The sequence below is a fragment of the Diceros bicornis genome, chromosome 20, assembly GCF_020826845.1.
Source record: "Diceros bicornis minor isolate mBicDic1 chromosome 20, mDicBic1.mat.cur, whole genome shotgun sequence".
In the NCBI taxonomy this organism is placed as follows: domain Eukaryota; kingdom Metazoa; phylum Chordata; class Mammalia; order Perissodactyla; family Rhinocerotidae; genus Diceros; species Diceros bicornis.
The window spans coordinates 56611991-56863361 of NC_080759.1; the positions used below are offsets into that span (position 1 = coordinate 56611991).

Consider the following 251371-nt stretch of genomic DNA (forward strand, 5'->3'; position numbering starts at 1 on the left):
TCACTTACCTGTATTGCAGAGTTATTATGAAGATCAAATGACATCATCTATGGGAGGTTTCTCTTTAAAACAAGAAGCACAGTACTCTTAGCATTGGGATTTTATCAATCAAATCAGAGACTTGGCATTCCTCCCATTGTATAGTGTTAGGGTTAAACCTAAGCATGGCAATAAGAATTGAGTTGATCATATGCCCTGATCCATGAACATTAGCATCAATGGGGAGAAAATTGGCTTACTTTTAGCCTTGTTTTTCACCTTTTTGACCTAATCCCTGATCCTATTCCTAATCTCCCCACCATGGGGACCACTGCCATTTGCCAAATATCTTTCCAAACTACCTCCCATAAATGTATCTCCATGTGTTCATCTATATGTAGTATTGTTGTTGGTCGTGTGTGTTTTAATTTATTTACATGGTTGTTATACAATAAATCTCATCTATGCGTTGTTATTTCATGGCAACATTTGTTCCTGCTGTCATGCAAGGATATACCTCCTCCTTCCGTCTCTGCATTGCATTCCATCCTAAACACACACCACACCGTATTTATCCATTCCCCTCCTGTTGAGCACCTAGGCTTCCTCCAATTTTTGTGCTACAGTGCCCCTGTCTCCTTTAACATTTCGACAGATTTCCAGGAGAATATAAAAGGAGGACTGAAATTGCTGAGTTGTATGATATCTGTATACTCAGTTTCACTAAGCACTGCCAGATTGCTTTTCAAAGTGGCTGTGTCAATGTCTACTTCTAGCAGATGAGCAGGAGACCTCCCACTTCTGCCACAGCCCACTAGCACGTCATGGGGAATTCATTCACCTTAGTCATGCAGCACATTTTTATTTGTACCTTCTTTTTTATTACTTGAGCAGTTTTGCTTTGTCTGTGCTAAATTTTTTCAAAGAACCAGTTTTTGATTTTTGTTGTTCAGCTCAACTGTTGTTTGTTTGTTTTTATCGCTGTTTGTTTTGTTTTTTAATTTATTTAGTGATGAGGAATTTCTTGGTAGAATTGATCTACCAAGTCAAAATAAGGGCTGTTAACTCTAACTACCATCGTATAGTTATCTATTTCACCATACAACTCCACCAGTTATTAGATATTCTGAATCCGTATTGTTAGGTTTTAGTAGGTTCATGACTTTTATCTTCTTGATTCTTTACATCAATGAGAAACAAATGTCAGTTTTGAATAGTTCCTTAACTCTGTGTGCAAAAATCCCTATCTTTCCTTCATGATATATTTCACTTAAAAATTTTACTGTTGTCTGATAATTACAATTGCTACACTGGCTTTCTTTTAGTTCAAATGTATATTCTTTGCCTTCCTTTACTTTCAATCTTTGTATATTCTTTTGTTGAGTCTCTTGTGTCTCTATGTAAAAATAAACTGAGATTGCTTGTAAATATAAACTGAAATCTTTTTCAAAATTCAATCTATACACCTTTAGAGTATTTAATCCATCTACATTTATTATAATTATGGCTATAGCAGGATTTATTTTGGCCATTTTATTTTATGCTTTCCAATTACCATGCTTAATTATTTTGTTTCTTATATTCTCTTTTCTTACCTTTCTCTTGATATATAAACTTATCTTCTGCTATTTAAAACATATATGTCCTATTTTTATTGTTCTTGTGGTTACCCTTAAACAATTGAAACCATACTTTTAGTTATTCTCCATAAAAATGTCTAAAGGTCATCAAAGTGTATGCCTTCTCTCCTAAAGAAAAGAACCCTAAAATGCACTCCTCTCCCTCCAGATGTCTTATCCTCCCTACCCCTGACTAATATATTGGTATTATCTAAAGTCTAGCTGCAGATCATTGAGGGTGGCCAATATTCTCCCTTATCTCTCTAAGCATAGTTATTATGCTTATTTTAAATTTATGTTCTTAGTGTTGAATTTGTTTTGCTTTACCTTCTAGCAGTTGTTCTATTGGTTGCTTGTTTGACATTTTGTCTCATAATTTTTCCCTGTGAGCTTGTCTTTATTCTTTGCTATGGTCCACTGCCTCAGCCAGTGTTATTACTTGGGAGAAGGGTCAAGCACTTTGACCCTTTTGGTGAAACACCCCTCAGGGCAGAGACCCACTCATACTTCTGACCCCACCAAGGCATGCCTGCCCCACAATACACCTCCCAGTCCCACTGTCCTCCACTCATTTTTTTGTCCAAGAGCAGCCACTCTCCCTTGTCATTTCTCAGGATGTCTTGTGGGACAAAGTTGGAATGCAGGACACACATAAAGGCAGCCCACCTGCCACCTCCACTCATTGCTTTTAGCTCCCCACCCCTCCCAGATCACCACCTGAATATTACTCTCTTCCTTTAGCTGGCCTTATTGTTTTCCAACCTCACCACCACCATAGTAGGCAATCTGTCTTCTGGAAAGTGGATGGAAATTCTTGGGTGAGTAGATGAGGGCCTGTTTGGCAGAGTTTTGCCCACCTAGTCATGGAACGCCTGCTAAATTTGCAAGTTAAAATTGGGGGCATCTCCCAGGCTTAGGCTGCCTGAATCACAACTCCAACCTCACACTCACACAGAGTCATGTGGGGAAGAGAGAAAGGGGCTCATCTCCCATGCGTGAGTTCCCTGGCAGTCTCCTGTTCCCCACAACTATTTCTTGCTTGTACAGGAACACAAATACCTTCTGCCTTCCGAGATTTCTCATAGTTTATTATTATTATTATTGTTATTATTATCATTATTGTGGTAAGACAACTTAACATGAGATCTACCCTCTTAACAAAATTTTAAGTACACAGTATAGTATTGTTAACTGTAGGCAAAACGTTGTACACCAGATTTCTAGAACTTACTTATCTTGCAAAGCAGAAGTTTTTTACTCATTGAGAGCAATTCCCTTTTCCCCCTTCTCCCAGCCCCTGGCAACCACCATTCTACTCTCTGTTTCTACGAGACTGACTGTTTTAGATACTTCATTTAAGCAGAATAATGCAGTATTTGTCCTGTGATTGGCTTATTTCACTTAACACAATGTCCTCAAGGTTCATCCGTGTTGTCACATATGGAAGAATTTCTTTCTTATAATATTTCATTGTATGTGTATATCACATTTTCTTTATCCATTCTTCCATTGATGGACATTTAGATTGCTTCCATATCTTGGCTATTTTGAATATTGCTGCAAAGGATATTAGAGTGCAAATAGCTTTTAAAGATTCTGATTTTAATTCTTTGAGGTATATACCCAGAAGTGGGATTGCTGGATCATATGGTAATTCTATTTTTAAATTTTTGAGGAACTGCCATATCATTTTTCATACTATCTTATAGTTCCACCAGCAGTGTATAAGGGTTCAAATTTCTCCACATACTAGTCAACACTTATCTTTTGGGGATGTTTTGTTTGTTTGTTTTATAATAGCCATCCTACCAGGTGTGAGGTGATATCTGGTTGTGATCTGGATTAGCATTTCCCTGATAATTAGTTACATTGACCCTCTTTGCGTATACCTGTTGGCCATTTATATGCATTCTTTGGAGAAATATCTACTCAAGTCCTTTTTTTTTTTTTTGCTGATGAAGATTGGCCCTGGGCTAACATCTGTTGCCAATCTTCCTCTTTTTGCTGAGGAAGATTAGCCCTGAGCTAACATCTGTGCCCATCTTCCTCCATTTTGTATATGAGACGCCATGACAGCATAGCTTGATGTGCAGTGTGTAGGTCCGCACCCAGGATCCAAACCTGTGAACTCCGGGCCACCGAAGCAGGCTGTGAGAACTTAACCACTACACCATCAGGCTGGCTCCCTTTGCCCATTTTTTAATTGGGTTTTTTTTTTTGCTGTTGAGTTGTAGTAGTGCCTTGCATATTTTGGATGTTAATCCCTTGTCATATATATGGTTTGCAAATATTTTCTCCCATTCAATAGGTTGCCTTTTCACCTTTTTGATGGATTTCTTTGCTGTGCAGAAGCTTTTTAGTTTGACATGGTGCCACCTGTCTGTCTCTGTTTTTGTTTCCTGTGCTTTTGGTGTCATATCCATAAAATCATTGCCAAGACCAATGTCATAAAGATTTTCCCCTATGTGTTTTTCTAGGAGTTTCACAGTTCCAGGTCTTACATTTAAATCTGTAAGCTATTTTGAGTTAGTGTTTGTGTCTGGTGTAAGATAAGGGTCCATTGTCATTCTTTGCAATTGGATATCCAGTTTTCCCAGCACCATTTGTTGAAAAGATTGTGTTTCATTTTCTCAACTGGGATTTCTGTTCTTGCAATCTCTTTCTCTTCTTGTGGCTCCTAAGATGGGTGTCAGAGAGGAAGCTCACAACCCATGTTTAGTTCACAGTCTTTTTCCATAATTAATATAAATAAAGACTCTTCAGGAAAATTAGGCAAATAATGATTTTTCACTACCAAAAATATAGTGCTGGTGATTTAATAACCACAGATTTAAGCTGTAGAACTACTAAGTTGATTTGTTTAAGCAAAAATACACTCACCTACTAAATTTCCAATAATCTACATTTGAGCACCAAGTGCCACGGGCACCCCATGATGATATCTCTGTGGATGGCTGCCTCTGTGTTTGCTCCCAGGGCATGTGTATGTGTGGAGTTTTGTCACTCAGAGTGAGAATATAAATATTACAGTCAGCTAGGTTTGAGAAAATGTGCTTCATCCCATCAAGTTTCTAAATATGTAATTGTCGTATTTCTATCAACAACAGTTTTATTTCTTTCTTCAAATCTTCTTTTAAGATCAAAGGGAAAAAATATAAGGGATCAAAGTACTGAAACATCAAAACCTTGCCTAGGGGCATGCCACGCCTAGAGGTTTTCTGTTCTGTGTGCTCTGTGGGAATCGTTTCTGATTCCTGGGTGGGCTCATGGGCTTTCCTTAATCTTGGGCAAGCATTAATCACCTCTTACTCCACTGTTGTTATAATTATTCATGGCATAAACATTATAGTAGTGACATTAACGAAGTACTTGCTTTGCAATTCTCTATGGCTATGAATAGAGCGGGAAGTAAAATTTTGTTATCTTTTTTCACTTACTATTATATCATAAAATCTTTTCCCATATGTTACTACTTATTCATAAATATCTTTTTCATACTTTCATATTCTATCAAATTAATGTACTATATTTCATTTTCCACTTCCCCATTTTTGCTTATATTTCGTTTGTACAATTTTAATAGCATTTCAAAGATCATTTTTTACTATTATTTTCCTCTCTTTTCTTGGATTAGTCCCTAAGGATCTACAGGCTACTTTTGGCTAAAACCACCCAGTCTCCTTCCATAAAGACTTTACCAATTTACTGCCAGTGGCAATGTATGGGGAATAGGTTCTCTAGCATTTCATCAGAATTAGTCATTACTCATTTATAATTTTTGACAAATTAAGAGGGGCAGAATGGTCCAGTAACCACCTCTCAGATCTAGAAATAATGACTCCAGTCTGAGTCAGAAACAGAGATGTTGCCATAGAATTTTCTCTACTTGAGCCTCTATAGCTGCTTCTGTACCTTGTTCCAAAAATATGGATTCCAATCAGATATCTGATTGCCTTCTTGACCTAAGTTAGAATTTGAAGCAAAGACATTTCCAAAAACAGTTTTAAAATCCTCTGTAACCTAGCCTTCATAAATGCCAACACTGAATGAATTTCCAGTCTCCTTTCCCCAGCTCTTTACCTTCCAGGAACTCATTTCTCTTGTCATGTTAAAATCGAACTCCTTTAAAAAATTAGTTTGCATGCTGGGGCTGCGTCCCACATACAGCAGCTAGAAGGATGTGCAGCTATGGCATACAACTATCTACTGGGGCTTTGGGGGAAAATAAATAAATAAATAAATAAATAAATAAAATTATAAAAAATCAGTTTGAACTCTCTTGAGTATTGTGTCCTTTACAATTCCAGAAGAGGAGATAATTTAAAACCAGAATGAATTCAGTTGGGAGATGATCACGAAGCTGCCACCTAGAAAGAAAAAGTGACCTACCTGAGCCCGGAGATGCATCCAACAGCCACAAAGCAGATGAGTTGCAGAGAGGGTGATGGTGCTCATTGTAACGATGATGATGACTTGACTGTTATTATTTTAATATTGTGTAACTTTAAAATAGAAAACACAATAGGGCATATGAATTTCTCCAAAACTCAACTATCCCCTAAACTTTAGGAATACATGGATGTAAAATGTAGCACAGTTACGCTTTGCTTTAGTGCATTTTTAAAACCATAGAACTCTAGACATGAGAACCAATTGGCTTTCCTCCCTCATAGTGAGATCTTAGCGTTTGTCATCGGTCATCAGTTTACAGAGATTAAAAGCCTCCTACTGAATTGACTTCCACATCATCAATCTTGGCCAGCCTTGGGAAAACGTGTTAAGTGGGATGAAGATCTCCAACCATCCCCATTTGCCCTTTCTTTGGTTCCTTCTCTCTCCCTTCCACTCCTTTTTGTTTGTTTGTTTATGAATATTCATAGCAACGTTGGTTTTTTTAGCTTTATTGAAGTTTAACCGATATACAAAAAAATTGCACACATTTAATGTGTACATCTTGATGAGTTTGGAAATATGCATTCACCCATGATACCATCGTCTCAACCAAGGTATTAAACATTATTCATCACCTCCAAAAATTTCATCGTGTTCTTTTGTGTCTTTTTGTTGTTGTTGTTAAGAACACTTAACATGAGACCTATCCTCTTAACGTATTTTAAAGTTTACAAATACCGTTAATTATAGGTGCTATGTGTTATAGCAGATTTCCGGATCTTACTCATCTTGCATAACAGAAACTTTATACCCATTAAAAATACCTCCTACTTTTGACCTTGTTTCATAGCTGCCAGTGGTCATCTCTCCTTTAAGTACCCATTAAACTCGGTCACTCAATGAATGCAAGGACTGAGGCATGACTGTGTGTGAAAAGAAGAGAAATGCGAACCCTGGTTATCTGAATGTGGAACCCAGTTCAACATCTGCTTAGCAGTAAGAAGCTTTGAAAGGCATTTAACTCCTCTGTGTATCTGTAGGGAAAAATATTATCCACCTATAGCACGGGGCAGCTGTGTGAGCAAAGGAGAAAATGTATATAAGTACTTTGTAAATTGAAAAGCTCTATCATTTTCATAATAATCCTGGTCAAGGCACCCTAAGAATCACATTCCGAGGAATAGGGTGATTTTTCTAGCCGTGCTAAAAGCATGGCTCCAGAGTTTGCCTGGACTCAAATCCTGTCTCCATTACTCATTAACTCCATCACTTTGGGAAATGAGTTAACCCCTGTGAGCCTCAGTTTCCCCATCTGTAAGATGGAGGTAATAACAATGCCTACTATTTGGGTTGTTGCCAAGGTTAAATAATTTAAATAAAGTGGTAAAACAGTATACTGCCTAATATATTTCTAATTATCTGTATATGTTGGCTGCCATTCTTCTTATTATTATTATTATTATTACTACTATTGCATTTCAGGCATCTCTGCAGGAGAGATTTTTGGGTCTTGAGTCATCTTTAGAAATTTCAAGTCATATCACATAAGATTTCCTATTCTGCCCCATTAACATGAAATGGCAAGAAAAATGCACGTCACAGTTAATCAGGAGTTGTTAAGAAAATAGTTCTTTTCAGATGGAAGGAAATTGCCACATTAACAATAGTAGCCAAGAAATGCCAGCCCATTCATATAATTCGTTGTCTCTCTGAACCAGGATATTTCTGAAGGAAGGGAAGCATTAGTCATGGTAATTAATAAATGTGTTGGGACAACAGGTACAATTGAGGGCTGTCTGGGGCAAAGCAGATGTAGTCACCTGAGCTGTCAGCTTATCCTTCCACGTTCTCTCCCAGGATCTCCCAGGACAGACCTTCACCTGAAACAAAACCAGACCGCTCACCAACTCCTGGACATTCCCCACTGCCTTTACTCGGAGGCTGCCTTAGAACTTTCTCTCTGGCTATAAAGTCTGCCTATCAAAATTCTACCCAGTGCCCACTGTCCGTCTCTGAATGTCCCTTCATGAAGAGACTGCCTCATATCATCATTCAGATGAGTTCCTGCTGTGAATGTCCCTAGCATTCCTTTCCTCTCTCACAGCATTTCTATGTTTTTCCTTGTCTTATGATTATCTCTGAACCTGTCAACCCCTTCACATCTGTGTAAGTTTTTCAAAAGCGTAGTCTGTGTCTTATTTAACTCTAGAGCTTAGCATTACATGTGACAGGTAGCAGATCCTTGATAACTATTTGACAAATGAATTAAACCAAATGTCTCTTGCTTGAATCAATGGCAAACACGGATTTGGCTTTTTCCTGATGCTCTACCCCCAAACTTTAGAATTCTATCTTAGTCATGCCGCAAAATTTACCACATATTTGATCACACGCATATTCTTCACTTTCAACATAAAATCTCTAAAAGCAAACAACCTTTCTGAGCTCAGGGAAGGGTCTGTTGTTCTGAGAGTAACAGATATTTGGAAGGAGGAAAGTGTTTTCTGGAAGAGAGATGATCCAGTACAATTCGTTCCATTTGAATCAGGAATTCTACACAATTAACAAGCTGTTCAATTTAAAAACAGTTCTGAGAAGAATCAGGGTACTGGAGGGACCATAGCAAAGGTGTTTATGCAAAGATTTTATAGATAACATGTCCTTGCTACTGAGAGGGAAAGGAATAATTATGACCATTGTAACTTTGCAGGCAAAATCCGAGTATTCAAGACGCTGCTCATCCAACGTGCTCCAATTTATTAGAGATTGCTTAGAACGACTGATGGAGCTAAGATGAGCAAATGTGGAAAATTTACTTTGATTTTATGAAGTTGATCCACCAGAGAGCACCTGTCCCATCTCTCATCTCAAACACCACATCATTCCCAACATCCATCAAGTTAATAATCTAGCTCTCCGGAGAGAAGACGATTCTGGGTTCACACATCACTTTATAGTGTAAAGACTCTAGAAGTTCAGTGAGATATTTTCTAATCTGAGTCACAAAGTCCCTGGGTCAAAAGAGCTGCAAAAGTCAAACGTGGAAAAATGATTGCATCAAAACAACAACTCAAAATGTCACATGCCAGGCTCAAATAGGCTGACCTTCCCCAAGACCGCACTCATCTTCCTTTTACCGTCATCCAAAAGGAATGTGAATGCAATACAGAGTTGAGGCAGTGTGAGAGACACAGCATGATGCAGTCCTACCAGAGTCCACTAAATCGTGCTACAGAGATGCGTCTGCTGCAGGATCTTAATAATTCTCAAGCAAGCCCATCATGCCTAATGGTGGTGACTTGACAATACAAATGCCCGCCCATCCATCACTCCTGGGGAAGCAAGGACATTTTTGTTGTTGTTGAAGAGAAGTAGACCTTTGCCATGTTGCCTCTTACATGGCTTTAAGTAGCCTCAATTATACAAATATCTGGAGAGGAAGAATTCATCTCACTAGGGAAAGACTATGGATGATCCAACTCTTTTTATTAGTGATTTAGCATAAATTACCTGATTCTGTTGTAGGCAGAGCTATTCATCCAGGAATCGGTGAATTACTTTGCATAAAAAATTCTAGGGCTTGTTGGTAAGGAGGAGACTGGAACTCAAGTTCTGCTTCCCCAAACTGGACATTAATAAGCAGAGTTAACCAGACAGGTTCCAAACAAGGGCCAGTAGGAGGAAAAACAGCATGCCCCCAGGGTGGAACTGCCCTGAGAAGAGCGAGTGTAGCCTGGGGCCCAGACCCAAGACCCAGGGCTACCTGTTCCTGGTGGGCTGATCCTGAATTCAGTCTCAAGGTGACTCTCGGCAGCATCCTGACATCGCTGTGGTATCTCAGAGTGGCAACCATAGGAAACAAGGGCTCTCCATCTCCAGCAAGGTTTGTGACAGCAGTTCCGTGTGAACCTGTGCGTTTCTCCTGGGCAGAGGTGCCTAGGTTTCACGAAATTTTCAGATGCCTCATGCTTCAAAAACAATTTAAGAATTGCTGCTCTAAAGGCAATGCAATGAAGACAAATGTTTAAAATAGCAAACTGATGAGACACACTAACGGAAGGCAGCGAGCAGGATCCTTCTCAGAGGAAGAGGCCACGTGAGAAATAAGCGTGAGACAGCCTGCAGGTGAGGGAGGCCCAGAGCGACGAGCGGGCCCTTCCATCTGGCACCATGGAACCCAGAGGCCGCTAATCCAGATCTCCTGATCCAACCACAGTAGGGCATGGTGCTTCTCTGCATTTTAATCGTTCAGAAAAAATACTGTAGGTCAATTAGCACAACTAGGGAGCACGGCTGTGTATTTGCCACATGTCTCTCCTCTCCCTAAATTCTCAGTTTACAGCCAAGTTTTAATCAATGCCAGTGCCTGGTTCCATGAATGGGGGATTTTCTTCCTTTTTATATAAACCTTTCCATAAAACCAAGTATTTCAGACATGTTTCTGTTTTGGGACAACTTCGATTGAAAAACATTTTTCATGAGCCTCTTAAATTGCTCTCTCCTTCTTGTTATTTAAAGAAGAGATAAAAATAAAAGAAAGAAAAGAAAAGGAATGTGTAACCAAACTCAAAATTCATTGGAAAAGATGGTGAAAGATAGCATGTGGTAAGTTTCTCCCAGAGACCAAGGCAGACATGCTGAGACACACTATTGTGTGACATGGACTGGGCTCCCAGGCCCCCAGGAGATCTCCTAGCGGCAGGTTTCTCTACAGCCTGTAGGATAGAGCAGAGACTGATTCCCAACACGAGAGGTGCCCACAGGGGTCCCCACTGCTGGTGCCTTCTCATGTTTTGTTTGGGGCTTGGAGGGTGGAGGAGAAAGAAGTACTAAAGAAGTCTCCCTGGGCCTAATGGAATCAGGAACTTGAAACCCAGAGTCTCAAAAACTCGAAATTGCTTGTCCAGGGAAATGGTCCAGATGAACCTAGTAGAAAATTTGCAAGGTGTCACCTCCTACCCTCTGTGGCCCGAGGGCCCTGTGACGAGGAGAGAACAGGTGGGAGGCATTTGTATCAGATGCGGCATTACTTTGCTCTTGGGGAGAATCAGACAAGTGCAGCCCGAGCCCCTCAGCAGGCAGACCCTGGACACAGCACCTCTGATGCGGCCGTGTGGACACACAGCTCTGCAAGTCTGCCCCCCTTCCATGACGTGATCCTGTGGGGAAAGCCAGCTGCCTTCATGTGGCTTTCACTGTCTTTGCAGCCTTTGCCAGGCCCTACCAGGTAACCTGCTCTGAACTAATGGTTTTGAGGTCCTCTCAAGAGCCATCACTTGAAATCAGAGTTTAACTTCCCATTACACTGTTAAACACACATTCTCCTACCTGGCCTAACAAGTGGACTGATGGCATCTTCCAAAAATGCACGAGAGTGACATTGCTCCTTGGATATCCATAATGCCAGAACCGGGAGAATAGCCACAGATTTTTGATTCACAGATACTCAACTTGATTCACAGGTATTCAAATTGCCTAGGTTTTCAGAGCCAAAGAGGTACAGATATAATAAAACCTCAACTATATGAAATTCTGGATCACAAGCAGAGATAGTCCAGGACTTCTCCTTCACACGGTAAAATTCGTGCTTCAGACCCAGTGGGGAGACGTTCTGATGTGCAAGCCGACGATTCAGTTCAATTCAGCACTTATTTAAGGACACACAGCCTGTATCAGGCCCTGTGTCACCCACCGGAGATACATCCACAAATAATATGGCCCTCTCCATGTAGGCAGAGACCGGCACTGAAATGAATATTTGTAATACAGTGTGAAATCATGCCAATTCCTTCAAGAAAGAAACCAGCTTGGAAGCAGAAATGATACTTGGGGCCGAGGGAACATTTTTGTTTCTGAGGAGGAGATACCTGGTTTTGAAGGAACATCTCCTTTGCAGACAGGGAAGGAACTTTTAGAAGTGAGGAGATTTGGACAATTTGGAAATGGTCTGGAAGAAATAAAGATTCCCCAAATGAGCAAGAGTGTGACAAAAATCTGAAATGAAAGTCCCTTCGCGTATCTCCTGTCTGCTTTCCCTCTCATTCAATGTGCTTCCATCAAAGATAGAAAAATGGTGAACAGCTTGAGATACAGAGGACTGACTTCAGATTGATCCCTTGCCCTGCTGTTTGCTGGCTGTGGATTCAGAGAAGTGGTCACCTCCCTAGCCTCCACTTTCCTCATCTCAAAACAAGGACACTAACAGGCCCCTCTCGGGGTTGCTGTGAGGATGTACTGAGATCGTCCTCGTGAAGTGCTCAGCACACGGCAATCTTCAACAGAGGTTTACTATTATTACTATGGTGAATGTTGTTGTTGTAACAAAGTAGAGGATAATATATGATTTCCTTACGTTCCTCTTACCCTTGTAGGTCAGTTTAGAGTACTCATGGAGCTCTGAGAATGCGTCCCCTAAATAATTGCCAAGCTACAGACAGTGGGAGATTCTAAAACAACCCGGGGAACATGTTATGATGCAAAAACCTGAGGTTCAGGAGGAGACTGGTCCCACTGAGTCATGGCTTATTCAACCCAACCGCTCCGAATGTGGAGTTGCCTGTCACCCAGAGAGAGAAGCAAGAACGTGGAGGGGCTGTGGTCCCAGACCGCAAGCGTGAGATTTCCTTGAACAATAGGACCCTCTGTTACTGCTGCTGCTGAACTTTCTGTTTTGGTTCGTCTTATGAAATGCAGCAGCAGGAAGCATCCTCTGGGGCAGGCTTTGATGGAATTGCTGGCAGCACGTTGCTGTGGTTTCTCCCCCAAGCCCATCCTATGCGGCTGTCTGGCAACGTTCCAGAAGCACCGCAGTAGCCTCGTCTTGCTTGGCAGGATGGCGCTCTCTACATCACACAGAGAAGGATGGTTCTCGTGGAGATGGAGGGTAACCTCTATGCAGAATCCAGAGCAGACAAAAAAAATGTGTCACAGTGTGTTGTGGTCTCTCTGGGCATCTATGACTTGTCTCCTCGCTTGTTCCCGAAAGAAGCTAATGTGGTCTACGAGTTCTGAAGGCCAGGACACGTGGCCTGCCTGGGGAGTCAGTGCTGGGTCACCTTAGAGTCAGGCAATGAGACAGAGCCACCCCCTTTCCCTCAGTGGGCCACTCAGGGTGTTACCACATCACCCATCAGGCTATCTAAGAAGCCGACTGTGACACCCTCCTGGTCAGAAGACAAGGCCCAGGCACAGAAATTAAGCCAAGAAAGCCAAGACAATTGGCCAGTGAAAGCCAAGACAACACAGCTTAGCATCTGGCAGAAATGAATCTCCCAGCACTCTGGTGACTGGTTCCCACAGGCCTGCGACCCCATGTTGGCCATACCCAACTGAAAACAGAGGTATAGGATCGGGGTAACAGGGGACGTTCTTCTGTTGTACTTGGGAACCATCTCATGGTTTTAAATCCAAAAACTATTAAATGCCCATTGAATTCAAGCATCTGTGTTGGAGGAAACAAAACCAATTAAATCTGTCACTTTTGGTTATGAAATGTTAGCTTTATATTTCTTTTTTTTTTTTTTGCTGGGAAAGATTCACCCTGAGCTAACATCTGTTGCCAATCTTCCTTTCTTTCTTTTTTTCCTCCCCAAAGCTACAGTAAACAATTGTATATTCTAGTTGTAAGCCTTTCTAGTTCTTCTATGTCAGCTGCTGCCACAGCATGGCTACTGACAGACAAGTGGTGCGGTTTCATGCCCAGAACCGAACCCGGGCCACTGATGCAAAGCGTGCCAAACTTTAACCACTAGGACATCAGGGCTGGCCCAGCTTTATATTTCCATAATGGCTTTTTGTTGGACTATTTTCTTTGACAGCTGGGAAGCCTCTGGAGAAAGCTAACTATTATTCGTGCCTGTTCATTTTTATCCCACCTTCTCCCATAAAGGCTTTGGGCAGGAGTTGGCTTACTAGCTCTATCCAAAAATATTAAGTGTTCAGGTTTGTGTGAATAATTTACTGTCAACTATTAAATTCTCTACACCCTTACCCCCAGAACTATTCACTCCCCCAACACACACATACACACACACACACACACACACGCACACACGCACCACACAACAAAAGTATGCTCAAATGCTCCGAGCCATCAAGCCAACTCACTGCAACATGACTTCTGTAGTAAAATATTTTTGTTCTCCTGTAGCAACCGAAGGAGGGTCTCTTGCCAATTCTGGAAGTCTTTGTTAACAAAGACATTTGTTATGACTGCCTGACTAAAAAATTCCATTTCAGGTACAATGTGTGCACTAGCTAAGCAAATCTGAGAATTCTAATGGGATCAATAAAGACATTCGAGTTTCTTATTTTGCTGTTTTGGAAGATTAAGTGCATACGTCTAAATGACTTCATGTGAAAAAACATGCAATATTGTAAAACATGATGAGATCTAGAGGGCCTGGGCCTATACACTACTGAGGTGCCCAAGCTGTGCCAGCCAGATGTGATAAAGACAATCACAAAAAGACCACCCCCTAGTGGAACTTTTGTAACTCAGTTTCCCATCCCTCCTGTCCTCTAGGGAAGCCTGGGAGGTTCTTTGTCTCTCGTTGACAGCCTTTCCAGTCTCACCAATGCTGTGCAACCTCTGTTCTCCTGTATCTCCAGCTTCAAGTATTGGCATAAGCTTGACTTCCAAAGTCTCCAAGCAATAGTATCCATCCAGAACTCTGCCCTCAGCCATCTCCCCTGCACTGGTCCCGATGCTGTGTTTGTTTTCACACCATCAATATGTGTGGAGTGACAGCACAGACAAGCCCCTTCCACCAGGCTCCCACAGCCCCCGACATAGAGCACCATGGCACTCTCAGGATGCCATCACTGGTGTTACCAGCCATATAACAGAGTGGTGCTACCAACATCCTCCATCACTGCTGAAGACAGACAGGCAAACAGAATCCTTTAGTGCCAGCCGACCAGCCGCATTGGCAGCCAGAGCCATTGTAACATTGCATCCAACATGGTGCACTTTACAAAGCATGACGATCAGCCTGGCAGAGGCTGTTCCTTCAAGCTGACCTGCAGAGCCCTGAAGCACCGATGTCATGATGGTGATCATGACACCATCTAGTTGGTTTTCTTTAACTCATCTAGTACTCTTTTTATTTTTACTAATACATGTGGTGATAAAAATATAACTAAACCATGAGCTAAAGAAAACCAACACTGATTGATTCCTTCTATGATAAAAATCTCATTGATTTTTCTTTAATTCCAAGTATTGTATTCTTGGAAGAAGATTTCTGTTTCAGATTTTGGTGTCTGCTCTACTGTTGCCCTAGGTGCATGCTCACATGAGTCCTTCTTTCCTTGTCACTTGAGCCAGGTGATGGATAGGACAGCTCAAGACCAAGAATCAGCCAGAGAAGGAGCTGGAAGGGCCCCAAAAGGTGCTCTTTGTTCACAAGGGGTAGTGTGGTTGTGTCCAGGGATTATTATGAGAACTGACAGCACCCAGGGGACCATCCATGGATGACGCGTGCACCTGTACCCCATCTTTTCCCTTCTACCCCCAGGTCTACCTGGTCCCCACATCCTTTGTCCTTCTTTGCTCATCTTCTTTCTCTTGATGTTGTCAGTATCTTCTCTAAATCCTTGAGCCCAAAATGCACTTACCTATACTCCCATCCACTTCAGCACCTCCTAGTGATGCGGGAAAGAAGACACAAAAATACAACAGAAGCCAAAACAATACAGCATAATAATTTCACATGTATCTTCTTCTCTTTAAAGTTTATAAATCTAAGTTTATCTAAAGTTTCACAGGTTATTTCAAATTTAGTGATACAGTAATAACAGCTCGTGAATATCACCTCTGCAGCCACGTGAACACACTTGATCAATTTCTTCCTGGAGTGATGCTGCACATATTCCCCCATGTTGACGGATGGAGCCCAGAAAACCAGTTCTCTGGGAGCAGAAAATGTCTTATTTTTACAAAATTTCTTTTAATAAGATTTCTAAGATTGAATTAAACAAATAACACTGAATTAATATTAATAAAATTTCTAAATGGTTGATGATTTCTGGGAAGAAAAGACTCCTAGCAAGAGATAACAGAGGCTCTGTTATTAGCATCAAATGAACTTATCCAAGTTGAACATTAGTTATGTCCAAATAGTCACTGAGGCCTTGTTTTTAATTTTAAATGAATTTAAATAGGCCAAATAAGGTTCAATTATTTTTAAAATAGTTTAGATTTTAACTTATTCAGTGTTCATTTCAAAATCTGTAGGCCCGAGGGTGGAAATGCATTTGTAATAGGTTTGTTTACTGAAGAAAGAAAAGGCAGATGGTCTCTCCTGCAAGTTCTGTTAGGAACCTCATAGAGCTCCCCGGAGAAGGGGTAGGTTATAATTTAACCACGTTTGGATGGAAAGCAAACAATCGGCCTTAAAGAGCAAGGTGTCTCCTTTTAGCCTCCCTCTGTTAATGTGAAACGCACGTGATGCTGAGGCAGGAATTTCCTCCATGGTCCTTGGAAAGGACTGTGGAGTTTGTAAAGGGCACCACCGGGGGAAGGAAGCTCACAGCGCTACTCACCGCCTCGAGCCCATCTGCCAAACCAATAAGGAAAAGTGGGGTTTTGTTTTATTTATTTGATTGTGGGGGAGAGAGAGTACACGAGATGGAAAAAGAGTTATTGTACATTAGAAAACTGACTGGATTTTTTGAAAAGTTAACAGAGGGAAATCACTGTTTTCCACGAGGTCTTGCATTGCAGACAAGTGAGTACTTCTCTGGTGCTCAGAGTCCTGCAGAAAGGGCTGATCTGAGGGACCCTCTGCCCCCCGGCCTTGCTGAGGCTCACTCCGTCGCCCGCCCACCTCTGTCGCTCCCTCTCCTTGTCTCAGGACAAGGACCTCCTCCTCTGCTTTTTGGGTGGTTACTGAAAATGCTCAGAGGAGGAAGGTGCACCGAATCATGGTGACTTGATCCTAGTACAAAAACAGGCCACAGCCGAGGTGATAAAAAGTTCAGAAATAGATGGCGGCGATGGTTGCACAACATTGTGAATGGAATTTATGTCGCTGAAATGTATGCTTAAAATGTGTACATTTACCTTTTACATTACATAATGGCAAATCGTATATATACAAAACCACAATAAAATGAAATTTTTAGGTGTTTAAATTTTTTTTTAATTTTTAAATTTATTTAGAAGGGCATTTCTTCCTAAACGTGCGTATATACTAATTCTCCACAATTTGTTATCCAGTATACCCAGTTCAGTTATAAGTCAGACAATGCCATATTATATATAATAATATAATATATATTGCACATACTATATAAATTATATTTGCATATAATATAAAATTATATACACAATAAAATTATATATAGTATATATTATATTATTGTGTATAATATATAAATTACATATACATATATAGTATAAATTTTATATGATATATATAATTATAATTATTACATATACAATTATATATATATAAAGACAACCACAATAAAAAAGTTTTTAAAAAAAATAGGCCATAGTAATAGAATGGTCTATTGAGCAAAATGAGAAAGCTTACCAGAATTGAAAAATAAACTCTTAGAAATCGGTTACTCCCTTCTGAGAACGGTGTGTACCCTTTTTGAGAATAAGCAAATATCCTGCTTTCGCATCAAAAAGAGAATAAGTTAGACATCAAATAAACAGCAATAAAGAAAAGACAGAGTTTTCTAACAAGATTTTGTTCCCCTGAGAATGGTAAGAGTTGTCAGCATTCCTTAAGATGACAAATCTGTTTTCCCTTAATTAGCATCTCTGTAGACAAACTGCCCCAAACAGATGGCCATAAAGCCAGCTGTGTATAGTATTTTCTTTTTGGAGAAATAAATAAAAGAAGGAAAATCAACAACAGCAGACTTGACCCTATTAAATTGCACTGAATTTTATTTCCAGTTCAATTGATAGTTTATTCTCTAACCTCAAAGTAGTCAAATAACCCAGCGTCGGAAAGAACCGTCATCTGTAAACGGGCTTGCTTGCGTCTAAGGCTGACTGCATTCAATGATGAGTCTTCGATTCCAAAAGCAGTCGTGTCGATACTCAACATTTTATTTCCTGACATATTTTTCACCTGATTCTACTAACACGGAGCCAGGACATTTCTTCCTAAATGTGCGTGTATACTAATTCTCCACAATTTGTTATCCGGTAGTATATGCAGTTCAGTTATAAGAAGTCAGACAATGCCTATTTCAAGGTTTATCTCAAAATCCAAATGCAATAATGTATTTCCAGCCAGAAGATTATAAAGCAGAGACACCTTTTAAGTAAGTGGATTCCTCACACAGCCTTGTCTCTGAGCATGTAGACAGGTTCCCAGAACTGGTTTAAATACAGCTTCCGCATAACCTTCAGGAGAGCTGACTATGCACCAGGCATGGTTCTGTGGGCCTCCCGTGAGTAACTCCCTGAATCTTCACACCTGTCCAGTTAGGCAGGCAACATTGTAATCCTCACTCCACCCAAGACTATAACGGGGCACAGTTACGTCTTTGCTCAAGGTCACGAGGCTAGTACGTGGGGGAAGTGAGACCGGAAGGGAGGAATGCAAACCTTGAAGTGCTTTCCATCACATCTGTGCTGCCTGGCTGCACCGACTGTTACCTCGGCGTACCTGCCTGCCTGCACCTTCTTGAACTTTCTGTGATTTGCTTTGGGTCTTTCAAGTCCACTAAGGCTTTACCTCCTAAAAGTGTTTATTTTTTTAATATTGCATTATATATTATATGTATGATATACTATATATAATATAGTATAATATATTACATATTATATATTATATTATATTGCTATTTATTTTATTATATTATATATAAATACATTTATTTTCAGTTGTATTGCAACACAAAGTTCTCATATACTTACTATTTCAAAAGTGCTTGCTGAAATGTTTTCAATCTGTTTTGCTTCAATCATAAATGATTGGATTATTAATTTCATACCTCTTTCAAAGTGTGAATGTACCACTTTGCTTAGCTTTATTCTAGATCACTCTCTGCATTTGAGGGGAAAGCACTTAACTGTCCTTGGTGTACAGAACATAATAGTTTCATCTTCAGGTGCCTTACCTGAAGGTACCACTTCTGCCTGTGGGCACCCTATGAAGCCACCCACCCCTTTCCTCACACTATCAAGAGGATCTAATGAGTTGACCCTCCATGGGTTGGGGGGATGTATCCATATAATTTACATAACACTAAAACACCATTGCTTCCACTCTGAAATCCTAGCCCTTGGACGCCATATAATTAACAATTCAGAACATCTCCACTCTGAGCTAGTAAATTAGCCGCTGTCCAGCTCCTGAAAAAGTTCCGCCATGTCTGTCAATGGGTCGTGCCTCCCGCTCATGCGATGAGGTTTTTGAAGCTCTGGCTTCGCACTGAGCTAGAAAGTCGGTGAAGCAGTATAGCCAGACGGATGATGTTAGCTCATCTCCCCAGAGATAAGCCTCACAGATTACAATTTAGTAACATATTCGCAGCTTTTATTAATTAAAAAACAAACAGAGCCTGCCCTGTGCCAGACTCCTTCTCCATCTCTCCCTACAGCTGCTTCCCTGAAATTAGTGAAAGAAGGTTGGCCAATGTGAGCTTCCAGGGCATCTGCCAGGAAAGCCCCCATGGGTGATACAGACCTGCCCAACTCAAAGGATCAGGCAAATTCTCCCTTGCTCTGACTGTCCCCCAGGCTGGTCTTGCTTTCCCAACTGGAAGCCAGGATCCTGAGGTTCAGGATACACTCCACTGTGCCAGACCTGCTCTCAGGAATTGCCAAGCCCTGTGCTGATGGTCACAGTCCTCTTGGGATCCTCGTGGAGAGGATGGATTGTCTAAACAAGATTTGGGACCCTGTGTCCATCCATGGCATCTCTACGGGACACCTGTCTGCACCAATCTGAACATGATCTGACAATTAGAAATCTATAAAACAGTATCTCCCCCATCTTTGCCTTTGCTAGCAAGAAATTCTGAGTCAAATCTTATGTTCAATGTAGAAGCTCTATGATCTTGTATTCGTAATATCCTTACCTTCCCCTCCTGCCATATGATCTTGAACTTCTGTGTTCACCTGAATGACTCAGCTTCATTTATCATTTCTTACAAATCAGCCTCAAACTGTTTGGAAAGAAAACAAAAGGAAAACATTTTAAGTAAATATCAAGTTGCTTTTTCAAGGTTTAGAAGTAAATTATAATTTTTGTACCACGTGTCCTCAGGTCATTTTTGTCATGGGGCAGGGCACGAATAAGTTAATTAATTAAATGCTGGCAGCATATCAGAGCCGTAATACTTCTTTCAACGTGAGAGGAATGTGGAAGCCTCTTTTGATTCTGGAAGAGGACTGCACCTCGTGCAGTTGTACTGTGAGCAGGGTGTCTTGTGATTTCTTTCATTGGATTTGACACTTCAAAGCTCATTATTTATTTATTTGTTCATTCATTCACTTAACAACCTTCTCTAAAGTACAGTCTAAATTTGAAGATAATTGCACTACTAGAAACTGGAACAGAATCCTGGGGAAGCAAAAAGAATTGGCTTAGAAATAAATTTTGATTCTAAAATAGAAGTTGGCTAGGAGCAACTCAGGAGGCAGGAGGTGGTATATGCAAGAGGCGGAGGGGACGAGCAAGCATGGGGAGTTTGTGGCTGAGGTCACAGTGCTAGGAACAGGGAGAGGGACCAGGGCTGGCTTCTGGCCACATGACCTGTGCAGTCACACAGGGCCTGGTGCTTAGAAGGCTGCATACTTGGTTTGATGCTCTGCTGTCAACATCTTGAAATTCTTCATTTTTGAACAAGCGGTCCTGCATCTTAATTTTGCAATGAGCCCTGAAAATTATGTAGCTGGTCCTGAAGAGGGATGAGTCAGGAGAAGCCAAAAGAAAAAGATGGTGAGAGATGGATCATGGATGGTCTCCACACTGAGGGTTACGGTAACAGTGTGAGTACGAGCTTTTAAAAGCCTCCCTTCCACAGCCGCTCCTGCCAGCCTCCTGATCACTGGGATGAATAGCATCTGGGCTCCATTCCTTCCCCCTCAGCCTGGGTCAGAGGCTTAATTGCCAGGATGGCTCTAAATCAGCACATTAACCCTCTGCTCATAGACCCTGCGGGGCCTCCCATCCATCCTCTCAGCTTCTAGACCAGAGCAGGTCAGCACTGATGGAAAATGCACCGATATGGAAATTGCGGTCACAGTAAAGTCAGGCTTTCTCATCTCAGACAGCACCACTCCTTTTACTTGTCCTAAATTGCTCCCTGTCTGTAACCTGCCATGACCCATCGACCCTTCACTCGTCAGATTCCACATGCAGCTCCCACAGCCCCACCCTTGGGCCACTTTCCTCGCTACTCCATTCAGAAAGGTCCTCCCATTTCTTCTTCCCACCCAACATCTTCCTTCCCAGTCACCTTCTCCTCTTTGGGGGAGCCCAAAAGGGTGGAGGGACAACCCATCTGCACTCATGTTGACGTCATCCTGTGACCTCAGACTTGTTTGCAGTCTTTCTCTCTTCTGCACTTCAGCTTCTCCCTCTCTTCTGGAATCTTCTGCATAAGCCAATAAACAAGTTCAGTTTCCCTTAATCTGGATAAATAAATGCACACATAAATACACAGCCCTCTTGTCTGCCAACTTCTTCAGGCTTCTCTCCTTCCTTGAGCTGTTGGACCTTCACTGTCCCAGATACACAGCTGCAATCGACGCTTGCTGCTCCTTTCATGTGGCATTCTCTTCCCCCGTCACTTTACTTGGCTTTTTGTCCTGATTCTCTCAGTCACAGCTCAAGAATCACCTTGTCCAATGCATAGGTCTGCAGCCAGGATTCACATACAGTTCTATCTCATTCCAGGGCAAGAGAGGAGACACCAAACCAAGGAAGCAGGTCTCTAAACACGATGCCTGCCCACTTCCTTTTTCACCTGCTGCAGCTTAAGCTTGGGTCTGGCAGACTGTACTGTTGTTCAGCAACTATTCCTCCTCCCCTCCCCTCTCCATGACTTTGGGCCTGGACATGTGAGTTGTTTTGGCTGAGGAAGTGAGAAGAGGCGTGATGCAAGTGGAAGCTTCAGATGCTACCACAGGACTCGGCTCATCTCCTGTGATCCTGTCTTCCATCACGAGAAAAACACATCCCGGGTGGTCACAGGTCCAGAACGAGAAAACACAGGGAGGAGACCTGAACCCCACACAATCTGGACCCCGACGCAGGCAAGCCCTGGAAATGCTAGTCGACCCACAGATCCTTAAGCAAGAAAAAGTGTTCGCTCTTGGAAGCCACTGATATTTGGGTTTGTTTGATACACAACATTATCACGGCAGAACCTGGCTAATACACTCTCCCATGTGTTGGTGTTACCAGTAAGGAAGAAAATATATCCACAGGGCCTATAGGGAAAAGAGAAAGAGAAAATGCTGAGATCTTAGAAGATCCACAGACTAGATCCATGGACTAGCTTTTAGTGAAAGCTGTGTTTATAGACAGAAGCTTCCAAACCTACTTTCTGAAAAATATACCCATACCTGGCTGGTCCATAAATCCCCTCCCAAAGACAGTCAGAAACACCTTTTTTTCCCTTGCCCTTGTGTTTGTATGAACTTGTGTACAATCTTTGCATGATCTTTTTTCCCCTTGACCTTGTGTTCCCCTTGACCTTGGATATAGGGAGCTTCATGGTCCCCACTCCCACCTCTTACTCATTCCACCCCAGAGGAGAAGAAATGGCTTCTCTCATTGGTGAATCAGAGAAAAGGAACTGGGCATACCTGAGAAGTCTCTTTTCTCTCCTTTATTGACACAGAGCGTGCAATGTGGTCTGCTGTCTACCATGCTGTGAGGGGCTCTCCCCTAGGACTTACTCAGTGACTGGGTGAGTGGATAAGTAGAATTGAGCGGTGTGGGAGAAAGTCTGCTTGCTCACAGACCTAATTACATTTTTGTCAAATAAATAAATAAATAAAGTTTGTCCCCCAGGGCTTGACACCTATTTTATTTCTTAAGTGTTTCTAATTCAGGCGGGAAACAAAGGGACATTAATGACTAAAATATCGGACTAAAATAATTTACTGTGACATAATTTAGAATAGTCTAAAACTTATGTATGGCAGGGAGAAAATTACTGGGCTTAAATTTGAGATCCGTGAAGGGGTAAGCAAGAGATGTCCTTCTGTACTTATGCACCACCTGCCTACCTCGGACTAGAATGGATCATCTGTCTCAAAGACTCTTTGGTAAAGGAGGCTTCCATGTTAGGATGTGAAACAGGCTAAGCTATAGGAAACTACCATAAATCAATTAAATTTGTGGAAAATTTTAGCACAAATAACAGTTTGGACATAGAAGAGACCTGTCGATGATTCTCAAATATTAATAAGACAGAACTCCTGCTAGAGATTAAAAAAAAAAATGTCTGCCATTCAGACATAGTTGGTACATTTAAAATACTGCCTCTTGCCGAGAGGACTAATAACAGTAACGAACCATGGAAGCTTCTGGAAAAGGCATGTAAAAGCAGTTGATAATTGAAGTGGGAACGACCTTAATTAATGAACGGCTAGCTGTTACTACCAATTTTCTGGGACCAATTTTCTAGGCTTTCGCCAAGGTTTCCATCTCTAGCTATACACTGGAGCTTCAACACAATGAAGTCTCTGGAAGCATGAGAGTCCACAGAGTGAGAATGTTTTTGAAGAAGGTTTTTCTTGGAAACATCTCAGGCTGGTTCTGTGCAGAGGGAATTTCCTCATCAGGATCTCAACCTTCTCACGATCTGGGAAACCACACATCCTACAATTTATAAAAAGACTTTTAACAAAACTTAAGTAAGTAATGAAAAATTGTTTTCTCACTTGTATTTATCATCAATAGATATCAAGTCCCCAATCTACTTAGAAAAAAACCAGTTTAAGCACATCAAACTCTTACAATTCTAGTTCACGTTTTAGTGATTTCCATGTTCCTATCCAAGCAAATGTGTTTTAGTTACTGGAAATATCGGTTAAACAGTTCAGAGACCCCCTTTACTACCTTCTCCAATCCTAGGAGTCTGTGTATCACTGATTTAAAGGGGCTGCCTACCAAAATCCTCTCTACAATAGAGCTGAAATGGCAAATATTAAAATCTTTTGTGTGGAGTAAACCTCTCCCTTCATGGCAAGACTCCTACCACAGTTAAATGCTGCCAGAATAGGGAAACAAACAACCCTTATCCACTCATCTATTTGGATAAGGATTTCTTAATTCACCCAATGGCCACTTTGGAAAAATACAAGCTGATTGCTGAAGTAATGGACAATAGAGAGATCAGGTTAAACAAGAGTAGAGAAATTGGTCACAGAGGTGACTTGTGTGAGATTCCACAGTGAACCTTCCTGGATGCACATGGATGCAGAAGGATGCTGGGGTCCAGAGAAAATGACATTAGAAGCAAAAGCAGTGCCCCAATCACTCCTTAGATGCTAGTGGGGATTTCAGAAATCCAGTTGTTTAAAGGGGCTCCAGCTCTGATGATTCCATACTAAAAGTCAATTGATGAGAAGTCATCCACCATGTTTCCAGTGAGTTTCATAATCAAGTGGCCTTGCGTATATATTGAAGAAGATGATGAAGAATGAACTTTTATCTATTCATAGAAAAATAAAGTGAGGATATTTTTTCTATTTTCATATTATACCATTGAAACCTTAAATCCTGAAAGAGACAGAGAGAAGAGAGGGAGACAGGGAGGAAGCAAAAAGAGAGAGAGAACTAAAGAGAGAGAAAGAAATCAGATTCTGCTGTTGGGAATGTAAATCAAGAGACTTGAAATGTTTGTAGTTTCTGATCAGTAATCTCATTTCTAGGAATTCTTTCCCAAAGAAATAATCATAAATATTAATGAAGTTTTGAAATTACCCAGATATCCAATATTAAGGAAATAGTAAATATTTACTGTGCAGTTGCTGACAATTATGTTGTAAAGAGTTAATAATGACATGGAGAAATTTTTATAAAATTCAAAAGAACACACAACTGTGAGCATATTGTATTTTTGGGTGTGAAAATAATATGGACAATAAAAATCTCAAAGAAAATATAGTAACAGTGCTAAAATCATGCTGATTTTTATTTTTTTCTGTACTTTTCCACATTTTCTTTAATGAACAAATACTACTTTCATAATTTATATATATGGGAGAATTCTAAGATGTTCCCCGCACCCCCCACAAGATTTCCCACCCTAATCCCCAGGACTGTGAAAGCAATGAGATATCATATCCACGATTATGGTCTGTTACACGGCAAAAGGGATTTTACAGATGTAATTAAGGTTCTTAATCAGTTGACTTTGCGTTAATCAGAAGGGAGGTGATCCAGGCAGATCTAATCTAACATTTGAGCCCTAACAGGTTTCTCTGGCTAGTGGCAGAAGGGCAAGTTGGAGAGAACCAAAGCATGAGAAGGATTCCATACATGGTGGCTGGCTTTGAACATGGAGGGGATGTATTGACTATGCTTTTTGTCTTCTGCATGTTGATGCCTTGAAATCTGGGGCCTTGCTGACCCTGGAGGGTCTGCCCCTTCCAGAGTTAGATAATTCCTCAAGCTCGTAAACAACTCACCTGAAGAGCACCTAGTAAATTCAAACAACCCAATCCAGAGCCCACACCTCAACCACCTTTTCTGTCAGCTTCTCACCCTCCAGGCCACTCTCCACCTGCCCTAAATGCCCCAGAGCCGGGCACCAGACAACCAGGGACCACCCCTCTGCCCCAGAGTCCTGAAATTATTCAAACTAGCCCATCCTAAGCCTGCTCACCCTGCCTCCTCCATTCCTTTCTATAGAAACCACAACAAAGGCTCCTGCCCACATTTGCTCTCTCTCCCTCTGCCCTCTGGTCCACCCTGGTGCCTCTCCCCATGGCCCCCAGTGGAGTGACGTACCCCCTCCTCTACAGAAATGTGAGTAACAAACTGTCTTTTCAATAGCAATTATCTCCTGATCCATTGGCCTTATTGAACCTCAAATTTCATATTAATACACTATATTTTAAAACAGGGGCCGTGTGCAAGGGCCAGAGAGCAGCTGAGGGGGATTCCAGGCGCCAACAACAACCCCTGGCTGACACCCAGCAAGGAAACTGGGACTTTAGTCCTACAGCCATGAGGAACTGAATTTGTGACACCCGAAGGAGCCGGGAAAGGCCTTCTTCCCTCAAGCCCCCAGATAAGAGTCTCATTGGGCCAACTCCTTGATTTCAGTCTGTGAGACACTGAGCAGAGAACTCAGCCGAGCCTGCTCAGACTTCCTAGGGAACTGTGAGATAATAATGGGGTGCTGTTTTATGCCCCTAAGTTTGTGGTAGTTTATGACACAGCATAGAAAGTTAATACGCCATATATAAACATAAAGCTTCTATATGTGCTTATTCATATATTGTGAAATTCAAGTTATATGCAAGCTCTGAGCAGAGGTCAGCCTCCCTTATGGTTTGTGCGTCTCCGTGTGGCCTGCTAAAGCTGGAGAGAAGTCAACCCAGGATGCGTTTGTCTGGGATTCTTTGATTAGGTGTGAATCGCTCACCTTCTCAATACTAAGATTCCTGTGCCAGCTGGAAATGTGCCGACAGCACCCTTCTCCTCTCTGGCCCCCGCGAGCACGTCTCACCGTGGAGGCCCCAACAGAAAGAACCACAACAATCCTCCCCATCGTCATTTGTTAGCACCCATCAAGGAAGACACCTTTGGAGACATTTAGAACATGGTGTCCTTCCTACTTACAGATTCCTTCAGTGTAACAATCCCGTCTTTGATAGCCTCAAGAATAACACTTGCCTGAAAATATAGTCCAATTTGACAAATAGTTGTTTCCAGTCTTAATCAGAAGGTTATGACATGGTATACATTTTTACCAGGAATTCTAAAATGTAATACATGTCTATCACATGCCTGCCATATCCGTGGTCCTGAGCCAGGAGCTGGGGTGGGGGTGGAGTAAGTAAGATGGACACGGCCCCCATGTCCTCCTTCAAACTAGCTACATCCTCAAACCTTTTCCTTCTCTGTAGATGTTCTCTTCAGAAAGGTCTGAGGGTACAACCCCCCCAGGATCAGGCAACGTCCAAGCACCTGACTCCAGATGTCAGGTCTGAGCCGCTGTGGCAGCCCTCCATCAGAAGGCACATCCCAGGTCTTTCATTGCTGCCTGTCATACTGGAGACTTCCATTCCACTACACATGGCCCTCAGGTGTTTGCCAGTGAAATCTCACTCTCCCTGGCACTGGAGGGCAGACAATTAAAGGGTGGAAATCTTGGAGACGCTCAGAGAAAATACTTTCCTGTGAGCTTTTTCCTTTGCTTCATAATCAAAGCCGAAGCTGTTGTTCTAATTTGCCTCCACATAACTGCCATTACTCAACCTTAGTGGACCCAAGACTGTATTGAGTGACTGCTAAATGGCTCTCTGCATGACTCCTCTGCTGCCAGAGACCCCAGTTCTGCTTCTGTGTGCAAACTCGGCCCCCCCTCCCTGCAGGGGCTGCCATCATGGCCCAGGTCAACCAGGCAGCCAGGCCAGAAGCATTTCACTCTGCCGTCAGGCCCCTCGGTCCAGAAGGATTAGAGCCCTCCCATGTCCACCCTTCAAATTAATGGAGACAATTAGAACATGGTGCCCTTCCTACTTACAGATTCCTTACAAAAGCCTGCGAGGGCTGGCTGTGCCTAGGAACTGATGCTAAATTGGTCTCAGATCTGCTGGAGCAAAGCCAACATGGGATCTGACCATCTCAGGAAGAAATGCGATCAGATATTCTCTACTCCACATTATTAGTCTCACTTTCTTCTCAATCTTTAATTTTTGAGGGGAAGTGGGGCGATCTGAATAGAGGAGAAAACCCAAAAGCAAAGAGCAGATACTAGGAAAAGCCTGATTCCATAACGGGTCACTGACCTCTGAAAACCACACTGAGGTCCCACAGTGTCCTCCATGTGAACACGCGGTGGCCTGTGATCTCTCCCTGTGGCTTGTTGCTTAGGGCCAGCCTTCCAGGCAACACACTCACAAAGTCTGAGTAAAGAAAAAGAAAATGTTTTTACCAAACAATGTGTTCCATTTTGGAATAACTACATCAATTCTTCACCAGTAATTGAGAATACGTAAATCCATCTCAAAATTTCATACAGGCTTTACCAAATACTTTTGTCTGGCAGGGACTCTGCTAAACAATGACACAACAAGAGATATAATTAGATCATGCCACACACACACACACCCAAAGTCTCCCATCTCGCCTGAAGTCCTTTTACCAGCCTCCAAGGCCCGATGTGATATGACCATAACACCTCCAGACCTAATTTCCTACCACCTACCCTCTTGAACTCTCTGTTCCAGCCACACTGGCCTTCTACCTGTTCCCTGGATATGTCAATCAAGTGCAGACCTCGAGGCCTTTGCACAGCTGTTCACTCAGTCTGGAATACTCTCCCTAAGCACCCACAAGCATTATTCCCTCCCTTTCTTCAGGTCCCCACTCAAATGTCACTTTCTCCATAGGCTTACCATGGACACATTATCTAAAATTGCACCCCCGTCTCATTGCCCTCTATTCCTCTTCCCTTGTTCAGAAAGAAAAAAAAGATGGGAAGTGAAGAGATGGGAGTCCAGAGCTCCAGAGGGGCCTGGATCTGACTATATTGCAATTCAATACCAATCACAAGGCTGGTCTGCCCTTGCTGAAGGTCCATCCCTGCCCTGTAGGTTCTTGGTGGCTCCAACATCACTTTTCCTATGGACTCATCCCCCCAGCACATGAAACAGTGACTTCTTCATGTGTTTACAGAATAGATGTGCCATGGCAGCAAAGACCGTTTCCCTCCCGCTGTATCCCCGGTGCTCAGAACAGTCCCTGCCCCACAGGAGCTTTGTTTGCTCCTGTACAGATGGACGGCGTGGCCCAAGGATTCCACGGGGCCCTGGACAATGAGTGGGACATGTGGGGATGAAGAATTTGCTCCACGACAGGTAGTAGATATCCAAGTCCTGAGGCAAGAAAGACCAGCCTGGCAGGAGCAATCTGACCCAAGGCTAGCGATACAGGATGGGGTCAAATCACACAGCTCCTTGAAGAGCCATTACTAATTGTGGACATTTAATCTATAGGAGCAATTAGAAGCCACTTACAGTTTTAATCAAAGGTGATTTGACCATAAAGAAGTAGAAACACTTTGTAGTTGAGATGGCTATTATCCACCTACTGTCTCTTTCTTCCTTGTCTTTTGGTAACAGAATCCTGGCTTTATTTGGGGTAGCAATGTGCCCAGCTAAAAGACTACATTTCCCATCTGCCCTTGCAATAAGGTGTGGCCATGTAACTATGTTGTGGTCATTGAAATATAAGTGAAATTGTGTGGAAGGTTTCTGGAATTCTTAAAAGGAGTTGAAGCAAGTAGAAAGGGCACCCTTCACCCTTTTTTCCCTTCTCCCTATGCCTGTTCCTGCTGCATAGGATGCATAGAATGCAGACATGATGGCTGGATCTCCAGCAGCCTCTTGGACCATGAGTTGCACGTGGGGTAGGAGCCATGTGCTGAGAGTGGCCAAGTAGGAGGAGTGTGGTCCCTGATGACATGCAGGCATGGTCACACCAGCTTGGACTGCCCCACACCCAACTTCTCCTAAGTGAGAAAATAAGCCCTTATGTTTTAAGTCACTATTATTTGGAGTTTTCTGTTAAGTGCTGTCAATCCTCCAGCCCGTGGTCTCCAGGAACACACCAATAGCTGAACACGTTGTGTTTATTACTCATTGCAGCAAGAGAGACAGCACAGTATGGGGCCCCACGGGGCATCTCAGCAAGAGCATAAGAGAAAGGACTTATCACAGATTTGGTCTTGGTGCCTAATAGAAAGTTGATACTACAAAAAAGTGTGTTGAATGAATAAAACGTAAAAGAAAAACACAAAACCTAGAATGTAATGTAGTTTTTTTTATATTTGACAAATTTAAATTTTTAGATTGACATGAATTAATAAATTGCTAATGTTGCTCACATTTCTCGTCAAATTCAAAGTCCATGTATTCGTTCTACCATATTTGTTCCTAATTCTACGTTGCTAAAGTCCTTCACTTGGACCTAAACAAATTTCACAGTTTGACAGATCATAGTTTATATGACTCAGCACTAGCTAGAATTAGATGAAGGCACAGTTTACCCACTTCATTTTTCAGAATAATAAAATAATCCACACACATGCTGAAATACACTGAGTCAAAATGGGGTGATATTTGAATTAACTTGGGGATGGCAATAAAGAATCTATTTTGAGCTCATCTTTCATAGGTGAAATATAGTTGCTCTGTGCCTGAGGCAAAACCCAAGAAAAAACAAGGCTACTGTGTAACTGCCACCATTATAGATGTTGTTGAAAGAAAATAAATCAAATTGATCCAAAATCTAAGGGAAAAAATACTATATTCAACTCTACATTAGCTTAGCTATTAAAGGAAGCACAAATGATCACAAAAGTTGGATAGAGAAAAATCATTGTTTTGTAAATGCCTTTGAATGTGTGTGTGATTTTTTTAATCTGTTTTAAAATATGATTATGTAATGTTTTAGGATTTCATAACATGAACTAGATAATTAAATGACTGCACCGAAGCAGACATCCATACACACATCCATTCATTTATTCAACAAATGTTTATTGAGGATAGAGGATGGACTTCGTTCTATTCAAGGGGCAGAGAATAAACATCCTGAATTTAAGGAGCTTGCAACCTGCTGGAAGAAACAGAATAAGAATAACAAATAAAATATTCCCCCAAAAGTGTAGTGAAACTGGTATGATGGGAACACAGGTTATGAGCTCCTAATCCAGCCTGGAGAAAGGATGCTTCAGGAGGCAGAGATGTCAGTGCTGCATCTAGGGAACCAAATGGAGCTCTCTGGATGGAGTGCAGGGGGTATTTCCATGCAGAGGAGAGGGCATGTGTAAAGCACTGAGGGAAGAGAGCAGGTGGCTTATCCAGGATGCAGACGGTAGTTTGGTGAAGCCGTACCTAGAGTGGGGAAAGAAGCTTGAGAACAGAGATAGACGGATCTGGACGAGTAGACAGAGGCCAGACAGAGATTTCTCCCCGTCACATGTGCCATCACTGTTTGCAGTTCTTCACTGTGGCTGCCTGTGGGATCATTGTCTGCAGCTCTTCATGTCCTCTCTGTACTGGAGTTCTACCTCCCTGCCGGGTCCCTGGGACTCTGCATACTCCCACTAGAGCGGGCAGAGTACATGCTCCTGCCCCACTGATGTTGGACTTCACAGTGCGACTTTCTTTAGCCAAGAGCAGGTGAACAGAAGTGACAGTGTGCCAGTTCTAGACCATAGCCTCAAGAGGCATCTCACGTCCCCACTCTCTCTCTTTTTTCTGGTTATCTTCCACATGAAGGACATTCCTCAAGTGACCATATCTCCTTCACTCATGTGTAGTAGATCTGAACCCCAACCACAGCGTAGAACCAAGCCCAGCTGACCTGCAGCCTGAAGCGAGTGCCTAGTCAAGCCAGACTGGACCAGCTAAACCACAGCTGACCTGCAGACAAATGAACATTGAAACAAATGGTTGTCCTTGAAAGTCACTAGGTTTTACAACATTTTGTCATGAAGCATTATTGTGGCAATAGCTAGCCAATACACATCAAGCTAAGAAATTTAGATTTCACCCTGAAGGAGATGGAAAGTCCCACTGAAAGATTTTAGTCAGAGGAGAGACCTCTGACAGGATTCACATTTTAGAAATACCTCTTCTAGCATTTGAAGAATGGTTGGGCTGGAAAAGAACTGTATTCAGTAGAACAGTTAGGAGGATACTGGGATGAGAATGTGAACTGAGGCAGTGATACCAGAGGTGACAGGAGAGGACAAACACAAGAGCTACTGAGAAGGTGATATCTTGTCCTTTGTTGGAGATGAGTGAGAGGGAGGAGTTTGGGATAACGCCTGTTTTCTGGCTCCATGGCATTCCACGACCCGAGGAATCTGGAGGAGAAGAGTTTTAAAGGGGAACAAAATGAATTCCATTTGGATGTCTTGAGTCTGGACGCTTGTGGTCCGTCCAGATGGAATAACCCTACTCTGGTCTGGAACACAGAGGAGAGTTTTGCAACAGAGCTAAAGTTTGGGGAGCTTTACTGGCACTTGGGTAGTATTGACATCAGGCAAAGGAACCAGGATGACACGCAGGGTGAGAAAGGAGGGACTGAGAACGGAAACCAGGGCGCTCCCACACGAAAAATGGAAACAAGAAGACAAGGGAGGAAAGGGTTACAAAGGAGATAAGTAGAGCCACACACTGCAGTGATTTTGGAAATGACGAGAACTTCAAGGCACCCAGTGACCATTGGATCGGTGGTAGAAAGAATGCCTGGTAAAAAGCCTGAAGCACTGTCTTGTGCTCAGCTCCCTCCTGCAGGAGGAACAGGAGGTGAGAACAGGAAGGAGAACTGGAAGGTGATGAACATGCTTCTGGGGTATAGGAATTTGGGGTTGAGAGTTGGGGATCTCAGGACTGAGCGAGGACTAGAAATACATGTTCTGAGTCCTTTGAATCAAAGCAATGGTCAAAGCCATAAAAAGCAAGGAGGAGACACAGGAAGACGGAGGGAGAAGAGAAGAGAACCATAGACACCATTCAAATGGAAGACATGAAATCTGAGCTTCCAACGGAAACAGAGGATCAACAGTAAGAGATGAGAAATTTCCTGAAGCTGTGTGCTGCCGTGGGAGCCAGGGGAGGAGCGAGCCTTGGGAAGGAAGGTCTGGTGAGTTGTGAAAGATGCCACGGTCATCCTGAGCAGAATTTAAAAGATGCAGTGCATGCAGCCATTGAGTTGAAGAGGTCTGGTGGCATGGAGGGAATCAAGTCAGACTTTAATATAAAGAATGAGGAGAAATGGGGACCTGGAGACAGAGCACGATTCCATTCTTTTGAGAACATCTCCGAGAAGGGAGGTAGGTAGAAAAGGCTAGAGACTTTCTTTGTAATAGAGGAAACATTTGTTGATAGAAAGTCTGTAGGGAAGGGTAGAGAAAGGACTTGCAAGGGACAGAGGAAGAGTAACCACTGATGCAGGGAGGGCCCAGAGAAAGGTGACAGAGTGGGACAGCGCACCTGCATAGAGGTGAAAGCCTCAGAGCAAAAACAGACCTTCTCTTCAAGACAGTGAGGAGGAAAGAAGAAGGTGTAAGGACCCAGGTAAACTGTGAGCAGAGAGGAAGGACTTTGCGAGCAAGCTTGAAGATGCTATTTGACCTTTTGGTGGGATGTGCAGCAAAGATAAAAGAGTCATATTGGATCTCAGCTGAGGTAAGAGAGTTTGTTTCTGATTTCAGAATGGCCAATTAGCAAGATTACCTTTTTTCTTTTTTTTGCATAGTATCCACAGAAAACAAAATGATGGCTGAATTCACCCAGGGAAAATGAGAATGGCAGGAAAAAGATCAATTCTTTGCCAATGACAGCATGGATGATAGATGATTTAGGGATCAACTGAAAAGGAGATAAGCAAAGCCAGAAACAGGTTGGTATTACCAGTGATAACTCACTTCTAGGGACCACTTTTTAACCTCAGAAAATGGAAAAGCGTGAGACCAGAGGTCAGAATGAGGAAAAAATATCCAGTTTAGAATGAGTCAAAGCATAGAAGTATCCATGTAAGAGGTTTCATTGGGGAATGGCAGCTCCAGGGGCTGTGGTCTTAGATGTGAAGAAGTTTTGTGTGGCAGCAAAGCCATGTGTATGTGTCAATGAATTGCATTGGAGGAAAGGGTCATCTGAGTTGGGAAGATTGTCAACAGTTAGGTCCTACTAGAGCCAAAAGGTGGGGACATAATCCAAAAGCCTATGTAACTTGTGGGAGGTCATGATAAAGGTCAAGTAAACATCTAAATATGCAGATATGCAGATTCTAAGACTAGTGTGGTATTCTTCTTCAAAATGTATAACTTCAATCTAATCGCAAGAAAATATCAGAAACCCCATACTGGAGGACATTCTACAAAATACTGACCAGTATTCTTCAAACGTGTCAACAGCATAAAGACAAGGAAAGACTGAGGCTCTGTCACAGATTGAATAGACTCAGGAGATCTAACAACTACATGCAAAGTGGATCCTGGGTTCAATCCTGGAACAGAATAGGGCATCAGTACAAAAACTGGAGAAATCTGATTAGAATCTATAACTTACCTAACAGTATTGTGTCAATGTTGGTTTCTTACTTTTGATATTGTACTACAGTTATAAAAGAGAGGATGCTGGGTGAAAGGCATTCAGGAACTCTTTGTACTATTTTTGCAACGTTTCTGTAAGTTTAAAAATTTAAAGTTTTTTTAAATGATGGGTGTAAAATGAGCCGGCCTGCAGAAGTGCAGACACTTCTGGCCCTTCCATACCTAAACCATCTCGTTTGGGTTCATGATGAAGCCTCCTACAAATTCCACTCTCAAGCAAATAACACTGCAGCTAGGAGCCTCTGTGTGGCTGCTTCAAGCACTGTAGCTACTCTGTGGCACTCTATAGTACCAAATAATTGTTCCATTTCAAAAACAAATTAGGAAATTCCACATTTATATAATAACATGCTAGCCGTGACCAAGACACCTTCTCCCAACTTCAGCAGGGCCACCATGTTTCACAACCTCATGAAGCAATAAGTATGTGGTAGGGAGAGTAATGGTGCCCCAAAGATGTCCACATGGTAATCCCAGAACCTGTGAATGTGTTAGGTTACATGGCAAAGGGAAATTAAGGTTGTAGATGGAATTAAGGTTGCTAATCAGTTGACTTTGAGATGAGGGGATTATCTGCATTCTCCAAGTGGGCCCAATGTAATCACAAGGGTCAAAAGTGGAAGAGGAAATCAGAAGAGAGAACGATGGTGAGAAAGACTCAGTCTAAAGTTGGTGGATTTGAAGATGAAGGAAGGGGTCATGACCCAACGAATGTGGGCAGCTTCTAGAAGCTGGAAAAGGCAAGGGTTTTCCAGGAAGGAATGCAGTCTTGCCAACACGTGGATCTTAGCCCAGTGAGACCCACACCAGACTTCTGAGCTCTGGAACTGTAAGACAAAAAATGTGTGTTGTTTTAAGACACTATGTTTGTGGTCATTTGTTAGAGCAGCCACAGGAAACGAATACAAAGGGCAATGGTGCCCCCGGAATTGTGTGATGTGGTGGACCCGAGAAAAACAAAGACACCTGCACTGGCAACAGAACCACCAACCATACATCGACGTCTGGGGAAATTTCCTCTACCTACAGCAAATATGGGAATGGATTGTAAAGCAGATTCTCAGGGAACACACCACATGTTCCACACTCTGTACCAAAACAAGATAGATAGTTCCAAAGAAAGTACCGACTGCCTTGTTCAGGAACGTAGGCATTTGCACCAACCAGCAATAGACGGCCACCTCCCAACTCTAGTGCACCTGGGTGACTGTCCCCAGAAAAACATTCTCATGCTTCTGCCAATCCTAACACTTTGTAGGGACACCCTGACTCTTCACACACCAGGCTGTACCACAAGTTGACTGAAGCCTGAAGGCCTTACATGAAAAACTGGTTGAGCAACTCAATTTGAATGCTGTATTTGAAATGTAAATGCATCATTGGCTTTTTATATTATATTTTTAAGGGACCAGTGAATGGCCAGTGAACAGCCTCTGTACTCAGCCTCACCAGAGACTCATGGATACACCCAGGTAACCCAGGAAGAAAGGCCCCAAGACTCTATTTCCAGGACTCCCAAAGCTGACGCACACCCTGCCCCCTACCTGTCACATGCTGCTTCCGTTTTACCTCTGAGATGCCAGGCACTGAGAGCCACCAGCAGGAAGACTCGCTTCCTTCCCTGCTCAGTCTACGTGCCATGTGTTACAAGCTCTAACTCTTTGCTCCTGCTAGCATCCGGGTTCTTAATTGTACAAAGAGACCCCCACTAGCCAGTTTAAGTTGGAAAGGAATTTGTTAAAGGACATCAGGGGTCCAGCTAGAGAGTCAGCGCTGGGGCTTGGCAGCCAGGAGCAATACCTGAGGCCACACTGAGGGTCAGACCTATGAAGATCTCAGTGCTCTCCACTGGGCATAGACCCCACCACGGTGACCACCGGTGCCTCACACCCTCCACTACTGTTGCTGCCCAAACAAGAGAGCTCAGCTGCTCCCCTCACCAAAGTGGACTTCACAGCTCCCCCTTCCTCAGAGTCAAAGTCATATAGGCACCTCTGATTGGCAGAGCCAGGTCACGTGCCTGCATCCTGACCCGAGGACACCTGGGAATATAATTCTTTGGCTTCTACCTTGGGGAGTTGGGACCAAAAATATGGCAAATATTTATCACATTTCTTTTAGGGGAGGATCTCCTCCTTAAAAAAAGAAGAAGAAGGAGGAGGAGGAGGAGGAGAAGCAGAAGGCTGAAGATAATTTACACATATTCTTAACAACAATGTATTTAATCAGGCAAAGCCCCCTACCTATTAAACGACACAAACTCTCGAATTGGGCTATAAAACAATATCTATGTGCTGCTTACAAATGACAGACAAAAAATAATACACTGCAGACAAGTTAAAAATAAAAAGATGAATGAAGATCAGCCAGGAAAACACATGTGAAAAGGAAATCAGAGCACAGTTGACACAAGACCAAGTAAAATTCAAGACAAAAGTGAATTAAATGTGACAATGGGGAGCATTTATATCAATTTAAGGGATAATCCATAATAAAAGGAAAAAAGTCATGAAATCCTCAAGAGACAAGTAGCCTATCCTCAAATTTGTACAGAAAAGGAGACTGAAATAAAAAGAAAATGGAGAAGGACACAGGATTCAGCATAAAACAGATCAGGTTTGCCAAAACCAAGGATGCAGGAAATGTAAATAATGTAATTGTGAATTCATTGATACACTCAATTCTGTGGACTGTACAAAGAGAAGATAACCTGCTTACACATGTCCACAGAATCGTTATCAAAAAATGACCATAACTTAAGGTAGGAAAAAAATTAGACATTAACAACAGCTTAAATAAAACACTTCCTTCTAGAGATTTTAAAACATCCTCAAAAATACCTCTTGGTTAAAGAATAAACAAAATTAAGTTTTCTAAAATGTCTGTCATTTTAATTAGGGCTGTAGCATCTCAAACCTCAGAGTATGTAGTCAAAGCTGTATTTAAAAGCAAATTTCATTTCTTTAAATGTTTTCACTATTAAATGAGGAAGAATAAAATCTATGTGAACTAAGCATTTACTCAAAAAAAGTTATAAACTTAAAAAGTTGGAGAAGTGCAGCCCCAAGGAAGCTTGAGGAAGGAAATAACAAAGATCTAATCAGAAGCCAGTCAGTTGAAAAGAAGAAATCAGTAGAATTGCTAAACTAATCCAAAAGCTGATTTTTAAAACAGCTACAAATAATATAAAAATAACATTTTTAAATAATTTTAAAATACTTTATACAAGTGTATGCTGCTTAAATTTAAAATGTCAGAAAAAAAATGATGGTTCTCCAGAAAAAGATAAATCATCAAAATCAACTTGAGAAAAGATATAAAATAGTTGTCATCAAAAATTACCTCCCCAAAAAGCCACAAACCTGAAACCCAGAACTTGGTTTCTAATATCATTCTCCAATAAAAGGAATCAGGGCTTCTTAGAGAAATGGCTAATTCTAGGACAAGATGAGCCTGGAACATCTTATAATGTCAGAAAGCAAGGAAATACTCAGGGAAAAAAAAATACAACCTACAATGTAAGGGACACAGGAGCCAACTGAAATCACTCTCTATGGCCCCAAACCAGAACAATTTGAGCAACAAAATAAATAAAGTGGTATTGGATCATAACCCAAAGTATAAGATCAACATCCATGAGTCCACACTGACATGAATAAATAATCGAATAAATAAATGAATGGGGGAGAAGAGACAAATCTCCCATGCAGAAGAATTCTAAATAAATTATGTAGATCCTCTGCCCTCAAGGAGATGAACTATAACTCCTCACCCCTTCAGTGTGGGCTGCACAGAGCGACTTCCTTCCAAAGACTAAAGAACGGAAGACAAGGGGTAAACTTATAGTGGAGAAACCTGACTAACTCGACCTTAGCTGGGTGACCAAGGTCAACATCAACAGTGATAAGTCAGGTTGATAGTACATACCCTTGATATGAGGCGATGAGAAAGACATTCTACCTCTGTGGTCCTCCTCCCCAAAAAAATAACCCTGGTCTAACAATGAGAAAAACTTTAGAAAAATTCCAATACAGGGACATTCAACAAAATATGTGACCAGTCCTCCTCAAAACTGTCAAGGTCATCAAAAATAAGGAAACTCTGAATAACTGCCACATGACTAAATATAACATGGTACCCAGGATGGGGTCCTGGGACACAAAAAGGACACTAGGTAAAAACTGAAGAAATCAGAATCAAGAATGGAGTTTAGTTAATAGTAATGTGTCAGTATTGCTTGGTTTATTGTGGCAAATGTACCATTCCAATGTAAGATGTTAACAATATATTGGAACACTCTATGTTGTCTTTGATGTTTTTCTGTAAATCTAAAACTAATCTAAAATAAAAAGTTGTTTTTTAAAAAGGCCACAAATATATGTCAATAAATCTTCAGGTAATTTTTTATAGTTTCAAAGATGTGATCATTGATGACAATGCTATAGAGCACAGGAAAATATAAAAAGATTTTTATTCATTTTAAGTGGCTAGAATAATCTGATATCAAACTGACAGAGGTTGCATACACACAGATATAAAATCCTAAAACACTGGCAAATTGTATTAAACAATGTATCAAAAGAACATTCCTATGAAATATGGAGTTTAATATTGATACCTATTACTACAGTATTAATCTATCACTTCAAAGGATCAAATAAGAAAACAAATATTTAATAGATGCTTTAAAAGGTTTTTGATATAATTCAATATTATTAGAGACTAAAATTCTTAACAAAAAAAATAAAAATAAATAGTTGGTTAACATGATATAGAATGGCTATTTTAAATCAACAGGCAAAATCTTATCTAAAATCAAGCAGCACCCGCACTGAAATCAGAAATAAGGCCACTATGCCTGATAAATTCACTAGTGTGTATCGCGTTTCTGGAAGTTGAACATAAGATATTATAAGGCAAGAATTAGAAAGAAGAGGAAAACCCATTGGAAAAGAGGCAAAGTACCATATTTTTAAAAGACATCATTGTACTACTAGGAAAAAAACAAAAGAACCAATGTATTTTTTTTTATTTTTTATTTTTTGTTTATTGCAGTAACATTGGTTTATAACATTGTATAAATTTCAGGTGTACATCATTATACTTCTGTGTATTTTAAAAAGCCATCAGAATTAATCAGGGAGTGCAGTAAGTTTGTCAAGCTCAATATAAATATATAATGCTATAACTTTACTCTATATTACCAATAACCTCTTAGAAAATATACTTGGAAAAAGTCCCTTTTCCAACATCAAAGGAAAATGCAAAATACTCGTCGAAGAAGAAATGAGTGAGACAAGACACTGAAGATGGCCAAGGGCAAAGAGAGACAGGAATGGAGTCTACAGGGGGAGTGAGAAATAGAACAAAGGAGAGTCTTACGGAAGAAGCCACGGCAAGAGGGAGTCATGAAACACAGTACCTTGCAGAAATATCATAAAGGGTGGTAAGCAAGGAGCCTGTTAACCCTCTACAACTATCCAGCACTTACTGGAACCTCTGCGAGTGTGTGCGTGCACGTGTACTTGAGTTGTTAAAAAAAAAAAGAAGAAATACAAAACTTTTGAAGGTTTCTTCCATCAAAAGCTAGATTTAAGTCTAGGACATTCCAACAGGTTCAACCACTTTGACTTGACCATTCAACTCTTCCAAAAAGTGTGACATCAATAGCCCAGGAAAACACAGACTGTATGTCTGATGAGTTATTCAAGACCAGGAAAGAGCAGTCAGTCTGGAAAGGTTGCTGCATGAAAACAACTTTTTCACCCTTTTCCTGACATGCTCAATATTCCATTAGCAGCAGTCCCCGTGCTGACGTGCACCACAGCCAATGATTTTAAGAAATCAATTTTAAGAAATTATTTTTCTGAAATCTGACTTGCACCAAAAACCACCAGTCAACATCTTACCAAAATAAAGTAATAAAAGGTGATGTACTTCAGTATGAGTAGTAGGTGTTCAATTCCAAATTCAAAGAACTGAGAAATAGTTACTGAATCATCAATACACTTATAAAAAGGAAAAGGAGTCTAGAAGACACACATGATTTAAAGTCTAAGGATAGTCTTTGCAATCACTAATGCTGGGAACTATTTCCTGTACTTATAGCAGCTTTGAGGTATAATTGGTATAAAAGGAATTGCACGTATTGAATGTGTACAAATTGGTGAGTTTGGACATATGCACATGTCCAGGATACCATCACCACAATCAGAGAAATAGATTTGTCCACCACCTCCCAGAATTTCCTTGTGTCCCTTTGTTGTTGGCTTTTTTATGCAATCACTAACTTTGAACTACTTTTCTAAAATGCAGCAGAAAAGAATACTAATAATACATATATACACAAATGCAAACATAACATAAAATCTACTGCCTAGAAATCTTAACACTCAGACTTTGGGTCCAGAAGACTAGTACTAAATTACCTCTTTGTGTTTCAGGTTTCAGTCATTTACGTGGTAAAAATGTAACTGATAAAAAACATAATAAATGAATAATGTCTTGAAGAACATGAGACTTGACTCAAAGTTAAGACACCTGGATTCAAATTCCTTGAATGAGTTACTTAACCATCTTATCCCCCCTTTTGCACATTATCCACAAGAGACTGTGTGGGAACATCATTCATAATGATAAATGACTACATAATTGGGAAATGTAATTATCACCAACCTACCTTCCATTTCACAGCAAAATAGTAAAGATATGAACCTCTAGAAGAAGAGTATTTTGAACCTTTTTTTGTGTGTGTGTGAGGAAGATCAGCCCTGAGCTAACATCTGCCAATCCTCCTCTTTTTGCTGAGGAAGACTGGCCCTGGGCTAACATCCGTGCCCATCTTCCTCTACTTTATATGGGATGCCGCCACAGCATGGCTTGACAAGCGGTGTGTCAGTGCGCACCCGGAATCAGAACCGGTGAACCCTGGGCCGCCACAGTGGAGCGCGTGCACTTAACCGCTTGTGCCACCAGGCAGGCCCCTTGAACCATTTTTAAAAGCAAAAGAAAGCCATATATATAAAATAGTTTAAATATATATGATTCAATATCCATATGGGTAGCCAGATTTTCTGCGAAGAAATTGAATTCCTTTCCTAACTCACATCTGTAGCATTTTATGACATAAATCCATAATCAAAATTTGACTCTACTGGGGCTGGCCCGGTGGCGAAGCTATTAAGTTCGCACACTCCACTTCGGTGCCCCAGGGTTTGCCAGTTTGGATCCTGGGCATGGACCTACTCACTGCTCATCAAGCCACGCTGAGGCGGCATCCCACGTAGAAGAGCTACAACTCTACAACTATGACACACAACTAGGTACTGGGGCTTTGGGGAGAAAAAAGAGAAAGAGGAAGATTGGCAACAGATGTTAGCACAGGGCCAATCTTCCTCAAAAAAAAAAATTGACTTTATTGCAAAACAGACCAACTTCTTCCAGACGAAGGTTTAAAATGCAGTTATTTTTTTTCCAAAGATGGGAATCAAGACATAATGAGGACAAATTAAAGCAGATGAAAGTTGCGTCACGTGCGTTGGACATATGAGGCATCGAAGCCCCAACAAAAGGAGCCGAGAGGTCACTGAGTCACTGACGGGAAGGGTCAGCCCAGAGGACAGAGTGCGCCGGGACGCGGCCCCCGTCTGTCGGGTCACTCCGCTCCACATCCCCCCTGCCTCCCACCAACCGGCCTCAGCCTCTCACTTACCTTCAATAAAATTACCTGCTGGGGACACACGGGGGTTCTGAGGATTAAAAAAATGATGTGGAAAGTTCTAGCATCACACTGAGAACTTAATAGGTTCCAACAAAAGTGAGGCAGCTGCTTGACAGGGAAGTTGAAGGTGACAGGAGAATGTAGCAGAATCCAGCTAAGGAGACTGCCAAGCAGAAGGGAAGTCTTTGGAGCTGGAGAACAGGGTGGAGGCAGCTACGAGCAAGGAGCTGCACCACTGTGGGCAGAGTTCACGATGCAAATGGTGCGGACTGGGCTTCAGGAGAAAAGGCACGCCCGCCACCCCACACTCACCGTTTGGGAAAGGCGGGACAGAGGAAAGCTCAGGAGTGCCTTTGTAGGCATCTTTTTCTCCTTGTTCTGGAAACTTGTGCGATTTATATATTTAAAAAGTAAATTTTATTTCTGCCTTGTTAGTAAGCATACCACAATAACCTGTGTCTCTCAGAGGCTCTGAGGTTTCTCCATATCAACAGAAAGTCTGACCCCTTCTGCCCCTAACCACCTGACGGCCGTCTGCAGTGATAGAGGTAAGCAGTCTGGGAGACAAATGTCTCTGGCAGGCACCTCCCCTGTGATGGAAACCCCACAGCGCCATGGGACCTCCTCCAGAGGAGTGGCTGTCACTAGGCCCATGGACTTGTGGTCCAACTCACGTGCGCTGAAGGCTCAAGTATCAAATGCTTCCTAACAACAACCTTTCAGCCCTCCATGAGCACAAGAGTCAGAATCATCCATTTTAAGTTATTTTCTTTTCATCTGCACAATTGAACTCGGGTCACCAGAAATAAAACAGCCGCTGGGTCAACAGAGAGGGTGAGTCCCTAAGAGATGGTGGGGGTGTCTCGTGTGTCCCTGCTCTGGGGGAAGGACAGGGGACCTGCAGAGAGACGGTGGAAGGAAACGCAGCATTCTACAAAAAAACGTATAAAGACAGAAAACCCACCGGGTTTACATGTTTCCAAGAGAAGGAAGCGGTCAAAACACGTGGGAGAACTGTGGAAGAAGGAGTGTGATTAGCAGAAGGCCTAAAAGACCGGGGTTAGAAAGTTTAATCACAGAGGAGGCCAGGAAGAGTGCGGATTTCTGGAAAGAGGAGTAAGGTGATCCCAAAAATAGAGACAAGAGAGAGGGGAGGCAGAGAGGGGAGGACAAGCCCTTTTGCACAAAGATCACTCTGGGAACCTGCAAAGAGAAAACCTTTATGGCAATCTGGAGGTGGGACAAGGAGAGGTAGGACCCCACTATGACTCCGACTCAGAAACTTCCTTAGAGCAAAGTAAGGGGTGCCATACGCTCCAGTTGTCTGAACAGGTGATGTCCCCACGAGTCAATTCTGACACGTGCTACAGTCTCTCGTGTGCAGCACTTTCTGCGTAAAAACCCAGACTCGGTTATCGAAGGTCCTGTGCCTAGGTCCTGCGGCCAGGCTCTCTCACATCTCGTCAAAGGCTCACCTGTGGCCGGGCTTTCTCACCTCTTATCAAAGGCTCTGCCCAGACACGTCTCCTAATGCCTCGCCAACGCACCAAAAGGGACATTTGAGGGGTTAGAGCCACTTCCTAAGGTTTCATTTGAGGCCCAGCAATTTCAGTTCCTACCACTTCCAGCAACTCTGGTCATGCAAGCCAAGGCCACGGGGTGGGTCTGTCTGCTCTAACCCGGTACTTTACACATGGATCAGACTGTTCAGACAATCCTGCTAAAGCTCCCAGTTGAGGTATACGTGCTATTTTTAAGTGGTTTTGTTTTTAAATTATTTTATCGAGATCATAATTGTTTATAACATTGTGTAACTTCAGGTGTACATTATTATTCATCAATTTCTGAATAGACTTCATTGTGCTCACCACCAGTAGTCTAATTTTTATCTGTCACCACACATATGTGCCCCTTTACCCCTTTCACCCACCCTCAGCCCCCTTCCCCTCTGATAAGCACTAATCCATCTCTTTATCCATGTATTTGTTTATCTTCCATCTATGAGTGAAATCATACAGTGTTTGTCTTTCTCTGTCTGGCTTATTTCACTTAACATCATACCCTCACAGACCATCCACGTTGTTGCAAATGGAACAATGTTGTCTTTTTTATGACTGAGCAGTATTCCATTGTATATATACACACCACATCTTCTTTATCCATTCATTTTAGGTGTTTTTGAAAATGATATTTTGTGGCCTGATCTGAGGAAAATACTGCAAATAATCTACATTAGGCATAAAATTAATAGAGGAAAGAAGCAAGGGCACTCTCCACTTTAGTCCACGTCGACCACACATGTCCAACACTGTGACCAACGGGCGACTTGGGAAGGCACAAATGGGGTCTTCTGACTTCCTTCACTTTTTCCTCAAAACTAGTAACCAAAAAATTTTTTTCAAAATATGATGTAAATTAGACACAAAATACACTCGTAGGCAGGAGGTAAGACACTGGTAGGCTATGGTTCATCCCTTCTTGTTCCTGAGTAGGATGCCGTGGCACACAGGCTGTTGAACCTTTTACCTGTTGAAAGACACCTCGGCTGTTGTCTGGGTTTGGGCCATCACCAGTGAAGCTGCCATAACATTCATCAATCGCTCACTCACTGACAGGCCAAATGTCTCACCCAGCCCTGGATAAAATGAGCGACTCTTCATCTGGATCTGACTCATCAGCCATAGAGACATTGGTGACCTTCTGCAAAGCCACCCACTGCACATCTGCCATCACAGACGAGAGCACAGGGCTCCCCCTCCGGGCCTGGCCAGCTCCCCTGGCAGCCTTCCCAGACCATGATAGGGCACTGTCCTGGTCAATTCCAGGGGCAGGGGCCTCTTCTCAGCCAGCCCAACGGCCGAGTCCACTACCCGCTGCCTGAGGGGCTGTGGTACCACCACCAGGGTTAGGCAGGTGGGTGGTCATGACCCGGTGGAAGGAAAGACAGCCACTCTCCACCCTGCACCCAGAGGCTACTAGTGGGTACCTGGCAAGGCTCCAAAATTAAATAAAAAATAAACAACAATCATGCATGTGTGCACCCCTGGAGTCTGATTTAGGACAGTCTTGCTATGATCATATCAGAAACAGAAACTTAGCACACCCATGGCAGCTGCCCCTGTGCCAGACAAGAATACAAGGCGAGTGCGCTGCCTGGGTGCAGCAGGGGAGGAAATAAACAGCCCAGGCCTGCCGGCGATCCCTCATCACAAGTGGGTCAGCTCAGCTCAGGCGAAAGTGCTGTGCCAGCCTCACAGCCAGGCAAAGAGCAGGCCTCCAAGTGGGGCAGGACCCCAGCGGCCTCAGCCTTGAAGCCAAGGTCAGCAGGGCTGGGCAAAGGGGCTGTGGTGGTCGGGCAGATTCTCTGCTGCTGGGACCCCAGCAGAGCACACGGACACAGAGAGATGTTTCCAGCATGCAGCCCCCAGGGCCAGGATGCTCTGCCCACACCACCAATGCAGGCAGTGCATCTGCAGTTTGGTTCTAATTTTCCCTTTTTGGGCACAACAAAATAAAGTTTTAGAAAAACAAGCCCCCTGTGCTAGATCCTAAACAAGCAGCTTGAGAGTGGAAAGGGTGATTAACTTATCAGCACTGCACAATCCAAGCAGAGCCAGAGAGCAGACCCGCACAGTCACATACACACTTGTACACGTGCGCACACACAGATCACATACACACATGCCCAGACACACGCATGCACACACACTCACACTCACACATGTGCAACATATACCACCCTTACACACATACATGCTCACACATCACACACATACACACTCACACAAATTTACACACTATGCTCACGTGTATACACTCATGTACACACATACACACACACACACTCCAATGCTTCTCAATTGCCAGGCCCTGGGCCAGCCCACTCCAGACCACACATCAGAATCTCCAGGTAAGCAGCTCAGAAATCTAGCTTCTCACCAACTCCCCCGTGTCCTGAGGATTACACGTTTGGGGGAATAACTGATCCAGATTCCAAAAGATAGCTTTCCGTAGTCAACACACACACACACACACACACACACACACACACATACACTCGCACTCACACAAGAGGAGACTGAGGCCAGGAAGGTTTCAGCTATTGGCAGTGGAATCATCAAGATCAGAGCTCATGTTTCCAGACTTCCAGTCCAGGGCTCTCCCACCAGACCGCAGGAGCAACATGGATAAGGAACCCCCTGCCCTCTTATCCACGTAATGCAAGTATTGAGCGCCTTCTGGGTGCCGGTCCCTGTGACAGGCGCTGAACACGCAAAGTGACAACAGCAGCATAGTCCCTACTCTCACATCCTTACCTTCCAGAGGAGACAGACATCACCAAACAATCATGTAAAGACATGACAGCCAGGAAACCAATTGTTTTCCTAACAAAAGGGACACACTCAGCCGGCAAGCGCCTTTTGTCTTTTGACTTTCCCCCTCTGCCTGCCTGGCACATGGCTGTAATGTCATCTGAGACCAGAAAGAAGAAAGCCACATCCTAAGGAAGGAGGAGCAGAAAGACAGAGGAGGTGGAGACGTTGATACCATGGCGTCTGGCAGCAGCCCTGGATGCCTCCCTCCAGGCTTCCTGTTACATGAAGAAAAATAAATTTCCATGTCATTAAGCTGCTGTATTCAGCTATCTGCAGCCAAGCCAACTCCCAATAGATACATTGTAGGCTAACAGGATTACATAGAAGGCATTCAAAGATTCCACCAGCGGCCATGTTAACAGAGCCAGACTGGGCAGAGAACAAAATTCCAAATCCAGAATAAGTGTCCTTTCCTTCAGGAGAGAGAATTACCCCCATCAACATGGAAAGAGTCCAGTGAAATCCACCTGCTACCAAATAAATAATGGCCTGCTGGAGATATGGTACCAGCTTAGCGGGGAGAATGTGGAGGAGCTACAATATCAAAGAAAATCTAGAGAAATAGGCTGGGAACAAACAAGATCCAAGGGGATCAGAGGATCTCCAGTAGCAGGAACCACACCAATAGGCTTATCAAGGTGTTAACACTGCAAGTAGATTAATTCCACTGTGGCATCTCTGTGCTCAAGAGCTGAGTTCAACACAAAGCTTAGATCCTGTGCATACTTCTTGGATGCACTTGTCCATTACAAATGTCTCCAGCATAGTCTCATACCCAAATCTCAAGAAACTGCTTTTTGTGGAAGAACTTATTAGAATCACCCTATTTTCCAGCTAGAAGAGGGGGCAGCGCCCTGCCTCAACATCATGACTGACTCAGCCCAGGGCCTCCAATTCCCTGAGCCTCTACATCCAAAATTGCAAATTCCCTCTTGAGAGAATCTCATTAGCACTCTTGTCTGGCTCTAATAAATCAGCGGTGGCTGCAGGCCAGGATCATATATCACAGACCGAGGGAGGACACTGGGGCCGGCAGGTAGGATGTGAGAGCAACGAACACAGAGCCTGCACCGTTGGGGGTTGGAGAACGAACACATAGAATGTTAGAAAGGGCCGCCCTTTGACGCCTCTTTACAACTGACCACTGGTATTTCTGCAGGGTATTTCCCATTACTTCCCTAAGGTCTTTGAATCAGTCTTAACAACTTTTCCACATTCCCGTGTTTCCTAAAAACCCCAGGGAGAAGTCTCAGGTTTGGAGAAGGTGTGCCGAGGAGCTTCGCTCCTCAAGCTCCTCGTTCCCGCCCCAACTACACTTCAGGGAAGCTCTGCTGTAATAGTTACGTCTTAAAATGCAACTATAAACCCCAGAACGTAGTGGCAGTGTTTTCTTAATTAAGCAGACATCTGTTTTTTACTATTTGGATCCATGGAGGAAAGGGGGAAGAACAAGCAACAGTAGGGAAAAAACTCCATTCATGAAGCCCTTGGCTCTGGGGACAGACAAGCAAATAGGTGACTTCCCTGTGATGAGCATGCTGAAGCCCCAGCCAGGGTGCCAAGTGTGCATGGAGACACACCTAACCAAGTCTTGGCCGTGAGGCTCCCCAGAGGAGGTAAGGGCTAGCCTGTGCTTCAGGGAGCACAAGTCATCCAATGGAAGGATGCAGGAGTTGCATACTTGGTGGTACAGGTGTATTAGTTATCTACTGCTGCATGACAAAATACCCCAAACTTAGCAACTTAAAGCCACAAACGTTTATTATCACCCAGTTTTTACGGGTCAGGGATCCAGGTGCAGCTTAGCTGAGTCCTCTGGGTCAGGGTCTCACAGGCTGCAGTCAAGATGTCAGCCAGAGCAGCAGTCAGCCTAAGACTCCACTGGGGAAGGACTTCTGCACGCACGTGGTTGGTAGAAGGATTCATTTCCTGTGGGCTGTTGGTCAGAAGCTGTCCTCAGGTCCTTGCCACCTGGGCCCCTCAAGATGGCAGCTGGCTTCATCAAAGCAAGCAGGAAGGGCCAGAGAAAGCAAGATGGAAGTCATGGTCTCTTGGGAATGCAGTCTTCCCGCAAGAGGTCAGTCCAGGAGGAAATACGAATGGATTGGGAGCAGCTACCCTGCCAACCCTAATGTTGAAGAAGCAGAAAGAGTCCACTCATCCCAGAGAATGACCAAGATAGAGTGTGAATCTAGTGTTAGGACCTGTGAATAGGAAGAATGTGGTACAGATAAGCATTTATTTTTTATTCATCAAACTCTATACGAATTAGAACACTCTTAATAAGATGTAAGAGGCATTTCCCAATTTCCAAGATAGATTATCATGTGTCTTAAATGTTGTTAATGGAAATCCTAAATTTAACATATTGAGAATAAAAGTTGAGCTTAATTCTTAGCAAACTAATAGAAAAAATGCAAATCTCTTTTTATGCAGTTCAGAACCAGAGAGAGATCAGCAATTAATATGTAAATAATGTTTGGTTCTGCAAAGGTAAAAGACTGTATTCTTTAAAAGTGTATATTCCCAAATGAACAATATATTTGTCTTATAAAACTGAATTCATAAATACTTAGCAATGGGTGGTTTATGTCAAGTATAATTGACTATAGTTCAATCAAATTATTATGGAAATAAAAGGTTAGAATATTAAGAATCATAATATGAAGAGAAAAAAACTATTTCAACCTAATTATTCAAGAACTAACCAAACATTTCTGGGTTATCTTCTCTGTCATTCAGCCTTTCTATAGCCTACTTCATTTATTTGCCAAAATCAGTATCAGAAGTGGTAATAAACAGTAAAGTTAGGAATCAAAATTTAATTAAGACCACTTAGAGTTGTTCTGTTTATGGAACTTCAGAAGACACAGTGAAGACAGTGGTTTAAATTGTGTTTATAAACCTGTGAATTACAAATCTTTATTACTCCTAAATCCTGGCTTACACAAATTTTGTTTTCCAAGCCTGCTGGAAAAAGAAAATGTATTTATACAAAGAAACTGGCCTTATGTCTTATTCTTTCCCAACAAAAAATAAGAGAACATTAACCCAGAAGACACAAAAGACAAATAAATTAGACTACAGAAAGCAAAAAAATTAATTTTAAGCAGAGTTAAAAATATCCAAAGTTATAAAACCAACGGAGAACTAGAAAAAATATTTGCAACTTGTTTCACACACAAGAGTTTATCTTCTTAACACATAATGAGCTCTGATAAATCTTGAAGAAAAAGGAAAACAATGCAATAGGAAAAAATGGGCATAGTATACAATAAGAGAGTTTACAGAATAAGAAATGTAAATGGCTCTGAAACATATGAAAAGATTCTTGAACTTGTCCTTCTCAAAACCTGGAATCATCCTGATTCATCTCGTTCTTTCTTCCCTCCGTATCTAATACATCAACACATCTTGTTGGCTCTTGCTTCTGGAAAGAGGCTTTTTCACCACCACATTTTCACCACTTGTCACCGCCATCACCTCTTGCTTGGATTACTGCAACTTGTAACTGAACTCCCTGTTTCCATAGTTGTTCCTCTCTGCTCTTCTCCACGGGGCTTCCAGACTAACCCTTTAATCTGTAACCCCACATTGGCTTCCCATCACAGAGTCGAAGCCAAAGTCCAGAGGCTCCAAGGCCCCCACATCTGGTGCCCATGACCTCTCTAATCTCCTTTCTTACCACACTCCTCCCCACTCCCCCCACTCCAACAATCCTGGGCTCCTTGTTCTCCCTCAAGTGTGACATGGAAGATTGCATTTCCCAAAGATGACAGCAACAATATTGCCTGTGGTGGTTCATTTTATGTATCAACTTAACTAGGCCACCATACCCAGATATTTGGTCAAATGTCTATCTAGATGTTGCTGTTAACATATTTTTTAGATAAGATTAACATTAACATCAGTGGACTTTGAGTAAAGCAGATTATCCTCCATAATGTGGGTGGGCCTTGTCCAATCAATTGAAGACCTTAAGAGAAGAAAGACTGAGATCCCCAGAGGAAGAGGGAATTCAGCCTCCAGACTGCCTTTAGACTTGAGCTAGAATATCAGCTCTTTCCTGGGTCTCCAGCCTGCTAGCCTGCCCTGCAGTTCTGGACTTGTTAGCCCTCACAGTTGCATGAGCCAATTCCTCAAAAACAAATCTCTCTCTCCTCCTCCCTCTGTCTTATTATATATATCTATAGAGACAGCTATAGAGATTTAGATAGTTAGGTAAGTAGATACATGATAGATAGATAGATAGATAGATAGATAGATAGATAGATAGATAGATAGATATGAAGACTATCTATTGGTTCTGTTTCTCTGGAGAACCCTGCCTAATGCATTGCCCAATCATGTGACTTCTCATTCCTCCCATGAAGAGGTGGCGTCCATGCCCCTCCCCCAGGAGTGTATCCACTTTAATCAACAGAGTATGATTTCTGAGATTAGGTTATAAAAAGGCCTGCAGCTTCCACTTGGTGCTCTTGAAGCATTTGCTCTTGGAATGCTCTCCCCTAGAAGCTTCCAACTAAGCTGGAAGAAGCCCAAGTCTCACAGAAGGGCCGCATGTAGGTACTCTGCTCGACTGTCCCAGCTGAGCCCAGCTGTCAAGTCTTCCCAGCCCAGGTGCCAACACTGAGCAAGGAAGCCTCTGGATGATCACAGCACCTGACTTCCAGTTAGTCCCAGCTACTCACATCTTCCCAGCTGAGCCCCCAAACACCTAGGAGCAAGGAGAGCATCCCCACTGTGCCTGTCTGAATTCCTGACTCACAGAATCCAGCATAACAAAGGGATTGTTGTTTACACCACTCGGTTTAGGGATGGTTACACAGTGACTGATAAGCAGCACAAATGCTAGGCACGTCCCCAAGACTGTATGCCTGCTGCACCTCTTCCTGGAAGTCCTCCCTGGATACCTGCAGGGCTCTCTCCCTCGCCTCCATCAGGTCTTTGCATGAATGTCAACTACTCAGGGGGCCTCCCCTCACTCCCATTTAAAACTGCAACCCTCTACCTGCACTCTTTAGCTCCCTTCCCTTCTTTCTTTGTCTTCATAGAACTTATTGCCTCTTAGAGCCTTGTATTTTACTTGTTCCCTTTTCCTTTGCCTAATTCCTCTGACTAAAACGTCCACCTCATGAGAACAGAGGATTTGGGGTTCACTCTGTTCAATGCTGCATCACTGGCACCTAGAATGGTGCCTGCGCACAGTAGGTGCTCAACTAATATTAGCAGGATGGATAAACAAATGAGTGAGTAAGCAAATCTCACTCAGAGCTGCAAATTCAAACTTCAGTGACGTTCGATTTTTTCTCTATCAGATTGACAAAAATCGAACCGTTTCGTAAGACACTGTGCTGGTGAGCATGTGGGGACACAGGCACTGTCCTACTTTGCTGGTGAGAATATAAACTGGTATAAATTCTTCGGAGAATAATATGGCAAAATGACCCAAAATTTGAGGTGCACATCAATTTTGACCTAGAAAATCCATTTCTTAGAATATATTCTACAGAAATGCTCATACATATGTGAGATGGTCTATCTACAAAGACATTCATGGCAGCACTCATTTGTATGAACCAAAGATTCAAAAACCAAAACATTCTTCAGTATGTAACTGTTAAATAAATGTTGGTATATTCCTGCTAAGAGACTTAGGCAGGTGTAAAAGAGAATGTGGCAGATCTATACTTAAATAGAACCTAGAAAAAGCTCCAAGATATATTGTTAGAAAGCAGAGCAAAGTTCAAAATAGTATGTGTGCTATGTCACTAGCTCAGTTGCAAGGGGTAGCATTATCTCCAGAGGGATATAAGAGAATCCAATAACAGGTGAGGTCTGCTATGTGAATTTAGTAACCATTGAAAGAAAATATGCATCTATTTTTTAAAACAAAGAGAATAAGCTTGAGATATTTACTCTTCAATCTCTTCTGCAAAGAGCAATCACAGAGCTTTTGTTTCCGTTCTGCTTGTCTCAGGAACAGAGAGGTAACACATACTGAGCACAGCACCAATATCTTGTGGACAAATGGGAGAGAGAAAGAGACCTTTGGCACAGGAGGAACTATTTATAAACGCTCACAGCCATCCTAACCAGTGCCGAGGATTTAGTAACCCATGAAATAAGCAATAAACGCTTCAGTAAAATTTGTAGAGACAGGTGTAGCTTACAAGACTACAGGAAACTTTCTCAATATAAGAAATTATGGGATAAATTGCTGTTGATGTTTGCACATCATGATAATCTGTAGGTCATTACACCTACAGATGGTTACTTTAAGTAAATAGAAACAGGGCAGGGACAAGCATGAACCAGAATATACTTTCGTTTATATTCCCTTTGGGCATTTTCCTCATCAACCTTGTTAAACCGAATAAAGAAGAAACATTTAAAATGTATTACATTCAAGATTTTTTTAATGGATGAGGCTAAATAACTATTTAACAGCAAGAAATATATTAGCTTTAACAAAAAAACATGATATGTTACTTAGTAACAAACTATTATACATCTTTATCTTTCTCAGAAAACTTCAGGGTTAAGACAGTTAATGAGTATCACTCATGAAAAATTGTTTTTAATCAACATCTAAACTACATTTTTAGGCAAAAATAATTTACACCAAAGCACTCCAAAAAGAGTCATCTTCAAGCACAGAGTCCCTGCTCCACTCAGCACTTACTGAGCACATGCTAACTAAGAGAGGCCACAGCACAGACACCTTCAAGCTGTGAAGACACAGACAGTCTTCAAGCTGGTCATAGGAGTGAAATCCCAGATAGGTAATCTAGACCACTCTCAACGTACCCAAGGCCAAGAAGGAAATGACACGGGAAGCAAGCCTTCCTGGAGGTGGCAGTATTTGACTCCTGCCTTGAGTGATGGGTGATGAGAGAAGGAAATATTCTCCCAGTGTGGGGAGCAAGTCTGACTAGGGCAGCACGGCTGACACTCCTAACTTCTAACTGCCAGGAACCTGCATGAGAATATAAAATAGTATTCTGCCTGTAGAGGGTTGAATTGTGCCCCTCAAAAAGATATGTCCAGGTCCTGAACCCTGGTATCTGTGAAGGCACCCTTATTTGGAAATAGAGTCTTTGCATAGGTAATTAAATTAAGGATAATCTCAAAATGAGATCAACCTGGATTTGCGGGGGTGGGACCAAAATCCAATGACCTGTGTCCTTTTAAGAGGAAGGAGAGGGAGAATCAACACACAGAGTCGCAGGGAGAAGGCCATGTGAAGACAGAGACAGAGATGAGAGTAATGCAGCCACAAGCCAAGTAATGCCAAAGATTGCCAGCAGACGGCCGAAGCTGGGAGAAAGGCCTGGAACAGACACTACCTCAGAGCTCCTAGAAGGAACTAACCCTGCCCACACCTTGATTTTGAGCTTCCGGCCTCCAGAATTGAGAGAGAATAAATTTATGTAGATTTAAGCCGCAAGTTCACGGTAATTTCTTACGGCAGCCACACAAATCCGATACACTGCCCTTTTTTGCAGACTTTACAATTCTTGGTGTCACCCAAGGGCCTGCACTTCAAAGGTGCTCAGGAAATGTTGGCTGAATAAATGAGTGATGTGTTGAGGTAGATGTGGGACAGCTCTGAAGAGGTAGGTCAAGGCAGAGTGGGACGGATCTTGGCGACATTATTTGAGTTTGTTCTGACAGTCTTGGAGAGGAACTAAGAAATTTTTGAGGAATAGGATGACATCTGACAGGTGGAAGATATTACGGCAGCCGTGAATGAGCTAGAAAGGCAGGCTGTCAGGGCAAGTGCCCGGGATGGTGATGAGGAGGCTTGAACTAGGGCAATGGCAGCCAGCATGGACACCAGAGCCCCTAAAACTAAAACTGACACTAGGGACCAGGCTAGATTGTAATGGGGAGAGGGAGGACGTGTCCACAGGGTGTTGCAGGGTTTGGAAGCATAAACCGAATCTGGCAAAACAAGGAAAGGAGAATGTTGCAGTGAGAGAGGAATCTTAGACCAGGTTTCCTGGAAAACAGAACCAAGGTCAGGCTGAAATGCTAATGGATTTGGAGAGTTGTAATCCCAGGGTGGTGAGAGTGAAGAAAAGGGAAGAGAGGCCAGGACAGAGGGGAAGGTCATCCAAGATGGTGCAGGACTGTGTGGCCTGACTGCTTCGCAGAGGGACAGCCACCCAGAAGCTCACTGAACAAGCTGGACAGAGCAGCGGGCCTCAGGGCGGTCCCCTGGAGCCAGAGGCAGAGGAGGTTCTCTATCTTATTCCTCACTGGTCAGGTGTGCCCCATGGCACATTGGTGCCCCATGGACGGCTGTGCCACTGGTCCTCTTGGGACAGCTATACAGGTACCAGATCCCTCATCCAGGGTGCGGGGCCTCCTCAGAGTCAGGAAGTGATGAAGGGAGCCATGCTCACCCCAGGAGGCCGAGGAAGGGCAGGGCTGGCGGAAGGGCCACAGTCTTTGGTGGGAGCTGTGGGGGTGACCACAGCCAGGGTGCTCCATGAGGAAAGATCTGGGCCCAGGACACAGGGAGGACAAACAGATCTAGGGTGGTGCAAAGTAGGGACTGACACACGAGAGTATGATGCTGGCCGGTCTCACTCACCTGTGCATTTTAAATCTTTCTGGCTCCATGGGTAACTTTATTATTAATTTGCTTAACTGATAGATTTCTAACAAAAAGTTAATATGGGAAAGGAAAGTCAAAACTGTCTCAAGGGCACTGATAGGACTGTGCAGTGATTTTTATTTATTTAGCAAATACTGTGTAGCACTAACTCTGGGCCTGACCCTCTCCTATGGGTGTTACAAATATTAACTCAGTTAACAACCCTCATAACCTCATGGGATAGAAGCCATTGTTATTCCAATTTCACTTAAGAGCAAGATGAGGCACACCGGGCTTGAATGGCATGACTGTGGGGGGGGGCATGACTGCAAAGCCCATCGCCTCCCTCGCATAGCCTGGCACCCTCTCATAGCCTGGCACCCTCTCATAGCCTGGCACCCTCCACAGCCTGGTACCCTCTCGCTACTGCTGCCGTCCTACTAACAATTGCTGCTCGCCTGGGGACGTCTTATGCTATCGTCAGCAGCAATTTCTACCAGATGGCATGTTGACAAACTAATAAAAGAGATCACATAAGTGGAAAGAGCTGGCACTCCCTTCAGTGTATTTAGGCTGACGTAGTGTGATCAGGCTGTGCACAGACTCCACTCAGAAAAGAGAGAATCCACACAAAATTAAATAACTATTGTTAGAGATGGAATTTGTGAGAAAAGATGAAGGGCTTAATGGCCTAAACTCCCACAGGTCTAAGCAAAACCTTTCAGTCCTTTGAGGATCTTCTGGAAATTTCTTTTTTAAAACATTAGCAAGACTAAGGGCATTCATTTGCTTGCTGTACAAAAGAAGTTCAGGTGACTTTGAGAACAGGGACAAAGAAAGGGGAAGAGGGAGAAGTGAGGGTCTGTGGGCCTGTGGGTTGGGGTGGGGAGCAGAGAACAAGCATCACTGGAGTCTTATCCCTTTGAATCCTTAAAGAACGATAATGCACGTGACGTGGGGAAAGTGCTATTTTTTTAAAGTTGCCTGAATCTTTGCCTACTGTTTTAAGGAAGCTACGAAATTTATCTTTGGGAGAAATACACATTACCACAAACTAAGTGGCTTAAAACAACAAATATTTATTCTCTCCCAGTTCTGGAGGCTGGAAGTCCAAAATCAAGGTGTCCACAGGGCCACACACCCTCCAAAATCTCTAGAGAAAGATCCTTCCTTGCCTCTTCCAGCTTCTGGGGGCTCCTTGTGTTCTTTGGCTTGTGGCTGCATCACTCCATCTCTGCTTTTGCCTTCACATGGCTTTCTCCTCTGTGTCTGTCTCTCCTCTTCTTATAACAACACTCTCATTGGCTCTAGGGGCCCCCAGATATCCCAAGATGATCTCCTCATCTCCAAATCCTGAACTCAATTACATCTGCAAAGACCTCTTTTCCAAATAGTCATATTCACAGGTTCTACATGGACACCACTTTTTGGAGGGGGGGAAGAGGTACCATTGAACCCACTATACTTGTGTAGCAAAAAGAGAATTTTTGTAAATTTTTAAATACTCACAGAATCACTGGAAAGAGTAAAGAATTAGATTCCAGGATGAACTTCCAGGAACAACTCCCAAAACCACAGGGAACCGGGTCACCAGGAGAGCTCTGCCCTGTGATGATGAGGAAGCTGCAGGGTGGAGAAGCCATTATTGACTCTGGAATCTTCCATGTCGGCTGCTAGCTCCACACCACCTCTGCCATGGGCCACAGCAGCAAAATGGAGGCCCTATCCCACCTCTCCTCAACATAACAGAGTCTAAGCTCAAAGGGTGACGAGGCAGAATCTAAGTTTCATGTGGACCCTAGACAAGAGGGGTCGAGGAAAACACTGTTAGCTCTCGAGCCTCAGCACCCTAGAAAGGGTTGCAGAGCAGGGGATAGACACCCCAGGACCCTCCCGCATCTGTGTTCACAGCTGACTCAAAGTGGCCAGCAGAAGCTTGGCAGAGCATGGGGTGACAGTAAGATCGTGACAAGCAGCAACCAGGGAGGGTTTCATAAGCCAACCATTCTCAAACTTTGGTGTGCGGAAGATTTGCCCAGAGAGCTGGCTAAAGTCACAGGACCTTGGCTTATGGGAATAACGATCTGCTGAATGGATGAATGAATGAGTCCATGGGAGTCTGTTGTGGACGAGGAAGGTTGGCAAAGAAGCAAAGCCACTGGAGCTCCCATCTATAATCTCCCTGTGCCTGACTCTGCTCCCATGTCCACCTTTGTGCCTCCATGCCTTGAATGTACACCCTGGGCAACCAGGGACAGGGACACTTAGGGAGGTCTGCCCAAGGGGATAGGGGGATGGGGGGATGGATGCAAGGCCTTCAGCAGCTCTGCAGAAGGAGGTGATCTGCTCATTTGGGGCTGGCTCTTAATTCAAGGCAAACCAACAACAGGAAAAGTGCATCACTGGTCCTGCTGTCTGGTTTCAGCATTTGAGGTAGGATGGAGATCAACAAGAAGTAGCCCTCTCTGTTACTCACTGTCTTGACATTAAAATATACTTTATTTCCAAGCCAGGCCCCAGCTGCTAAGAAAGAACAAGTAGGGATAAAACAAATTCTGCTCCTAATATTCTAAATGCACCATGGAAGTCCCTTAGCATAAAACAGAGAGCCCCTTCTTGATGGTTCTGCTGTTCCCACTGAAACCTGGGGAGCACAGACTCAAGTAGAGCTTCTAAATGGACCTCTGGCCTTCTTCTCAACTTGTCTTCACCAGAGGCAAGGAGAAAGAATAAGCAGAAGAGAAGGAAAGCATGAGTGTCTTACGGAAACGACTAGTTGAAACTTTGCAGGGTTCCCTGAAGGCTGGAACATCAAGGATGATACAAAAAGAATTCATATAAGAATGACATAGCCCAGAGAAAGAATGATTTTTAGACCCAGAATAGACATTATGACACTAGATTGAAACTAAGAATATTCCCTTTCTTAAGTGAACTAGTTTATTCAAAGACGTGTAAATATAGGTCTCACGCGCTATTTTAAACGAGCTATGAAATGTTTTAAAAAATATTTAGAGATCTGTTTCCTAGCTTTTGGATTTTAATTTCTAAAGTATGTGCAATTGTAAAAACTAAAATATCCTTGTATTTGTGCTCTTCACCAGGAAATCTCAAATAAGCGGGGTTATTATTAAAAGATAATCTTGCTGTGCATTTTCATGATCAGTAAAAATTCAAATCTTCTTTATTCGTCACTTAAGTTTCCTAAAACTGGCGTTTCCATTAAAGCACTGAGGAAAAAAGACTAAGCATTCACTATGTTACTCCTTAAAGTGTTTGCCATTTTCCCACCAAGAATGAATCTTCTTTCCTGGCCTTTCTATTCCCATTTGTATTAGTTCACGAGGACTGCTGGGGAAAAGCACCATAGATGGAGTGGCTTAAACAACAGACATTTATTTTCTTACAGTGCTGGAGGCTGGAAGCCCACCATCGAGGTGCCAGTAAATTCGGTTTCTGGTGAGGGTTCTCTTCCTGGCTTGAGGACGGCCACCTTCTTCTGTATCTTCACATGGCAGAGAGAGAGAGAGAGAGAGAGAGAGAGATCTGGTGTCTCTTCCTCTTCTTACCAGGATGCCAGTCCTATCAGATTAATGCCCCACCTTTATGACCTCATTTAACCTTAATTACCTACTTATGGGCCCCATCTCCAAATACTGTCATATTAACGGTTAGGGCTTCACCTCATGAATCTGGGGGAGACACAATTCAATCTATAACGTTGGCAATCTTTGGCTTCCTTGCCTTGTATAAGCACACCCTGACCTCTGTCTTCATGTTCACATGACGTGCTCCCTCTGTGTCTGTGTTTGTGTCTTCTTTTCCCTCTTCTTGTAAGGACACCAGCCATATAGGATTAGGGCCCACCCTACTGATCTCATTGTAACGTGATCATCTGAAAAGACCCTATTTCCAAATAAGATCACATTTTGTGGTATTGAGGATTAGGACTTCAACATTTGAATTTGGGAGGGAAAACAATTCCACCTCTAACACCATGACCTTGTGGCTGGCCTGCCCTGTGTAATCATCTCCCGTCCTCATGCCCTTGGCCTGATCAAGCTGCCTCATTAACCGCCTAAAATTCCAGTTTGCCCATGTGATTCCCCATCAGAGACCTTGGGTAGTTGTTAGGACATTGAGAATAAGCCAACCCCTCAGCCCTAACGTGTGAAGTTCTCTCTAGTGACCCCAGCCTGCTTCTCCAGGAGGACGGGATAACGTGGGAAGACCACAGGCTTAGCTCTCCTGTCATCCTGGCTTTCTTTCTCGGCTCTCCTGTTTGACATCTGCGTGTGGAGCTCAGCTTGAATGTGGAGTTCACTTCCCCAGCTCCAGTTGGCTCATTGATGAGGTTTCGTCAAGGATCACACTGAGAAAGCAGATAGCAAATGGACCGTGGAGTCAGGGGGCTGATGCTCACACTCCAGCCCCGTGACCTCTGAGTTGTGGTGGCATCTCTCTAAGCCTCAATTTCCTTATCTGTAATATATCCCTGCTCCCACCATGGGTGGTTGTGTATTAATGCACGTGGAACTCTTAGAACAGTGCTAGGTGCACAGCAAATGGCCCTGGTCTCTTAAGTATGCCGGATGCATTCCTACTCCTGTACCCATCACCTCTGGAGGACTCTCCTCACTTCCTGACCCCTTCTTGCCATCTGGGTCTCCTCTCAAAGGCTACTCCTCAGAGAGAGCTTCTTGGACAACCCAGTCTGACCTTACCCACAGCCCATCCCAGCTCTACCTGCCACCCCCTGGTGCCCACTGCTTCCCTACAAAACTCACTCTACCCCCAAACACTGTTCGCTCCATAACCCTTGGCTTCTGATGTTCCCTCATCCAGACTTCCCCCATTCTTCCAACCACCCTCATGGGCTTCCTCCCTCAAGGTCACAGGAGGATTTCAAACCTTGGAGATCTGTGCACATCTCACCAGGCTACGCAAAACACTCCAAGGAATGCCAGACACGGAGCCAAGGGGGCCTCATGCCCTGTGCATGGGTTTCCTTGATAATTGCATCCACTCACCTGAGAGGTAAAGATCACTCACGTCCTCCCAACCATTTCTGTCTGCTGAATAATTCTCACCAGCAGTGAGTCACTTCTCACCGAGGCGCAGTGTCCCGCAGCCTGAGCCACTGCGGCGGCCCGTGATGAATATGGAAAAGGCTCAGCCTTGGGCCTAATGAGCAGTGCGAGAGAGAGACTTCAAGCTGCACATTTGAGAAATAAATTAGCACTTAAAGGTATATTAATCTAGCCCTTCAATAACGTACTCCACGTTACTTTTCTGACCCCACAATTACGTCAGGGGTTCTGTAATTTATGTTCTGCGGCAGCTTGCAAACCTTCCCCTGACCTTAGCGTAAATCAGACAACTAGAAAACTCCCTTTGGAGACCGGAGGGAAATGCAATTGAGACTCTTTGGCAAGAAGCCTTGAAAAATGGAAAGCCCCTGAATTAAACATAATGGAGAAATGATTGGCCCTTCCCCTCCTTTCCAGTTAGGAACCAAAGAAGCGAGATGCCAGTATGGCTGGAAGAAAATCATTTCTTAATTGGTTTTTACTGAAAATAAAGAGAGACAGCCATGCAAACACACTCGTGTTTATTTTACTTCAAGACCATATTAACACGGAAGCCACCCATGCAACACCTGGATCAAGGATTTACCTGGATCCACCCCATTTTCTTACTGTGAGTACATTGGAGGCTGCGTAACACGAGGTCTTTTATTTCTCTTTATGATTTGAAAACATGTAGTCAAGTTCCCTCTCTCTCTCTCTCTCTGTCTGTCTGTCTCTTTCTCCCAGGTACTGTAAAATATATTATCTTCTGTCCTAAATATTCAGTTTCTCTCGACTCCACTTCTATCTGCCTCTGTTTCCTCTTCCTCTCTGCCTTCTTTCTTACTATTCTTGAAGCCAAAACCTGCCACAAAATTTTGGGGTCCCAGTGCAAAATGAAAATGTGGCGCTCCTTACCCAAAATTTATTAAGAGTTTCAAGACAGCAACAGCAGAGAGAGAAGTGAGCGTGGGTCCCTCTGAGCACGGAGCTCTGTGTGACTACCCAGGTCTCATGCCCAGGAATCCAGCGCTGCTTATGGCTTCTTCTGCCTGCGTCCATGGTCTCCACTGGCTGCGTCCCGCTTCACCAGAGTTCTGCTCCTTCCCACAAGCCACCTGCTGTGGATCAAGTCGTGGCAAGATAAGAAAACAGAAATGTCATTTATCAGCAGGGCATGATTCTCTTCTCTACCCTTCCGACCAGGCACTTGAGGGCCCAGAATCAGCATAACCACTCCTCAGAGGAGAACACATATTTTTCCCCATGACATCTTAAGGATGAAAAAGTGTTCATGTCTATATCACTGTGTCTATGGTTCCTCATGCTTTTAAACAAACTTTAGCTTTTCAATATTCAACTCTATCATATCTCAGTAAAACAAAACGATTTGCTGAATGGAGACTGAGAAGTAGGCCTACAGTGAATCTTCAGTGATTCGAGGTATTTTGCCAAAACCTATGCTTGGAGTTGTGTCTACTCCTCTATTTTTCATACCCTGTCTTAGGACAGGTTGAATCTTGGTCCCTGGCTAGCTCGCTGCCCAGCCCACCCTGAGATCCAAAAAGCCATGTTTTATAGTGGCTTTTCTCTGTGCAGGGCCTTTTAAAGTTCAGTGTTAATGCTGCTTTGAAGATAAATGTCTTCAGATTCTCTGTTCCTAGCAAATTGAACTTTAAAATTCCTGAGACTGGTACTTCTCCTAAAATAGTTTCACTCCACAAAGCCAGAGAGAGAAAGAACCCAAACCCCCAGGTAAGTCTGGTTCCCAGCACCCTCCCCAAACTTGACATGGAGGTCTCTGGCCTCTTCCTGTCAATCAGGCTTGTAGGGAGCAGGAAGTAACAAAGGGCAATACAAGGGAGGGGACAGCACAAGGAAAGGGACAGAACAAGAGCATTCAAAGAGAGAGGGTGGCTCCCAGTGTTCACACTGGAATATGCAGGCAGTGCTGACTCAGGACAAGAATAAAGGGAAGCCCTGAATCTGAAAGGCGGAAGCTCCCTCCTCTGCTCCTGCATCAGAGGCCAGGGCACACACTGAGGCGGGGACTGCAAATCTTCAAGGTGTCCAGCTCCTTTGAGCCTACCCTCACCTAAACGAAAGGTTTGGTCCTTTCCTTTGTCAAAACTACCCACTACCATGTACCATCTCCCCTGTTAAGTCCAGTTTAATTGCCTCCTTTGTAGAATCATGTTAAATGTATGCCCTTCTTTCCCTCTCTCCTCACTGCCATTCTCCTATAATACAACGACCCTGCAAATCCGAAGAAAATGTGAGTGAATTTCTCCTAGCATCCAGGTTGGCTATTTGCAGGAGAACAACAAAGAAGTGCTATTCTCCTTGAATAAGCAGTGAATTAGCAAATGTCTTTCTCTATCATAAACATTTGCTGAAAACAGCCCCTGGGTGATTGCACAAAGGATGCAGAACAGCTATTTTTAACTAACAAATGAGATCAGCAGCATCTAATTTTGGACACTGCTCAGTCTTGGTGCTGGGAACTGACTCTGTGAATGGAAGGAAAATGCAAAGGGAAATTTCTTTCCAGCTCGGCACCCACCAGCAACTGTAACATGTACTCAGAAACAGCCAGTTTTGAGGCATGGGGCCATGATCCCTCGCCTCCTTATTCCATGAGGTCACCAGTCCACATGGCAGTGCTATTGAAAGATCCCCCTATCTACCTTTGTCCCCAGAGGATACGGAAAAGGAAATGTGTATGTTGGAGGGACACTGTGTGGAGACACCCAGGGCACCAGAGAAGGGACCGTATGGCAAGGACAAAGGGAAGGGCTGGGAGACAAAACTTCCTGGAGTGAAACTGACAACAAGCCCAACATGATGAGAAACTAGGCCTTCAAAACGCTTTAAAAGAATGACCTGACATTACTTTAAAAATATAAATAGCTGGCATTGCTAGTGCTGAAAATAATGGAAACTGTGATCCCCCAGAGGCAAACCCTCACATTAGCAGTTGTCCAAAAAGCAACATTAATATGCACTTTATAGCACCAGACAAATGTCTGGCTTCCTCCTTCTGGCTGAGTGAAGCCTCTGTCCTGTGGGGAGGAAGCTTCGAGTCCTGGCCTCTTAGCATCTTCACCATAGCAAGAGGGACAAGAGCAGAAGGAACTGAGATCTAGGGGGAAAGGAAACATTTTCCAGCCTGACTCTTTCGCTAAGTCTGTCTCTTAAAATATTTTAGACACTTGAATGGCATATGCTATACGATCTGCTAACAGATCTGTAAGGGACAATGTTACCTGAGCAATATACTTCTGGAACGTGGCAGGACAACTCTCCACGGGCCTCTGGCATTTCTCCAAGAACTGCCTTTGTTCTGAGCCGTCTGTTCAAGGAGAGTGAACAGCCTTGGAGGATGGAGGCAGGCCTCCTCCAGAGCTAAGGACAGGCATGCTTACTGCCCAATGTCAAAAGATTCGGGTCCCCTAAGCTCAGAGCTGCTCCCCTGTAACACAACCCACTGGGTGTGCGGTGTCACCTAGCACTCTTTGCATCGCCTCATAGGAATTGGGAATTCAGCAGGTGCAAAAATGCTGATACTCTGGCAATTGCTATCACCGTGGGAAATAAACCATCCTTTTTTCTGATCCAGGAGTTTCACGTCTTCTGCCAGCATCCATGATGTTGCGATGGGCTAACATCTTAGCAGCAAGTCAGACAAAATCTGAGACCAAGCATAGTTCTTGCCACTGAATTTAGGTAACTGAGGCTGACAGTTTTGGAGAATATGCTCTCAGTTGTGTAAATGATACTGTGAGGTAAATGATATTTCAGGCAGAGGCTACCAGTGGTCCTCCTTAAAATCTTTCTCCTTTTTTCTATAGAAATAGAACCAGGCATGTGGCTATCCAGAATAAAACTACATTTTTCCAGCTACGCTTGTAGGTAGGTGTGCTCATGTGACTATGTGCTGGCCAGTGGGATATAAGTGACGTATTGAGAGACAGCTTCTGGTAACATTCATTAGGCATGTTCATTGTGCGGCTTCTTCAACCTCTTTCTCCATCCTTCTGCTTGGAATATGGATATGATAGCTGATCCTACATCCTGGTCCATGAGGATAGGAGCCATGCTTGGCAGCACAAAAAGATAGAGGGAGTCCAGGTCCCTGATATGATGAAGAATCATACTCAGTCTGGACTTACCTATGAAATGGAAAGAAATCTTGTTCAGACTGCTGTCATTTTGAGTTTTTTGTTATTAACAGCTGAATCATCCCTAACTGGTGCAGCATTTGGTGCCAAAAGTGGAGTGGTACAAGGAAAAGACCCAAAACATGGAGAGAATCACAGGGGTCACTCAGGCTGGCCCTGGCCAAACTGAGAGAGAGATGACATCTTCAGGAGCCACCTGTACCTGCACCATCTTCCTCCCTGTCCTCTTCTGCCTTCACCTCCTTCCACACCAACTGCCCCCCTTACCTCCCACACTGTCCACTACAGGGTTCACCCCCACCAGCCCTGCTCCAGGCTCACCACAGAGACAGCCACATCTCCACAAGATTTATTTCAGTGTCAATTTTGAGAAGAGCAGCTCCCAATCTCCTATTGCTGCTTTGAAAGGACTTGAAAATAAACCAATCTAGAAACACACTTCCATAGGTGTTTGGTTTATGGCATGACCCTGAATGATGGGATGTGAGGTATCAGTCATACCCGGGTAGGAGAGATGGGTCAGGGTCTCAGAACCACCCCAGGGGCAACTGAATAGGTGGACCATTTCCAACACCAGCTGTGTACACAAAGGCATGATTGGTCAGCTCTGCCCAGCACAGCAATCTTCTCCATTGGAAGCAAAACAGTAGATTCATCACCTAAAGGGAAACTCTGGAATCTAAGAGTGGGTTCTATTCAGGCTATGTCATAGCAATGACCTCATAGGGGTGCCCCCCCACCATCCACATCACACACTGAAAACAATGCCACATTCCACCTAAATCCAGCTGTTTATTCACCTGTTCACTTAACACACTCTTGTTGAGCACCTACAGTATGCCAGACCCTGCTACACGCAAGGAATGGAAAGACGAGTTTGGCAGAATCCACACCCTGCGTGGGTGCAGGATCTGGTGAGGCTCCCCCAAGGCAGAAACTCAAACATGAGGCTTTGGAGACAATCACTTATACTGGACAAGAGGAGATAGGAGTGAGGGTGAACCCTAATTAAATTCCTGAGAGAGATTTCTAAAAGTTACAGTTCAGAATAAGTTCTGTTCTATGACAACCATCATAACATACAGTATTTCAAAACAAATCCATTTCTGTACTCTGCTGGTCAGACAGAAACTCCTATTATCTACCTTAAAAAGTAAACATTCCCAAGTGTCTGTCTACTTACAATCCAATTAGAAAATCAAAAATAGCGTGTCTGCATTTATATATCTACAGTTTCATGATGCTTCAGCTGCGAATGCTTTAGGCTGCAAGTAAGAGACAAATGCAATTAACTGTGATGTTTAAAAGTAGATTTATGGTGAAATCTGAATTAGGCTATAGTTGAGCTAACACTATTGTGCCAATGTGAGTTTCCTGGTTTTGACAACATACTATGGTTATGTAAGATCATATAAATGATACTTCCTGCAGTGTCTTTGCAACTTCTTGCAAGTCTTAAACTATTTCAAAATAAAAATAAAATTAAAAAAATTAAAACCAGAGGTTCATTTGTACTCACAATTAGAAGTTCAGAAGTTGCCAGTTGCTGACTTGGGTTTAGATGTTCCACAATGCCGTCGATGACCCAAGCCCTTTCTACCTTTTTCTTTCTCCATCCTTTGCTTATTGGCCCTTTATCCTCCTCCCCGAGGTCTTGTGGATGCTGCGTAGTGGCTGCAGCTCCAGCTTCATGTGAGCACTACAGCCAAGGAGAAGTGTGGAGGAGAAGGACCAAGCACATAGGCTGCCTCTATCAGGAAGGCAAAGTTTTGAAAATATGCCCCTGAATTATTTGACACTTTTCCCTTCAAAACGTGAAGCCTCATTCCCCTCCCCTTGAATGTGGGCCAAACCATGTGGTCCACTTTATAGGAATAGAGTATGGTGTGGCAGAAGTGACTGTGGAAGACAGACTCCAATGCCCGCAACGATGCCACTTCCTGATATGCATGCCTGTGTGTTGAGTGTGAACAGGACCTTTGACTTGCTTCTAACCAACAAAATATGACAAAGGTGATGGGATGTCACTTCTGTGGTTGCATTACATAGATTTAACTTCTTTCTTGCTAGAAGACTCTCTTATTGACTCTATCTCTGGCTGGCTTTGATAAAGTGGCCATGTTGAAGAGGCCTATGTGGCAAGGAACAGAGGGTAGCCTCTAGCCAATGGCCAGCAAGGACCTAAATCTTGTTGACAACCATGTGAACTTGGAAGAAGATCCTTTCCCATTGAGCCTCAGATGAAATTTCAGCCCTGGCCAACACCTTGATTGCAGCCTCATGAGAGATGCTGAAGCAGAGGAACCAGCTATGACTCCTGACCCAAAGATCTATAAGATAATAAATGTGTTGTCTTAAGCTGCTAAGCTAGTGGTAATTTGTTACAAAGCAATAGATAATTAATACAGTGATGCTATGTGACTCCAAAGTAAGGTCATATAATATATAGCTTTGCTCTCTCTCTCTCTCTCTCTCTCTCCTTCTCTCAGTCTGCTTGCTTTGGGGAAAGCCAGCTGCAGTGTCTTAAAGACACTGTAGAGAGGCCTATAAGACAATGAACTGAAGCCTCCAGTCAAGAACCATCACCAACACGCCAGGCATGAGAATGCGCCGCCTGGGAAGTAAATCATCCAGCCCCAGGCAAGTCTTCAGATGACCACAGCCCTGCCAGAATGTTGATTGAAACCTCACAAGAGATCCCAAGCCAGAACCACACAACTAACCCACTCTCAAATTTCTTACCCACAGAAACTGTAAGAATAATAAACATTCATCATCATTTCAGCCACCATGGTTTAGGGTGATTTGTTACACAATGATAGATAACTAATACAAGTCTCATGGGCTAGAATTACATCACATGCCCACAGCCACTGCTAAAGAGGAATGGGGTCACCTGGCTGGCTTAGGCCAATCATGACCCTTCTCCTGGGACCAGCATTTCCTGAGATCAAGGATCTTCACAACTTACAGATTGGAGTTTTGTTACCAGAGAAGAAGTGCTGTCGGGGAGGAAGGAATGGATCTTGATAGGCAGAAAACTTTGCAACCCAGTACAAATGCTTACTTGAGGGTTAAAGACACAGGCTTAGCTATAAATTCACCCAATACACATTAAAAAAGTAAATAAATTCAAGAGAAAGATAAACTTAAAAAAAATCTGAACCTGTAAGCTTCTGAATTAAGGTTATAAGTAGAACCATACTCTCTTCCCTAGCTATCACTCCATGCAATGCACCATGGAAATATATTCCCTGAAATAAAGTTAATGACATAATGTCGGTATCTGGTCCCGCTTAATAAAACTTGATCCCACCCTAACAGGATGTCTTGGTTGTTAGACATAAATATTCCTGTGTTTTACTATGACTGATTAAGGAACCCCAAAAAACCAGAGTTAAAGGAAAGTCAGTATCTGCAGAGAGACATGCGAGGCACTGGGCGTGGTGGTCCCTCCCACTCTGTTCAAGCCATTTGGTGAAGAGCATAAGATAAAATGTAAGAACCATCATTTACAATAATTCCATGAGAAATTATAACACTTGGATTTCAATGAAAAAACACCAAGGACTGGCAAAAGAGATTTTATAGGACAATCTTGGTTACCAAGGCTATAAATAGTGAGGAAAGAGAGTGGGGAAGAATTTCTCTTTCTGAAGCCCTGGGTGTTGGCGGCACTAGAGCCGTGGAAAGGCAGCGAGGGTGAGGGAGAGACCCAAATTCTTAGTCTGATCATGTCTGAAGGATGCATCCATGGGAGCTGTTCAGTCAAAAGTGTCGCTGCGTCAGTGATCAAGAGCCCAAAGTCACAGCCAATGTCACAGCCAAGGTACTTCCAGGCACATTGATTAAAATGCATCCCCACCTCCACTCACCGCCTTCACCCAAGTCCCTGTGTGTACGACATGCTCTGAATTTCTCTGCCAGCCACCAGCTCCATTGATCTTTCCTGGCTTTAAGAATACACACTAAATGCAAGCCATGCAAATGCTTCCTGGAGGGTTACAAATACAGGTTTAGCTACTAATTCACCCAATACACATAGCCTGGATTTATGAATATGTTTATCAAACTTTCTTTATGAAAAAAATCTGACTTCAAAAACCACATCAGACAAATTATATTAATTATAAAATGATAATGAAAATTATTTTTCAAAAGCTGTTAGTATGGTGTAATATAACAAAGGCAATTATTTTAAAAGGTGGAAAATAAAAATCAACCAATAGAGAAGAGATTTAATGGTGAAAGTATCTAAGAATTGTGTTCCTGTGTTTACGGCAGATTCTGACTCCTTATTCCTAAGAGAAATGAAAACTTGGGGGCAAAAAGAAAGACTTTTCTGAACAGTAATTTTGAAAGAGTGTTTGTGTTCATTTTAAGCCAGTGAAAAGCAGCCAGAGACGATTATAAAACAATACCCCAGAAGACCTTTCACAGTGGAGGCATGGCTCACTGGGGGGCCAGCGAGCAGGGCCTTGAATAATTACCAATGGCAGCCATGCTACACTTACTAAGACTAGTAGTTTCAGGGCACAAATGTCAGGCTGTGAAAACCTCCAGCTCCCAGAAAAAGGGATTAAACATTTCTTTAATGCTTTTATCAGCTCTAATTAACAGTAGCTCTTGGCTTCAGTGATTGAGAGTCTTAACACATGATGAACCTTCAATAGGCAGGAGACTCGAAATGCTCCTCTCTCAACCTTCCCTCAAAGCCGGTCTGACTCTACTGAGCTGAGCTGAGCTGAAATCAGAGAGAGACGCCATATGAGTAGGAGAGGTCCCTGCCATGCAGGAGCACACATCATCCTCCCGGCATGGGCACTTTGGCCGCCAGATCTTCTGGGGCTGAGCTAATGCTGTTACTCATCCAAATGAGTCCCAGAGGCCCTCACGCAAAGAAAACCTCAGGGACCCGAGTCAGCACCAGACACATCCAAAACAACATGAGTAAAGTCACTTGGGTCTTCTGGGAGGTGGGAGGAGGCAGGTATTTTGAGATCCTACATTTGAGTCAAAAGAGCTTAGAAGACTCCTCTGGGTGGAAACAAAGGGCACTCGAGTAGTCTTAAGACGTTAGCAAGACTTCTGAGCCGTTTTTAAAAACATGAATTTAAGTGCTGCCAATTTTCAATTATCTCTGCTAATGCTGGTGAAGAGGGGCACAGATAACTCAAAATAGTAGCTGCTAAAAGGTTGTTTGCATTGGGCCTGGAAAAGCAATTTGTATTTACATTTGAATGAAAGCGGGCACTACGTTCTGAGAATGTGCAACAGTTCTGATAAAACGGTAAAGGCCTTATTTGAGGAGGACAGCCTGTATTTGCCTCCCGCCTTCACACGATACTGAAGATGAATTGTGTTTCCTCTTAAGCTGGACAGCATCTGACAACCTGCCCTGGAGTGACTTTATGGTCCTGAACAGCCATGTATTGACTCAGAGGGCTGAGCCAGGAGGAGATGAGGAGACAGTGGAAGAGTGGAGAAGATGGTGTTCACATAGAACAAGAGGGACAGGGCTAATACACACGCATTTGAGTGGGCCCTTGCAGCTCCCACCCCCCAGAAAATGCTTGTTTTTCTCTCCTTGATTTTTTCCAAAAAGCTTGCTCAGAGTATTCGCTCCCATCAAAATGCACCACACAGAGAGCCTGCCTCCGCTCCTCGACCCCAGGCAGGACCTTGTATCTGAGGAGCAAGGACACATCTCTAGCCCAATGATTTACAGGAGTCAGCAAGAGGATAAACACCTCCTTACATCATTCCTTTGGCCTTCGGCACATTCCTAGTGGGTTTGGTGGAAGGACGGGAACTATTTTCCGAGAGTACAGAGATCTTGGTTTCCCCGAGTTTATTCTTCAAGTTCATAGGGAGAGACCTCTCTTGTCCAGGGAACAGCTCAGCCCACTAGTGAGAAGGTTTGCTTTGAGATGGTGGGCACCACAATCGGATGTCAATGTCCAGCTGGAGCCTTCCAGGTCACCCGGCCAAGTTCAAGAGAGAGCCACCGGGATGAGCAGAACGTCATGGGAAAGCCTCCCTCATCCCTCAGCTCCCTGATACTGCTCTGCCTTCTTCCAGAGGATGAGGTGCACCCCAAGCAGATAACAGAGGAGTTGTGTGATTCTGGAAAGTGATTCATTGACACTCTCTTATCTTAACCTGCAGAGTCGCTGGTAGCGCCGTTTCCTGCCCCCTTAGAAAATAGCCAACTCAAATAATCCCTCAGTTAGAAACTCTCACACCAGTCATCACCCCCTTCCTTACCCTCAGCAAATCCAGGAGGCTCTACAGTCGTCCAGAGTCTGCCCACCTCGCAGCGTCTGCACTGCCTCCACCCGGGTCCGCATCACCATTGCCCCCTAGATTCCTCCTTCCTTGTGCACTGCTCCCACCCTGTCCCTCACAGCCAGTTCCCCCCACAGCACCTGGAGGACCCTGTTAAAACGTCAGGAAATTCTGTCGCTCCTCCACTCAAGACCTCTCCTCTCCTCTTCCACAGCGGCTCCCTGTCTTCCATGGAGGAAAAGCTAGTGCTCCCCTAATGCTCCCCAAGGCCCTTAAATCCTGTCCACAACACAGGCACACACACACACACATACTCACATGCACACACGTACACAGTACATACACACACCGCATGAGCATGCGCACATACACATGCAGGCACACATAGACATGGGCACATACCACACACACGTGTCACATGTGTGCATTCACATGCATGCTCAGTCACATGTGCACATACATGCACACACTTGTGCACCTGCATAATCGCATGCACACACGACACATACAGACCACATCGCATGTGTGCATGCACACACATATACATGCATGTGCACATACCACACACCATACATGCACACATTCACAAATGGCATTTGTCTTTTTGCGACTGGCTTATTTCACTGAGCACAATGTCCTTAAGGTTCCTCCAGGTTGTAGCATGTGTCAGAATTTCCTTCTTTTTTTTTTTGTGAGGAAGATTAGCCCTGAGCTAACATCTGTTGCTAATCCTCCTCTTTTTTGCTGAGGAAGATTGGCCCTGGGCTAACATCCATGCCCGTCTTCCTCTACTTTATATTGGATGCCACCACAGCATGGCTTGACAAGCCGTGCGTAGGTCCACTCTGGGATCCGAACCTGCAAACCCCGGGCCACAGAAGCAGAGCGCTTGAACTTAACCACTACACCACCGGGCCAGCCTGAGAATTGCCTTTTTTTTTAAGGTGGAATAATATTCCATTGTTTGGATAGACTACATTTTTTGTGTGTATGTGAGGAAGATCGGCCCTGAGCTAACATCTGCCAATCCTCCTCTTTTTGCTGAAGAAGACTGGCCGTGGGCTAACATCCATGCTCATCTTCCTCCACTTTATATGGGATGCCGCCACAGGATGGCTTGCCAAGCAGTGCATTGGTACACGCCCGGGATCCAAACCGGTGAACCCCGGGCCACCGCAGCAGAGCGCGTGCACTTAACTGTTTGCACCACCGGGCTGGCCCCTAGACTACATTTTTTAATCCATTCATCTTTTAATGGACACTTGGGTTGCTTCTACCTTTTGGCCGTTGCGAATAATGCTGCTAAGAACGTGGGAGTACAGAGGTGGGGCTGATGTTTTTGTCTCTGTTTCATATTGAGGAAATTAGGGTTCAGAAAGGTCAAACAAGGTCTCCAAGGTGAGGTACCTCTAGGTGGCTGAGCTGATCTCCAGAGCATTTCAATATCCCACACCATTTTCACACTCTGTGACCCGGCCAAGGGATAAGGACCTAGAGCAAACCAAACAAGGCCAATGGTTCCCAGACGTGCAGAAACATAGCACACACTTACTGTCCACGGTTACTGTGAGGAAAGATAACCCCAAGGAAAATAACCGCTATACAAATATAGGTACAACCACTAATGTTGGTTAATCCTGGGGAGTAGAACTGACGGTGGGGAGGAGACATCTTTATCTTTAATGGAATACATCTGTATGTCTTTGACGGTCTGACACGAGCAGCTGCCATCTCTGCCCACCGCCACGAAACTGGACAGTTTCCTTTTACACTCAGACCTCAGGGTCCAGCTTGTGTTGTGCAGCATTCCCTCTGTAAGCAGCTGCAGAGCCGGGGGAGGAGGGGTATGTGAGCATCACTGTTTTGGGGTCCGAGGCCCCTTGGACTCAGACAAGCGGTCCCCAGCCCAGCCTGACTTCAGCCAGCTCAGAAGCCTACTCTTCAAGGCACACTGACGAGATGGTGAGAAGGTCACCCGTGCTGCCATCTCACAGGACCACTCAGCCATGCCCCAGCACAGACAGAGACAACCAACACCCGCTGCTGCGGGCCACCTTGTCCCTGACTTGAGGCACACGCCTGCCCTCTTCTCCCCTGTGTCATGCTCCTTTCTCTGTGCGTCCTCTGCTCCCTGTGTCTCTGCCCCTGGGAAACACCGAGACCTTCATCAAGTGCCTTCCCTTCTCCGGGTGTCCGTTTTCTCATCTGTGAATGAGGGAGCAGCTCTGAAATTATTCCCTAAAGCCCTTTCCAACTGTAAGGATGCTATGTTTTCACATAGAGCTTAGGAGTTAATGTTTCACATATCTAGAAGCTTCTGTTTGTAAGCAGCTGGAGCAAAGAGCCACCCAGTGAACAGTGAAAACTGTCAGTGACTTCAAGAAAGTTTTTAGTGATTTAAACACAAGACATAGGATCCAGTCAAGACAGATGGGGGGTATCACGGGCATGGCCAAGTGGTCATGACCAAATCTCTCTTCAAATTACAAACAAATGTGAGGATACAATGCATATAGAAATCTAAGGAACACCTGCCTAACCGTGGTGTTCTAAAATTCTTCCATAAAAGTGTATTCAACAGTATCACCTTTTAGAAGGGAGAACTCAATAGCTCTATGCACTTGAGCTTTCTCTGTGTGACATCTTGTTCAGGCCATGCTTTTCAACCCATCATACAAGGGGTTGCTTGTGGGCAAAAGCTTAGGTCTCACCTAATGGTACCTGCGTCATCATGCTCTTACGTCTGAGTACCAGGAAATAGAATTTTAGACCTAGTGTACCATCACAAGTAAGATGTTAGCTACAGATGCGAGAGCTTGGGGAAAGCAGTGCCTCTGGGGCTTTGGCAATTTGTAAACATCTTTGGCAATTTGCAACATCTCTTTGAAGAAAATTTTCCAGCATTGGAACAGCCTGGGGCCCAGTTATCGGGAAAGCGCCAGGTGAAAAGTTCAGAGAGCTCATCAAACATGCACAAGACCACATCCTATAGCATCCTCATCACCTGATGATGTGGAAACACCTCCATCTATCTCGAGGGATACTGAAATAGTCTGGACAGAAGAAAGATGGCCTCAGGAGGCTATTTTTTTGTACAAATTTGGGAAATCAGATGCAAGTAGAAATAGAATGTTTTAAGTGACTTACGCCAGGTCTTCGCTTATGAGGACTCAAAGGCAAGAAAATTCAGCTGCACTCTGTACCTGAGAGGTGCTATCAGCGCAAAAGCCAAGATGTGCTGCTCAAACACCTCCCCCCCAAATATAATAAAAGCAATTAAGTGACATAGACAAGCAAACTTGATTCATTGAAGTGGAAGAACAGCCAATCAGGAAAAAGTGAAAGGTCAATTTTTCTCTCTCAATGATTGAAGCTACTTTTGTTTAGAATTGGCTTCGTCTTTTCCTGACTCTTGACACCCCACCTCGTCAGCAGCTGATGGTAGGAAGAGCTGTGCGTGGACTTCCCTTGAATACTGCCCAAAACATCAGACCTCCTGGCAAGTGACAGAAACCCAACATCAATGAGCGAAAGCCACAGGAGGAACCTATCAGCTCCCCTGAGTGGGAAGTCCCTGGTGAATTTCCAACGGGGCTGAATCTAGAGGATAAGACAGTGTTGTCAGGACACCGTCTCCATCTGTTCCTGCCTCCGGCTCTGCTATCTCTGTGCCACTCTGTGTGTTGGTCTCATTGACTCTCACGACAGTGAAACAGTGTCTGTGTGGTTGGGAAGATTGCTTCTGACAGCCCAGCCTACATGCTTGTGAGTCACATTAGGAGACTAAGAGCTACCCCTTCCCATCCAGGCCCAGGAAAAGGCCGGGGGGTGCTCCAAATAGCCAGAGCGAATGCTGCAGATGCTGTAATTTTATTTTCCCAGCCTGTCATGTACTCAACACAACACCTGGGGGCAGGGGGTGTGACTGCCAGTCCCACAGGACACATGGTTCAGGACGAGACTTCTCCAAAGAAGAGATTCCAGGCAGGCTACAGCAAGAGAGTGCTCCGCAGCTGGTGTGCCTGACCTCCAGAGAGCCAGGGTGAGGAAGGATTTAGGGCATCCTCCAAGACACCCGGGATGAGCCTGTGACAATACTCATTCTATTCAGGCCATAAAAACTGACCCAAAGAGAACACCTCTAGAAACCCGTCAGAATCAGCTAGCCAAGATACGGCAAGTGGGTTTTTACCAGCAGTAGAATCATTTCATGAGGGGGTTCTGGCTGAGCTATAGCATGCAGGGCTTCAGGTTGATTTCCCACAGTCACACACACACACTCACCACACACGCACACCACACACACACTACACATCTGCACACATACCACACACACACCACACACACATCACACACATGCACATGACACACGCACACACCACACACGTGCACACCACACACACCGCACAGATGGATACGACACACATGCACACCACACATGCATACCACACACACACACCACACACATGCACATTACACACACACAGCACATACATGCACACCACACACACACAAATACATGCAGCTTGGACAGTGTCTGGGTCAGAATAGGACAGGCTGTGCCCTGAAACCCCAGTGGCTTAGTACCACAACAATTTCTCTCTCACTCACATGAGCAGAAGACTCCAGGAACTTCAATCTTGTAACTCCGCTCTCTCAACACATAACTCCCTGATCTCTAAAGGCAAGGAAGTAACAAACTGAGAAAGGGTACTGATGATGCTGAAATGCTTCACACGGAGGAAAAGCTTGCTGAACTGCAGGGGGCTGGGAAATGTGGGGGAGCTTGTAGATATCGAGTGAGCCGTGTCTCTGCTCCAGTGTCCGTGAACTTGATCTGTGCTTCCAAGTAAGGACATGATGATTAATTTTATGTGTTAACTTGGCTGGGCCAAGGTTCCCAGGTATTTGGCCAAACATTATTCTGGATGTTTCTGTGAGGGTGTTTTTTGGATGAGAGTAACATTTAAGTCAGTGGACTTTGAGTAAAGCAGATTGCCTTCCACAATGTGGGTGGGCCTCATCCAATCAGTTGAAGGCATGAATAGAGCAAAGGCCGACAAGTCCTCAGCAAGAAGGAAATTCTGCCAGCAGACAGCCTGTGGACTTGAACTGTAACTCTTCCCTGAGTCTCCAGGGAATCCACAGTCATGTGACCCAATTCCTTTAAATGAATAAGTAAATATATAACTCACACACACACCCGTTGGTTCTGTTTCTCTGGAGGACCCCGACTGATACAAAGGCGAAACTGAGAAGAGGGACAAAAAGGCAAGTTTGAGAAGCACATGTGCTAGAAGCCTTTCCCATAAGAGGAGAGGAAGTGAGAGCATGTTTTGCCAAAGCTCTCGCTTGCGCTGTGGTTAGCCTCTTTCCAGGAGGCAAGACCCTGACAATGAGCAGCCTTTCTTTCCCCCTCTTGCAGCCACCTCACCTTCACAGGTTGGATGAGCCCGTGGATCATCGGAGTGAACCCAGCACAGCACCCCAGTCTATACTTTGGGCACCATTTTTATGTTTGGGTCATTTTTTAATGTCCACACTAAACAACACTGACCATTGGCTTAGCTTGCGTTTTTCCAGAAAGAAAAAAAAATTGACACAAAAGGCCTCTCCTTTCAGCCCTCTCCCCAACCCCCATTTCTCTATTTGCGTTGCCATGAAAATGAGTTAACCCCCAGTGAGTTCCCCAAAATGTTCATTTATTTAACGTATGTGCCAACAAGCAGCAAGAAAGGAAAGGTTCCTGCTCTGCTCTGCTGCAGGGTTCACCACCAAAAACCAAACCAAGACTAACCTTGGTCTTCTCTGGTAAATGAAATAACCAAGAATCCTCTAAAATCTATGAGATTCTAGACTCTAGGGAGAACACTGAAGCAAATTCTGCCAAGACCCAGCATTTCTTACCTCGAATCAGTTACGAATGACCCTGAAGCATCCTGTGGTGGATAAATATTGATACCAACCCTCAACACAGCTCTGATTCCTGTCCTGGCCTGTCGTGACTCAGTTTCCCCATCTGTGACATAAAAATAAGAAGACAAGAAATGGGAGGAATTTCTTGTGAGGATTAGCGTAAGCAGTGACAAAGCTCTCGATACGTGGAAAGGGTCTTAAATCACGTAACAAAATTGGTGAACAAAAGTTACCTCCGAGAGGATTAGCACCGTGACGAAACTGGTGCCCTCCCTGCTTGAGGCCACTCCTCAACACAAGGCGCCTGGTGTTTCACAAAGGCTGCCTGTTGCCCTCTTCTGTTCTTACAGCCTTCTGCACCACTGAAAGCAAAGCCCACGCAGGACCTAGAAGAACCACTGCCAAGTCGTTGGAGCCAAATTCAGGGTTTTTTAAAAGAGTGCCTATAAAACTATCTATATATAGAAAGGCTTTCCTGTTATTTTTAATCACTGCATTTTAATGAAAACACACTCTGCTGGGTAAGGCTGAGGAGACTGCCCTCCACAGGGCTTGCAGCCCCGATGCCACAGATTAGCACAGGGCCCACCCTCCAGAAGGGAAGGCTGGCTCCAGCCACAGGAATCCCAGGGTGGGGGTGTCACTGCGCCCAAAGTATCTTTGGTGGTTTCTCATTCCAGGGCAGGGATTCCCAACCCGCCTTTGGAGACTCCCCGGGGTGTTTCAAATCCTTTAAAGCATGTGTGTATTTCTAGAAATCAAACGAGGACTTCATTTACTCATGTTTAAGGTGAATGTGAACCACAGCGCTTCTCCGTGAGCTGGAGGAGGGAACATTCCTGGCGGCCACTAGACAGATGCCACAGCCCGAGTCTGCAGGCAGATGGGTCTGAGAGTAGCTGAGCTGGTCCAGCCCCTGACAGCCGGGGGCCTCCTGCTCTATGCCACCTCCCGGGAAAAGGGCTCACTCTTGCCTTGTGCTGGCCCAGGGAAGACAGTACCCCTACCTCCACGGGACCTGCTGGCCCCGCTCTGCCTATGTGACGCCGTGTGCCGAGGGAAACAAGCACCACGTCAGACGGGTGGAGGAGTCAGGCCTGAAGAAATCCATTCTGCTCCTTGTTGTGAAAGCTTAGCCTCCACGTCCCCAGACAGCTCCATCTCCTGATGAGACGGTGTGCTCTGAGCTACGCCAGCCAAATTGACTGAGCAGCAGGTGTGCAGAGCTCCCTGTCTCCCATTTCCTGTCTGCGTTCAACAGCATGATACCTTGAGAGATCAGGTTATACTCATCCAGCAGCAGGGGGACGTTGCTCTGTCAGTTACCAGCTGCATGAGCCTGGGCGTGTTCGTCAACCTCTCTGTGCCTCAGTTTCCTCATCTATAAAATGGGGATGAAAATTACACCTGCTCAAAGGGTTTTTGTGAGGACCATGTTAACTCACGTAAGGAGCCTAGAATAGTTCCTGTGTAAGTATTTAGCTGATATGGTCATAAAGTATACAAATTAAAATAATTGTGAATATCATGGATCTATAGGATTGCTTGATCGTATATAAACATTATGAATCTGTTCTAATCAATTATGTCCTGTCTAATGCACTCTCATGTTCATAGCAGCATTATTTACAATAGCTAAGATACGGAAGCAACCTAAGTGTCCATCGACGGATGAATAGATAAAGAAAATGTGGTATACATATACAATGGAACATTATTCAGCCGTAAAAAAGAATATCTTGCCATTTGCAACATGAGTGGACCTCGAGGGAGTTATGCTAAGTGAAATAAGCCAAACAGAGAAAGACAAGTACCATGTGATCTCATTTATGTGGGGACTTAAAAAAAAAAAACCCAACCTCATAGATACAGAGATCAGATTGGTGGTTACCAGAGGCGGGGATGAAGGGGGTCAAAAGGTACAAAATTCCAGTTATAAAATAAATAAGTTATGGGGATGTAAAGTACAGCATGGTGACTATACTTGATAATACTATATTGCATACTTAAAAGTTGCTAAGAGAGTAGACCTTAAAAGTTCTCATCACAAGAAAAAAAAATGTGTAACTGTGTGTGGTAATGGATGTTAACTAGACTTAATGTGGTGATCATTTTGCAATGTTGTACACTTGAAACTAATAAGGTTAAATGTCAATTACACCTCAAAAGTAAATAAATAAAGTCCTGTCCAAGAAGAGAGGAGAGAACAGAGCCTCTATAAAATGTAAAAGTGTAGACCTGCATATTCCTGTTTATGCAATATAAGTGAAATAAGTTCCAAGTATTATGAGTCACTTTATTTGTTCCCAGGAAGGTGATTTTATCATTTCCTGTCTGTATCTCAAAGAAGCGGGTAGCAGAGGGATTCATTGGTACCTGTAATAAAACAAATCTGTCAAAATAAGAAGTAGTGACAAGCATTTCTACTTTCCTCATGCATCGGGCCATGCCACTGGGTGATGAGGACTCGCCATGGTTCTCTCCCGGGTGGGGCTACCCGGTGTCACCTTGGGAGGGCTCTCGGCCACCAGCACCCCAGCTCAAAGTGAGGACTTGGACTAAATTAACTCTAAAGCCCCACCTTGACTTCTAAATTTTATGCTGCAGAGCGAATGCTGGCTAAAATGTAAAAGAAACAACAGTCACTAACCCATGATATTTAAGTCCAGGGGACACGTAAATGGAATTCTGAGGAAAAAGACCTTGTTATTTACCAGTGAGCAGAATTTCTTAAACGCCATGCTTCGCGCTTTGTTTGTTGTCTGCTTAGATGAGAAGCAAAACACTGCACAGTCCTATTTGGAGTGTTGACCAATAATTTTATAAAATATAAAATTCTACTCAAAATTAATCATGGGCTACTCTTTGATGAAACAGCTACATTTGGGTGCCCTCCTCAGATTTCCATTTCATTGCTCTCCTTTCCTGGGATGAACTGTTGCAGGTGTGTGTCCTCCTCTCTGTAAAGCAGTGAGTCAGTATGTCACCTGGATCCAGCCCGCCTGAACAGGGAGCAGGTGCCACCACTTGGACTGTGTGGCCTTGAGCAGGTCAGTGAGTCTCCTCATCTCCACAGTGACAATGTCAGGGCCTGTCCCATGGGTTCATTGTGATGGCTCACCGGACTGATGTTGGAAAGTACCCCAAGTAGTCCCAGAAACACAGTGAGTTCTACTCCATTATTAGCTGTTCTTATCATGGTTACCACCAGAACATGCCATCTGACCCTCTGGTACGTGGTCCTTGCTTGCCTGGGACGCACGGCCACAGTCAGGAGCCCAGGGGGTTATGCTTGAGTTCTTGGCAACTTTAGAGACAGAGGTCAGTAATCAAAAGTAAAAGTATTCAATAAAACAGATGGATTTACTTCCCATTCTTGAGTATTTAAATGCGTTTGTTAGAATTTTAAAGGTAAACTAGGTCAAGAGTATGATTTCGTACCAGTTCTGTGATTAGGTTGTAAAAGGCTATGACTCTCTTCTTAATAGACTCCTCTATTGCCTTCTTGGCCTGCACACTTTAACAAAGCAAGCTGCTGTACAAAAGAGGCCCACAGAGCAAGGAACTGAGAACAGACTCCAGCCAATACCCAGCAAGGAGGAGAAGTTCTCAGTCCAACAACGCACAGGACCTGAATGCCGCCATGAATGAGCTCATGCCCCTGAGTGAGCTCAGAAGCGGATCCCTCCCCTGTCGAGCCTTCAGATGAACCCACAGCCCCTGGGCCAGTGCCTGATTGCAGCCTGTGAGAGACCATGAAACAGAGCACCCAACTAAGCTACACCTGGATTCCTGACCCAGAGACTGTGAGATAATGAAGGTATGTTGTCTTAAACTCTCATTTGCGGGTGATTTGTTACACAGCAAGAGATAACTAATCCTCTAGCTAAGCCATTGAGTTTCAAGAATAAACAATAAAACCTTCAGGTATCCAGATGGAAAAAGTGAATCAACGTTAAGGATTTTTTTAAAGTCAGGCTAACTTTATTCTCCATAGCAATATTTGATACCCAAAGACAATGGAGCAAATGTTTGCAAAGTAATGAGGAAAGAAAACATGAGCCAAGAATATTATACCCAGTTAGAAGTTGTTCAAGTAAAGAGTAAAAATAAATAAATAACTGTGTTTGTTAGGACTTTAAATGTAAACTAGGTCATGGGTGTGATTTCATACAGAAGTCAGCAAACAATGACCCGCAGGCCCAATCCGTCGCATCGCCTGTCTTAATATGACCTGTAAGCTGAGACTAGTTCTTACATTTTAAAATGGTTTTAAAAAGTCAAATGTTGATTAATACTTTGTGACATGTGAAAATTACACGAAACTGAAATTTCAGTACCCATAAATAAAGTTTTATTGGAACACAGCCATAGCCATTTATTTACATCGTGCCTATGCTGCTTTAAAAACAAAAAAAAATTTCCAGCTTTCTTGAGGCACAATTGACAAAACTGTAAGATACTTCAAGTACACAATATGATGATTTGATATACGTATACATTGTGAAAAGATCGCCTGTCAGGCTAATTTACACACTGTCTACAGCTATTTTGTGTGAGAACAGCAAAGTTGAGTAGCAACAAAGACGTCTGGCTCACAAAACAGAAAATATTTACTTTCTGGCCCCTCTATAAGGAGTTTGATGACCCTGATTTAGTTCCTTCTTAATTTGATTTTTAATTTTCCTTTATCTTTGCCAACTGATAAAATTTCACAGACTGAAGAATTGAAGGGTAAACCCAAGAGACAGGTTTGAAAGTGTGAACACTACAAAGTACTGGTTTCAAGAAAAGACATTCAGGCAAACTCATGCTCTTCACCTATTTAATTTCTAAGGAAAATCGATTACCAGTGGAAACCAGAAGGGGAGATATTAAACTATGAATTTTTCTGAGAAATAAAAAAACATAAAATAAAAGGGCCTTCTTTCCTACATCCTCATCCATTCTACAAGTATTTCACATTTTTAATCTCTCCCATCTGAGGTATATATTCATGAAAGTCCAGGAAGACATATGATCAAATGTAAAATAAAAAAAAAAAATGTTCCTTGGATTTGTTACATTTTTTTCAAGCCTAGGGTTTAGCAGGTCAGTTTTATTTTTCTTTTCAATTTTATTTCTAGACAGCACTCGTCTAAAAAGAACTGATCTTTTGCTTTTCTTTTTTCAAAACATCCTCTGGAGGAACCACATATAATCAAGACAAACTCTTTATCTTCTGCTGATTTATATAAAAATATACAACGTGCATGTGTTTGTACCCAGTTTTCCATGGAGTGTTGTTGTTTGTATCATTGTGAACTTCTAGAGCTCTGAAAACAAGAGAAGGGAGCAATTCCTACCACAATCTTCCAGGAGTCAGCATCCATTTCAGTTTATTCTGTGCCTGAGGATGCAGAGCCTCGTTGCCCTCGTGGTGACGCATAGACAAGAACTTCTACAGTCTACGGAAGTGAAAGATGACTAAGCAGAGGCAGCCTCACGTTTTCAGCTAACACCAGGAAAGTCAAATGGAGTCACAATTCCAGTGTGATAACGTTGTGATATTTCCTCTTGTGGAGAAGAATCTTATGTAGCCCCATAAGAGACACAGAGATTAGACTGGTGGTTACCAGAGGGGAAGAGGGGAGGGAGAAAGGAGTGACAGGGCACATGTGTACGGTGATGGATGGTAATTAGTCTTTGGGTGGTGAGCATGACGTATTCTAGACAGAAATCGAAATATAATGACATACACCTGAAATTTATGTAATGTTGTAAATCAATGTTACCTCAATAAAAAAAAAGACTCTATTAAATGTGATTGTATTTGATTATGTTTTAAGACTTTGACATCAGCCGGAGCCAACTGTGGACAATTCTTTCACTAAAAGTACCTACAAGAGGGACGTGTCATCTGCAAGCAATTCGTCATCCTCCTAGTGATACTTGGAAATGAAACTCAGAAGCAACCAAGACTCCCCTTTGGTGGGCTCTGGAGCCCCTCCCTCCCTTCCCTGGGCCGCCTGTTCTCTTCGGGCACCTTGGGCACCTCACACTGAAATCCCTCACAACTTTGTCACCGGAAGAAGTAACCTTCAGTTATATGCAAAATTCAATTAAGTGAACCCTCTCGCCGCATAAAGGAGGCTTTGCTGTGTGCCCAGATTTGATTAGCACCAATTTATGACTTTGTGTCATTCGTACGAGAAAACTAATTTGAGCCGAAGCATTAATGGAAAGGAATGACTTCACCTGTCTCCCTCCTTCTCCAGGAATATTTCCTCTCTAACAAGAACTTCAGCTTCCTGGACGATTGTCAGCCCATAGGGGACGGGGGGACAGAGCCCCACACCTCAGTTTCGAGGCCCACCAAGGAGCGAGCTAAAGGAGGAAGAGCAGGAGCAGCAGCTGAGCCCAGGGGGCAGCCAGCACCTCTCAGAGGCACCTTCTTGTGAGGAAGAGAAAGAACTATAACCAAGATGCTGAACCCCGTTTCCAGGGCACAGGAGCAGCTGGGGCACGAGTCAGCATCTTGGAGTGCAGGGGCCACGAGGGTGGGAGAGGCTGTGGGTGAGAGGCTACAGGACCTTGGGGTACCCCGGGGGGCTGGAGGTGCCCAGTCCCAGGAACTGCCTCCCTCTAGGAGACAAGGCCATGGCCACGCCCCCAGAGGGAGGAGCTGGCAAAAGCTAAGAGGGCTGGGGTCAGTCCCGGGCTCTTCGCACACCACGGAACTGGATCAGGAAGCAAGGAAAAGAAGAATCTAGTTGTTCCAACTGGAGCAATGTTGTTTGTGAGGAACAAGATTAGGAACAGGAGCAGGAACAGGAAGAGGAAGAGGAACAGGAAGAGGAAGAGGAGCAGGAACCAGAACAGGAACAGGAGCAGGAACAGGAAGAGGAAGAGGAGCAGGAACAGGAAGAGGAGCAGGAACAGGAATAGGAGCAGGAAAAGGAACAGGAGCAGGAACAGGAACAGGAAGAGGAGCAGAAACAGGAATAGGAGCAGGAAAAGGAACAGGAGCAGGAACAGGAACAGGAAGAGGAACAGGAACAGGAATAGGAGCAAGAACAGGAACAGGAGCAGGAACAGGAGCAAGAAAAGGAACAGGAGCCGGAACAGGAACAGGAGCAGGAAGAGGAGCAGGAACAGGAACGGGAGCAGGAAAAGGAACAGGAGCAGGAACAGGAGCAGGAAGAGGAACAGGAGCAGGAACAGGAATGGGAGCAGGAAGAGGAACAGGAACAGGAATAGAAGCAAGAACAGGAGCAGAAGCAGGAACAGGAGCAGGAACAGGAACAGGAACAGGAACAGGAACAGGAATAGGAGCAAGAACAGGAATAGAAGTAGGAACAGGAACAAGAACAGGAGCAAGAACAGGAACAGGAGCAGGAAAAGGAGCAGGAAGAGGAACAGGAGCAGGAACAGGAACGGGAGCAGGAAAAGGAACAGGAGCAGGAACAGGAACAGGAGCAGGAAGAGGAACAGGAATAGGAGCAAGAACAGGAACAGGAGCAGGAACAGGAGCAGGAACAGGAAGAGGAACAGGAGCAGGAACAGGAACAGGAGTAGGAACAGGAACAGGAACAGGAGGAGGAACAGGAACAGGAGCAGGAACAGGAGCAGGAATAGAAGTAGGAACGGGAGCAGGAAGAGGAACAGGAGCAGGAGCAAGAACAGGAACAGGAGCAGGAACAGGAATAGGAATAGGAACAAGAACAGGAACAGGAATAGAAACAGAAATAGAAACAGGAACAGGAATAGGAATAGGAACAGGAAGAGGAACAGGAATAGGAAGAGGAACAGGAACAGGAATAGGAACAGGAAGAGGAACAGGAATAGGAAGAGGAACAGGAAGAGAAACAGAAAGAGGAACAAGAATAGGAATAGGAATAAAAACAGGAAACATAATGTCAAGTATTCCTGGGCTTCCCATTCAAGCTGGGAACACCAATCACCAAGGGTACAGGCATCCAGGTATAGTTACTCCAGGCTCTCAGGTGGTATGTAAGGTTGGAGCTGCTGATATACTTCCTTCCTGATAAATTATGTCCAGCTCTCAAAAGCCAGTGGGGCCAGGAGCACAGAGTTCCGTTCTGGGGATCACACTTTAAACGTGACAAAAACCAATTCACAGGAGAGTATTGGATCAAGGTGCCAGATGGAACAAGATACAACACTCTCCCCTCGCCCTTGCCCCAAATTACTAGAAATGACAAAGGAAAAACATGTTTAAAAACAGAAGAAATCTATTGGGCTTATGAGATGAGAAAAAAATACAGCTTCAATGATGAGGCCACTGAGATTTTTAGATCGTTTGTTACATCAGCTCACTTTATCCTAACTAATACGAAACGTAGTAACTGGAGATAGGGTCCTTGATACTTTAGAAAATAATTAAATATATGCCTAAAATATATGGCATTATTTTAGCAGTTGGGTGGCAAGAGGTAAGAAAACTGATATTTAAGACTGAAAAAGTGGATCAGTGTTGTCTCGTGGCCAGATATTTGGTAAAACTCTTGCCTTTTACTTCTTTGAAGGCAGGCCACGTGCCAGGGGATCTTGTCATTCTGGAGAAGAAGGTGAACAAGAATGTTAGTGGAGTGTACCGGCTATAGCTTTTCTTTGAAAGCAGTTAAGAGAAAGAGATGAACTCTCAGAGAAGGAGGGGCTAGTGTGCAAGCAGTAATCGTAGGGAATAGGTCCAGAAATTCTCAGTCTCGCATGGTTGGAATGGAAAGAATTTGATGTGCTAAATCACCACTTAGAGGAAGGTGACCCAACTTGACCAAATTGTTCATCAGCAAGAAATAAAACTTCCTGGTGTGAAATCGCTCAAGTGTTGGGGCTGTTTGTTACAGCAGCTAGCATGAACTACCCTAAGACAATTTTCTAAGTACTAGTCACAAGCTATTAGAAAGTACAATAGGGAAAAAGGATCCTAGTCACAATAACAAGAGAAAAAAAAACTAAATATACATCTAACAAGACATGCACAAGAACTATATGAATATCTTTTAAAAGTTACAGAGTATCTAAAGAAACTACCTGTAAAACATTTTTTGCAGGATATTTTTAAACTGAATAAATAGATATAACACTTACCTGAATGGATACTGAAATAATGTCAGTTCTCCCAAAACCGGTTTACAAATTCAATGCAATCCTGATCAAAATTGCAACAGCATGTTTTTTTAGAACATGACCTGCTGATTCTCACATTCATTTGGCAAAGTAAATGAATATACCAGAACAAGTAATAAAATTCTAATTTAAAATATACAATTAAGGGAAATAGTCAGGCCAGATACCAAAACATTCTGTCCTGTTGTTGAAGTTAAAATAATGTATTTGTGGAGGAATGGAAAATACGTCAATGGGACTGAACTGAAAATCGAGAAATATCACTAATGTGGCATTTCATATCAGTGTAGAAAGAATGCTGTCTCCAATGTGTGGTATTAAAGTAATTGGTCACCCATTTAGGAGAAAAATAAAATTAGAGACTTATATCATGACCAGAAAATAAATTCTAAATGATTTTGAAAAAATAAAAAGAAACTGTCAGAATAATTGTATCACCTTAGGATGGGGAAGGATTTGCTGAGCAGCCACAAAACTCAGAAACACTGACAGATTGACTACATGAAACTTTAAAACATACATGTGACCCAAAAAATAAAATACCATAATCAAAGGAAATATTGAAAAAAATGAAATAAAATATTTGCAGCATGTACAGCAGGCTAGAGATTAGTACCCAGAATATATGTTGAAAATCATCCACCACTCAAGAAAATGAAAAACTACTCCAGAAGAAAATGAGCAAGATCATGAACCAGTGAAAAAGAACTAATTCTAGCAGTGTGTTCTGATGTGGAAAGGCCTGGAAGATATATTGTTATCAGAAAAAATAACCAAGGGCTTCAGAATAATAGGTAGAGTATAGTCATAAATGTGCATTATAATTATATGTGTGTATATGTCTGTGAAGGTATAGAAAGGATCTAGAAGGATACAGATAGGATTTCTAACAGATGTTCCTTTCAGGGAGAAAACTCTTGTGTCATTTAAAGGAGAAAATGGCAATGTCTATGCTTTATTCTAAAGCCTCTATATTGTTTTTCTAATTAGATGAAGAATTGTGACATGTGTACGTATGTATCTATATATATAGGTATATGTATTAACAGACTTTATTTTTTAGAACCATTTTAGGTTCATAGCAAAATTGAGTAGAAGGTACCGAGATTTCCCATATACCTCCTGCCCCCAGACATGCACAGCCTCCCCAATTATCAACATCCCGCACGAGGACGGGACATTTGTTACACACTATGAACTTACACTGACACATCATAGTCACCCAAAGTGTATAGTTTACACTAGGGTTCACTCTTGGTGTTGTACATTCTGTGGGTTTGGACAGAGGTATAACGACATGTAGCCCCATTATGGTATCATACGGAACAGTTCACTGCCTAAACATCCTCTGCGCTCTGCCTATTCAACCCTCCCCTCCCCCAACCCCTGGCAACCACTAATCTTTCTACTGTCTCCATAGTTTTGCCTTTTCCAGAGTGTCATATAGTTGGAATCACAGAGTATGTATCATATATGTATATTTTAGTCTTCAAAACCACGGCAATATAACTGGAATTGTGTCTAAATTCAGAAGCATGTGGTTTGAAGGACAGTTGAAAGCTGTCGGGGCTGGAGAGGTTCAGGTAAACTCCAGGAAACAGAAGATGAAAAAGGAGCTGATGAGACCACAGAGCAAGAAGAGAAGAACGTATCCATGCTGGGAAGAAGTTACAGTGTGAAATAAGACCACACAGAAAGCAAACCCGTGTGACACATATAAAACAAAAAATATACAAAAAAAAATGTGAAGTGTAGAATTAACACTGGAGAGGAAACAGAATCAGTACCATCTAAGACAAGCTTCATAAAATCAACAGAATGTAGGAAAAATGTCCTACAAGATGCAGAAGATAGATACAGAAAATAAAGGATGACCAATAAATGGAAACTGACATGCCTGCAAAAAGAAGCCAGAATAAATGTAGACCAAATGTGCTTGACCAACACCAAGGTGTATCCAAGTTAATTTCTTAAACCTTAATGATAAAATTTATTGTTTTTCATGTCCTGAAAAGGGAGAATTCTAAAGTAACCATATATTGCCCCTGGGGTTAACTTCCAGATTATAAACCCAAGTGTAAAAATGCATTCATTTTTAAGAGAACGTAAATAACCACTAAGGACTATTAGGCATACATTTCTATTATGTGAAACAAAATGCTGTCAAATCAATTATAACAAGATAGAGAAAGTGTATTCTCTAAAATTCAAGCTCCACTGTTCGCCCACAGGGACACGGATGCTGTCAGGACCAGATTCCTCAGAGGGATGAAAGCGACAGGGAGGTTATATGTCAGGATCGTGTACTTCCGTAAGACAGAGGAATACTAGTGGGACACAATGGGGGAGAAAATGAAAGAGTCGATGGGGGTGCAACTGTACGTGTGAAAATCTAGCCAGAGAAACAGTTGACCCACTTGAGAATAACAACAGAGGGAATTTAACACTGGGCATTGGCTACACGTAATGGAGGAGCTGAGAAGCCAAACATGGATGTGATACACCCAGAGATAAGCGACAACAGACAATGACAACCATCCTGTGCTGAGAGACAGATGGAAGATGTCCAAGGGTTGGTCCCATGGGATGGAAAACTGGAACTGGAGCAGGTCTGCCTGATGGACGCGAGAGTCACAGAAGTGATGCAGCTCCTGCTGGAGACAACGCCTGAGCAGAGGCAGGGTAGAGACGTTGGGCTATCCTTCCAGTCTCCTGTCTGTGCCCCGCACTGGTCTAGCCCAACCAGAATCCAGCTGACCGGGAACTCCAGACTATACAGCAGAGAGCAGGGCGGGAGGAAAGAGTCTGCCCAGGAGAGGCAGCAGAGCAGTGGGAGGTTGCTCTCCTTGAGAGAGTCCTTCACCAGGGCCTCTTGGACCTTTGAGAAACCCCACAAAGATCCAGATAGGTTTGGTTTGACTGGATTTCCTGGGAAGGCAGCCATGGTTTCATGCCAGTCTCCTTGGGGGTGGAGGCAGGGGGAGGGAAGAAGAAACCAATTTGCAGGCACATCTTCAGTAGTGACGGAGAAAGCAGAGAGAGAGAGACGATCCACCCAGGGAGTAAACTTGGTGAGTAAGCCATATTGACCTAGAACCCCAGGGACAGTGATTCCCCAAGCCAAGGACATGTGTGTTATACACGGGAGCCCCAAAACTGTGGTCTGTAAAGGGACCCCCCAAGAACTTGGATTAACGCTATTATCGCTCAATTACAAATGAAAAAGTGGCTGAATTTCCTTAATTTTGTTTTCATCTTACTTGGTAAACACTAACAACTTATTATTTCCTGGATGCCAAACTAGGGTAATGAGTCCTGTGATCAGGGTGGATTGTCCAACCTCAATTACTTTCAAACTTTTTCTACTCACAAGAGCTTTGAAATACTAGCATCTTTTCGGTGCCACACTTGATAACGTTAAGGTGAGCTTCTCATCACCACACTGCTTCCTTGGTCCTCTTTTGTTCTGTGCTGCTAGTTGAGGCAACTGTTCCGAGTCTGGACCACAAGCTTTCACACTGCCAAGAGGCCAAGCTCTCACACATTTCAGTAAGCACGGGCTCTTCTTGTATGCCGAGCAGGCACTTCTCCAGACTCTCACCTCTTAACATGCCACAGCTGACCCATCACCCAGCCCCTTAGCTCAGACCCCACCTAACAGACGTGGTCGTAGCAATTCACATCCAGCTGTGTCGCCTAGTCTGTGGAGCATGAGAGCAGACCCCAAGGCTTCTCTCTGGAGAGCCTCAGACAGCTTGCCTCATGGCACCTTCACACCAAGCAGGGCTTGGTGTCCAGATTTTACATATTGAAACAAGCACAGCCGTGCTTCAAGTGATCAGTTTCCGCATGCTGACCACAGGGTTGAGATGGGGGCAAAGGGGAAAGTCCCAACCCCTGTTTCATCTCCAAACCTCTTTATGCTTAATACTATTTGAATCTTTCCAACACACTCTGCTTCATGTTTTCCTCAGGTTGAGTTCTTTCCTGTGCATGAAACAGTCTGAATCCTAACGAGGTGTCCTACGAAGATGAAAACAAGAAGCTCTAAGTTATAATCCTGTGCCTCAGGATACCAGGTGAATAAATGTGAACACTTCATTTCTTTAGTTCTCAGCTTCTTAAAAACCTTCTAAGGGACTGCTATTATCCTAGAAACACATTTTTAATGTTTCCCACTGTTTGGAAGAAGCAAACTCATTTTGGAATACACCCACATGCGCGCACACACACATTCATATATGCATCATACACATGTGTGCGTATTCTATGTAACCTCAACCTATGTAACCTCCTTTTTTGAAGGAAATTTTGAAAAACAAAATATTTTACAGTGCATGACTGTTCAGCAATCATTAACCAGAAAGTATTTAGCACCTACTATGGTTTCATGATGAGCAAGAGAATTTTCCAAAGTTGTGTTAACAAAATGTGCCTCTGGGAAGTCACCCAAGGAATAGCTCCTATTATGTTATAACTATGGATAGTCTAGAGGGTTCAGGAAACTTAATATCAAGTTAATCAGATTTGTGCTATGCTCATACACTTTGCTTTATTAAATAAATCTACTAAAATGTTGGCATCAAGAAATTATTATAAATTCATTAAATAAAGTAGAAAGGTTACCATTTAAAGAAATTCTGATGTGAATTATTTTATAAATCTAATAGTCACTCTCTGATTTGTGTTTTGTTTAATATGTACTTTTGCAAACACTTTGGGGGTTTTTATTGAAGTATAATTGACATACCATATTATATTAGTTTCAGGTGTACAACATAGTGACTCAACATTTATATACATTATGAAATGATCATCACAATAAGTCTAGTTACCATCTGTCACTTTGGGTTTTGTTAGGTGTTATGGGTGGTTCGGGGATTCGGTTGGAGATGTAAAAGAAACTTTCCACTCCAAACAAATGGACTGAAGGTATATTTTATTATATAGAGGATAGTAAAGGCGATAGTCCGCAAACAGATCCGAATAGGTCAAATAATAAGAGGGAAAAACACCAGCTCAACTGGAAAGGGAAAACATCCACATCGGCTGAGATAGCAGCAGATTCGAATAGGTCATATAATAAGAGGGAAAAACATCAGCTCGATGGGAAAGGGAAACACCAGATCGACTGAAGGGAAATGACACAAATCAACCGGAAAGAGAAACACCAGGTTGACCGAAAAGAGAATACATCAGATCAATTACTTCACAATAAATCCCTTACTCACAACATCCACGCCCCCCTGCCGGGAGAGTCCCGTCAATCAACACGGCTGGACAGGAATCACACGTCCTGGGCAAGGCGTCCCCTCCACAGGTGGAACTCTCACCAGGCCTCGGTTTTCAGCAGTTTATATAAGCAGTTACAGAGTTTACAGAGCAAGCATTCAGTGTTCCCATGCACAAATGGTTATCAGTGGCATATGTGCACTGAGCTCTCTGGTTATTGTCCCAGCCCAGTGGTTGTGTACGTGCATTGTTTACCCTGCTTATCTTCCCAGCCCGGCACAGATGGCCAGTCTGCCCCAGGCTGCGGCGCCCAAAGGGCATTGAAATTTTTACACATTGCAACTATCTCCATGGGAGAAGGGCCAGTTCCCACCTCGCAGAAAGCAGCTTTTATATATTTTTTTTTGTGCTGGTGGCTGTAGGTCAATGGAGCAGCCAAACATGGCTATACTCATGTCAAGACATTAGGAAAGGAAATATCTAAATTTAGGGGAGAATTTAAACTTCATTCTCTAACTTTAATTTTTTAAATTGCTATATAGAAGAAATATTTCCAGAATGTAAAAACAACAACCTAAGTTTCCTATATTCTTTCTACTCAAACAGCCAGTCTTTGCAGCCTGCCTCACCTGTCAGCAGATGCTCAACAACCAAGCTGTACTGGGATGGTGGCGACCTCTAGAGAGTATAAAGGGAATTGTCTAATTTAAAGTCCCTTCAACATCTCAGGCTCTTAGAAGAATCATGAATCATAGTCAGAATCATGAATAGTCAGAGGTTTTCCTTTCTCTTCTGTTACTGCTCACACCCAAGGTATTTCCACCTACGACAATCATTTTCTCATACTTCCGTGGGAAATGCCTCCTTTTTCCTGTTTTACTATTCTTTTCTAAGGAGAATAATTTTTCCTTTCTACTTATGAGTGAAAACATAAAAATGACTCTATGCTTGGAACAATACCAAAGTCACAAAAATGAAGACATTTGAAATGAAATAAAACATCACTAACTGCTAGCCCTTGATTCTCCCTAAAAGGCCCCTTCCAGAATCTTCACAAATTCCATTTCCTAAGCACAGGATTCCAACTCTTTTTAAAAGACTGTTAAATTGTTGATAACCTCTTTTGTTTATGTATTAGTTCACTTGTTAGCTGTTGCAGGTGTAGTATTCTTTAGCATTTGAATGCTTCGTATATTAGTCAGAATAGTGTAGGTTATGATGCAGTAACACACTAACCTAGAAATCTCAGTAGTGTTGTATATAAAGGTTCAGTTGTCTCCCTCACAAAATCTTCTGTGATTTCAGCCACTTTCTAGGGACTCTTACTTCAAAACAATGGCTCAAAGATCCAGGTGAATTGCTTCTTACAGCCACACTACCTGGGTCCCTTGGTCTCCAGCTCACTGCCTCAGTGGAAGAGAGAACTGTGGGGTCATGCACCATCTCTTAAGTGCTTTAAAAGTCCAGAAGTGATGCTTATGATCTTGGCCCACGTGCCACATGTCCCTACCTGACCCCAGGGGGCTGGGAAATGTGGGTAGCATATGGATATTCACTGAGCAGTAAATGTCTCTGCCACACACTATATTTTTAAAATATTTAAAGTGTGATGTTTCTGAGGGAAGAGTGGGTGTAACCGAGAATGTCAACCCCACTTATACCACTATTCATGAGAAAATGCAATCTTAATCAATTGTAAACTGCTGTATTATTTTAATAAATACAAAAGGGAAGAAAGAAGCAGCTTCCTTCAAAATAAATTCCTGGAGGAATCATGTTAGCTAGGTACCACTTTAGAGATAAAGAGATCAGCTTGAACATCTGGAGCAAGGTGTGACTAAGAAGAAAAGTGACAGACAGTAACGAGCCACTAGGCAAGAGTTGCAGCAATCTTTCATGGACTACAAACAATGTAACACAGTTATGAACAGAGAGGAGAAAAATTAAACAAAGCCAAGAGTATGATTGCTCAGGCACTTGGAGCCTCCGTGGAGGAAAAGCGCCTCCCAGTGTTGCTTCCTCACATCTTGCAGTTCCCTTGTGGGCACAGGAGGTCCATTCTTGGCTTTATTGCAATGGTGGAACTCTAATACATTCCTGGGCATTTTAAATTGCTTCCAGAAGAACTGTTGAACCACGATCTTATATAACTGTCTATCACAGATGATGTTTCAAGTAACTTTTGGAGATAATCAGTGCTGCTAAAAAAAGATGCAGTGAAACCACATAATAATCCACACTATCGAGATATTCCACAAGGGAGCCAGCAAAATAGGGCAGAAGAAGGAAGGTGGGTGATGAGCAAATAAAGAAAGCAAGGTTTATGAGGATGGGTCAGAAGAAAATTGCTCGTGCCCAGAGCTGACTGGCATAAAACAGGGATCAAAGGTAAGTGCAATGGGGTGAGGTGTGAAGTTTTATCTTCTGGGAGTTGACATGAGACATGAGACAAGTTCTACTTTCCTTCCCTCTTATAGCCCCTGCAGACATGCATGTACACACACATACACACACACAGAGTCAAGGACAAACAGCTGATATAACTAACCATGGGGTTCCGTGAGGAGGTAACCAGGGGAGAAAGGAAAAAATGAAAGCATCCCCTAGCATCTGGAAGCCAGCCTGGCCTTCACAGCCAGGCATGATGTTCTCCTGCTGGACATAATCTCAGAGAACACCAGTCTCAGACAAGGTTACTCTGAGACCACAATAAAGTGAGGCCAATAAGGCCCCCCTCAAAATTTTGCTAAGCACAGACAAAAACAAGGTCCCTGTGCACCCACAGCATGCCCAACACCCCCTCTCTCAGCCACAGTGAGTGATCGCTACTTCTTCACCAATTACAGCTTTACCTCCCCTCTAGTCTGCCCTCCCTATACATAAGATGCATTGAGACACTCACAGAACTTTCTCTGTTTTCTGACAGCATCCAATTTAGAGCAAACAACTGCTTCCTTAGATCCTCTCCCAAATCACCCAACAAAAGTCCAAATCCCACACCAAATTCTTTCTAACACCCTGTTCCTTAGATGCCCATTGTTCCTCGTGGCGTGTGTTCTCCTTCACTGTCATGATAATAAACCCAACTTGTTAACCTATGGGTGCACATCTGGTGGATTGTGGCTGGAGAACTGACACAGGAATGAAAACGTCCTAAGTGGAGAGAATTATATAAACCAGATAAGGTAGTTCAGTCTCCACACCTCCTATCCCGCTGGAAGATGACACACAGAAACAGGCAGGAAGAGAGGAAGAGGAGGGGCAGAGGGAAGAAAATGAGAGGAAGAGAGTTTGTTCTTTTTCACTCCTGCGTCTATGTATCTCTCCATTACTCTGCAAGCACACGCACAGACACACACACAGAGATAAATAACTCAGGACGATGGGTGTGTGTTTGGAAATAAAGAACTGATTCCCACTTCTTGTTGGGCGGTTCCTGAATGCAGGACCTACAAACGTATCCAGCCATCCCAGGGCAGGGAAGGGCAGCAAGGAGGTGAGAAGAGGCAGAAGCAGGTGGCGGACAGCAAACACCAACAGGCTCAAATGTGACACAGCAAGAAACTTGTTTCCAACATGTCATAGTAGAGAGCTGGAAAAATGAGCCAGGTTCCCAACCCCAAGAGGCAGCAAAATGCAATGAGCGTCCTATCAACAGAGGCTGCTTTCTGCTGGAGAAGTGGCTACATCCGCATAGGCTCATCTGTGCCAGGGAGCTGTGAGGAACCACCCAGGTTCCTAACAAACAGGACTGGGCCCTGGTGCCACTGGAGCCAAGAAAGCAGCAAGGGCAAAGCCCGTGCCAGTACAATGTGAGGTCAGAATGAGCAGGATCCAGCCTGGAGCCCCATAGTGGCCACACGTGCTCTCTGTCCACTCCTGAGGCTCAGGCCATCCCTTGAGAGGACTCCCTCCCTCGCCTGGGCCCTGTGGCAACAGACACATTCAAGCTTTGTGAACGTAAAAGAGGGAGAGGGGAGAGGAAACCATTTGAGGAGGGGATGACACTGGAGAGGGAACTTTGAGGATCAACTGTATTTAACCTGAAGGTTGCCCAGAAAAGGCTCATCAATACACTAGAAATGACTAGACTACCTGGAACTCAACAATTAAAAAAACACCTAAAAATTCAACAGAGAAATGAAAATGGCACACTAAACATGTTTGCTTAATATAAAGGAAGGCAGTAAAGAAACCTCAGAGGAGCAAAAACAACACGAGACATACAGAAAAAAAATGTTGGACATAATTGCAACCACATCAATGGATTAAACTCTCCAACCAAAATGCAGATGTCAGAATGACAAGCTGGATCTAACTCTATACTGTCTACAAAAGATGCAAGTTAGATTTAAAGATGTAAATTGAAAATAAAAAGATGAAAAAATATATACCATGAAAACAGTAACCATAAGAGAGCTGGAGAGGCTGTAGGAATATCAGACAAAATAGACTTTAAGACAAGACATATAATCTGTAGATTCAATGCAATCCCTATCAAAGTTCCAACAACATTTTTCACAGAAATAGAACAAAGAATCCTAAAATTTCTATGGAACAACAAAAGACCCCAAATAGCTAAAGGAATCCTGAGAAAAAAGAACAAAGCTGGAGGTATCACACTCCCTGATTTCACAGTATACTGCAAAGCTATAGTAAGCAAAACAGCATGGTACTGGCACAAAAACAGACACACAGATCAATGGAATAGAATCGAAAGCCCAGAAATAAACCCACACATCTATGGACAGCTAATCTTTGACAAAGGAGCCAAGAACATACAATGGGGAAAAGAAAGTCTCTTCAACAAATGGTGTTGGGAAAACTGTATAGCCACATGCAAAAAAATGAAAGTAGACCCTTACCTTACACCATACACAAAAATTAACTGCAAATGGGTTAAAGACTTGAATGTAAGACCTGAAACTGTGAAACTTCTAGAAGAAAACATAGGCAGTATGCTCTTCGACATTGGTCTTAGCAACATCTTTTCAAACACCATGTCTGACTGGGCAAGAGAAACAATAGAAAAAATAAACAAATGGGACTACATCAAACTAAAAACTTCTGCACAGCAAAGGAAACCATCAACAAAACGAAAAGACAACCTAACAATTGGGAGAAGATATTTGCAAACCATACATCTGATAAGGGGTTAATCTCCAAAATATATAAAGAACACATGCATCTCAACAACAAAAAAACTAACAACCCAATTAAAAAATGGGCAAAAGACCTGAACAGACATTTCTCCAAAGAAGATATACAGATGGCCAACAGACACATGAAAAGATGCTCAAAATCACTAACTATCAGGGAAATGCAAATCAAAACTACAATGAGATATCACCTCACGCCCGTCAGAATGGCTATAATTAACAAGACAGGAAACAACATGTGTTGGAGAGGATGTGGAGAGAAGGGAACTCTCATACACTGCTGTTTGGAGTGCAAACTGGTGCAGCCACTATGGAAAACAGTATGGAAATTCCTCAAAAAATTAAGGATAGAACTACCATATGATCCGGCTATTCCACTGTTGGGTATTTATCCAAAGAACTTGAAAACACCAATTTGTAAAGGTACATGCACCCCTGTGTTCATTGCAGCATTATTCACAATAGCCAAGACTTGGAAGCAATCTAAGTGCCCATCAAGGGATGAATGGATAAAGAAGATGTGGTATATATACACAATGGAATACTACTCAGCCATAAGAAACGATGAAATCCAGCCATTTGTGACAACGTAGATGGACATTGAGGGTATTATGCAAAGTGAAATAAGTCAGAGGGAGAAGGTCAAATACCGTACGATTTCCTTCATTAAGTAGTAGATAATAACAACAATAAACAAACACATAGAGACAGAGATTGGATTGTTGGTTACCAGAGGGGAAGGGGGGAGGGAGGAGGGTGAAAGGGGTAATTCGGTACATGTGTGTGGTGATGGGTTGTAATTAGTATTTGGGTCGTGAACATGATGTAATCTATGCAGAAATAGAAGTATAATGTTGTACACCTGAAATTTTTACAATGTTATAAACCAATGTTACTGCAATAAACAAAAAATTAAAAAATCTAGAAATAAATATTTTACAAGTTTAAAAAAAAAATACAAGACATATTAACAGAACCAAGACATATTTAATAAGGATAAAAAGGTCAATCCATCAGGAAGATATAACAATTATAAATGTATTTACACTTAACAACAAAGCCTCAAAATATATGAAGCAACAACTGTCAGAATTGAAAGGAGAAATAGGCAATTCAACAATTATAATCACAGACTTCAATACTTCTCTTAGTAATTGATTAAACATCTAAACAAAAATTTAACAAAACATAGAATTGAACAGCATTATCAACCAACTTGACCTAACCAGCATTTATAGACTACTCCATTCAACAATAGCAGACTACACATCCTTTTGAAGCACACATGAATTAATTTCCAAGACAGACCATATTCTAGGTCTTGAACAAGTTTCAGTAATTTAAAAAGATTAGATAATAACAACAATAAACAAACACATAGGGACAGAGATTGGATTGGTGGTTACCAGAGGGGAAGTGGGGAGGGAGGAGGGTGAAAGGGATAATTCGGTACATGTGTGTGGTGATGGGTTGTAATTAGTATTTTGGTGGTGAACACGATGTAATCTATGCAGAAATAGAAGTACAATGATGTACACCTGAAATTTTTACAATGTTATAAACCAATGTTACTGCAATAAATATCTTCTTGAAATGCTCAGCAAGAGAAAAAAACAAAAAAAGATTGAAACTATACAAAGCATTTTCTCTGACCACAATGGAATTAGAAATTAGAAACCACATGGAAAAAAAATGTGGGAAGTTCCCAAATTTTTGGAAATTAAACCACACACTCTAAGTCTCCAATAGGCCAAAGAAGAAACAGGGGAAAATGAAAATATCTTGCACTGAATGAAAATGAACATGGATGCAAAACTGCTTAACAAAATAGTAACAAACCAAATCCAGCAATATATAAAAAGGACTATACACTATGACCAAGTGCAGTTTATTCCAGGAATGCAAGAATAGTCTAGCTTCTGAAAATCAGTTAACATAACAAACCGTATTAAGAGAATAAAGAACAAAAACCACATGATCATCTCAATAGAGGCTGAAAAATCATTTGACAAAATCCAACACCATCCATGATACAAACTCTCAAAAAACTAGGAATATTAGGAAGCTTTCACAACCTGATAAGGCGTATCTATACAAGCCTGCAGCTAACATGATATCTAATGATAAAAGACTGAATGCTAAGATCAAGAACAAGGCAAGGATGTCCGCGATCACTTGTCTTCAACATCGTACTGGAGATAAGAAAAGAAAAATAAATTAAATGCAGCTATATTGTAAAGGAAGAAGTAAAATTGTCTTTATTTTCAGACAAGTTGATCTTTTATGTAGGCAATTCCAAGGAATCTACAACAACAAAAAAAAAAAGACTAGAACTAAAGAAGTAAGTTTAACAGCCACAGGACTTAAAATCAATATATAAAAATCAATTATATTTCTATATACTAGTCACAAACAATCCAAAATGAAATTAAGAAAGCAATTCTAGTCACACTAGCATCACAAAGAGTAAAATACTTAGGAATAGATTTTAAAAAGGAGTAGAAGAGCTGTACATTGAGAACTACAAACTGCAGGGGGAAACTAAAGATATAAGTAAATGTAAAAATATATCATGTTCTTGGATTGAAAGGCTTACTAATGTTAATATAGTGATATTTCCCAAAATAATTAATAAGTGCAAAACAATCCCCATCAAAATCCCACCGGGATTTTTTTTAGAACCAGAAGAAAACATAAGAGAAAATCTTGGTGACCTTAAGTTTGACAAAGTTTTCTTAGATATGACACCAAGGCATGATCTATGAAAGAAAAAAATGATAATTTGGATTTTATCAAAACTTAAAATGTTTGCTCTTCAAAACATACCAATAAGAAAATGAAAAACAACCACAAACTGGGAGAAAACATTTGCAAATCACATATCTGATAAAAGACTTTTATCCAGAATATATAAAGAACTATTACAACTCAATAATAAGACAAGCAGTCCAACAACACCAAAAAAAAATGGGCAAAAGATTTGAATAGACATTTCACCAAAGATAATGTACACCATTAGTCACTAGGGAAATCAAAAGCACAATGAGACGCTACTATGTAGCCACCAGAATGACTATAATCAAAAAGACTGAAAATACCAAGCATAGGCACAGATGTGGAGAACTTAGAACCCTCATCCCTTGCCAGGGGAATGTAAAATGGTACAGCCATTTTGGAAAGTAGCTTGGCAGTTTCTTCAAAATTTAAACCTACACCTACTACACCCCTCAGCCATTCTTCTCCTAGGTGTCTATCCAAGAGAAATGAAATCGTATGTCCACATGGAGACTTTTACACAAAAGTTCACAGCAGCAGCTTTGGTCTTAGCTCAAAACTGGAAACCATCTAAATGCTCTTCAATTAGTAGGTGAGCAAAACATGGTACATCCATGCAATGGAATTCTACTCAGCAGCTAAGAGAAACAAACTACCGATACACGCAACAACGCGAATGAACCTCAAGGCATTATGCTGAGTGAAAGAAGACAGACACAGAAGAGGACATATTGTATGATTCCATTTATGTGAAAACTTCTAAAAAAGGCAAAAAAAACATAGAAACAGAAAAATCAGTAGTTGCCTGTGCCTGGGAGTGGGAGCAGGATTCCCTGCAAAGAGGCAGGAGGAAACTTTCAGGGGTGATGGAAATGTTCTGAACCTGGATTGTGGTGATGGTTGTACAACTGAATATTATTAAAGAATTATTGAATTGTACACATATGGTGGATGAATTCTATGTTATGTAAATTATAATTCAATAAAATCATTTTTAAAACCTGCAAACAATATTTATGCAGTGAAGGGTGCATCCTAAAAAACTCTTAAGACTCATTAGAGGGTTCTTTCTTAAACAAATTAACTCTTATTTGTATTACTAAATTCTGGTGTCACAGAAAAGTAGATGTGTCTATATACCTGTAGGTAAATTCATTCCCAAGATGTCCCTGCATCCTCGATGTGTGCCTCTAGAGGAGTCATCCATTCCATTTCATTTATCAGACGGCTTGTGCCTACACCAGCAGCTCAACCACAGAATGAGATAAGAAGGTCACGTTTCACAGCTCCTGCGATGTTCAAAGGAGCATCTAGGGTTATCAGGGAGTCTTATTCGCAAAACTCTCTTCTCATCAGGTACTAAAACACGTTTATTTTGACATTGTCATTCGGGCACTGAAAAGGAGCTGTGAAACACAGAATAAAGTGTATTTATGTGTTCCAAATGTCTCAGGATTGCCATGATGGTGCTGGAGCTTCAAAGAGCAGCCTGTGACAGCAGCCTCCTCTGGCTCTCGATGGAGGCGGCCCACGTGTTAGAATGGCACCTTCCACTGCAAGTGCTCCTAATAACACTTAATGATCACCACCACTTTCCTCGAAGAGATTTCAAGGTTTTACATATATGTGTTATAGCCACTACACTGAAATTGGGCTCTTCCAAATCCTGGAAGTTAGAAGTGGTGACGTGCAGGAAAGTGTTTAACAACAGGCTCTCCTAGAGATAAAAAGAACCAAATATGTAGCATTTGCTGATTGCCAGGTGTGAATACCGCCACCACGGAGAATTTCAAGCTATGGACTTGATGTTACTGAGTTGGAAAGAGATGTTCACAGTGGCTCCGTTGGGAGCCAGCTCCCATACTCCTGTGCTTGGGGGCAGAGGCACACACATTACAATTTTTGATCAAGACTTTAATCAAGACCGAGAATGTCAGAATAAAACTATCTAACTGTTCTACTTGAACAGTTTAAATAAGTTCAAAAGCATTTCAATTCAATTTTGACAAATTGCTAATTAGTATTCATATTCTTTCTCCGTATTTGGCTGTTACATATGCAAATTTTCAAGACGGTCGTTTACATAGATGTATATTATATGTATACACACACACATCACATACATACACGTACCTGTGTGTACATATATATACATGTTAGAGTCTACAATCTTCTAGTGAGTAAAAGAAAATAGTTCATCATGGATCTTAAATAATAGAGAATATACCCCCTTTTAATAAAATTAATCCCCCTATGGTTTGCCTAAATGATTGGAAGATGCTGGCATTCGTGTGTGCTAATTAGTTATATCCTGATCTCACAGATCCCGACCTAGTTGAGAAACCAGGCGAGAGTCAGTAAAGGGTGAAATAGCAGCGTTGTCAGCAGCAAAGCTGAGCAAGACACTGAGGTTCAGCACTGAGGCCACAGTGGGCCGTTGAGCCCTGCTCCCCAACACTGCGGCGCTCCCCGCAGAGCAGCTGGATGATCACCAGACAACCCTTGCTTAGACAAACACAGAGATCTGACTCCACGCCAGGCCCTAAATTCTGGAGGAAGGTGAAAACCCGCTGATATTGGGCTGCTAGCCTGAAGACCAGCTCGGGGCCCATCCCACTATGGATTATGTCAGACCAGGCCCGAGCATGGATTCGGAGTGATTGAAGCCAATTCTTACTCAAAGTGTGTTCAGGGTAGTAACAATAGCTCCCATTTATTAGGCGTCTACCATGTCAGGCTTTCCCCAGGCATTATTGTCAACCCTGACAACAACCTGTTGGGCGTGTTTGTCTTCATTGACAGATGTGGGTCTCAGGGAGGTTGGTAGCGTGCCCAGGGCCACCCAGCTGCTAACCGGGGAAACCAGGATTCCAGTGCATGACTACCTCCCTCCATAGATCTTTTGTGCAGTAAGATTCTTCATGCTTGGCCAGGATCCAGGTAGGTAGCCGGCAAGATTCTAGGTATGTAGTCATCAGGCACAAAACCTGGTCAAAAGAGGTCAAAGAGATGTCGCCTGGAAGTCACAATAATCCATTGAGCATTTATGCTGTGTGAGGAGCATTCAAACACTGATGGGTCAGAAAAGGCATTCCAAGGAAGCGGCATTGAACTGAAATCTAAAGGGTGAGTAGGTGTTAATCAAGAACAAAAGGAAGAGAGAACAACATGTTCAAAGGCCCTGAGGTGGAAGCTGCATGATTCACTGGAGGAATTAAAATGAGGCCAAAAGTCCAGAGCACAGAGAGTGAAGGTGGGGAGAAGGGAGGTGAGGAAAGCTCTGACTTCCAGAAACAGAGAGGCAGGCCTGGGAGCCAATGGCCCACAGATGCCAGGGCTTAGTAGCCTGGGCTCTGGAGCTGAGTCTGACTGCCACTTAGTAGAGCCACCATTGATGAGTCCCTAAGGGACCTCTGTGCCTCAGTTTCCTCACCCGTAATTTGGTATCTTCCTTATAAAAATGTTGCCAAGATTCAGTGTTCTGATGCATATAAAGCACTTCATATGCAACTTGATGATTTTTATTCGAAGTCTGTACTGTCCCGCTCCTGACATCTTCTTACATTTAGGTCACTGTTCCCTAACCTATATTCTTGGGTCACTGCCCTGTAACATACTCCAAGAAAGGGTACCCTGATTAAATGAGTTTGCGAAACACTGTACACCAGCATACTAAAGAATCTGAAAGTCCCACAGTTTAAAAAAACATTAACTTTCTCAACCAAGTGTGCACAAAAATTGACTACCGCATCAATTCTTGCATCTATGGAGGCAATGCTATCACCTGTTAATCATCTATGTCCCTAGGTCCACAAAAGTTCCGTGGAGAGAGCTGCAAGGCACCAGCCCAGACTGATTTGGGACTCTGGCTTGTGCATTTGTGAGGCTGCAGCAGAGCAATTTCCATGTTGCTATCTAGAAAATAAATTATTTCAAAGCTCCCATTTATAACAAATTCTCAACCAGTTCTTATTTCTCAGAACTTTCTCTTGACCCACGGCTATGATTTTCAGTTTATTCAGTGGGTGACTTTCAGGGAACGAGTTTGTGTTACTAGAACCATGCGACCTCGTTAACATCATCTCATCTCCGAGCCTCAGTTTCCTCTTCTGTAAACCATGGTGTGAGACCGGGAGATCAAAAAACCCTTCAAACACTAGGACTCTATGCTTCTCTGTTAAAATATTTCCAGGTTACGTGTTCTATGTTCTTAGGGGATTCCTGGGACAAATTCCACCTCAATCTGAGTGGATGGACACACGTCCACCCACAAGTGGACAGACCCCAGTTCCCTTTGCCTCATGGCCTTTCCATTGTTGTGTCTATCTTAGCTGTGCTGAAGAATATTCACCAGATGCATGAGGACTTTTGTAATTTTCCATGTGTCCATTTTTTTAAAGTGCATTAAATACAGAAAAGTGCAAAACATAATATAAAAATAATGACGTGAAAGGAAAGTACCTAAGTGTTCACATTTGTTAAATCATGAATGTCCTTGCCTCCAGACTTTTCTCTGTGTTTGTAAATCCTTCACAATGTAAAAACTATGATCTTCAGTAAGTGATAAATTTCTTTTAATGGTGATATCACAGAAACCTCTGAAGCTGTCTTGTGTATGCTCTTCGTCATTTCCTTGAGTTAACTGTCTTGAGGCTGAAATGTAGAAATAGAAATATGATCTTGCTTCTTGCCTTGCAAAGTTCACGTTTGGGTCATTATCTCATAGATGCAAGAATTATTTGCTTGAGATCAAAATTAACCTCATTAACTAATGGCAACCAGGAGCTAAACCACAGCCAAGCTATCTAATTGCATTTCAAAGTCACTTCCATAAGCTTAACTGTCAGAGTCCCAGAGAGAGACATTTTCCCACTAATTTTGTCTGAAAGGAAGACCCAGTTCACACTGTTCCACATAAATCCCCTTGAGAACGACCACAGCCAATATGTCGTTTTGTTTTTATCGAAAATAAACATTCAAAGATATAACATATTGTAAAACATCTCAAACCCTGCCCAAATTCTTACAAATTTTGAATTAGGCCTGAGTCTGGGTTGATGCCAGCTATGTTCATCTGTTTGGGAACAAAGTCTTTATAGCACTTAATTATATACAAACAAGTGAGTCTCTAATTAAAGAATTTTTAAAATCTTTTCTGTATAGAAGAAAATTTGGAAATTTCCTAGCACATGCTGAACTAGCATGACCCTAGTCTCCTTTGGCCAAGATTAAGCTGGAGAACTCTGAAGACAAAACACCAAGAAATGGAGGTGAGGACAGTGCTATAAATTCATGGGGTAGTGGGTTTGGCCTGGCTCAGGGGCAGCCTGGAGCACTGTGGGAGGATAAAAATAGAGGAGGAAATGTGAGGGTGCAGCTTGCATCTCCCAGTCATTGTCTTGAGATAGCATCTGCCCCCAAAACTGGGGCAACTCTGATCCCTGGTCCAGATGGCCACAGGAGGAACTTTGGGGAAGTCCAGATGCTCTGTGTTTATGAGGAGCTGAGAAAATAAGTAGAGACTGACAAACCTCAGGCAGTAGCTCGCCCATCTCCCTCCCTGGGCTGGTGAATTCCAGTCTAAGAATGTCTCCCCCGACACTGCTTCTCCCAGTAGAGTAGTGGGTAAAGCCCCGAGCTGAGGATTGGTCTTGTTTGTGTGGGGGGGGGGGCAGGGGGGCAGGTGTGACTGTGTTTTCTGGTGCCAAGTTCTCCTCCACAGGTTCACCCACCTGATGCCTGCAGCTCACTGGGCTGAGGCAATGGATTTGGGCCTTCCTCCATACGCTTGGCCCTGACTAGCCAATACCTCAGAGGAAAAGGAACTTTCAGGACAAAAAAGAAACAAGCAAGACTGCTGATGGGCATACCATTTTCAAAAGAAAAACTTACTGGATTATAGACTCCATCAGAAACAGAAATATTACACCAAGGATTTACAACTGGACTAATAAACATTTAAAAAGAAATAAGGGAATATATTAGCAATATAAAACAAAAAAAATTATAGAAAACAGTCAAAGAAATATTTGGTATGAAAAATATAATAATTGGAAAAGAGAATAGCATGACTAGGATAAATAACAGAATGGATGCAGTTGAGGAATAAAATAGCAAACTGAATATCCATCCCAGAGAGAAGACAGGAAGGACAAAGAATCAGAAAATGCAGGAAAAAAATGAAACCGATGTGGAGAAAAGAAAGAGATGCACTAAATCCAAATAAAAGGAGCCCCAGAGGGGGAAAAAGAGGAAAACTAAAATAAGACTAGTAAATATTTAAAGAAATAAAATACAAATTCTCTAGAGCTAAAGAAAATTGCAAGAGTTCATATTGAAAGGTCCCATAGAGGGCCAAAGAAGAGAATAAATTAAATACATTTAATGAAATTTCAAAATATCAGACAAAAAGAAAAATTTTAAAGCTTCCTGAGATAAGGAACATATCGTACACAAAGGATCAAGAACTGGGTAGACATCAGATTTTTCAATAGCAACAGTGGATGCAAGAAAAAAAATGGATCAGTGTTGTCAAAATGTTGAGTAGCCTAGATTGTCACATCTAATCACACCATCATTCAAATAAGAATATCACTGGGTTTACAGGGTCTTAAAGATGTTGCCACCCAGAGGCCTACACTGACAAGAGTTTTAGATGAAGCACTTAAATAAGAGACAAAGCCAAATGATGTTGCAAGTGATATATGGTGACACATGAAATAAATGTAATCAAATATCTTGGTAAAGTTTGTTGTTATCTTTATGAAGTCAGTGGGAACAAAGAAAAAGGTAAAATATGCTCAAAACAAATAAAATAATACAAAATAATACAAAAACGATAATATAGATCCTCAGTGTTCAATATGGAAGCCATTAGCCACACGTGGCTACTTAAAATTGAGTTAATTACAATTCAATGAAATTTTACAATCTGTTACTCCATCACGCTAGGCACATTTCGAGTGGTTAATAGTCCTATGTGGCTGCCGGCTACTCTAATGGACAGCATAGACATAGAACATTCCCACTATCCCAGAAAGTTCCGGTAGCCAGCACTGAAATAAAGAATATAACATGATGGCAGGGTGTGTAGGCAGGATGAGACCAGCGAATAGGAGAGAATACAAAAGTTCTAGTCTCATTATTGAAGAAATAAAAATATCAATTAAAAAGAAATGTACTTTGGGGGCCGGCCCGGTGGCGCAAGCAGTTAAGTGCGCGCGCTCCGCTGCGGCGGCCCGGGGTTCGCTGGTTCGGATCCCGGGCGCGCACCGAAGTACTGCTTGGTAAGCCATGCTGTGGCGGCGTCCCATATAAAGTGGAGGAAGATGGGCACCGATGTTAGCCCAGGGCCGTCTTCCTCAGCAAAAAAAGAGGAGGATTGGCTGATGTTAGCTCAGGGCTGACCTCCTCACAAAAAAAAAAAAAAAAAAAAAAAAAAAAAAAAAAAAAAGAAATGTACTTTGGTTGTAAGGATGAATATAGCCAATTTTATATGGCTCAATGGAAAAGAAAAGGGGGCATGAAAAAAGACATAGAAGCCTACCAACGAAAACAAAAGGCAAAAGTCGCTGTATTAACGCTAGATAAAGTAGACATTAAGACAAAATGGAGTATTAGGGATAGAGAGAGGATCACTACATTCATAAAACAGATTCAATTTATTGAAATAATATAACAATTTTTTTAAATGTACGTACCTAAGAAAACACCCACAAAATGTAGCAAAATGTGTTAAAGCTACAGAAAGAAGTTGATAAACTCACCATCATAGATTGATATGATAATTACTGGTACATCAATCAGACAAAAAAAATCAGTAAGAATAGCTGAACAATACAATTAACAGGCTTTTCCTAATGGACAGATACACGGTTCTATATCCCAAAGTTTTTAAAGACACATTTTTCTCAAATACATATTTATGATAACTAGTAGTAGATAATAACAGATCAAGAAAACCTCAACGTGCATCAAAGAACAAGTATCCCCACTGAGGACAGACAGCTCTTTGTGTGCTTAGTCAAGGTCCCAGAAGCAAAACAAAATGCTCTTGAGATCGTCAAACCGAGTTCCACCCATTATGTGACTCCCACAAAAACTTCTTTTTAAAAGCCCTAAGAAAGAAGCAACATCCCACCAAGGGACCACCTGTTAGGCCTCAAGATCCAGTAAAGGTCAAGTCATAGCCAAGTGAAGTCGATGATTCTCATTTCCGTGAAGTGACACAAATAAACGGATTGCCATATCAACCAGGGCATCGGCCAGTTAAAGCCTAACATAACAGAGTGTTAAATGGGGCTTTTTCTATTCTCTAAGAGTTTTGGCTAAAGCCACAGAGCTTAGAACAGGGGGTGATGAGTACACTTACATGCTAAAGAGAGGCAGGAACACATCCGTGCCCAACTTGCTGGAAAATAACAGAACTACCCCAGCTGGTTAGGATCACATCCCACACTCATCTCCAGCCTGAGTAAGAGAAGACTAGACATGCACAGAAGATTCAAGAGAGCCAGTGGTGGCCCACTGCATAGGGATGTGTCTTTCTCCTCCACATCCCCTTCTAAGGAAAGTAAGGGAGACTCAGAAGAAATCACTCCTAGAGGCTGGGGATGCCTGCAGGAAGGCACAAGGTACTTCTCCTCATGACTAGAGGCTGGATGAGTTACAAAAACATCTAAATCCATCTTGGTGTGACCCCCTTTGTAGACCACTGTGAGAGAGCTCTAAGGGGACCTTGATGTCCATACCAAGGACAGACATTTCAGGTTCTATGAAAAATCGAGGCTTTAGGATGTTCAGATTCTTCAGAATAAAACACTCACATGGCACATGATCCTGTTTTTGGTAGTTTTGACCACATCCCATAGCATGATTTGAATGCGTAATCTCTCATTCATTTGGCCAAGAACCACCCCCACCCTGGGAAGAGCACAGAGAGAGAGGGAGACATTGAAACCTCACACACTGGAAGACTGGTGCATGATTCCCCATCCAGGGTTCTGTTCTTGATGTAAAGAACCCCATTTCTTCAACTGCTCCTACTGCAAAGTGGTTTATAGTCACCCACTATCCTTGGCCTCTCTACTCTGTCCTGCCCCCTTTTGCCAATGTCTCTGATCAAATACATTGCTCAGAAATTGCAATAATTCCACATAAAGTAGGACAAAAGGAAATAAACACCATTCATTTTTTTTAATTTTTTGTTTATTGCAGTAAATTTGGTTTATAACACTGTATAAATTTCAGGTGTACATCATTATATTTCTATTTCTGCATAGATTACATCATGTTCACCACCCAAATACTAATTACAACCCATCACCACACACTTGTACCGAATTATCCCTTTCGCCCTCCTCCCTCCCCTCTTCCTCTCTGGTAACCACCAATCCAATCTCTGTCTCTATGTGTTTGTTTGTTGTTATTATCTACTACTTAATGAGGGAAAGCAAATCAAAACTACAATGAGATATCACCTCACGCCCGTCAGAATGGCTATAATTAATAAGACAGGAAACAACATGTGTTGGAGAGGATGTGGAGAGAAGGGAACTCTCATACACTGCTGGTGGGAGTGCAAACTGGTGCAGCCACTATGGAAAACAGTATGGAGATTCCTCAAAAAATTAAGGATAGAACTACCATATGATCCAGTTATTCCACTGCTGGGTATTTATCCAAAGAACTTGAAAACACCAATGCATAAACACCATTCATTTTTAAATGCTCTACAAACCAGGATTTTTACTCATTCACTAATACAAGTCTGATTTACTGAGATTTCCCATCTTAAAAGAATCAGAGACCAAGGGATTTTAGCTTAGCCAGATTTCTTCCCATATTTTTTTATTTAAATTGGATAAGTTCACCCTAGTTGTGAATGTGAAAAAAAAAATGCTGGAAAAAGATTAAAAGCAGAAACAGCTTTGTGTAAGTTTTTCTACCCCCAAAAATATAATTAAGTCACAATAATTAAGGTCTTGGCTTTCTTGTGTTTTTTAATCCTCACTAATTTAGGTATTTCTCCAGAACAATTTCCTTGGTTCCCAAAATAGCCCTTCATGGGATAAAAAATTAGCTAATAAACTCTGGCATATAAAAAGGCCCTGCATCTTATAAATATTTTACAAACATTTGCTAGTTTATTTGTTTTTCTAAAGGATTTTTTTATTGCTATTCTTTGTTTAAAAACTCCTGAACCATGAATATATCATATCCTAGGACTGCAAGATAAATGATTTCTTTTCTCTAATCACATTGTTCCCTACAACTTGATTTACCTCACTGTGTAAATTCAATTCGTTGGTGTGAGGACAGCTGTCCTGCGGCGGATGCTGCATCGGGCAGAGCTGTGTTGTGCAAACATCCAGGTTCTCCCACCTGGCCTGGCGCTGCCTCCACCTCGGGCTTCTGCCTGAGACAACCCTCAGGAGAGGGCAAGCAACACGCATGCGAGCCTTGTTTGTATCCACAGGAGGAGTCAGAGAAAGACCAACTCCTAAGAGCCTGAGATGACAATTCATCCTCAGGTCATTGAATTCATTTATTCAACAAATATGTTTTGAGCATCAAGGATGGGTCCTATGGAAGGTGAAACAGCAAGTTGTGTTTCCTCCACTTACCAGCCTCAGAGGCCAGTTTGAACCCGGGGAATTATCGTGGCTGTTGCACTGAATTTCCAATTCCCCCATTTCTTCTGTGACTGCAAGCTCCCCACCCTCCCTTCCTTCCTCTGGATACCCCTCCATGGGCACCCTAGTTCCTGCAGTTCTCTCAGGAAATCTAAATACGGGAGCCTGCAAGTGAGCACACACACCCTTTTAGACCCGCAGACCTTGGGTTGTCACAGTCCATGATTGAGATCCACGTGGATCTGGAAGCCTGACCAGCACTTACAAAGTCCCCTTGGATATTTTCCCTGAGGACCTGGAGGCCCTTCCACTGAAAATGCTCTTAGTGGCCTTCCTAACACCCCAGTGGAAGAGTGGCCCCTCTGGTGCCTGTCACTGCTAGTAAGACACAGTCTCTACCACCAAAGGGCTGACAATCAAGTAAGAAAATACCATTTACTTAAAGGTTAATGTATTCTAGATTCTTTGTGTGCATTAATTCAGTTGAACTAGGAAGAAAAGCAGCAGCCACATTATTGAGTCCTCAGTGTATTCTGAGTGCTTTGTACATATTAATTTAATTACATGTAATGACTTACTTAATCCTCACAAAACTCACTGAAGTTGTTACCAAGTTCTGCTCCTCTGTACAGATGGGAAAAGTTAACCTGCTCTAGACACGGCTAGTGAGAGCAGATGCAGGGCAAATGCAGATTTGTACCCAGGAAATCTGAATCCAAGGCCCATTCTCATAACAGCTAGAGTATATTGTCCTCCTGAAGCTATACCACCAGGTTGATAGATAAGATTTTGACCCATGAGTATAGTAACAACTAGTATGATACATGAGTATTGCCATATGCTTTAGGAGTGAAGAAGTGGGAGAAATCACTTCCAACTGAGAGAATCAAGAGATTTTACGATAAATGGTCAGTTGCATCAAGCCAAATATGAAAGATAGAAACAGAGAAATAATTTCCGTCTAGTTGGATGGCATGTGCAAAGGAACAGAGATGGCAATCTCAGCACATGGGGATTCCCTCAGCTTCCCACTCCTGCCTTCCAGTGCACGGAGCATAGCATTCCGCTAGCATCCATCCTTGTCTCTTTCCCTTCTATCTCAGAGGAACTGGTGAACTCCTCATTTCCTGAACTGAAGCCACTTCCCTATAGCTTGCTGTAGCCACCACACACCATCAAATATAATTGGTCCCCCTCCAGCTGGCTCTTTCTCTTTTACCCTAAAAGACTCTTCCTGGAAGTTTCTACCCTCTTCACTGACAACTTCACTGGAAAAAAATGAGTCTACACGCTCTCCTCGATTACAAAAATAATCAAATAAGGCTTTCAGTTGCTTAAGGTTGTAACCCAGGTGGTGAAAGCTGTTCTTTTTGAAGTAAATTGAAAAAAATATCCAATTGATCCCAAACTCAAGAACAGCATATGCTGCTGGCTCAATGACCACCCAGCCTGAAGGGGGAAAAATGAAAAGGGAAAAGAAAATTCTGATTGAATCAATGTAAAAAATTGGTGCAGAGGCCGACCCAATGGCGTAGCAGTTAAGTGCCCACACTTCGCTTCAGTGGCCTGGGGTTCACAGGTTCGGATCCCGGGCATGCACCAATGCACTGCTTGTCAAGCCATGCTGTGGCGGCATCCCGTATAAAAAAAAAATAGAGGAAGATGGTCATGGATGTTAGCCCCGGGCCAATCTTCCTCAGCAAAAAGAGGAAGATTGGCATTGGATGTTAGCTCAGGGCTAATCTTCCTCACAAAAACAAAACAAAACAAAACAAAAAATTGGTGCAGACTTGGATATAACTCCATCTCTACAGTCCCTAGGCTGACACTTACTCCCTCTCCAATCTCAATAAATTACACATACCAAGAGCCCAGAACCCCAATCAAAGCACTCCTCCACCCTCATGCCTTAAAAGGGAAAACCCTAAAATTCCAGGATTACAGTAATCAAAGGGCACTGCCCTGACAGGATACTTTAGCCATGCCATAACTTTACAATGAAGTGGAGAATCTTTAAGAAATTGGGCCCCAAATTTGAGCTAAATTCTCCAACCAAAAGTTCAAGAATTATGTCATAATTCTAATGAAGTTGTTTCACAAGCTCCACTCTTTTAAGGACTACTCAGCTTCACAAAGAAAAATCCCAACCTGTGACCACTGAAAAGCCTCTAATGCAAGAGTTTTACAAGTGAAAGTATTGAGTCCCGATGGATTACACAGACTATAGAGTTTACTGGTGCTGAATCAAGTCATCAAACTATGAAAAAGAAAGTCAAAACTTGTACCCCAAACTTCTGCTTCTAATTAGGATATTATAGGTCACAGCCAATGTTCCTGTTCTCAAAAAAAAAAAAGGATAAATTACAAAAATCGTCTTTAAAGCATTGGAGAGCTGTGGGAGAGAGAAAAACCATTAGGAGAGGAAATGATATTTGACACCCACTTTTCCCTGGAAACATCTTCCAGTTCTAGATATAAGCCTGATGATCAGACTTGGGCCAGGTAGTGGGTGTTGCTGGGGAGGAGAAAACGGAGGAGCAGATAGTGGTGGTGTGGGACTATGGTGATAATCATACTTCAGGTGAGGCATCTGAAATGCATAGCTGACTTTATCCACAAGACATTTGCTGACTTTTCTGGCTGAGTGGTCAGGGGAATGGTGACTCTAAAAAGGGAGGCTAAAAGTTTCTGAAAGGGAGAGCAAAATTTCCATGAATGTTGAGTAACTAAGAAACAAAGACCTTCTGAGGGAAGGAGCTTGAAAAGATAACAGGAACAAAATGGAAGCCTGTAGTGAATTGACATCAGGACCTACAGCTACTCTTTGGGGGGAGAGACCAATCTGGAAAGCTAGACGCTGAGATCAAGGCTTGGCTGTTGGCAAGAGCTGCTGCCGGGAAACAGAAAAATCAGCAAAGATTTTAGTGCTCAAGAGGCACAAAATTAGAGACTGAAGAGCATCAAACACACAGACTTTTGCCAAATTCTGACTGGTCAGACTTAATCTACTTCTGTTCCCAGAGCTTCAATTGAGAGCTTGGAAAGTATTTGCTTCCTCAGTTCTGAAAGACTGTGGGTGATTCAGCTTTGCCCTTGATAGGTTGAGGTTCAGCTTTCCATACTCCTGATTCCCTCACCTTCAGCCTTGACATAGCTCAATTCCTGATTGGATTTTTCTAATCAACCTCCTCTCTCAATCTACCTTAGAAAGGAGATAGGGAACTCTCTTTATTGAAAGAGAATATCATGGGAATTTCTACAGTCTTTTATGTACAATATTCAGCTTATAAAAAATTACTAGGTATGTGAAAAGATAAGACCAAATGCTGAATAATAAAAAATCAACAGAATTAGATTGACAGATGACCCAGATATTAGAGGTAGCAAACAATTACTTAAAAATAACTATGATTAATATGCACAAGAAAATAGAGAAAATGGGAGAAAATATAAACGAAATGATGGAAATTTACAATTGAGAATTGAAATTTATTTTTTAAAATAATGGATATTGCAGAACTAAAAAATACAAAATTAGGAATTCAATGAATGGTTTTGAACAGCAGACTGGACACAGAAAATACACAGAATTAGCAAACTGGAAGTCAGCACAATAGAAAAATAACCAAACTGAAATATAGAAAATAAAAAGTAAGAAAAAATACTTTAAAAATTAGGAGACATGTGGGACATAATCAAAAGATCTAAATTAATATAATTGTATTACCAGAAAGAGAGGAGAATGAGGCAGAAGCAATATTCAAAGAGATCATGAGTGAAAACAGTCCAAACTGATGAAAGACATCAACCCACACATTCAAGAAGTTCAAGCTAAACAAAAATAAACAAAATCACATGTAGGCACATCATCAATGTCAGTCTGCTGAAAATCGAAGTCAAAAGAAAATCTTAAAAGTGGCCAAAGAAGTAACACATTACCTTCAAATAAGCAAAAATAAGACTAACAGCTGACTTCTCAAAAGAAATGATAGAAGCAGAAAACAATGAGAAATTTATAATCCTGAATGCATGCATTAAAAGAAGAAAGGCTGAAAAATAAATGATTTGTTTCCATCACAAGAAGCTAGGGGAAAAAAAGATCAAATAATACTTAAGAAGGAAGAAAATAATAAACATAAGAGCAGAATTTTAGTGAAATTTTAAAAACTCAATAAAAAAATCAACAAAGCCAAAAGTTAGTTCTTTGAAATAATAAGTCTCAGCAAACTAGAACAAGAATAAAACACAAATTGCCAAATGAGAAAAAATGAGCTATAACTATAGACCCTACAGACATTAAGATAAAAGGATATTATGAACAAATTTACTCCAAAAATTTTGACAATCTGGATGACATCAACAAATTTCTCAAAAAATATAACTTATGCATTCTAACAGAAGAATAAGTAGAAAGTATGAATAGTATGGTGTACATTAAAGAAATTGAATTTATTATTAATAACATTCCCACAAAGAAAACCTCAGACCCAGGTAGATTTGTCAGTAAATTTTTTCATTTCTTAAGAAAGTCTTACATTAAGTCATTGAAAGAATATAAGGAGAGGGAATACTTTCCAACTTTTATGGGCAAATCTTTCTAATGAACATATATTCAAAAGTCCTAAACAACATTAGCAAATTAAATTCAGTGATATATACAAAGGATACTATATCATGAAAAGTGGGCTTTACTCCAAGAATGAAAGGGCAGTTTTGCATTTAAAAAGCCATAAATCTAGCTCACAAGATTATCATTTAAAAAAACTAGGGGAGGAAAAATATCATATTTTTATTTCAGTGGATGCAAAAAAAAAAAACCCCAACATTTGACACAATTCAACACATTCATGATGTTTAAAAGCTCAAACCAGCAATAGGGACAAGACATATGGAGATTCTTTTGAGGGACTGACAAAATTATTTCTTAACATAGGTGATTGTTGCAAGAATTTTCATCTTGAAATAATTCACTAATCTGAAAATCTAAAATAAAAAAAAGGAAGAATTTAGCAAAATAACCTGAATATCATCTTATTTATACATATGTCCTGCATTATCTTTAAATTTAAGTAATTAGATTTAAATTATTCAATCTGACTTTGTAAAAAATGGCTATCTTTAAATGATTCATTGATTTAGTAGGCAAAAAAAAAAACGTGTCACATCTTCCAGTTGAGTGGCTGGGATGCATAACAAATAAGAGTCTAACATAAATTTGTCTGGTATTTTCCAAATGAGATAGAAAATCTCTTAAACTCCTTTAAGATGATGGAATATAATATTCATTTTAAATCTAGGCAAAACTGCCTGTTTTAAACTTTTATTTATCTAAGTGTTTCCCAAATTTATTCCTCTCTATCATGAAAGTAGGACACTGGTGGCAACACTCTCGCCATCTGAAAAATATTATTTCCAATATGCCAGGATATTATAGTAACCAAGAGAAAACTATCTATAATAATATAATCAATGAAGAAGAAGAATACTTTTCAAAACACTTTAATGTAACAAGAATCTGAAAAGTGAATACAAATCAAACTATGTCAAGGCTACACTGGTTTACAGGTAAAGAAATGTGCTTCTTATGTAGAGAACAGTTTTTTAAACTTCAGCTCCTATTCATATGAACTAAATTTTAACATCATAAATTTATTTGACCAATCACAATGCAGTCTTATGTTATTTTTGATGTTCTCACTTGGCCCTACAATTTTTTGGTAGAAGAGTTTGCAGTTATTCAAAGAGATGGAAGGAGAGAAGGAGGAAGGAGTATGGAGTGTATTTGGGATGAATGTCTACCGTGATTGTGTTTATGTGTAGGTGATCTTTGTTACTGTGTGTGACTGTGCATGTGATATGTATTTGGTGTGTGTGTATCTGTGTGTTGGTGTGTACTGTGCAGTGTGTCTGTATGGTATGTGTGTACTATGTATGTTTGATGTGTGTATATTTTGTGGTGTGCGTGGTATCTGTGTTGGATTGTATATGTGGAGTGTGTGTATTGTGTGGTGTGTACATTTTGTGGTGTATGTGGTTGTGTGTCCATGTTGCGTTTTATGTGTGCTTTGTATGTATTGTACAGTGTGTGGAGTGTTGGTGTGGTGCATGTCTGTGTGGTATATTGTGAGGTGTGTGTGGTGTCTGTGTTGGACTGCCTGTGTGGAGTGTGTGCATAGTGTGGTGTGTGCGATGTGTGTATGTTACCTCTGTGTGGGTGTAGGTATATGGTGTGAGGATTTGAATAGCACCAGCATTGTACTATTACAGTGGTAGGTCCATTTCAACAACAGTATCTTCTGCAAGTCACCATACAAATTTAGAGATCTCACAACTAAAAGTGCATATGCTCATAAAGTAGCCAGTCCAAAGGTGAGGATACTTGATCATTTGGAGCAACAAATAAACAATCACCATGTGTCTATATAGATGTAGAATTTACAAGAGATTGGCTATCATAGAAAAACTAGTCATTCCACAGTCTTGGTGCACCACGTGAATTTTCTTATGAATCAATAAATAAAGAACTCAGACCACTTGATACGTAGTATTTCTGTCTAGCAAATAGCATCTGAGCGCAGCCCTTCTTTTACACAGGGAAGCACAGTGCATGGACAAAACACCAGGTTGCCAAACCGAGGGCTGGAAGCGAAACACTCAGGTCCCTCTACACGGGTTCTGATTTCATTTGTTGATGAAGTTCATCCTTTTCCAGTGATAAATGTATTGATATGCACAAGGAAAATATGGAAAAGTAAAAAGAAGAAAAATATTAATTTTTTGGTTTAATTGGGGGGGTGTGTGTATGTTTTAACATATTTGTCATTGTACTTTATATAACATTTTTATCCTGATTTTTTCATATACCTTTTGAAAGCAAGAATTTTCGAGATGTGTAAAACTCAAGTGAAAGTGATTATGAAGGTTTAATGTTATATCCTGAAGATAGTTTAGTAGGTTTATTCTTTTTTCAGGATAGCATTTGGATTTTTTCTCATTTTCATTATTAAAAATAATACTAGTGAACTGCTTAGTGAATATGATTTTTTCCATATTCAATTTATCCTCTTAAGTTAGATTCTTAAAAATGGACTTAATAAATAGGTCAGAGGGCATGAGCATTTTAAAGACTCTTCATCACATTGCCAGATTCTTTTCTGAGAGAACAACACTGAACTATACTCCTACGAAGAGATGGGAGAGTGCCCAGGGCAAGACTGATCAATGGATGGATTGGTTGATTTCTTACTTAAATAATAATAATGTGCATTTGTAGAGCCCTTCACACTTTAAAAATCACATCCACAATCTCATTTTCAAGAGAGTTATTACTAACTCTACCTGATGAATAAGAACATCAAGACTGAAAGAGCTGTGATGAGCTAAAGGCACTAACGTGGGTCAGCACAGTCAGTGGTAGCCGCTAAAAAAACTTACTCAATTCCAGGAGCAGAACAAGGGTCGTGTGCACAAGAATGGGGCATTAGTAGTTCCACCACACTGTGGGCTGCAAGGTCCTGCTCAGAGTTATGAGCTCGGGCTCTAGAACTGGAGAGACATCTCGGGGCCTCGAGCTTTGTCCAGTTGGAGCAGGGTCACAAGCCACAGACATGTTTCTTTTGTTCTCCCAGAGCCTCTTCCATTACGTGAAGCCTACTTCTCTTCTAAGTTCCTGGTGTCCCACCAGCATTTGAGACCACTCCAGCGGATTGATGATTTCTGTGCACCTTAGGTCAAATCCTTGACAGAAAGAATCTAATTTGAAACAAGGTTTGTGCCTCTTGGGTTGGATTTCCTCTGTTGTTCTGTGTGGTAGGAAGAGTGGGGTCATAAGGTACAGGAGCAAATTCATTGACATGCCCACCCAGGGGTTGCCTGGGAGATTCAGGACAGGAGGGTGAACAAAAATTTGTCTCTCCTGGTGGAGTCAGGAAAGCTTACTAAAGAAGTTAGTCTTGACTTTCATAGATGGCTTTGGGTCCTGGGATGTAGGGCGTGGAAGTGCAGGCATCAGGAGATCCAACCAGGAGCCAAAATTGAGGAGGGTTTTGTATCTTATGCATAAAAAGAAAACACAGATGAAATCACTTCAAAGAGAAAAGTAGTCCACGTGTAAAGAAGACTTGCAAAGGATCTTGGGTTTACAAAAACAAAAAGAACCTTATAAGAAGTTTACTTATAAAGAGTACTTAATGAAGATCTGCAAAGGATCCCAGATGTACAAGGACTGGCTCATTAAATAAAAAATACATGATTACATAGAAGAAAGAAGTCATCCCCACAGAAAAAGAAGAGATTCAAAGAAATGTAAAAGAATGATTGACACAACTTTCTGTCAACAGATTTGACTACCAGAGGAAACTGATGCTTTTTTGGTCAAATGTAAAAATTAGCATTTGCCCAGGAAGAATTAGAATAGTTAAATAGTCCATAAAAGTTCTATAACTAAAAAACTGAGTAGAGCTTGAGGGTTTTACAGCTGGATTCATTCACTCAAACAAATATTTATTAAACTCGTGCCATATGCCACTTCTATTCTAGACACTAGAGATACAGTGGTAAACAAAACACATAAAATTCCTACTCTTGTATCATTTATAATCTACTTGGGGGGATAGGTCATAGACAAATGAACACACACTATGACAGTGGTCATAAGGGCTAGAAGGAAGGCAGACATCATGGAGGTCAGGGTGCTGGAGGAAGTGCTGCTCACATCATCTTTTCTGGGACCATTTGCACATTGACTCCCATCCACTCACTAGATGAAGTGAGTGAGCCACGTGGGCATCCGAGGGAAAGGATTTCCAGGTCACCTAAAAACAATGGAGAACTCCAATGTTACTTAACTATTCCAGACCACAGAAAAAAGTGGAAATCTCCTCAATTCATTTTATGAGACCAACATGACACAAAACCTGATAAAGAGGATTCCAAAAGACAAAACATACACAGAAATCTTATTATGAATATGGCTGCTCAGGTGACAGCAGAACCAAGCCCCACGGGAGGCCAATGGGACTGCTGGTGGCTGCTCGCTGGATGGTCCTCAACACTGAGGGAATCCAATCTAATACTCTCTGGACTGGAAAAGCCATCACTCAGATCAACACACAGGCAACCCATTGATTAAAATTTAAATGAAAGGGAAGAATCATTGATTATTGAAATCCTTACTGAAGTATTATTGAGACCATCAGAAGCAAAGAACACCGCAGGCAGCCGTGCACCCAGTGGTTGGTGATGGAGGCAGTGAGAGGTTTGAGGAGTGTAATAAAATTTAGCTCCTCTCATCTGTCTAACAAGATTTCCACATATTCCTGTGTGAAAAAGTTAACTGAGGCTTATAGAGTCAAAGCCTCTCCACGGTTCCAAATGCAGCCATAAGCCTTGAGAAATTTTAGAAAACATAGTCATTAGCTTTAACTATGTGGTTTTCAAAAATCATCTGTGAACACTCGTGTTATTTTTTCAAAAGGCAAGATTTGGCTTGAGCAAGAAACACATTTCAGGGTTTGTGGGGTTGCCCTTGTGAACTGCAGGACACAGATCAACAATCCACACGAGTTCCAGCCGTGTAATTTACTTTCCGCTTCCACCTCATCTTACATGTCGCTTCTGGCTCTGGCCCATTCATCTCCCAGGACAGGAGGAGTGGCAATGCCACAGTTACTGCCACCCAGTACAAAATCCACCCGTCCATTTTTCAGGTAATTCAACAGTGGCCAAGCATATCTTTAAAACCAAACAGCTCAATTAAATCTGAATGCAATGATCATGTTTCATTCTGCACATTGCATCAAAACCAAACAGATTTCTTGTGGGCCCGTTTCCTATACAATTTTCCTCCTACATGTCCAGACCAGCATTTCAAAGGTCTGATGAAACAAAGCCAAGTTAATACTATTCACTGAAAATTAGAGACAAATATAAGAATGTTCCTAGCAGCATTAAAATAGCCCCAGACTGGAAACAACCCAAATGTGCATCAAGAGAAAGGATAAACCTATTCTGGTACATTCAGACAATGGAATATGACACAGTGTCGTAGTCAGCTGGGCTGCCACAACAGAATACCACAGACAGGGTGGCTTAAACACAAGACATTTAATTCTTACATTTCTGGAGGCTGGAAGTCCAAGATCAAGGCTCTGGCAGAGCCGGTGTCTAGTGAGGACCCACTTCCTGGTTTGCAGGTGGCCAACTTTTCATTGTATCCTCACATGGCGGAGAGCAGAGACAGAGCGCTCTGGTCTCTTCAGCCCCTATTAAGGGCACTAATCCCATTCATGGGGGCTCCACTGTCATGACCTAATCACCTCCCAAAGGCCCACTTCCTCACACCATCACATTGGGGATTTAGGCTTCAACATATGAACTTGGGCGGGACGTGAGCATTCGGTCCATAGCACACAGTGATGAAAAAGAAGGAGCTACTGAAAACCACAACAACGTGGATGAATCCCAAAGACACGGTTAAGTGAAGGAAGCCATATAGAAAAAAGAAGATACCGTGTAATGTCATCTATGCCGTGTTCAAGACCAGGCTAAGCCAACGTCTGGTGATAGAGGTCAAGATAGACGTTACTCTTGGGGAACAGGGGTAGTGACTGAAAAGAAATACGAGGAGGTATTCCAGGGGCAGCAAACTCTGTGTCTTGCTCTGGCTAGTGGTGAGTTACATGGGTGTGTTCAGTATGTGAAAATCCACGGGGCTGCACCCTCGATGACTGGGGAATAAGAAACGGTGAATACGTGAACTCATCAGGAACCGAGAAATTCCCCTGGAGGCATCATGGTTGGATGCAAGTATAACACAGCCAAAACTATAATGCCATCTGGGGCAGCTGTTGTGGCCTCGAGCACTGTTAGGAATCTCACAGCCTATGTCCCACAGGAGGACATTTGGCTCAAGGCATTGGACACGAGGATCATAAAACATTGGGACCAGCAGATCCGAGAGATCACGTAAGCCAAACTCCTCAGTTCATGATTCGTATTTACGGATCAACAAATGTTACCTGGGAAAGCAAGGCCGTCAATCAGTGGAGCTCAGCCCTGGCTGCACATCAAAAATGCCAAAAGAGCTTTCAGAGTGACATCCAGGTTCGACCCCAACCCAATTAAATCCTAATCTCTGAGAATGGAGCCCCAGCAGCGATTGTTTTGCAAGCTCCCCGGCAGAGTGTAAGGAGCAGCCAGGATTGAAAACTGCCCTCTTTGCTTTCTTATGGCACTCACATCTTAACTCAGATTCCTTTCGGACCCATCTGCCAGGCCCCTTGTGGAGCCCTGAAGCAATGCGCCAGGCAGGCGTAAGTTTTGTTGGATGTGGAGGGGATGTGGGAAGAGGAAGAGGCTCCAGGAGGGAGAAGGGCACCCCCACCTTGTCTGAAGCCCACTGACACCAGCTTCCCTGGAGCAGGAAAAACACTCTTCTGTGCACAAGATTTCCTGTCACTTCCTTCCAACTCCATCCAGCCTGTGCCAGTTACATAACGCAAGGAGCTGTTTTCTTAAAGTTCAACGTTGAAATGGATCTGGTGCAGCAGGAAATTCAGGATAAATTTAGTTGAGATCGCAGCTCTCTCAGCAGAGCACGGGCTCCAACTCGATTATGCTGTGCATCCAGACACAAAATTCCCAGGCTGGAGATTCACACCCAAACATCCAACTTCAGCCAAAAACAAGTTAGGCAGCATCTGGGCCATTTCCACCACTCCCGGGAAGGGAAAGGCTGGCTTTGGCAATCCACACCATCTTTGGGTTTTCTCTACCTGTAGAAAGAGCTTGCTGACAATGCATTTGCCACTCGCACAGGGCGTGGGCTCCCCCAGAAGGGACTTGCTCAAGCAGAATCACGGAGGCAGGTTTGTAACAGAGATTCTCTCTTGAGGTGTGCAGGCAAACACACAGTAAATCCCCCCAGTTACCAGGCACTCAGCATTATATGCATGCTTTGTTTATCCTCACACAGCAAACTCACAAGCCATTTGCTAATATTTTACCATCTAGAGATCAAATTGTCAACCCCACTAAGAAATTACTCAGAAGGTTAGTGATGGCATTTGGGTTTGGACTCAGATCTTTTGGGTTACAAAGACTGCGTTTCCTTGAATGCTCTGCTGCTTTCTATACAGTCTTTCATTAGAACCTTAAGAGATTTAAGACTAAATATTGTTTTATTTAACTCATTCACTCCTTCCCTTTTTCAACCAGCTTTCAATGCCCATTATGTATGAAACACTAAACGGCTGGGGTTTATTAAAGATAATAACACCCACTTTTACCCACTTGATTTGGAAAGAGATTACTCAGTTGAGAAAGAGGTCCAGGAGTCAGGCTGATGAAGACGAAAAACACCACCTGCAGCGCTGAGGAAATCTACAGCGAGCAGATGGCCCAGGAGAGAGAGCCAGAGGAGCTTGCTGAGCCTCCTCTTATATTAACTTACTCCAGATCCGCAAGCCCAGCCTTTGGGGATGCACCCACCCTTACCTCGTGGAGGAGTGAGCAGGTAAGCACACACCTTCTCTGCAGAGCCCAGCAAGAGAGAAAGCTAAGGGCAGGGCTTGAGGCTGAAGGCATTCCCAAGGTCAACAAAGCCCTCTTCTTCCCTGGGGAGGAGTGAGAGCAAGAAATGGCCAAAGACACCAGGGACACTTGCTAATAGAGGTCCCTCCAGAAAGAATCAGAAGGAGGGGCCAGGCACTCCCAACATGTACCATGTGGTAAGTGCTAAAGAAAGGCTTTTCCCCCTGCCCCGCCTAAGCCCCCTACTCCCAGGGCCTCGCCATGAGCAATGACGATAGCCCCCTCAAAATCTCATTTGCAAGCATCCTTCTGTCTGAGTGCCAGCTCCTAACTTCAGCCTACTCTCCATGTTCCGCACTCTGTCCCTCGCCCCCTCCAGTCCTCACTTCCTCCTTATCTAGTTTAAATGACATAGTCCATTATTGCTACTCCATGCAGGCTCTTTCACTTAGCAAAGTAACAAAGCCCCTACAGGGTGAAACACACCTCATTCTATTCTGTACCTCCCTCACAGAGCTGAATGTGGGGAAACGCACAACCTGTCAGGTAGTCTCACTTTAACTCAAGGTCACTGCCCTCCTATTGTGTGGGGGCAGCTGGGCAATCCCACCCATCCTCCCAGGCTGCAGACTGAGACAGCCAGCACTCTCTCCTGGGATGCCTTCCCCTCCGACACTATTTTTGTCCAAAGCTTTTACTTGCTTGCTTACTGTTGTTCTGTGTCTCTCACACTAGAACTCATCTCCCAGAGGGCTGTGTGTGTGCGTGTGTGTGTGTGTGTGTGTTATCCACGTCGCAGCCCCAGCTCCTAAACACTGCTCGGTGCACAGTGAGCCTGTGATAGATAAACAGTCCTCCTTTTCTGTCCTCAGAGCTAGGATATTTCCCCCTGATCTTCACTCTTACCTAGGGATCATGATTTCTATTTCCATCAGCAATAAAAGGAAAACTCTAAGAAGCTCCCAAGACCATATGGACTAACGTCCTGTATTGGGGGCCATTATGCTCTACACCCTCATCACTATGAACAAGTTCTCCATGCCCACAGCCAAGACTGATCTCCCCCTCAGGCACGGGGACCCTATCCCTGTGCAGGGACAGTGCTCTGGCAACTCTGTTCAGCTTTCTCTGGCATCATAATTTTCCCTCTCTACAAAACCATTACCATTAGCATGCAAATATATTAACTCTCTTTTAAAAATATCCTCAGTTGGAAGAGGGGAAGTCAAGATGGCGGCGTAGGCAGACTCTGAACTCACCTCCTCCGTGGACACAACCAATTTACAACTACTCGTGGAACAATTACCCCTGAGACAGAACTGAAAACTGGATAAGAGGAACTCCTGCAACAACGGACAATCCTAACTGAGGTGGAAGAGGCAGAAACTCCCTTCTGGAGAGAAAAACGCCGCCTTCACAAGCCACCAGCATCACGGCCGCCGGGAGCAGCTCACAGGTACACAGCCCTCCCTGGAGGCGCGGAGCCCTGAGCAGGGGAGCGCCCTCGCTGTGGGCATTTTGTGCACCCAGCACAATTGAGACGAGTGGCATAATATCTGACTTTGCCTGCTACTAAAACATTGGGGAGTACCCCCAGAAAAGCTGGCTCACAAAGACCTTAAAACCAGCTCTTAAAGGGCCCATGCGCAAACTCACCCGTTTCAGAAAGCAACCTAAAATCACCAGAAAGAAAGGTGCACAGTGCTTTGGTGAAAAGAGACTCACCTAATAGGCCCTGAGTGCATCTCGGTGAGAGGTGAGACCTCTCCAGGGACTGGGACAGTGTCGGCGGCCATTGTTGTGGACTGGTGTGGGCGTGCTGACACAGACGCCATTGGAGTTCTCCCTGAGGCCTGCTAGCCCAGGTCTGCCCCACCTGCTAGAGCACCGATTTAATCCAGCTCAGCCAGGGCAGGCAGCCCACCCTAGAGACTGGCCCCACCCAACAACAAGCCCTCAGGCAACTTGTGGGCCTGCATAGATTGGTGACTAGATTCTCTGCAGCCTGGCAACTGAGCCGACTTCAGTGGGGCAGGGCGGGCACAAGGAGCACGTAGAGAGTGTGGGGCGGTGGTGGAGTGTGTGGGGCTTCCACCATGGAGAGACCGGGTCCACTTTGGGAGGTCGGGGCGTGCACACGGGGCAGGACTATGTTGACTGTGTGTGGACCTGTGGGTGGTGGGGCTTGTCAGCTGCAGAAGACTTGTGCTTCTCAAATACCCACATGGGGGTTTGCCCCACCCTCCAAAGCCTGAAACAGTTGGGTTCCCCCGTGTCTGAGGCCAGCCCCACCCAGCTGCAATGCTCAGAGAGCTGACAAGAGACCTAAAGGCTGGAGGCTTATAGCAATTGTAAGGCCCTGAGCCTAACAACCTGCCACGCGGGGGGCCTACTCACTTAAAAGAAATACTGCAAGACAAACGTGCTATTAGAACTTGCAGCCAACTGTGCTGGGGCTCCCCACACCTGATAAAGAGACTGAAGGGCCCACAACAACTACAAGCAGCTGAGCATTACAACAGTTGGCCAGGAGCATAACTCGGCCTCCCTGGGCCCCTACAGGGAGAGCAAACAGGCCACAACAGAAGGACACACGTAGCCCACATAGGGGTCACCCCTGGAACATTGAGAACTGAGGGAAGCACACTGCAGGCCTCCTAAGCCATCACTTACATAAGGTCACCTATCCAAGAGCAGGAGACACAGCTGACCTACTTAATACGTAGTCACAAGCACAGGGAAAGAGGCAAAATGAGGAGGCAAAGGAATACATTCCAAGTAAGGGAACAGGACAAAACCCCAGAAAAGGAACTAAATGAAACAGAAATGAGCAACCTACCCAACAGAGAGTTCAAACTAAGAGTGTTAAGGATGCTCACTGATCTGGGGAGAAGAATAGATGAACTCAGTGAGAATGTCAACAAAGAAATGGAAGATATAAAAAAGAACCAATCAGAAATGAAGAATACAATACTGGAAATGAAAAATTCACTAGAGGGACTCAAAAGCAGAGTAGAGGATACAGAAGAACAGATCTGTGAGCTGGACGAAAGACTAGAAGACATTACCCAAACTGAACAGATAAAAGAGAAAAGAATTAAAAAGAGTGAGGACAGTCTAAGGGACATCTGGGACAACATCAAGCGCACTAACATCCGTGTTATAGGTGCCCCGGAAGGAGAAGAGCGAGACAAAGGGGCAGAGAATCTATTTCAAGAAATAATAGATGGAAACTTCCCTAACCTAAGGAAGGAAACAGACATCCAGGTACAGGAATCACAGAGAGCCCCAAACAAGATAAACCCAAAGAGGCCCACACCAAGACACATCATAATCAAAATGTCCAGAATTAAAGATAAAGAGAGAATCCTAAAAGCCGCAAGAGAAAGTCAAGTTACATACAAAGGAAACCCCATAAGGCTATCAGCTGACTTCTCAGCAGAAACCCTACAGGCTAGAAGAGAATGGCATGATATATTTAAAGTGCTAAAAATATCCTCAGTTGATAAACAACACAAGTATCCATCAACAGATGAATGGATAAACAAAATGTGCTAGATCCATCCAATGGAATATTTTTCAGCCCTAAAAAGGAATGAAGTTCTGATATAGAATATAATATGAATCTTGAAGATATTATACTAAGTGAAATATGCCAGACGCAAAAGGACAAATATTTTATGATTTCATTTATATGAAATATCTCAAATAGGTAAATTTGTAGAGACCAAAAGTAGATTAGAGCTTACCAGGTGCTGGGGTGGGGAGTTATGGTTCAGTTTCTATTTGGGATGAGGAAAAGTTTTGGAAGTAGATAGTGGTGATGGTTACTCAACACTGTGGATGTACTTAATGCCACTGGATTGTATACTTAAAAGTAGTTAAAATGGCAAATTTTGTGTTATATGTTTTTTACCACAATAAAAATTTCAAAAAAAAAATCGTCTATTGACACCCTCTCCTCTCTAGCAAGCTTACTTCCTTTTAGAAGTGTTTCAACTCTTGCTGTCTGAAATTTTCTCTTGCCCCAGCACCCAGCAGGCTTTCATCCCCACCTGTGCACCCAGCCTGGACAACAGGGTGGTGAAAGCGTGACTGGGGGGCTCCAGAGAGAGTGAGAGGAGGAGACGGCGAGACAGTGAGCATGAAATCTCCCAGCTGCACAGTGGCCGGAAAAATGGAGCAGGACCCAGAGAGGAATGTGGGGTCAAAGGGGGTGATTAGCTTTATGACAAAAGATATTATAGCAAGTTTGTATGCTCCTGGGAAAGATCTAGAAGAGAAGTGAGAAATGATGATCCAGATGGGAGTGTGGGAACAGTTGCAGGGTCGGGGGCAGGGACTTCCTTGCTGAGCGAGAGAAGGGATGAGGCAGCCTTAGAGGGATCCTAGGAGAGACCCCATGAGAATTCTCTTCTGATTGCTCCTTGTCTCTTCATAACAAAGTGATCACAGAGTGAGGAGACCGAGTTGGGGTCATGGAGGTCTAAGGAACAAGTGTGAAATAGTCTCTCCTGAGCATGAAGGACAGGTGGACTGGTCATGCAGTAGATCAGGCAGCACTGAAGGTCCACCAAAATGGTGCTCATGGCCAAGAATGCCAGTGTTGATATGGAATCAGAGAAACACACAAATAACTAACACAAAGTATAAAATAAGTGCCCGTTTTAGGGATTGTATTAGTTTCCTGGTGCTGCAGTAACAAATGACCACAAACTAGGTGGATTAGAACAACAGAAATTTATTCTCTCACGGTTCTGGAGGCCAGAAGTCTGATACCAAGGTGTGGCCAGGGTTGCTTCCTTCTAGAGGCTCTGAGGGAGAATCTGTTCCAGGCTCCTGGTGGCTGCTGGCGATCCTTAGCTTCCAGACACATCCCTCCAACCTTTGCCTCCATCTTCACGTGGAGTCCTCCTCTCTGTGTCTCTGAGTCCCTGTACCTTCACACGACCTTCTTACAAGGACACCCATCATTGGATTAGGGCCCGCCCCAATCCAGTATGACCTCGTCTTAACTTGATTACCTCTGCAAAAACTGTATTTCCAAATAAGGCCATAGCCACAGAGACAGGAAGTTAGGACCTCAACATATCTTTTTGGAGGACACAATTCAACACACAGCAGGGATAAAGATGACATGTCATGAGAGTTCAGAGAAGAAAAACATAATTATCTCTAGCCATGGCATCAAAGAAATCTCAGAAGAGCTCTGAAGGTCAGATTTTAACATCCAGTGCCGTCTTCAATGCTTAGCACGTTTTCTGACACACAGGTGGCTCTCATAATATTAGTTAAATGGACATATAAATAAGTAGGGCTTGGGATAAAACGACCCTGCTTCAAATCCAAATACCATCTATGTGACTTTGGCAAGTTACTTAGGTTCTCGATACCCGTGTTCTCGTTCTTAAAAAAGGTATAAGGCACTGAAGGGGAAATGTCTCTCAGTAGGGAATCCCACAATGAATCTGCCATTAAGGGGTAAATTGTACGTATATCACAGCACTTTGCTTTGACTGACGGGCAGCTTGGCACCTGGTTTCTTACCAACACACTGTCCTGATAGGGAATGTTGTGTGTCAAGTGAGAACTGCGGGCATCTTCGTGGTGAGGGCTGCACCGCGACCTGGAAAGCCAAGGTCCCTTCTCACTGTCATGGACCCAGCTATCTCACTGTGACAGTGTTTGGTTGGTAGCTTTAAAAATACAGAGAAATGGGGCCGGCCCCGTGGCTTGGTGGTTAAGTGAGCGCGCTCCGATGCTGGCGGCCCGGGTTCGGATCCTGGGCGCGCACCAAGGCACCACTTCTTTGTCCATCCTGAGGCCGAGTCCCACATACAGCAACTAGAAGGATGTGCAGCTATGGCATACAACTATCTACTGGGGCTTTGGGGGGAAAAAAATAAATAAAATCTTAAAAAAAAATTAAAAAAAAAATACAGAGAAATGGAATCATGCACTCAATTAAGGAGTTTGACATGCTCCCTTCCATTTGTCTCTCCACTGACAGCCGGGGAGCCTTGAAAAGTGAGGTTTGAAGCACACCCCATGTGAGAACAACCCCTAAAGGAAGAGGCATTGGCTAAATGGGGAATCCTGTTCCACACTTGTCAGTGGAACGCCTTGTTGCAGAAGACGAGACCCATGCATCAGACACGGTGTCGGATTAAATTTCTGAGGCACGGACTCTTCCTTCCCTGCCTTCACACCCTTCCCACCCTCCTCTTTGGCGACTGACCCACAGTTTGATTCAGTCATCAGGCAGAGACCCCTTAATGGCAGAGAAGGTGGGATCATCCCTGGACAAGCCAGAAACAGGTGACCAGTCCTGGGCAAGGGGACATAAGGGAAGTCTGCTGAGGGGGAAGCCTCTGAAATTGTCTTTTCCTCCCCAATAACAGAGCCTGCCAGGAGAAACCCTTCCAGTCCAGCTGAGTATCCTCACTCCTCTTTCTGTGATCCGATTTCAGGGATGTCATTGGCTTGTCAGGTAGCCTCAAAGATGGCAATTTCAACCTGAAACAAAGGAGTGTGTGAGGCACAGCAGAAAGGCACCTGATCATTCAAGAATGCAGGAATCCAGAGAGAAACAGGTGGTCCTGAGCTGGATCAGGGGTGAAATCAGGAGGGATGATGCAGGAGGTGAGGGAGGCTCCAGGCCATATCAGTCCTCCCAGCCTCTGCCTGCCTGGGTCTCCTCCCAGTGCCACCTCCACACCCACCCAGCCCTAAGCCCACAGTGTCACTCTCTCCTGTCCTCACCTCAGCCTCCCTCTCAGCATCCCGCAGCCACACACGGTCCTCCCACTTCCATCACCACGTCTCCCTCTGGGAACCACTTCCGAGGACGTCCCTGACATTCAGTGTCTCTAGAACCACCACAGCCCTGATCAATCTGATTAGAAGGATGTGGTCTCTATCCCAGCCAGGCAGGCACTGCTGCCTCATCCAGGCTGGATTCCTGGGACGGTCTTCTCCATGATACCAACGTGGTCCAGGGCATCAAAATCTATTCACCCAGGCTGGAGAAGCTGAGGCTAGACCAGCACAGCCCGAGGGCACCCAGTCAGTGCTACACACAGTCCACCACCCCGCGCTCCTCGCCGCCCCTGCAGCAGCCTGTGCTGTCCTGAGTGTGCGTGGTTTTTTAAACTGGAATTATCAACAGGGGCTTGACCAGTTTGCAGAGCCTCATCTGGCTCATCTTTTTTAGTGCCGGCTTCCAGTGACTTTTTGAGTCCACTCGACCAGACACCCTGGTCCTGACACAGCTCTCAGGACATGCCTTCTCGGCTCTTCAGGGACCAGGAGAGGGGAGGGATGGGAGAGTCCCTGCAGGTTCCGGGAAAGCTGGTCTGCCACTAACGCAGAGGCCAGGGTGGAAGGAGCACGAGGGGTTTCTGGGCAAATGGAAACACCCTTTATTTCCCGTGGCTGAACTTGTTTCTCTTTGAAAGATTCTTAGTCCATCCAAGATACCATAGACCGAGGAACCATGAACAACACACATTTATCTCACAGCTCTGGAGGCTACAAGTCAGACCAGTGTACGAGCATGGTCAGGTCAGGTGAAGGCCCTCTTCTGGGTTGCAGACGGCTGACTTCTCCTTGTATCCTCACGTGGCAGAAAGATGGCCAGCTAGCTCTCTGACCCCTTCTTATTAGGGCACTAATGCCATTCACCTGGGCTCCACCCTCATGACCTGATCACCTCCCAAAGGCCCACCTCCTAATCCCATCACACAGAGCAACAGGACTTCAACATAGGGATTTGAACATATTTTTGAACATAAGTTTGAACAAACATTCAGTCCATAATAAACCCCATTATTCTCACTTACGTGAATTTAGCCTAAACTGATAAACTCAGTTTGATCTCAAAATTTTTCAGTCACGTACAGTTTTAAACAGCTTCATTGGAGATCAATATCCAGTCAAACCCAAAAAGTGTCTCTATCTGGCCACAACTCACAGTTCTTGGCTCTCTCGTGCACTTTCCTCCCCTCTGGGCTAGGGCAGCTTCCCTGGGAGGGGCCAGCAGGCTAAACCCAGGTCATCTCTTGGTGGGCTCAAGGTCCTCCCAGATAGTGCTGGGGACTCTGCTGTGAGACCCCGTTGGAGTCTTGTCTCTGGGCTCAGCTGGAGACTCTTCCCGCATCTACCACAGAGTGTCCCTGCACCTGGGGTCCTGAGAGCATCCCCACTCCTCCAAGGACACCATGCCTGGCAGATAGCCCAGCATCTCCACCAGGCTCTTCTGTGGACCCAGGAAGGAGCAGGGACATGGAGAAACTGCCCAGCACCTTCCCGGCTCATCCTGGCTCCCTGGGAAACACAGGCTGGATGGTGCGACGTGTCTTTACCGCCCTGCCATCTCTCTGCAGTACTCTCCCTCAAAAGACCTCAGGGAAGGAGGCTCAGATGGTTCTCCCAGTCCTGCTTCAGCAACCCCATCCACCGTGTGAGTCCATTAGAAAAATCAAGGCCTTTGACTGCATGATGAATGGAAAACCCAGCTCTTGTTGGTGAAATTAAAGGTATTTACCTCCTTAAGGATCTTCTTCAAAACATCCCCCACCTCCCACCCCCTCACGCCTTTATCTCCCATCCCCGTCACACCGCCATCTCCCACCCCCCACTATTCCCCCATCTCCCACCCCCCACTCCCCCATCTCCAGTCCCCACCTTTCCCTGTCTGCTATCCCTCCCAAGGCTCTTTCCATGCATAGAGACATTTGACCCCTCACACACATCCTCCTCTCTCAGAGTCACCCCTAAAACTACTGTCCTTGGCCAGTGTAGGGTAGGTGTGATAAATAAAAAACTACTATTCCTGTAACACTTAACCTAAGAAAAATGCTGGAACAGTTAAATATTACACAACTACCTGATTAAGTGGCACTAAATTACAAGACATCCAAAATATTGGCATCCAGTTCTAGTTTATTGAAAATGGAGGGAAATTTTCTTATTAAATTCTAAACTAAGTTATCTTCTATGTCTTTTTAAAAGTAAGCATTTACTACCTAAACTTTAAGATGTTTAATATACTCACGCATTGCTTAACAACTGGGATGTGTGCTGAGAAACACGTTCTCTGAGAATAAGAATTGACGTTAGGGCCAGCCCCGGTGGACTAGTGGTTAAGTTCAGTGCACTCTGCTTTAGCGGCCCAGGTTCAGTTCCCAGGTGTGAATCTACACCACTTGTCTGTCAGTGGCCATGCTGGGGTGGCAGCTCACATACAAAAAGAGGAAGATTGGCAACAGACGTTAGCTCAGGGCAAATCTTACCCAGGAAAAAAAAAAAAAAAAAAAGAACTGACATTAGGTGGTTTCATCATTGTGCAATCATAGAGTATATTTGCACAAACCTAGATGGTATAGCTTACTACACACCTAAACTATATGGTAGTAATCTTATGGGACCACCATGGTACATGCAGTCCGTCATTGACTGAAATTTCGTTGTGTGGTGCATAACTGTATATGCATCTCTTTAAGCCAACCTATGTGAGAAAGTACAGAATCACACAAAATTGGGTTGCAATTATTGACTTTGTAAAATGATTCATATTATAATTTCTCTCCCTAGGGGTTGTGAGTCCTTATGGCAATTAAAAATACAGATTTTATTTACATGCACATTGAGGCAACATAACCTATACATAAATTGATGAATAATACCATATTAAAATTTCTGCTGTAGGAAGCAGCTTCTAAATCAAAAAAAGACCTATAAATAACCGATAAGATTATACTCAGAACTGTATTAAAATAATAGAAAAACAGAACTTTCCAGTAACTAACGCCACCAAATCAGGGACTTTTATAATTACAGAAGTGATTTAGCACAATGGAAGAACTCTTTTAGATGTGGGTTTTTATGCATATATGTACAAAATTTGGGGCACATTTCTTTATTCCATGAAACACCTCTTATTTTTCAAAACACATTAATTTTTCCTTATCATCTCCCCATCTGTGCCCCTCCCCCAATCCCATCTGGGAAGTGTTTCTGTGTAGGATGCATGAACACAGGACTCACTAACCTCACTAATTTTCCAATCCGGTGGCCCCTTCCCACTCCTCAGCTCTTGCCTTCTCTGCAGCATTTGTCACTGCTGGTGACACTCTCCTAGTGGGGCTGGGGGCACTTGTTTTCTTCCTCTCTAATCCCCTGCTCCTGTACAAGAACAGCTCACCACATCAGATTTCCCACAGCCCATCACTGGTCTTTTTCTTTCACTGTGAACATTGTCTTCATTCATGCTCACAGCTTCCACCATTGCCAAGACCCCCATCCCATCCAGACCACTCTCCTCACTTACCCCTGGGAAATATCCCCAGGCTTTCTCCCAGGCTCCTACCTTGCACTCAGCATGGCCAAATCTAAGCTCATTATGTCCCCAGAAATCTTGAAACTAGTTCTTCTTAGCGTCCCCTCACTAAGACCCACTGAGTCAACTTAAAGGGTCTGCCATATGTGCACCCAACACACACAAACAGGATTAAGATTGCCCTGAGCAGAGGTTGCTGAACTTTTTTCTATAAAGGGCAGATAGTAAATATCTAAAGCTTTGCAGGCCACATGGTATCTGTCCCAACTACTCAACTCTGCCATTGTAGTGTGAAAACAGCCCAAAACAAGACGTAAACAAATGAGTGTGGCTGCTTTCCAATAAAACTTTATTTACATAAACAGGCAGCAGAATGGACTTAACCAATACCCCATAGTTTACTGAGCCATGCCCTAAAATACACCAACAGTTAACAGTGGTTATCTATGAATGTTGGAATTCTGGTGGTATGATGCTCTTTATATTGTTCTATATTTTCCCAGTGTGCTATTATGAACATGCATATCATATTTATAACCAGAAAAGGGATTGAAGCTAACGTCAGTAATTAATGGCTGATACTCTGATCAGCCGTATTGATGGAGGTTCCCTCCCCAGCGCAGGAACCATCCTTGATGAACCCAAACACTGTTCACAAGTAGCCTGGAATGAAACAGTTAATACTTGGCTTGTTTGAAGCTCCAACAGAAAGAGTTTATTTATTTCACTTCTTGTCCTTAATCTGTGTAGGCACTTGCGTGCACGCAAGCGAGCATGCACACACACACACACACACACACACACACACACACACACACAGTGATTTTCTTGGGGAAGTGTTTGAAATTGTCTTTTCCAAAACATTTTCCTCAAATGAGTTCCTTGTCTTGTTGACAGTGTATAAGTCAAAGAAAAAAATATTTTTATTTCTTACACTACAAACTCAGTAGGAATGGAAAAGTGGGACAAACTGAAATGTTTTTTCTCCTCTCCCCAGTTTGTTCTATTTCACACAGCACTGATATAAGTCCTACCAACAGGACTCGGTGGTCACAACGTCTCCAATGACATATGAGGCGAGAGAAAGTGAATCCTCTCTTCCAAGGTTCTGCTGACACATAGGAAAGGCATTAATCGTGTCATTTGTTGCTTGCACTTCAACCAACTGGTCCCTCCAACGTAATTGTTTTCACATATAAAGTTGAAGCAAATCCTTTGAAATAATGTACGTTTCATTCAGAGAATTAAAATTTCAAAACTGCTTAAGAGGCCAATTCCCGAGCACTCATCAGCGCGGGGCTCCCTCCTTGATGTCACCAGCAACCATGCATGTGTGCGTGTCACTCGGCATCAGGATCTATCAGCTATCTGGACCTCTCCTGATAGGCTGTGACCCCTCAAGAGCCAACACTGTCCTCAAAGGAGGTTAAGAATCAGTGTGTTAAATGGACTATCTACGTGCAACTCATTGTACTTTCCAAATTGAATGCTGACTGATGTATCACTTTGGCATCTGGCCTTATAGCTATGGATGTCTAGGTCATTGCTCTAGATCAGGGCTTCTCAGCCGGAGCACTGCTGAAATTTGGGGGCCAGATCATTCTTTGTAGTAGATGTCTGTCCTGTACATTGTAGGCTTTTAGCAGCATCCCTGGCCTCCACCTACGAGATGCCAGTAGCTGCCCCCCAATTGTGACCAACAAAAATTTCTCCAGACATTGCCAAATGTCCCTGGGGAAAACAATCATCTCATTGAGAACGACTGATGTATGCTGATCAAACCCACTCTGAGGGCATGAAAGCTCTTGTATTTAGTGAGAAGTGTCTTGCATTTAGGGAATCATCTATCTTTACACAATACCACTGAAACCTGGTCCACCACCAGCAGGGAGCCTCCCTGGGAGAGGCCAGGAGAGCCTGACTCAAGGGCTTCCTTGGGAGATCTTCCGAAGGTAAATGATCGCATGTCATATTGTGATGATAGATCATCATCCACCTACGAAGACGATGCACAGCCCCACCATTAGTCCACCATGGACTGAACTCACTTGGCCAGGGATGGGGACAGCTTAACTTAACCAGCCCATTCTCTCACCTGTAACCTGCTGAGTATGATGGCTCAAATTGATAAGATTACTCATGATAACCTAAGAACAAACCATGGTAAATTATAAACCTGGGGCCAACTCTGGGCAGCTCTCCTGCTTTGTTTGGCTTGCCAAGGGTCTACAAATATTTTAATTAGTTGCTAACGTGCAAAAATTAGGAACTGTCACATAAAATTCCAGATTTCTGGCTGTCCTTAAAAACTGGAAACTCTGGTCACTCTTGCCAGCCTGAGGGCATTGAGTTTGCACCTCTGGTCTAGGGATTCCTTTCATGATTTTTAATGCTGTGACACACAGTTTCTTTCACTAAAACAAGGAACTAAACAAACACAGATTGTCCAATGCAATTCAAGCAGCAAAAGAAATTTAGAAGAAAAACTTGTACTGAGGATATAAAACTACCTTACCCAACTGCCTTCGTCTCAAATACGTTCAAAAAGTAAAATCCAGGGGCCGGCCCAGTAGTGTAGTCGTTAAGCGCGGCATGCTCTGCTTCGGTGGCCTGGGTTTGTGGGTTTGGATCCCCGGCGTGGACCCACACCACTCCTCAGCCATGCCGTGGCAGTGTCCCACATACAAAGTAGAAGAAGATTGGCACAGATGTTAGCTCAGGGATAATCTTCCTCAAGTAAAAAAAGAGGAAGATTGGCATCAGATGTTAGCTCAGGACAAATCTTCTTCAACAACAACAACAAAAAAAAAAGTAAAATCCAGTCTAATCGTCTAGTGCCAGCTGAGCGGCCTGCTGAAGGCAGGAAGGCCAAGTGTGTGACCCTGGGTTGGTCTTTCATCTGAGACTCGGTTTCCTCCCCTATAAAATGAAAGGGCTAGAATATAGAAGCTCCAAGTTTTGTTCTAGATTAAAAAAGAAAAATTCAATGATTCTCTAAATCAGGGGTCAGCAAACTTTTTCTATAAAGGGCCAGATAGTAAACATTTGAGGCTTTGCAAGCCATGCACCCTCTGTCACACCATTCAATTCTGCCACCTTGGCGAAAAGCAGCCATAGACAATACACAAATGAACACAGGTAGCTTGTTCGAATAAAACTTTATTTATAAAAACTGGAGGCCACCTGGATTTGACCCTCAGGCCAGACTTTGAGGACCTCTGCTCTAAATTAAAATGTATGTCAATTTACACCTGATAAAATAGCATAAAACTATCCACACACACTGTCCCAATATTAATTTCCTGGTTTTTATATTGAACTACAGTTATGTAAAATGTAACCATCAGGGGAAACCGACAAAAAGGTACAGGGGATTTTTCTGTATTATTTCTGCAACTGCCTGTGAATTGTAATTATTTCAAAATAAAAAGGTTTTTAAAAAGTGACCTATACTGGGAAACTAAGTTAATCACATGTTAAATTTTAGCTTTTGAGAATTTAGTTTAGAAGGGCACACACAGTTCTCTTGTAGCAAATAATGGCTACTTAAGAGTTCTCTGTTTAAATTTAGTCCAATCTCAAACACTCTGAGAAAATAAATTTTAAGGAGTCAGACCACAGACGTCCTGTTCTCCGCCGTGTCCCTGAATGGATTTTCCTTCATGGTGATGCTCTAGGGATGTGGGGGATATGTAGTGCCGCCCACCCATCTAGACAGCTGTCCCCAGTGAAAATCTCCTCCCAGGTTTTCCGTTTCCTGTCTCCCTCAGGACCACCAACACACCCAGTCAATCTCGGCCCTTCTGAAAGCTTAGCCTTGCACTCTGGTTAAGTAAGTGACATGCTGGGGTGGGGGATTCTACAGCAGGAGGGACTTGGGTCAGAAGGAGGACAGACGTCTTCACAGGCAAGTGTCCATATCCACCCCAGGTATGCATGTGGATGCAGTGGGAGGAAGGAGGGAGACAGGACTGTTTGACCTGGAGGGGGATTTTTGGCCTTGCTACTTCTTCATCATCCCATGGTTGCAGGCAACATTACAACCAGCTCTTACTAACTCTCTAGATTCTTCCAAAGCATCCGTCTCACTAATCAGCCTCTTCTATGCAGCATTTTATATGTGTTGCTTTCCATCCAGAAGCAGAAATTTGAATAATCATTTCTAATTTATGCTGCACATGAAATGTTTTTGCAACTCTCTTTAACTTTTTTAAGACCAGAAACAACTGGCATGCAGCCAAAGTGACTACGGTCACTGAGTCTCTCCAGACAAGACCGAATGGCATTTGTTAGCATACTCCATAGGCGCTTGCATACCACACACACACACACACACACACACCACAAACACAACATACACCATACATGCACACCACACACACACACACCATGCACACATCACCCCCGCTCAGCCCTCTGCAGGGATCCCACACTCTCCCATGACCTAGAGTTAGGGGATGGATGGGCAGAATGATGCGAAGGGAAAAGAAAACTAATTTTTAAGACTGCCCAGCTCATTGTGGACCTGGCCTCCCTTCACTCACTCCTTCTTTTCATAGTATTTTTTTTAATTGCCCTATTATAAGTTAATTCACTTTTATGCATCTGCTACATAGGCAAATTATACATTGTGGAAATTAATAAAAGGAACCCTAACTAAATTGGAGTCGAGAAGGCCTGTAGGGGGAGCTCTCACGCCCTGTCACACATCGTCAATTACACCAACTAGGAAGAGACAGACGCTTGTGCATCTTTGACAGGAAGTACAACTACTTCACTACTGAAGGAAGATTTCTCTCCCCACCAGCCACAGCCCAGCCAATGAGAAGCCGTTGCTGCCCTAAACTGTCACTCTCCCCCGATGGACTTTTGTTTAGAACAGCCCCTCCCTCTCCCCCTTTTTCTCTATAGAAGCGGCTCTCCTCCTCTGTCTCTCTGACTTGCCTATGGCACATCCCAAATGGCGATTCTTTTGGCTATTCTCACACTCACTTTGAGGGTAAAATAACAGGTGAATTTGCTTTTATGTTAACATCTATTACATTCCTTGTAACCTCACCCCCTCCAAACCCAGCACACACTGGGTGCTTTATTTCATTCCTCTCATTTGTGGCATCATTATTCTCACAGCTCAGATTAACCAAGTGGTAGTTCTCTGGAACTGAAAGGTTTCTTTGGTCCATGTGCCATACCTGTCATCTTTCAATTTAACACATTAACACATCCACTTCTAAATTGCCAAAGATAATACACATTTAACCAGTATTTCCAAACAAGCTGGGGTGCTGTTAAAAATAAAGAGCTCTGATCTGGTGGTTAATTTTGGCTCACTCCACCTCGGCAGCCTGGGTTCACAGGTTCCGATCACAGGCATGGACCTACACACCACACATCACGCCATGCTGTGGTGGTGACCCACATACAAAATAGAGGAAGATGGGCACAGATGTTAGCTCAGGAGGAATATTCTTCAGCCAAAAATATTAAAAAAATAAAGAGCTCTGAGTTTTGCCCCCAGACCCAAAGAATTAGGATTGTATTTTTAGAAAGTGCTCCAGGGGAGTTCTAATGCTGACAGAGGCTGAGAAGCACAGCCTTAAAGCGATCACGGTGCAGTATCCATCCTGTGTACGGGGCACGGTGTGGGGACAGTTAAACGTCCTTTGGACTCGGGTGCCCTGGAGTTCCCCCTCAGCTGTCCTGGACAGTTGAGTTGCCCTCTCTCAGCCCGGCTCTCCCCACAGCTGAAGTGCGGACTAACAACAATAGCCAGTCTGTGGCCTTGGAGCTCATCTGGAACCCTGGACAGACACCCTGCCAGCCTGAGCGTTTCAAGACTACAGAACAGCTGGATGTCAATCTCCTGAGGTGATTTACAGTCCACCTCCCATGTTCCTCTTTTGAAGGAAACCCTGATCTCCCTGTTGCCAGGGGGCCGGGTTCTCTCCAGTCCCCCTTCTCTGAGAACAGGCAGCAGAGGACACATCTGTGTCACACACAGTCTGCCAGTGTGGACGAACATTCCGTCCCAGCCCTTTCCCACTGAAGGAGAATTCCCGGCTGCTTCCTCCCCCGGCCCCACAGCTTCGCACAGGGCAGCTCCTTCACAGCAGGGACACCCGTGACCGTTCAGAGTCCACACTGCCTTTGTAAAATCTATACAACTGTCTTTAGAAAATGACGTTGAAACAGATCACCATATTTTAAACAATAGCTATAAAGAGAGTTCTAGACAAGATCAAATTTTTTTAAAAAAATCAACTTTTCTATACCCCTGAAATACTAATTAGACATGTACCAGAAAATAAAAGGTCTCATATTTAATAAAAATAAAAATGATAATAGGGGCCAGCCCCGTGGCATAGTGGTTAAGTTCAGCACGCTCTGCTTCAGCGGCCTCAGTTTGCAGGTTTGGATCCCGGGTGTGGACCTATACCACTCATCAGCCATGCTGTGGTGGTGTCCCACATATAAAGTGGAGGAAGATTAGCACAGATGTTAGCTCAGGTCTAATCTTTCTCAAGCAAAAAAAGAGGAGGATTTGCAGCAGATGTTAGCTCAGGGCAAATCCTCCTCAGCAAAAAAATAAATAAAAATAAAAATGATAATAAACCTATAAATAAGTTTAACAAGAATAAAACCTTACTAACAAACATTTTTAAAGACCAGAATGTATTATAGGGTTTCCTATATTTAGGAATGAAAAGACTCAACATTGCGGGCCGGCCCGGTGGCTTAGCGGTTAAGTGCACGCGCTCCGCTGCTGGCTGCCTGGGTTCAGATCCCGGGTGCGCACTGACGTACCGCTTCTCCAGCCATGCTGAGGCCGAGTCCCACATACAGCAACTAGAAGGATGTGCAACTATGACATACAACTATCTACTGGGGCTTTGGGGGAAAAAATAAATAAATAAATAAAATTATTATAAAAAAACAAAAAGACTCAACATTGCAAAGATTTTAATGGAACTGAACAAACTGAGGCTAAGAATAATTATGAAAAACAGGACCTGTCAAAAGAATGAAGAGAGGAGACTTGCTCAACCGAATATCAGGACTTCCTGAGTTACACATTTATAGTGAGGTGTAGATATGGGAACAGACTCTGCTCTCAGTGGAGCAGAGAAAGCCCAGAAACTCATTTATTTGTTCATTCAAGCTTAAATAACAATAAAAATGGACTGGCTACTATGTTTTTGGCACTGAGACCACAGCAATGAACAAAACAGACACGATCCCTTCCCTCGGGCTTATATTCTGGTGCATTATCTGGATGAAAAGGCGTTACCTCCCTGGGGTGTGGAGGGGAGGAGAGGAATTGTGGATCTATAATCAATGGTTTATATCAAATTGGCAAGTGACTTGGAAAAACTGAGTTTGTTGCTTCCTTCTTGTGGCTTTCTTTGCTTTGCTGGTATGGAATAATATTTATCAGACTTTTTTTTATTGCAAGCTATCTGAAAGTGTATTCATCTTACTTTCTTTCTAAAAATGATTACCTTAAATTTTGAAAGGTAGATAGTATCAGGCTGCACTGTGCTGTCAATACCGCCAATGAGCTGTCCTTGTAAGGTGAGAAATGGAGCACGCTTCAATCCCACCCAGCCCCAAGTCCAGGGTTTCAGTAATGCCTGGATATTAAGTCCCTTGGAACTGCACACGCGTGATGATCCCTAGCCAGACCAGGCAACAAGGGATTTACTATAAGGGGTTACGTGGGTTTCAACATTCCCAGGAGGGCCAGGAGCCGAGTCACTGTTACATTCCAGGAACAGGGAGCCAGGAGTAACCCCCAACCACAACAACGACTGTTGCAGGAGAACCCCCAGCTCCCATGAGGGCGGACTGGACACTGGAATGGGCCCCACGCTGCCCCCAGGAGCCGAGCATCTCCCCCGCATACAGGCCAGGCAGGGGCTGCCCAGTATCACTTCCTCCGCCTCATCGCCTGGCAGAACCTGGGTCACCAGCATGGCACTCAGAGGGAGTTTGCCATGATGCTTTGTCTGAGAGCTGAGTGAGGCAGGGACCCCACCACAGTCAGCTCTTTCACCAGAGAAGACAGAGACTCCAGGCCCAGCCCCAGATCTTCCTCTGCTATACGCTGTCATTGACTGAGCATGTCCTGTGAGCCAGGACACAACCTGAGAGCTTTGCACAGATCAACTCACGCTCCTCACACAAACCCGCAGAGGTAAGTACTATCACCATTCCCATTCTATAGACGAGGAGTCGAGGCACACAGTGGTTTAGTAACCTGGCCGAGGTCACACAGGATACAAACCAGGGCAGTTTTCTCAGGGTCCTGTGCTCTTTCTCACTTGCATTTTGGAAATGTCACTGACGGTGACTAAACATTATTCAACACGAGGACACCTGTTTTGTGTAGCCATTCTGCGCAATCACAATACATTTCATGTTGCATTTTTACATGTTCACCAAAGACTTGAAAAGTCATCTCAAAGAGCATATAAGTGCATAGTTGTCTTCACCATAGTTTTATTACATGAATAATACAAGAATACATTCACGTTATTTAAAAGGATAAAGCACCCACCCCCACCCACTGCCTGTGCAGGGCAAATATGGTTGGCAGCTCCCAGCGTGTTCTCTGTGCTTTGGGGTCCATACAAATGGGAAAACTTTAGCTTTTTCTATGTCAATTATATCATTTTAACGTGTCATTTGATGACCTTTTTTTCTTAACTATAAACAGGTCTTGGATATTTTTCCTTGTCCATACAGGCTGCGTAGGATTTCCAGGGTGAGGTGTGCCCCGGCTTCTTTCACCACTGCCCCCTGGAGGCACCTGCAGGTTGTTTCCAGGGTTTTCCCATTTTAAAAGCAGAGGGGTGATGCCATGGAACTGCCCTGGTCATTGGGTGGCACCTTGCTCCCCAGCTTCAGGAAGGACAAGTCCTCAGCCCAGGCAGAGGCCTCTGTCCCCCTCACCCCCTACATTCCAGCCAGGGTGTCTGCAGACGACCTGTGGCCTCCTGGGCCCCAGGAGTACCTCCAGGGGTCTCCACGGGACCACATGCAGAGAAAGGTCTCCTGCCATCTCAACTGAAGTCAAGGCCAGTTCAAAGCTGCAGCCGGGACCTGGTCATTGACAGTTTCACTGAGGCATGTGCTCTGGCTGTCTCCTGGATCCCATACCATCAAAAGTCAATATTTCCTGTGTATAGTCTCCATTCAACATTTGCCCACATTTTAGTTTATGAAAAGCTTTGCCTCTCAAGTAACAAAAAAAGGAGCACTCCTGAAACCATTTTACAAATTTTGTTGCATTTACAGACACTGTATGGGGGTCCTGAGCAGTCCTAGATTGAAGCCACCTGTCATTTGACATGTCAGCCTCATTTTTCCACAAGTTCTGTTTCTTACATCCCACCCAACATTGACACAAATGGCTGGCTTTCCGTCAGTAACTCTTTCTTACAAAGAAGCCCAATTTCCATGGCTTCTAGGTGCTTGATCCTTTTATGAAGAGGTGCAGAAAGGACCTATTGAGTGAAGGGGGGCTCTGGGCAGGGGCCAGCCTCATAAGCTAGCCAACTCCTCCCACACACCTGACCCGAACGTACGCAGAAGAATCACCCATCAAGAAACCTTCCAATCGCTGTGTGTGACGGATTGCAGTGAAGAGCTGAAGTCATGGCGTTAAATCTACACATCACGGCACAATGAAAGGAGGGTCGCATGATGATCTAAACAAGGTGGAGAGAGGCCCTCCAAGGCTCTTGGAGGAGGTGGCATGGGACCTGGGTCTCAAAGGAGGAATAAGATATTTTTTAAGATAAAATTTACCATCATAAAATGCACAATGCGGTGGTTTTTAGTATACTCACTATGTTATGCAACCACCACCACTATCTACTTCCAGAACACTTCTCCCCTCCCCCATCCCCTTGCAACCACTAGTCTGCCATTTGTCTCTATGGATTTTCCTATTAGAGAACTGCAAATCAAAACCACAATGAGGGGCCGGCCCCGTGGCTTGGTGGTTAAGTGCGCACGCTCTGATGCTGGTGGCCCGGATTCGGATCCCCGGCGCGCACCGAGGCACCACTTCTCCGTCCATCCTGAGGCCGAGTCCCACATACAGCAACTAAAAGGATGTGCAGCTATGACATACAACTATCTACTGGGGCTTTGGGAAGAAAAAAATAAATAAAATCTTTAAAAAAAAAAAAAAGAAGTAGATACTTTTAAAAAAAAAAACAAAACCACAATGAGGTACCACTTCACGCCCACTAGGATGGCTATAATCAAAAAGCCAGATAATAACAAGTGTTGGTGAGGATGTGGAGAAATCTGAACCCTCGTACAGTGCTGGTGGGAACGCAAAATGGTGAAGCCACTTTGGAAGCCAGCTTGGTAGTTCCTCAGTAAGTTACGCATAGAATTACTATGCAACCCAGAAATTCCATTCCTAGGTATCTACCCAAGAGAAATGAAAACATATGTCCACACATAACTGATATATAAATGTTCACGGCAGCATTATTCAAAATGGCTAGGAAGTGGAAACAACCCAAATATCCATCATCTGATGAAGGGATATATGAAATGTGGCATACTCATACATTCCAATATTATTTAGCCATAAAAAGGAATGAAGCATTGGTATATTATGCTCAGTGAAATAAGCCAGACACAGAGGTGATATACTGCATGACTCCATTTATAGGAATAGGACGCTGGCAGATGGAGAGTGTGCGGAAACAGTGGAGTAAGTAATAACAAAATAGCTGCACTGAATCCTTACTCTGCATGGGTATTTCCTCTCCATCCTCACCACAACCCTGTAAGGTGGATACTACTCTATCCCCACTTTACAGATGAAAAAGGTAAGACCCCAGGCCAGCACCCCATCACTAGGAGATGACAGAGTGGACCCCCACCAGGCTGGCCAGCTCCGGAACTCAAGTCCTTACCAACCAAGACTCCATGTGCCCCTGGGGCAGGATGGAAAGGAGCTCACTCATGCTAGCCCCAAATGTCTGTGCTCACACCCAGTTTTCATGTAGGCCAGTCACGAGGCTCCATCCTGCATCGGTGAACTCTCTCTCAGAGGATGGGAAGGCTGGGAACCCATGGGAGCAGGGGGACAGTCCCTGAGCTTGATTCATACCCCAAAGACTCAGGCCCATTGTCCAATTCCCCGTGAGGTTGACCACACATCACAGCCTTAGCATCACAGACCCTAGAGGAACAAGATATCGGGAAAGCGGCCCCGCTTACCCCTCACTACCCTGCTAACAAGCCACTGCTTACCTCATTTGTATGGGATATGGAGGGAGAGAGCATTATGGGCTGCATGTCTGTGTCCCCAAAATTCACATGGTAAAGCCTTAGCTCCCAGTGTGATGGCATTTGGAGGTGGGGCCTTTGGGAGGTGATTTGGTTTAGATGAGGTGATGAAAATGGAGATCTCAGGATGGGATTTTTGTCCTTATAAGAAGAGGAAGACAGAGAGCTCTCTCTCCACGTGCACACACCAAGGCCAGGTGAGGACACAGTGAGAAGGCGGCTGTGTACGATCCAGGAAGAGAGCTCTCACCAGCCACCGACTCTGCTGGCACCTTGATCGTGGACTTCCAGCCTCCAGAACTGTGAGAAATATATGTCTTCTGCTTAAGCCACCAGCCTGTGGTATTCTGTTATGGTGGCTGAGCAGCCTGAGCTGACTAGGACGGGGGCGAGTAAGCAGTTGGTTGGTATACTGGGTTGAACCGCCCTCCAAAAATTCACGTCCACCGGGAACCTCAGAATGTAATGTGAGTTGGAAATAGGGTCTTTGCAGATGCAATTAGTTAAATTAACATGAGGTCATGCTGAATTAGAGTGAGCCCTAATCCAATGACTGATGTCTTTATAGGAGGAGGGAAATTTGGACACAGAGACACAGAGGGAAGATGGCCATGTGAAAACAAAGGCAGCAATTGAAGTGATGAGTCCCCAAGTCAAGGAATGCCACAAATTGCCAGCCACCACGAAAGGCTGGAAGAGGCTAGGAAGGATCCTCCCCTAGAACCTTCAAAGCGAGTGTGGGCCTGCTGACACGGTGATTTCAGACTTCTGGTGTCCGGAAATGTGAGAGGATAAATTTCTGCTGTTGCAGCCTTCTCAGTTTGTGGTACTTTGTTAGGGCAGCCCCAGGACACTAACAGCCACTGTGAATTACTCTGCAGGTCGGCCTTATGTGTCTGGGCCATTCACTCACACGGGTGCCTCACCGGCCCCTGTGTGCTGCTGCGCTGAAGGAGCAGAAACAGCGCTCCAGGGGGCCCCCGGGACAGCGTGCGGGGCCCGGGCCTGGAACCACTGAGCTGGAATCTCTGCTCTGCCCAGTCCTAGGCCTGGGGTCTCTGGGAAGTTCATGCACATATCCCACCTCCTCTCCTCTCCCACAAACTGCTGACAATCCCAGCGCCCATCTCCTGGGGTCATAGGAAGCTTTACATGAGTTTACACACGCAAAGTGCTCAGAGCAGTGCCCGGTGCATAGTGAGCCCTGCACAAAGACTGGGCAATATGCTCTCTGTCCGGCCAAGAACAAAGCTGGACTTCTAGCTGAATAGCCTCCTCTTAGAAGTCTGAGACCCCAACTGTGGAGCATCTTCTTTCCGTTGCCGACAGGAGCTAAACTCCCCCACTCACTGTCCCAAGTGGTGCCTCTGTAATCTCCCTAAATCAATAACAGTCAAGAGCCCTAATTTCTTCATTTACGTCAAGAAGGGAAAGGTTAAGCCAGGATGAAAAGGTTAAGAGGGAAAGATTAAAAGTGTTCTTGTCATTTTCTAGGTCAGATGGGTTTCACTTGATACCTTGTCAAACAGAAATTTAACTGAAAATTGTTTTAGGAAAAAATGTAATTATAAAAGGATAAAATCAACAGGCCACATCACAAGCCCCTGGGGGATGGTCTGACAGATTCTCCATGAGTCTAACTGCGTATTTTCCCGTGTGTGTGTGTGAATACACACACGCACGCACATAAGCACACACATACACATGCGTGTACACACACACGCACACACGTACACACCCCTGAGAGCTCTAACAACAGTTCCATCAAATCTCACCTTTCCAGCTTTTCCCAGATTGACTCATTGCACAAGATGCTGTCCCAAGAAGGTGGGAATGAGTGCATTCCTTCTAAAAGTCATCGATTCTGCCTGCGAGAGCCAGGCTGGGGCAGGTCGGCTTCACGGAGGAGGTGACATCGAGTGGGTCTTGGCAATTCAGTAGAGCTTCCCAGATAGACAAAGAGAAGAGCTCCCACCTAGAGAAAGACCCGGGGCCTCACGGTGAGGCAGACGGGAACTCTCCCTGCAGGCCTGCCCAGACCAGACTGGGCACTGCCAGTCACAGAACCAATTCTCCTGGCAATGGCCAACAGCCCATGCTTGACCCAGCTGTCTCCTTGTGGTCCCTCCAGTCACGCCCTCGGCAACACTGGAAACTGGGTGTGCCTCCCCCAGGCCGGCAAGTGCTGAGAAAAAGCTCTGAGAGCCCCGGGCAGCCCCAAGACCCCCACCCCGTTCCCTGAGGCCTTAATGCTATGGCTGCAGCAGAGCCTCCTGAATGCACAGGAGCAGCCCAGGAACCCGGCCACAGGTCACCATCCAAACACTGCAAGGAAAGACCCTGCCCCGTCCCAGCTGTGCCTGGCCCCCCACTGCCCCTACCCCCACGGTCCATTCAGCACCTCGGTCAGAATTAGGAGGAGGGGCCCCTTCCTCCAGGCAGACAGCCCCACCCCAGGATGTCCCTCAGCCAGGCCCCTCGTGCGGAGAACAACCTGCACAGTCCAAAGGTGGCCCCGAGGAACCCATAAAACTCCCAGGTATTTGAGGGTCCTGCAGCAGGCAGCACATGCCATAGGAGGGCCACCATTGGAGTCCACAGCGGAGGGTCAGTGTCACCCCGGCAGGACAGGGCAGTCCCCAAAGGGACCAGAGAAGCCCCATGGGACCAAAGCCCATCAAGTGGGGCAACAGAGAAGCAGGAAGGCGGACAGCAAGACAGTGTGTGGCCCGGGCCTGCAAGCTCAAGGAACAGAAGCAGCACCAGCTCCACTGAGGACAGACTCCACCGCTGGCCATGAGTGTCTTTGGCCTCTGGCCAAGGAACAAGGAAGATGGGATTTCAAGTTTCATGCTTGCGGACATGAGGACTATCCATCCCTCCTGCAGCCTCCAGCCTCCCCATCATCCTGTCCATCATCCTGCTCCCAGGACCCCTCACTCCCTCCTCCTGGAACAGAGAGGTGCAACGGCAAGGCAGAAATCAGCCCAGAGCTCACTGACCTCAGAGGACGCTCAGATGGCTGTGCTGCAGATGGCAGGCTCTTCCCCACAGGGATCTCTGGTGCGTGAAGGGACGCTCCCCCCTCCCCCGGCTCTGGGGGAACTGGGGACCAAGCTGAGCCAACTAGCACACACATCCCCTAACCACCAGGGTGGGTCTAGGGATCGGCTCTTCTTAACAGGCAGACACTTAGCGTCTATGTGCCAGGCAGCTCAGGACTCCAGGGACACAGCAGTGGGACAAGAAAAGCAAAAGGATTTACAAGCCCTGCCCTCGTGGCTCCCACATCATGTCTATAAGGCCAGTGAGTGGAGCATGATCTGAAACTCCCCACCCAGCAGAGGCCGGGCCAGAGCGGGCCTTTGCGGGGCTGTGGGGTTCCTGCCAATCTGCACCGGCTGGAGGAGCAGTCCCCAAGGAATGTTCTAGAAGCCACATCACATATCCCTTCATTCCTTCCCTCCCTCAACTAACATCTGCCGAGCACCCACTGTGTGTTGGGTCTAAAACTAAGATACAATGTTGAGTGCCACCTTGACACCTGGTGAAGTCAGAAGGGCCTCCATGGCCTAACCACACATTCCCCTCCCCACTCTGCTGCCACAGATGAAGTCCTCCAGACAAACCGGCCTCCTGGTCATGGGGACGAGGCACATGTCTGCTCATCCCTGAGTCATGGTCTGCAGGGTTCCACCATTCCTTACCTGATTGGAGGGGTTCACTGTGTCCAGACTGTTCATACAAACAACGTGGTTTATTCTGGCGCCTGCTTCCTTCACGGGGTCTGGAATTTTGGTCCATGCTAGGTAGTGGGCGCCCACGTGACAAACCCCCAATAAAAACCCTGGGCACTGAGACTCTAATAAGCATCCCTAGTGGACGGGATTGCACACGGGCTGTCTCAACTCCTTTCTGAAGGAATTAAGGCGGGCCTGTGTGGCTCCACTGGAAGAGGGCTCTGGCAGCTCACGCCTGGTCTCCCCTGCAAGTCCCCCTGTGCACCTCTGCCCTTTGCTGGTTTTGCTTTGTATCCTTTTGTTGGAATAAATCTTAGACATAAGGACGATCATATGCTGAGTTCTAGGAGTCTTCCTAGCAAATCACTGAGACGGGGTGGTCTTGTGGACCCCAACATAGCCCCGACAAATCCCAGACAAACATCAAGGTTCGGGGCCCACACCAGCTGAGCCTCTGGTTTTCAGGATGTCCCTGCGAGGGTGAAGCCTCGCCCACCATCCAGCTGCGCTCTGACTGAAGCGAGGCCGGATCATCCTGTCGAGTCCTCTCCAGTCCGGCTCCCAGCGTGGCCCTGAATGGCAGGTCACTGAACATGAAAGCAAACCCTGAACCTGCTGTGCCGAAGCCACCTGCCAAACCACACGAGAATCAACCAACAGGAACAGTGAAGTTAGAGGGCTTCAGAGCAGAAAGTGTGCTGTGCTCTGTTTACAGGTGTGTGCATGTTGAGAAGTGCTGACGTCACAAAATAAACCAATAGCATGTTCGCTGTCATGTGTTTAAATTGGTGCAGCCACTATGGAAAACAGTATGGAGGTTCCTCAAAAAATTAAACATGGAATTACCATATGATCCAGTAGTCCTACTTCTGGGTATTTATCCAAAGAAAATGAAAACACTAACTTGAAAAAATATATGCACTCCTATGTTCATTGCAGCATTATTTACAATAGCCAAGATATGAAAACAATCTAAGTATCCATTGGTGGATGAATGGATAAAGAAGATGCGGTATATATACACAATGGAATATTATTCAACCATAAAAAAGAATGAAATTTTGCCATTTGCAACAACTTGGATGGACTTTGAGGGTATTATGCCGCATGAAATAAGTCAGACAGAGAAAGACAAATACCATATCATCTCACTTTTATGTGGAATCTAAAAAAAAAGAAAAAGAAAAAAGAAAAATCAAGTACATGGAGAATAGACCGGTAGTTGCCAGAGGCGAGGGGTCAAGGGTGGGCGAGAGGGGTCACTGAAGAGGAAGCCATGGATGGCCCTTGCAGACAGTGGGACCCCTGCACGTAACCTCCCGCCCCAGAGCCTGGGCCTCCATCACCAACACAGTCGGTGGCTGCCTCTCCTAAGGAAATTGCTGAATCTCCCCAGTAGCAGTGGGACTGGGAACAGACAGTGTTAGAGTGTTTGTGCTGGCTCTCCTCTGTCCCCCTCACCCCCATCTCCCTATCTGAAAATGGCAGCAACCAGAGTAAGTGTCCCCAAGTGTTCTCTGGGTCCTCAAAACCACCCTGAGGTTCAGTGATTCTCCAGAAGGACTCACAGAACATGGAAATGCTGCAATGCTTGATTTTTTGACAGCAAAAGGACCACAATAAAACCGGCAAAGGCTCATGGAGCAGAGGCCAGGCCAGGCCAGGAGTGAGCTTCCAGTCGTCCTGTCCACGGAGTTGTGTGGACAGCGCTAAATTCTCCCAGCACTGATGTGTGACAGCACGTGCCAACCAGGGAAGCTTGCCTGAGCCCTGGGTCCAAGGTTTTACTAGGGGTCCGTCACAGGCATGGAGGGCCTGCACGGCTGACCTTAGTTCTCCAGCCTCTATGGAGGTCACACTGATCCATTGTGACCCAAGGCCCCCCATGGGTCACACTGCTAGCCTAGACAGCTGGCATGGCCCAAAGCCCCAGACGAACAAAGACGCTCTTATCACACAGGACATTCCAATGGCTTAGAGATGACCTCCCAGGAATGGTTAAGGACCACAACTTTCTTGGGATGTGCAGGGTTAACCCAGGCGAGCTGAGTTAACCCTTTCCTGCACCCTGAGACTGTGGTTCTAAACGTCCAGGCACTGCCCTCCTGGGCAGATTCTCTCTGCAGACCCCTGAGCTCCACAGCCGTAAAACCACAGCATCTGAGATCCAGCAACCAAGACAAGATCCCGTGCCCGGATCTTGTCCAATTTAACCTTCTGTAGATGTGAGTCAACAATAGGGTTTCGAACCTGATGGAATCTCAAAAGCTTTCTTCTTTCTGTGGAAATGAAACCCTCACCCACCAGGGTCTTTAGGTCTAAAGCCCCAGGCCTCATTTTTAGGGCCTCGAACAGCAATAGCACATGTACTGAAAAGGAAGTTGGCTTTACAATTTTCACAATTTCTCTAGTTTTTATCACAAGTCAGTTGTAGATTTTTAAGATAAAAGCAGAAGGACTATAAGGGCAACATATGATCATTTACGAACCTGTGAACACAAAGCCCGCTGTCCTCCAGGGCAGGGAGTTCCAATATCAGTGATAATTAGAGTGGATTTTGAGTCCATAGAAGATATTATTTTACGCTATTTTTATAGTGCGTTAGGGTGAACGGAGGGAATCTGGGGCACCAATATGAAGCTTGGGTAAAAGAATTATTCCCTTTTGTTTATCATTATAAATTTACAATGAAACACAATATGTGGAGATATTAGATATTGAATTTGTGTAAACTTTCCAAATAAAATCTTTTGCTATGTTGGTACTGAGAAATTTAAGCTGACTTGTACGAGCATCACTTTCTTACATCAAGCTGTGTGCTTGAAACGGCTGCATGAGGTCCCTGATCAAGACGTTTTAATGATGGTGTCTTCAAATTCTTGTTTTCCACCCAGATGAGCAACTTTGTCAACACAATTAGGTGCTAGGCATGAAAGAGCCTTTTCCACCACCATTCAAACGTTGACAACACTGGAAAGAAGGGTTCAAGGACCTGATGTGTTATTCTCTTCCTTCACCAACAAATGTAACGTGGATTTCTCTTGTGACAATGAGAGTAATCTCTGAGTCCAGCAGAACTTGTTCCAAGCGACGATGTCAGAATGACCATGAAGCTTTCGTCTGCCTACAGCTCCCGCCTGGTTAGGATGGTCTCCCTGAAGCTGGCTTTCAGGCCACCACGAGGACACACCTCCCTCCAGTCAGGGACAGAAGTGTCTCCTGGAAGACGGAGATGGGGGTGGGAGGTGTTTGGATCTGTGTGAGCCAGGAGGCCCCTGCCCCTCTCCCAACCAGAGGCCCCTGGGCGGGGTCCCAGGTCCCCTGGACGTCTGAAACTCACCCTGTGTTCAGGATGGAAGAAGTTGATGCGGATTCCAGCATCACCGAGCTCACTGCCCATGGGGATGCGGGCCACACAATCAGACCCCACCCTGCCCTCTGTCGTCCAAGGAGCCCCCAAGTCAAGGGGACTGGTGTCACGCGTCCACTGAGAGTGGCGCTTCAGCCATAGGTGCGAAGTCTTAAAAGAAGCTTGGCTCAGAGGGGTCAGACCACACTCATTCCCTCCAAATACTTCCCGGGTCCCAGGACTTGGAACTCAGTGCCCCTACTGAAATCTCAAGTCACCTCCCGTTTCTCTGATACTCAATATTCAGGAAAGCCCACTCTTCTGTCCAAACAGAACTTCTCATCCCTGCCCTCCCGGGCCCCCTTTCTGGCCCTTCCCCTCTCTCTCCTGGGGCACCCTCCCAACTGCTATTGGGGCCCCTCTGGGGTGCCTGGGGGCTGCCCCACCTTTGTCCTGAAGTGGGGAGGGGATAAGGAGGCCGGCAGGGTGTGGGGGGGGGACTGAGAGCCCATCTGATGTGTCACTTTGATGAATGTCACCAAGAGCAAGGAGCTGGACGTCTATGAAGTAAGATCACCTTCACGGTCATTTGGTTCAAACCACGAGATACACAAAAATCTGGATTCTGGGCATGTGCTGGGTTTCTGAGAAAAAAGCAGGACTTTATGGAATGCCTCAGGTGGACTTGGGAGGCTGTGTCCTCTGGAGAGGGAAGGCCAGCTGAGCTGTGTGGGGCCTTTGATCCCCATGGAGTCGTGGCCTCATCCCCTGTCACCTGAGGGGAGGGCAACTGGGGGTCCCACGTGACAACAGAGAGAGCCAGGCCTGTGGGACCGATGCCCTCCAGACTTAAATAGGCAGAGGGAGGCGGATGTCACTGGAAGGAAAAGCAAAGAGAGAGAGAAGCAAGCTTGGGTTTGTTTCCCCTGATAAAATAAGAAATATTTACTCACCACCAACTTAGGTTCTGAGCATCTATTTGTAGAGTGATCACCAACGTTGCTGTCCTCTTAAAGTGGCCATAAACCTAACAACAAATTACCAGCCCCTAGAACCCACGACTGGCAGGTTGGACAGCCGCAACCAGCCCCGCCCAGGGGATGAGTGACCCTCCCTGTCACCCACATGGTGGCAGCAACTCCAGAGGCCCTGGCTTCCCAGCCTCATCCACCCGCAAGGCCACCAACACCACCCTCCCTGAGGGCTCCAGGGGCCTCCGTGTGTGGAAAGACTTTTCTCCCTCCAGAGGGCCGTGCTCTCTCCTCTGCTCCTGCGGAATTGAGCGTGAGGTTTCCACTCCCGCCCTTTCCCTGAGGTCCGGCCCCGCGCCCAGCTACCCTTCTGCAGCTCCCTCTGTTCCAGCCTCCCAGGACATTGGGACTCTGATGACAGAGGGGGCACCAGTGCTCTGCCCAGCCCAGAACGCGGCCGCAGCTTCTGCACAGAGGGTGGAAGTCTGATTCCAGCAATTCGGGGCGGCTCCCGTGTCAGGGCCGACGGGCACCCCCTGGGGTGGCAGGACTGGCCCCAGACCCCACCCACGCAGCATCTCCAGCCTCCCTCATTGTCAATGTCGGGATTTTACAGATCTTTCCTTTTCTCAATAGAAGAAAAAAATTGCAGCCTCATTTCCCTGTACTTTTTTTTAACCTGAGCACAAGATTTCTTTTCAAATACTAACTTAATTCACAGCCTCCTGAGGGGGCTACCCTCCCACTCTAAAGGTCCCCTCTGGCCCGGTGGTGATGTGCAGGTCTGCCAGTGCTGCAGGAGGGACCAGGGAGCAGCGTGGGAGGTTTGCAGGGCTGAGAAAAGCTCTAGTGAGGCAAGAGTGCCCCCTCTCTTCTCTGCGAGGAGACGGCTAGAGCAGCCAAACTTCCAGAAAGGCTTGCAAAGAAGGGCCAGGCGGGCACTGGGGAGGAAGCCCTCAGGGGGACCCCACCAGGAGGTCGAGGTGGGGCGGACAGCGATGCCCACCCCAGACCCTGGGTCACCACGCAGAGACCCCCTCGCAGGGCTGGTGGCTGCAGGAACGGAGGAGGGCCCGGGGCACCTGCGAGGGGAGACAGATTCGTCAGCAGACACGACCCAGCCAGGAACTTGGAAACAAAATGAGATGAAAACAAAGCAAAACAACCAAGCAGGACGCTGGCAGTTATCTGGCATTCTCCTGCTGTGCTGACCAGCTGGCCAGCCCGCTATGGAACAAGCAAAGTCCTCCAGGACGGCAGGCCTGGAAGGAGCCATGTGGCAGCTAAAAGGACTTGACATTTTTTAAATTCTAGTATACATCTGGAGTCCAATTTGCCTAAAAAATGAACCTGGAGTCTTTCTATTTCCTGCTTTTCTCCACATAACTTTTTTTTTTTTTTTAATTCACGAAAGATTTGCTGTTTATTTGCTCCAGCCTTTCTCTGGTGTGTAACAGCAGAAGCAGGGAAGCACAATCACCTACCTACCCACAAACCAGTGAAGATGTCAAGCAATTTTCGACTGTCCGGCATGGTGCTGAGCTTGTGAGGGACACACACACACACACACACAAACACACACACTCCTCAGAAAGCTCACAATCTATTGAGTAAAGAAGACAAATATGAAACATAACACAATAAATAACACAAAAGAAACACTTTCTTACCATGCTATAGTGGTCAAAGAGAACAGATGATTAACTGACCAATGAAAATTCCAAGACCCAGCACAAGAGAAGAACAATCCTTCTGGACCCTCCAGGGGCTTCCAGGGGCGGAAGGACCCAATTGGATGTGGATGAAGGAGTTGGCCCCAAAAAGGGTGGACAGAGGGAAAGGAGGACAGGGTTACCCCCCCACGACAGATGACACTCACCCTGTGCCCCGAGAGGGACCTGGGACACACAGGGGGAGACCAGGGGTGCCAGGGCCTCCCACACTCAGGCAAGACCCCTTCCCTGCACCAGACCTACCTACCCCTGGTCTGCTAAAACTTCTGAAACTTCACAACTAGCTGGAGGGAGGGAGGTCAGCCAAAACACTCTCCAACCACCCTTTGCTCTGCACCTCAAACAGAATTCAGCAGCATTTAGACCCTGACCAGGCGGTGTCACCTCCAGCCAGCCAGATGCTTCTTATCAAGGGGCCAAGCACTGTGGACCCTGCCCATCCTGGTTTCTTTTGAAAAGCAGCCCAGAGGATGCTGGCCTGGCTCTAGTGACCCCGTGGCAGGAGACACTCTCTGATGGGTTTCTCATCTCCCTTGTCTGAGGCAGCTCTCCTGTCCCCTCTTCATGCTCTAGTGCAGTGTTTCAGAAGACAGGTCCAGACCATTGGTGGGTGATGAAAGAAGCAGTGGGTGAGGCCACTAGCCTTTGTTCGTTTGTTTGTTTGTTTGTTTTTAATGAAATAGAGCGGGATAGAAGAGGACAGGCTAGATACTATACGTAAGAGTGGGTAGTGATTCATTAAACGCGTATGTATATACATGGTGGCAAAGTAACATGTATTCCTTTTGGTGAGACAGTCATGGAAATATGAAAAATGGTGCTTTGGAGCAATGGCTCTGACCCCTGGCCACATGGTTGAATCCCCTGGGGTTTAAAGCCCCCCAGGGGCACAGGCTCCATCTACACAAATTAATTCAGACCTCTGGAGGTAGGACCAGGCAGCCACAACTCCCTGGAGAAGCGGCACAGAGGTCTTAGAATTACTTGTCAAGAGGAATGGTGCAAGGTGGGCACCCACTGACCACCCACAAGAAGGAATCATCACAAATCTTGTGGTGAGCACTTTGGGCCATCCCAAAGGTGAGATGCTTCCTGGGAGGGGCTCAGAAAGGCTGGGAAGGGGTGGGAGCTGCTGCTTAGAGAGCAGCTGGTGAGGGGCCAGATGGGGTCTAAGAACCCAGCCACGGCCACACAGGGAAGTGTGCACGTGGACCCCTGTAACATCGGACAGCACAGCTTACATCTGTTGAACAGAGTAAGGAACAACATGGGCTTTTATTTCGTGTATTTCCAGGTTTTTCTCTTTCCATCTCATTTTTCTAGTAATTCATTTTTATTATGTTTTACATGACTATTGGTACATGACATAAGTTATGTATCCTTCGGTGTAGACCATCTGCAGGGCAAGCATTCAGAGAGCATTGGAACCGGTGGCCCTCTCTTCAGAAGGAATGCCCAGCCCCTTGCAGGGGAGCTACGGGCTGGTCTCCACAGCTGTTCAGGGGTGAAGGTTCAGGCTGAGCCATAAGCTAACCTTACGTGGGTCTGTGATGAAACCAGTGCCTGGCTCGGGCGTGTCCCCTTCCTGAGGTGAGGCCTGGGCCCAGAGCGGGATGAGGAGGCAGACACGAAATTAGAGTTGACCAGCCTCGTCCTTGCTCCGTCTCTGGACCAGACACGTTCTTCCGTGGGTGCACAGTAACCAGTTTGGGGGTGAGGGGCCCCGGGAACCCTGATTCCAGGCACAGGATACAGAGCTCTGGTCAGTTCAGCAGCCTTTGTACAACCTACAAGCCTCATCCCCAAAACACTTAAGAAGGGATAACTTGTCCTGTCTGAGTAAGTGGATCTGGGTAGAATAAACATAGGTGAGTATTGATTTGGGCAGTCCACGAGGAGAGAAAACTGTGAAGGCGGCAAGACAATGCCTGAAGGTCAGGAACGCTGGCCTGAGAACCCCAGAGGGACACCCAAGGGTTTGAGTGGCAGAGAGATAGGGCTGTGGTTACATCTTTGAAAGACCACTGTTGGTGCTCCGTGGAGGGAGGGTTGGAGAACGGACCGCAGGCTGGTCGGGAGGCGGCGTGGTGTCCAGGGGAGAGAGGATGAGGATGGCCAGGACAAGCCCAGGACAGGGGGGATGAGGAGGAACAGACGGTCTAGTTCCTGAGGAGGTGGAGTTGGCAGACTTAGGGGGTGACAGGAGGAGGTGGCAGATGCCCAACTGCACGAGGCAGGATGTTCCAGAAAGCCTGTCTGAGAGGAGCCCCCACTAGAAGCACGCAGGGCTCAGGGCGGATGGGGCGGCCAGTGGGGTGGGGGGGGGGCGCGGTGCGGCTTGCTGAGGTTCAGGTCTGGGAGATGCTCGTGGGGAATCCGGCCGGTACACAAGCAGAGCTGGGAGACAAGAAAACGTGGTGGAAATGGTGTCATGGAGCCCAGGGAGGAGGGGCGTCCTGTTTCCAGCCCGCTGAGCAGAAGATGCCGGGCTGAGGCGGTGCCTGCGACTTCACGCTCCACAGCCACCACCCTGAGGGGCAGGTCGAGGTGCGGACAGCACAGCCTGCGCTGCATCTGCGCAGTGGGGAGGTGGGAAGGTGGAGAAAGCCAGCGCAGACAGCTGGTTCAAGGAGGGGAGGTGAGGAGGCTCCAGGGGGAGGAGAGAGGCAGAGACCTGAAGGGTTTCGAGTGGGGGTGGGGGGAAGCGTCTGAAACACAGGAGCAAGGACAACGGGGCCCCAGCAAAGGCGGTTTTCTGCTCTCGGAGCAGCAAGCACGTCAGTGTGTTTATCCTACCATGTCAGGGGAAGGAGGAGAGGATGGCGCCGCAGGGGACAGGTGGGTACTCTGGGGATGGAGCTTTCTTTCCACCAGGGAGGCAAGGCCCTGCCCCAGAGGGGAGGGAGGGGAGCAGGGAGATGGGGTGAGTTTGGACTAAGTGGGGTTTGAGCCGGTCACTGGGAGGGGGGGAGGGCGGGCCTGAGTGTAAGGGGCACAGGGGAGATGTGTCCCATCTCCGCTCCCACACTTATCGAATGACCTTGGCCAAGTCACCTCACCTCTGTGCCTCAGTTTACTCATCTGGAGATGGGAACGATGCCTGTGCCCCGGTGGTGGTGGTGTGCAAACCCACAGCACTCACAGCTGCCAGGCCCTTGATGTCACAAGAAATGACCCAGGCCCCGTGCTGCAGCTGGGCCCCCTAAGCAGCTTCAGCCTGGTTGCAGCGGTGCCACCTGCACGGTCTTGGCTGAAGCCCCCAGGATTCCTAACTCTGTGTGCAGGGCCAAGGGCTGGCAGGGGCGTGAACCCAGTGTTAGGTCTTTTCAGGAGAATGCAACTGAGGGACAGCGGGGTGCAGGATTTTACCACAAGGGCCTGCATGCAAGTGAAGCAAGGGCCACGGAGCTGGAGAAGGGAGGCAGCATCGGGCAGAGAGGACGGAAGAGGGAGGCCCCAGAGTGTCAAGTGGGGCAAGTCAGGAAGGAGCTGCAAGGACCAGAGGGTGGGCTTTGAGGGTGTGTTTAATCAGCCGCAGCACGCTTTTCCAGGGTCCACCTTCATGAGGGCCAGTATATCACAACTGTAAATACTCACCATGAAAACCACAGTCCACAGGAAATCTCCACATTCCTGAGCCACGCAGTTTTATCGTAACCGATTCAATGCGGCACCCCAGGGGGCTCCAGGCTCGCCCTCGTTGCCGCACGACGAGACGATGAGAATTTCCGAGGTCCAGGCGGGCTCTGCCGACAGTGAGCCACGGAACAGGCCTCATTTTTGGAACCTCGCAGGGCTTAATATTAAGTCAAGGTCTTCAGCTTAAACTCAGCAGTTTCTTGAGGGGTCACCGAGAAGCAGAGGGGCTCCAGCACCGGCAGCCAGGAGGAACATGTTAGCATTTTGGGCCTAGCACTGCCCTGCGGTGCAGCCTTGAGAAGCTGCTAAGGTCACTGGACTGGGTCCCTCATCTGAGGACACCGCTGCTCCAGCTGGTCTCTAAGATGCTTCCCAACTTTATAACTCCGACAGCCTGCTGGGGAGCCAAGTTCGTGTCTGGTGAGCAGACTTGGATTTGTCCACAGCTGTCTACATCCACCACCTCGAACACTCACTCAGACTTGATGCAATATGGGCAGGAAGAACCGAAATCTGCCTCAAGTCACATAACTTTTTACCAAAAACTTAAAATGACCCACAACAGCACCTTTTTACAGAACTTTAACACTCAGTGCTTCAAACATTCAGGGTCAGAGGTTCTGGACAGAGCCCAGCATTCAGAAGAACCTGGAGTCACCCTGACCTGCAGCCAAGCTGCCAAGCGGCTTCACTGAAGGCAGACCTTGGCCTCGAGGGGCGACAGCCCTGCCCTTCCTTTTTCTAAGAACCCCATGAGAGTCGGGCTTATCGATCTTTCCTGGAACTCACTCTGGGCCTTGGAACCATAGTTGGTCCTTCTCCAGGACCCAGTTATGTTGGGAGACTAACGGTGAATGACACCAGGTCAGTTTAAGGTCCCCTGGTAATCGATTATCTGTGAACCGCCTCGACCCCACGGAGTCAAGAGACACAAGAATGAAACCTATTTTTGAGCCATTCTTGAACAACGAGAATCAGCCCCAAGTGTGGGTGTTCAGGGCTCTGCGTGTTTTACGGTGGCCACTATCGTTCTAACTCAGCTTCCTCTGTCATCTAAGTTGACTAATATGGGCAAGAACTTCGCAAGTTAGAAAGTGAAAGGGTAAACAACACACCCTTCTCAAGGCTTCGGTTAGATCACCACAAGATGATTGAAACAATCTACTGGGTTGTCTGGATTACAGTGTTGCCACCTCCCCTGTGCACACGCTACTCAGAGCCCAGGCCCTGGAGGCTGCACCCACAGGAGCCACCTGGAATCTGGGGTGGGGATAAAGATGGGGCACTTGAGACCCTGTAGCAACTCAAAGAGGGAATCATGGGGGGCCGGTCCGGTAGCATAGTGGTTAAGTTCGTTCACTCCGCTGCGGCAGCCCGGGGTTCGCCAATTTGGATCCCAGGCGCGCACCGATGCACCGCTCATCAAGCCATTCTGAGGCGGCATCCCACAAAGAGCAACTAGAAAGATGTACAACTCTGACATACAACTACCTACTGGGGCTTGGGGAGAAAAAAGGAAAAAAGGAGGAAGATTGGCACAGATGTTAGCTCAGGGCCAATCTTGCTTGGAAAAAAAAAATTCTCTTTAAAAAAAAAGAGGGAGTCATGGAGCCCTGGCCATAAGGGGTTTATTTGGAACCCTAGGATTTAGCGCTGATGGGGTCCCAAGCCAATGTGGTGATTCTGCAGACAATCAAACTAAAGCTGAGTTTGCTTGGCAGTGTAGGCATCGGGTGGGAGTGGGCATGGGCACCCCCCTACTGTGCCCTGACACTGCTCGCTGTGTTCAGGGTGGGCGCAGGGCCCTGCTGGGACAGCTCAGAACACGGCCTCCTCTCTTGCTTTCCCTGGGCAGGGCCATGCCCATTCCTTATCCTGAGCGGCTAAGAGCAGGGTGGTTTATATTTCAGGGAACTGCAGCCTCCACTCTGCCCAGCGCACCTGTATAATTCGCCTACTCAGCCCCAGCTCCAACTGGAGGCCTCAGGGCATCTGCATCTCTCTCCAGCTCCTGCAGAGCACTGCCTTTGGCAGAGAGCAATTCAGAGATCGAGAGCAACTCCCCTCTCACCACCTCCAGTTCATCAGGTGGCCTTACCAGCTCTACCTTCAAACCGGCCCTAAATCCTAAACCTGCATCTCACCCCGCACAGTGCCCTCGGAGCGGCCGTCCTCCCTCACCTGGACCACCTCAATACCCTCCTCCAGCCCATTCTCCAAAGAGTGGACATGGCGGCTTAGAAACCCTCTGACATCCCTTCACAGCCTCCAGGAGCTGCGTGGCTCACCTCCTTCTAGCCTCTGCTCCTGCACCCTGGCCTCCCTGCTGTGCCCCCAGTACCCCCAGCTCGTGCAGCTCCCTCGGGCCCCTGGGGGGCTCGAGGCCTTCCCAGGTGGTCTTCTTCACGGAAACGCACTGTCGCTCTTCGCCTCCAGCCACTGCGTTCTTCTCCGTAGCACCTACATCGGGTGCTACCTGAGCTGCTTCCTGGAGTTTTCTGGCCTCACCAGAGCATGAATGCCATGAGGGGAGGCCCTGCATTCTCGGGGCAGCACCTGCTCAGCACACTCGGAGGCCTTCTGTGAAAGGCCTTGTACCCACCCACCTCTGCAACGTGCCGGCTCTACTGTCGATCCTCGTAGAACACACACAAGGGGCTGTGCAGCCCGAGACAAGCTCTGCCACTCACTGACCTGTAAGAATTCTTATCAAGTTCCTTATAAATTCTAAACATAAGTTACATTTTAAGCTACATTAGGACCGGTGGTTTAAAATGTAAATTTTTAAGTGATACAATGTTGACCTAAGAGAGAGATGTAGAAGAAACAAATGTTTCATGGGGAAGTCTGACACAGCATCAAGTATCAGCTTGTCAGAAATTGCACAGAAATAGTATCATTTAAATAGTTGTATCGAATCCCTATTACCATAAAATGTGAGAGCAAAGACTAGGTTTCAGCTCCAATTCTCTTGTACACAGCCTGGAACCTAGGGTAGGTCCTGAATTTACTGAACCAAGAATAAAATAACTTTTCAGTGCCGTAATTCAGAAAATTCAAGAATGTGAAACTCTAGAAGCCATCCTTCCCCTTGAAAGGTAAGCACACACACAAACACAAACACCACCTGGTTTCCAAAGTTTATTAAAAATCAAAGAATAGAAAAACTTTACATAAAAATATGTCAATTTTAGCTTCCACATTGTTGTCCACACACACAAAAAAAATCGAAACATGATACTCTTTGTTAAACCTGTCGCGCGTGACCACAGTGGGAGCCAGGCCAATTCATTCGGTTCACCATGACGGGGACGGAGTGTGGCGCTGTCTGTGATCGGGCTTCACAACGCGCACCCCATGGGGCTCTGGCCACCGTCCCCGCAGTGGTCTCCTTACAGAGGGTTACAGTCAATATTGCTAATGCGTAGAGATTAGTACAGGCCTACGGATCAGTTTTTATAAATATTTCTTTATCAATAGGTTCACAATTTAAATATCTTTAAATATTTTTGATAACTTTCGATCATCAAGAACTGCAGACAAAATGTGCTACTCTATTCTGGAATGCGTCCTAGAGAACCTGCAGTCGCAGTTGGCAGCTCTCAATGATCACGTGGGCCAGTCCTGCTTCAAAAGGGCAGAGCGTTGACATGTTAAAGCTTGTCTTTTCTGGGTGTCCATCACCTCCAGTACCACTCCAGAACTCCCCACTTCTGCACATCAATCAGGGGTCATGGGAACAAGTGTCTCGTCTCAACATTCTCCACTAGTGGACTTCCAAGACCAACCTACCTGTAGTGTTCAGCAGGCCAGGACCCCCATTGAAAAAAACGGGCAGTCAGCTGACCTAAGAGACGCAACTAACTCCCAGGACAACTGTGGTGCTCCGAGAACTCAGGGTTAGGCAGGATGGACATATTCTTGTTCAAAAAAAGGTAACAAAGACAGTGGTTGTCATGGCAGAAACACTTGCATAGTATACCTGTATGCTTCTCAAGTCGGGCGCCAGCCACTCCCGGGGCCCCAACACTGGGCTGTGCTCTCCTGCAGTACATTACGAATGCTCCCCCGGCGCACTGAGCAGCTGAAGTACTTCTCATGTATTTGCTCTTAACAGAACGAATGCATACTGCTATATAGATTCCTCAATGGAATCAACATAATTCCTTTCTCCACATTCCTAAACTGGGTACCATTGTCCGTAATGATACTCACCAGACCATTACAGGCTATGTTACTAAGACTGACGGAAGCATTTCCAAGTTCACATTTTGTTAAAGATTTTATAATGTGACAACCTCTTCTCCCCTTAGAAAGTGATACTTCTGGCACTTTAAATGCTGGATTTGTTGTGTAGTTTAAAAGAACCCAAAATGAAAACATTAAAACTCCGTGGTCAGAGCAAGACAATAGACAGGCCGGACGGCAGAGACGGTGGGCAGCTGGTCAGAGGGTTCGGGGCCGAAACCCTTCAGAAAACCATGGGGGCAACTTGGCTCCTTCACCACGAACTGAGAGGACTCCCGTCTGACCAAAACAAAAAACGTAAAAATAAACTCCAAACCCCTCATTCATGGTGTTTGTAACGATGCTCATCAGACAACCAGCCAACACGATGAACCCAACTTAGAAAATGCAACTCGGGAAAGGATCTAAGCTTGTTTAAAAAAAATTCCCTCCTCCCTTAAATATAACTTATGTGAAAATATGAAATTAAATAAAAAATATCTGAGTTATTGCACAAATCATAAGTTTTCAATATTTACATAGAAAAACAGTTCTGAAACTTGAAACAAAATGTGAGGGCAGTAAAACAGTGACGACCCCCCAACCTTAGCCGTGGAGGAAGAACAAGGATGGGCTTGATCTCTGGTGTTGACAAACGTGAAATGAAAACACCCAAACCGCAAAGGAACAGACACGGCTACTGGGAAACGCCAAGGCCTCTTCCCGTCCCTGCAGCTCCTGGTCCAGACCTGCTTCGGCACTGAAGGAAGAATCCTGGGAAGGCAGAAAACAGCGTCCACGGTTAATAAGGCTTCACAGATGAGCACAAGGAGCTGTTCTTTAAGATGGACGTGACCACCACACAAGGAACATGCAGAGTGATCAGCAGCGGGCGTTCCAAGGGGCCCGGGCTGATGTGCTGGATGCTGGTCTCAGTTCCCCGCCGGGCGCCGAGGCCACCAGGCGTCAGTCTGTGCAAGGGGGGGGCTGGGCGGGGTCACCGGGAGCTATTATCTGCTGAGACTGACAGGCAGGCTGTCCCTCGTGTGTGTGTGTTTTTTCCTCCTCCAGCCGGTGCGGTTGTACTGGTGGTGTCCCCGGTTGCCCACGGGGGGCCGCACGCCTCCACTGCCCACAGAGCTGTAGCTGCCACCTTGGCTGTGGTTGTGAGAGCCTTTCATGGACAGTTTCATGCCGCTGTGCTGCTAAAGAGATAAGGAGGGACACCAACGTTGGAGGACAGCTTGGAGACACCAGAGGCCACTACTGTGGGAGACCCACCCATCCCAGCTCCTCTGGAGTTCAGGCTTCAGAGCTGAGCCTAAGCAACCAGGAGCCGCGGCCTTCCCTACTGGAGAGAAGGTGGAAACTGTAGACAGGGAGAATGTGCAAACGCTGCACACGCAACCCACACGCAGTCTTGTCACCACTGCACGTGTTAAGTGTCCACATACTGATATATGAAGGAGCTGAGAGAAAGCCAAACTCTTCCATTCCATAGTAACTACTACATCTGAGACAAAAAGTACTATTCTCATTCAGTGGCTCATTCCAGGTCAGAACTGTGGACCTGTATCAAACTACACACAGTCCCACCCAAATACACTTACAATCTCACTGCTAACTGCTTCCATTTGTCCACAGTACAGGAGGGCCCCTCTCATTTCCCCCCCACAACTTCAACTCTGACACTCTGGAAACACCAGAGTGAGGTCCTGTCGAGCCCTTAGTGGGGTGCCCCTCTTTACATGCAGCAGCACGCATTCAGGTTGCTCCTATGCTGCGAAGCCCATGCAAAGTAGACAGGAGAAAACACAGCCGGTCAGGAAGGTTTCAGAGCAAAACATTCAGCAGAGAGGGTTGAAAAAGAAAGCCGAAACGCAATGTAGGAAGGGTGCTTTCCCCTCTGGAAAGATATCATTTCATGCTGCACACTTCTAACAGGTCAGCAACATGCCTGGTCATGCAGTGAAAACTCTATCGCGACAGGATGGGTAAATCCAGGGAGGAATGTTCTATTACAAAAAAAAAATCATCAGGACTTAATGACACAGGTCCAAAGAGCCAAGCCTCAAAGATCAAACATTGCCTGGCACAATATGACTGGATAAGCGACAGAGCACTGCCTGCAGTGATAGAGACGGACACTCACGGTGCAGCAGACGTCAGAGCCCCAGGGAAACCACACGGCCTGCAGGCGCCGCCCCTGAGCCCTACAGGAAGACGTCTGCCACGGTTCCTGCAAACACTCTGGCCCTTCGGGAGCACAAGAACTCAATAACGACCCATTTTCCTATTACATAATAGTTTCCAATGTGTGGCTCTGGACTTAGAAAAGCCACAGGAAATGGATGCACGCATTCACAGGGACTCCTGGGACCAAACCAATGTAGCCCCACAGCCCATCCCTGCCCCTCTCTGCCCAGGGGCACCCCAAGCAGAGTGAGTAAGGGAGTGAAGCTTCGGGAACAACACTGTGCTTGGGCCGGGTCAACAGGTGTTCCTGATTTTATCGTCTGCTTCTTGAAAACCAAAGTTCTGAGCATACAAATTAACAGATAAATAGGAAAACAAAATATTCTTCACTTAGAACCTCATTTCAAACTTCAGTCTTATGCTAACAAGTTCAATAGAAGAATTAAGAGAGATGCTTGTGGAGATGAATTAAACCCTATTACATTTTAAAATAATTTCTTAACACTTCTAAAGTTTTGTTTGCTACAAGAGAAAGCAAACATGAAATTGAATGATCAGAAAACAAATTCCCTTTTACAAACATCTCTGTGGACTTCTCTTGGGCAGAGAAGGCGTTAAGCAGGGGTCTATTAAGAGACCTGCTTCGTGGGTACCCAGGGCCTTGGCCCAACAAGACCTACCTTATGATACAGGTGGGGGCTGGAGAGCGGGTTGGGAGACGTGGAAGGAATGGCCGGGGAAGACATGTGGTGGACGGCTTTCAACGTCGGAGTTCCTTCAACACCAACTTGTCTGCAAGGAACGGGGGCCACCCCTAGGGTCGGCGGAGGTATAGTAAACCTGGTCTAGGAACACAATGACCGGAGACATCCGTAAGGTGCCGATCTGGCAGAGGGACACGATCTCAGCTCTAATGTGAAGCACCGAGAAGGGTGGGCACTGCCTCTGAACAGCCATTTGCAAACAGGCTCATTAATATAGTCTGTGTTTTACTATAATCTCAAAAGATTTTGTTTGATTCAGAAACATTTTATATTCTGAAATGGCAATTACAATATAAAGTATGCCCAATAACCCAAGTCATAAAGTTTTAATATTCACTTAAGACTGAACAACAATTCAAAAACGTTACCGTCACCAGAAGAACAAGTGTCCTTGGATCTCGGGAAAGAGCTCTTGGTGCAGCCCCCCTAACAGGATCAGAGGCCCGAGATCAGCCCCCCCACTGCTCTGCAGCTCCTGGGCTGCCTCTACTTCTGCACCACCCTTCCTGTCCCAGCACAGGGTGCTGGACGGACCCTCCTCAGACTCGCAAGAACCACACTGCTCACATCTTGGAATCATATGCGTCCGCCCCAAAGACCTCTGGATGGTGACCGTGGCTCCCCAGGGGCAGAGCATGGAGCAGGAGCTGGTCTCCACGGATGATGCTCAGGGGGCTGACACATGTGGCTTTGGGGGCTACGGGGGCTGTGAAGCACACGCAGCGACCCTTCCTTGCACTTGACCAAAGCTCCCGCATCACTCACTCCTCCTCAGGGCCTGCAGCACACCCACGGCCTCTCCTTGGTGGGGGTCCACTTTCCCAGGGGCACGGGGCACGGAGAGAGCCCACTCCTGGAGGACCCTGGCAGCTTCGTGCCCCCAGCTCTAAGTCCCCCATTTCGTCCCAAGGGGGCGACTTCATCACCTTGTGAGCTGCACGGGAGAGACTGTACACGTGCTGCTTTAGAGTGGGTTTTACTTAGTTATTCCGCTGGAAGTAATGTTTGAAGTTTGGAAATAAAATGAGAAACTGGGCTCTGAGCCTTGTCTTAAAACTTGAATGATCCTAGCTTTAGCCTCACTCACTGCTGCCATGACAGATGGGACCCCGGGACCAGCATTTGATCTTCAACGTACCCCCTGATGCTCCCGGACCTCCCAGCACAGGCAGCATCGGCTGGACGGCCGTTCAGCGGCTGCACTGGGCTCCCACGGGAGCTGAGCCCAAGGAAGGTGAAAACCAACCAGAAAGATTCAGGGAAGCCACGGGCAACGCAGACCCAGGGTTTATCTGTGGCAGAATTCATCTCACAGTGCAGGCAACTGCCCCAGCGCTCTACCCTTCTGCAGTAAGTGAAGGGGTCTGAGAGCTGTGTGCACAGCCATCGCCACCCGGGTGTCACAAGCATGCTACCCTCAGTCCTCACCGAGGCTGGGGTGTGTCCTGTGAGAATGTCCTCCCAGGGCAGAGAGCCAAACCACGCAGAGAAAAGAGGCAAACGAGGCAATACAGTGTTTTATGCTCAAATTATAACCCACATTGTAGAGACTCGCTCTACTTAAAAAGTAAATTAATGTGATGGGTTTTATACATTTACATATTCAACTGAAGTATAATTAGGAAGTATTAAAAAAGGTAATATTTTTGAATTTATCTTTTAGACTTCTAATTTTGTCTAAATTAAAAAAAAAGAGGATGGGGCCGGCCCGGTGGCGCAAGCGGTTAAGTGCACGTGCTCCACTGCAGCGGCCTGGGGTTTGCAGGTTCAGATCCCGGGCGTGCACCAACAAACCACTTGTCAAGCCATCCTGTGGCGGCGTTCCATACAAAGTAGAGGAAGATGGGTATGGATGTTAGCCCAGGGCCAGTCTTCCTCAGCAAAAAAAGGAGGATTGGCATTGGATGTTAGCTCAGGGCTCATCTTCCTCCCCCCCCCCCAAAAAAAAGAGGACATATTCTAATAGAAAAACCCCTATAAATACTGCCTAATGAATAACATGAAAAAGTTAAAGTTTATATTAAAAACTTTTGAAGAGTGTAAACACTGAGATCTGAGAGGCAAGCAGGGACAAATGTCCGTTTCTGCCCAGGGACAGCAGCTGAGTCCCTCTCTCCAGCACGATCCCAGGACAGTGGGCTCACACTGTGTGTCAACAACTGGCAGAAAGACAGTCAATCTGGACCTTGTTAAAAGTCATATCAGTGCTCAAGAGCTGAGGCCCCTTGCTGCAAACACCCTGCATGGTGGACCTCAACGAAACGTCTTTTACACAACGACATGAATTACATTCTATCGATCCACAAAAAACGAGAGAGTTCTATTTCTACAAAATAGAACTGTACCTTCCAAAGCTTTTTAAAGGCCTTTTTCTAATTCAAAAGCATCAGCCTCTCCTGTAGCACGTAACAGCTCAGACACAGTTCCCGAGGGCCCATCCCTAGGACAGCCACCAGCCGGCCACGTACCTGAGTGTTGGTTGTCACGACCAGTGTTCTGGAAGTGGTGGACTGAGGTTTGCCGCTCGGCATTGGCAAGGCGGCGGGCAAGCCAGCCAGCAGAGGAGTCGGCGCCTGTAGACTGAACTGGTAAACGCTGGGCGTCGTGCAGGGCGGCGTGTCGGAGTCCTGTGAGTAGAAACACAGCACGAGGAGCTGGACACAGAGGTGCCCTGCTTCCTCAAGTTAGGGCAGAAGTGCCCATGGCGCAGCCAGCTACCCCAGTTATCATAACACGTCCCAAACTGCTGCCGACAACAGGCAGCCCAGATCTGCCCCCATGTCCCTCAAGTCATTTCAAAACAGGAAAGATGTAAAGGAAATGCAGAAGAGACACTTAGACTTAAATGTTTTATCTCCAAGTAAGTTTTTAAGAAGCTATTGAAGGAAGTCCACTGCAGTTCTACTGTGAATGGCATTACTGCTCCCGATGGCCACAGACTGGGGCTCCCCCAACTGTCACCGAGAATCATGGCAGAGTGGGGACCACTCGGTGCAGACCTGGGGTGGCCTCACACACAAAAAGACAGTGATGAAAACAAAAGGGGAGGTCAAGTTTACACTCACTGCTATGGACGTTTTCCAGAAACACAAACCAGCCAGCACACACTCACAATGTCACTTCCAGAGAGCGAAGACACGGAAGAAGCGGACGAGCCGGAGGAGAGCAGCTGGGGGCTGGGCAGAGACAGGGTCAGGCGCTGGCTGTAGGGCGACTCAGCGTCTCGGCGCTGGGGCTGATCCCCGTCGCAGGCGCTTATTCGCTCTTTTATCTTAATTCTATTGTCTGTGGGGGGGAAACACAGCCTCGTTAGTCACTTACTATGAGGGCAGATGTGCGCCCCCAACAGGACAGCCACCGGCCACAGTGCTACTGAGCCTTAAAATGTTGCTAATGAGATGACAAACTGAATTCCTAATTTTACTTAATTTTAATTAATTTGATTTTTAAATTATACTTGTTTCAGTTATTGGAAAATATTTAAATATGTTTGGAACTGGGTATGTAAATAGTTTTCAACTGTAAATTTTACCAAATCTAAATACAGATCAAGTATTTAAGGTGAAAATTTAGCATCCTAATCATGATGTGCTATAAGTATAAAAACAACTGGATTTCAAAGACGTAGCACAAAAAAAGGCTACAAAATACCTCAAAATTTTTTATAGCAATAACACGTTTAAACGTTAATACTTTGATTACTAAGTTGAATAAAATATACTGTTAAAATTAATTTTACCTGTTTCTTTTCGCATTTTTAATACAGTTACTAGAAACTTTAAAATTCCATGTGGCATGAATTATATTTCTCCTGGACGGTGCTGGCCTAACTCTTACAGTTTTAAATTAAACTCATAGAAAAACTAGGTATTTTCTGCGTTTGAACAATTTACCACTAAGGGACAAAGAGACACTCCTGCATGAAGGGTCAGGAGGTGAAGAGGAACAGGACTGAACTAATCGCTCACCAAGATCCGGTGCCGGGTGGACCTTGCTGCCCCATTTCTCCTTGATCCACCTGCGGTAGTCGATGACTTCCTGAGTGACTTTGATGATTCTACCTAGAGTACTGCACAAGGACAACGTGGGAAATCAACACACAGCGGCATGACAGGCATGACGGAGCCTAGAAGTCCTTTCAAGTAGCTACTTTACGTTTTTAACAAGGTATCACTTTGCTAAGTGAAAGACAGTAGGAAAAAAGGTGAAATAGCTTACAAAATATGTACGACTTCAGATGTTTGAGCCCAAATGTAGTTTGAGATCATACTATAGAAAAAGTGGGTTCACTTTTGTAGAAGTCCTTGAACCTACATCTGTCTACATAGGGCCACTTCAATCCAGTGTCTAAGTAGGGAAGTCCACCCACTGGCACTCGACAGTGATGGCTAAGGCCTGACCTTCCGGTTCTCCACTACAGGGACCAGAATGGGGAGACGGTGCAGGAGTCCCTGAGCAACAACCTGGGCCCAGGGCTCTGCCTGAAAACACGAAGTGGACAGAGGCCACAAAACCCACGAAAAGCTCTCCACCACTGGGGCCAGGCCCCAACATCTACGTATTCCATAACCTACCCAAGGAACAGAACTAGCAGCACTGTTTCTACTACCACTTGCGACGATATATCCTCCTCCCTTTCCAGGCCCCCCATCTCCGTCGCTCCGCCCCCCAATCCCACCACAACAGCATAATCTGGGGTCAGAATAAAGATTTCTCACTACCAATAAAAGTGTACACTGCAAAAGTGCTCCAAGATGGGGAATGAGGGACAACTGTGCAGGAGAGACAGGGGCTCGGTGAGGCCTGTGGACTCAGATGACACTCACTCAGAGCTGCGTGTCCCACCGTGGAGACTGAAGCCTGAAGAAGCAGCACCACATGCCAAAGCTTTAAAAGCCAGAAATCACTCCCAAAACAAAACACCCTGAAGAAAATGTCAACTCCCCAAATAAGAAGTTTTCAACTCGTGACCAAGGATGAATCAAGTACAGCCTCCTGAATTCCTGGAAGATCTTCCTTTACCAGTATTTTCAGGTTCGACTAAAATACAACAGCATATCCATGACTAAACTTAAAGGAAGCAAAGGGCAGAGGCAAGGGGTGCCAGCTTCGCAGAGGCTAATGCAGCATGGAACTGCCATGCCACGGGCGCTGTGCGCCCAGGAGGGCCACACATGACGTCTGTTACCTTTCAGAATCCCGGTTCGGATAGGACCTCGCAAGCGGCGACACGGCGTGACTGAGCACGATGTAGGCATAGTCGAACACCTGCTTCACCTGCATGGCCCCATAGGAGCTCCGGCCAACGTCATTCCCTGCAACAGAGGGCAGCCGTGAAACCCTGCCCACCACCGAGCCATCCCGACGTCTCTCATCTTCTCCTGTAAGGCATTCTGAGGTGGGCTCTCAGCACCGAGAGACTTCCAGACCCCATCAGCAGAGCCAAATCAGGCACCTGCAAAAGCACAGCTGATGGCCCATGTGCATCTCACGGTGTTTACGTGCTGAGGGCCAGATTTCATCATCAGATCAGGTCTACCTCCACGAACAGAGATGTCACTCACTGAGATGGAGTGACAGTTCATGAAAAAGTAGGGTAATTCCCCAGGGGTCAAAAACACAATGGAGCCAAAGCAGAACATGAGTCAGCCTGCCACGGCACCGACAGCAAGCGTGCCACAGTGGGCGCTTAACCTGGGCACATCTAGATGCAGTCAGCACCAACAAGACCTCTTGCAGCACCAACGGGACCTGCAGAAAGCAAATCCGCTAGGATAGAAGGCTCCAGGTCTGAACTCTCAGGAGTTGAGAACCAGACAGGCGGCAAATCAAGTGAAGCCATCACTGAAGTCCCCAGGTGAGCCACAGTCCAGGAGCTTGACTTTTACAAGAATACCATAGTTTCTAATTTTAATTCACATGTAACTCATTCTTCACAATTCAGGTAAGTAAGGATTTTTTTTAGGAGACATACTCTAAAGTAATGGAATTTTATCTTCTCCAGATTTAATAATATAATCCAGTGATAATGTCAGTTTTCGTTTTTCAAGTACATTTCAGCAGACACTGAAGACAACGGACATGTCTCCAATGAAACTGATCCACACAGACCAGCAGGTGACGCAAACCTGTCACCCTGCGCTGCCCGGAGAACCACCACTGAAAAGCACAGCACGAATCCATCGTTTACAAGCAACAGACAAGAATACTCAGCGTGTTTTCTTTCAAAAGATGTTTAAGAAATAAATTGCACACCCCAAAAGCCATAAAACAAAACAAATTATTAAATTTGAGCATACTAAAAATATGTAGGGGCTGAACAAAAAAAAAATACCAAACAGACGCAAAAGACAAACTGGGGCAAGAAAGGGGACAGCATGACATGAAAGGCCTTCCTCACACACACAGGACTCACAGCGTCGTAAGAACAGTCCAACAGACAGACAGACACGGCGCGTGGACTCACAGAGAAAGACAAACGGGCAGTGTACCTGGAGCTGACCTTCCCCACCACCTTTCCTGTCGCCTGTCTGCCACTGATCTATCACCAACAGTAAGAACAGTGTCTCACCTAATAGATGCTCAATACACATTTGTGGAATTGATAAATAACAATGTGTTTAACCCCACTATCATTAAAGAAATGTAAACTAAAAGAAAACTTATATTGCATGGTTTTATCAGATTGGCAAAGATTTAAAGACGGTCACCAAAAGTATGGGGACAGAGCACCCTTAAACACGCTCACAGGAATAAGGCTGCACACACTGGACCTGCCTCGGGCTCTTCCTGAGCAATCCCCGGAACGGAACGTAGCCTGTGCACCCAGGAAGGGGTCTTAGGTACAGTGTTGAGTTAAAAAACAAGCTGTAAATCTGTTTGTATTACGTGATGCCATTTAATTAAAAAGACTGCAATAATAAATGTTAATATCCATGCAGGAAAAAATTTGGAGCAATACACACCAAAACAGAAGGAATTGTGGCATACTTCGATTTTCTATGTGACATACTTCTTGGAAGTAAATGGTTTATGAAGAATATGTAATACTTTTCTAACGAGAAAAAATGAACTTTTCTCAATTCTCACTTTCTACATTGTTCTAGTTGATGACAGAATGTAAACAAAATTGCAACTTTACAATAAGTTAATCAGAAGCACTAAACAAGGAGTTCTGAAAGTGTCGGCATGAATTCTGTTAGTACAGCAGGAACCTGTGCCAGATCAGATGAGCTGCGCTTGGCTCCCAGGGCCTGCGGACACGCCCCCAGTGCCTGGCTCAGGGGAGGTATGGAGCGAGGCACCCTTACCAGGCAGCAGGGGGTCCTCAATGCACAGCATCGATGGTCTGTACCCGCTGGTCATGGCTTTCATGATCTCTTCTTTGGCGATATAGGCACCTCCTTCTTTTATTCTAATACCAGTTTTCAAGTAATTAAAATTTCTTCCGTAGAGTTCAAAAAATTCTACAAGAAGCATTCCAAGGTTTTCATCAGCTCTCCGGGCATCAATTCTTGGATGCAACTGTAAGAGCAACACATCGACAATTTGTATGGGTTCAAGTCATTTCCTAAAGAAGATGAAGTCTGCTTTCCAGCGGACTATTCCAGGAAACAACATCCGGGCACCTGCTCACTCACCAGCACCATGAGGATGCTCAGAGCAGCAGCCAGGAGCACTAACAAGGCCTGGAGAGCCTTTGTCAATAAACAGCATTCAAAAGAAATAAAATCTTCTAACCGGAATTTTTTTTATTATACTTTAATTCTTTGAAATTTATAATTCATATAGCAACTTCCTACAAACACAGATGTCTGATTAACCACAAGTTCCCAAATACAATAAATGAGTGGATCATATTCTGCACAATCTGGAGTCACCTAGATGGTGAATGCAATTTTACATTCAAATCTTAATTCCATGATTCCAAAATACAACCAGTAGGGGGCAGTATTAGAATTACTAGCATCACAGTATGACATAAAACCACAATGTGAAAGGATTAATTTTAACTATGTAGGCAATTAGTATTTATCATAAAATTTACAGCAGACTTACATCCCCACCTGTCACACAGATCAGCGTCTGCCCAGTTCAGCACCACACTTTCTTTAAGCAGGTAACGACTTACTCTCCTGACACGCCACCAAGTGTCACTGATTTATGAGGCTCACCAATCTGAGCAACGCAGACCTGTGCTGCCCAGTATGACAGCCACAAGCCACGTGTGGCTATTTATGTTTAAATGAATTACAACGCATTAATTACAAGCTCAGTTTGTCAGTCTTGCTAGCCACACTGCAAGTGCCCAGGAGGCCCACGTGGCTTGCGCTCTCTTGCTGGACTGTGCAGACAGAGAACACTACCAGCTGCACAGCAAGTTATACTGGACAGTGCGGATCTAGAAAATGATGGTCAAGTGCATAGGAAAGTAAAAGTCCTGGTGGAAGCATACGACTGAACATATTTATAAGGCAGAGCTCCACGAGGAAATACGCCTTCTAAAGTCTACAAGTATTTTCAGGATTCAGAAGACTTTTGGCTTCTGTGGACTTGCATATTTCAAAGGCACAAGGGCAGCACTCTTTTTCTTGCCTCTCCTATTCCCTTCCCTCCGCCTTGCCATCGGGGTCAAAATCACAGACCCTAGAGCCCGCCCGGGGCAAGGTTGGGCTGTCTTACCTCAACTAGCCATGAGATGAACTCACACCCTACAAGAGTCACAGCTTTGAGGCAGGATGGGCAAGGCACTAAGGGACGTGCAGATGACAACGGCGATCCCACCCACACTAGGTGCAGCCTTCTGTGGGGTCACAGGACCACCGCAGGGACCCCATGGGGTAAGGCAACAAGAGGCATGGAGCCCAGCACACGGCCTGATAAAGGGCAGTGGGAGTCATCATTACAAGGCTCCAGAAACAGCTCAAATCAGGAACAACGGGAAATAAGGACAGAAGGCTGCATCTAGTTCAAAATAACATCCAAAACCTAGGGCAGAATGGCTCTAAGGGCAGCACCACGAAGGTGAGAGTGGAAAACGGGGCGATGGGACGAAGACTGTAAGGGAATAGGTGTGAATTCCCTTTTCACTATTCTTACAGCATCTCTGCAAAGACAGGTCAAGGGAGTCAAAATAATTAAAGGTGGTGTACCCAGTAGTTCTAATGATAACGAGAAGAATGACCAAATTCTGGACATAAAACTGAAGCGCAATCACAAATACAAAATTAACGATCAACATGGAGGAACAGCGCTGTGCAGCTAAAACACAGAGAAAAGACTTCATAAAGAACAAGAAAATACAAATGGGACAGTTAAAGTTTCAGTTAACTTAGAAATATTCTATACGTTACAAAAGTATAAGTATAGTTTATCAATACGGTACAGCACATGACAACGAGGCAGGTTTTCTACTGATAGATTTTTCCACAGTACTCAACAAAACAAGGCCAATACATAATTTAAGACAAAATACTGATGTTTCATCAGTTTGAAAAGAAAGGCTCTTTTCAATATTTTACCACGTATGGTACGAATTTTTTTCTGAGACAAATTTTTCAGTATAAATCATAGCCAAGAACCAAGAAAAACAGCTCCTTATTGTCCATCAAGGCATGGAAGTTTTCTAAATGTAAAGGGTGTTTCCTCGAGTTTAGATCTACACACACTTGAATAGAACTGGATAAGCCCTCCCTCCTCTAACAGTTAAATCCACTATAAAAATAAGCTATAACAGAGCAAAAGGAAAGAAGTATTGATCAAAATAGAGTTTTATTATGGAAATTAGAAGTCAATTTCTAGGAAACCAGAACAGAATAGTGAAGGGAGACCAGGGCCTGCAGGAATCCAGGCAGCAACTGTCAGAGCAAGAGGAATCTACTCCCACATAAGCCTCAGTGTCAACGTTTCTCGAGAAAGCACACTCACCTGTAGAAAGCTAATGGCCATTAAAATTAGGCTGTACGAGCTAATTCCGCCTGTAAAAACTTCATTCAGGTCCCTCTGCAGGAGGAACTGTTTCAGTACTAAAATCAAGTAAGGCAGCAATGAATATTTCTGTAAATTCCAACAGAAAGATATTTATTGGTTAGTCCACATACCTCTGAAGACTTCTCACACAGCAAATTTCACACGGTAGAAAGGAAAGCTTACTCTTGCCCCTCAGAAGGCTCTAGGCCAACCATCCTCAAACTTGAGGGGCCTGAGAATTAACTATGTGAGGGACTCATTAAGATCTTCTTGGGGAGCCCCACTCCAGATTACGGTTCTACAGGGATGAGGTGGGGAACCCTGTACGAGGGCTCCCCAGGCAAAGAGGAGCTCCAGGGAATGAATGAGTGAGCACTTTCAAATATTTCCCAAGGCCTGCTCTGCGGGCAGGGGGCATGCTGCAGTGAGCAAGGGAAGGCCCTGGAACCAAAGTGGGAACTCCAACCCTGAGAGGCACCCAGGAGAGGAGCAAGTTGGGGGAGGGTGGTACAGCTGTGAGACAGAGGACCACAGCAGAACGTGGGGAGCAGGGTGAAAGTAATAAGGACAGGCAGAGAGGCTGGAGAAGGGGTGGAGGACAGGGGAAGCTTCTGCTGTTTCTCATGTTCTGCTGGGATGGGAGGGTCCTCAGACGAGCCTGATGATGAAAGGAAAGGGAAGGACTGAAGGAGCAAGGTCCTTGAAACTGTGGGAAGAGGCAGCATCCATGTGACGGTGCTGAGGCTGCCCCTAGTGAGGATTTCACCACTTCCTCTAACAGGAGGGAAAGACCATTTGTTCAACTGGACCACACACTTGCTCGGAGTCCAAAATACGTCAGCCCAATGAGCAAGTCTGCTATCCCACCCTTAGGCACTGAGACCTCCAAAGTAAGTCAACCCAAACTACACCTCACGATGCACTCAACTTCCAATGGACTAACCTTGCAAATTGGGCACACTGAGCTACAGGGAGAGTCATTTTGTAATAACCAGAAAGAACATTAACGAAGCTCTCCAAAATAAGCTCTCTAAAATTTTTTTATGAAATGCTTAGCCAAGGAAAGTCAATCTGCAAAACAGCTATGTAATTTCAAAGGATCTCTAGAAATAATATTGTAGGATAAATAACTCAACTGTATAGTTTCTATTATTAAAGACTATCATTCAGTTTAAAATTTTTAACATTGTAAGAGAAATAACACCCAACATCACAAGTCGCTTATTTTCACTGTGCTAACTGATGACCTTCATATAATTCTTGATGAACTCCGCTGCCCGGACCCCAGTCTCCATGTTAAAGCTGATGTCGACTTTCACTTCAGTCTCCTGGTCTGTGAGTTTTATTATTGGTACCTGCAAAGATTTAATTTAAAAAATTGTGCTTTAATAGGCAGCATTCTTCATGGTCAGGCATCAAAACGTTTCCTAAGTTGTACAGAGGCTTTTTTTTTCCTTATTCACAAAACGGGCTTATTGATCATGAACCCCAGACTTCAAAGAAGAGAAGAAAGGGGACTTTGCTCATGTCAACCTCATTAGTCCCTGGAACCCGAGACTGCCCCCCAGTCCCAACAACAGTTAGTGCTCACCTCTGCCCGCCCTGCTGGCCTGACTCAGCACCTGCTGGTGGCCGAGCATCAGTCAGGGCCACTGTCTGTGGAAAGGCCAGGACTCCACAGGCCTGCCTACCACGAGGAGAAGCTGGCTAAGGCCCTGTCCCACGAGTGCCTGGTGACGCGGAGGAGCTCCTGGTCCCCAAATTATGTTTGCTAGAATTTCTGAAAACATTCAAAGTAACTTCAAAGCCATTTTTTAAATTATATTTTACACTGATGTTGTTTCTCCAAACAATTCTACTTTGGGTTTTTACTCTTTAAGACAATTTAACTGAAAAAAATTGTTTCCCAGAAAAATCAGAGAATATAAGGCTATTTTTGAAATACCCTCATCAACAAGAATTATCACCAAAAGGCACTCAAAATCAGCCTCATGAAGGCTGCCCAAACAACCACTCAGACCACACTCCCCCACACACACAAAACTGTGTCCTTCCAGAGAAAGGGCAATGCTGTGTTTCCTTCAGCCACTGAGGAATAACAAAGGATGTTCCCCTCATCAAAACAATTGGGCTATAATAAAAGGTTTACAATGTCTAGCAGAAGTCAATGCAGGAACACGCTCTTCAGCGCACACCTGATCTGGGCTCCTAGAACGTGCACCTGGAGGCAAACCGCCACGGGCACGCATGTGAGGGGGACAGGCCAGCAGGTGGTGACAGTGACTCTTGGAGATCACCGAGGCCACCAGGCAGGCTGAGCTACAGCTGCTGTGGTCCAAGAAGGCAGAGAAACAAAATGCTTTCCCAAAAAAACCTATGAAAAATTGTTTCAGGCCCCCACTCCCACAAGGTAAATTCCTCATGCAGCAAACACCTCCTTCCCCAAGCCCACTGGCACAGCTACGAAGCACCTTCTTTCTATACTCATGGACTTCTTTCCCCAAATCAGTCCTGATGCTCTCCTGCCTTCCTCACACTCATTGCACGCACGCACAGTCACATACACTCACAGGTTGAACCCCAGACTCAGGAGATTAGTAGTAACACTGCAATACTGACTTTTGGTGGTGTTTCAAAACAGACAAACTTTCACCTTTACCACAGCCCTCATGCCAGGATCCAGAGCCCATGAAGAGATGACAGTGAGGCTGCCCAGCAGAGGGCTGCCTGCAACAGCCAATGTTCAGAGAAAGGAGCAGTGGCGGACAACCACCGCTCAGTTCTCCTTACTCTACGCGGGACCTCTGGCAGCAGAGGAAAAGGCGTGTGGCAGCAATGAGGCCACCGTGACCACACAGTTACTCCAACAACTACTCAGTGTACACTCTGTCCTTCAGAATGTTCTGGAACCCAGGACAAGCAGGCATGGCCCTTTAGCTCCTCTACATCTAAACAAAGATACCTGGTCAGAGACCACCACCCGCCTCATTCTCATCAAGGAGCCAACTTGGTGGGATGAATGGTAGAGCCACCAAGGGCAGGGCTGGAGGACCTCAGAGACGGCCCGTGGCCCCTCCCGGCGAGAGGTGAGGTGAGAGGGCACGGCACCCGAGGGAGTGAGCGGACGGGGAGCTCTCTGTCCACAGGGGAGGCCCAGGCTAAACCGACGTGCTGCCTCTCACTGGCTGTTGAACCCACCCTGGGCTAATCACCTAACCTCTCTGTGCCTCACTTTCCTCACCTGTAAAATGTCCAACATAACGGCATCTGCCAACGAGAGTGGCTGGGAGGACTAAGTGGGACAAGGCCTGTCAGTGTTTCAGAAAGTGGCCAAAGCTAATCTATGGTGCTAGAAGGCGGCGGAACAAACGGTTCCACCACATGAGCAAGAGAAAGCTCCCATCTTAATTTCTGACCACCTGCTTAGAACTAACAGGATTTAGTCAGCCTTCATCTAAGCTGAAAACACCAATTTAAAACGAAACCTTGGCCTATAGCACAGGTGAGCTAGTAACTATCACACAAGAGGCACGGATCTGACAGTCATACAGTTCCTGAGTTGTTTCTCATCTCGGACTTAGATGAACCTTGACAAGAACACACCAAAGCAGTCTCATCTTCCAACTTCTCCCCAAGAGAAAAGGGTTTTCATATATGGACATTTTTGCAACAATGAAAGGAACAGGTAAGCTTTTCTTTCTGAAGTATAACTTGGAAAATGGGAATCTTTTTCCTAAGCAGTAAATGCCATGGTCTAATCATTCAGCTTCTTACTCCAGGAAGCGCAGCATCTGAATGTGTCTCGTTTCAGATATTAATATCCTTTCCTTACACATCCTAACAAAAGCAGACACAATCATATATTTTAGTGCCAAGTACAGTCTGATACTCTCACAACTTGCTAAGTTCAGACTGTCAATAAACACGTTCTCAGCCGGTAATCCTAACCATAAAAAAAAATACAAGCACTTTCATACCAGAAGTGGAAAAGTCTTCACAAACATAACCAGTAGCTACTGTAAACAGCATAAGCTACACACAGGGAACAGGACTGCTCGCGGGGGTGAGAAGGCCTCCCACCATGGGGCTGAGGGACGGAGGCCCACACTTACTGTGGCTTTGTCAAGGACTTTGATGGAGCAGGGCTCCGCCACGTTGTGCTTCCGCAGGGCCTGCTCCAACAGCTGCAGAGGAGGACGCTCCCATTTCCCAAAGACCACTAAGTCGATGTCACTGGACAGAACAGAAGGAATCGTGAACCACTGCTCCCCTCACTGTACAGTAACGCACGCATCTGGGGTGGACCAGTGCCAGACCGTGCATGCTCGAATCTCCTTCAAGGGCCCTACATGACCCCACTAAGCATAACCCTCCTAGGGAGATAAAATGCAGCTTATGAACTATTTGCAACATAAATATGGAAAGCAAAGAGGCTGACAGTCTCTCCCAGCATCACCAGGTAATTAGGGGACTGAAATGAAAGTGTCCTCCCCTCTGAGGATCCCTGGTCCTTATACTTCTGTGCTGTCTACACTGGATCACTCTTGCTGACCCGGGATTCCTGGACACTTCAGATCTACTCAGTTCCCCACTGGCCCTGCCAATGCCAAATCCTGGGAGGATAGCCTCTTTAGTCTCCAAATGTTAACAGTGGGTTAACAGAAAATAAACTTGTAATGAAACAATGCACATAAAATTGATTTGGATATTAAAAGATTTCTTAACGAAAAAACACTGGAAAATGATTTTACAATGCAAACTTAAAGTCTGATGTTTTTCTATCAAATAAAATCTTTACAAACTATTGTTTAAATAGAATTTGCTTGTATCTTCATTAAAACATAAGATCAATTTTTCAAAAACATATCCAAAAATATCAGCAGAACAAGGTTTCCTATTGCATTTACTTCCCATGGCCCTCTCACTCATCTTTATGTTTTTAGTGTCCGGCATTTTTGTACTCCATCAAATTAAGTGCAAAAGGAAAAATGCAAAGCAGTCAATTATCATAATACTAAACTAAATTTTATTTTCTGCAATTTATCCTCTGTGCTCCACAGTCTGTTCCATTAGCTCGCATTTCTAGCCTTAGATTTGAATACAAGGAACCTACTTCTAGCCTTTAACACACATACGAACACTGCCCACTCCTCCCTCTGCTGAATAAACGTGAACACTCATCTGTGCCAAGATGCAGTACTCACCTGGTTGGAAGATAGAGACCTGTACTAAAGCTGCCAAAGATCTGTACCTGCAAGAAAGAGCGACTGTCTCAGAACATGCGACGATTCAAGCACGCGTCCTCCCAACACCTCTCACTGAAAGAAAGGCCTCACTCCTACTCTTGGGTAAGACTGAACCGCCCTGTAAGTTGGGACAAGAGATACTGAAAACGATGCAACAAAATCTTCTTAAGTTTAAAGTTAAAGACCTATCCCAAAAAGAAATTTTTAAAAGCTCAAAATTAAGAGATGAAACTATTACTGGCCTTGCCCAGACCCAGTCCAAGCCAAGGACTTTTCAGAGCTGGGTTCATTAAATGCTCCCACAATTTTCAAACCCGCAGCTAAGGCACAGGGTGGGGCTTTGTCCCAGGGCACTCAAGTTTAAAGCCAAAAATGTTGTCCATCATTCTAAATGTGGGGACTGAGTGGCTGCCCTTGCCCAGTGAGCGCACACGTGTCCTTCAGCAGCTCAGCTCGTCGTCCGTCACTGGTCACCCATCAGGCACGGTCACGGGCAGGGGAGGCTGACTGACTAGCACACAAGCGGCGGATGGGCTGTCATGGACCACTCAGAGGACACGTCAAGCACTGGACACGCCCATGGACCTCATCCCATTGAACACGTGTTCATTCACTGTGACAGCGGTCTGAGAGGAGATACTCTCAAGTTTCACAAAAATGAACATATGCTATGAAGTGTGGTGGGGTGAAGGGGTAGAATTTCTAACCTTAAGGTGAATTTAAAACAAGAAAAATAATCACACCATTCCCAAAAATACTCCCTTAGGCCAGAGGTCCTCACACTCAAGGGCGTCAACCCCCGGAGGGCATGTTAACCCAGGCCTGCTGGCCCAGCCCTAGGTTTCTGAGTTGGCAGTGCAGAGGAGGGCGGGGAAGGTGCGTTTATAACAAGCTCCCAGGTGAGGAGCTGCTGCCCGTCCAGGACCACACCTGAGAACCACCGCCTTGGGCCAGCGAGAGACACACAGACACATGACGACCACAGGCGCTGACATTTACTTGTGTGTGACAGAGAAGTACACAGAATATACCCACATCAGCCGCTGGCCAAAGGTCTTTAACCACAGTTTCAATCCGTTTCACCACCTCTCTTCTCATGGCTGCTTCTTCAGGACAAGGTGACATGAAGTTATAAAAGTCAATTATTTCCTCATGAAGTCTAGCGGACAAAAGAGAAAACATACTAGAGTTACAATTAAACTTAACCACACTTCTCATTCTGTTATTAGATCAGCATCACACTAAAATATACTCTGGCTACTTAAAATACAGTTTCTTTTCTCCTCAAAAAGTATATAATGAAACGAAAACTCTGTGCTGGATGAAATCACACAGTACGGGTTTAGAACCACAGAGTAACACGAGTGAATTTTGTCAATACCATATATCAAAACTTTCGATTGGCATTTGAAGACTTATCCAAAAGAACCATTTCAGTGACTTCATCACAAAACTGAGAGAATCCCATCTTTGAAGGATGAAAGACGATTCCAATTGATGCAGCACAGTAAACACGGTTCCCCTGGCATGCACGTCGCCCCCACTCTGATGTGCTCCAGAGCCCCATGAGCAACTCCTGTGCCTCATGCTAAAGAGCGTGGATGCAGTTGAGGCAGGCCGAGGTGAAGGAAATGGACAGACGAGGTGAGGAAGACCCGCGTCTTCACAGAGCCTGACAGCCCCAAGTCTCGGCAGTCAGGGTCTGCCCATCTCCTCTGACAACGCTCTGGACCCAGCATCCAGCACCTCACAATCTCATCACAGAGAAGTGAGAGTCCCTGGAGGCAGAGAAGCCTCATTTAATCCAACACTCAAGTGTTCGCTCCTTAAAACCCGACAAGGAGGTCAACCACCAAACGTGTGGGGCAGAAGTAGGTTCGGCCCTCTCTTTCTTTCCTAGCAAAGACCTGAAAGGGTGTTTTCAGGAGAGAGGAGAGCACTCCGAAGGCCGCCTTACACCTGTGCCTCAAGAGTCCCTTCTCTTGTCGTCAGCCCCACGGGCGACAGAGCCAGTCCTGCGGCGGGGGCAACGGCTCAGGCAGCTCAGTTTCGGGCCCAGGAGCCGTGCCGCAGACTCCTTCTGTAGGAAGGAGCGACGGTCACCCTCAGCTACGTGCAGGGATTAGCTTAGGTGGGGGACCCAACCCTGGGGATTATAACAAGTCAGATTCCCCTGCCTCCACTCTAGGCTTGACTAGTAAAGCAAACAGAAGACAAAATAAAATTAGCTCAATAATAACATAACAACAGTAATAACGTTAGTTCAATAGCTAGCAAAATAGTCCACACAACAGCAGGCAATACTTCTTAACAGCACCCATCAGCGTCAAGTTACGAAGGTAAGAGGCACCTCATTACCTTACCTATTATCCTCTACCGGCTCTTGTTTAAGGCCAACTTCAACTCTCTCACCTGAAGTACGGCCTCCCCCACCCCCAAAATTCATCTGGAGAGACCACTCCTAACATGCAGCAGCAGGTTTTAAGGCTACTCGAGGCCAATGAAAGCACACACAGACTCCAACAGGAAATAAATCCCCAACACCCGTGTTCACAGTACACCTGCAACCCAGTTAGGCCATCACTGGGACGTAATTTTATCATGTTTAATTTTTTAAAAAAATCAAAAAAACGAAAACCTCACCCTAAGCATGCTGCCAATGCAGACAGCCACAAGTCCAGTTTTTAATAAATCCAAAAATAGTAATGTCATGCAATATTAAAATGCAGATATTTTCCAAAATATCAAACTTCACGATTTGGCGGGCAAAGTTTCTATCATTTCAACAATTACTGAGCACCAACTACACACTAAGCATTTAGCCACCTCTCTTCCAGCAGCCCAGCAGGCATGGTCAAGTTTCAGGTCTCACCTAAAACTTCCTACCATTTGGCAATGTTGTTAGCAGGACTAGATATGTCAGGTTAGTGGGTTAATGCCCACCCCAGGGAAGAGCCAAAGGTGACCCAGGACGTCTGGGAGGGTGCCGTGTCCGTCGCTGTCACTGTGGAGAGCTGTCTGGGAGGCAGCAGTGGGCTCTTCACAAGAAGAGCCGTCACCCTTGGTGAGCAGTTCGTCCATCTGAAGCACTAAGAGCACGTGCTCTGCTGCACCTTTTAGTACTGTTCTGATAACAGGAGTATAGAAATCTAAAGACATAATAATATAAGCCTAGAATAATTAAACAATAGGCCCAAAGTCATGGAAAAAGAATACCAAACCTAGCATGCTAAAATTCTATCCACATCCCACAAATTTAATACATTAAAAGCATGTTGTAAACAGGGCATTCCAGCTCGCCAAAGCGTCACTGCAGTCTGCACTTGCACAGTAGAATGTGCTGTCAACTTTCTTGTAAGTTGGTGCATCTGAAATAACAACAATAGAAAACAGTCCCTCCTCTGCTCCCCAGGACTCCTGCCGGCCTCAGTGACCCTCAGTGCACCAGCAGAAAGAGCATGAAGAGAACCCTCGTGGGTCTGCACAGACACCACACGATGAGTATAACTGTCAGTTTTATCAGATGTCTGTTGATTTGCTTGACAAGAGGGGGTCCCCTAGCATTCCTCCCTCCAACCCCGTATTTCAGGAGAGATAAACAGTGAGGTGGAGGAATGCCCACATTCCCAGCTCAGGAAGTGGTGCCAAGTGGAACACACAAGCCTCCTGATTTCATTGTCGTGTTCCACCAGTAAGATACACTAATAATATACCTGTCTGAAATACGGATTAAATTGTATCTAAAAATTAGCAACTGCCGTAACAAATATTAGATAGTAGAGTACTTTTGCTTTGCCTTCTGGGGAACACTGCTGGCGGACTGGCTGGACAAGAAGGCTCTGCCCAGCCCCTGCTGGCCCTTCCTCGAGGCAAGCAGGGACCAGCAAGGCCCTGCGTGACTCCTGGAGCCACCTGAAGACTGCATCGCTCTGGAGTGTGATGGCGCCATCGGCGGAAACACACAGGAAGGGCTAACAACCATCAGGACGTCTGGCCAGACATGAAAAGCCCCTGCAGCTGCCTGCCCCTGCTGGGCGGGCTCTTCGTGGAACCCTTGAAGGAGAGAGGAAGCATCGAGGGCTGGGCGAGGGGGTGGTGATCAGCCAGTGAGGGGGCACTGCCGACCGACCCAAGAAGAACTGTGGAATCAGAGCAATTCCACAGAAGCTGCAGGACACCGAGGCAGTGCCCCTCTCCCCAGCCACAGCAGGCACTCGCTCTTCCTCCGCCCGCTGCGTGCTTCACTGCGGGGCGTGGCGATGGGCTGGAGTCTGTCTCTGCCCAGGGAAGGCAACCTCCAGTGGGAAAGGGCTCACCTGCTCACTGCCTGACCTCCAGCGCCACAAGTGTGCTTGTTCATGGCGAAAATCTGATCTATGTGTGTGGACGGAAGCAAATCAAGTTTTGATAAAATAAATATTTTACTTATGATCTTGTCATTTAAGATCTACATTCCCTATAAAATGACATCAAAAATTAATATTCCAAGAAATATTTCACTCCTGTACTGGATAGCTTCATTTATTAGCAGAAACCATTTAAATGGCCAACTGCTCTTTTAAAAATGTAAACAGCGCTAAACAAAAAGTTTGCGTTATTTTATTCTATACTAACATTACTTTAAGAAACTGCATATTCTGGGATGCGTCTTTCCATCAATGGCTGAGCACGGATACGTTTAAAATGAAACGTCTTCTCTCCTCATGGCACATTTCACAGCGGCACATCTCTTATGGTCGATTGATTTATAGGAAGTTGTCTATATGAAGCCTATATTTCTGACCAACAAAACGACAATTTCAAATGGTCAACGTTTTCAAGCAATGGCACCTCAGATCCAACAAATACGGGAATTAGAAGTTGACCATAAGGCAACTTGAGAAAGGAGCAAGCGTGAGGGCAAGGACTCACTGGCACCTGAGGCCTGCCTGCCACTGCCCAGCTATGTGGCCGTGAATGAACTCCGGAAACCTCTGCACAACGCAAACCTCACACGAAGCCAAGGAGCCGTGTGTTCAGGCTGCTGTGGGGTCAAAAGAGAGAACACCGGGAAAGCAGAGCTTCTGAGTGCTTTGTGGCGGCAGCTTGAGCCCCATCTAAGTCGTGTCATCAATTTGGGAACGCACAGTGGGAAAGGTTTGCCGTCACGTGTACAAAAGGAGCACGGCAAGCAGTGGGACGCATGAACGAGGCCCGCCTCTGACAGCGTGTCTGTGAGCAGCGGACCCGGAGACACTCACTCCGGCAATGGCCACTGGTCCACACAGAGCAGGCGCGACTTTGAGATTCAACTTGGAAGGATCTCAGATCAACATATCAGAGCGGAGCAAGCCCAGAATGATTCATTTTCTGGTTCTTGTAAGAAAGGTGGAAACGGTGAGACCACAGTTCTCAGTGAATTTATGTTTTAATCATGAAACTACTCGAGAACAGAAAGCTGAAACATTATTTTCTAGTCTACTTTTGAACCAAACATTAGAAAACAAAGTTCTGTGAAAAATGAGAAAAGACATTTCTCATCTACTATCACTCTAAGAGTCCAAACCCCTTCAGAAGGTAATAACTGATTTCTCAATTTTTAGTACATTTCCCCAATTAATTTCTGCTTCTAGTACCAAATATCAAGATCAGTAATGTTTTAGTATCTATCTTAGTATCTGGTTTATAGTTCCTGTAAATATTTATGAAACCCAATTCCATAAGCTATTTTAAAGAGCGAAAGACAAGATTATTCAGTTAGAAAATCAAACCATCTAATTTGATAGCTAATAAAGCTATTGATGAAAACAGATGACTCATTTCAGGAGGATGATTTTTGATTTTAGAAGCTGTGCTGGTGGGGTTGCATGGTTCCAAACTGTCTAAACCTGAATCAAAGCCGGGACCGGCTGGTTCTGAAGGCAGGCGTGCCACGGTGAGGCCCCCCACCCAGGTTTCTCAGCCTCCCCACCGGGAAGACTACCCAGCCCCAGGCCAAGCTGCTCCTTCCCGGCTCCCAGCACAATCTGTGAGCTGTTCTAAGGTGACTTCGTTGTACTCAACCAATGAGGACGTGCAGGAGGACACGCAGCGGTGCTGCAGCAGGTAGAGGACACAAAGAAACGAGGGGCCCGAAGCGAAGACAACCAAATGTATTTAAAATACAACTGTGGAAAGAGAAGGGGCAAAAGACACAGGCCAGGAGGGTTAATGATGCTGGTCTCCAGGGGGATGCACTGGGGTCTGCCTGTTCCCCTGGATTTTAAATCCCGAGGCTACTTCTAAGGAAAGCAATGGTCAGAGGTCAGATTTCATTCATCCTTTTCTTAAGGGAAAAGAGGAGCCAAACGAATGAACGAGCCCTCCTCCAATGTGGTTACGAGAAGTTTCAGCCCCCGAACCTACTAAACACGAGCTGTGCTCTGAAGGGCGAATGTGTCCAACTTTCCCAACTCACTGGATCTCAGAACCCTCAACACTGCTCCCCACAGTCCCATCCCTACTGTTAACCACGTGATGCAGAGTTTAACTTAACATCCTCCATGAACCTGGTCAATTCCACACCCTTGGGGAAAACCAGGCTTTTCTATCACAATGTAAAATGGAATGGAAAACATCAGAAACTGCCTTCAACTGTCAATTTATTCTCTCCCTCTTCCCCTCCCTCCAACTCATCTTAAAATCTTCAAAAGCCTTGAAAAGCCAGTGGTTTCTCAGAAACTGGAGCTCCCTCCACTCAGCTCCACAACGTTCACTGTCTGCATTTTTGCCAAACACAATGAGCTAGTGAAAACATCTGGAGCTAACTACTGGGGTTTTATAGATTTTAAAGCAGGCTTTGACGCACTCAAGTGAGACGACGATTCAGACTCCATTCCGTCGGACGGACAGGGTCTGAGGTAGCACCCACCTCTCCACTAACCAGGAAGAAGGCGCTGCAGAGTGGCAGGTGCAGACATCATGAGAGAATGAGTGAAGCACTTCCATCTTCAGGGGTGGATGATCCTCTTTAAAGTTCCCACTTACTGACACAGTGAATGAGCTATTTATAAATCATTATTATTTATTTTTAATTACATTACAAGGCAATTAACATCCGTGCCAATTATTTAGAAAACCTTGAATCAGGTTTTCAAAGGTTATTATTTTTTTTTTAATCTAAGCTCAAGAGTGGAAGGAAACTAAATGAAACTGCAAACTAGAAACCTCCTGTGCTTCCAGAGTGTTCCTTGATGTTTTCGATGTGGTGGCTGCTAAGCCAGGGCTCTCATCAGCCTGCCCCTCAGCTTCTCACCACTCGGGGCAGAGACCTACCTGTGCACCTGTCTTTGGGGCTTTGAACAAAGCTGCATAGCTTGCGGTTTTAAAATGTTAATGGCAGAGTGAGGCTTTTGAGAAAAGCTGCTGCAAAGCGAGGGCCTGAGAGCTAAGCAAGAGATGGGAGGAGGAGCAGGCAGGAGCTGCGCTGGGAGGGCAGGGCTGCTACCGGGCAGGCGAAGGCCATACCAGGGTCATTAAGGCTAAGACCAACCAGCATTCATAAAACAGCTAGGACAGAAGGGCTCTGCAGCTTTGGAATCATCAAAGCGCTAACTCTGATCCATGCAAATTCAGCTCCCAGCAAAAGTGGAGCTTTCTCGTCCCCTTCCCTCCAAGACCCCTCCTGGGATCAGTCACACTGAACCTTGGTGCAGGGAGATGTCTGAGGGCCCTTCAGAACCTAAACTGAAGGCAAGCAGCAGGAATGACACTCTTCTGCCCTAGCAGAGCAAACACAGCATAGTAAACGCCAAGCAAAGGCCCTGGGGCCACTCAGAGGCCAGAGAACCATGACAATCTTCTCTTCCCCCCTCAGAACAGAAAGCAAGAGCTCAGATATCAGAAGCTTATAGTTAAGCCATGGCAGAAGTATTTAATCTAATACATTTCTTCTGAACCAACTGCTAGAGAAGAAAGGACGTGCTGATATGGTTTCTATAGAGGGTACTCTGGTGAGGCACCTGGGAGCTTCTCACCGACCAGGAAGCAGCCAGCCCCACATTTTGCAAACTGAGTGAACAGGGTTACAACTACTCAGAACCATTATTATGCCATTTTGCATTATAATCCTGAGAACCACCCCAGGCTGAAGGTACAGGCTGGAGCAAACCCAGCAGGAAGCACTCCACTTGCTCAGCACATCCTCAACCCATCATGGGGCAAAAGTGATCAAATGGCTTCAGTCTCCTGACACCAGTGTCCTAAGGAACCCACAGTGCAATCCAGGACCCCACCACAAGAAGAGCTCACGGCTGGGAGAGCTGCTGGGGCACAAGAAGAGGCCAAGACAGCACTGCGCTGAGCCGTGCATGCTGGCTCGGGCCACCTGCCACCCAGCCTTGCATGGCAGCCATAGCACAATCACAGCCCACTGCAGGCCACCTAGAGGACGCTCAGACAGAACCACTGGCTGTATTTGAAAGCCAAGGTCCTCGAGCCTTGCTTGCTAGCTCAAGTAGCTGGATCATCTCTGAAATGAAAATAGCTATATTTTCTGTCATCTTTCCAGAGATCCTTACCCTCAATGGCAAGGTGAGCTGGGACAATCTCTTGAGGCAGCAAGACCTAAGAGTCTGAAAACAATTCTCTGGGATACTACACCATACCACCCACATCACCAGCCTTTTCATTAGAGCCACCCAAATAGTCTTTGAAGCAAATACTATTGTCTCCACTTCACAGAGAAGAAAACTAAGCATTCATTAGACAGCTGGTAACTGGTCCAGGATCACACAACCAGGACTCAAGCCCAGAGCTGTGTAGCTCTCAAACTCAGCGTTTAGCCACAGAGCTGGGGAGCCACACTCAGGAGGTGACTTGACAGAAACACGTGTGGAAAGTCACTGTGGTCCCTCATAAAGAGTGGAGGCTGTAAATATAACTCTCTGATTATTTAGGAAATAATGTACATCCATACAATGTGTAAAAGTTGTTTAAATGAGCTTTTCAGTGATAGGAGGAACCGCTTCTTTAGAATTAGATTTAAACAAAGAAATATAAAATGACACCTTTGTGACATATTTAAAGCAGCAGTAAAAAGAACAAAGAAATACGCTCAAGTGTTAGCAAGAAAATCATGGGTAGTTTCTTTTCTGTATTTTCCAAATTTCTTCAATAAGTACATTATTGCTTTTATAATCATAACCAAAAAAAGGTTTTATCATTTCAGCTTTACTAGTTGACAATGACTTCACCTCCAAAGGTCAAAGGGCAGACGACAACTGTGCTTATTAAGTCTTCTTTAAGCTTCGGGCCCTCTTTAGCCTTTACACTAAGGCCAAATCAGTGTGGGCTTTCCCTCTGGCTCTGCTGTACCTGAGAGTGAGCCATGCCAGGCCTCCTGGAGGTCCTGGGAACTACTCCTGTGACTCTGCTCAGCTCCGAGGTCCAGCAAGGCTAAAACGCCCCTTCATCACTGAAGCTCTGATTCTAGTGCCACCTCAAGTCCCTGGTTTAGGAAGCTACCCCAGACTGCAGCATACACCCCCCCAAGACAGGGCTCCTACAAAAGCTACCCCACAATCCCAGAGAAACCTCTGCAGATGCAAAAGACTGAACCAGACGAGACCTGTGTCAGGAAGGTGTGGTCTCTCAAGTACCCCAACCCTCTCTGGCCTCGCCACACCAAGTACAGCTAACAGGCTTTCTCTACCGTGCACCTCTCATCAAAGGCACTGCTGCCAGATGGCTGGCTGAGTAGGATTCTGAGGCTGCATTCAGACTCAGGAGAAAAAAACTTAAAATTCATTAGTGATACCATCATATCAATATTCTTATTATCAGCTGACAATACCCCATGCTCACTGTGTGCAGGCACCGCGTGACACACTTCACTGAGGAGGATTCTGATAACCATCATAATCACCCCTTTTCACGGACAGCTCAGAGGTCCACCAATCTGCCTGAGCCTCGTGTCGGCTGTAAAGAGCTCAGGCATCACCGCACCTCCACAGCTGCCTCTCTGCCGACCACTGCTCACAGCCCCTCTGGAGCCTCCTGCTCCCATCAACTGCCCCTTTCTGTCTGCCCCCTGCAGACCTCTGGAGTCCCCACACCCTGTGGCCACCGAGTGTGGGGTTGCTCCTTCCCCACCAGCTACTTGCCTGGCCTTGACCACTCGGCAGCGATGTCAGACATGCAAAGCCTCTCACGGGGCCAGTGCCTGATGGGACAAATCGTCCCAATGCCCCACAGAGCAAGGAAGCCTGTGTGTGTAACTCACCTGACGGAAGACGAGCCGGCCACCTTCCACATCACCAAGACCGGAAAAGGCCTCGGTGAAGCCTAACCGTGTCCAGTTCCGCGCAGCCCACAGAGGTGCAAACTGTGGGTGCTCGTCACCTGCCACGCACCAGTGCGCCGTGGCCACACAAGGGCCAGGTCTATCCTGCACACCAGTGCGTTAACAGATCTGAGAAGTCTACTGTAATGAAGGCTATTTAACTTTGTTGTATCCAATATTTGTACATGTATCAAAGTGAAGTCTGATTTACAATATCAGAAGAATATACACTAATGTAACTTTTAATTATCATACATTTACTTTCTAGTCAATCAGCCAGGAAGATTTCCATCTAGTTTAAAGGAGACAAGTCATTAGTACCAATTTTCCTTAGCAGGTCAACCTCCTAAAGTCTCAGGACAGGGGTTCAGGGGTTCCAGCTCAAGAAGGCAGGATGAGCACACATCAACCTCCCAAGGCCCCACCAAGATGACTGGAAAAAATTTTAAGAAAAAGGACAACAGTACTGGAAAATTACCAAAAAGTGATAGGAAAGAAGTTAATGGATCCAAAGATTTAAGTCAATATCGAAGTACAGAAGTAGATGTGATTCATCATTCTACAGTTACTTACGGCAAACCTACTGCTAACAGGCTCTGTTCTGATATGGCTATCGAGTAGTGAGCAAGACAACATAAAATAAAGCCCTTGCTCTGACTGAGTTTATGTGGGACGAGGGGGCATGGAGAGGGGAGTTAAGTAAATAACCAAAATAAACCAAAAAAGTGTAGTATGCTGTGCAGAGATTCCCAATGGTGGCCCACGGCTGTCCACATGGCTACTTAGGATAGGTGGTCAGGGAGGGCCTCCCAAACAGCTGGTACTGGAGCCCAGAAGAAGGGAAAGACGAAGCCAGACATGCAGACATCAGGGGACAGCATTCTGACAGAAGGAAGAACGAGACAAAGGCCTCAAGGCGAAGATGAACTTGGACGGCTGGAGGACCAGAGGAAGTCAGCGTGGCCTAGAGACCAGGGGGAGCCTGAGCTCCCAGGAGTCAGAGTCGTCAGTCCCCGAATGGGCCAACTTCAGAGCAAACAAACCATTGGGCTTTTGAAAGGACTGAAAGGACTGGCCAGAAGAAGTGAGCCCTGAGAAAGCTGAAATAATTCAGGAACAGACTCCGGGCCCCCAAAAAGGTAGCCTCTGACTCTCCCCAAGGTTCTCCTCTCCACCCAGAGCACCGGCAGGGCCCAGAAAGGTCAGCCTTTCAAACCTGCAGCCTGGGCTCAAAGTGCTCAGGTAAGGTGGAGAGGGCTCGGTAAGAACACACTCATGCTACACCAGCATTAAGATGGCGAGGGGGTCGGCATGGCAGAGAAGGCCACCCTGTAAACATGCCATAGCTAAAAAAGAAAAGAAGAAAGAAAGAAAGGAACCCAGAACGGGAGAACACACAACCTACAGATCAGGAGAAAACCACTACCGTGCCTGTTCCACAGAAAATCGTGGTAAGAACGTGTCAATGAAAGCAGGGTTAAAAGACGACAAACAGGGGCCGGCCCAGTGGCCTGGTGGTTAAGTTCAGCACGCTCCGCTTCAGCACCTCAGGTTCGGATCCCAGGCGCGGATCTACACCACTCGTCAGCAGCCATGCTGTGGTGGCAACCCACATACAAAATAGAGGAAGACTAGCACAGATGTTAGCTCAGGGTGAATCTTCCTCAATAACAAAAAAAAAAGAAGATGACAAAGAGCAGAATGAGAGGACAGGGAAGCTACTGCGCTAAGGGCAAAAAGGGCCTATTTAAATAAGATGGACAGAGAGGAAAAAAAATCGTCGTCATCCAAACGGAAACGGTAGACCTGGATGGACAAAGACTTGCCCATCAACAGGAAGATGAAACCAGTAACGTGTGGAAGATTCGACAGACGACCGTTTCCCTAAGTGAAGACAGAAACCAGTCTGTGGGTGGAAGGGTGGCCATGTCCAGGAAGAACTGATGCTGAGGCCGATGCTGAGACAGACACTGCAGGAAGGATGGGGCCTGGGGCTGGCCTGGTGGCATAGCAGTTAAGTTTGCATGCTCCACTTTGGCGAACCAGGGTTTGCTGGTTCAGATCCTGGGCGCAGACCTACACACCACTCATCGAGCCATGCTGAGGCAGCATCCCACGTAGAAGAGCTAGAAAGACGTACAACCAGGATACACAACTATGCACTGCAGCTTTGGGGAAAGCAAAAAAAAAAAGAAAGGACAGGGCAGGGACAAGAGGAAGGCTTCAGACAGGCAGGTAATCAAAACAAACCCCTTCACCAAAGGGGGAATCCGTCCTGCCTCGGACTTCTCCACAACATTCAAAGCCAGAGACACAGGGCACACGCAGAGGCTCTGAGGCAGAGATCTGTCATTCAGGCACACGGCAGGCTTCAGGGAATACAGCACCAATCGGCTCTTCTTTAAAAACTGGATTACTTAACACACACAAGAAGACACTTGATTAAAGAGCTTCTGCAAAGCAAAAGAAACCACAAACAAAGTGAAAGGACAACCCACTAACTGGGAGAAAATATTTGCAAATCATATATCCAACAAGGGGTTAATTTCTAAAATATATAAAGAACTCATACAACTCAACAACCAAAAAAGAAACAACCCCATCAAAAAATGGGCAGGGGATATGAACAGACATTTTTCCAAAGAAGATATACAGATGGCCAACAGGCACACAAAAAGATGTTCAACATCACTGACTGTCAGGGAAATGCAAATCAAAACTACCATGAGATATCACCTCACACCTGTCAGAATGGCTATAATTACCAAGACAAAAAAAAAACAAATGTTGGAGAGGATGTGGAGAAAAGGAAGCCCTCATGCACTGCTGGTGGGAATGCAAACTGGTGCAACCACTATGGAAAACAGTATGGAAATTTCTCAAAAAATTAAAAATAGAAATACCATACAATCCAGCTATCCCACTACTGGGTATTCATCCAAAGAATCTGAAATTAACAATTCAAAGAGACTTATGCACCCCTGTGTTCACTGCAGCATTACTCACAATAGCCAAGACGTGGAAGTAACCCAAGTGCCCACCAACTGATGAATGGATAAATAAGATGTGTATATATATATACAATGTATACATATATATATGTATACAATATATATACAATGGAATACTACTCAGCCATAAAAAAAGACAAAATCGTCTCATTTGCAACATGGATGGACCTGGAGGGTATAATGTTAAGCGAAATAAGCTGGACAGAGAAAGACAAATGCCACATGATTTCGCTCATTTGTGGAAGACAAACACATGGATAAAGAGAACAGATTGGTGGTTACCAGAGGACAAAGGGGTGGGAGGGGTAGGCGAAAGGGGTAAAGGGGCACACGTTAGGTGAAGGATAAAAATGAGACTGTTGGTGGTGAGCATGACGCAGTCTATACAGAAACTGATAAATAATAATGTACACCTGAAATTATACAATGTTATAAACCATTATGACCTCAATAAAATAACTGAAAAAGAAAAAAAAGAAGACACTGACAGCAGCTCCCATGTGCAGATGCAAAGAATAAGCCAAAGAGCCAGAGCCTGATGGCTACCCAGGCCCCAGGCAGCTCAGCGGGTCTCAGTGCGAGGAACATAGGCACCCTAGTATAAGAGGAGCAGGGCACAGGGTCAGAGCCAGGAGCGCTGTCTGCTGAGGCATGAGGGCAGTGCTGACCCTGCAAAGCTGATTATACCACATAAAGGCAACAAAGACTGCACGCACCTGTGAGCTCTGCCAGGAAAGACACATGCCCAAAGAAGCCCACCAGAAACATGGACCACACAGAGAACTTAAATCCAAGGAGTCCCAGTGGCAAGCATGAAGTCCATGTAAATACAGAACCAAGACTAATCAATTATAAACTGTGGTGTCCTGTGCTGAGGCAGGATCACAGCATCGCGAGGAACCTGGACTGCCTGGTGTCAGCTCTGCCCTGCTGCTCTCCAGCTACGAGACCTTGCAGGACCCCAGCTGCTCCATGCCTGTTTCCTCATGTAAAACACAAGGATGCTGATGGTACCCCCCACATGGCATTGTCAATAAGATTTAATGAATCCTGATAAAGTTCTTAGAATAGGGCCCGACACTCAGTAGGGGCTCAATAAATGGTAGTGATTATAATTACAGAACAAAATAGAAATGTTTAACTCATAGTGACAAATAACATAATGCGAATCAGGAGGTGAGAAGATACAGAAAAGGGCTGTCTTAGTCTTCGTGGGCTGCTATAACAGGATACCATAGACTGGGCAGCTTAAACCACAGACACGTATTTCTCACAGTTCTGGAAGCTGGAAGTCCAAGATCAGGGTGCCAGCACAGCCGGGTTAAGGTGAGGGCCCTCTTCCTGGCTTGCAGCCGGCTGCCTTCTCTCTGTGTCATCACACAGTGGAGAGAGTGAGTGAGCTCTCTGGCCTCTTCTTGTAAGGGCAGTAATCCCAGGATGAGGCCCCACCCTCACGACCTCATCTAAACCTAATCACCACCCCAAGGCCCCATCCTCAAACACCATCACATTGGGGGTTGGGGCTTGAACCTGAGAATCTGGGGGGATATCATTCAGTCCATAGCAATGGCTAACATCTCCACCCTACACGGCAGCAAGCAAATCAATATGGTTTCATTAAAATTTTCACTCTGATTTTTTTTGCACTTAGCTACTTAAGTTTATCATCTTTTTTATGTTTTTAGTCTCAGCAGTATCTCTCAGAAACCAGTATTTCTAGCTGAGGTTGAACATTACTTTCACTTGCAAGCAAAATTAATAATTTAGTAAATTGTATTTAAAGAGAACATGAATCATAACAGAAGTACTTCTGTTGCTCAATCCACGTGTCCATCCATGCACCGGCTTGGAGAGAGGTCTGCAGTGGCAGTCACCTGGTCGTACTTTGGTTATTTCTGGGTGGGGTGATTGATGACTTCAGCTTTCTACTTTCTTTTTTTTTTAAAATACACACGCATCTGTTTTACAAAAACAATTATCAGGGCCGGCTGGGTGGTGCAGTGGTTAAGTTCATGCACTCTGCTTTGGCGGCCCGGGGTTCGCCGGTTCAGATCCTGGGAGCAGACCTACGCACCGCTTATCAAGCCATGATGTGGTGTTGTCCCACATACAAAACAGAGGAAGATGGGCACAGATGTTAGCCCAGGGCCAATCTTCCTCAGAAAAAAGAGGAGGATTGGCAACAGATGTTAGCCCAGGGCCAATCTTCCTCACCAAAAAAAAAAAAAAAAATTATTACGATTTAAAAATCAGCATAAAGCCTGCTCAGAAATTATCTCTAACTTTAGAGTGATCAGCAAACACAGTTTTAAGAGGCACAACATCACACACAGCGGGGCTGACACTGGCCACTTACAGGAGCCACTGCGAACAGTAGGGTGACAGCACCAGGGCCTCTGCTTGGTTTGAGAGATCCTTTTAGGGAGATGAGGGCAAAGACGTCCATCTTTGGGGTCCCTGACCATTCAGAGATCGGGCAGAGCATCATGACGACACATGCAACCTCTCCTGAGACATCGTTTCTCTCCACCCGGAGACTGGACCTCCACGTGATGAAGCGTCTTCTCCCTATTCCTATGCCTCTTGGACAAGGCCCTCTGTGCTCCACATGTCCAGTGGTTAAGACGACGGTTTGTGGAAGGCCAGCTCTGCACCTACGGCCGCTTCTCCGAGCCTCCCTCCCTCGTCTACACTGTGAGGACAGGAGCCTCTCCTCTCGCGAGGGCCGCAGGGGATGCTGCAGGAAGGGGCGAGGGCTCAGCAGGCCAGAGACGATCACCACTGTGACAAGTCCTGAAGACCACTTGCCTGCCAGGAGCAAAGGAAAAGCTGAAGCGGACACCTGCTAAGGAAGGCTCCGAGGACAGGGAGCCATCTGCCCCAACCACAGGCCCTTCACCTCCTGTGGTCTTATTCTAACACCGATCCTAAACGGCCCTTCTTGCTCTTACCAATTTTCCAAGCTTCAGTTCATTCCAAACCTTAACCTGTGACAATTCTCACAAGTTCTCATTCTTTGGAACTTGGTCTTGGTTCTCTATTTCTATTTCTGTCCATCATGCTTGTACTTAGGTCTGCACCTCAGTCTCCTGTGAGTCAGGTCGTTGATAGAGCCACAGACTCTTTAGACAGATTCATCATCTGCTTTTTTTCAATGAGATAACGTATGATAATACTTTAGAATTTCTTTGCATTTCAAAGCCATGTAGGGTATCCTCTTTCATATTTTGGTCATCACATTAGAGTTGTTCTTCAATTTTCAAAAATCTGCTTAAATTTAGAGAAGATGCCTATAACCAAAATACTCTTTATTACGTTGCACAATGGCTGCTCTCTCTGCCAATTCACCAAGTTCTTGCTGCCCACTCTTAATTCGAGCGCACCAATTCCCTTCCTGGGGAGGCAGCGCTGAAGTACATGGGCTTTCCTGTCAAGCAGGCCTGCGTTCGGGCCCCAGTTCTTTTATTTCGTAGCTGCGCCCTGGGCAAGACGCTTACATCTACTAAGGCTTCATCTGTCTCTCTTGAAAATGAGCGTATTGTCAAGAAGAACTGGGAGAACGCAGGTTCTGCGCTGAAGGCAGCACCTGATACCAGAGAGGCGGTCAGCACAGACCTGCCCGGCCTGCTCTCGGTCTTTCTACGGTCTTCAGGTGGACAGCACCTCATCAAATGCTCCATCTTTCGTAGACTGCAACTTCTAAGAACAATCCAGACGGGAGGAGTCCTGCTCCCTCGCCCACAGCTCCCCTCCAGGCCAGTTTTGGAACGTCTCAGGAGAGCAGGACCTTCGGTGTACTGCAGCAGCAGGACTGGCTGCCTGTCCCGTCCCTCACTGCTCCCCCTCTCCAGCATCTGTCTCCGTTGACTGTCAACATCCTGACAGGAGGACCCAGGTCCCTCCTCTCCCCCAATCTGATCTCTCTCTGGGAAAGCAGAAAAGCAACCAGCCCTCTAGGACGCATTTAAACCAGGTTTGCGAGTGAGGTGCTAACTCCCATCCCCACGTCCTGGGGACATCTCCCCTCTTAACACTGCTGGGAGCTCCCGCTGTCAGCACTGCAGCGACATTCCCAAGCACGGCATCTTCTGCCAGATCACGTTAGCCTGTCTAGGCTTCGGTTTTCTGTCTACAAAACAGGAATACTACTACCCATTCGTGGGCCTGCTCCGAGACTCGGGGAGGAAACCCACACAGAGAGCCGGCCCCGCAGAGCCCCGCGCACCGTGAGCCCACTGCTGCCGCCGCCGACTGAGGAGACGGCCCAGCCAGGAGGACCGCCGGATTACGTCACCGACCCAGTGTGCACAGTGCCGAGCCGCATCCCTGTGTGCTGCACCAGACACTGCGAGCCGGGGGAGCTGTTTCACGCTGCACTCCGCTACGGACCTACTTACGCTTCATGTGTCCCTGAAAGAGCAGCCCTTTGAAAGGATTTACACCAGAAACTCAGAAACAGGATTTCTAGAGCTTCCCAGTGGTGTCCTGCTGAGTAACACAGCTTTTGCTGTTGCTTGAATTTGGATTTATTTAGGCAACAGTTACTGAATCACACACTGTGTTTTGAACGAAGAGTCTAGTCACTCCTGTTCTGTGCTGTCCAGACATAACGCTATTTAAATTTTAATTAAAATTAAATACAATTAAAATTCAGCTCCTCAGTTGCATTAGTCACATTTCAAGTGCTCAAACGCCACCTGTGGCTTGTGGCTACTGTACTGGGCTCACAACACTAGGCCTCTTCCCTCTTCACATTCTACCGGACGGTGCTGCTCTAGCTCTGTCTAACGGGCCCTCCCGCACTTCTGTTTTCTCCACGGGCACAGAACACAGGTCAGAAGCTGCAACGAGCTCAGAGAGACAACACAACATCCACTCCTTCTACTACGTGCACAGAACGACAACAACAACAAAAGCCTGAACAACTTTCAACAAGTTATATACGGCAACACATACCTGATAAAATATGTCAGGAGAACCCTTAAAGCTCTGGGAAGACAAGTTCTTATTTAAAAGTTACAGAACACATTACCTAGGCATTGTTTAAATTTTTAAAAATAGAAAAGTCTGTCTTGTTCAAAAGGAGACGTATTTCCACAGCAGAGTACCGGCCTCCGGCAAGGCCCACAGCCTTCCCTGCAGACTCCAACTGCAGTCTGTAACAGATTCTCCGAGAGAGAGTTTTGGCCTGAGGGGGAAAGTTGTCTGTATTTTCAAAAACCAAGCAAAAGGCTTTTTCTGTCCAGTTGGCAACAAGAATCACCTAATTTTTGGTTTCCATTTCCTTAGAGAAGAGAGGAGAAAAGGAAAGGCGTGGCCTTTCTAATCTCCCACGTGACAATTCACACAGTGTCCTCTCTCCTTTATTCAGTATGCCCTGGGAGGCAGATGTCATAGGCCCTGCTTCACAGGCGGGGAAACTGAGGCTCAGAAGTCAGAACCCACAGTGAAACCAGCCAAAACCAGACCTGTGAACCAGGTTACACAAGTGCATGATGCAGACTAACCGAGCAAGCTCAAGGCTACGCGCAGGCTGCCCACTGCTGGGAACTGGTACCAGCCCAAGGGCTCAAAGCAAGACAACAGCAGTGATCTGATTCTTCATTCCCTTAAACTCCTGCATCCTGGCCCTGCCTTCAGAGGCCAGGAGTCCACGAACGTTAGGATCATCCGAAATCTCTTTTAAACATTGAAAGATATAAACCACCTACTTCCACACGTTATCACTGAGGAAATTAACCCCCACCTTAAACCATAGGAGAGCCTAAATGGTTGTGCAGAGCAGCTGATTTGGGAATTAAAAAGAGCACAAACCCACAATAAAAAGGCACGTTGCTGATAATCACAAACATTCCATGTCCTGGGAACCTCAGAACCACTCCCATCTAGTCCGCCCTGTCTGTGTGGAGGTGGATGAACTCTGCGCAGAGCCCCAGGGGGCCTGGAGCGAGAGCCAGCCTCCACCTCCTCTTCCTTACCACCAGCAAATGGAGCACATGCCTCTGGAAGCCCAGAACACGCGAGAACCAGTCACAGGACACTCACCAGGCGGCCAAATGATGGGCGATTTATCTTCACACTTTTCCAAGTTTTCTAACTTCTCATGGTTAGGTTTTAACTTTATAATGAAAAAGAGACCACTAAAAATAAATAGGGATGTTTTTCAAATACAGTATAGAATTTTTTTGTAATTTTTTCCCCCCAAAGCCCCAGTAGATAGTTGTACGTCACAGCTGTACATCCTTCTAGTTCCTGCATGTGGGACGCGCCCTCAGCATGGCCAGAGAAGCGGTGCGTTGGCGCGCACCCGGGATCCGAACCCGGGCTGCCAGCAGCGGAGTGCGCGCACTTAACCGCTAAGCCATGGCGCCGGCCCAGTATAGAATTTTTTTGAATGTTTTCTGTTTTTGCATTTTATATTGCAAGGTATAAAACTGGTTTAACCACAGTCTTCAGAAAGGCAGGCAGATAAATTGCAATAGATTTTACTTTATTCTGCATTTAAATAACTTCAGAGTCAGCAATCAAATAAATCTCTAAAAATTTTAAGGCAAACAACAAAAGTTATCTGCAGCATTTGGTTTATTTAAATTATGTAGACTTGCCACCCCCCACTTGCTCACCTAAGCTAGCAGATCCTCTTTCTTTCATCCACCCATCCATCTGACATTTATTCAGCGGCGGCTAGCATGGGCTTGCACTGGGAATGCAGGCTCAGAGGCAGCCCCTCCTTCCCTAAGCAGCTGCAGGAGAGCAGTGGCCAGTGTGCTAAGAGCAGCAGTTAAGTCCACAGGAAGGGACAGAGGGAAGAACCACGTGGGAGTCTTCTTGCTCCTCCTGTAGAAGGCACAGTGTCTTGAAGCGGGGGTCCTAGGCAAGCCCCTACTCGCGTTAATCTTAGCTGCAGAACAAGTGGTGTGGGGTCCTCTGCAAAGCAAAGGACTGCTATGTACTTAGAATTGGATTCCAGAGGCGACTGGGTGAGTCACCAGCCACCCCTACCCCCTCCCAGCACAGGAAGGACACCCTTCCTAAACCGGCTAATGCAAGATACCTCATGGACAGGACTTTCAATCACTATAATTCCCATGGCTTCACTGACATGGCTTTCACGTAAACTTTTCTTAGACGACTTATTTTAAGAACAGCCTACATGAGAGAAGTGCAGAAAGGCACTTACAGCTTTGGTCACTCTGGTTGCCCAAGTTCAGTGGTGACAACTAAGCCAGAGGACAGGACCAGCAATCTGCAAGAGTCATCATGATGGGCTGGAGTCCAGTCAAGGGAAAGAAGTGTTGGAGAAGAAAATCACGACCTCCTCATCACCCATTTTCCCATGACAGGGAAGTCTACCTACGGGAGAACGCCTGCCTGCGTGGCAGGCAGCCCCCAGAAGATTCCACACCCTAATCCCCAGAACTGTGGCCATGATGAAATCATCACCACTCCTGTGAACATGTGTATTATTACATACCCTTAAGATAGACAGTGACCTGGGTGGGCCTGACCCAATTACACAAGCCCTTAAAGTAGAGGGCTTCCTCCAGCTGGCAGAGACATGGTCTGAGAGATTCAAAGCACCATTGCCAGTTTGAAGATGGAGGTGCCTGAGCCAAGGACTGCCAGTGGCTCTAAGGAGCTGAGGGAGGCCCCCAGCTGGTGGCCAACAAGGAGTCAGGGACTCAGTCCTGGATTCTGCCAATAACCTCATAAAGGGAATGAGGCTGCAAGAGGACTCCGCGCTCCAGCCAAGAACGTAGTGGCCGACACCTTGACTCTAGCCTGGTGAGAGACTAAGCAGAGAACCCAGCTCAACCATCCCCAGACTCAAACCCACAGAAACTCTGAGACAATAAATGAGTGCTGTTTTAAGCTACTGAGCATGTGGTCATTTGTTACAGAGCAACAGAAAACTAGTGCTGCCTGGAAATCTGAGAGTAACATGTTTAATTTGTAGTATAAATTCCAAACTGTCGGGGATTTGCACCCCTGACCTCACTGGGGATGCGTATTCGCACTGGGGGCAGGTGTCTCGGGCATCCGTCTCCATTACCAAGATCACCTACTGGCCCTTCCTCAGGTGCCACGCTCACTCAGCAGCCTTCTGAGAGGAGAAACCCCTGACGAGCAGACCAGAGCCCTCTAGACAGTCCTCGCCACAGCCACGCTGGCCAATGGCAATTTCCAGGTGACACTGTGGCTTACACAATCTCCTATGAATCTAGTTAGTATGATTTAGTCACCCACTCCCGTTAGCCTGCACTCTGGCTGCATTACCAAAATCAAGTTTCTGAACTTGAACATCACAGGTTTTTTGTGTATTTGGTTTTTACTGCGACCTTCTTTTACTCCACAACGAAAAAACCAGATCCTAAACCATAATGACCTAATCAAGGCACAAAAAGGTCCTCTTTTCCAAAGATAACTGTTACCCTTCCTCCCATAGGCCACTTACAAGAATCCATTTAAAATGGGGACCAAATAGGGCTGGCCCACTGGCGTAGTGATTAAGTTTGCACACTCCGCTTTGGCGGCCCAGGGTTTGCAGGTTCGCATCCTGGGTGCGGACCTACAAACTGCTTATCTAGCCATGCTGTGGCGGTATCCCATACACAAAATAGAGGAAGATGGGCATGGATGTTAGCCCAGGGCCAATCTTCCTCAGCAAAAAGAGGAGAATTGGCAACAGATGTTAGCTCAGGGCTACTCTTCCTCGCCAAAAAAATAAATAAATAAATAAAATAATATGGAGACCAAAATTTCATATTAAATAGTGATCAAAAGAAGGTCTGAGACTTTACCTTGAAACACAAATTTTTAAACTTTCGAAAAACTTATTTTTTACTTTAAAACATTTTACTTAAAAATGACTTTAAAAAAGCATTAAGTCACAACCATGTGTTACTTTTAAGAAGCAAATGGCACTGCCTTTCCATTACGAGCTCACAGCAACAAGACGGGGTCTGCTTTACCCCACTATGACTTTACGGCATGAGCAGTAAGGTCATTTTTGGCAAAAACATCTGAGGCCTCCATTTTTCCAAAGCCCCCCCCCCAGCCTATTTAATATTCCAATCCTCCTTTTCCAAAACATTGGTCCTGCCCTCCTCCTCGGTAGCCCCCTATCGGAGCGTCGGCAGTCCTAACTTTGCCCGTCCTCATGTATCAGTGACCAGGCGTAACTCCCCAACTCCATCACAGCAAGCCTCTTGTGCTAGATTTTCAATTCCACTTAGCAGAGAGACTGGCCATGGTGCAATGGGCAGGAACAGCGATGCCATTACAAAGTGAGGAGTGTTTGAGTGGGAGCTCATTTCATCAATGGTCAGTGCAGCAGTGAATATCAGCATGCGGTGATGATTCCTGCTTCCCTCTGCAACCTTAGACCTTGGGGTCTCAGAGGACGAACACTCAGAAAACAAGGCCCACGTGTGCCACCACCACCTTTTGAGGCAGATCTCCCAATAGCCTCTCCCATGTGTCCCGTGACATTTACAGGAAGGGATCAGAATGAGAGAAAAGCAACCAGCGAGACGACAGCGGGCCCTGCTGGGCTTTCTCTCCTGCCCTCCCACCTGGCCCCCACAAGGATGCGCTGGGGGAGGTCACAATCGCTCTCCCACAGGTAGTGCCACATCAGGCTGGGGCCGCAGAAGGAGAGGAGGAATCCTGGAGGCTCCTTCAGGCTCTGACTCTGTCAGAACAGAGCGAAGAGAACACGTATTGAGTTAGAAAGAACCCACGCCCCGAGTCCTGAGGCCCAGGGCTGACCACGTCCTGGGAATGACATCTGTGTCAGTTTCTCACAAACTTCAGGCGAGGAATGGCATTTTCTTTGGGGAAATAGAAGATATTAAAAAATTAAATACTGGCAAAGGACCTACAGAAAGGATGCTGCAGACTGCAGCATGTCTGGGAGGACAACCTTCGAAAGGCCCAACCCCGCACTGAAGCCTGGCCAGAGCCCGGACTGCAGGCATCAGCCAGGGGCTGGGGGCCTCCCCTCCTTCCACTACTCTCTTCCTGGGGCTCTACAGGGTACCAGTAAGGATGTGGCAAAGCATCTGAGGTCCACACTCCCGCCCTCACTGCTGCAGAACTCTTCTTTACCTTTAAGAAAGGTAAAGTAGGTGGTTTCTGAAGCTGTTGAGACCGAGCAGCACAAAGTAACAACGCACTGCTGGGTCAGGAGGTGAAGGCACGTGAAAGTGGCAGCAACCAGGTGCCAGGACGAGCAGAGCTTGCGAGCCTGTCCACACACCTGTCTGCCACTCTAGGTCAGGTGCCCAGGTACAGAGCGCATTGCACACTGTTCACACTGTTCCCAAAACAAAAGTTCCCGAGTTCAACCAAAAAACGGAGTAAGAACTAGGGTCAATGGCAGCTCCAAAACAAGCATTTGATCGTCCCCACTCCAAAGGTTCTTGCACGAATCTCTATCTTCTCTCACCTGCTTTTTCTTCATCTTACTCAAGGATGAAAGCAGACTGGCAATCTCACATGGCCAGGACACCAGGCAAAGTTTCCAAGGGCAGAAACCTCCTCCCCAGAAAAGAAAGAGTGGTGTAGGCTGCTACCTGGGCCACCAGGCAAAGGCCCGAGTGGGCTCAGCTGATGCTTCTCAAACCCCCGCCACACCCGACAACTGCTTATCCTTCCTTAAGGACGCAGACACTGTCTTTCCAGAAACGCCTGTCCTGGGACTACATAGTAAGTCTGAGCAGCTTCTCACCTATAAGGTCCTCTTCTACCGGCCAGGCCACGCTGTCTTTTCTCAGTTCTTTCCCTTTCTAAGTCACAAGTAAAAGACATTTTGGTGGCCTTCCCCATCACTCTGGGTAAAACAGAGCTATTTCTTGATACCTAAAAGTTAGTCCCACAAGCCCAGTGGGCCCCATGGACATGATCATTAGGGACACCATCCTCCTCTAATCACAGGCACAGCTCAACCGCTACTCCAGTTTACTACTTCCTCCTCCCTGGCGCTTTGCAACAGCAGTCTGCTAGAAGGACTGGGAGTAGCGAACCAAGCAGAGGGCACCCTGCCCTTCCAGGCACATGGCCGGAAATCCTAGCAGGCTCCCCCTCTAGACAGAGATGGCCGAAAGTGGGTACAGAAGGCAGTACATTCCTCCCACAGAGACAGGCAAGGACGGGTAGGCAGCAAGAGAGAAAAATGGAGCATTAACATGAGCATCACTGCCACAGTCCCTACTTGGGCTAAACCACAGGCCTCCTGGCTGCTTCAGCACCTACTCTCAGCCCCACAAGACCTCTGAGCTGGTTTCTAAGAGGCCGGCAGTGGGTCGCAGGTGGGACCCTGACAGAGAGGGGGAACAGGCCCCTAGGCAGGTCCCAGAGCAGCAGCGCCCTGGAAGTGTGCTGAGTTTCAGGCTTTCGTCTTTAACCTAAGGAGAACGAGGAAGGAGCCATCACAGGGTTCCAATGGGGTGGGACTTGACCAAATCTGCTGTCAAAGGAGGCCAGCCCACTGACAGCACTGGGAAAGGCCCAGGGGGGGCAAGAGTGCATGAAAGACTACCACCTCGGGCTACTTGAGCAATCTCCACTAGAGGTGACAATAGTCCACATGAAGGTGAGGAGGATGAAATACAGAGAAACTGGACAGGACGTGAGGAACTGTGGGAGACAAGAGAGGGGGAGGGGAGCGAGATCTGCACACCTGGGCAGACAGTGCTCATGTGTGCCTGGCAGGGGGCACTCACAGAGGAAGGCCAGATTTCAGGGTCAAGATCAGGAGACTATGTGACTCCTACGCCAACCCCTGCCCCAGATCCTAGCAAAGTACTTGGCAAGCAGTGGGCTCATTTACTAATAAAAACAACTGCAACGTATGTACTACATGCTGAGGCTTACTAGAAACCTATGAGTGAGGAAACAGCTTTAAGAGCCTGAGTGATCTACACAAGGGCAAGATGCTGCCACTGCTGGACGCTCACGAAAGGAAGAAGCAGGACTCTGGACTGTTGGGGCCCAAAAATGCTCTACAAGTGAAGACCACTTATCTATTTTCCTAGTGCTGAGAAATAGAGCCAATTACAGTTACACAGCAGGCTGAAAACCTGCAGGTGCCCCCAAAAGAACTCTTAAAAGTCATACATCAAGAAATGGCTCTCCACCATCTCTTCTCAGAAAGTTCTACAAGAACTGAGAGAGGGAAAAGGAGACTGGTCCAAAGTGCATGCTCAGGCTTCAGGGAATTTAAGAAAGTAACACTTCTACCCCCAACCAGGTGAAACAAGTTGCAGAACATGCAGCTATTACCATGTATCACATACTGTAATGTAGTATCAACTGAAGTGTTCTCTAACGTACTTCAAACGAGGATAAACAGACCTATAAACAGAAGAGTTACTTTAAGAAGTAATCCCAACATCCAACAATTGTGCGATTTGTAGGACTCTAACATTTGTAACAACCCTAATACTCTGGAAAATCCTGAGGTTCCTTTTGAGTCAGCATGCAACTGTGCAAGGAAAGTTTATGATTTAAGTCCTGAAACACTGACAGAAGACCTATGAACAAATGCTTTATTTCTAGGTGCTCAGAAAAGCTCAGAATGGCAAAGGGGCTGGGTAGGTAGCATTTGCACCTGAACAGCCTCACCTGAGCCTGCTCCAACCCACATACACACACCCATGTGTTTACCAGTCCTTGCCATCTGTAACTGCACTACACTTAAATAGAATTTCTAATCCTCTATAGATTGATGGAAACATACTTAAAATAAAGATGGCATCTTCCAAGAATTAAGTATGTGCTACAAACATTTTTATTTAAAATGTTTTCTTTTAAAAAAAGCGTTTTTTAGCTGGTTTAAAAAAAAAAAAAACCTGTAGACGATTCTTTTTACGTTAATTTCAGCACAAAATTAAAACATAACATACCAGCTCCCTCCCCAAGAAGTCACTTCTAAACTCACCGTTGGCTACATTGTATCACTACTAAAAACCTAATCATCTTTCTAAACGATTTTCTCCCAAAAAAAAGTTAACATTTAACCAATATTTACCTTCAGGTTGATTCAAGGTCCTGGCAATACTAAAACCATCTGCAACTTAACAACGCCACACCTTCCTGCACCCGACTTTGACAAAGGGTCTCTAACTCGTCTTGAGGGAGGGAAAGTATCCGATCTCCCTTTCCAGTTTCAAGAGGCAGAAAAGGAAAACTCCTGCGCAAGCCGGCTTCAGCGGCCCCTTTCCTGCCCTGTTCTAGAATCCGGGCATATCAATCGTTTATAAAAGAAGTTTGAAATTTCAAAAAATAAAAATAAAAATCCCTCCAGGGCAGAGGTGGACCTTGGCCTCCAGCGTCCATCCACGAAATACAAACGTCCAGAGAGGACGTCCGAGCGCCCACGGCGCAGCCCGGGTACCCACGGCGGGCTCCGCGCACCTGGCCGGGATGGGCCCACCGGGGGCGGGGCGCGGGACCCCACCCGCCGCGCCGCGCGCACTCACCCCTGGATGCCCGGGCTGTAGGCGCGGCTCTTCCACGGCGTGCCGGGCCGCGGCGCCTGGGGCCCGGGGCCGCCGCCTCCGCTCAGCGCGGCCGCGCGGCTGCCGGACAGCAGGTAGTTGAGGCCGTAGGTGCTGGCCTTGTTCTCGCGTTTCCGGCGGCCCGGGTGAAACTGGTGCGGCGGCGGCGAGCCGGCGGGCGCGGGGCCGCGCGGCCCGGCGTGCCCGTTGGCCGCGCCCGGGGCGCTCGGCGGGCCGTCGGCGAAGTGGAAGAAGGCGCCCCCGCGGCCGCCGCCCGCCCGGCCGAGCGAGGCGCTGCTCGAGGACGACGACGAGCAGCCGGGGCTCTCGGTGCCCGACTCGGCGTTGGACGAGGACGACGACGACGACGACAGCGACGGCGACTTGTGCAGGCGCCGGGCGCCCTCGGCCGCGGGCCCGAGCGCCGTCAGCAGCGCGGGCGGCAGCGCGGCGGGGCCGGGCGCGGGCGGCGGGGGCGACGCGGCGGGCAGCGCGGGCCCCGCCAGGCCGCCGCCGCCCAGCCCGGCCGGCCCCGCCGCGGCCGCCGTGTCCAGCGCGGGCGAGTTGAGGCAGAAGTAGGACGCGAAGCCCGAGCCGCCGCGGCCCACGCCCTGCGAGGTCTCCCAGATCTGCATCCACAGGGCATTGGCCGGCCCCTTCTGCTCGGGCTGGATCCAGGCCACGCGCGGATCCATCCACGCGCCGCCCGCGGGCCCGCGCCCGCCCGCCCCGCCGCGGCCCCGCCCCCGCCGCGCCCCGAGCCCCGGCCGCGCCGCGAGCGCACGGACGGACGGACGGGCCGCGGGCGGGGGACGGCGGGCGGACGGGCCTGGGCCGCGGCGGGGCGGCTCGCGGCGGCGGCTCCCGTCGGGGTCCCGGCGCGGCGCGCGGCGGGCGGGCAGGCCGCGGCGGGCGGCTCGGGCCTGGCGGGCTTCCTCAGGCGGCGCGGGGCGGGCGCGGGGGCCGCGGCGGCGGCGGCGGCGGCGTTCCGCTCGGGCCGGGGGGAGAGGCCATGGGAGAGGGGCGGGCGGGCGGCCGAGGGGGCGGGCCCAGGCGCCGCGCGGCCCAGGACCCGCGGGAGGGCCGCCGCCGTGCGCCGGGTCCTCGGTCACGCTCGCGCCGCCGTCTCCGTGCTCCTGCGGCGGCGAAAAGACACTCTCGGCGGCGACAGGGCGCGGGGGAAGGAGGGGGCGCCGCCGCCTCCGCTCCAATGAGGGGCGGGGAGGGCGCCGGGAGGGGGCGGGGGCGGGCGGGGAGGAAGCGCGGCCTCCCTCGCCGGGCCGGCACGCCAGTGCGCACGCGCGGCCGATTTCAAATCCTCACTAGACACCGCCGCCTTGGTTACCGCGCCTGCGCGCTGGGGCGCTCCTCGGTGGGGACTGGGAGGGGACCGCTTCGGAAGGATACGCGACTGGGAGGGGCCGAAGGGGTGCTGGGAGTGGGGGGGGGGGAATGGGGGGGGAGTGGGGGGGGGAGTGGCGGCCCGGGCCCTTATAGACCAGACTTGGTTGCGGTGACAGAGAGAAGTGGGGAGGCTGGTGCGCCGCCCTTGCCCGGCTGCGTCCGCCGGCCCCCCGTCCCTCCGCCGCGCGCAGGCCTAGGCGTGGAGACATGCGCGCTGGGGCCGGGGTCCCCGGCAGGCGCCGGGCCATGCTGCGCGTGCGCAGGGGCACATGGCCGCCGCCGTTGCCGCCGCCTGATGGAAGTTTCCGTGCTGCCGGGTCGGGGCTGCAGAGGCTGCCCCGGGCCGTGCCCTCCTGACCCGCGCTCCTTACGTAGACCCTGGGCCAGCTGCTCCGGGGAAAAGATAAAAATGCCCCAGCCCCCCTCCTCTCCATCAGGGGCTCGTGTGCAGCCGCTCGCGCCGCAGCCACTCGTGTCGGCGCCCGCCCACGTGCTCGCCGGCGTCCCCGGAGGAGCAGTCCCGCCCCTCGCTGCCTGGGCTGCGCTGGCCGCTGAGCCGCCGCCCCGGAGCAGGACCAGAGGTCGCTGGCAGATCCCCTCTCCTGTGGGTCTCCTTACAGGCTTTTTTGTTTCCTTTTAAAAATGATTTGCTATGCAGAAAATGAAGTTAAAACTTTCAAGTCAGCCCACGGCTGCGATTTCCCGAGGCAAACTTGGCAGTGTTGCCCATCAGAGAAACAGCCCGTGTCCTTGGGTGTCGGGCCGCGTGGCTTTGATTATTCCAGCTGGCACAGCGTTTGCAGGCTTTATTCGAGAATTGCCCAGCTGTCTGCTATTTGAGTTCCCCGTGTCCAGAGGAGGCTATAAGCCCAGGTTGACAATGGTATTATTTGGACTGCGGCGCCACACACATTCGGTGAAGTCCAAAGCTAACGCCAAAGTGTCGTTATATAAATCTGCTTGCGCCATGTGAGCCTAGACTGCGTGACCGGACACCAGGGCCCCCACCCCTCCTGGTCCTGGTCCAAGCCCAACGAATGCACTCCAGGGCCAGGCAACTTCAGGAAACCCGCCCCAGGTCCCTGAAGCTGTTTGCCCGGCTTCCGCAGCGCCTAGACTCCGGTCCTTTTGAATAGAACAGAACAGGCCCTTTTTAACTGGGTGTTTAAATGCTGTCTTCCCGGTCTGTATCATAGATGAGCACATTACTATGTACTTGATGCCTCACACATCTACCAACATAAAGATCCATGTGTTGCATAAGGCTTTTTGGCAAATGGCGTTAGTTAATAAAAATGAGAATTTCGGTTCAGAGGTTTTTCATTACCTGTATGCTGCACATGTGGAAATTATGACTGACGATTATAATATGTGCATTAAATAAACTACGGAAAAGCACACACAAACTAGTCAAAGGGTCGTTATTCTGGAACTCTTTGCTTCCAGTGACTCAGGCCGAAATCCTTGGAGTCATCCCAGCCTTAGGGGTGCGTCACTCCAACCTCTCTCTACAACCAACGGGTGCTCTTGGCTCCACCTGCAAGAAACCGCTGCTACCCTTCTCTCCATCCCTCCGCCTACTTCCCCCTTCAAGCCAGCGCAATTTCTAGCCTATTTTAAAACAGGCTCCTAGCTGGGTTCCTACATTCCATTCTTGCCCTTTGGGATCTTTTCCACACAGCAGCGTGAGTGATCCTTGGGAAAACAAAAAAAAGTTACTCTTTTTAAAAAATCAGTTCATGCCACTCTTCTGCTTAAAACCCTCCAGTGGCTTTCTTTCTCACTCAGCCTTGCTATGACCTGCAAGGCTCTACATTGTCTGGTCCTTCTCCCTCTTCTTACCACCTCATCTCCCACCTCTTCCCCTAACCCAGCCTGCTCCAGCCTCAAGCACAGCAGGCACACTGCTGCCTCAGAGCCTTTGCACTTACTGTTCCTTCTGCCTGGAATGCTCTTCCCCTAAATATCCACATGCCTGGCTCCCTCCCCACTCTCAGGTCTTAGTGAGGACTTCCAAGTGGCTCTATTTAAACCTCAAACCTAGCCCTCGATGCTCCCTACTTCCATTGCCTGCTTTTTTTTCTTTCTTAGCATTTATCTCTATTAGTTTCCTACAGCTGTGTAACAAAATACCACAAACTGGGTGGCTTAAAACAACAGAAGTTTATTCTCAGTTCTTGAGGCTGAAAGTCCAGAATCAAGGTGTTGGCAGGGCCGTGCTCCAAGGGTCCTAGCAGAGGATCTGCTCCATGGCTTTCTTTTCTCCTCTTAGTGTTGCCGGCAATTCTTGGTTTTCCATGGCTTAGGGGGTGCATCACTCCAACCTCTGCCTCTGTCGTTGCATGAAGTTCTCCCCGTATCTGTGTCTCTTCTCCTCTTGTTTTAAGGATACCATTCGTACTGGACTAGGGTTCACCTAATGACCTCATCTTAACTTGGTTACATCTGCAAAGACCATTTCCAAATAAGGACGCATTCTACGGTACCCAGGGTCAGGGCTTGAACATATTTTGGCGGGACACAATTCAACCCACTACACTATCTAAATTTTACTTATCATCTGATGTCCCCTCGCCCCATTAGAATGTAAGTTCCACAAGGAGAGGAATTTTTGTCTGTGCTTTTCCCTGCTTCCCTGCTGTGTGCCAGCTCGAGGACTGTGTCTGGCACATGGTGGGTCCTGAGTGAACACTGGTGGAATAATCAACGGTCAGTTGACAGACCCAGTGGGAGTGAGAGCAAGCAGTCGCCTTGCCTAGCTTCCAAGATCTATTACCTGGCTATCATGTTTACTTCTTTTCAATGTCTTAAGTTATTTTCTTCTCTGTGGCCTCCTGCTCTCTCTTCGCACTTGGCCTCCAGCTAATCCTCTTACTTTGGTTCATCAGCCACCAGTCAACTTTCTGTAATTAGATTGGGGTTTTGTTATTTGTATATTTGATCATGAATCTTTTTATGTAAATTAGAAGCAATATATTTCTTTATGTAAATCAAGAAACAATGCTGAGAGTAAAATGCAGTCCCTTTGACTCTGAGCAAAGAAGTCTTTCTCATTGCTTATCAGTTTTCACAGATGAACCCAGCATTTTCCCTCCTTGGCCGAAACCCACTCTTCTCTCTCTCCTTTTATTAGAGGAAGGGTAATATTAGAGATTACACTATGGTTTTAGTGATTTGTTCTCATGAACAAATGGCTTCCAGAGTGTGGACTACCATGGACTATCTGTGCCAGAATCAGATGTGCAGGTTAAAATGTAGGTATCTGGGGTTCACCTGATCTACTGAAACTTTCTAGGAGTGAGGCCCAGGAATATGTATTTTAAGTAAATTCCCAGGGCAATTCTTAAGCACAGTAAAGTTTGAAAACCTCTGCCTAATCCAGGGTTCCCAAGCTCAATTGCTCACAGGAACTGAATAGGTAATGTAAGTAACTGAAAAAAAATCAGTTTGTGTATTAGTCAGCTACTGCTGGGTAATAAAGCATCCCCAAACTCAGTGGCTTAAAATAAGTGTTTGGTATTGCTCACAAGTCTATGGATCAACTCAGTGGTTCTGCTGGGTTGGCTTACAGATCAGTTATGTACCACAGTCAGCTGCCAGGTGAGCTGAAGGTTGGCTGGTCTGGAATGACCACACTCACATGACTGACAGTGGGCAGGCTAGCAGCGGGGGCACCAGGGTTGGCTGGCCCACATGTCTCTTGTTATCCAGCAGGCTAGCCCCAGCTTGTTCTTAAGGTGGCTGTACAGGATTTCAAGAAAGTGAGCAGACATGCACGAGGTCAGAATTGGCATGCCTTCACTTCCTCACCATTCTTTGAGCCCATGCAAGTGACAAGGCCTTGACAAGATTCAAGGGGTGGGGGGAAATAGCCTCCACCTCTTGATGGAAGGAGCTGCAGTCATATTGCAAGGGGTGGGGGATGCTAGGAGAGGAATAATTGGGGTCACAGTGTGACATGAAGGAGGAGTGGTGGGGACCGTGGGGTCCAGGAGAGCACCTGCCTGGTGTAAAGGAGCTGGAGCTCCTTTTATTTTTCCCATATTTTATTTTCCCAAAATAACTCCCATGAGTTATTTTTCCCCCATAATAAGAAATCGGGAGATAGAGGGCCCCCGGCATGGTCGTGCAGCGCTCCAGGATGTCCGAGCTGACCCGACTGTGACCCCTCTGGCCTTTGCTCTGTGGCTGCCCCAGCCCTAGCCGTCATGTTCATAGTCAAGGACAGAGGGATGTGGGGGGAGGGGAGTGTCTGCTGTTTGTTGACCCTTTTCCTCAGAAAAGCAAAAATTTCTAAGAAACCCTCACACTAGTTTCCCCCTTACATCTCATTGGCTAGAATTTTTAGAATACCTGCTTGAGAGGATGGGATACTGAGGAGCAGAATGATTGAGAATGGCCTAACTAATGCCAAGACATTGCTTGCGCTGGTCACACGGCCGTGTTTAAAAACACTGGGGTCTGCTAGCAGAGAAGAAGCAGGCGGTGGGTATTGTGTAGACCTGATGTCTGCCACCCCCAGTCTCTTCCATACTCGGTTCCCACAAATCTCCTTCTGAGAACCTGTTTTGGCAAAATCCAGTTTCAGGTCCACATTGACTAGGGGCACCCCACCAAGATCATATGCCCTCTGATTTCTTGTCAGGGTTAGCAGATGGTCCCTTCTCCCACATGACTCTAGACAGGACTTCTCAAGTGGGGCCGATTTTGTCTCCCAGGGGACATTTGGCAATGTCTGGAGACATTTTTGGTTGTCACAACTGAGGGGAAGCTCTTGAGCCCCTGTTGGGTGTCAGGTGCACAGACAACCAACGCAGTCTCTGTCTCAAGTGCTCTCAGTGTCCAAGACACAGTGACATGCTGGTGTGCAGGTTACCAGGGAGGATCCAGGAGAAGGGAACCTGCAGGAGGTGTTGCCAGACTGATCCTACAGGATGCAGATAAGTTAGGCCAATAGAGGGAGGTAGAGGGCAAGCAGATGGAAGGATGTTCCAGGGAGAAACATGATGAGAGAAGCAGCCCTGAGGACAGCAATGCCCAGGGCTCCCTGTGCCCAGGCCCCCGTGGATGGCAACAGAAATCTAATATGAGGCTGGCACTGTAGACCAAAGCCAGGCTGGAAAGGCCATATGTCACCTTATAGCACCTTGGAGGCACCATTAAGAGATTTATACCGAGGAGTGGTGTGCTTTGACTGGTGATTTAAGAGGCTTACGGTGCCTTAGCAGATGGAATTATGATGGACAAGGTTGAAGGTGGAGACAGAGGCTGGGAGGACATGGCCTGTCGAGAGAAATACCAAGTCAGTCATGGGCACGGTGTTAGGTTTGGAAAGGATTATTTAGAAGAAGATAAATTAGTTAGAGTAAGTAGCTATAGCTGCAATAAGAAACAGCCTCAAATCTCAATGGGCTGACATAGTCAGAGTTTATTTCTCATTCACATCCCAATCTAATGAGGGTCTGTGATGGGGCCTGGGTGTGGGAGGAGAGTTCCTCTCCACACAGTCATTCAGGGATCCAGGCTCTTTGGTTTACAAGTTCTTCCCTTTTTTGGGGCCTTGCAGCCCTCTGCTAATTCTCCACAAGGTCCAGCAGGGAGGGGAGAAATAGAATGGAGGATCCCGCAGGAGGTTTAGGGGTCAGGCCTGGGGGTGGCCAACACAGAACTTCAGCGCATATCCCGGGGGTCAGAACTCAGGCTGGTGGCCCCACCTAATACGAGGGAGTCTAGAAAGTGTAGTGGAGCTGAGAGCCCAGAACAGAAAAGAAATGGGTCTGGCAAACACACAGCGCTGACTCTGCCACCAAATGTTTCAGAGGTAAAAACATCGGGGCCCCATAATTGACTCCACGTTGAAGAAGGGAAGAGGGAGGTGCAGGAGAGCTTCTAGGTTTCCACTGAGGAGCCTGGGGCAGGACGCCTCAGGTGGTGAACAGGGGAGCCACTGCCTTAGCAAGTAGGGCAATGGGTCTATTTTAAAAGCACCACAGAACACTTAGCATTTACCACCTGTTTGTGTGAAACAGGAAAATCTCATTTTTCAGTATTTCATTCTTATCTAGTAAAGCCCTTTCACTTCATTGCTTCTCCTCATTCCCTGGCTTTAACCTTTACAACAAGAAGTGCTTACTGAGTGTTTACCTTACACACTGGATCCTCTGCCGGCACCCCAGACACTTCCCCAGGCTCTCCACTGCAGCTGAGGTCGCTCGCAGCCCAGTCCAAACCTTACTGCCATAATCCAAGGCATCAATAAGCCATGGCTCAGCACAGGGGAGCAGTTCTAGGGAAACAAACCCAGACTGCTCATCTCATGGAGTTTGCTGAAATTTCCCTCTGTTTTAGGACTTTAACTGGGGTATACAGCCCATTCTCAAACTCAGATCTGCTTCTTTGGTGGAGAACAGGGGCTGCAGAGCCAGTTTACTTTCAATGGCTCTGCCATTTCCTGACTGTGAGGCCTTGGGCAAGCCGATTAACCTCAATGGCCTCAGTGTCCTCATCTGCAGAATGGGGGCAAGAGTTGTAACTTGCGCTTAGCGCTGTGTGAAGATTAAAGGAATGAATACCCGTGAAGTGCTTACCAGAGTGACCGGCACATAGCACCTAACCTACGCATGTCTTCATGATGTTATTTCTCTGAGGTTCTTAAAGAAACTAGAACTTTTGTTTCCTCTTTAGTTTAACTTATTTCCTCCTCTAATTGAGGGGAAGATGCAGGTGAGGGTACTGCTCCCTGCTTTCTGCTCTTGGTCAGGCTTCAAGTTCCCCAATGGTGGAAGAGAACAGCTTTCTGCTCCCCAGGTCTAACGTACTAATTAAGCCTTCTATTCTCTCACTGTTCCCCATTGCCAGTGTAAATGAAACTGAGACCCCTCTCCCTGGTCTAACAGGCAAATCTAACAAGCAAGCTACATAGGCTTAAAGTCCAGGACAATAAAAATCCATGCTGTGCTGTGAAGCAGCGGTGTCTAAATGACCCTGCAACCCCTCATCTCATGACTGAGGACACAAGCAGGATGACTCAGTAACGGCAAGAGAGAATGGCTCCTCACTCGTACGTCTCCCAACAGCATTTCTGAGAGATTGAGGGAAAAATGACAACCCTGGTCCTTGCCTCCCTCCACACATAGATAACACCAGCATTACAAACCTTGTTTGATGTATAACCAAAAAGCTCTTGTTATCCTTGAAGTAGATGACTCCTAGACGTGTAAGCCCTCTCCTGCACGTACACTGATTTGTTAAATGGTATATAAACTGCACTCAGACCTGTGGACCTCGGGGCAGTCCCTCAGAATACTCTGTTGGACTATTTCCCAGGATTGGAATTCCTCACCTTGATTATCGAATAAATCCTTTAAGTAACCTTTCCCCAGACTCTTTATTTCAGCTGACACCAGACACCAGCCAAACCCTCTGGGTGTCTGCTTTGTTCTATTGTGCAAACTGACACTTGCGGGGGTGGGCTGGAGGCATCTCTGTTTCCAATCATTGCTAAACCGGCACTTGAGTCATGAGCTTCTGTACCCGGCATTCTGCAACCAGAGACAAGAGCAGCCTCAAGACCCACAGACATGTGTGTCCTTCATCACAGGCCAGGGCAAGAGGTGATGAACTGCAGGATTCTGAGCCCAGCAATCAAGACGGAATTTACATTCTCCGGCAGATCAGTCCCCGTGCCCTGTGAAAAGGTTACTGGGCAGGGGGAGAGTTGAGGCAGGGAGCCAGTTTGGGGCTATGGCAGTTCCATGGGAAGAGATGTGGGTGCTGGTACCTGGGTGGTGGGGGCTGATGGGGACCCGTAGGCAGGTTCATCCTAGAGTTTGAAGGTAGCATCATCAGGATCGATTGGGGAGTGAGGCAAAGGGAAGGACAAGGTGTCCATCCCAGGTTGGTGGCCTGAGCAATTGACAGAAGTCTTCCTCTCCCCAGATGGAGCACATTGCAGGGGAGCAGGAAGCATTCCCTTTTGGAAACATCAGGTCTGAGATGTCCCTTGACATCCCAGGGGAGACATTGAGGAGGCCGCTGGACACACAAGTCCTGCCTTTAGAAGAGGAGTTGGTCTGGAAACGCGTGCCCGGCGGGGTGGTGGGGGGGGACACTTCAGTACTGGCGTCACCCAGGGGTGGGGGTGGACACAAGAGCAGAGGAGCAGGCTGGACCAGCCTGAGAGCACAGGGTACAGAGGCTTGTCATTTTTCTTTGTAAATTAGCCGCGTGGCATTTTAAACCTGTTTAAGTTTCTGAGTAGATTTAAGACGTGTGTTGTCATTTTTTGAGGCCCTGTTCAATAAAATATTTGGGTAATTACGACACTCGGGAAACTGGCCCAAGTCAACTGAAGCCTAAAAATAGCGAGTTTACAGACCTGTGGATTCTTTTCTCATGACAACGAGGCCCCGCAGGCCCCACCAAACAGCCCAGGAGGCGCAGGCCCCCCTTAGAGGCGCAGACAGAGGCTGGACAGGAGACTTGCTGGCAGAGACATTTCTAGTGAATTCCGTGCCTCCAGAAGGACAGACATAGACAATGACAGAGCCCTGATTAGTCCCCCAATTGGCTGTTTGTTGAGAAAAAGTGCTTATCATAATGTCGCCCTCCTTCTGAGTTCAAGCAGACAGGACAGTGGCTAGAGCACCCATCACAAGGGATGGCCACAGCAGGACAAGCAGGAGAAGCACAGGACGGCCACATTCTGTAAAACAGGGGGCGACACCCTGAGAAGAGTGTGTGATCAAGGGAATCCATTTCTGAGGTTTCAGATGGCAGAAAATGATGCTACAGTGCTTCCCTAACAGATCACGAGTTGGGAAAAAGGTATGAGTCTCACTCCCAGCAGAGAAACAATGACAAGTGCCAATGTTTAAGAAGAAACACAGGACAGGACGCTATTCACTGCTGTTGTTCATTCACTCATTCCCTTGAATTGAGGAGTGTTTAATTTTAGCCAGGAGGTGCCTTGGCGCAGCTCAGAGAAGGTGGTGGTTTCACGGGCGTTTGCAGGCCTCGACTCCCGATCTGGGCTCTGGTTGGTGATTGCATTTCGGGAGTTTGGCATTCGGGCAGGGTAAACAAATCCCCTTGCACAAAGGGGCTGGAAGGAAAGCTGCTCCCGCCTGGGGCCCTCCATGCTGCATTTGCTTGTCCTCGCACAGACACTTCAAAGGAGGACAATACCTTATGGTGATGGGAAGAGCCCACTCAGCACCGCAGGAGGTCCCGTTAGCCTCACTGGAGGAGCGGAGGCGGGTCATCAAGTTGGAAAGAATATGCTGGCCCAACACATGCTTTGTTTGGCCTATACCATGTTGTCTCACATTTTAAAATACAAATCCCTTTATTAGCTAGCTGTTGCTCGTTTATGCCGTGGTAGGAAACACCCCTCAGATCCCAGTGGCCTATAGGAATGCCATGGTACACAGCGGCAGCTCCTCTCCCTGGTGCTGCTCCACATCATGCCTTCTTCATTCGGGGACCCCGGCAGGAGGGGCAGCCCCGTCTCAGCCACACAGCTGGGGAGAAGAGAGACATAGCCAAGCCACACATGGCTCTCAGAATTCTGCTGGGATATGGTGATGCCGCGTCAAGTCGCATCTCACTGGCTAAAGCCATGCCAGAAAGACACTTCCAACCCAGGGTGGGGGGGTGGGATGGGTCGTCTTCTGACACAGAGGACAGAGAACTAGAATAATGGGAAGCTCCAGTATCATCTCCCACAATACCTCTGGACAAAGGCCTGTGTCACGCCCTGTGACTCTCCACATCTCACCACTGGCCCACCCCATCACAGACGGCACCTCTGTGTTCCAAGCTGGCGCTCCAGTGTGCAGCCCCTGGGCTAATAAATGGAGCGCTGTTTATTGCCTCTGTCTGGCTAACTTTAAAAAGAGCCACTAACAAGTCCGTTTCTTTTTATCATAAAGACTAACGGTTGTTCTGACCCCCAGATGTTGGGAAATGAGAAAAAAACATTTCAAAGTTGTCAAAGTTTTGCTTTGTCGTTGTGGCTTTTTCTCGGTTCTTCTATGGATAAACTCATCCACTCATGTGTTCATTATGCAATTACTGAACAAATCTACGTGGAGCCCTTCTTCCCACGTGATGGGTGCAGGATGGGCAGCAGGGAGAATGGCAGGGATCCAGCTGGGGTGGGGCCTCCCGTCAGAAGGTCAGAATGAGCACTCGGGGTCACACCAGTGGGAGTCAGACACCTACCATGGTCCCCAGGAAAATTCCTGCCCTCTTGAGCAAAAGGCAAATTCTTCAGGGGCTGGCCAGGTGGCATAGTGTTTAAGTTTGCACACTCTGCTTTGGTGGCCTGGGGTTCGCAGTTTTGGATCCCGGGCACGGACCTACGCACAGCTCATCAAGCCATGCTGTGGCAGCGCCCCACATACAAAATAGAGGAACACTGGCACAGATGTTAGCTCAGCAACAATCTTCCTCAAGCAAAAACAGGAAGATTGGCAATAGTTGTTAGCTCAGGGCCAATTGTCCTCACCAAAAAAAAAAAAAAAAAAGGCAAATTCTTCAGAGCAGGTGCTAATGTTCTGGGTAAAAAGTCTCAGTGTGACCAACAATGTGCATGACGGATGGAACATGAGCCATCTCAGAGGGATGTGAACTTGGTATTCTCCACCAATCGTCCTGAAGTAAAAGAATTTCTAAAGAATAGAAATAGTAGACGAGATGCCCCATTGGCACACACTGGCATCTGCATTGCGCCAATATGCCCTTTTACCTTTTGGATGTCAGGTTGTTGTAGATTTACTCATTTATGTTCCTGTGTAAACTGCCCCCAGCCGGGGACAGGGATAGTGCCAACCCTGTCCACTCTTGTATGGCAGAGCTCAGCAAAGAGCCTGGCCGAGAGCCACATCCCACACGTGGTTGACTAAAAAAAAAGAACTGACCCTCAAGATTCTCCCCAGTCGGACCCCGATCTCCAGAGCAGCCTTACTTCCAAACAATCTCTGACTTGCTGAAGCCTGAGGTCTCAGAATTCTTTGCTCACAGCCTCTGAGTGAGCCACTGGCTGTCTAGTCTCTGACCTGCAGTTCAGGGTACGCAGATTTTCTGGAAGATTCTCTCAACGTCTTCTTTGCCTCTCCCAACGCAACCCATGCCTTCCAGACCTAGGGCCAACAGAAACCTTTGTAAAGCTTTCCTCGCCACATCAGCCTAAAGCGATAGAATTAGGAGATAGAGATTTACGATCATTGTTGAAATGACCGGATGAAGTGATTTTGAAAATGAATAATGGGCTTCTCTCAATGCCTGGAATTAGGTAACTCTTGATCTATTTGATTTTTCACTCTTTTACTCAGTGTTCCACGTGGACTATAGGCTTGGACACAGCGGAAGTCTTTCCCCCTGGGAATCTGAGCTCTTCACTGGCTCCAGGCCAGCCTGTAGGCACGAGGTGCTCTGTGCAGGTGGGTGTGACTTGGATTTACCTGTGAGCCTGTCTGCTCCTTTGTAGTTCACAGGCGGGGCAAGGACTGTCCCGAGACTGCAACAGGCAACCCCAGCATCGCGGGGGAAGAAATGTTTCTGATAGCAATTGGGTAGAGATCTTTTCAAAGAACGACAGAAGTCCCAGACTAAAATGAGACAGACACTACTCACTTCCAAATGCTCCAGACGGCAAAAGGAGGAGTCTGAAGATAGAAACCCATTTGGATGTGTAAATATTTAAGGAGTAACCACTCCATGCCAAGGGCACCAGGCTCTGAGCCAGCCCCTGTCCAGAAGGCCTCAATTTAGGGAGTGAGAGAGAGAGGTTTTTCACACTGGTTTGAAGATGTAAGCATTTATTAAGTAAAAATTAAAAGGTTGAAATGGGTCCCTTAATTAATCAAGTAGTATTCGTGAATTTAACACAATTGCTGACATGTTGGATTACCTGGGTGCTAAAACTTGCAAAGAAAATGTCACTTAGATAAAAGGAGATAGTCAATTTATTTTGCCTTTATCTTTGGCTCAATCAAATAATATTTCTAAAATTCACTTCTATTCCTTTTGAAATGGAATATGTGCTTGTTTGTTGGAACACTACATTTTGTCTTAGAGTGAGTGATCTTGGCTAAGTTTTTTTCTCAAAGAAGCTGGCTCTCTTCAGGACAATACACTCAACATATTTTAGAGACACAGATCATAGCACGTCTTCCACAAGACACAGATATTAGAGGGACTAGGAGAAACTTTCTCTGTGTTCTTTTACCACTAATTTCTAAGACTGAGTTTGTGAAATTTGAAATGTCATAAGAAATATCTGCATAAATGCTGTAATTATGATATTAGCTAAAAAAGATGACGAGCGACAGACAGATGAATCCATTTCATGTTTAAACAATAAAATGACAAACCATGAAGGTGTTTCTCAAATTATTTCAGGGGGAGATAAAGAGTTCTGTTCCAAAAGCATCTTATTTGCAAAATGCCTAAAGCAAACAAAATGTGCTGCCAGGGCAAAGGCATTTCCAGAATTGACCATTTTGAAATAGCTGTGAACAATTATTGCCAAACTGGCACATTATTTATAGCTGGTTAAAGTTTTTAAAAGCTAGACAAGTTTAAATTCAAATGACAACCACTTAGGACTCAGTCTCCTGGTGTCTAAAATGTGACGTATAATTTCATGGGAGAAAAAATATTTATAGTAAATGTAAGCCCAATGCTGGAAAATATCTTCTACATTTGTGAGCTTTTTATGAGAGAATAATTTGAGAGAAAAACATGTATACTGTTTTCCACTGGTGGATCATGAAACATAAAACAACAGTTTGATGGGTTACTATAATATTTTTAGACTAATGACCAACCAAAGCAAAGGGAAGAACTATTCATAGAATACTTTTTCTGCCTGTGAGTCATGCTTAGAATTTCCTCACCCAATCAAATACATATATTTATTTCTACCATCTGCGTTTATATTTTACATTTAAAACTTCAATGCATTTTGAATTGATTTTTGTGTAAAATGTGAGGTAGGAAATCTAATTTATTTTTTCCAAATAATTAGTCATTCAGTCCAATACACCATTTCTCTGATTATTGAGATTAAGACATACTAAATTCTTACAAACCCTTGAGTATGTTTCTAAAGTTTCTTTCTGTTCTGATATTAGTCTGTCCACTCCTCAACCAGAAAAATCCCATTTTAATTATTAGATTGTAAATTGGTATGTTTGATGTCTGGTAAGGGGGGTTTCTCTCCTCCAAAATTGAATGTTATTTTACAAGAAACAAGTTATCATGTATATTTCAGTAAATGTATTGTTCCAGGTAAATCATAGAATAATTTTGTCAAGGTCAAAAAAAAAAAAAAAAAAAAAAACCAATGCAGTTCTATAAATTTAATGTATTAAATTATGCTACATTTTTAGATTCTATAAAATAATTGTATTAAATTATATTAAATATATATAAGAATTAATGTGAGTCTTCCACCCAGAAGAATGTTATGTCTCTTCACTTATTCAAGAGTTTTATGTCTTGAAGTAAAGTGTTATTAATGACTTCGCATTGACTCTGCACATTCTTTTAAAGTTTATTGCTAGTATCTTTATTTTTTTTACTGAAAAATATGTAGATTTTTTTTTAACTTTACTGGTTATTGCTGCAATGTCAGAAAGATATTGATTTCTAGGTATTGGATTGCTAACCAACTACTCAATTCAAGTTTGTTATTAATTAGTTTTTTATTGTTGTTGTTGTTGAGGAAGATTGGCCCTAAGCTAACATCTGTTGCCAATCTTCCTCTTTTTTTGCTGGAGGAAGACTGGCCATGAGCTAACATCTCTGCCAATCTTCCTCTATTTTGTATGTGGGTCACTGCCACAGCGTGGCTGACGAGTGGTGTAGGTCCTCAACTGGGATCCGAAACCGTCAACCGCTGAAGCAGAGCACACGAAACTTAACTACTATACCATGGGGCTGGCCCCTAAATAAAGTAGTTTTAATAAGTTTTTTCCCTTGGGCTTTTCAGGTAGACAATAGAATTGTATGTAAAGACAGGTAATATTGTCTCCAACTTTGCTGTGTGCAGCTTCATATTTTTCTCATCTTATTTCATTTTCTAAAATCTTCAAATCAATGATGAACTATACCAGTGACTGTAGGCATTTTTCTTGTTCTTGATTTTAATGGGAATGCCCATATTTTTTCATTGCTAAATATACCTTAATTTCTGGTTTCCGATAGGTTAATAGATTATTAAGAAAATGGCATTCTATTCCTAGTTCTAGAAGCTTTTTTTAAAATTCAGAAATGAATATTAAGCATCTTTTTTATACTGATCAAAAAATCATATAGCCTTTCTCCCTTGACCTATTTATTCACTCAATAACAGCTTCATTTATGTTAAATCATCCTTACATCCCGGCAAAAAATATGCTTAGACATGGTGGATTATTACTAGAATAGACTACTAGACCATATACAATAAAATTTTATTAAAGTTTTTGCATCTGTGAGACTCTTATGTAGTTTAAATTGTGGCATTTGTTCCTTAGACTTCATGATAGTGATTTATAAAATTATCTGGCTACAGCAACACGATTGAAGACAGATTTTTGATAACTGCTAAAATTTTAAGAGCTCTTTACTGGTTTTCTATTTCTCAAATCCATTTGAGTTATGTGCATCTTTCTAGCAAAACAGTGTTTTCAAGTTTAGATAGCATAAAGTTGTGTTTCTATCAATTTCTTTTTTGTATTTCTGAATAATTTTTCCTTTTATTTTAAACACTGTCGTTTGGTAACTGAAGATTCATAACAGTTATATGTTCATTCTGAACTGTACAATTTAACAGTGTGAAATGACCAGCTGTGCTCCATTCAATCCTCTTTGCCTTGTATGTCAGTCAGCGTTCTATCAGAAAAAGAGAGCCACTATTAGAATTATGAGAATAAGGGACTTATCCTAAGAGTTAGGGCTTCCAGGCATGGGAGGAGCTAAGGGAGTGAAGGTCTGTAAAGGAAGGTGGCGGTTCAGAGAAGCACCAGAGCTAGTGGACGCGTGGGAGCTTGCAGCTCCAGCCTCCCAAGTGGGACCACAAAGAGCAAGCCCTCGGGGAGGTCTAGGGAAACTCCTGCCTCAGGGGAGACACTGCCTCTGAGTAACTGCCATCTGTGCAGGTGCACAACCAAGTGCCTGGTGGTGGCCTGGGGACACGGTTGGTCAGCAGGGTCAGCAGTCAGGAGGATAAGTTGGACCCAGAGCAGGGAAGAGTAAAGACAAGGTTTGGTATACCAGTTGTCTCTGCATTTGTCGTTCTATCTGACCATGGTAATCTAAGATTAGTGACTTCTGTTTCTAAGGTTAATGATTTGCACTTTCCAAATTTTGTGCATTTCTCCTTTACTCAACTGTAACCAGAACCATATAGAGAAAGGGGTTCTTGGTCTTTACCAAGTTCATAGAACACAAACCAACATATCTTGAATTATATTTTGTCTGGTATTAATTTGTAATTGCTGCTTTCTTCACATCCCCAGGGCCCACTGCAGGGCCGGCCCCAGCAGGCAGTCAATGAATACGAAGGATGGAATAAATCCACAGTGAAAGGAAGGGTAACACAGGTGCAGTTTTGAGGGAAGGAATCTGCCATCCTGTTAGTGCCCCTCTGATCTGAGCCCAAGCACAAGGCAGCAGGCAGAAACCCAGGAAAGCCTGTGTGATTGACAGCAGCTGGGAGGACTGTGGCGTGCAGGCAGTGGAGCAGGTGCAGGCTCTGTGCCTCCGGCTCCCCCTCTGCTGGAGAAAGCACGCTGGCCTCCTGGGGCCGCCTCCAACAGCCCTTAGCTCAGCCTCTGCATAATTCCCGAGGCCTCAACCTGCCCAGGAGTGTTATAAACTCTTATTATGTATTACTCCCAATCAAAATTTAGTAAACTTTTTCGCATACATGGTGATGTTTTCAAGGTCTGAATTTTCTGAAAGGAGTAGGACGCTTGCTGGTAAAAGTTACTGTGATGATTAATTTTATGTCTGCTTGGCTAGGCGGTGGTGCCCAGTTGTTTGGTCAAACCCCAATCTAGGTGGTGGTCTGGGGCCGTTGTGGAGGGTGTCTCTACACTCACCAGAGAGAGGCAAAAAGAATGCAGATGCTCAGATATGCACACAAATGCACACAGCACCTCGAGGCTCAAGCAAGTCCAGTCCTACCAACTGATCATCTCTCTTCACCATTTTGAAACAAATTACCTATAATATTTCACCAGGTTAAAAATGTTCCCCTACCTATTTATCACCTTTATTGGAAATTACAGTTGCCAGATCCAACAGTAAATTCAGCCAGGGATACAAATATTTAAAGAAATTCAAAAGCAATTTCTTTTGAAAAGCAAATTATTTATTCCTTGAGAAACATCACTGCTTAATTTATTGTGGGTGTCCTATATATTAGGTTATCTTGTAATAAAATACGTCTTGAGAATATTTTTAAATCCTTTTAGAAATGAAGAGTAAATTTAAGATTTTCCTTTAAATGCAGGTAGGAAATAATTCACAGCAAATGGAGGCCTCAGGCATATTAGTAAATCCCGAAGTGGTTTTTAATATTCTCCAAGAGGTCATGGAGGGTCTTTGATGTGATACCGCACACACATGCACACACTCACACACACACCACACACACATATACACGTGCCCCTGTCACCCTCCCCACAGACTTACAAACACACACATACATACACATCACACACACCACATTCATACACACCGCACACACACATGAACATACACACACATACACACACATCACACGTATACCACACACACCACCCACACACATCACACACATGCATGCACATATAATTTTCACGTACATAGACATATATATGCAGTTGATCCTCATTATTCATGGATTCATTATTCATGAATTCACCTACTTGCTAAAATTTATATTTCACCCCCAGATCAATAGTCGCAGCACTTTCGTGGTCATTCATAGACATGTGTAGGGCGATGAAAAAAAATCGAGTCACCCAATGCACACGTTTCCAGCTAAGGGAGAGCGAAACAACATTCTGACTTCTTGCTTCAGCTCTTATACTACAAACAAGTGTCCTTTTCTCAGTCTGTTTCACACCACGTTTTTCTCTCTTTTGTGCCTTTTGTTGATTTCACTGTTTAAGGTGGCCCCCAAGCATACTGCCACCGTGCTGTCTGGTGATCCTAAGTGCAAGGAGGCCGTGACAGACCTTATGGAGATTTACGTGTTAGATAAGCTTCATGCAGGCGTAAATTATAGTACTGTTGATGGTGAAGTCAATGTTAACTGATCAGCAGTATGTATTAAATAACATGTCCTTAGTAATTAATTCACAATAAAACAAAATTATGTATTGACTGGTTGATGAAAATGTGATCAGAAGCTCATAGGAACCTAACCCTGCATTTCCCCGAGGAGCAACGGTCCAGAATTTGCCCATTTGCTGTTTGCGGCAGCTTCATAGAACATGATGAATGTGAATTGCGAGACCGACTGTAGACAGTGATGGAGAAATCTGAGACATATCACGTCATAGATATAGTCAGGTGTAGTAGCCCTTCCCTGATGATAATTAAGGAGATTTCACAGCATCCTCTGCTCTGAATTCCCACCTTGAGTCTTTGGAGCCCAGGGTGAAGAGGCTCATGCACTTATCCTTTTATGTCTTATTTCTTTGTCCTAATTGTTGGCAGGGTTGGGCACATGTCAGGTCTCTAAAAACTGGTTTTGTTCTGTTTAATTTTGTTTTTATAGTTCACAAGTGTCCCAAGGCCCAAGTGAAGAACAAGGACATGCCTTGTTTGGCCTGTGCAGTGTTTTTGAAATTTTTGAATTAGTTGCTTGCATTTGGACATCCAAAGATTTTACATAAAATCCTGGGAGCATCATGTGCATACCTCTCCCTCACACTTCCTTGTCACAGTCTTCCAATCCTGTGCCTTATCATTCTCTGAGCATCCAAACAAGTCAGTAGCTGTCACCCATAAATGAGTGTAGATCTGTCCTTCTGCTCATTCTCAACCTGGACAAAGTGACAAGCAAATGAGCTCCTTGACACTCTGCCATTTGGAAAGATTTCCCTCCAGCACCGTCTTCCTGGGACTTTCCTGACTGGATGGACATGCTGCAGCAGTCCACTTCCCACTGGTTTCCCCGTGGTGTGCAGAACCAACTAGGAAGTGGGTGTGAGGGCTTTTTCTCCCCAGTCAGCTAGACGTAAGGAAAAGGAGGCAACGCGGCAGGGACAGGCGTCAGAGTCTGAACGATGTGCTTATGCAGCTTACTCGAGCCTTCTGTATCTGCTGGAGGCCCGTTACATGGACACAACATCCACTTGGTGATGAAGGGCTGCTGCACTCACCCAAACTTGGCAGGTCAGAGAGCACCTGGTGCAAAATGGAAAGTTCAAGTCTCATGGACACTGATCCCATGGTCAGAAGTTCAGTATTTTTCAGGGCCTAGGACCAATCCAAGGGCTTTTTCTTTTTTTTTTAATTTACTTTATTTGAATATATATCACTTTTTTTAAAAAAACAAAGACTGCTTTTTTTTTTTTTTTTTGCATGGAAGGATTCTCCCTGAGCTAACATCTGTTGCCAATCTTCCTCTTCTTTTTCCTCCTCAAAGCACCAGTGCATGGTTGTATATTTTAGTTGTAGGTTGTTCTAGTTCTTCTACATGAGTCGCCACCACTGCTTGGCTACAGACAGATGGGTGGTGTGGTTCCATGACTGGGAAACGAACCCGGGCTGCCAAGGCAGTGAGCACCCAACTGTAACCACTAGGCCATCAGGGTTGGCTCAAGACAGGGGCTTTTATTCAAAAAAGGAGAATATTGCTCTGAAGAGAGGTCTTTGCTCCAAAACTCTATGGCTGTTCTATGATTCCATTTTTGGGCTTTTCAGAGATGCCACCCACTTGGAGCATCGTTTGATCTGCTGTCAGGAGGCTCAGGTGGCAGTGCATTTGGATTGCAACCTGGACCTGCTACAGAAACTTCTCTTGCTCTGAAACCCCACTGAAAACTGGCAGTCTCTCAGGTTATTCAGTAAATGGGTTGGAGTAGCCCACTAAATTGATACGTGTTGCCTCCAAAATCCAGAGGCCCCTATGTATTGAACATCTTTTCAGTTGTAGGTGGAACAACGTGCAGCAACTTCTCTATCCTTGAAAAGAATATCCTGATGTGCTCCAAGCTGCTAGATGCCTAGGAACTTCATTAAGGTAGTGGGCCCATGATTTTCCTGGTATTTCTCTCTCACGCTCTGGCATCACGGATCTTAGTAAGGCAGCTGTTATGGACTGAATTGTCTCCTCCTCAGATTCATATGTTGAAGCCCAACCCCCAGTATGACTGTATTTGGAGAAAGGACCTTTAGAGAGGTAGTTAAGGTTAAATGGGGTAATAAAGGGGGGCCCTAATCCTATAGGACTCATGTCTCCATGAGAAGAGAAAGATGCAATAGAGTTCACTCTCTCTCCATGTATGCACAAAGGAAGGGCCATGTGAGGGCACAGGGAGAAGGCAGCCATCTGCAAACCAGGAAGAGAGGTCTCGCCAGAAACCAACCCTTCTGGCACCTTGATCTTGGACTTCCAGCCTCCAGAACTGTGAGAAAATAAATTTTTGTTGTTTAAGTCACTCAGTGTGGCGTTTTGTTATAGCAGCCTCAGCTGACCAAGACAGCATCTAAAGCACCTGTTACTTCCTGATCATCAAATCCAATCTGTGTAATTCCTGCAATGTGTGTGACATTTTGTAGGCTTATCAAAGTAATCAAGTTCTCTACAAACTAGATTACGGCAGAGAAGGTAAGTGGACATAACGCTGAAGAAAGATTGTGAAGGCATATTATTGACCCTGCCAGCTAAGAGCAAACTTCTTCTGGTACTTGCAAGTTAGAAATATGTATATAAAAGCATTTGTCAGATCAACAGCTACATGTCAAATGCTGGGAGCTATGTTGATATTTTCCAGTAAAGGTACCATTGTTTGGAAGAACAGCTGCTATTGGAGTTACCACATAATTAAGTTTATGGTAATCCAAAGTCCAGTTACCTTCTGAAAAGGCCCAACAAGGAAGTTAAATAGAGACGTAAGAGTTGCCCAAAAAGAGTAACCTGGTCAAAGTTTACTGCAGAAATACTACCGTTATCACCACCCCTGTGTTGTTCAAGTCTTTGATGATCATCCTAATCTCTGCAATCCACCCAGAGACATGATATACACATATATTTTTTGGTTTATTGTCCTAGAAGGAAGGAATAGTTCAAGGGACTTCCACTTGTTGCTTCACACCATACAATCATCAGGGACCTGATGTGTGTAGTCTTCCAGTTGCTGATCGTGTGTTCCAACTAATATTGTCAGGCATGGGGAAAATAACAGCAAAGTGAGTCCCTGAGCCAACTGGACCCACGGTGAGACCTGGGCCAAACTCCATTTCTTATTTGATCAACATAAGCCTTTACTTTGACTAGTGGAACACAGCAGTATTATTATTCCCACAAATTAGCATCAACTCAGAGCCAGTGTCTAGTGATCCACAAGAGTTTGATAATTTCCCTTTCCCACTGTACTTTCACCCTACTAAATGGATGCTGGTCCTTTTGGGGGAGGCTTGGAAGGATATTTACAGAATATACTTGTCGCAGGGTCCTCAGTTCTGTAATTGTTTAATGACTCTGCTCTCCGTGGACTCTAAACTCCGTAAACACAGAAGCCATGTCTGCTCGGCTCACCTTCACGTTCCTAGAACCTAGCAGAGTGCCTGACACAGAGGGGGCATGCGAACACTTTCTGAATGAATGAACTGGGGAAGGGCTGTGGGAAAGGAACAGACTCAGCGCTGGGCCCAGCTTACACACAGATTTGGAACCAAAGACCTTAAAGAGTGGTTACAGAGAATGCCCTATACCCAAGCTTGTGCATCTGTCCTCCCGAGGCTCCCTGTTGGTCACAGCTTGGTAGGACCAGATCCCAAGTGTTCAGAGTACTGAATCTTGGCCATCTCTCAACCCTTTTTGGCCGAAGACAGACTCTTTTCCCCTACTTACCTCACTGCTCTCCACCTCCAGGTTTCTCATGTCTTAGCTCCAAGGATGAATCTTGGCCGAACACAAAAAGGATTGAAGAAGTGCCAGCCCAATCTCTAAGGCTGAGTATCAAGTCACCCTTGACATCCATTTGAGCCTGGACTCGTGCCCCATACATGTTCTTGGGCATCTAGTGCCCTAGAGTCTGAGGCCTTGACTTCATAACCTGTGTGGTCATTTGATGGCTAGGATTCTACTTGCCTCCTCCACCTACCTCACTCATTTTACCAGTCCCCTCAACCTCTTGCCAGAGGTCGTTTGACAGAATTCCCTGATACCTGCTTAGAGTTTCAATCTGATACCATGCCCTGCAATGTATTTCTAATTCTTTTGCTTTTATTTTGTAATAGGTTTAGATGATCACAGAAAAGTTGCAAAATAATAGAGAGTTCTCATAAACCCTTCATGCAACTATCATGCCAGGAAATTACCATTGGCAGAACACTCTTGACCAAACCATAGACTGTTGAAATTTCACCGGTTTTTCCATGAATGTCCTTTTACTGCCCCAGGATGCAACCCAGGACCCACATTGTGTTTAGTTGTGTTGTCTCCTTAGTCTCCTCCAGTCTATGAGAGTTCCTCAGTCTTTCCTTGTCTGTTACAACCTTGACATCTTTGAAGAACATTAGTTAGGTATTTTAGAAAGTCTCTCCATTTGTGTCCTGTGAAGTATTTTAAAAGGTAATATTACATCATATTATTTCTGGCTTAAAATTCCTGCTTCCATATCACTTACAGAATAATATCTTAAACTTCCCATCTGAACACACAGACTCTTTATCATCTGATCCTGCTGTCATTTCATCACCTTTCCCATATGGCCCTTAGAATCACCCAGTTCTGCGGCCATCCTGAACCCCCTCTAATAAACATGCTCCAGCATCTTTATCCTCACTACACCCAAAATCCTTTTTTTCTTTCCCCCTTATCTACCATGTCAACTCCTAATCATTATTCAAGACAATATTGTTCAAGCAACTAATGCTAGAAGTTACAACAACCCCCAAGTCTTAGTGGCTTACCATAATAACTGTTCACTTCTCATTCATTCAAGGTCTCCTGTGGATGTCTCTGGTCAGGTGGCTTTCCTGGGAAGCTCTCCTCCAAGTGGAGGAAATATCTTGCAACTCTGCCATCCCCAACGCATGGCCCCTAGGATCACCACTGAAGGGAAGAAAGAGGAGAAGTATATGTGTAAGATTTTGTTTTGTTTTTTTTTTATAGCATAAGCCAATATAGGCTCACATCATTTCTGCCCATATTACATTGGTCAAAACTAATCACATGATCCCACCTATATGCAAGAGAATAGGGAAATGTAGTTTCCTGGATCCCAGGAGGAAAATGAAGCAGTTTAATAAAGTTATAGCATCGTCTCTGCTCCTGGTCACCCTTCTGGTCACCAAATTGCTTTGTTTTTCTTCCTACGTAATACAATTTGCTCGCCCTCTTCCCAAGAGAGAGAACTCAGACACCTATCCAGTTACAGCATGCAACTCAGAACCCAGAATCTCTGAATGGAAAGAACTCTCCCTGAAGCTCCTTTTGGTCTGGTCTCCTGTGATCTGAGAAATAAGTTATCTGCCACCCTGCTTCCCTGATTTCCAATCTACAGTGGTGGATCAGGACAGGAGAACTGCACAAACCCTTTCATTTGGAGAAAGGAAGGATGGAAGCCTCACATCCATCCCTGGCTCATCCTTTAGTCCTGCAGGACAGGCATGGTGATCGTTCCCTGCTCTAGATGCTGGGGAAACTCAGATTCGACCCTGCATTTGCTCTCTGGGACCCCATGGCCCCAGACTTCACCCACCTTCTGGAGGCTCCTGCTCGCTCATTGTTATCCACGGCCACTTAAGAATGGACTTTGGGTAGTGTGTTCTCCTTGGGGCAGTACAGTTTGGGATCTCACTTCCTGTTTAGGAAAGATTGGGGACTCAGATTGTTTTTAAGTTCCAAACAATCAAAGGGCTTTTTGGTCCAGACTCACGGTATTCATGGCAGTGCAATCATCACAAAAGCTTAGTGACTTCTGATCTAGTTGACTCCAGGCAATTCCATGTACCAGTAACCACACTGAAAGATCTTTCCTGGACTTAATTCTGGAATCTCCTTTGTTTCTCTGCCTCCCCACTCCTGTGACTCTCTCTCAACATAATGGCAGCCTCTTTGAGGCCAATGGGCTCGAGTGGAAGTCTACATGCTTATTCACACTTTTGCCCTGAGTCACTCTATTTCGCTCAGAAAGTTCCCCAGAACTTTGTCAGCTCAAATTATTTTTTATTCCCATGTTTTACTATTTGGGGACTAGAAACAGTTACCTTTTACAACTCTACAAGCCCCTGCATTTCTGCACTCTCTATTACCTTTCATTTTTTGCTTACGAAACAGCCAGTTATTTGCTGATCTCATCTTTCTTGTATTGCCTTTCCAAACCGAGCCAATTCCAATTAAAACACATTTCTAACTTTCCATTTTCCAGCAACTCTCTCTACCAGCCTGTCGTAATGGGGTCTGCCTTCCAAGTCTCTGCAGGTGACCGTTTTGCCAGATGTTTTGTCACTACATGATGTAGATATCCAGCCACCCAGCATGCTATGTTTCTTCCCCACCTCTTGCCCAACTGCTAAGGACATGGCTACATATATTTTGTCAGGGCAACAACTCACTGCAAGATACTGATTTCCATGGTATTAAATAAATCATGCTAGTTGTCGCAAACAACCTCCAAATTTCAGTGGCTCAGCAAAGTAATAGTTTATTTCTCACCCACCCAATGTTCAATGAGGATTTTCCAGTTAGGGCACCATCCTGCAGGCAGTGACTCAGCGATCGAGGCTCCTTGCATCTTGGAATGCTGCCATCTACAACATGTGGGTCCAAATTTGCCAAAGGAGAAGAGAAGAAAGGATCAGGTGTGCAAGGTATTTTATGGACTTACTAAGTGTCATACATCACATCTGCCCATATTCCATTGGTTGGAATTAGTTTCATGGCCCCAGTCAGGGTACAAGGGGGCTAGTAAATGTCATCGTCCTGGGTACTCAGGAAGAGAATTAAATGGTTGACAATAATTAGAATTATTTCTGCCATAAAGACCAATCTGAAATGTCACCTTATATCTTTGCAGAATCAGGCATTTCTTCCTCGACTTACACTTGTCGTACATAATTTTTATCATGGTACCTACTGTGTTGTATTAAAAATTATTTCATTGACTAGTCAGGTAATGAGTAGCTCAAGGTTAAGAACTGTCCTGTATTCATCTCCGCAGCACTGCAGCCTGGCCCTCTGCCTGGCACGTGGCAGAAGCTGAATGAGTGCTTGCAGAGAGAACACTGACATGGGAGGGAGGTCAAGTTAAAAGTGGACATTGAGAGTCTGTCTTCTCTGCAGGGTAGGATGGAGTTTCTCTACTAGGAAGAGAATAATTGGGGGTTATTATAAGATATAGTTTCTAATAAAAATGAAAGTAACATTATGCTCTTTCTCATTTATTCAAATGGGAAAATTGTCCCCCCACCGCCCTCCTCAGCACTCACTTTGCAGTTTTGCCTTTCCCAATGGGTTATTCTCAACACAATGAAAGTTCTCAGTAGAGGCTATTATTTATATTTCTTTGAATAACATCTCCTGTCCTGAATTAAACTGTTACCTATAATAGAAAAAAAAAAGCTCATAAAATATGGGCATTGGACATTTTCAGGACCCAAGTTGCCATTCAGTGCTGGGAGGGTGATGTGCGGGGAGTCTGTCCTCTGAAGTTTAGGACTGTGCCCCAAGGCTTCTCTATTCTAGGAGCCCAGGATAGAAAACCTTCCTATTCACACTGAACCATGTCCAATTAACCGATGGAAATATATAGAAATGCGGAACAATAGCCCATTGCTTGCTCTTAATCCAAGAAACAAAGGGACCTTGATGAGGACAAGGGATTCTGAACATCATCTGAGGTGTCTCCTGGCTCCTAGGCTGGGGAGTGTGAGTGTGGAGAAGGAAGCAGCTCAGTATCCCAGGCTGTCCTGGAGGAAGGGTGTGTCGGGAGCCGACAGGTGGTGGTGGTGGGGGGTGCATTACACCTAGGTAATGGTGTCAGCATTGTGGACAGCATAGGTTTGTAGTTATCTAGACAGTTTTCTAGCAGATGGAAGTGTTTTGTTCTAAAATAATTAGAACATTGTGACAATTTTCTGACAGGTAGACGTGAAGTGTCTTGAAGAAGGGCATCTTTTTATAACTTGCCCCAAAGGGGCACCTGAGCTAGCTGCAGCCACAAGGAGGCAAGCGCCCCCCCACCACCACCACCAGTCCAGGGCCGGGCTTGGAGAGGGGATTAGCTGTGCGAATGGGTGACACGTGTGTCCTGGAATCCAACTCCTGGAGAGGTGACCCTTGCTTGGAGTTACGCACCTGTCTTTGAGAAATCCGTCCAGCACAAAGGCTCTGTGAAGCAGATCATTGAGTTAGATGCTCATTTTCCCAGGCCACCTTTGACAGGAGGGCAGTGGAGCACAACCCCCCTAAAATCAGAATATCAGAACCATCTTGTGGGAAACCCTCAGGGGGCGGGGGGCGGGGCTCCTCACCTTCAACAGCTTTATGCCCCAGGCTGACTCCATCACAAGCATGAACAAACACTGTCAGATGAGCAAAACGCCCTCTCTTTCCACTCAGGTATTTTTTCTTTAATTAGTAGACTACTTTTTAGAGTAGTTTTAGGTTTACAGAAAAATTGAGTGAAAAGTACAGAGTCCCCACATAACTTTCTCTCCCCACAGTTTGCCCTATTATTAACACCTTCCATTAGTGTGCTACATTTGCTACAATTGATGATACAATTAATAATATAATAATAATAGTTAAAGTAAAATCTAAATAGCATTTACATTTAATCATTAAAATAAAATAAGAGAATTATAAAATAATATTAAAAATTTAATAATTAAAATTTAAATAATAAATAAATTAAATAAATATATAAAATAAATATAACAAAATAATTAACACTGAAATAATAATACATTATTATTAACTAAAGTCCATAGTTTACATTAGGGTTCACTTTTGGTGTTGTACCTTCCATGGGTTTCGACGAATGTATAATGACATGTATCCATCATTATAAAATCATATGGAATAGTTTCACTGCTCTAAAAATCCTCTGTGCTCCACTTATTCATCCACCCCCCTCAACCCCTGGAAACCACTGATCTTTTTACTATCTCCATAGTTTTGTGTCTTCCAGAATGTCACCTACTTGGAATCACACAGTATGTAGTGTCTTCAGATTGGCTTCTTTCACTTAGCAATATGCATTCAAAGTTCTTCTTTGTCTTTTTGTGACTTGATAGCTCATTTTTAAAAATCTTTGAATAATATTCCATTGTCTAGATGTACCACAGTTCCTTTAACCATTCATCTATTGAAAGACATCATGGTTGCTTCCAGGTTTTGGTAATTACAAGTAAAGCTGCTAGAAACATTCATGTGCAGGTTTTTCTGTGGACATAAATTTTCAACTCATTGCAACTAGGTAAGTAAACATCTAGGAGCAGGATTGATGGATTGGATGGTAAGTATGTTTAGTTTTGTAAGAAACCACCAAACTGTCTCCCAAAGTGGCTGTACCATTTTGCATTCGCACCAGCAATGAATGAGAGTTCCTGCTGCTCCACATCTTTGCCAGCCTTTGATGTTGTCAGTGGTTTGGATTTTGGCCATTCTGATAGATATGTAGTAATATCTCATTGTTTTTTTTTTTTTTTTTTTATTGATGTTTTAATGGTTTCTAACATTGTGAAATTTTGGGTTGTACATTTTTGTTTGTCCATCACCCCATATATGACTCCCTTCACCCCTTGTGCCCACCCCCCACCCCCACTTCCCGGGTAACCACAGTCCAGTTTTCTCTGTCCATGTGTTGGTTTATATTCCACATATGAGTGAGATCATACAGTGTTTGTCTTTCTCTTTCTGGCTTATTTCACTTAACATAATACACTCCAGGCCCATCCATGTTGTTGCAAATGGGACGATTTTGTCTTTTTTTATGGCTGAGTAGTATTCCATTGTATATATATACCACATTTTCTTAATCCAATCGTCAGTCGAGGGACACTTAGGTTGCTTCCACTTCTTGGCTATGGTGAATAATGCTGCAATGAACATAGGGGTGCATAAGCCTCTTTGGATTGTTGATTTCAGGTGCATTGGATAGATTCCCAGTAGTGGGATGGCTGGATCATAGGGCATCTCTATTTTTAATTCTTTGAGGAATCTCCATACCGTTTTCCATAGAGGCTGCACCAATTTGCATTCCCACCAGCTGTGTATGAGGGTTCCTGTTTCTCCACATCCTCTCCAACATTTGTTGTTTTTTGTCTTGGTGATTATAGCCATTCTAACAGGCGTGAGGTGGTATCTTAGTGTTGTTTTGATTTGCATTTCCCTGATGATTAGTGATGTTGAGCATCTTTTCATGTGCCTATTGGCCATCTGTATATCTTCCTTGGAGAAGTGTCTGTTCATTTCCTCTGCCCATTTTTTGATCGGGTTGTTTGTTTTTTTGTTGTTCAATTGTGTGAGTTCTTTATATATTATGGAGATCAACCCCTTGTCAGATGTATATTTTGCAAATATTCTCTCCCAGCTGGTTGGTTGTTTGTTCATCTTGATTCTGGTTTCATTTGTCTTATAAAAGCTCTTTAGTCTGATAAAGTCCCACTTGTTTATTTTTTCTTTAGTTTCCCTAGTCTGGGTAGGCATGTCATCCGAAAAGATTCCTTTAAAACCAATGTCAAATAGTGTGTTGCCTATATTTTCTTCTATGAGTTTTATAGTTTCAGGTCTCACCTTCAGGTCTTTGATCCATTTTGAGTTAATTTTTGTGAATGGCGATAGCACATGGTCCACTTTCATTCTTTTGCATGTGGCTGTCCAGTTTTCCCAACACCATTTATTGAAGAGACTTTCCTTTCTCCATTGCATGTTCTTAGCACCTTTGTCGAAAATTAGCTGTCCGTATATGTGTGGTTTTATTTCTGGGCTTTCAATTCTGTTCCATTGATCTGTGTGTCTGTTTTTGTACCAGTACCATGCTGTTTTGATTACTATTGCTTTGTAGTATGTTTTGAAGTCAGGAATTGTGATGCCTCCTGCTTTGTTCTTTTTCTTTAGGATTTTTTTAGCTATTCGGGGTCTTTTGTTGCCCCATATAAATTTTAGTATTCTTTTTTCTATTTCTGTGAAGAATGTCATTGGGATTCTGATTGGGATTGCATTGAATCTGTAGATTGCTTTAGGTAATATAGACATTTTAACTATGTTTATTCTTCCAATCCACGTGCATGGGATATCTTTCCATTTCTTTATGTCATCGTGGATTTCCCTCAATAATGTCTTGTAGTTCTCATTGTATAGGTCCTTCACCTCCTTGGTAAGATTTATTCCTAGGTATTTTATTCTTTTTGATGCAATTGTAAATGGTATTATCTTTTTGAGCTCTCTTTCTGTTAGTTCATTATTAGCATATAGAAATGCAACTGATTTTTGTAGATTGATTTTGTACCCTGCAACTTTGCTGTAGTTGTTGATTGTTTCTAACAGTTTTCCAACAGATTCTTTAGGGTTTTCTATATATACAATCATGTCATCTGCAAATAGTGAGAGTTTCACTTCTTCGTTACCTATTTGGATTCCTTTTATTCCTTTTTCTTGCCTAATTGGTCTGGCCAAAACCTCCAGTACTATGTTGAACAGGAGTGGTGAGAGTGGGCAGCCCTGCCTCGTTCCTGTTCTCAGAGGAATGGCTTTCAGTCTTTCCCCGTTGAGTATGATGTTAGCTGTGGGTTTGTCATATATGGCCTTTATTATGTTGAGGTACTTTCCTTCTATTCCCATTTTATTGAGAGTTTTTATCATAAATGGATGTTGTATCTTGTCAAATGCCTTCTCTGCGTCTATTGAGACGATCATGTGGTTTTTATTCTTTGTTTTGTTGATGTGATGTATCACGTTGATTGATTTGCGGATGTTGAACCATCCCTGCGTCTCTGGTATAAATCCCACTTGATCATGGTGTATGATCTTTTTAATATATTGTTGTATTCGGTTTGCCAATATTTTGTTGAGGATTTTTGCATCAATGTTCATCAGCGATATTGGCCTGTAATTTTCTTTCTTTGTATTGTCTTTGTCTGGTTTTGGTATCAGGGTGATGTTGGCCTCATAGAATGATTCAGGAAGTGTTCCATCTTCCTCTATTTTTTGGAATAGTTTGAGGAGGATGGGTATTAAATCTTCTTTGAATGTTTGGTAAAATTCACTGGAGAAGCCATCTGGTCCTGGACTTTTATTTTTTGGGAGGTTTTTGATTACTATTTCAATCTCTTTACTTGTGATTGGTCTATTCAGATTCTCCATTTCTTCTTGGTTCAATTTTGGGAGGTTGTATAAGTCTAAGAATTTATCCATTTCTTCTAGATTGTCCAATTTGTTGGCATATAATTTCTCATAGTATTCTCTTATAATCCTCTGTATTTCCATGGTATCCGTTGTAATTTCTCCTCTTTCATTTCTAATTTTATTTACTTGAGCCTTTTCTCTTTTTTTCTTAGTTAGCCTGGCTAAGGGTTTGTCAATTTTGTTTATCTTCTCGAAGAACCAACTCTTTGTTTCATTAATCCTTTCTACTGTTTTTTTGGTCTCAATATCATTTATTTCTGCTCTGATTTTTATTATTTCTCTCCTTCTGCTGGCTTTGGGCTTTGTTTGTTCTTCTTTTTCTAGTTCTGTTAAGTGTAATTTAAGGTTGCCTATTAGGGCTTTTTCTTGTTTGTTAAGGTGGGCTTGTATCGCTATGAGTTTCCCTCTCAGGACCGCTTTTGCTGCATCCCATATGGTTTGATATGGCATGTTATCATTTTCGTTTGTTTCCAGATAGTTTTTGATTTCTCCTTTAATTTCATCAATGATCCATTGGTTGTTCAGTAGCATGTTGTTTAATCTCCACATTTTTGTCACTTTCCCAGTTTTTTTTTCCTGGTTCATTTCCAGTTTCATAGCCTTATGGTCTGAAAAGATGCTTGTTATGATTTCAATCTTCTTAAATTTATTGAGGCTTGCTTTGTTTCCCAACATATGGTCTATCCTAGAGAATGTTCCATGCGTGCTTGAGAAGAATGTGTAGTCAGCTGTTTTTGGGTGGAGTGCTCTGTATATGTCTACTAGGTCCATCTCGTCCAGTTTTTCATTTAAGTCTAATATTTCTTTATTAACTTTTTGTCTGGATGATCTATCCATTGCTGTAAGTGGGGTGTTAAGATCCCCTACTATTATTGTGTTGTTGTTGATTTCTCCTTTTAGGTTTGTTAATAGTTGTTTTATGTACATTGGTGCTCCTATGTTGGGTGCATATATATTTATAAGTGATATGTCTTCTTGATGGAGTGTCCCTTTTATCATTATATATTTCCCTTCTTTGTCTTTCTTAACCTGTTTTATCTTGAAGTCTACTTTATCTGATATGAGTATGGCAACACCTGCTTTCTTTTGTTTGCCATTAGCTTGGAGTATTGTCTTCCATCCTTTCACTCTGAGCCTGTGCTTGTCTTTAGTGCTAAGATGTGTTTCCTGAAGGCAGCATATTGTTGGGTCTTGCTTTTTAATCCATCCTGCCACTCTGTATCTTTTGATTGGAGAGTTCAATCCATTTACATTTAGGGTAATTATTGAAATATGAGGGCTGAATTTTGCTGTTTTGTCACTTATTTTCTGGTTCTTTTGCATTTCCTTTGTTTCTTGTCCCATTTGTTTTGGACTGCCAATTCAGTTTGGTTGCTCTGTCTTATGATTCTTCTAGTTTTCTCTTTGTTTATCATATGTGGTTTTAATTTGATTATTTGTTTAGTGGTTACCTTGAGGTTTGGGCAAAAAATCTTCTGTATGAGATAGTCCATTATCTGATAGCCTCCTATTTCCTTATACTAAGTCAATTCAGTCACTTTCCTCTTCCCCTTCTAAGTTGCTCTTGTTATACCTTATTCTATCTTGTGTTGTGGCTGTGTGTTTACAGTGATGAGGTTAAATTTATTTTTGGTGAATTTCTTCCTTTGATCTTTGAGTTTAGTATTTAAGTGGTTGCTAACCTATTCCGGTAAAGATCTACTATTTCTCTGATTTTGTCTACCTACTTTTCTCCTTACTCCAAGCTTTGTGTTCCCTTTCTCTTCTTGTTTTCAGGCCTGAGGGCCTTCTTGAGTATTTCTTGTAGTGGGGGTCTCATGGCCATGAACTCCCTTAGCTTTTGTTTATCTGGGAGAGTTACTATTTCTCCATCATATTTGAAGGATATTTTTGCTGGATAGAGTATTCTTGGCTGAAAGTTTTTGTCTTTTAGTATTTTGAATATATCATTCCAGTCTCTTCTAGCCTGAAAAGTTTCTGTTGAGAAATCCGCTGAGAGCCTGATGGGAGTTCCTTTGTACGTTATTTTTTGTTTTTGTCTAGCTGCCCTTAATATTGTTTCTTTGTCGTTGACCCTGGCTAGCCTTACCACTAGGTGTCGTGGTGAAGGCCTTTGTCTGTTAATATATATAGGCGTCCTGTTGGCTTCGCTTACTGGTATTTCCTGCTCCTTCCCCAGATTTGGGAAATTTTCAGCTATTATTTCCTTGAATAGGCTCTCTGTTCCTCTTTCCCTCTCCTCTCCCTCAGGAATACCTATAATTCTTATGTTACATTTTCTAATAGAGTCCGATATTTCTCGGAGTCTTTCTTCATTTCTTTTTAGTCTTAGTTCTCTCTCTTCTTCCATCTGGAGTATATCTGTATTCCCATCCTCTAAAGTACTAATTCTTTCCTCCATATTGTCAGCTCTGTTCTTTAAAGATTCTAGATTCTCCTTTATCTCCTCCATTGTGTTCTTCATCTCCATCAGCACTGATAGGTTTTTCTTTATGATTTCAATCTCTTTTGTGAAGAAACTCCTAATCTCATTTAATTGTTTGTCTGTGTTGTCTCGTATTTCGTTGAGTGTTTTTATGATAGCTATTTTGAAATCTCTGTCATTTAGTTTATGGATTTCTGTGTCTTCGGGGTTGATTTCTGGGTGCTTGTCATTTTGTTTCTGGTCTGGTGATTTCATATATTTTTGCATTGTGGTTCCTGTGTTGGTTTTGATTTTCCTCATCCTGGAAGTCTCTGGTTGCAATTTCCACCTGCCGCCACTGTCTGGTGGTAAAGGGCTGTGTAGTCTAAGCCCCCTGCGCTCTGCCCCAGTTTTTCTGCTGCGATCCGCAGTTTTGTTTTGTTTTGTTTTGTTTTTTTTCCCCACTGCGATCCACGGGTCCAGTCCAGTTTGTTCAGGTCTGCCTCGGATGGATCATGGATTGCTAGATCTGGTCGAGCTGCAGACTCCGGGTTGCGGGGAGGGGGGAGCTCTCTCTTTTGCCCTCTGGGTCCCTGACGTGGGAGGCTTCTCGTTTGCCCCTCTTTATCCGCTCTCTGGGGTGCTCAGATGTTGATGGTAGCCCTGTGGCTCCTCTGAGCCCTCTGTGCGGGAGTTTCCCACTGGCTGAGAGAGCCCGAAGAGCTACAGTTTCCCGCCGAGGGCCGCCCCTCCCCCCTCTCTGGGAGCCGCGCGGACCGGATCGCTGATCTGATGGGGAGGGAGCGGAGTTCTTACCTCTCCCCACTTCCTCCGGGGGCCCAGCACGTTCCGCTCTCAGATGTGCGGCAGTGTGGATCCCTCTGCTCTAGCTTTTCACTGTCTGGGATTCCGTTGTTGGTCTGTGGCTGTTGCTTTTATTGTATCTTGTGGGGGAAGAATTCACGGGAAAGCTCACTCCGCCATGATGCTGACGTCACTCCTCTCTCATTGTTGTTTTAATTTGCAATTCCCTGATGACATATGATATTGAGTGTTTTTTCATATGCCTGTCATTCAGTTTTGTTTAATAGGCCTAATTTCTTATTCAAAGCAGAAAGAATTGGCTTATCATTATGGGAGAAATATGTTTCTAGACTGATTGGGCCAAACATTCCCTTAACACATCTTTCAAAAGTGATGGGGAATGATACTGATGCAACTAACATTTCCTTTTTTAGATGCTTTCAAATTAGACAGCTCAATCAGTGCTAACACAATTGGGAATAATTGATGCACTCCCCAGAGGAGCCTCATTGGGAGTGGAGTTTTCTCAGCCACATGAAACCTTTGAGAACAGATTTTGTTGCTTTGCAAGGTGGAGAAGCAACCAATCCACAAGACTGTGGAATATTTTGCAAAGAGCTAGACATTAATTAATTTGAGATATTTCTACAATCCTGCCTCCCACATGTGTATTTTAGACCAGACCAGCTAGATTTTAAGAAAAGAAATGGTTATCTCATTGAGAGAACCAGCTTGTTTTTAATTCCATCAAACTGAAGAAGTTAAATTTAGTGTCTGCACTTGCTCCAGCAAATTCTCCATACGCCAATATTTATGGCACATTAGCACACATCTGTTAAGGACCACCATGTTAACCACAGCGAGAGATGCAAAGAGCAAAGAGTGGTGGCTTACTCCTCCCCGTGATGAGAGGACAGGATTAATGTGCAGACAAGAGCAAGGATAGTGCACAGATAAGAACAGAAGAGCCAGGAGTTTCAGTGTCCGCTTGACCATGATGCTTGAGATGTTTCAGTCTCTAGTTTGACATTGACAATTGGAACTGTCTGCTCTGAGGTGTGCCACCTGAAGAAGGAACTGCTCATAGTGGGACTGCGTGACAGAGCCCTGTGACTGTCGGTCCCAGATCCTCAACAGGAGTCTGCGATGGTCAGTGCGCGGGCAGATGGTTCCTAGAGGCCCCCTGACTTACAGCTTCGCTTATTTTCCTCCTTAAGCATTAGGGAGCATTTCAGTGCTCTGAAATGGCTCTTTAAGTCAATATTTTTAGGAATCCCGGCCAGACTCTTCCTAAGTTCATCCAGACTTGTAGGGTTCCACTGTGACCTTCATTGTTCCTCATCTTCATCTTGGCCAAGCTCTGCTGAGCATCACTCTACAAGCCGAGATGGGAAGTGAGATGTCTTTACACTGTCTGATGTTTGTCTCTGGCCCACGGATCCTTCATTTTCACTCAACTCCGAGTATTACATAAAGCTTTTCCAAATATTTTCTCTAAAACGTAGAGCTTTAACAATCACAGCCATTCTTTCTCAACCAGCTCATTTGTAGATATTGAAGAACCCTTTCCTCCAGTGTAATCCAAAAAGCAACCTGGTTTCCAGTATCTTCCTAGAGGAAATGTAAAGTTAGGGAGGTAGTCTGCAAAAGGATGCCCATGGGCAGGTTTCTTCTTCGACCAGGAGGGCTGCATATACACAATCTTTAACAGATGTAGAATGCCACCTCCCCTTTCCCATCTGGGGCAGAAGCCACATTGTGGGACTAGCTGTGTGAACGATGCAAGCCGCCAGTCCTCAGCTGAACGCTAAGACCCTTCTTCAACTCTCCATGCCCCAGTCCCATTGGTGCATCTTGCCTCATCTCTGGTGGAACAGAGAGGCCCACCATCCTTCCGGAATGCAGGTGCATGGTGTTTCACGCCTCACGTTCTGTCCCATAGACAGACACTGGTCCATTTGCCAACAGATGTCCAGACAGACCACAAAACTCTGAGGAATTTTTATATTGCTCCATTAGATATACATTCATTTTACATAAAAATTTATTGCTTTAAGAGAACCAGGAATTGAAGAAGTAACAACATATTTCATTTGTATCGTGTTTGACGGAGACGAGGTTTTCTATAAATGAAGGGTGAACGTTCTGAAATATTACCTTTGAATTCCATTAGTCAGCAGTAACATAAATATGACTTTCTAGCCCCGATGTCTTCAGGGAAAAGTGGAGAATGTCATTAAATAAATAAAACCTGGGAAAGTAGTCTGCTTTCAACAGTTTCTAAACTGGTTCACTGTTGATTGATAGAGTTAATTAGATTCCATCACTCCGTGGAAAAGGTCCTTGAAGTTCAGGAAAACTATTTTGCTGACTTAGCAGTTCCATTTATTTTCTTCTGACAAACGGGGTTTTGAAATGACCTAAGGCAGAGGACAATAGGACCAGAGCATTCTACTGCCACTGGGGTTAGAACACAACACAGACAAAACACGGTCTTGTAATAAAAATGGTTGGGTTCTTTGCGAGCTAAAACTGATGTCCTGACACATGGATATTTGTCTTTGCTGTTTTGAAAAGCTTTCTGTCCCTGGTCAGTTGCGGTTTTCAAAAAAGCAAACCGTCATACTCTTTATAATTGCATTAGTTAGCTATTGCTGCATAACAACGGTATCACAAATTTAGAGGGGTAAAACAACACACGTTTATGACCTCAGAGTTTCTGAGGGTGGGGAGTCTGGGCAGGACCTAGCGGGGTCCTCTCTGCAGGGTCTCACCAGGCTGCACTCAAGATGTCACCTGAACTGGGCCCTCATCAGAGACCTACTGGGGAAGGATCTGCTTCCAAGCTCATGTGGTCGCTGGTGGCATTCAGTTCCTGCAGTTGTGGGACTGACGGCATCAGCTTCTTGCTGGGAGTCTGCTGGAGGCCACTCTCAGCTCCTTGCTGTGTGGTCTTCTCCATAGGGCAGCTACCAACATGCAGCTCGTTCTTCAAAGCCAGCTAGGGAGCTCATCTTCACAAGATGGGTGTTAACAATCTATTTTTTTTTGTGGTGAAGATTAGCCTTGAGCTAACATCTGTTGCCAATCTTCCTCTTTTTGCTTGAGGAAGATTGGCCCTGGGCTAATATGTGTACCTAACTTCCCCTATTTTGTATGTGGAACACCGCAAGAGCATGGCTTGATGAGTGGTGTATATTTCTGCGCCCAGGATCCCAACCTGCGAACCCCAGGCCAAAGAAGCAGAGCTCGTGAACTTAATCACTATGCCACCGGGCTGGCCCCAGGTGTTAACAATCTTATGCATTGTAATCACATACACATATTCACATACCTCCTGCCGCATTGGCCACGTGGAGGTGTAATGGTTAATTTTACATGTTAACTTGACTGGGACGTGGGGTACCCAGAAATTTGGTTAAATATTACTCTGGGTATGTCTGTGAGAGTGTTTCTGGATGAGATAGTATTTGAATCCATAGACTGAGTAAAAGAGATTGCCCTCCCTCATGTGGGTGGGCCTCATCCAATCAGTTGGAGGCCTGCACAGAACAAAAGTCTGAGTAAGAAAGAATTCTCTCTGCCTGACTGTTTTCCAGCTGAGACATAGGTCTTCTCCTACCCTCAGACTGGAACTTACGCTGTTGGCTCTCCTGGTTCTCAGGTCTTCGGATGCAGACCGGAACTACCTCATCCAGTTTCCTGAGACACAGCTTGCCAATGGCAGATAGTGTGACTTCTCAGCCTCCATGATTATGTAAGCCAATTCCCTATAATAAGTTATATATATATATGATCCTAATAAATATCTCCTACTGGGTGGGTTCTATTTCTCAGGAGAACTCTGACTAAAACAGAAGAGGATCACACAAGATTGCGAACACTGGGAGGTGGGGATAATGGGGGCCACTGTAAATTCATTCTGCTACAATAATAAACCCTGTAAAGTTATTAAATCCTGTACTTATGCATAGAAAAATATCACTTTAAGAGTGCAAGACAAACCAAACATTCAAAGAAGACTTAATACCTATCCTTCTCAAACTCTTCCAAAAAATTGAGGGGGGGGGGAAGCTCCCTAACTCATTCTATGAAGCTGACATTACCCTGATACCAAAACCAGACAAGGACAACACAAAAAAAAGAAAATTACAGGCCAATATCACTGATGAACATCGATGCAAAAATCGTCAACAAAATACTAGCAAATCGCATCCAACAATACGTTAAAAAGATTATACACCATGATCAAGTGGGATTTATTCCAGGTATGCAGGGATGGTTTAACATTCGCAAATCAATCAACGTAATACACCACATTAATAAAATGAAGAATAAAAATCACATGATCATCTCAATAGATGCAGAGAAAGCATTTGACAAGATACAGCATCCATTTATGATAAAAACTCTGAATAAAATGGGTATAGAAGGAAAGTACCTCAACATAATAAAGACCATATATGACAAACTCACAGCTCATATCATCCTCAATGGTGAAAAACTGAAAGCTATCCCTCTAAGAACAGGAACCAGACAAGGATGCCCACTGTCACCACTCCTATTTAACATAGTACTGGAAGTCCTAGCCAGAGCAATCAGGCAAGAGGAAGAAATAAAAGGGACCCAAATTGAAAAGGAAGAAGTGAAACTGTCACTATTTGCAGATGACATGATTTTATATATAGAAAACCCTAAAGAATCCACCAGAAAACTTTTAGAAGTAATAAACGAATATGGTAAAGTTGCAGGATACAAAATCAACATACAAAAATCAGTTGCATTTCTGTACACTAACAACGAAGTAGCAGAAAGAGAAATTAAGAATACAATCCCATTTACAATTGCAACAAAAAGAATAAAATACCTAGGAATAAACTTAACCGAGGAGGTGAAAGATCTGTACACCAAAAACTATAAAACATTTCTGAAAGAAATTGAAGAAGACACAAAGAAATGGAAAGATATTCCGTGTTCTTGGATTGGAAGAATTAACATTGTTAAGATGTCCATACTTCCTAAAGCAATCTATAGATTCAATGCAATCCCCATCAAAGTTCCAACAACATTTTTCACAGAACTAGAACAAAGAATCCTAAAATTTCTATGGAACAACAAAAGACCCCGAATAGCTAAAGGAATTCTGAGAAAAAAGAACAAAGCTGGAGGTATCACACTCCTTGATTTCAAAATATACTACAAAGCTATAGTAACCAAAACAGCATGGTACTGGCACAAAAACAGACACACAGATCAATGGAATAGAATGGAAAGCCCAGAAATAAATCCATACATCTATGGACAGCTAATCTTTGACAGAGGAGCCAAGAACATACAATGGGGAAAAGAAAGTCTCTTCAACAAATGGTGTTGGGAAAACTGGATAGCCACATGCAAAAAATGAAAGTAGACCCTTACCTTACACCATACACAAAAATTAACTCCAAATGGATTAAAGACTTGAATGTAAGACCTGAAACTATGAAACTTCTAGAAGAAAACATAGGCAGTACGCTCTTCGACATCGGTCTTAGCAACATCTTTTCAAACACCATGTCTGACCGGGCAAGAGAAACAATAGAAAAAATAAACAAATGGGACTACATCAAACTAAAAAGCTTCTGTACAGCAAAGGAAACCACCAACAAAATGAAAAGACAACCTAACAATTGGGAGAAGATATTTGCAAACCATACATCTAATAAGGGCTTAATCTCCAAAATATATAAAGAACTCATGCATCTCAACAACAAAAAAACTACCAACCCAATTAAAGAATGGGCAAAAGACCTGAACAGACATTTCTCCAAAGAAGATATACAGATGGCCAACAGACAGATGAAAAGATGTTCAAAATCACTAACTATCAGGGAAATGCAAATCAAAACTACAATGAGATATCACCTCACGCCCATCAGATTGGCTATAACTAACAAGACAGGAAATAACATGTGTTGGAGAGGATGTGGAGAGAAGGGAACTCTCATACACTGCTGGTGGGAGTGCAAACTGGTGCAGCCACTATGGAAAACAGTATGGAGATTCCTCAAAAAATCAAGGATAGAACTACCATATGATCCAGCTATTCCACTGTTGGGTATTTATCCAAAGAACTTGAAAACACCAATTTGTAAAGGTACATGCACCCCTGTGTTCATTGCAGCGTTATTCACAATAGCCAAGACTTGGAAGGAACCTAAGTGCTCATCAAGGGATGAATGGATAAAGAAGATGTGGTATATATACACAATGGAATACTACTCAGCCATAAGAAACGATGGAATCCAGGCATTTGTGACAACATGGATGGACATTGAAGGTATAATGCAAAGTGAAATAACTCAGAGGGAGAAGGTCAAATACCGTATGATTTCCTTCATTAAGTAGTAGATAATAACAACAATAAACAAACACATAGAGACAGAGATTGGATTGGTGGTTACCAGAGGGGAAGGGGGGAGGGAGGAGGGTGAAAGGGATAATTCGGTACATGTGTGTGGTGATGGGTTGTAATTAGTATTTGGGTGGTGAACATGATGTAATCTATGCAGAAATAGAAGTATAATGATGTACACCTGAAATTTTTACAATGTTATAAACCAATGTTACTGCAATAAACAAAAAATTAAAAAAAAAAAAAAAGAGTGCAAGACGAGGAGGTGAAAGTGCACATGGACTTAAAAAGGAACCGACAAGCTAAGACCATGGGACAGCAGAGCGCCTTTCTCATAAGTGGGTGATTTCAATAGTATTTTGGTACAGAGGTGAATGCAGCATATATTGATATTCCTCAATAATGCAAATATTATTTTTTAACATTTGTTAAGTACATCCATGTGCCAGACAGTGTCTGAGAACTTTCCAAATGTTATTGCACTTGCTGCTCACAACTGCACCAGCTGGCCAATGCTATTATTATCCTTGTTTTGCAAATGAAGAAACTGAGGCACAGAATTTAGGTGACTTGTTCAGGGCCTGCATGTCCTATCAGCCTACACTAAGTTGGGGCTGGGGCCATGGGAGGGAAGAACTGTCCTCTAATGAACAGTTAATTCGTGTCCCCTGAAACTCAGAATCGCTGGGCAGGTCAGGACATGTTGGAGGATCAAGGCGGTGACTGGTGGAAAGAAAGACTTCACATCAGGGCTGGGACACAGACGCTTGAGCCCCAGTGAGGAACAGCGACCAGCGCTAGAGGCTGGGATGGCAGAGCCCTGGTGCCTCTGGACACCTGGAAATGGGTTGGCTCAGTTAGAATGAGAGGTAAGTGCAGTCCATGCGACCAAAGAGCTGGCCATCAGTGTGCTAGGCAGTGGCGGCAGCAGCAGCGACTCACAGAACAAAAGCTCCAGCAGGATGGCCAGAGGCGGACTGCAGGGAGCTGTTCCTGGTGATGCATTTGGCTAAAGGCACCGAGAGGTGTGGTCTCAGATGGCCCGCACACCTGAGTCCTCAAAACAGCCCCCAAATATCTCCGAAAAAAAGCAAGATGTGAGTTTATCTCTTATGAACTCTCCTTTTCATTTGCATCAAATCTGATGTCTTCTTTTTTCCTTTGATTGTTCTAAAATATAATTGGATTTCTAAATTACATATTTGAATCTAAATTTTGTAAAAACAATCCAAATGAGATTTTTAGAGCTAAAAGTCTTTTCTCCGACTCCAAGCAGTAACTGCAAATCTCAGAGCACTGGTTGCAAGTGTGCATCAGAGGTAGGCTTGGTCCACAGGAACCCCCTCCCGCTCCGGGCTGGCCAGGGGAGGGCAAGGCTGCCCACTGGATATGGCTTCCCTGCACGAGCTGACCCGTTGGGTGTCCAGCCCCTCTGGCATTTCTCTTCTCTGAGCTGTAATGTCAAAGGATCCTACCCAAGAGGACAGGGGGTTCTGGAGATGGAATCAGTGGGGCAGAGTGGTCCAAAGTGCAGTGCCTTGGAACGCAGAGCAGAAATCCCCTCCTGGACCCCGTGGAGATGGAAGTCTCTGGAGGAGTTTGAGGAGGGCTGCACCATGATGACGCCTGTTCTTGCTCCAAACGGACAAGAGGGCAGGAAAGAGGAGGCAGCTCCTTGCGTCCCCGGGAGGCCGACAGTGGGTGAGGATGTGGAGCAGACTGATCAGTGTCTGGACAAAGGTGGGCAATGTTTGGCCATCATAGTGGGCTGGGTGGAGGTTCAGACACCATGGAGGGTTATTACCTCCTCACAGCCTTGTGTTTATTTTTGTCATATTTTCCTACTGGCCATTATTTTAGCTACTTTTTTGTTTCCTGCTTGTCACTGTGCCTGGGCAGGGACTGTTTCATCTGCCCCAGTGCCTCTGACTGCATCTTGTCAGCACTCCATAAGAGGTGTTGAATGCCCTCCTGGCCTGGAGAAGCATCCTTCAAGGAGGACATGAGTACATAAGACCTCTGCCTTGCTGGATTTCAGTCTGGCCAGGACAGCTGGTGGGTATGGTTTTCCCACAGGTAGCAGCTGACTGAGCAGACAGTGGAGAGCGGCTGACTGAGGCTGTGCCCCAAGGCCCCTGAGGGAGGATCCTGGGATGCAGGTGGTTTGGGTGAGAAGCAGGTGAGAGAGGTCCCTGCCAGGGAGAGTGCCAGATGCTACCAGGTCAAGTGGGGAGCCTGTGCGTTGCTGAAAGGGATTCTGAGTCAATGAAGGAAAGGGACTGAAGAGCTGATGGGAAATCATTTGAGGTTAAAACAAATAAGGCAGCGGGCAACTGTAAGAGGATTACAATTTTGGGAATTCAGCCTGACTTCAACCCCTTCATGCTAAGCCAGCCCCTCCCTCTGTCTTGCACCCTGTGCAACATCAAGGCATAACCACAAGGTTGAGGTTGGAAGGAAGGTCCAACTAGGCAAGAGAGCACAAGCTTGAGAAACCTGGCCCTTCCAACCCTGGGGGCAGTGAGAGGAGGAAGGAGTGCTCTGCAGACCCTGAACCAAGGAAAGGAGAGGGTCAGACATGCCAGGCGAGCACTGTGGAAAAGGGCTTTTGCCTCTGCCCCAGCCACGGGGCAGCCACAGCAGAGTAATTTTGGCAGTGGCAGGCCAGGTGTGGGGAAGCAGGAGGCTCCTGGGAGCATGCAGATGCCGAGGGGTGGCTCAGAAGGAAGCAGAGGTTGGCCAGGGAGGCTAGCATCTCACCATGCCAAATGAAGAGCTGTGGGCTGGGTGCCCAGACTCACCTAGTTCCCTGAGGATCCCAAACTGTGAGGGAGAGCTGTGGATGGGCAGAGCAAGCCGGGGGCCACTGGCCCTCACCAGTTAGAGAGAGGCTGGGGCACAGGTTCCCTGAGGAGAGGCTGCAGCTCCCAGCAGGGCCATTTCCCTGCAGAGTAGCTTCCTGCCTGGGACTGGTAGACAGTACCAGGGTCCCACACTGAACCCTAGCTAAGAGCTGGTCATGGTGGAGTTGGGGACACATGTTCAGATGGGAAAAACAAAGACAGTGGGCCCTCCCCAGGGGTGCAGAAGAAGGCTGAAGGGACCAGGAACCACTGAATCACACTTAAGCTGCAGGTTATAAAGTCACGATTTGCTTGGCAATCTTGGACTTCATCATAGCCCAAGGATATCTCCAAATGTCAGCCGTGGTGAATGTAGCCAGGACTGAGTCAGTGCTTTGAGAATAAGGTCAAATAATGGAGCAGAGAGGTAGACGTGGGGGGGTCCAACTGGCCCAGGGAGGGGCTTTAGCTTCTGGAAGTTGCTTCTGCCCAAGAGGAGCCCCCAAGGGAACACCCAAATAGGCCACCTTGTGCACCCACTAATTTGCTTCCAAGGAGACAGGGTTCCAAGACTGTTATGAGTATGAAAATACACAGGCCGGTTGTGTTTGGCAATATGGACTTGAATGACCTATAGCCAGCAGCAGCAACAGACACAATGCTTGTCCAAACTGTCCTCGTGAAAACCACCAACTCCCTACAGGACCCTTATTTCAGGATCCAGCCCCTCAGGCTATGCTGCTCTGTCCAGGCTTTCACGAAAGCATGGAGCCTTTCTACCTTGGTTTGAGCATAGTGGGAGACATTTTTTCGTTTAACATGTGTGTTTTGAGCCCTAACTATGTTCCAGGTCTATGTACTAGGTCTTCGGGTGGACGGCGGTGGACAGCCCAAACGTGGCCACCGCACTCCAGCAACCAAGGGCCTGAGGCAGCGCTGTCCAGCGGACATAAGGTGAGCCACGAAGGCCGTGCTGTGCTCACATCTCATCTTTGGCCCCCAGCCTCCTGGGCACTGATCAGCCTGGGTGGATGGAACACTGTGAGGTTGACATCTACTGTTGATGACAGCCGCTAGCGTGCTGTTCAGGCACTAACTTGGGAAATGCCTGAGTTTAATGGCCACAAGATTTCTATCTCTAGGATGACTTGCCTGCGGAAAGCAGGGAGAATAGTTAACCCTCTGAACGTTGAATGAGGTAGTCTCCTGGCTGCTATCTATTGTTTACATTAGTGAATCAATGTTCTGTGTAAATAATTAGCATACAACCATTTAATGTCTGAACACTTGAACATGTTAACAATCAGCCTCCTGGTTTTGTTGAATATGTATCTGACAGCCTTATACACTGTCATTACAATAATGTATTCTGCAAATGCTGTTCTGGTAGGTTAGAGAGTGATTTTGTGAGGAATTCTGAGGCATGTAGCAGAAAATAAAATAAAATTACTCACATCTCTTTCACTATAATTTGGAAAAGATGCATTTTTATAGGATTAGGCTATTTTTGAACTAGCTTTTTTTTAATGAAAAAAATAGGGTTAAAATTTTCTTAATAAAGATGGTATTCTTAGCTAAAATGTTTGCTTTTTTCTGGTCACACCAGTTTGCACTGTAGCTGGAGAACCTCCACTTTAAGCAAACCTGTAGTTTTAAATGATTTTGAAGTAAATGTAACCATATTTAGCAGAGCAAAGTAAATAAGTTATGACTTATGACTGTTATTGAGAAAATGTTCTCATTTTGG

At 45.0% G+C, this 251371-nt stretch overlaps 2 protein-coding genes across 3 annotated transcripts; both read right to left on the minus strand.

Annotated features, from left to right (window-relative positions):
- Positions 1-83004: 83004 nt before the first annotated feature.
- LOC131418955 (ATP synthase subunit a-like) lies at positions 83005-150699 on the minus strand. The gene is made up of 3 exons (XM_058563512.1): positions 150640-150699; positions 83241-84367; positions 83005-83065 (listed from the first exon to the last, which is right to left on the minus strand). The coding sequence occupies exons 1-3, from the start codon at positions 150697-150699 to the stop codon at positions 83005-83007; spliced, it is 1248 nt and encodes a 415-aa protein (XP_058419495.1).
- Positions 150700-160118: 9419 nt separating this feature from the next.
- On the minus strand, positions 160119-207411 carry TENT4A (terminal nucleotidyltransferase 4A). 2 transcript variants are annotated; one of them, XM_058564373.1, is made up of 13 exons: positions 206189-207411; positions 180429-180552; positions 179352-179398; positions 178260-178380; positions 175395-175502; positions 174106-174234; positions 171489-171702; positions 169367-169493; positions 168147-168247; positions 167291-167463; positions 166647-166805; positions 164095-164259; positions 160119-162420 (listed from the first exon to the last, which is right to left on the minus strand). In XM_058564373.1, the coding sequence occupies exons 1-13, from the start codon at positions 206899-206901 to the stop codon at positions 162229-162231; spliced, it is 2373 nt and encodes a 790-aa protein (XP_058420356.1). In that variant the 5' UTR covers positions 206902-207411; the 3' UTR covers positions 160119-162228. The 2 variants fall into 2 exon arrangements, with proteins under 2 accessions (XP_058420356.1, XP_058420355.1); XM_058564372.1 differs by having other exon boundaries at positions 160119-162423; positions 206189-207410.
- Between the last annotated feature and the right edge of the window lie 43960 nt (positions 207412-251371).

What these genes read in the sequence shown, in the direction of transcription:
- TENT4A (XM_058564372.1), bottom strand. Translation starts at nt 206,901, where the DNA reads ATGGATCCGCGCGTGGCCTGGATCCAGCCCGAGCAGAAGGGGCCGGCC. An exon ending in GGTCTCTATCTTCCAACCAG is followed by an intron (nt 178,381 to 179,351) that starts GTGAGTACTGCA and finishes TGTTCTGTCCAG; the next exon opens with TGACATCGACTTAGTGGTCT. An exon ending in CGCTCTCTGGAAGTGACATT is followed by an intron (nt 166,806 to 167,290) that starts GTGAGTGTGTGC and finishes TTCTACTCACAG; the next exon opens with GACTCCGACACGCCGCCCTG.
- LOC131418955 (XM_058563512.1), bottom strand. Translation starts at nt 150,699, where the DNA reads ATGGGCAGTGAGCTCGGTGATGCTGGAATCCGCATCAACTTCTTCCAT. An exon ending in TCTTCCATCCTGAACACAGG is followed by an intron (nt 84,368 to 150,639) that starts GTGAGTTTCAGA and finishes TGGTGTTCCCAG; the next exon opens with CTTGAATGGGAAGCCCAGGA. An exon ending in CTCTTCCTGTTCCTGCTCCT is followed by an intron (nt 83,066 to 83,240) that starts GTTCCTAATCTT and finishes CTTGTCTCCTAG; the next exon opens with AGGGAGGCAGTTCCTGGGAC.